Source organism: Bombus terrestris, chromosome 12 (genome assembly GCF_910591885.1).
Source record: "Bombus terrestris chromosome 12, iyBomTerr1.2, whole genome shotgun sequence".
Lineage (NCBI taxonomy): Eukaryota > Metazoa > Arthropoda > Insecta > Hymenoptera > Apidae > Bombus > Bombus terrestris.
The window spans coordinates 7,732,243-7,934,141 of NC_063280.1; the positions used below are offsets into that span (position 1 = coordinate 7,732,243).

A 201,899-nucleotide genomic window follows, 5' to 3' on the forward strand; every position below is an offset into this window, starting at 1 on the left:
TAAAAGATCGGAATAAATAATCTCACTGGGAGGAATTGCGCGACATAGTGAACGGACATTTTGGTCGCGTTGACCATGCCCATCGTGCACAGTGTGCAGACTCGTACGTTATGCTTTCACGGCGAAGAATTCATTGTAAAAGGAAGAGGACGAGTTGCTTTGGCGTGAATGGTTGAAACACGGCGCGGTGAAGGGCAAAGGGCGAGCCGAGGTGCTCGATCCGCTTGAAACGGGCTTGGGCCACTCGGCTAGGAGGACGAGAGGAGTCAAGGCGCAGGTGCACCGTGGCCTCCTGTCGTCGGCGTCGGCGTCGGCATCGGCGTCGGCGTCGGCGTCGGCGTCGTTGCATGCTCCGCTAAGGTACGCGCGCTCCGCCACGGTACAGAGCGCGGCAGGAGTCCAAAGGATCACGAGGTCCAATCACGCAAAGTCGCTCGCCGGTAGCCCGTTGTCGTCTAAACGACTCTTGACATGAGCCTCGGTTCCCGCGCGTCCGTCAGCTAGGGGAGCAACTTCCGGTCTAAGGTCAGTGATACATCGATCATCGCGATCGTCCAGTCGAATCGTTCAACGCCACCACCAACAGCTTCGACGCTTCTATTCTTATCGTATCAGTGATCTTGCCATTCGCTTATTTCTTATCGATCAGTGAATCTATATATCGTTATACCGTTATGTATATGCGATATAAATTAGAGGAAGAAAGTTGAAAATGATATACATGTATCTATGTATGTAGTGGAAAAAGCACCGAGCAATTGTCGAGGGATAAGTAAAGGTGTTTGATCGGATCGTTAGACAAGGATCAGTGATGATCAGTGATGAACGCCCGTGAACAAGCGAGCACCTTTCCAAAGATTCTCGCGGGAAAATCGGGACAAGTGACGATCGTGTGCTTCGTTTAGATTGTGGATGAAATGATATTTCGGGATATGAAGTGCGGATAATCTTTGATGGTTCTATCCTTCGTGCCATCCTTCTGTTTGTTCGTACGAGTTTGAATAAAAGAACGAGTCTTACGAAGAACGTTTCATAAGTATCGTTGTCTATGCTTGATCGAATGATTCTAAGACTGGTATTAGTCTGCAGTATCGAAAAAGGTGGCTATTTGTTCACGGGCCCGACGAATACCTATCAGACACCTGTTACTATGCTCGGCAAGAATTTCTCGTCGGCAGCGTTGAAGTTCTTGGTGACGGGGTTAACGAAATTTCGCCTCACGGAAGATTTTTATTTAATTTAGTTGTGTGTATGGTTCATAAAATTATTCAGAGAAGTTGGTATCTCCAGGCTACAGTAAATTGCACGAGGTCGAAACGGATGTGAGTAACCATTTCCTTTTTTTCCCCCTCCCTTTTTCGCGGAAAGTTTCAAAGAGACTCGGCTGTACGTTCGTAACTTCGTGCCTTCCTCTCTTCGTCATCTTCTTCTCTGAACTCTCTCTCTCTCGTATCTACTTCTCCCCGAATGCTTTCTCTTCATGTTCATAATAGCCGTAATACAGCTTTGAAAAGGTACGAGAGTTGGCAAGTCGAAACTTGTAGTTTTAAGGGAAAAAGGTATGCGAGGCCTGCGCGAATTTCGTGGTAGCGTCGTGCTAGCGCACGTATAACAACAGCTCGGACTCGCGGAAGTAGCGTAGAACTAGGATGTCGGCGACGATCCTGGTGGCGACTTGGAAATCCTAGCGTGCACGAGTTTAATGAGCTTCTGAGCCATTTTCCAGGAAGACCCTTCTGAATTTCTTAAAACAAGAGTTATCGATCGTTTCGCGGCCTCTCGCGGATACACGCCTATACCCGGTGAAAAAATATTCGCCGACGCTCTCCTTAAGGTTCCGTGCATCGCATCGAAATATCAAACACGCGAGAGTATCGGATTCTTTTCCTCGTCTATCGTTTGAAACGGAACGAAAGCAGCGAACGAAACGGATCGCGTAATGTTGCGATAAATACAGCAAGGCGCTTGGTATCGTGTTGCTTTTTTAAAAAAAGCTATAGACTCGAAGAGGATTATACAAAAGCTATCGTATGCTGTAATACGCATTTTCTACCCTGAACGTTCGATGATTTCTCTGACTGAGCCGTCTCTTTGTACGTCAGCTCGTTGAATGCGTAGGTTAAACTCGTTAAAGGCGTGTCCTTGCCTTTAACGAGTCGCATCTTAACTCCGAAATATCGACGTATGCCGACAAGTTGCTTAAGAAAAGGAAACGCTCGTTGCCCTGCCAAGAGGTTGTACGTTCTACTTGATTCATACGGCGGATAATGGGAATTCTCGTAGTGAACGAGGAACTGGGACTGGTAAAAGCTAGGAACATGATGCTCTTTGTTTCGCCTTAACAAATATTGACTGTACGATGGAAAAATGATATTCTCGTTTGACAAACTTTAGTCATGAAAGAAAAACTTCAGTCGTGGATACGCGCAACGTATCCAAACGTCCAACTCCACCCTGTTTCGTCAATCATCTACTGATAAAATAACCACGCGAAACCTGTAGTGTAGTATCGCGGAACGAATTACATGCTCCGTTCACTTGTCGTTTTCGCCACAAGATCGATTACGCGTCGTGGTTTGTAGCTCGAAATATGTACATGGGCGCGACAGTAGGGCTAGAATTACAGCAATTACGTGTTCCGATGAAACATCCGAAGAGCGATGCAGCTCTCCAAACCGATCGACTCCTCGAATTTTATTAATTCTTCAACCTCGTTACGTAAGCGCACGGTTAATGTTCGATTCTAAAGAAACAAACCTCTTTATGAATATATTGGATTGGCAACTAAATGATTGCGGATTTTGTCATTAGGTGGTGTGGACAAAATCCGCAATCTCTTGGTTGCCAACCTAATATTACACGCGTTATACGAAACGTACACATTGTGCAATTTTATCAGCATCGTTACGAGACACCACCATCATCGATATCTGAAACAAGTGTAGGGACAACGAATGAAATTTCAAGTTGTCTTACGTAACACGTACAGTATGGACGTAAAAGTTTGCCGTGGTAAGCCTTCAAATACTTTGGTGAGCCGGTGTATATACATAATTGATCGGTTTGACATATTCGTCGGTATGACAGTTTGTCAGAACACGCATCCACCGGTAACCATAGACTAACGCGATTCGTTGGAACTCGAACACGATATTCCTGGCATCGACTAGCGTTTCACGGTAACCGCGAGCGTCAAATGTCAATGCGCGTGTGTGTTTTAACATTCGGCGGCGCGACGCGACGCGTTTCGATTGAACCAGGCCAGGGGACTCTGACAGAATGAGCACGATATCGATCGCGCCGAGAATATTCACCGAAGCGAACGTACGACGAACCGAAGAAACAACTTTGAACGCGCGTTGCGCGTAACAAGTGGCTCCGTTCTTCCGCTTCTGGTCTCTTTCTCTCTTCTCCGTTGCTTCCATTGTTCGATCTTGCTGATTCTCTCTGGTCAGTGTTCCAGAATCGCGCAATACGTTCACAGTATAGAGACACGTTTTCATTCTGTACAATAGCATCCATTGTGCGGTCGACTTACCGCGTGCCTTTTCGTTCGTTCGGGTTTTCGGATTTTTCGACCGTTTCTTGGCTCGATTGCTTGCTATTCAGCGTTGCGATGTTTTGAAAGCTTGTCCCGACGATGTAGACGTTCGACGATGGCATTAGAATGGAAACGACGAACGTTTCGAGGTTGATTTTGGTGAAAAAAATGTTCTATTGGTAGAGTTGTCCTTTGTAATTGGTACAAAGACCGAAAGGAAGTTTTCTAAAAAACCGTGATTAACGACTTTTGAATTTATACACAGTGTTACTTGAGACTTTGTTCTCCCACTAAGAGACAAAGCGTACTCGAGCTTCTCCTTCGACACAACGAAACGTCGTTTCCTTTTCCAAAGATCTCGCATTTTTATACTGCTTTCACGACTGTGCGTTATTTTCTTCCGACTGGGAATTTAATAAAACATTTCTCTAACCTTCGTCCACGTACAGACCCTGTTCGTAAGCGTAAGGACACCTGCTGCTTTTAAACAAAGCTCGATAACCGACTCAGATTATTAGGGAAATGATTAATCGTTCAGAATTTTAGGTTCGTGCGAGATAACGATAGAAGATAGGAGAAGAACAAATTAACAACCACGTCTTTCCTCCCATGCACCTTCATTTAAATCTTGCCCAAAAAATTAGCAATCTGGATAAGAATCTTTCTCCGAGAAATTTGAATATACGATACGATTACCAACATGACTGAACCGATGCTGAAAAGATGGAGCAGATACGCAAGAATGGATTTAATTTTGTACTACAATATATTCATAATTATTGCGATACTTCTCTCAAGTTCCAAACGAGATATCAATTCGTACAATTCGAATAACTCGTCATAATGTGGTTGTCAAACTTGTGAAAGCTCATCTTTCCATATGCGTCTTAATACTCTCTAAAACCATCTTATCGTCCGAAACAGAGTTTTCATCCGAGTCAACGTTCTCGTATCTACTCGTAAATACCAATTCATTCTCGTTCGTACGTTCTGCATCTCCAACTGCATAAAAAAACATGGAATATACGTTGGCCGACGTATTCGTCTAGTAATAAAACACATACATCGAGGGATCTAACGCGAGTCAAGCCATTTGCTCGTACGCGTATGTTGCTGGACTGTGCGATATTAGAAGATGGAAACGTTCCGTTGGTTGAAATTTTCCGTACCGTTGGTTGTCAGCCACGGCACGAAGAATTTATGGGACCGGGTGGGATTCAACAACGCCCTCTCCGGAGATTTCAATCCTGTTTCGCGCGTACCTCGTCATCAGCAATGTCCCGAATTTCCGCCAGTACCACACGGCCAAGCAAAAGCATAGGGTGTGTCCGATTCGAGTGTGCGTGTTCGCTCACGGTTGTTTGTTTAATCCCTCGAGGGATCTGCAACATGGCCACTTGCCGTTTTCGCTTCTATCAAAGGCTCTTCCCCATCGACCGCACTTTCCAACTAAAACCTGCCCCCTTTCGCTCTATGCAGTGTCAACACGGTGTCCATCTGCTTGTTGCTCAACTTGTTCATCTTGTCTCGCAATTTCGCCGTTTCCCACGGAAATACAAAATTTTTAATTTAGCTTTGTAAGTTTGATTATATCTGCCGAACACTCCTTTTGTATCTTCTTTTTTTTTTTTTTTTTTTTTGGAAGATTGGAATAATACGGACGACTAAACCTTCGAAGATTTCTTAACCAGAAACTTGCGTAATTATAGAATGAAAAGTTGAATGGACAGAAGTTGAATGGACATAGAATGAACAGAGACCAACTAATTTCAAACAGAGCGATCGTAGTCCTTGCAAATATAAATACGGTTTAATTTATTTCGAAGAGAGACGCGTGAAGAAATAGCGGATCTGAATGACGAATTTTGACTCGCCTTTTCCGGCTGACCAATTGAGAATCACCGACTAGTCCAAAGTCGAGGGTAGACTTTTATTAGCGTGGAATTCCAACGAACGAGCAAACGATAGCAAAAAGGTTCCATTGTTTTTTCTACAATTTACCGTTTCAAAATTTTAGCTCTGTTTCTGAAGATTTTCCGAAATGTTCAATTTCCCCGAGTCACGATCTTATCGAATATCAATTTGGAATTTGTATTTGCCGGGTCCCAAGGTTTATCAGAAGCCTCTTGTCGAGCTAATAATTAATTCATCGACGAAGGTAAACGAGCAGCGAGATACGATCGGGACCCTCGACGAGCAACGAATCGTCTCGCGCAAGCTGTCGATCAAATACGAGAGAAGAGCGTGTTTGAAAGCTCGTAAATCTGGTCACCCGTGGCTGGAATAAAATCGAACAATTTAAGTTCGCCTTGTTCGCTGCTATGAATTTCTTTCTCGACGTTGTGAATTTACTTGTTGCCTCTAGCCAGCGTGCGGCTTTCTTCCCTGCAACAGTAATAAAAAGTTCGCAGCCGGGAAATCGATTTAAGATATTGCTTTCGTTAAAAACCATTCGGCACTTTCCAACATTTTTAATGCCATAAAACTCCTCGTCTCGTTTAATCTGACTTCCCTTTCTTCTTATTTTCTCATTTATTTCTGTCTTTCGATCATTAATATCGTCGGAATGAAATCGGGCGTGGTTTACAGCGTTCATTAGCTTTCCAATAGAATATTTGGTCCTTTGTAAACGCATCCTTGTCTTTGCGCCAGGATCGATACCGTTATTATCTTCCAGTCACCTTAACTGGCTTTCACGCGACCAGTTTCAACCGCCTCGTGACGTTTTCCCGAATTAAGCCCGGTGACATATTAAAATTGCTGAACCTCGACTAACTTGATCGCGTTCGTATTCCGATATCATCCATCCGTACGACTTCGTTCTGACGTTTAAAAATACGCGATGCGGTTGGAAAGTAATATAGTCGGAGAAATAAATCGCAATTTCCTAAGTTTTTAAGCGTTCCTTTCAATTTCTGCTGCGGAGAAACGCTGGCTACCAGCGCAGCGATTTTTAATAACCAGACCAGGACTAAATTGCCAAGAGCGAGGCCATTTCTCCAACAACAAATCCTTTGCGAGATTTACTTACTTAATTTTCGAATGGTCTGTTTATAGGGAAACTATTAAAACTCTACACGCTCTTCGTCTAGACAGACTCGATCGATTCGATTAATAATTTAGCCGTCGTATCACGATGCTTTAACCCACACGATCAACTTCCACCTATATTTTACCAACAAATGCACATTTGAGCATCCAACCGTTGGAAAATCACAAAGGATAGGTTCCACTGGCGGCTTATGACCAGGAAAAGCGTCCGTAATCGCGACTCCCGATTTTCGTTACCGTGAAAACACAGGAGAATCCGTGAAACGCAACGAGTCGGTATTGAACGTTATCAGATAGCAACGTCGTGGCCCATCCTGCTGGAGGTCTCGTCGCGGCGCTCCAACCTTTTCGGCGTAAACCGAGGCAATGGCAATCGCCTGCCCTATCTTCCTTTATCCTGCTATCGAGTCCTTTTCGCTCGCCGGCTTTGTCTCCCCTGTTATACCTTTTTGCAGCGGAAAGATCGTCCCTTCGGTGAAAATCCACCTACTCTTTTTACCTTATTCGCAAGAGGACAGTTATACGCGTGTACGACGATGATGTCGCGAGTCTGTGCTTTCGAAGAGAAATCCAAGTGGACCGCGATGTGTTACAAGATTTCTCCGGCGACGTGCTCCTTATTTTTTGGCTGGCTTAAAAGTTTATCAGGCAAAGGAGAAAGTTGTGCAGAGGAAACATTCTTTTTTCGTACTTTTCGAGAGAGAACGATAACGACACGGGGCTTGCACGATCAGGTTACGATCACGCGCGTGGTTTATTCGATCGTAGAATTTGGTGCAATACTTGATGGAATAAAGTTGCGAGTAAATGGGCAAAATTAGCGAACAGCACGCGCGAACGATTTTATTAATTTCGTCGTTAGGTTTGCTAGGTTCATAAGTATAAGCTTGACGAGTAGGTAATAAATGTACGAGACTTTGTAAACGATTGAAGCGATATTTAGTTAGATGGACATAACAGTTTCATTAGGTACGCTCGTAAGGAGGGGTCGATTATTGAATTTGAAAATTGCTTATCGCGTTTCTTGATCCTCGGACGATATCTCGAGCTTTTTCTAGTTAACGTTGGAGTATTTTAAGGTACAGCGAGAGTTAACGCGATCAACGTCCAAGGTTATAAAATAATATTTCATTTCGTCCGAAATAAAGCTTCGTATTACATGGAAGATAAAGCTGTTAGGACGAAGCTGGAAATATAGCTTTTGAAATATTAAATTATCGTATATCTGTTGTCCAGACGAAAATGTATTTGATTCGAAAGATCTAAATTAAAACTAAACTTAAGATTAAAGAACAAAATAAATATAAAATAACGATAACAAGCCTGTGAATAAGTCAATGGATCGAAGCAGTCGTCGTAATCGATAAACCACGAACTTTCGTGCTGTGAAACGGTCGCGCGATTGCACATGGAAGAAATTAAAGGACAGCTGCTATCCAACAAAGATTGATTAAAGAACTCGCTCCAATATCCTTATATTACACAACGTCGGCTTGCCACACGTCCAGAGAAACCAAGCATTTACGTGAAATCTAGGTTGCAAGCTTTACTCCGGTTGAAAAACACAAGAGCAATGAGAAACTGAACTGAACGATAAATACAGCAGAGAAGTTACGCTAAACCAATTTCCATGCAGTGTTTCCTACAGATCTCTAAGAGAGTTTATAACGTTAAATCGCGTTCTAAACTTTGCTTCGGTTAGAAGACAAAATGTTTTAATAAAAGAAGGACCAAAGATAGAGTGAAACGACAAATATAATAGGAAAGCTACGTTAAACCGGTTTGGCCTGTTCTCCACAGGTTTCTAAGAAAATTGGTGCCAACGTTGGATGTACATTTCAAACTCTATTACAATAAAAAAGAAGAAAAGGAAAATGGAACAAAAAGCAGGAAATTTTCACAGAAGAAATACGAAAAACCAAAGGAAACGACGAACAGTATAGAAATGTTACGTTAAGCCGATCTGCACGTGTCGCTAAGCCAACAATATTCGACCAATATGCCACGAGAATTCTCGAACCGTACGATACTTAATTACCTGTATTTAATATTTAATCAGAGCCACCGACTCCTTTTTCCTTAGATTGCCAAATAAAAAAGTAACGACAGCCGTCTGGTATAAATACTGTGTCAAATACATTTGCTGGTGTACCGCAGAATTTTAGTAATTAATTCGCTTGCTTCGTGAGATGAAAAAAAAGGCTGCTTTAAACAAGAAAAAAAAACCGATGCTACAGGTATTTTCCCGGTTAATCGGCGAAGAGTGCTTCGCCAAAGCGATTTTCTAAAAAGCCGCTGCCTTGACACACCAACGTTCGTTACTGCGAGTAGTTTCCGACGTCGTTGAATATTTCCCTAACGAAAGAGGGAACGTCCCCCTCGAGATTTTTAACTATCGTCCCACGCGATCGGTACTCCAACTTTGTCCCGGGCCGAGGCTCAACTTTAAAGCGTTTTACATAATGCAACCCGAGAGAATCTATGGCAATTATTAATTTGGAGATCGAGTCGTGGCGTTTGGTGATTAAAATGGATGAGCTTTGAGCTGAGACGAAGAAACGCCTGATGGCTTAAATTCAGCGCGATAATGCGATTCTGATGATGTACGCTTCCTGTTTCGTTATGCTTTCGTCGACGAATGCATAAAATTTGCGTGGAAAGACAGAGAAGATCTGTCAATGGTTTAAATCTCGAAGGACGACGTAAAATATGGACAAGAGGTTTCATAAGATAAAATGAAGAGACAGCTGATTGTATCGTAGAGAGTAGCACGATGAAAGAACATTGAAAAACATAGAACAAATTTTGTAACACGTTTCTTACATTAATGTTACTCGTTGAATAAATTGCACGTTACGTCTTTACGTGCGAGATTATTTTTCGTGACAAGAAGGCCATTAGAAACGGCGTGAAATGTATTTGCTTCTTGGGAAAAAGGGTCAATGAGGAACAAGACTCGTCAAACACATCCAATGTCTACACGAAACATTGATTTCAATTTCCACTTTACCATGTTCAGGATTAAACTTCGTTAGCTCGGTTTAAGGCTACTTCCATCAAAGTTTGCTAACGAAACCGTTACACTTTTGAGTCAATTAAACATTGGAAACCACAAGTATACATTTAAATCACAAACTTTTTTCCCGTCATCTACGAATCTAGTTGAAAAATACTTTTCTTCTTGCTTTCTACGAATCCCTGTTTGATTGAAATCTTAATTAATCGTCTTTCGAGATGAAATAAGAAAAGAAAACGAATCGACGATCGGAAAAGCGAGAGATTTTTATATAGAATAGAAAAATTTTCTTCCCGTTGGTAGAAGAATCGTTTCCTTTTTTTTTTTTTTCCCCAGTTAGAGACACGAAATTAGCCGAGAGACAGAGCGCACCAAATTACGCGAAATTAAGTGTTTCGAGAAGCAGACAGGCTCTGGTTCGTTACAACGTTAGCGTCCAGACGTAATTGCACGAGACCCGACCGGACAAAAACGCTAAATATTTCTGCTTCGAGAGATAAGACAAAAGGGAAACCTGCCTGAAAGCAACCTGGTTATGGAAATAATCTGCGGCGAGACAGGGGCGAGTTTTAACGTCTTTATTGTCTCTTTAGCCGGCGGCAATTACCCGTTTCGTTTCTTCGTGTTCGAACAACGATTCCGATAGCAGTGCTACTCGAACAAACTTTGACTACGCTGTATAAATAAAGTCGATGGATTAATAACGACAGCGGAACTGAAAGCATCGGAACGAAAATATCGTCCGCTGCGTGTATCAAATAAATTCAATGTAAATCGGCTCGCGAAGGTAATATTTGAACCTTTGCCACATAAAAACTTTCATATTCATATTGTATGCGTTTCATAAAGCATTTTGAAATTACATTAGCGTTATAATGAGACGCGACACTGACGATAATATCGCTTAAATTTGAAACCAATTTGAAAATGTATATTAAAATTCGAAAATAATTATTGCAAATATGTATTTAATAAAAAAATTAGAGTACAGCATAATACACACCTTTGCTACACGATAAGTGGTAAGTAAATATGGTTTCGCTGAATATAGAGGTTTGCTAGTATGATGGATAATTGTTTAAATGCTTTTGTCATCTTTGTGTAATATACACGTACCTGTGTCAAATATCTCGTAGTTTCTCTATGTATTTTTTAATTTGTTTTAAACTCATCACGATAGTCGACAACAGCGTTAGTGAAATTTCAAAATGTTTCCTATAACGGACGTGAAATATTCAAAAAAGTGGGGAAAAAGTGTTGAAATATTTTCACGAACCTGTGCGCGCGTTTTAATTTCTGAAAAGTGAAATGTGCTAAATAGAATATTCTAATCGAGGAAGGCAGTATAGTGCCTACTTGACATTCAAAAACATTTCACAACAATGCACAATTATTTACAATTATATTTAATATTTCATAATGATTCATAATTATTATGTTTAAAATCTCGCAAGAATTCGTAATTATTATTACGAAATGTAATGTACTGGACGTGTATGTACAATTTTACGATACAGAAACAGGTGCTGTATGAAAATTATTTGTTAACGTACGTTATTGTAGATAACGAAGATCAGATTCGCAGCGAATTATCAGTTGAATATTCCATGGCATCATTTTCGCTAAAGTAATATTTACCGCTCGTCAACGTTGAAATTGAACATGTGAATTGAACATCTCGTCAACACGAAGTTTCTTCATCTCTGGTAGTGGCACGCGATCTCGTTACAACTAGAGCAAAGATCGGTCAGCTCCCAATAGGGACGAATGCTTGCTTCGTTTCGAGAAACTTTTCGCTCTATCGGTTTAAGTTTTCTTTCTCGTTCGCTGACAAATCCCAAATGTAAATGGGAGTCGTGGGGACGGCTGCAAAGCCAGAGGAGTCGCCGGAAAAAAGAAGAAGCGCCATTCAACGTTCAACTTCTCCAACGTTAACATTTCCTTTTATGGATCGTTTTTGCGTGAAGATGGATATTGTAATTTATGCTGCGCGCATGTACTCGTTTAGAACCATTCTTCTCGGGTAAAGAAACGTCTCTCTCTCTCGCCTCTGAACATCCTTTGATGGCAAAGTATCAAAATGTTAATCAGGTAGAAAATAAATAATGTATACATTTAAAACACAATATTTGTCAATATTTCCAGATCTTTTGGATAACATTTCGTTCCAGTAATTATAACACGATGGAAATGTCGCTGTGAAAGCGATCCATGTTCTGGTTTATAGGCAAAAAATTAACCGATTCTGCCAAAAAAAGGCTCTACGACTTCGAGAATTAATTAAACAAGGTTCTCCTATGATACAAGTAACGCGATGAATATTTTGTTAAAACACGTTGAACCGTGGCAAACAAAAATTCAGGACGCTCGGATATTCTTCCGGTAAGAGACAAACGTAGACAAATAATGGGATCGTGTTTGTAAATGTCTAAAACATAGAATGACAGAGTAACATAGCACGTAGAGACGTAAAGCCTCGACCTAAGCTGAACGACAACGTCATTTGTAACAGGGCTAAGTATCATAAACTCAACTTGAATCATAAATCATAGAATAAATACAAAGTAGCAGGTAATAAATATCTATAACAGGTTGTCACACGTTGGACAGAGTCGATCGCAAATAGGACAAATGAACGTCACAATCTACTTGGGTACATCTGTTCGTCCGCGTATCTTCGCACGACAATCACGTAGTTCGCGTCTACGTTCATAAAATATTCCACAAGTGCCCATTTCAGCGATAGAATCGCGCGACTTTTCTTAGAAAACGTGCAATTCCGATTGGAATTATCGAGGCAGAATGCGCGAGTCAGACGAAAGCAGAGAAATCGAACGAACGTTTTTACGTTGAACGCTTCCACGACGTTGTTTCGGTGAATATCGATCCTCCTCGGCCGAGATGAATACCGCCATGTATCTTTTATACCCTCGTGGCGGAAGTTACTTCACGTCCGGGTTCACGCGGTCAACATCCGGTTCTGTTACACTCTGAGAACGTCTTAGCATGTATTTTTAAAAGAACAGCCAGTTCTAAAGGCATGCGTGAAAAATATCAAACAGTCTCTGAATTATGTACCTTGTAGGATCCTGCAGATGAATATATCTAACAACTTTTATTCTTAGAATTTATAGGCTTGGAATTTTAGAATATAAAAATCTAGAATATCCCACGATTCTTTTGCATTAGAATTTCATTGTTGAATGATTCAGAGCTGCGTAACCTTATAGTCTTAAATTAAAGGGTATTTTTATTACGAGAAATTTAATTTCGCGCGAATTTAGGTATCTCTTCGTACTGCAGCGAATTTTAATAAATTTACCGAGGAAAGAACACAGTCGATTGTTGTATATTCTGCTCGCGTTTTCGTTTAGACGTACACTGCTTTATAGCAAGCCCTTTAAAAGTCGCTTTACTCAAAGGAAAAAAATACACTGGAAAACATTCCGCTTTGAAAAAAAATATCCCAAAGCACGTTCTCTTACAAAAACACGCTCTAAAAATCTATGAAAAAATATATACATCCTTCAAACGCTGGCGCGAAATAACAAATTTCACGCACCAAATTGAAACAACATAACAGAAATCTCGACCCTACTAATAATTCAAAGGGAAGTTCCAATATTCTTAGAAACAGGTCAGAAGGGTTGCCCATAAAACAAACTGAAAACCAGCCATCGATAAACAGCCGTTTCCCAGTGTCGAATTCCCCAAATCATAAAAATTAGCCACGGAACGTCGATCCTCGGCGGAATGAACGCGCGTCTGCACTTGGTTGGCATTCGCGTCGCCAATCGAATTTCTGTACCGATACGACTGAAAAATCAATATTCAATTACTCGTTTACGCCGTGTAATTACGTTTAACTTTGGGGACACGTTAATTGCGCTGACGCGTCGAAAGGAACCGATCGCACCTGCAAACTAACGCAGCGAACTCGTCGAATTTTTGGTCAAGTTGTCAAGGAGGGGGGATTTCCGGCCAGTTTCTATCAGATACACGTCATGATTCGATGGACAGGTTCCGGTTCGGATCGCCTTCGATCGGTTAACGTTTCATCGATTCCAGCCGAAGATTAAAATAGAATTTACGATTTAATCGACCAAAAGCGCGTGACATTTACGACCTTGCGTGGCTGCCTTTCTTCTTTATTTTGAATTTTAACGATGGATATTAAAAGACTGTTTGATATTCCAGTTTCTTAGAAGTCAAGTTGACTAACTTCGCTCTCAATAAATTGCCCAATTTTATTATATGCCACGTAATACGACGAAGGTTGAATTTTCAAGAAACGGATGATTTAACTACACGAGTTTGCTTATAGTAAGCATAAAGTACAAATTCCTAATAGCGCGAGAAGTTTACTCGTGATGAAGTTCAAGGGTCGTTTAAGTGTACGAAGATGCTGGATGTTGATTTAACGATTCGCGAAGAAAAATAGTTGCACTATAAGAGTTTAACGATTCGTACTTGAAATCTGCGACAACCTTCGGTGCTATGCTCGTGTTTGCGACAACAGGTATAGTAGTTTGATCGAAGCGCGCGTGCTTAGGGAGATAGTGAAATTTCAGTAGCATGTTACGTTAATTGGCATTATAACGAGGCATTGCTATTTAGTTCGCTAATTAAAATAATTTTCAAATAGAAGTCGATAACATCTACATCGATGAACATTACGATTCTTAATTGCGGAATGTGCTACGATAATATAATCGTAACGAAACGATAACAACGAAAAAAACGTCGATAAGACTAGTTCGTATCTATTTCTGGTTTACGAAAAAGAAATCTAATTCTTACGGCTCGTTATCAGAAAAAGAAAAAAAAACAGTAAGCTTCGTTAATTCACAGGTTCAACTCGCCGGTTCTTCTTTAAAATCAAATTATTTCTCTATCTTATCTCCACCACCGTCCCGTTATTTCCTTTCGGCCACCCTCGCAAGGAATTAATTATCCACGTTTTAATTATTGATGCGATCTTGCGTGACGGTCTAATTAATACGCACAATGCGGTACGCGTATCTTGGTTGACGATGTTAAATGGTTTAGACAAGGTAATTGTTATCTATCTGGGTTGTTGCTGTTCGCGGCTATAATTTTCTTCAATTACATGCTTCAGAATTTACGAGGTCGCGAGATATAAGAATTTTGTTATACTCGATAGTTAAAAGTTTCGCAAGTTACATAGATCGTGGTTGGACAGCTTTTGTAACGCATTTTATCAGGGTTTTACTATGATAGCGTAAGTCGCTTCTTGGCGAAGTGCATAATTCAAAATTCAAGCTTTACTCGGTTCTTGAGGGAGGCCCTGCCACTAACCTAACTTCGTTCGAGTTTTAACCGTATAGTTTCCAGAGATTACAGTCGTAAACTGGAACATCCTATTCGGAATAAAATTTTCAAGTCGACCATTTCCGCCACCACTAATCCACCAACTGAATTCAAACGAACATTTATTAATCCTCGAATTACTCTGCCATATCTACCGCGAAAAAGCTTCCACCGTTCTATACGCGAATACAATCAAGAATCCCATCGAGTTACACGATCCTCTTTGCACGTAACTACACGTTGAAAACTGGGAAATGAAAACTCGAAAGACAATTTTCCTGCGTTCTAGTGCGCGAGTGTCATATTGCACGTGAAAACTAGCCGATCAAGCGTTAAATTCGTAACGATAATAGGCGATATGAAATTTAAATGAAAGTGTCGTTCACGCATAGCTAGAGGCTATAATTATGGAAAATTCACGGACCAACGCTTGAAAACTCGTGGTTCCATCGTTTAAGTTACATTTCTACGAGTCAAACTACGTGACCAACTTTTACAACGAAACCGTAATACGCGATGCGATCTAGTTGGAATGGAAGTTTTGCCCGAGTGTGGAAATTACGTCGGTGGGAAATTTTCAAACGGAAGCTAACTTCCTTCGATTATGAGTTTTATAATTTGAAAATCGTATTTTCTATGCGATAGGTATACGACTGACCGTTGAATTCCAGGCCATAACGTTTAACGATCGTTCGCGTGAAACTTGAATTCGATGAATGAACGGGAGCAAAAAGAAAAGAAAAGGCAGAAAAGAGATAAAAGATCGTTAAAATACCGAAAACTTTGGATATGTAATTTTCAAGTCGCTTATTTTAAGCTGTTTGATGTTAGGTTTCTGAATATCTCTTAAAAACCAAGAGTTCCACTACGTCCCAGGTCGGTTATTTATATCCGTTCTTAAATTGAGAGATCTTGCGGAGGCATCCGTCTAGAAAATTTGCATCAGCAGACGCTACTTCGCGCATAATGTCTGCCAGCCGAGAAAGAGTTTGCGTAATTTAGCGCGCAAGATGAAAGGTTATATTGCTTTCTCCTTTCGAGGTATGCACAGAGTTTCAGCGCGCTATTCGACCAAACTACACGCGTAACTTTCGCTGTGAAAATTCTCTTCTTGCGGAGAAATTATTACCTCCGCGAAAAAGAAACTCCATTTCCTACCAATTGCGCTTTCAGAAAAACATATACCATAGGAATTCTTGATTGCAAAATGTATCCGACGCGTACAGTAACTCGGAAAAGTATTTCAACGCTTGTAGAAACCTTTGCAGAAAATTATAACCTGAGAGATATCCGACGAATCTTCAATTCTTATTCTTCTGTATCGAATAATTTCTCTTTGTTCTTTACTTTTAGCTTCGTCTCGTTTCAATCTTCCTGGCTACATCTTTTTAGTATGATTACGCGTAAGCGACGTTACAGGATCTCAATGAACAAATCTTGGTTGAAACAGATCCGAACGTATGTCACGTGTGTGCATATGTTAACGCCTCGAAGTCATCGATTAAATTCACCGTTTGAAACGGAGATACAATTTTGCCTGTAGGTAGACGCTTCGTAACTATACTATGAGGTAAATAACGCGTTAACATTACAAGGTCCAAATGAATATGTATCAAGGTGCAAAATGCAACCGTAATAGCATAGCATATTTGACTGTAAACGTTTAGCGAAAGAAGACGTAGGTAGCTGTTGTTCGACATTTTCTAGCGGTATCGAACAAACTTTCGTATAATACCTGGTTTTAATCATCGTTCTAATCATCTAGAATATCGTTACATATAATATTCACGAAATTAAAGGAAAATCGATGACCCAAATATAGCGAATCCCTCTTACAAGAATTTATTCGACAAACCGAAATTCATCGATCGATATTTCTCATCAACGTCGTTAAAGTCGACCAAATAACCCCTGCTCGTAATATAAATCGTTAATAAGAGAATAATAGAGCACTGTCCCTCGGATGTTTAAACAAACACGAAGAAAAGTAACTATGACCGTGTTAATGACAAGGGGGATAAATTGTGGCATGAATTAAAAAGGATCCAATAAACACGGTGTAAGTACCTTTCCGTCACGCAAAGTCCCGCTACGAACGTATCATTAGACACGCGTATCTGATCATTCCAGCGTATGAACAATTTAAGAAGTAAGAAGCCATCGAACCAAAGCAGGTTATGAAAAGAATGCCACCAACTATCGTAAATGCGAAACTGTAATTGAAGTTAATGACTTCGAATAATTGCCATCGACCTTTCATCAAATTATACGATTCGTTTCTCCCTCGACAAGTTCGTATGGACGTAGTTTCATTGCAATTAGAGAGACAAAAAGTCTGAAACTATTAGTTTACTGTGCGTTGATATCCGTTCCGTAGTGTGTCGTCGAGAACCACGTTATTGTTACACTATTGGCTCATGCATATGCCACGATCTACGAGATACGGCGCATTACCAATGCAAAAGCGTTACAGGTAACGTACGGCCTCCTAGAAACACAGTACTTGGATGAAAATCGAACCACGCACCCCGGATGCTTCGACTCTCTGCAACAGCGAAGATTCGCTGAACCTGCAAGAATTACGAACCTCTGTTTTCCTCTTTCTTAGCATCCACCGAGTGCGAAGGAATGACGAGATTTCGTGTTATTTTCCGTCTATTTTGTTTGGAAGATATCGATAGAATATCTTGCAGTTTACATCCGTGGACCAAGAGCTGTTATAACTCGGTAAGGAGGAAAAATATTTGGAAATTTTTTCACCTGCTATATCAATTTCCTACGGTGAAATTTCACCATAAAATTTCTGCCCTTAAAAGCACGAACAAAGGTGGGCAAGCATAGCAAACCTATCTCGTATCGATCGGGGTGGTTTGAACAGAGAATCGTAAAATTTCAAATCAATTCTCGACGAGGTATATGGGCCATTAATTTATTTTATACGTTATATTATTACTATCGTAAGATTTGTCCGATAGAATTTAGTAGTATATTGCGATTCGTTTGCGTACGTTCTTAGAAATTTTCTATTTCGATGTCGTCGATAAATCTGAAACGACGATCTACGTATAATCGAGCTACGCTACTGTATCTGAAATCGTACTAACAGGATTGTAAATATATGTATTTAAGTGTAACGTGTGACACGTAATCTGTAATCTTAATGCTCGAAAAGACTTATCTTAACAACGGCGGACCTAACTAGGTTGCCAAAGTAAATGCACCGAAGCAGTTCTCACTAATCTGAAATCGTGAACCCAGTTCACCGGCGAGAGAATTCAATAAGAAAAATAGTAGGCCACGCTTCCGCGTGCGAGCGGAATAAAACGAACTTACGATCCCCTTTCGTGTTCCTCTAAACGCCACTTACGTCGGCCGTTATCTTCTTCAAATGAAAATCGGAAAAACGAAACACACGCGAAATTACCGCGCTGCTTCCACGCTCGAGAAGAAAAAATTCCATTTTTGATCCCAGTACGATATCCTCTTCGAACGAATTAACGCAAAGCGGCAATAACGAATTTAAGCAACGAAAATAACAGTAACGTTTGCGCTTAAATCCAAATGTGCTTCGATATCCGGACTGTGCAATTAGCGATGAAAATTTTTCTAACGGGATGGTTGGGAAGAAGGGCGCGGGCTGTGGGAAGTTGGCGAATCATTCCCATCCTCGTAATATGATTCAGGCGAGCATATAACGTTGAACGAGATCGACTTCGTCACGAGAGGTCTTCCGATCGTGACACGTGACGCACGCAACGTGTAGAAATAACATTTAGTTAACGTAGAATCGGCCCAGTTACATTATAGACCCATTTCGACGATCGCAATTATCCTCTCCCTCGACGGTTTCATGGCTGACAGTTGTAACGAAAGAATTAACCTCGAGGATCGCACAGCCGAGACAGAACAATTACGCTTACGACGAACCGATCCAGTCACCAGAAATTAAATCGACCACCGGGAGAATTCCAACGATAACGTTAATGTGGAACGCGTTTCTGGCTACTGTGATTGCTATCGATAAGAAACGAAATCATCTCGGCGTATGTACTTTAAACAGCTACATTAATTACAATACGTAGGACCTGTTTAAGTTATAATAGCGAATTGTGTCATCCGAAAATTTTGGTAGGCGATGGTCGGAAACGCCAACCCTACTTTTTAGACGGACACTTTATTTACCATCGTATCACTTAGGGCGAACGATACTACAATTTGTTTGATAGTTGTGGGAAAGTTTCACGTTTATCGTTAGCCGATTTTTAATCTCATGTTATTTCACGTCACTCTGAACTCGCGTATCGTTAGTACTCTCCTGTTTGAACAGCTCAAGCGTACTTGAACTTTTCTGATGATTTATCTGTCTCGTATATGACACGAACAATTTCAGGTTCACGGGGATGTCATCGTGAAATTGCATAATATATATGCGTATATATGCATAAGAAATTTCCATACGAAGAACGATATGGCGGATTTCTAGGTGTACGAATGCGATCAACTTCTTCGTACGAGCCAAGGACGAAAAGAAACGAAAGGTTTCATCGAGCTGAAATTTAACCTGGATCGGACATAATCTAGATCTGACCTGAACAGAGTCGAACCGCGTACACGAAATCTAAGCTTGTCCTTATCTGGTGTAATAACGTTGCTCCGTTTAGTGATAAAAGAGGCTGGAACAGGTTATTATTAATCAAGCGTGTTCAATGTGCCAAGTTATCTTGTAATTTGATTAATTAAAAGTTTCCTGGCTAGTCGATAACGAAGGAGAAAAACCTCGCAATTAACGAAGTCTGCTTCATTCGGTGCCGTGACGTTATGTTCGAGCGTTCGATAAAACGTTCGCAGAAAGAAACGAACATAAATCATTTTCTCAGGCACAAGTTGCCCAGCAGAACTGGTTTCGCAAGATCGAAATGAACAGATTGTCGTGTGACCCTGCGACTGCGATAGATCAGGAAAAATAGTTCACGAAGATCATTAATCGAATTCAACTACGTTTTAATGAACCTTCTGGCAAAAACGGTCGTCGCTTTCATTATTCCGAGTTAGGAGAAACGTAAACAACAGGACGAAACGTAAGCGACCACTCTATTTCCCTCGTTCTTCTCTCTAATTGCGTTTTCCATCGTCCGTGTCTCAACAATGAGAATACCGTAGCACCACTCATCAGATCTAACGTTATTCGAGCTTTCCTTCTGATGAGACTTAATTGCGCGTTCGACACCCACGGACAAGCAGAATTTGCATTCGTCGTTTCGATGGTTCCACCGACTATCGAGAAGCAACGGCGCTCGTGTCAGAGAGGAACGGAACTGTGCTACGAGAAAGAGGAGAGGAAGAGTTGAAGTGCAATGAAAACGCTTCAATTTGGTCACCAGATGTTTGGTCAACTGATGAATGAGTAAAGTTAACTTTCGTGTTGTGTACCAACGACGTTAACGCGGCGCTGCACGACAGACGTTCGGTCAACAATAGCGGAGAGAGAAAGGTAAAGAGAAATAGAGAGAATACCCATCGACTCGACACTTGATTTTGTGAAGCGCTAGAAAAAACTCTGCTAGTTCATATTTTGACTGTGCTAACTACGCCAACGGTTGACCTCTTACAAATGAGAAAGTAATTTACCCTTCCGTCTACCATACATTTGCATGAAATTATCTATCGAACCAGTTGTATAATACAACGTTGTACACGTGCGCGTAACAATTACCGAGGTTGACGAAGTGGCTTCTACGAGACGGAAGTTTTTACACGAGTATTATTACCTTCTATTAACGACGATGACAAATGCATTTCTCGGTACTCTTTACGTTACACGAAGACTTTTAACGAAAGTTTGATCGACGTTTCTTCAATTTCAGCGAGAAATATATCAAAGTGAAACATCGGCGGAACGTTATTCAAAACGAGAACCGAAAGCTCGTAGATTAGAAAGAATTGCAGAGAGCTCTCTAGGGTCTCTTCAATTAAAATAGATTGCCTCGAGTTTTTTTTTTAAATAAAAGAAACTGTAGAAAATTTCTTACGGTGGAGAAAGTAACCTGGAATTTCGAGAAAAGAAAGACCGTTCTTTGCGATCCCCGCTTCCGATAAGGTGATGGAAGAGAAGAGGAAATGTTTGCAGCAAGAGAAGCCTCGACTATATAATTTTGCATCCTGAAATGATTAAATGACAGCGGCGAAATTACGCTTAATTGGCGGTGTACGTCGGTAATCGTACGAAAAACGCATAAAACTATCGTTTGGACGGGGCGACGTTAATTTGAGAAAATGAAACCGAGATAAGATTTTAGTTATTGCGGCCGCGGTCGCGTGATGTGTGTCGCGTGCTTCACATTTGATCCTTCACGCAACGTTTGCATTTGTCTGCTTTTTGCCCTGCTCGATGCGAGTCGCTTAAAGTGTTTCCACGAAACGCGATATTTTCCTACGAAAAGCACCGAGACCCGCGTTACAGCGCAAAAGATCTGTTCGTTCGCCGCGTTATTTCTGTCTCTCTGTTAATCTCACAGCGAAATTCGTTTATTTTCCAGAGTGCTGCGCTCTCACTTAATAGCAGAACGTTTTTCATTTTTTAATACCTCGCAAGGCTTTATATGAAAAAGACACTTAACTGCTGCTAATTCCATCTGTTTTTTTTCATTCGTTCATCATTTCACGATTCGTTTTAAGTTTGAGATAGCATTGAATAAAAAACGCGAGCGATTATTTTCTTTATGCGAAAATTTCCAGACTGGTTATACGCTATTGATTAGTATCCTATTGTTTAACGTCACCACGCGGCATGACGAAATTCCATTATACTTTTACAAAATGTAACAGCTTACTATAAAATGTAAATCGTGCTTCACGAACTGGTATGAAAATGGATAAATTCGTTCTGTCGCGACTCTGCTAATGTATAAGCTAATTACGTACGAGAACTCGTTGTTATTACTGGAAATTAACGGTTCTAGGAACATAAAGTATATTTTTTCAACGAAGGGCAAAGAAGGGATCTAAATGAAGTTAACAAATGCCGCGGAAAGAGGGATAATTAAATTCATATTAAAATCCATCAACCTGCCTTAATCGGCCTGATTCAAGACAATTCCAATCGGCGCTTCGATGTTTTGATTTACCAATTAAACTAGCACGATTTATTGGAGCAGTCGAACGTTCGATCCATGGGATACAACGCAATTATCTAGATTAGTACCGAGTTGCACGATCTGATGTGCAATTAATAACGATGTATCCCACTTCTGACCTTCCAGAATTGGATGGGATCGATACCATACGGCGAGACAACTCCGTGCTGGTTTATGTCCCTTTCTAGATACCGCACTTACGCTAAACTCGACAGAATCAGGCCAATCGAATCAACCCGATTTCCAAATTATATTACGTCACGTACCAAAAATCCTTATCACGAATTTTACTCCTGTCTCATTATTAAAACAATACGAAGATCGCAAGCGATAAGTACGTTTTCGCTCGTTCTCTTGATTTTTATTCAATAAGATGTTAGACTTAAAAAAATAATTAGTAAGTTAATAATACGTAACGATAATCAAAGGTATAAACGATAGACGAGCAATATTTTAAAAATTCTGGAAGCAATGGAAAACGCATGTTCAGCTGCGATATTAAATATTAAAATAATTTTAATAATTCGAAATTAATCGACAACGCGGTGAATCTTAAAATAGCTTGCCTGTACAATATAGGAAACGTGATTTATCATATTCTTTCTCTATAGATTTCATATATCATTTACACTGTCATTTATCAAATGATACCGATTGTATGCAAATAAGATGATTCTCGCTTTACTATGTTCTGATGTATATTGTTTGGCCATGAAAGATTTTCCAAACAAGCTCTTGGAAAACGAAAAATATAGCCGAAGCAGGAATACTTTTCCGTTATATTTTACCGGCACATCTTCGCTACGAACGCTATGGTGGCGATCGATGAATAGTAATTCTTCAACGCTTGGAACAGGGAAACAGGAGCCGATAGTTCGCTCACTTTTTACCAAGATACGCGTCGATACTTCATATGGTTTTACCGTATCCCTGCTGGCCGATATGTACGGTCCTATTCATTTCGCCAATCATAAAAGACTGCATTCGTATCCTGGGGTTATTTTACTCCATCGAACTTGCAGCAGAGTGGACGAGTGGAAAGGAATAAACGTAGAGAGCTATATGTAAAAAATAAAAAGCGATTGCCACCGAAACAGTCGTAAAACGTAGATTCAACTGTTCCCTTAAATTACCACGTTTCTATTCGATAACTGTAAAGGGGCCACCAAAAGGCTGAAACTGAAACGTTGATACGACGAATGTTCGAAGCACAGGGCGCAGTGCAATCCCGCTTTAATATTTATAGGCTATAATTCTAACGCGGGAAGCAAAGAAATTGCCGAAGGCTGTGTTCAGAAACTGAACTGTTTTACATTTAATCGAATCTTTTTCTGCCACTCGAAACCGCCCCTATCGTCGTTTCGTCGATAATACGAGAAAGCTCTCGTTTAAGTTTACGCCATCCAAAAATTTCCTTGCTTCTCTTTATTTCTACGATATACTTTCGTTTACTCGCCTTTGATTATCATATTCATGGGCTGTTAATGGAAAAATCTGCACATATATATCTGTAACGTTTAATATTTACATACATATATTGAAAGGTATTTTCACTAAACTTACTTTTAGAAAACGGTCGATCATCTTCTTCCGCTTCTTTAATTTAAATTTGTTCAAGCAAAATCTCGCTTTCAGTTCGGGATCCACTGTTTGTATCCCAACAAAATTGTGTTCGATTAAAGCGGCATCAGATAACCGCGAGTCTACTCTATGTTTTGTTCCCTTCTTAATCACGAACGGAACATTAGCCTTTTACTATTATATAGCCGAATGATGTATCGCGAATATATAATTTTCCAAGGTACAAAGGAGCAACATGATTCCCGATAGCCTCTCTAAGAGGCTAATTGATGTTTCGTCTCACGTGAACAAACGTGTACCTGTATCCATGGGGGTAAAGGACCGATAAAGCAAGCGGCCGCATTGAAATTTTTCGCGCGATCGACTCGCGACATAAATATGCCCGGGCGCATTTACATTTTTATCGAATCTCGGCTCTACGTACACGTGAAATAAAGCTATCGTATAACGGGCGGGCCACGACGAAACGATAATGCCGTGGGACGTGTACAGCTGTATACGGGGTGAGGCCGGGCTTGAAATTGAGACTAAGTGGCTGTATTCCGCAAAACACGTACTCCGATATCGTCGTTACACCGTGCATACTCGTGAACGTTATCATTTTTTTTTCTTTTTTTTTTAGAGATAACCCGTTACGCTTGTAATCGTTTAATATTTCGGTGGTTCTAGATATATAGGAGAGATATAATAACGTTTTGCTCGAATATAGCGGTTAAATTAACGTAGTAGAAGTTTGGAGAAATTGTGCAGAAATTTTGCCAATTAAGAAAATATTCTCATGTTTTACTTCGCTTGCCTTATGTATTGTCGCGTTATGTAAATTTACCTTTATCCACTGTATTATTTCGCTACATTTTTTATGCATATACGTCATACGTTTGTTTGAAAGTATTTATTGGAGCGAGAGAAAATAAATCTACATATGAACCGTTCAGTAACCACATTGATCAACTCCATAAGTTGAAAAGTATAACTGAAGAAGACTGGTGATGCTACAGGCATTGTCCATTTGTACACTTACCTTAGGATTTACCATTGTTTATGATTTATGGCAATGAACTTATAAGAATCTTTGAGAAATAAATAGTTTCTTCGAGAACTAAATATTAATCCTGCACTTATGTAATGGAATGAATAAAAAATGCAGTTGACCAGTTTAGTTTCTAAAAGGTTCATATATATGAAAAATATGTTTGGTTCACTCACATTTTGTAGAATATAACCTCGTTGTGACTGCATCCATTCGGCAATATCCTGTAATAAATACAAAAATAGTTTATTAAATATAAACCAAATGATGGTGACAAGAATGCAATTCTTCTGCGACCCAGCAAACAGTTGAAAAGAACTATATTTTATACAATGCTTTTGTAGAATTACAATTGCCAGAAAAGTAGGATCAAGTCTATTATTATGGATCAGGGGGAAATCAAAATTCCCGGGGGTGGTCGTTGGATTTCCAAGCAGCAGACAGCGTTGTATTTGCACAACACTCGCGTAACGGTGCTAAAAGACCAATAAATTTAAAAGAGGCCATCTGCTTCTAGGACGACGAAATAATGACCCAGCAGAAATGAGGATCTTTAGGTGCAAAGCTATCCACGACAATAACTCTATTACATTGACCAGACACATTTTCTGTGAAATTTTGTCCCCACTTAACGAACTAAGAAAGAATATTAGCCATTTTTTAAAGCGAAATTTCGAAAGCGATTGATCTTTCTTAAAATTCGATAAGAAAAATTGGAAGGTTTGTAAAACGCGTATAATTTGATAACTGGATACGAGCATTGTTTGATTTTACTCAATTAGAACGTTTTTGAACGTTCCTGTAGCATTAATAAAGTTCTTAGTTCTTAACGAACTATTACATAAAACCGAGTATACGTATGAATCACGAAGAAAAATAAGCCCATCAAACAGTAATTTCGATATGATAATATTTCTCGGAGAAAATTGGTCACGGTCTCGTTTAATAGCCACATAAATTATTTCTTTTCTACCCACAAAATGGCTGCCGATAACGTCGACTTTATAAATTTTCTTTTATGTATCTTTGATCGAAACTTCAGAAGTTCTGAACGTCATTTCTTCCCGTCTGCGCGCCTGTAAACTTCCTTATATACAACGGTGTTTGTTCGACGTAAGAGTTTAAACACCTAATTTCATTATCGAACAATTTTTCACGTTGAAATATTCACGCGCACATACGGTACGTTGGGATCAGAGATAGCAAATTCAATATTTCAAAATACAATGACTCGTAAAGGTATTTGAGCGGTTATCATAGAAAACGTATTACTAAAACATTTTCAAATTTTATTGGTACAGTAATGAAATATGTCTGTCGTGATCATATCGATAAAATTTATATCCATTTCGAAAATATAATATATGTAGAAGCTACAACATAAATGATTTCGTAATATATTTACGAAAACACCTTCTACGAGCAACCGTATTTATCATAGCTATTAATGATGAAAAATTATATTTGAAATACACGCACGCATCCACATATATCTTTGTAATAAAATTACTAACTGTCATTCTGGCGAATACACCAAACCAATCAAATGTTTCATTTGTCAAAATTGTAATTCGTCAAAACATATAACCACAAACCACGGGATAACATAGAATGATTGATAAAAATCTGGTTACCTTATGCGATGGACGAGGAGTACACGATATTTGTTAACAATAATTCCATCAAACAATCATCCGAACATGCGTAAATCATTCGTACTCGTGAACTATACACGACGCACTTACTACACCTTATATGACTAGTTCGTTTAGCAATATCTTTCCCATGATTCCTTTGGCATGTCAGTCGATATCAGCGCCACTTGTTCGTAAAAATCGATATTGGAACGCACGAGTACGCGATCAGTCATACGTCATACTGCATCGTTCTTGTTGCGCAGTTTCCATCTCGATAGATTTGTGTTTATCAGTCGCAATTTGTATCGTGTCTTGCTACCGTTCGAACGAAAGACAAACGATTTAACGAGTAAGTGATAACATGTGTATACCGCTCGAAATGCCAAGCAACAAAAACATCAGGAATGGATTGGGCTGAATTCATCCTACTTTCATATATGCCATTTAAGTGAGTCAAGTTTTAAAAAATAGATAAGTTTTCTGGCTTTTCACACATATAAATTAATGTATTTATTCGAATACAATGCAATCGGCATAGAGCGATTCAGAACGCGAGCATTTATGGAAATGTTAGGTTAAAAACAAACAACCAATATGCGTCTAATGCGTAGTACAAACGAGATTATGAATTCTGTTCACTTTTCAAATACTATTTCTTCTTTGAATATAAAAACAAAACAATACGAAGAAAAGAATCATAACAAACGCTGGGTTATTCATAAAATCCTTCAGTGACAACTATCATGGTTTGAAATGTTTATCTCTCAAAAAATGTCTGTTATTACATGTTTTCAACCGTGCTTGAATACGTGAAACGTACAAACTTTGATTTTTTGCTGCTTTTACGACTGTGTCATTATATTGTTTTCGTCTAAATACCTATGTATGAATGTAAATAAACACACGCCTTCTGCGCGCCGGAACGTTCGGAAAATGTAAGCTACTTACAAAGAGAGGTAACCCACTGGATTGCGTTCGGAGAAGGATGCTTTAAAAAGGAACGGAGCGTACGAAGAATGAAATACTGTAGAAAATCACGTTGGGGAGGGGGCGGGAAGGGAATATGAGAAAATGGTACCGAAAAGACTAACGTATTGATTCGTTTGCAATATTTTTCCCATGATTCCCTTGGCGCGTCGACCGATATCAGCGCCACTTGTTCGCAAAGATTGATATTCAAACGCGTGAGTACGTGATCCGTCATACTATGGGAACGTCGTTCTCGATATATGTAAATGTGAAACAAGTGCAACATATTCTAATTCCACTGTAATTATTGTAAATATCATGGTAGGTAGCACGTAACGTAATAGAACTATTTTTATGAAGATCGAATTAAATTATAATTAGTTACTTTAAAAAATTGATCACAAAGATTACATGTCGTGAATCAGCGATTAATCCTAACTGTCATGGCGTCGATATGTCAGGAGTGCCATAAAATTTCAAATATTTATACGTGTATACTACAACGGGTTACTACGTATACTTGTTTGCTACCACTTCTTGTAAATTGCTTTTCTGACTTCAACTTTATCAAAATCGATAGTTTCATACACGAGGGTGAATATTGATAGATTAAAAGAAATATAACCTTTTTTTTATATAATTTCAAAAACATCCATCTTCCAGTATACCTACGTGCATGTATCATGAACGCTATTTCTTATTTATAATTTTCCATATGTTTAGGTGTTTCATTGACTCGATGAGAAGTAAACTGGTTCCGCGACAAATCGTCTAGGCAGTGCTTTCCTGGGCACATCTCATATTCTCATGCGACACATCATACGAAAAGTTACTTTACACGTCACTGTCTTCATCAGTAAGTACCATCATGCATTCCATACTTTCTGTTAAGAAATTATTTTCAATATTTATTGCTGTAACGGAAATGTACGAATTATAATCCTTGCGTGTATCATGTAACGGAAATGCTGAAATGATCAGTTGACAAAAATTACATGAGAAAATCGGTTTAAAATTTGCATATATTCGTTCAATTAATACAAGCGTAACATGATTTGCTTTAAATTAACGGTGTTACGCTAGCGTTACCTGATCGAATTGACAATTTATCAAACGCATTGCAAAGTTGCAGCGGAATATTATAGGGAATTTATAATAATGGGATAAATATTAACATTATGATGCTACATAAGTAGGAAAATATAGCTTACTTCATATTGTGCTCTTGAATATTTAACGTTTAATAACATGAACATGGAATAAGCCTGAGGAACATCAGATATGTTAAAATACACGCTTGTATAATAAAGCATGCTCCAAAAATAGGTACATAATATTGCAGCATAGAATATTATAGAGTATTATACGATATTAAAATACCTTGCTCGAAGGAAACTACAGTAATCAATTAACTAGTCAGTAATCAGCAGTATGAATTTTTGTTCTTTTTACAACTGTTAAGTAGATTCTTCAAACTACTAATTACAAACAATTTTAGTAATGTACATATGTATCAATGAAATTAGTCGTTCGCATATTAATGCTCTCATTATTATTCACATCGTTATTATTCGCACAATAATTTCGTTGAATAATCACGCCCTTGTTTCATGAGATAGGAAACTGATTGTGCTAGATCGAACATGAAACTAGATGAAAATTTGTTTCAGGTGACAATTATATATATATATACGTAACCAATACTTAACATTTTTTATTGGTTGCAAAATGGCAAATACATTCAATGCAAATAACAGGATTTAATAACTTCATTTAAAAGCTACCGAATTTTGGCTAATAATAAAAATAGCATACTTCATAATAATCTTCTATAATGAAATGTCCGTCATGTTTATGCAGTTTACAATATCGATTCGATATGAAAGCAAAGAAGATTCTAAGCTCAAGAGACTAGGGATAAAATACCCCAAAACACCACCATCACAGACCATCTCGGGGTCATTATTTCTAGCTGCTTGCTTCGTATGATGGATAGACTATCGGTTTATCGATCGACCCATGCATTATTGTTTAATAATTTCTGGTCTTTTCCGCGGTCAAAAATAATATTTTACAGTTAAAATAGGAGACAGACATCGAAGTTCCAGATTCGTATATATTTACGTCTCGGACATTCATTTTTCGTATCTGTGCTATTACGGTTCCGAGAAAATCTCGTTTTATCAAAAATTGCACGAAGCTGATGTTATTTGTTAGTTTTTCAATTACTAGAATTTACTTTTCGCGAGGACAGGGTTCGAAAGTTGTAAATTCGTTCACTGAGTATTTTACACCGGCTAGAATTATTTTATTTCCCGATTTCGTGAGCAGAGTTAATCATTAATCAGTGATCAGTGAACACGGAACCGGTGATTAGACGGTCTGAATGGACGATTACATTTGAGAACGGGACTAGGAACCGATAAAATTCCTCGTTCCTGCAACGAGCGCAATTATCTTCGGACATCCTGCAATCGAAATATCGATTTACGCTTTTAAGTAAAAGCCGTGAGTCATGCTGTTGGTGTCTTTCTCGCCGAGACTCTTGACGTCAAGCACACTCGCTCGTCGAGCGGCTATGAAACAGCAATGGATGTCTTGTGCATGTAAGTGGCCGCATCTCGCAAGATAGAAAAATGTGCAAAAAGAGAGGAGTTATAAGCCGCAGGGAACCAGGTAAAACGAAATTGCGCCGTTTTATTCTTACCACAGTTGTGGCTCTGTGTTGGAGAGTTGCAGATAAACCTCACCCACCACACGTGACGTCCAAATATCGCGAAATGTCATTTTCATTTAATCCGGGCAAGCTTCCAGGAAATACATCTCCGGATTGAATGACGAAGGAACACGTTCCTTTCAATCTCAAATTGGTTCGATCGTATTGTAGGCAAATTTTCTATACACTTGTGGATACACGTTGTATATGTATATTAAGTTTTCCTTATGCGACATTATTATTATTATTTTTTTTTTTTACAACTTTTATTCCACGATGTTAATTTTATAAATCAGCTTCTTCTTTCTTTCTTCGTAACGAATCGATATACATACTTGACTCCTCAGCGACTTCCACGTTCATCACTTTTTCATTCTTGCCTATTCTTTCCACCGACACAGTTCAGAACTGGATTAGTAAGCTTTGTGGCGTACGTTTCAACCCCTCCTCTTTCTCCTGATCATAGACATACGGTAAAATCGATATCGTGCTTTGTCTTCTTCAACCCCATTCGATGGTAACGTGTTAACATTCGCTCGGACTATACCCGAGCATTGACGTAACCGTTACGATATGTCGATACCCCGTCAGCTACTCGGCGAATCGTATTCTTATCTCCTAGTTCGATCCTATCGTCTCGAATTCCCTTCGAATCCGAAGGCCAATCCTGTCGATTACCTCTGCACGATTATTCCTCGTCGTGTTTTCCTCTAACGATCGTATTTATGGTATTCTCGGGATCGGCGTACACTACCACGAAACGCAATATTTCCTGGAGATAATCGCGTGTATACGACTACCGGTAGTTTATTCACGAGCAAGCTTTTCAACGTATATATGCAAGTAAGCAGGTATGCACGGATTGGGAAACACCAAGAAAAGCAATACACGCGACCAGAATAACTTCGCACCTCGACCGCTGAGCCTAAAACTGGACCAACAGGGTCTAGAAAACCACTGTTACTCCAACTTTTCTATTTAGGCAAACTGATTTATGGGTCAATTATCGACCCTCCGCTGAGAACAGATAACTTAACTCTGTCTTCCTTGGAGAGTTCCTCTTTCTTTTCTCACAGGTTCTTTTCTCTTTTTTACGATATTAGTTTTTATATGTCTTGCGGACGAGTGCCACTCGAGTTTAATTCTCTGAGTGATCGTATCGTTAATGGATGATATGTGTGGTTTATTGATGTTTGAGAAGGTGCTTTTTGCTTCGTGACCATACTCTCAACGATGTTTTGGTTGTATAGTGGAAAGGTTCTTGATAACACGTTACGACATAGTTATTTGATAGGTGTATTACTGACCGCGTATCTCGTTTTTCTGGTCACGAATTTCCGTAGCCGGGTGGAAAAAAATATCAGAGATTCGGAGATGACAAAGAGATGGTAACGATGTTTCGTGGCAAAGCCGTGTTTTACAAATCGCCGAAAGGAAACGTGTTCTGCGTTCAATTATCTTGAAATATCCAAACACGCGACAAGAAAATGTACTAGTTCGTGTTCGTATCTTCGCAAAGAACGCATTTACACAGCTTTAATGCTTAATCATTTTCCATTCATCTAGTTTTCTTTTCTTTCCATCCGCAGTCTCGATACGGTTATTTTAATGACCGTCGCGAGACCGACGATTCTTGTAAAAAGATTTTAACGATTATTGTCGAGGGACAAAGGCAAGCCTGTTAAACGCCTACATTTTATTTCACTGATCTTTAATTTTTAACGTTACGAAAATTTGGAAAACACCGTCAATATTTAAGATTCGTTTAAAGCGTCTCGCTATTAAAAATATATTAAACTATAGAACGAACTTAAATTAAGAATTCTAGGAAACTTCAAACAGTTCTCGTAGCACGTTTTTACGAAAACCTATTTTTTCTGTCGTATATACCGGGAAATGTATTCGAACGTATCGCAAAGCTGGCATTCGTTATCATTCGAATAACGATAATCAGAAGCGGGTGTCGCGAGAACGAATGAAAAGAGGGGAAAGGGAACGGAAATATTTTCCTTTTGCATGCTAAATTTTGACATAAAATGCAAATTTCTTGGATCTCTGTGCGCGCGGTAGACACTCGACGTTCGAATCACGTGTGAATATTTCCGAGGTATAAGGCTGTCTCGTCCTTCTCTCTTCCAGTGAATCTAGGCCAGGTCTAGATCGACGAATCTCACTCGTATAAATACACCTGTCCGTGTTTTCGTTATTAATACCCCGATCTCTGTACGAAATTCGGTTTTGCACGCGTCGTAGGACTAATTTAAATGTTCAAGTATCCTCGTCTACGGCTCGCGGTAACGTATTTAATTTCCAACGCGAGTGCATAAAGTTCTTCTCAGCGTGGTAAATGAAATAAGAAGAAAATATTTGTGTGGACGGAGATGAAAAGTTCGAGAGGAAATTTCGTCTCACGCGTCGATAAAAGTTTTCAATTTAAAAGCAAATGGCAAATGAAAGGCAGGTTTTTCGAAACGAATAAAGATCCCGCTTCGAGCTCGGTACGTTTAAACGCGTACCGATTGACTTCGTGTTTGTAATTGTAAGTGTAATTTTATCTGGTTTCCGTGTACAGGTCGGCAGAGCCTTATTTTCACGCATCCACGTCACGCTATTCTCTATTCCCATCTTGAGAATGACTATTTTCAACTACTAGCTCCATTGTATAGCCACGTTCGGTCGAACTTTCACCGTAAACTCATCTTTTTCGAAATCTAAAGTTTCGAACTTTCAATGAAACTGTTGGCGCTGACGTATCCACCAACGTGTTCTGTGTTTTAAAAGCTCAGCCTGTGAACTTGCCCGCAATTCTCTCTCCATCCTCGGATTCGTCCTACGAATTTATCCTGTAACTCGAGGAAAGTTGGTTAAAATTTCGTTTTTAGCAGAGAGGCGGATTCCAGCTCGAAGTTGATAATACCCGAGATAATACGTAGCTTTCTTCGGGCGAAAAGAAAGCTATAAAATCGGGAATGTTTCTTCGTGCGATACTTTTCACGCGACTGTAAGTTTTAATTTCGCTCGCGTCGTCGTTTATAAAACTAGCAACGTCTTCAAATATTTATTTCTTTATTTTAATCTGCCCTCAAACGAAATATCAATGAGAGCAAAAGTATGTAAGTAGCTTTCGTTTGAAGCGTCACGTATAGAACTCGCCACGGCGATAGAATTCCATCGAACAGACTATAAACTGTATTGGCATATGTTCCGTAAGAGAAATACGCGGTCTTTTACCCGATGCGTTTACCAACGAAACAAGATTTCTTTTTCAAGTAAATTCCTTCATCCGACTTTCATCGGCAAAACTTTCATCATCTCGCGGCGTGTATGCAGTCTGCCAGTGAATCAATCGAATACGTCAGATACAAGAAAATATTACCAACTCTCCGACTGATTAAATGTTGTTCACCCAATACGAAGTATCTCGCGCGTTCAAGGTGGCGTACATTGATGGAACGGTTGAAAATTGAAGCAAATGTCATAAGCCAAAATGAAATTGCTTTCTATGTTCTATATATATGTTCTACATATATATGTACGTGTTATTTGTATAGATCTGTTACATGCGCTGTGTTGTTGCAACATTGTCGAAAGACTGAAGGCGCTATAGAAAAATGCTATGGAATATGGATGAGATATATCTGGAGGCACTTTCCGATATTATCACGAATTTGAAAATACCTGAGGGAGTTGAAACATCGTAGAAATGCTGTTAAACGGTGCAACCTACTCGAGATTCGAAAATATCGTGGGACAATTTATTGGGAAAAGTATGAAAATTCTTTGAAACGTTCCATCACATTATTGCAGTTTTAATTTATACTTCATAACAATTTGCTAGTTGCCTGAACATTATGGGTCCCTAGCGACATTGTTGCAAAAATTAAACGACGCGCGTGCTTGCTTCATGCCATACTCTCAACATTGTTTCGTCTCATAATGATGACCCAGGAGACACTGAACCACCTTCGCGACATTATAATGTAATATTGAGAAAAGTAGTCTAGGTACTGTTTCGCGACATTGTTTCCTTGCTCAAACACATAAAAATCTTTAAACAGCCTAGAGATACTTTTCGCAAGATGACTGTAAATATAAACAGATAGGTTAAAGGTTTTATTAAAATTAAATATTTCAACTGAAAGCCTGTTTCTATCTCGTTGATAGAAAGAGAGATCGTAGGTCCTGGGATTTTTCTCAAAAATAAAATTTCCTGCGGCTAACGAATTAAAAAGATTTTGCTACTGTCGTTCGGTTAAAGTTCCCCAACGTTCGAACAGCGAATAGTCGCCGGTTCGTGTTCGCATCGCGATGTAACGAAATGAATATCCGTAGGAGCGACGTTGCAAAAATTAAATAACTTTTAATGATATCTACGCGTTTTTTCCCATTGAATTGCAAAATTACATTCGTGCCGTTACTCGGTTAGCTACTGAGCCGCTTTGAATGCATAAAAGTCCAGGAGACAGAAAGCTTAAATAGAAGAAGCCCTTCGTAATGCAATAAACGTGTTTAAAACTAATTTAAGTTACACAGAAACGAACTTCCTTTTTGCACCTTAATACTTATAAGCTCTTTGACTTGTCCCTCTTTACTGTCTCTTCTTTGTCTTTGTATAATTAATTCATCCGCTGTTTATACGCTTTAAAATCGTTACTCCCACGTATATACATACATACGTACATATGATATACATGGAGTGGTTCATCAAAGTGTTTAAACAGTTATAAATATATCTATGAATGTACCATGTACGTTATACGGAACACATTGAAATTTCATTAACACTGCAATGACACCTGATTAGCATGATTATATTAGTTAAAATTTCAAACCAATCTGAAAATGTATATAGAAGTTGTAAGATAGTAATTGCAAACGTACATTCCGCGGCTATTATCAACATATTTGAAGAGTTAATATTTAAACTATCTTTAAAGGATATGTCGAAGACCATTATTCTCACGTTGTATGCTAAATAGATTATATGTTTGCAGTAAATATCTCGTAACTTCCATGTACATTGCCAAATTCCTTTCACATTTTACCGGTACAATCAGGATGGTAGTGTGTCGCTGTGCTGCTAATGAAATTTCAAAACATTTTCCATAACACGCGTAATATATCTACAAATATTTTTTACGGCAAACTCTTACGAGTTCTTTTAGATTTTATTCAAAGTAAAGATTTGATTAACGCGATACAATTATTCCATCGGATGTTTGCGTTCAACGTGGACGTCGACGAGATACGATAATTTCATTAAAACGCGAATTCAGTACAGTTCGAAAGAGGAGTCTCGTTTATAAATGGAAAAGGAAGAGAGAAACGAGCGTAAGGGAACGTGCTGGGAACAAACGAGGAAATTGAAAACATTCCCGAAGACGAGTCTTTTAGAAATTCCCATTTTATTCGTCGGTAGTTCTTCCCCTCTCCCTCCCTCCTCACCCTCTCCTACAGTCCCATCTTACCTCTTTAACTTCTCGTCTATCTATTTACCTGTATTCCTTAGTCTCAGGAAGGAAAAGATGCTCGTTCGTCGGTTTACCTAAAACTGAAACAAGCTGCGCCTGACACAGCTCCGTTTGCGTTATGTAGACCATTCTTCTTTATATTTACGTTACGTCCATGGTATTTGTACCTTGCTGTTTTACCTCTATCCACTCTCCTTTGTTAATCATAGCGGTACGTACGTGTAAAGTAATTTGGAAAAATACATCTTCGGACGAAGCTAAGTCTACTTGTTTCTCCTTTGCGAAAAATCGACAAGAAAACTTTACGAAGATTTGCTAAATATTACTTTTGCTATTCTGTCTCCCTTCTTTTTCTTTTTAAGGATCACGAACAATGCGTTATCGAATATATTTTCCATATCAATGTTGCCATCTTTGCTGCTAGAAGATCGTTATTAAATTCTTAGATCCGATCATCTTTTTCTTAAAAAGTTACACGTTAAAGTTCTACGATTAATTGCACTAATTTCTTCTTTCCCGGGAATTATTACCAAAGCGTCACGGATCACTAAAGTCCTGAGTATGGTAGTTTGAATATTCCTTTTTCTTTCGAAGTCGTTAAGAGTGAGCCACGTGGAACTTTTCTCGGTATTAATTTTAATGAGAAACGACGCGGTAGTTTATCTAGTTAACCGAGTTGAATGATTTGGAAAATATTTAGACTCAGACAGAAGATTAAGTTCGTCTCACGACACTCGGAAAGGTGCTCCCTTAAAGAATGCAAAGCTAAATCACGCAAGATTTCCCAGGAGTGTGATTTGTCTTGAGTCCGCGAGATAGTTTGCTCCACTAGTGCCACAAACCACACTTCCACGGAGTTCCTAACCATTTATTACCATGCCAGATTTTAGTTCGCAGTCAGCCAAAATATTTTCGATGATTTACCTTCGAAGAATAATTGATCCGACCGCGAAAAAATTACAAATATTTTCTCTTTGCCTCTCTTCGATAGCTTCTTCCTAATCTATAATTCGTCTGATCATTTTAATAAGTCGATTAGTAGATAGAGCTATAGATTCGGCAATCGTTGAAAATATTTAGGTGTCGCTCGAATATATTTTGTTCTCGTTTATACAACAATTCACAATTTTGTCTTTGTATATGTTTATATTACCAGCGAAGATGGACACGATACGCGGTGTAATAAATATCTGATAAGAATCGAAAGAAAAATTTGGACTTTCTGTAAGACAACGTCAAACGATATTCCAAGGGATATTTAACGATATCGTCTACAAGCTATATACGTTTTCTGCTTTGTAAGCAAGGAATTTAAAGATTGTTCATCCGAAGATACATTCTTCGACCGTATTTCCCCGCTTACACTTGTTTTGTAGGTGAAATTGTTTTCGGACTTAGCCTGATGTATTACCCTTTCTTGTGCGTCCTCCTTTTCCTTTTATTTTTCCAGCAGAATTCAGGAGATATATGGCTGTCGGAGTAAAAGCCAGATCGTACGGGTGTGTTGCTTTTAAACGAGCTCGTGGATACTACGATACATAGCTCGATCTTTGACTGAATCGCGGACTATCGCATTCTCGAGTATTTATTTTCCTAGCAAATTCTCGAATAGATTTTTAACCTACTTCGATAGAACGTACAAACTATGAAATAGTACAATACACAGCCGAAGATTTTGCAGCGAAATTTATTATTCGTAAGGAACTTTCGAATACTTTCTTTCGAACCATTTGCTATAGAACCGTATGAAATATGGTGGACATAACAGTGATATGTGAGTTGCGGTATGGTGAAAAATGGCAGAAGGTTATTTTTCCAGCAGGCATTTTTCTCTCGAAATAAATCGAAATTTCGAAAATTCGCGGAGTACGTGTGTCGCTGTATGTTATTTACAGAAAATGCAATTCCGTTATTTTTATCCGTAGTTGCGTCATGTAGAAATTTCACTTTTTAACTGCAACATGTTATACACGTTTGGCAAATTTTCGTTGGAAAATTGGAAAATGCATGTAAATGCAAATGATCGTCTCCGAATTATTACTAAATACGCGGGCAATGCCATGTATACATATACGGGAATTATTTATCGTGTTACGAGTAATATTGTACAACGTTGTTCCGTATTATCGGCTACGAAATTCTACTCGAGTCGAGATCTCTCTACCCTCGGAAAAACGGTTTCTCCGTGATTTTCGTCTCGTGTCTGAGTTCGCTTTGTATTCTCCTTTCCGTTTGGGCGATCGATCCATCTCGTCTCTCCTCGTCGCTGTTTTTCTTGTAAATATTGCTTTATACACGAGAGTGCTTTCAGTTAACAGTTTTCCGTAAGGACGAGCAAAGTTTTCTTCACGCTCGAAAAACGGTGAGATCATTTTCCTCGGTGGAGTGGGCCAAACTATTTCTTACCGGTTGTTATTTTCACTGTCGATGTCGGAATACGTTAACTGGAAATCTGGCAAAGTCCGTTCTTCTCACCCTCGCAAAGGATCTGTCCTTTGAGAGATGCCGTGTCACGTCCTACAACTAAGTGTGACGTTCGTAAAGCTAAAAGGATCCTGCTGCCTGGATTATGCACCCTAAAATTTCCAGCAATAACCTACATTCTCTACACGTGTTCGAACTTTCCCATTCTACAATAGTTTTTATATCACTCTGTGGGATTTAGATTTTACTCCGCTCGTTGAATCGGTCGATGTATATTTGAGGTTAATCGCTGAGTACAACGCTGGAAAAAATGCGAAAAAAAGGCACAGAGGAACCACAATGGAAGCTTAATTGCAATGCTTTTATAAAACAACACGCCTACTATCGTCGACTAAACGCCCTACAAATTCTAAAGTCGTGAAACCTGGTTTCCTATTGCGATTTGCCTCATAGTGGCCCGCAAAGGTGTTCGAATACTCGCCATAGAAAATTTTGACGAATATATTATGTATGTTATATTTGCAAAAAATATATATATATTAACAAATTCGTTTCAAGTTTTATCGACACAGTACTCGATAAGTACCAAAGAAATTACAAAATGTTTCGTAGAACACATACCGTATATTCGTAAAAGATTTCTAAAAGCATAGAATGTTTTGGTGAACCATCGCTCTCAGTTGGCACCGCATCGATTTTCAGAACGGACATAATCGTAGGGAAACGAAGGTAACAAAGGTCAGAGCGAGACGCATGCTAAAGAGGGTAACTATGCTCGAACTTTTTATAGCGTGATGTAACAAGAAGCACGGGGGTTGGAGTGGCGGTGAAATTTACCCAAAGTTATTATCCTTCTTTTCGCTCTTTCAACGGACCAGTTCTAAAAAGTCTCATTTTGCATTCTGTTTCGTAGCCGCCGCGATTTCTCGGCAAATTTTTCTTCCTCTTCCCTCTCCCCCTCCCCACCATTCCATTCCTCCTCTTTCCACGTTTACTTTGCTCTTTTACACCCCTAAACATATTATAGTTCCCTCGTCCTTTTATATTTTTCGTCCCTCGCGTGGTCCTATTTGTTTGTCCGAAAAGGTGCTTTTAAATTTGGGCACAGAGTTGCAGGAAATTTGATGAAAATACCGTCCGCATTCGACGAATATCTACTTTAAAATTCTATCAGTTTTTCCTATTATATTTTAAACGTTTCACGCCCGTCCTGCAATAATTACCACTCATCAATTATCCACGATTGTACTAACGTTCAATAATAAATCAAGTTGCATTAAACCGAATATACGCTTGGTTATACGCGTAGTAGAACCAGAGATTAAATTTGTTAGCCTAAAATAGTTAAAAAGTATACGTACAGTTACCTATTTTTATTTCATCCAAGGTCATCCGTAGTTCATACAAATTTACGTCATCAAACTTATACATATATCTGTATGTGTGTTAATAATATCAAAAATAAAAAAAAAAAGATTTGTTAATCACGGCGTGACTGCCTTCGATATCAAACGATCGCATTTAAAGTTATCTTCGTGTAGTTGTTGAGAACAACAGAGTTAGTTTGTGCAGCGAAAAGATAAGATCTACCGTGTACATTCGATAATTTTTGTTAGTTTGCAAAAATTTAACGCAATTAGAGGTTATAAGCTCGAGATAAGAAATTTCATAATATATGCAGGTTCGTATTAGCTTAAGCATAGCACGCCTACGCTAACCCATTAGAAGGTTGAATCGTTAAGGTAAAACTGGCGATAACGTGACGATCCCGAAATCACACTCCTGAAATACTCTAGGCCAGCCAGTTGACCCGAGCACCAAGCGTAACACCTCTCGAAGAAATGTCACGTAATAACGAAGTCGTTGAAGCGAAACGGCTGGATCTCGTACGCGTTTCGTGACATTTTGCTGGCTGGAAATACACGGCTCCCTTTCGGCTTGCAACGTTCGAATTGGGTCATTCACTCGCATCGATCCTCAATCGTCGTCCAACAAGCTCGTCGAGGAGTCCCGTTCGACCATTTCTCACGACTTAGACACAAATTCTTCCGATTTTCTCTAACTAGACCACGAGATCTCTCTCGATAGTACAAATGAAAGAGTAGGGATTATTTTAAAATAAATCTCTTGCGTTTTAAGGATGTAGAGATGCTGGAGTACGATAAGACTAATTTAAATATTTGATGCGGTAAGAAGATTGTAACGATAGTTAAATTATAATTTTTTTTCCTCCTTTTTTTCTTACCTAAAAACGAGAGATATAGCGATAACGAGAGTTTCGAAAGAATTACAAATTATAAAGTTACGTACTTGAAAAAATTACGTGTATTTAAAAATCTAACGTGTTAGTATATAACGCTTTCTCTACCGTACAAAGAATTCAGAGAAATAATAAATAAATCCCCTCGTACGTCTCGAAGATCACCTAACTTTCTAAATTTAAAATAAACATACCTGAGTAACGTCGCGAGACTTTCGAACAGCAATGTGCATACGCTGTGGAAGAAAAACGGGAGGCATCAAGATGTTTGCCAGTAATACGGTTAATAGGACGTAGGAGCGAACTCTTACCGGCCGATAAAAAAAACCACATTTCTTCTATTGCTCGTTAGCAGAGAGGATCGGTATCGCGGGTACTGTTTGCAGTGTCGATCGATGTTGGTTAACCGCGTCGTCACCGACGTCAGTTTGACAAAGTGGTCGCCGGAAAAAGCGTATTCGCAGCGTGATACTCTTTCTTATCGCGATCGAGGAACGAGCGTGCAACTTACCTACCGCGACAAAAATTGCCAGTCGCAGGGTCAACGGGATGCAAATAAATGCTCGACGAGAGTCTTGATAAATTGTTTCAGCGGTGGTTTTTTTCTGGTTCGACCAGTCGTGGGAACTGGCGCCGAGAAAAAGAAAGTGGAAAGAAAATGTTGGAACTGGGGTCAATAAGGGTCGCGCCGAGTCTTCGGTAACGAGATCCAGTGACACAAGAAAGGAATACTTGCTTTTGAAAGGATGCTCGTCGGTAGTGTGAAGATGATAGGATTTTATCGAGCGAGTCAAGAGTGTTTGTAAATAGAACGATAGATGATGGTTCTTGATCTACGATGTTAGATGCACGAAGGAAGAGTGTTTGGCCAGTGCTTGAGAATATACTACGAACGAAGGATGCATGGCTATCCAATATTTTAGACGCATTTTCAAGATAACTTTAACGAGTGGCTAGAAATAAAGAAAGAGCAAATAGGTATAAAATAAAAATTGTCTGATTTTACGTACGACCAATGTTTAACACCTTAGAAAATAAATCATCAAGCTGGATAAAGTTGATCGGTTTAACCTACGTTTGTCTCGTGTATTTCCCCTACTTTGATTTGACAGAGGTTTCACGCTTTGGTCGTAGGTGGTCCTAGCGTTAAAAAGAATATCTATAAATCTCTGCGCTGTTTGTCAGAACTCACCGCATCAACCGCTACGATATCTTTTGCAGCAAACCGATCGATCTATTAACCGAGCAAATCGCATGTCCGAGTTTACGCAGAGCCGAAAACAGGAACGAAAGACTGGAAGGAAAAAGAAAGAAGGGAAGAGGAATGATTTGTCGCAAGAAGATCTCGTCATTTTCATACCGACTCGACGTTACTATCGGGGTTAGTGATCGCAAGTAGCCGACCTCAGCCGATACAGGGCAGAACGAGAGCGACAGGGATGGTGCGGCGATGAGAAAGAGAGAGAGAGAGAGAGAGAGAGAGAGAGTGAGAGAGGGTAAGAGAGGGAGGTTGCATCGAAGCGTAGAGAACAGGCGGAGCGAGAGAGGCGAGCAGGACGAGTGGGAAAAGGGGCGAGCCAACTAGCTAGAGAGACGAAGAACACGGCTGGGAAAATCGATAGAACGAGGGTCGCGTACGCGCCGTTGGAAAATGAAGGCGCAAAAGTTTTGGCTATAAAATCACGCCTGTATCAGGTTCAGACAGCTCGTAGCGGTCGTCGCTGGCCACGTTCAGTCTTCGGCCGTTGTTACCAACCTACAGAACAGGCTTATCCACCGGTGAAATCAGAAAATGCGCTTGAGCCGACTCCAGACTGTAAAAACGACGATAAGATCAGCCACTTGATCCTGTTACGAGGCCAGCAACTTTTCCGTGGCAATGCCGTCGTTATAAAGTCTGCCCAAACTATAAGGGACATCTCCATCCGAGGATCTTCCTCTGCTTCTACTTCTACTTCTTTTTCCTTTCCATCTTCTACGATCAACTTCTCGACTCCCTGACTTTGGGGATGAATTCCCCAACTATATCTTGTTCCCGACATCGCGTTGCCTCTATGATTGTTCGGAACCTGCTTCCAGACCAAGTAGTTGCAAACTGATACCTTTCACGCTGTTATCTCTCGATTCGATGGCGATACGACGATCCGTCGTAAAGATTCTGCCACTTTTATGTCTTCCATTTTCTAATTAACCGTACGAACAACTTTCTAATTTGTTAAGAAGAATATTTTCCTGTTATTTATTATTTCCTCTGTTTCAAGTCCTTCGAGTTCTCTGGATTTTCGCGATTCTTGTTTCGATATCAGGTCTATGGAATATCTTCTAGGCGATCCAAGTTCGAAATCGTCGCGTCGTATGCGATTCGAGTTATAAAAGCGAAGATAAGATTCTCGCTTAATCCCGTTTGGAGGGTGCGATGAGACAAGAACGTGGGCAGGCGAGATGGGATTGTTTCGAGGTGATCTGGTATTCCGCCTTTGTGGCGAAGTTTCTTGCGTTTACGAAAGGGATTCCGCTTAAACCCCGCGTATCTTGCCACGTATCTGGTCGTTTGGTAGTAAAGATTAATCGATGCAATAAACGTACATAGAACACGCAGCAAAATATACGAAAATAAATAGACTGTATTTACTCGACTAAGTGATTGTTCCTTTCCAAATGAAATTTTCGATAATTAAATAATATAATTAAATTCTCATTGTCGGAGATGCATCTCTGAAAATAGTGATATTTGAAACATTGCCGGTCTAGTTTAATTTTCTCATCATTTTATACGGATATCGAACAACGTCTCTGTTTCACCATATCGACAGTTTTACCCGTCTGAAGATAGATCGAGGAAGTAGTATATATGCCAAGAAAATTTCGAATTATCAGGCAGCCAAGGAAAATAAGACAACACGCTTCCCTTCCATTTAGCGGTTGATATATGGGCGACGCCTCGTGGATATAACACATCCCTCGACTCTGGTCTCCAGTGAATTTCGCACGCTGGCTTCCGTAGAACGCTTCGGTTAGATGCTCCGATTCTCCGGCTTTACCTCGTTGTTTGATAAATATTTTTCATTTAACTCACGGTTACCGCGCTAATAAAAACTTATGACTATACCAAGCATCCTTTCTTAAGTTGGACAACGATAATATCCTTCTTTCTTTACTTTTACGATCGACTCTTTTATGCGCCTCTTAGCATTCTCGGTTGACCTGACGGATATATCCGAAATCTTATAAATATTTTTAAGCAGACACGTCGTAAATAAGGTAAATGGAGAGCATCTGTTATACGATACCTTAAATCTTTATGCTTTCACCTCTCGGAACTGGGGAAAGCAACAGAAGCGAATGAAAGGGAATAGGAGAAAAGTAGAATAAAAATGGAGAAATATATATTATATTGTATGGAAAATTCGTAACGAAAGTTAAGGAAGATTGAAACAGTTTCAGATCTTTTGTCATTTATAACTTGGCAAATGAAGTTCGAAAGAAGAAACGAATTTTGTTGAAAAATTTCTCGTCCCCTTTAACGACGAATCGCTTTGAATTATTTTTACCAACTTCTGAAGTATTTAATTGCTTGCTTGTATCTCTTGAAGCTAAATTATCGATTCTAAATCGTTGTGATATTTTTCTTGCATTCGAAATAAAGAATAACAGCGCATTGAATTTTTATGACGAATGAAAAATAGCGTAGCTCTAAATTGCCCTATGAATTACATAAAACAAAAATTTATGAACCAAACGATCCTCGTATTCGTGAACAACCGTGATATTCTATTTGCGCGATACGGCACGATATTGTCCGGGGAAATATATTTCGTTCAACCGTATCGGCTAAAGTTCTCCGCTCGCCTCGCCGATGTCGCGCGTTTTTTTACATTCTACGTTTTAAAGTAACGGCAAGAGGGAAGAACGTAACAGGCGTGCGCGTTCAATTAAAAATATTTCGCGAACGTACTAGCGAACCTTTCCCCGCATTGCGATAATACGAAAGACGCGTAATAAAATTGTAATATTTGGTAAAAGAGATATTGCTTTTACGGTGACGCGACGCAGACTGTTTGTTACGCGTTATGCATTCATACGAAAGAACCGAGGCGAAGATCGCGTTTGTCACGCCACCCACAACGATCGCGTAACTTTCTTTGTTATAACTTTTGCGACTTGGTGTTTGTCTCTTTTATTTTCATTGTTTATAACGTTGGCTGAAGTCGCATGTACAATAGCGAAAGATAGAATGACACAGATCGTAGAAATTACAAGCAAAAGTACGAAAATCCACGATATACTTTCGTCGAATAAAGTTCTTCTACTCTAAGCACAAGAAGAGAGAGACGATTATAACAGGACTCGTAACTGGACACTCGAAGATATCCAGCGAAGAACACTAAACCAGCATGTTGCAAGCTACAGAGCTTAACAACTACAGAGCTAGCGCAGTAACACGTTACACGACCACGGAAAACTCTAAATACAGTGGAGGGAATATAAGAACCACTTCAATCCATCTAAATTATCCGAAAGCCTGTAATCTTTACTACGATATCCAGCTTCCAATATAAATCCCAATAAAAGAAAGCTACCTCTATTAATATAAAACAAGCGCACAGCCAGTTCGATCAAAATAATATTTAACAATTATCTTATTAATATTAATGATATTTAGCATCCGAAATAGTTACACTTTTATCGCGTTCATCCAAGCGAAACCATTTGTGTTTCATAAATACCATTTTTTAATCTTCCATCTTCGAAAAAGTCATACTTTTATCTGTTATCATAAAAAGCGGCTCCGAATGCACAAAGTGGTAAAGCGCATAAGCAGCCATAAACGTTAATGCAACCCACCGACTACCTTTGATTGCAAGAAGCATTATTCCGCTGAACCGCGCTATTTTCTGAACGTTTCAGCGATCATAAATTCGAAACTCGTACGCACGATACCACTGCATTGCATCTGCTCCATCGCTATTTACGGACATTTACCAGAGCGCTCCTCTCTTCGCCTACAAAAGACAAGAAACAAGTACGGTGTATACATACGCAGCTATTATGTGATTTTGCTAGCTTCTCACGGTAAATATCACGTGCTGTTGATTTACTCCCAAAACGAATACATCGACACGACGCTATAATTACTCGGTTTTGCCTATCCGCTAACACTTGTTTCGTACTGTTTGCGGTGATATGTCTGTTGCAGATATCAGGGACGCGTTTATCGTTAGATATTATCGGGATGAACGCATTCGCGGATGAATCGATGGTGCCCCACTGGCTTCATTAACGACGTGCCTCGCGTTTCTCATTGACATACGAATATATCGCCGTTCAAAGACGTCGACAGAAGCGTACGGAATTCCGGATGCATCGCCGCGTATTTGATATACGAAATGGGTTGCGTTACGGCGCGATTCCATCACGTCGTTCTATGAAAGCCGCAGATCAAATAAATCAGGCGAAAGACGGCACCGTTTCGCGATTCCTTTGTACCTGGTGCGAATGAATTGACCGATAAAGGCGGGATACGCTACGCCTTCGCTGCCAACAGCATTTTCATCGTGGTTCGATCTAGATTCGATTGCAAAGGGTCGTCCTATCTATCAAGCTCTGGCCACCGTGACGTCAATCGATTCCCAATGCAGAATTTTGCATCTCCACGGCGATTAGGGATATTAAGGTTAGATAGTAGGTTATTTTTTGTAATATCGTTGGAAGTCGACATTGGAATTACCAAAGCAAATATCGAAGTAAACGTCATTGCTAAAAATATACGAATACGTTTGACCGATTGACGTAAAATCGCCAATGTACATATTTATTTTCACCGTATCGCTTTAGTTCATCGACGATCAAGCGATATAGCTTCTCGTAATATTATAAGTAGCTCGTCGAATTTCATAAAATTGTAGAATTTTGGCGAAAGAAGTAGCGATAGAAAAATGCTGTACGAATGCTTGGAATTCTATTTCGTAGAGACAATGTTAAAAAATAACGTGGTAGTGGGTTAATTGTAATCGTTTATACGCGATATATTTAAGACTGGCATTTTTAGTTATCGGGGAATCTTATGTCGTATCTGATTGTTTCAGAAACACGTAGCGAAATTTAAGAATAATTTGATGGCAATGTATTTTCATAGAGATAGCATTTTGTTGAATAATGTATCATTGCTTTCTGACTCTAACTTTTCCTATCTATTCCTTCGGCTACTTCGAAAGCTCTTCATCTTTTCCGATATCGAGCCTTTTCCAACGGCTCTTACGAGTTCCACTTATAAAATATAATAATCCGTTGAATCATATTTAACGTCTGCTATATCTGATAAACGAGGATTGGATATTTTTGCCTGCTCAACGAGAACTCTTCGTCAAAAGTTAACATCCGTTGATTTTAGTTATCGAAATCTCAATATTTAACAAAAAACAGAATATACTTGTTTTAGCATTCCATTTTTGATCGGATGATAAAAGTAAATTATTCCTTTTCGATTTCGGCAAATACCTGGCCGCGTGTAATATTGATTTTCAGAAACGGTATGAACCAACCCAATATAATAACAGAATCATTTGTGGAGATGCCTGCTTGGACCGAACAAATTGTTTTGCAAGGGATGTGACTGGATTTGAATAATATTCAAAATGGCCACTCGCGCGAATAAAACGACATCAATCATCAATGGCTGTATGAATTCCATCTTCCGTTTCGATGTACTAAATCTTCCTGTCGCTCTATCATTTTTCTCTTCCGTTGAACATTATTTTGAAATTGTACAACTCTATAATTTTAGAGTTGTATCTATCGGTCGAAATTTGTCGCGTTTACTTTGTCAATTTACACGACAGAGACGAAAGATTTTGCTTTCGATCAAAGTTTGCCATTGTTAAGTCAATTTGTCCATACAAATATTTAAAATTACTTCTTCTCTCGTTCGCGCTGTTCCACGGAAACGAACGAGATCGTTGCTCTTCGAACGATCTAAACTTCCGGTTTCTTCTGTAATTAGCGTTTGGCAAATTCGCCGCGGCTTGCAAGTCGCTCCGACAATAAGGTTCTACAACCAGAGCAAGTTTCTTGCTACAAGATAGAGCCGGAAACTTGCAGAATTGTTTTGTAGATCGAACGTCTGTATGCTGTATAAGCCTGGAAGGGATAGAATGTTCAAGTTGAGACGAAGGTAACAAGACGAAGCTGTTTGTAGTACTTGTGAAGATCGTTCGTCTCAAAGCAAACTTCGCTGGTTAAACGAAGTCAACCGTTTGATTCAAGAATGAACACAGAGCAAATAACCCACATATACTGGGGAAAATATATAAACCTCTTCTGTTGAATCTCCTCTCAGATTTCTGTACTGAATTTTTCTGGTTTATTTAATATCGCTCAACGCTTTAACTAGATCGCTGATGTTTACGTGTTTGTGGGAAATTTGAAGTCGCTGGTACCCACCACAAAATGTACAGAATGAAGCCGAATAAATATAGAAAGAAATATTCGGAGCTACGTTCAACCATAAAAGATTGAATCGACGATAACGTAACAACCGAGTAATTTTTCATTCTCTCATCGACTCTAGAACAACTCACGCGCGGCATTGTCGACTCTTTATTAATTTACTTTAATTCTACTGCTACTTAAATATTTCACGCGCGCAACGCACCTTCTCTTGCCACCGATACATTTCAATAGAAATATTCGACGGATTCTATCTCTTAATTGATCGTCGACCATGCGATTTCTCGGCCCGAAAATACAAAGACTCGTACAAAATATTCGAAGTATAATATCGATATTAGCGTTGCGCGAATCGAAGCTCTATCTAGCTGCGATTTCTTCAGTCGCACGTAGAAGAATTCGAGTTTGCCCGAATATTTGCAACGCGGTTGTAACGTTCTTGCTACGCTGTTTCTTCCCAGACATTTTACTCATTTGGCGGGAGTTAAACGTTGGGAAAGTTTCCTGTTCCCAGGCACAACAGGAACAACACTCCGCTTTCGTTCAGATAACGTAACTTCCGATTGAATTGTAGCGCGCCGGCAGCCGAATAATACTTGTTTTAAGCACACTGTAATCTAGACGAATAACGTCATTAACTATCGCGACTAGAGTTTATAATGATAGTTCTTTAGTCGCGTAGATTGCCGTTGCTTCCGTGGAAACCGCGCGAACCGCCTAAGCGCAATTGAATTAGAATGCGTTCGCGTACTTTGTGCCGCAACGATTTTTACGGTAAAACGCCAACGATGGTTTTAATTTGCGCCGTTCTAACGCGGCGGTAACTCCGGTTTTGGAAGAGTTGCCAAGGTAAATCGTCCGTATTAAATAGCGTAAACGCGATTATAAAATGGGCGGGGGCGTTTTTGTTGATACGAAACGCAGCCCCCGGCGTTAAAGGAAGGCAAACGCGCAACTTGAATGTGCTATCGCGGAAATTACTCGTTTGCCGACTCAAGGGTGCTACACCAGTTTTTGCTCCAGCAATTTCCGTGGCGGGGGTTAACTATGCTAATAATCTTTCTCCACGCTTACTCGTAAGCACGATCGTTTGTCTGTAATTCCGCCGACCGTCTTTCAATTCAGAGGCGCGTTAAGGGACCACGCAGCGATCTTCGATTTTCTTCCTCATCTTTGCAGGAACTTTCACCCGAGTATTCTGCGAAAAACGAGAAAGATCGTGTTAACACGTTGACTGCCACGACACCCGTATTCGAGTGTCGCTTATTTGACTACTTGCGAAGGATCGTCGTAAATATTTGAAAAGATGTTCCATAATAATAAAACTGTTGAATTGTTATAAAAGTAATACGAAAGTGGTTTATTAAAAAATTATTTAGAATGTGAAACTTTAAAGCATTCTATACATAACTAAGGTCGGGACAATTTGGGCAAGAAGTTGTTGTTTTCTTCAAATTATTTTGTGCCTTTGTTCGGTCCGTTCGATGTCGTTTATTCGCATAATATAGTTTGCATGCGCGTCTAATGCTTCTTCCGGAATCATTTTTCCGAACGGCGATATTATGCCGACTCCGTCGAAGACAAGGATCTTTTGTTTTTTCAGACAACCCTAATAATTTTCCAACTGATAATTGTCTAAATATTCTAATATTTATATTCTTCCTTGTTGCAATTTTGTAAACCGTCTAAGCGTTTACAACAGAAATCTGCAGAAGGAGTTGAACGCCAAGTTTTCTGTACCATTCGATTCCTTTTCTAATTGTGGTGGCATAAAAAACCATTTGGTCGGAATAATCTATACCACACTTTCCTTCATTATATTCGACAACAGCTAGTGGTTTCAATGTTGCGAACAAACGAAACGAAAGATCGTTCTTGAGACCACCACATGAGCGACTCGCATTAGTAAAATATCGATGGGAACACCTAACAGAGAACGCTTGGTACTGCTGCACGCGTGGCCTGACGGACCTTTCTTTGAAAATACGCGTGGCAGTCAACGTGTTAAAAGAGTCGGCAAAAATATAAACGAGTAATTCCGGTTATCCTTGATCATAGAATTTGGCGAGTCACGAGGTTAGTTACGAAGGACTTTTAAGCGGTTTACGTCCGAGAGTAAACTGTTTAGCTCGTTATTGGTCGCGTGACGAATAACAGAATGCATCGTGCACATTGACATGCTCGCTTAAGTATAATTGAACGAAAAACATGATAAAGTTAATATATTAGAGAAATTCTTGAAAAAAAAGTGTTTGACTCTCGATCAAACGCGGCATAATTATGGCTTGTGTAAGCCACAACTTAATCTGTGATAGAATATGAAAGAGAACATAATATATGTAGAATAGCAATGTTTTTTAATGTATTCCTGTGTACACACGGCACGCCATAGCGCCATAAATTTAAACACGCAGCAAGTTGCAGTAGAAAGATCAACTTGTCATTTTCTCAAGTGTCGTGTGCCATTCCCTTGAAATCACGAAAGGACACGAGGCAAAGTTTCCGAAAGTTAATTCGCATGGCCATCTAAAGTCTAAGCGAAAGATTCGGGCATCGTAGTTTCGTCTCACGTACTTTATCAGCCGTTAGAAAATTTTCGCCTGCGTATTCTCAGGCTGTCGACGAGAAGTTCGAATCCACGTTAGCCAGGAGGCGGTAGCGATGGCGGGCCGGAAGTTAAACAAGTTCGAGTCGGGCTCTGATTTTACTCGAGCGCAATACCCTCGAAAATTGCTTCGATGATTCTATTTCTCCGTGAAATACTCGGGAGGAATACTGCGCGAAGAAATGGAAATGGTTATACCGAGAGGTTCCTTCGAGCATAATAACTAGACTTCCTTAGATAAGGCCGGCTCCATGGATAATAAGCTGGGAAATCGTCGAACCTTTGTCAGGAAATTACGCTGGTCGATTTCAATCGGCAGAAACTACTTATGTACGTCGCGTTGAAAGAATGTTTCTACGATTGGTTTCTCGATGGAGAAAGCAGTCTTTTCTCGAATCTTTGAAAACGATCGCCTTTAACCGCTCTATAACGCCGACTCGTGCTTTTTTTCTCTTCCATCTGATATACAATGTGTCAGGTACGACGCGAGTTTCTGTGCCATGTTACTTAACGTATGTGACGCCACGTACGTTACTTTAATTTATCAACGAATCAGATTTTCACGTGCATTATCCAGACGTATCTCGCTTAAAGAATTTCTAAAGAGGAAAATTACGTACGCGCGTTACGGCTAGTACCTACTTGCATTTCGCGAGATAAACCGTAAGACGTTGCCGCAAACTAAGACATTAAGACATTAAGACGCAGACCGCTGAAAGTTAAACAGCCGAAAGAAGAGATCGCTGAACGTTTCATCTTGTTCTTGGAAACAACATTTTTTGATCAATCATGTTCCAAGAATTAGCATTATTTAGCAAAATACTTTCGATTATCGAAGAATCAAAGGAAAAAAGTGCACGTATGACGCAGCTGTGTTTCAGTTTATATCATCGTAATCGCATGACCAAAGCGCACGCAAAAGAGCTAACGTTGCAGCGGACGTTACGGCTTTCAATCCTAAACATATCCGTGAAGATAGCTGGTTTAAGTATCGATGTCCTTTCGTCGGCGAACGAAAATATATCCGATAAACGACTATTCGCTATCTGTTTGTAAATCCTTACATGCGTACTGATACAATCGTAAAACGGACGGAATCGTCGATTTTATCATCCACTGAAATAGGACTACGATTAACGATGTAGCAGGCATAGCGAGATTCTATCATTCCTTGCTACTCCCTGTACAATATTATCGAATCACCTGTATACAAAGATCGAGCATCCACCAACGGTATGAACTAACAGCTCGATAATGGATAAAAAATTCATGGGCTATTTCAACGACGATGTACTGCAGTATGACGTCGACGTGAATAAACGTCGCTTCTCTTATAACGCGAAGATCATTGTTTATTTAGTATTGTCTTATTGTCTTATTTCACGTGAAATACGTAGGTAATATACGACATGTTGCGTCGTATGAATTTTGTGTCCTACAAATAACGGGAAAGGTATAATATTTCATTTCGAGAGTAGATGTGATTCTAAGATCTCTCGAAATCCTGCACGCGATTCGAAAAAATTACTTTCGATATAGCCTGCTTCTGATATCGTATAATCTTTGAAAAGGAAACTTTTCCGTTTCTCTACAAGTAACCAAGATGATCGAAGATCGAGACGATCGAAATTATTGGCTTTCTGTTTAAACGGTAAACGAAGTTTCAGGGAATATCTTCGCTCGAGAACAGAACGATGTTTTCGTGTCTTCTGACGTGTACGAAGGCAGCGCTGTCAAAATATTTCACGATCAAATGCCCCTTAGCCGGCAGCTAGAAGCGGAAACTGGAAACGGAAACGCGTTCACCTCGAGATGTGGTCGAAACGGAGTCACGTGGCGCAACGTTCGCCCGAAGGCTGAACGAGTAGCATTCCTACAAAATTCACGCTACAATTACTTCGGTTAAAAGCCTCTTAGTACCTTTCAGTCGGTGCAATTATAATTAGCTCGACGTCTAGGAGCTCGGTCGAATCAATACGAATCTCGGTGAAGAAGGTTTGAAGCGTCTCGAAGAGTCGTTGGTAATATTTCATCGAACGCGCTCGTCCGATTCTTTCGCGATAGAAAGACGAAAAGAGACGCAGAAAAAGATCCGAGGTATCTTAGGTGATTCCACGCTTTGATCTGCCGGTTTTTCCTCCGAGACTAATCAAAGATTAAAGGCGGATCGACCGAATGAAATCTTCGCGTTCGAGTAATTCTCCTTTCAAACGAAGATAGTCTGGGCTGCTTTTTTCAAACGAGCACCGTCTGACGCGTCTCTAAGTTCGTTGACTTTGACACGAGCTTCTGACTAAATATTTTTCGCTTGTTTTCGAATCTCGGCGAATGCTAGTTCGAGGATGGTCGTGTATTGTAGCCAATTTCGGTGCAACAATCCGCCTTAATCCGTTATACCTTACACTACTGAACTCGAGGAACGCGTTTTACTAGCGCTGCGCGTCTTATCTTCGACGTTCCAACGATTCTGCCGTGTTGCAGTGCTCGGTTGCATCTGAAGTAGATCGAGCTCGTTCGAGACAACAACTAGTGGTTTTTTTGGTGACGGGTACTTTCCTCAGATAAAGATCCATACAGCACCCGGGTCCCCTGGACCACTTGGGTAAACGCCCAACCGTCGCACAAGGCACTCAGTGCCTTGCTTCCTGGATTAGCTAGGCCTGCAGGGGCTGTCGCTCGTCTCAGGTCGAACGGGGCCCTTTCTGCTCGTTCGAGACAGACTGAGCTTGGTTCGTTCAGGATTCACGTCGATCGAACGATGTACGGAAATGGTAATTTTCCAATGAATGAGATTGCAAGAGTCGCGATCCTTTGTGCATCCTGGACGCGCTTTTTTGGTGAAAGAGGAACGGTGAGAGCACCTGAGATTCTTTCTACACGGTATCTTTTTTTACTTGGCTTTTTCAACACGCGTTAGAGTAGCCTCAGGTATCTCTGATCTCGTAAAAACGAATAATAACGAGAAAAGGAAACTACTCGTAGAAGAAATACAACTAACTGACAAAGTGGGACATCGTTTTACACCGATCTCGAACGTTTTACGCGATTTCAAATTTTTGTTTTGTTTCGAAGAATCGTCGAAAGAAAAGGGAAAATATTATACGTCGTCACAACCGATACAACACGATCGAACGGAGAATATTTCGAACGACAAAGGTGATATTTTTCCCAGTAATAAGAAAACGCATGTAACGTAATAGAGAGCAACGGCGAATGAAATGTCGATTTTTGAAAAAAAATATTTTTTTTTTGCTTTTCCTTGACACGTCACCTTTCCGTTCGTGTGTTTATTGTATAAAATGTCGTTATCGAATACAATTCTATATTTTAAATTGCTTTTTCCACTGTTAGCTTTAGTTTAGCACAAGTTTTATACTTTGTTGGGAACCAATTGTTTCGCGACCTTTTCTATTTTTTTCCCGCTTTTTTTTGCACGGTACGCATCCACCGTGAAAAAAGTGTGCCAGGTGTACCGTCACGTGTTCCCTTTCCCGGGGAAAATCTCGCGAGCGAGTTGCCGTTAAAAGCTGTCTTTTAATTAGCCCTCGGAAATGCCGAGTTTATAATACGTTTTTGATTATTCAGCACGAAGAAAACTTTTGTTGACTGTCTCTGATGCCATTCAAAAACTTCCTTTCAGAATTATAAACTTCGTCGACGACGAACACTCACGTGCTTCTTTATGAGTTCCGAGACGCAACAAGGTAGAAGTTGAAAAGCGAAAAAGATTTCGAAGTGAAAGGAACATTTTTTTCAACAGAGAGAAAGGGAATTAAATGTCTGTTATCTAGGACCGCTATTATATTTACATTAGACTTGTCATCGATCATTTGCAGTTAAACATAGCTAAGAACCCTTTTCCATCTGTAACGTCACGTGCTCACGAAAATTTACAATCACGCGATACTTCAATAAAAATTAAATAAATACCATACATTAGCTTGCCGCCATTCTTTTCGTCTCGTTCTTTCTTTTTCCTTTTCACGACTAATCAATGACTAATCAGTGGGTTGCGCGGGTAGCTTTCTGTGCACGTACGTGGTCGCGATCTCGATTTCGTCGAAATTGCTAGCTGTGGCCTGCTGCTGTACGAATTTTTTCACTACCACTCGGACGTAAAACGTTTAAGAACAACGTCGCGTCGTGTAGGAATTTGTCGTCGTCGTTGTTCTCCGTGCGATAGGACTCGCGTTTCGATATCTCTCGTTCCACATCTCCAAATTCGGGTGTTTCTTTTTCGTCGCTGCGAAAAATCTCCGGAAGAAAATTACGAGAACGAAGCGTTCAGTCGTGGAGTTCCGTACTGTATCTTATTATACGCGCGGCAGATGTCTGACTCGCCGTGTCTTCTTCTACTGAAGCGTCCCGTTCATCTCTGTCGCTTAATCCAGTTTCGCTTACTCTATCGTATAATGTTCCTCTATTAAAATTCTACTAAAATTCGAAACGAATGAAAATAAGCACGAATACATAGAACATAGAAAATAAAGGGATATTTTATTTTCCGACATTCTATTGAAAAATGAATTTTCAAAGACAGCCTTGCAACGAGCTATTTCACGAGGAATTTTAGACGCATCAGATACAATTGTTCAAGCATGATGCCGAGTCAATTATATACAATCGATGTATTAAATTTTACGCACGTAGCACAGGGTTATTCCGTGTAACATGGGATAGTTGAAACTCGATCGAATGCGTTCGTCTATGGAACACTGGTCTCGTTATCCCGTTGACTGGATACATGCTTAATTCGCGATACATTATTCATCGATGCCTACGCATTCGCTAACTTCACAATGGGCATGATAACATTAGTTAGGGCTGATTTATAAGGAGCTTGTCATTGAATATGTTGAACTGCATATGCGCCACGATCGTAATCACTTGAAAACGACAATGGCTGTAACAATCCATGACCGTATGATACATGTATTCCAATAGTATTTCTTTTCAGCATCTTTTTAATCGACAAATATTTTTATAGAAAATAACATAAGAAGAAATGTATTAAAACCTCCTACCACCTGACTCAAATAGTTCGTTGACTAACTAAACGTTAGAATTACCAAATTTGCAAAAAATTATATGTTCGCAACTTTCATAATCGTTTAAAATATAATTACTTAAAATACTGGTGCCTTTGGTAAACTTAACGTAGAATTTTATATATATATATATATATATATATATATATATATATTTGTGTGTATATATTAATTATACGTTAATGACATGCCTAAAATTGCTCGAGATTATTAAAACATAAAATTCCCTTTGTCCGCGTAGAATCGCGTGATGTATGGTCTTGAAAAGCGTCAGCATTCTTCTTGTCAAGGCCTGTTATATACGTTTAAACTGCATCGTTACGATAACGTTACGTGTCTTGACTGAAATCATTTACAAAATACGGACGAGACACGGAAGTACGGCTAACCGTGCACAGTGTACGTCGTAGGTAAAAGATAGACAGCGATAACCAACCCAGAAATGACATCATTTGTAAAGGGGAATATTCTGTATGACAAACTTGACACGAAACATCCGTTTGGTTTATGTACGCCCCGCCTCTGTGTGCAATACGAACGATCTTCGTCTACGAGTTTCACTCTACATCTTCTACGCGATCCTTATTGACGCGAAATAAACGTTAGTTCACGCGTGTCTTTCGTGCGCTATTGTTACACTGTTATTCCTCCTCGAATTTCTCTTTAAAGTAACTCTCAAAGTATCTCGTTCGCGATACTTATGGATACGTGCAGATTTTTCTTGACGAGCAAATTTTTAAATCTGATCCACAGATTTCTACGTTTTTTGCCCCTGGCGTTTTTACCTGCTTTGTGTGTTTTGCTACGGAATATCGGATTATCAATGAAAGCGTATCTCTGAAGCTTACATCATGAAAGTAACATAATTCATTTTCTTGTCGATCGTGTTACAGAGATAGTAATCTCGTTGTTGAATATCCTAGCGATATTTACTCGTGAATTATATGGAAAAACTTGACTGTTTTAGTTGTATGATAATTATATAATTATTTAGGTATAATAATTACACCATCCGCTATGTTTTTAACGTAGACGGAAATTACGTCTTTAAGACATGGTACTTGGGATTTTTTCTATCGAATAAAGACTCGAGCGCACGATGACTTAGCCTTATTTTTTGGTATCTAACATCTATGTGACCAGGCAGAGAAGAAACTTCGGTGACCGAAAATAAACGTTATAACGAGTATTATATTTTGACGTAATTCTTATCGCTAGATTTATTTATAATACGAAATTAGCAAGGGTAATTAGCCACCGTTATTCCGAAATATAAATTTACTTGCACACTAATACTCGGACACTCGTGTATTTCGCTTTAACACGTAGTTACAGAGAACGGAGAATATTTCGAAGCCACAATGGAGCTTCGAAAAATTCAGCTGCTTTTTTATTCAACAACGAATCAATAATCAACGAGAGCTGCAGATTTTAGAAGGAGCCGATTCCCAATTCAACGGTGCATACGAAATTCCCAATTTGCATAGTCACGTACCACACACAGAGCAGATTTGTGCAAAGCGCATGTAATATTCAGGAAAACCTAAGCCTCATTGATGAGTCCCACACCTGCGCTTTTGTCTAATCCTTCAAGAAGATCATGAAATTCTAGGCTTTCCTCTAATATTACATTAACCGTTAAGATCAGATTTTACAACATAAATTGCTCGCGAAACGATAGCGTTTTCGGACACCTTGCTTTTCTATTAGGTGATAATAGATGAACAACAATTTCTCTTTTATATTATTTTATCGAATTGGGTAGATTTATATTAGTTTTATTCAATAAATTAATACAAAACCAGAAACATTGTGCGTCTATTATTTCCTTATAAAACGAAAGAAACTTTTCGGACAACCTAATAATTAATTTATGCGCAAATACCACGATACCAAATGGCAAAAATATTTTGATACTTACGGCGAATATTCATAAATACATCGTAGGTATTGTAGATATTATAACACGAAGCTTTCTGAAACTTCATTAGCGCTGTAACAACATCACTTTGTGGATGAACTTTAAAATCCCGAAATTTCAAACATCGAGCACATTGTCCAAACACTTCTACTAGCGACTGTATCTCTCGGAATTTATTCTTTCAGACCCGATATTCCAATCACCGATCGTTGCTACTGAAGCACATTGAAGCATTTTATTATTAGAAACACGAATAAAAAGCTACAATTTTGTCAAAATACGAGCCAAATGTTATGCAAATACTTTTGGTAATCGTCGTAATACGAATTCTCTCTCCCAAGTCATAAAATTCCGTGTCGGATAAAACTCGCCATAAACCCCGAAAAAGGACGCTTTTCCATGCAGGTAGCGGCGTGTATCGTAAATCGATAAGAGAAAAGTCAATTTTCCACGACCGCCCTGTCGAAGGCCTCGCATACGATGCGTATCGCGACTTCAGCGACGTTAAACAGCGTATACCGGGCCGTATATAACATTAAAGAGCGTAAACGGGTGAACGTATCCATCCTGTACGGTAAAACTTTCGATCGAAAATGCCACGGCTATTTGTAGCTTAACGAAACGATCGCCGATGTAACGAGGTTACGTAAAGCCCGTGCAGTATTAAACCGAATTTCCCCGGTGATAAACTATTCGCAAGATTAACGTGAAACGCGAACGAATCGATTGCTCGCAGCGCGCGAATCTCATTTAATAACTTAGACTTTCTAATGTAGAAGCGTAACTCTGGTCACGGGCAAAGCCATGGCGCAAACAAAACCAAAGAATACCTTGGTATCGCGTTACTATTACACGTTCTTTTCCTTCGGAACGGTCTACTGATCGTCGCATACAATGCGACCGTAACGTTAACTCTTCTAGCTCTATTCGCTAGTTTAACGAGCGTGGCTCTCCTTCGGGAGCGAAACAGGGCATTTCCGTGATGGCGCTCTCCATGGAAACACGCCGACCTTATCTCAGCTGTAATTCAGCACGGTCGTTGCGTGAACTGGCGATCACGTGAAAGAAACGCAGGGCCAGAAAGTTCTCGAGTAATATCTCCGACACTATGCTGCCACGAAAGAAAAAAGAAAAGCGGCGGGGGAAGTTTGTTTTCCAGTCTGGTGACGGTGAGTTCTCGTTGTTTGAATAAGGGACTTGGAAATGGAAATTTGGAAGCAAGGATAGAGCGAAACGATTGGTTTCGATCAAGTTTCTGGTCGTTTGAACGAGGAACTTCGTAAGTGGAAATTTAGAAGCGAGAGTAGACCGAGATTGGTTGATTTAGGTTTCCCGAAGTTCCCTCAAGCGAGTCACGATAAGTGGAAATTGCATTTTGATTTTAATTTGCATCCTGCGACCATTACACAGACAGAGTTAGATATCAGTCTAGCAGACTTAGATATTCATCAATCGCGTCATTGGATGTAACAGCGAGACACTTCGGTATTCCGGTGTACGAGCATCGTCAGCCTCGAAGAATAATTCAGACTACCCTGACCGCTACGTGGAATCAAACTGCCACGGGTACCGTTAGGCTCCATTCCCGCCCAAGGACGCTAAAGCAACCACAGAGATCCTCTCTCGATACTCGAAACCTTACTTGATCGAACATCCCCTTGGTTGCACGAGGCCCTGACGCGGTTGTAAGCGAAGAGCTAATTTGGACAGAAGGTCGTACGTCTACGTTAAGCTACCAGCGAAACCGTAACACGTTCGAGGACGGATGCTCCTTGTCTAAACGCTGACTCGTTCGTATCCGATTGCTGGTTCAGCTGTGGCACGTTTTTCGGTGTGGCGCACGCGACCAAGGAAATCCGGAAACGAACGTGGTCGGTTCGCAGCGAGGGTTATAGTGCTACAGGTGTGCTACTAGCCTTGGTGGTTCCTTTACGGCGTCCTTCGCTCCTCCAAATTGCTCGACCTCCTTCGCAACCGTGTAATCCAATTGTTACGAATTAACTCGTGGAGCATGGCAAGCTTCGAACAGTTGCTCGAATTTCATCGAAGGAAGGCCACGTACCATCTGAACGACCCACTCGTTTCGCCTTTTCTACCTGCTAAGACGTTGGCTATAGTTCATTTCGAGCTGGCTTTACGAGACGGTGGTTCTTTGTAATCGTATATACTGGGTGCGACCGAATAACACGTGCAAGCGGGCACGAGGCGAAAAAATACGAACAAAATGCGCAATAAATTTGTTTCTTCGAGCATTTGTTTCTTGTTTATTCGGCAACACCCTGTATATTTAATGTTGTAATCGTACGGTCGATGGTTGATCTCCGTGTTTCGATGAATCTTTGATCCGCGTCGGTTGATTTCCGCACACCCAATTTGAGGCTTCTCTACCCTTTGACGGGTTGAATCGAAAAATATCAGCTTCAAAGCGCGGAGATCTAGTGATTTCTAAAAATTAGTACGAAAGTTTATACGTATGAGAATACAGTTTACTGGAACACACGTGTTGACTTATGTACATCGCCGGCAGCTTGATTAACAAAGTGAAATTAGCGCTAGTATCGAACTAGGTTTCATTAATGTTATTAAGGAAGATATCGTTGTCGGACAGATACGATCAAATAAGAGAGAGGTTGGTATATTAGCAAAGTCTATATGACGTCCATGTAAACCGTACAATATACATAAACTTCGCGTAGGAGTGAAACATACGTTAACGATTATTAACGATGAACAAATATGGCATGAAACTATAGAATGAACCAGGGGAGTGCACACTTGCAAATGTAATTGCGAGGAGAAAAATAGTCGACGAAGTGAATAACTTCTATAAATTTTAATTATGATTTCAGAGAGCGAACGCTGTACGCAAAAATTGCATCGATTAAATCCAATTATTATCCGTAATACACACGTAAATTTAAAAATAACCTTCCCTGTGCCTTAGAGCTAGCATTTTCGAGCTCTGTCGTATTATTACAAATAAAAGTCACCTAAAACGAAAAACGAATTTCAAGTCAATCGACTTTGCTAGTTTCAAAAGTCGCGAATAATCGAGTCAGATGTGCAAGAATTCGCTTCCTTTCTATTTCGGTTTCAAGCTACCCTGAAACGAGCCGAACTACTTTGGACACTTGGTTTCAAAGGTAGTTCTTTGTTTCTAGGTCACGGCTAATTGGATAACGGGCATAATTACCGTATGATGCGTCGGCGAACGAGTCGTTATACACGAACGACACGGCAACCAGCTTGCGCAAATTGCCGTCGAATTGTACGAACGATTCGCAGTGAATCGCGTTTTATTCGTCGGCGATGGCGATCGACGTAGAACGAAGCAGCAATCGAAGAAAATATTGGTCTCTCGTCGTTTAATATGCGCGTCGAGCTGACGCTAGGAAGACTTTGTCGTTGGTTATTTATCGCCACGAAAAACGACACGAATGGATTGCTGTACGATGTATTTGAGAATCCTAAAATTCTTGCGCGGAGTTGCTCGACTTCCTGTGTCCTTGGTGATTTACAGCCATGGGACTCGATTCTACTAATTCCTCCGTTATCCATGATACGACTCTGTTTCATTTATTTCTTTCTCCTCATTTCTGCTTTCTTTGCTCGTGCTGGATCTTCCAGTCGGATTGCTTTCAAATTAGCCCGATACGATTACGACAGAGTCTCGTCACGGTGTCGATAAAATTTCAGCAAATTTCGTACAACGCGGATAATATATTCGTAAAAATATTCCGCGCCAAGTATTCGAATAGCTTTCGCGATGCCGTGTGAACGACGTGATTCACGAATATCCTGGAAATTTTCTACCGCAACGTTTGCGCTACGATTCGTTTTATTAAGTCATTAAAACCGGGTCGGGACGCGTACGAATAATAATAATGACAAAGAGTTGAAAAATTCGCGAGTGCGAGTTACGCGCTCAACATTTGTCATAATTAACACGAGGTTAAACCCGTGTAACATACATATAATAGAAGCATCCCATCAGAGATACCACGTGCGTTCCGTAAAAATTCCGACCGAACTTTACGCAACGTTTTGTCCGCGCGGAATATAAATGAGACTGGCCGCTGTAAATTGAACAGCTTTAATCCGCTTAGGAAGTATCGGAAAAGCGCGGACCTCGATTTAGTCACGTACGTAAAAATATCGAGAACTTGCCGGCGACGGGGGTGAAATTATTTCCTACCCTTTGAAAAAATCCCCGTGGACCGCGGAAGGGCAGATTTAACGAGAAAAAAAATCAACTCACATTCGTACGTGAAACGCGATCACGCTCTTTCAAATAATGTTACACGGACCTTCGACGAACGTTCGCACGCTCGACGACAATCTCTTCTCTTCTCGACGTCTCCCTTTGGCGATGTTCCCATCGTTGTTTTCCAATTCGCCGGCGAAAAAACCCGTGAATTTTTCGACGCTCTATAAATAATACGTATTGTCTGGTTGTTTTTACGTTAAACCGCATCTGCCACCAAGGCTTCCGGCGTTATTTTCCCCTGCTGTGTATCAGGCAGCCGTTTTTCTCCATTGTCACTCAAAGAAGCGACAAAATCCGAGACCGTGTTTCGAGCTCGTTTCATTTACAGGCCAACTCTATGGAAAATGCATTTGCATCTCCGGTGTTCCAGAAGACGTCACCGGTTATTTAAAATACGCTGATCTACAGGGCGTTTATCGTACATACTTCGGGGCCGTGCGGTTTTCCCGTAACAGAATCTATTTTTGTAATGAAAATACTCTTGTATTTCAAATTGAAATGTTGATTATCGAATATGAGCTTATCGTATGGAGCTTCTATTTTAAGGTAGTATTTCCAACAAACATCGATTTAAATTACAAATGTTTAGATATTTAAAAAAAAAAAAAAAACACGCGTTTATATCGATGCCGGTGGAATATTTAGAAAATACAGAACCGTCTATCGTTTGAATAAGGATATTATCAATTTCACGAAAATATAGGAAACGATTGAATCGTGTTTAAAAGTAAAAAATAAATCCTTTCGAGGACGAGCAAAACATTCGATAAATCAAGAGTCACCGCTTAAATAAAAATAATTCCACTGAAATGCAATTCAAGGACTTCCGATATCCGAAAGGAGAGACTCGATAGACTATTAAGAGATTATTGCTTATTATTAAAATTAATAGATTATTAATATTTATAGATTATATCAAAAGTGGATATTACGTCCATATTTAATATCGCGTTGATGATTCTGGCTCGTGAGACTGGATGTCGGCAATACGAGAATAGCAAGTGGAGTATTTGTGATAAATCATACGTATGGAATCGCTTATGAAGCAATTAAATCCATTCGATGAAATTTAAACTCCGATCTGAGCATTTCGAGGAGGTTTGCTCGAAGTTCGCCTTCGTCGAGGTATCGATCATTCAGTGGCGAACAATCGTTTCCTGTTTTCGTAGTCTGCGTGCATTACGCATAAATTAATGCGTTAGTGGGCGTTGAATTTTCTCGCTGGAATAATTATACGAGATGCGTTTGATTAAACGAGTCAAGGATTACGCTTTTGTCCGATTATAGAATTATATCGGATCGATTTTTCATTTGCCAATTATCGTTACGCACATGTGCCAAAGTTCAGCTTATGCTCGTTTCGCGTTACATTATGTCGATAATTTTTGTACGAATTCATTTGATAAGATGATATACGCTTCAATAGCGATAACAGTCCTGTTTTAATGACGTTCATTTCATACGTAACGTCGCAATTACGATCGTATTACTTCCGATACGTGCTCGTAATTCCCCGCAATTTCATTGTCCGACGAGGTAAATATAACGGCACAGTTACGCGAACTGCCATCAAGGTTAACCTAACCGAAAATGATAGTCGCCGTTTATAACGATCAGTTAAATTGAAATTTCTCGAAATCCTGGTTACCAGATTCTATCGGTTTGCTGGCGTTCGAAAAACGAGGGAAAAGACGAATGGATCGAAGCGAACGTGTAAATTACGTTTCCACAAACTTTTGGTCGCAGATAACAGCCAAATATTCTGCAATTTATTCAAAAATTTACTATACTGTAATGGCATAACATAGTTGCCCGTACTGTTAATCCATTTTTCTCGATCTCCTCTTTTTTCGCTTTTACCGAATACGTACGTGTTTTCGTACATATATCTTGCACAAGGTATGAACATTTTTGCGCTTTTGAATCTAGACGATTGTTTTCAACGATGTTGTGATCAGAACAGCGAAAGAATGAAAATGTGGATGGCGTTTCACAGTCGAATCGGCGGTATATCTTTGAAATAGCGTACAAACGAAAGGACCGCGTGGCTGTGTTTTCAACGCGATTAACGCGGGCTTAATTGCTTCGATCGTATTGTTAATCCGATTCACGAAATTCCTGGTGGCTTAATTGCTAGCAGTTGTAGGGCACGGACGTTAACATGCCACGGATGTACCCAGCCAGTACGAGATTGCAATTAACGCGCGGCTGTTCTTCGAATTTGTCGCTAAGAAAATCGAAGTTGATCGTTTTGATAAACCGTTTCAAAAATACGATCTAGCTATTGCCTGGTTACTAACGAATATAGAGATTAGGTCAAATTTATTTTTCGCCGACCAGTTATTACATAAGTTGCAATTAAATTTAACTTCATTAAAATATAATTCTATCAATTTATAATATGTGTTTGCAATCTATGTTAATGTTATTATGGTGGATGATTGAAGTTGTCCAGTTGAATTTAGGTAAAATTGACACTCCAGTTATTACTGCTGAAATATGCATTTATCGAGTGGTACATAGTAATTTATTTATGATTTATGTTAACGTTATTACCGAATGATTAAAGTTTGCTTTTTCGAATTTGTTTAAAATTATTTACTAATGGATTTAATCTTTCAAGATTCCACTTATCCATATATATATATATATATAGATATATTTCGTTGTAAAATAATTACGTGGTAATCGAATTAATGAAATGTCTGCAAATCGACCAGTCGCCAGTTTTATTCGTGATATTTAATTCATTCTCCGAAATGGCCTCCTAACTGTCCCAAGAAATAAATATATAATACCGGCGTAATGGAGAAATGTTTCTATCGATAATGTAATTTGCACGGATACACGATTCGTTTAATTAGACTGAGATATAGAATAACGTAGACACAATTGTTTAAGTTTAAATAAAAGAATCGCGTGTCTGTACAAATTAAGTAAACGATGGAAATATTTCTTCATTAAGCAAGCAATACTTTATTCACGATGTTTAATTCACTCTCCGGATTGATCTCTGAATTAATAACATACGAAAATCTCGTTTGTTTTTCTCTTTTTTAATTCATCGAACATCTATTTCCTCTTCGGGCATAAAATGCTGCTCCATTTCGTCAAATAATTTCATCGAATCGTACCTTCTATTCACAAGCTCCAAGTAATTCTCATCGAAGTGAAACCCAAGAAACGGAAAGAAACAAAAAGTAGATAAATCTACGACAATTAATAACGTACCATTGATTCGACCGATCGTTAATCATCGCTGGTTTCCACAACGATAAGAGAGAAAATAGATAAATAAAGGTGGAGCATAAAGGTAGAATTGCATCGAAGAACAGCGCGGTATTCGAGTATCATAGAGTTGGCGTTGGTATCGGTTTGTGTATGGATTATACATCGCGTCGAGCAGCCACTCGACGAAGGAGCTTTTTCATGGCCGTTCCTTTTCATCGTCGATGACATAAATCAAATTCAGCACAGTATTCCATACACTCACACGGCGTTCGTTTCTTTTTTTCAGGTACGTACGGTGCGCGTCAGTGAACTGTTCGCGAGGGTATTCCGCTAATTGGCTACAACCGATCACGGTTCGGTAAGTAAACATTATTTCGAAAGATGGCAAAAATTCGCTGGTCCCGCGAACGCAAGAAACGATGCTGCCTCGTGTATCGTTTCCCAACGAGTATCATTGAAATTCTGTTACACGTGTAAAATCGATATTGTTCGTTCTTCAGATGCATCGAATGTATCGAGAAGAACTCTGCTTCGGCTTTTCAACGATCGAAACATTAACGAAGCTGATACTTGAACGAATAAATAGAATTAAATTCGAATTGTATTAACGTAGAAAATAGGTAAAAACGTTCAGATTATGCCGATAGTCAGATATTTCGTCTATTGTACGACGTTCTGCGAACGTAAAACTTTGATATCTCTCGGCCAGTTTCTTCGACTAACTGCGAGCTTCTTATTCATGTGAGCTATCGTTTGCCTCTGGGGAAATCTTTACGTCATCGTCGTAGTAGTTTATTTATTTATTTTTCAGGAATCTCATTCCCTTCGGAAATGACGTTTTAGACAACTGGTCGATTAAGGAAATTAATAGATCCTAGCTGTTACATCTTTCGGATATCCTAACACAAAAAATATTGAAACGTTCTCGCTACAAGCAAAATCGTTATATTCCTTCCTCGGCAGCCAATTATGCAAATTTTTATAAAACCTCGACATCGTAAGAATATAATCTCGGATAGATTAATACTTTCAAATCGTTCTTTAGAATCGCGCGTATTACCTATCAGTGTCATTTTATCTGGACAACACTCGCTAGCAGGATGAAAAATGGCTCGATACCACGATATTCAAGGCCGTCCTTCGATAACAATACGGCTGAGCAAGAAAAAGTATGTACTTGGGTATTTATATTATAGTAAGGTCGAAGAGTACGACGACCGACGGTGGTCGAACCATTTAATGCGAGTTCCGGCTGTTGCATTCCAGCTAATAAAAAAAAAAAAAGAAAAAAAAATCGGTAAACGTGGCGTGACAGTGGGTGGAGCTTCCGGTCTGGTCGTAAATCTTATTTCGTGACAATTAGAGGCTCGACACGATGGTTCGAATAACTTTCGCAAATGTAATAAAATGTTACCGTCGCGTTCTACTCTGCTTCGTGCACCGCGTTTACCAATTTTCGATTTTCGCCATTCCTTTCCATATTCACGTGCTTTCGTTCGGTTATTTCATCACGACACTGCTCCCGTGCTCGTAACTGGCAATTAATATGGCTTACAACTTCTCTACACTTGCCACGCGAATTATTAAATTGTTCAACAAAGAGAAACACAAAGGAGCAAAGAGAAATAAATACTTTAAAAGTTTTCATTCTCTGCCGTTTCTTTCAATATCTCTAAACAGTTAATTTTGGAATATTCAAGATTTTAGATACCTGATGTACCAATAAATTTCCTTTCATCTAACAGGTCACAAATTTTTCTACTTTCCGCCTACTCGAAAGCGTTGCAAGAAATCGGCGACAAATTTTCTAGTTTATCGGATGTGAACGATCGTCATTCTGTATTTATAATATAAGACACAGGAATTAGAGAAAGAACGTATCGCGACAGAAATTCATTGCACGACGTAATAATTACTCCTCTCTTTTCACCTTTTTTCCCTCTACACGATTTATTATCCAGTTATAATCGCATTTGACGTAGTTGCTTTGCACTGTCAAGCGTTAACGAATAACGATTAATTACTATTAACGGAGAGCCTCGTAAATCATCCGACGCAGTCATGCCCTCGTTGCGTTCATCTGACTACATGAAATAACCATTTATATCCTCAACGACTCGAGAAAGTGTCGTTGGATCCTGTAAAACAAAAGCGAAACAACGCTGTGATTTCGAAAATGCAGCTGTCGGAACAGATTCGCGATTATTTACGTTGAACGACGATAACTCTTCATCCGCGCGATGTAGATTACACGGTAAATATTTTTCGACAAACTCGCGAATTATTGCAATCGATACGTTTTCTGTTTCTTTTAGCGAAATGGTTACGTTACTCGCGCTGCATGTATCGTATGTTACGTTGGTCGTGAAAATATCTGATCGTTTGAGTATTTTCTACCTCTTGTTAATTTTTAATCTCCAAGTAGCATCGTTGGATCATAGATAACGACACCCACGTAGGTTACGTCGTAAACGTTATTAACGATCTTACCCGTGCAATATAAATTGCAAATTAAAACGAAACCCCTTCGAGATTTCAGAATTACTCGAGTCTGTACATCCTTTTTTGCTTCTAAACGCACGGATCGTCGCTGCAAAGTAGAACGTACGTCTGTCAAAAGTAAATTTCGTGTTTTCCTTTCATTGATACGCGTATAATACGAAAAATATTGTGAACGTGTGACGAATCGCGGTTCGAAAAAAGATTTTGTTTCTGAACTTTGTAAAGTGAAGATTCGCTTTGTTTACTCCGTAAGAGAAAAAGAAGGATTAATTTATCGATTCGACTTATGCGTGACCCACTTCTAACAATAAATAAAGAGCGAATAAAAATCTATTTAAGTAGATGTACGATGTAATTAGACGTTCGTTCGAGCAGACTCGTGCAAACATTTAGACTCAAGGTTCCCTCAACTTCATAATTCTTTGTCTAAGAGCAATTTGCGAAATAACTTCTTCTCTAAGTTTTTGCTTTCATTTCGTGCCCCGGTATTTACGGAGAAAGTCGTAGTGCAATTCTTCGTTCCGTCTCGTGTGCTCCACTGTACTTGCTTACGTGGAAGTTTACGGTCAGTTCAGTAGTAACAGTCAACGTATCTTCCAACGAAATCGTGATCACACATAAAGGAAGTTATTTGCGTGCGAACGATGTAATATCCGTGTAATATCGTGAGGAATTCGCGACAAAATTACGACGAAAATATATTTATGTTTATCATGCAAAGAGAAAAAGCCCACGCAAAATCTGAAAGTACATGTCTGTTACTTCCTACGCATTCGGCACGAAACGCAACTCAATTTCCTTCGAATTTATCCACTGTCAGAACTTAATATAAACCGAGAAAATAATTTTAATCGCGTCTATGGTTTACTTCAAAATTAATAAAGATCGGGTTATTGACACTTTGACTGTCACGGTGGTTATCGGTTATCCGAGTTCCATTTATAAATTTATTATATTTACTCTAACGTTTGTACAATTTTTAGAGCGATTGGGACGAGATAAATTTCGCGAAACGAAAGATTTGGATAGCATTGTCGGAGAAACGTGTGAAAATATTTTGGAAAAATTGAATATTACGCTGTAGTATATTTCGATCTGTCGCGACTCCCAAGATAAAATATGTAAAATTCGCGTAGCAGCCAACGTGTTAGTAACCTGCCAATCTTTCAAGGTATTTGTGGCGCGACAATATCCCTCGAAAGTAAAATACGATGAGCCTCGAAAGCCACGTCGTTCGCGCACGTCTATTCCCTCTCCGGAAAGAAATTCCTTCGCTGTTTCCACTCTCTACACGCTCACGCTGACAAAGAATTCTGGAATGGATAGAACGACAACTTCACGTTATATTAATACCTCAACGACATTTTCCATGCCAAAATTACCGATATTAAATACTTCGCGTTAGCTTTGCTCGAACACGGTGAGATGTCAGAGTTGAATTTTTAAAAAGAAGACGTTCTTCCAGCAATTTTACACGACATATTGGCTTCCTAACAACTTTGCAAGAACGGTTTTTCCGTAATTAATCAAAAAGTCATTTTTCCAACGGTTTACTATAAGCATTACGTATACGGGCAAACTTTCAACGTTGAAGATAAATGGCTGCATTTCTGTACGACTAGGCTCTTTGAAAATTGAATTATACTGCAAATACGTTGAATTTAATGATATATTCGGTTGGCAACTAAGTGGCTGCGGATTTTGCCATTACCACCTAATGACAAAATCCGCAATCACTTAGTTGCCAGTCCAATATTTCCTTAAAAGTCTCTCGTCTTTCGTCAAAGTCGAAGTATCGTAGCATTAAAGATGAGAAAGAAAACCAGAAAAAGGGAAGTATCTGACTTTGTTTACAGGTTAATACCTAGCTAATTAATTCCGCTTTGTCTTTCTCGACAAAATTTCAAAGTAGAATATTCGCCGGTACTTTCCGCGCGTATAACGCCAATTTTACAGTATTAACCGACCATTTCTGTATCACGATAAGGAGGGAAGTTCTGAAAGCTTCGGAGCTTAGTTCGGATAGCGGATGGACTTAGAAGGAAGAAGCTGCTTGGTAGAAAATTTGCCAGGCAAAGATAAAGTAAGGTCGTAGGTAGCCAGTGGCTGAGCGATTTCGAGAATTAATTTTCTTGAACTGCTACAAGGTAATATTCTCTTCTCGTCTTAATCGAAAGATTGGCCAGAGTCAAAACCGCTTGTACCTCAGCGCATTCACCTCTGCTCGGAATTTCGTCTGTTTTTCGACATCGCCGCTTTTTTAAATGATACTAAGCGAGATTAATTGCTCGCTGCGATCATTTACGGTTAGTCATAAGCGTGACAAATTTGAGGAAATAAGATTGAGATTAAACGGGCTCGAGTGTCTTTTATCAGCGATAGCGATTGTTTGTAGTTGTTTATTATCGCTGATAGACGGCTAAAATGAAGATAAAGAGAGAAACAGAGATCGGGCAAACACGAATTATTTGTAGAAAAATTTCTTGCGGAATGAACGTTTTCTCTACAGAAAACAATTATCGGTGATCAAACAATCGATTATAAACAAATTAAAACAACATTCGAAAAATTGTACGATACTCGAAGGGAAAGAGAACACGAGGATGTGAAGTAACAAAAGACGATTAATTATACAAAGCAAATTATCCTCGAGTATCCTGGCGAATGCACAGTGAATTTCACCGGGAATTTCATTTTGTTCGGACAAAAGTCTGCCGGACGAGGAGCAGTAACGAGTATTATTTTGTTTTAATATTCTAATTAACGGAGCTTATTTGGCGCGACTGCCGCGTATTCGAAATCGCGCAACTTCCAAACCATCGGAAATACGATAGCGTACAGGAGAAAGCTCTTTACTCGTGACTTTCGACGTGGCATCTGAAATCGATCAAGCGTGTTGAACTCAGGATCCCAGATTAATGGGTTAAATGATTTCTCTTCGATTTGTGCAACGTAACGGAAGGAATTGTATTTTCTTCTTGAACGATAGTATTGGCATACGGTACTACAGGTACTGACACGTGTTACTTCCTGCTCCACGTCTACATGTGTATAACGATCGCCGTAGAATCGGTGGAAATCGAGAATTCAGAATACAATAGGTAGAACGTAACGAGATGTGAACATTGGCGATTGGTCAGTCGGTAAAGTAGGCGCAAATAGTCGTGGCAGAGGAACAACATAGATAGGCAAAACTCTAGTCGAAGCAGAATGAACAGGTTACAGGCGAAAAAGAAAAACACGACCTAAGACAGGACGAAAAAATCGATCAGAGATTAGCTCTGTTTCGCTGTAACGTCTACGGCTGAATGTTTATGCCGTTAAAACTAGCTTATTTTTAATTCGTTTTATTTGTTAGTTCGTATCTATCAACCGATTTTACGATTTTGCGAGTTTCCTTCGTCTGGGTGTGTTGTTAAACAGCTGCTCATGGAATTGGTATAGTACAGTCGTAATAAAATCAGGATAAGAGTGTAGTGAATTTTTAATTCGTCACTCGCATTAAAATATGTACAACGTTATATCGTAGAACTCTATTTATATAAAGTTGGTCTGTTTGGACGATACTTTAATTATTGCCCGAACAAATAAACTCCTACTGGTTGAATAATTTTGGAAAAATGATTATCTCGTACAAAGACCATGGGTGAAAAATACTTTATCATTCGATACAACGTCGATCAATCCCATTTCATCAGATCTGTCTTTTAATATGATTTTCAGACTAAATATATATTCTTGCTGATTCTTTTAACTCAATATCGCGAATCATATTGGAATCATTTAAAATACATCCAATCGAATAACGTCGAATATATCGATCATCGTAACATCAGATATGCTTTTTCCGAGCTTCTCTTTCGCAAACGTACACACGTTTTTTAAAACTTCATTTTAGAAATCTCCCTCGGTTCAATCGCCATATTAAAATACTATATTTTAAAAAATTGAAGAATATCAACTCCAAGTGTATAATTTGTCCTGCGAAGGATTCGTATAAATCGAGTTCAACTAGACAAACAACAATTCCAAGCTTCATGGGCAATTCAAATCGTTTCGTTCCTCGAAACATCGGTTAAAGAAATTTGACCAACGCTGTGCGTATGCAGAACACTAGAATTATTTCGCGGTCGATTTATCGAATAAACTGGACCAAAGGAAAAATAAATAAACGAACGCGACGACGTGGATTCTCCATTAGTTTAGTCGATCCTTGATCCTTGCATCTTAGCGTCGTCGGCAGGGTTGATTTCGTGTCGTACCGCAACAGGCGAATCTATTTTCGCCAGCGGATCCGTGCAGGGTGCTGGCGCTTTGTCTAGCGCTTGGCCAGTATGCGGACGTGTCACCTAACGATAGTTAATTATCATTAACGCGCAGCATAATGCACGCGCGACTATAATCTCATTATGAGAGCATTTCGCCGGCGAATGCGTTTTCATGCAGTCAGAGCCAGCATGCGATCCGTGATACCGTCGAACCAGTGTCCGACACGAATCCAGGGCACGCGCGTACCCCTTCCTAAGTGACGTGTATGGGATTGTGATTTAAATATACGGTCAGCCACTTCAAAAGGTAACTACCTCATAAATTTGAAGCTTTATGAAGCTGTGTAACTGGTTATCCGCCGACAGTCGTGCAACAATATCGTCTGACTTTAGTCAAACTAAGTTTGCCTGGTGCGTGTCGCGGTTACGGCGCGATCGCCAACGTGTCACCGACCACAAAATATGATTTCGGGTAAATTCACACCTAGTCGAGTTTGCTTTTTTTTCTTTTTCTTTTTCTTTTTTTTTGTGGTATGGCTTTCTGAGAGGGAATTTTATTTTCACGGTTCTTGCTGGTGTTCGAGAACAGGCCACCATCGGTTCTTCGTTTGCTCGTCATCTGCTCGCGAACGTGTTCCTTTTCCGAGCGTATCACGCGTATACTGTGTACGAGACGTTTTGAAATTTCGTTAGCATTATCGCGAGACTAGATTCTATTGTACGTTATATCGGTGAAATTTACGAGCAACGGCTGGCAATTGCACGTTCGATCAGTGTGCACTTCCTTTGGTATTTCACGCAACTGTCATTATGTGTTCGAGCCAAACTTCTTATACGTTTAAATGGCAAAGTAAGCGTGTGAGAAAATGCGAGAAAGTAGTTGGAATTATTTAAATTATCGTTGCGATTTTATTACGATTAAATTACCATCGAACATTCCTTGAAATTTTATTACTAAGAATAACTTGGGTTACTCCGAAGGTTAGATTTGCTGAAAGTTGGAAAGTTAGTTTTCGTGCGTTCGAGTAAAATAGTTTGCATTAATCAAACGTAATATCGTCGAGGGCTTTGTAGCACAGAAACGTCCGGTTCTCGTTTGATCGCCGGAGTTAAGTTACATCGAATACGGTTAGTGCTTGGTGCTAACCGTAGCACTGGCCAACTTCTGGACAGTGCTCAGACTAGATAGAAACTCTGAGTGTTATTAACGTCGATAGCGTGCGGTTCTCCTAAAACTCTAAGTCCATGGCTAATGACCATATAGAAGCAAGCTGATATTGACCATAATCCTTACATTCTCTCAACACTCTACAACTGCTAACATCTTCAATCTACGTAGTTACGATTCTACCCTGGCTGCAGGGATAACTACGTTTCATCGTGAAATTCGTATTACTATACATCTCAATTGAATCGTCGAATTTACATTACCGTAGAAATGTTGAGTCGAAGATAGATTTTCATTCGAAAAACGTTAAATAGCATAACGATAACGACGTATATGAAATTCTATTTTTACTTGCTTTCGAAAAGCTATTAATTATTATTCCTGCTTCCCCTTCGTAGTATTAAAAATATTGCTTGTCATAAAACTAAAATACCATTTGCGTTAATAATTCGGTTCTAACACGTTGCTTTAATTTTCTACAATGTGGTAATAAAATACCGTTCTTTAGTCATAAAATGGCATTAAAGTAAAAAAATCACGTCTTTTAATATTTTTTTAATTAAAACTCGGTCGCTATGCGTCAACGTGCTTCATACTATCCTCGTTTAGATGTTTTTTCGTACTGCGGATGAACTCGCGCGGATGTACTCGTCGGAAGTTTATGAATTTAACAGAAGCAGCGCTTCATATCTTCCTCCGCCGAAAATTACTCGATTTTAAGCCCGTAAAAGGAATCGCGTTGCAAGATAGAAAGAGGAAATTTCGAAATGTTTCGCTAATCAATGCAATTGCCCGAGTTTGCAAGTCACGAACATGGATCTTTTCGACTTTACGTTCTCGAATGCAGCAAACACGATTTCCAAACCGTAAAATCGATGCTAACGACACCGGCTCGTAAAGTCTGATAGCAACGATGTCTCTCGTGTCGGCGCCATTAAGCAACTCACCTTATGGAATTCGACATTGATGACTTGCTAATTTCGCTAACATTTCACCTTTCAAGTTTTAGAAGAATCTTCTTACGACTATCTGTCATGTAATCCTGGCTTTACCGAAGCTAACAAAGCTTCAACGAATGAATATAACGCAACATGTAAAACAAACAAGCTTGAAAGAAGAAGAAAAAAGGCGAACCCAAGCAACTCCCAATGGCAATGGGGAGAGCAAAAGCTAGCGGGGAGTCTCGAATTCCCCCCATCTTTCTTGTCTCCCATATTTCTCTTTCTCCCCGGGGGGAAAAAAAGCGATTCTTCATTTTCAGCGACGTTCGTGTCGGGAGTTCCTTCCATCGAACCGTCCGATATATACGGACCAGGAGGAGAGAACCTCGTAAGCACTTCCGCTTCTTCACCGTCGAAAAATAAGAAATAAGGGCGGGAAAAGGAGATAAAAGAGGGAAAGAAGAAAGAGCTCGTATCCATTCGAGGAGTTTCTTTCACCATAAATAAGGAACGGAATCGAGGAAATAAATGCTCGGAATGATGTCCGAAACAATTTCGTGGCGATTCTATTTTGCCTTCACTTTCGTGGCGATTCTATTTCGCCTTCCCTTTCGTGGCGATTCTATTTCGCCTTCACTTTCGTAGCGATTCTATTTTGCCTTTCCTTTCGTGGCTCCTTCGGCAATTCCTGTCGCAGTTCCGCCATTCCTCACAGGACGGCCGAATCGTATTTTCGAGCCGGACAATACACGAGAACGAAATACGTAAGTGGTACTTACACGGTACGCATGCATTCGCACACGCGAGCCATCGCGCATTCCGGAAACAGGATCGAACGCTCCCTTTTCCGTTTCTGCTTCGAACAATTCCAACAGAATTGCCTGCCGTAGGATTCGCTGTTCCTTCGTCACTGCCTTCCGTCCCGATTTACCGTAAACACATTCGGCGAATTCTGCTTTCTCGATTTCCCGCTTAATGGGATTAAAGGTGGACTATAGGGAGAATTCTAATATCGTAAGATAATTCGATCGAACGATCGGGGCAGTTTCATCATGGGAATACCGTGGTTTGGTTTCTGCCAAATGATTTATAGCCGAAGTTTATCGCTTGGGGTATTTCTGGAGCGAAGAAGAGGCTTATTGGAAGAGGAAATGTTCGTAGCTGCGGTAAGGCACGTCGTACTTTGCTGCTTTATGTGACGAGTAATGGGGATTGTCATAGTTAGAAGAGAGATAGCATGATAGAATGACCGTTAAGACCAAGAAACGTGATAGTCTTCCTTAGTCGTAAAGCGGAAAAGCCTTATTCTCATTTTTAGACGTGCCGGGCGCGTACATAGACGGTAAAGGAATCTCGAAAACGTCCCACGAAGTTACAATTTCAACGGCAATAAATGACACCGAATATAACGTTGAAAGTTACAAGCGAACGAATTACTCGCGGAGCGTAGGCCACGCGTCTGTCTAAATGGAAACAAATATCGCCATTTAAGAGAAGGTTACCTTAAAATCTCGGAGGCACGCCCAGACACAGATGAGATTTACGACCATCCTACGATCCCTTTCTCGGACTTCCGTAAGTTTCACTGCAAACATCGTATACCTGAATACGATGCGCGTATGTATATGAGAAGCGCGATATCACAGTTCGTAAAAACTTCATTGCAACGTTACGGTATAGTAGCGTCGATTAATACTTCTATTGAGATATATATATAAATTTGTGTGCTGGACTGGGTTAAATGCGTAATAGAGATACTTGTATGTGGGTGTCAGTGTGTGGAGGTATGTGTGTGCGCGGCGTCCGTAAAACAGTTGAATGTAAACTGTTCAGTCGGTTAACAGTCGGATATGGAAGAAAGTGCTGAGACGCGTGCAAGTGTGTATCGATGAATATTTTAGAAATCGTCCATAAAATAAATATATGACTATACTAATATTAATTCCAAGTGTAAATTCAGTGTTCCTATAACGATATTTCGGCTATCAAGATCCACAATTCTCATCGCAGATTGTTACCTCGCAGCACAATTTCTACGAGACGTAAATCGATAGCCTCGCTCGCATACATTCGCTGCATCTTCGATCGCGTACCATCCGCGACTGTATCAACCATCCTTTACGTACATACGCACGCGTACGTTGGCAGTCATCTACGTGCAAACGTAGTATGAAAAACTTGGGAACGATGCGACTATCGCAGCCATTCTGTATCCGCGATAATCTGTAACAACGGAAGCCGAAAAACACGAAGTTTTAGTTTCCATTTTCCTACATTCAGCGTAATCCATTATTTACACCGGCAACATCCAGCCATAGTTTCACCGGTAACAGCAACCATTTCGTTTCTCGCTTTTCGTCCAGAGACAAGTATGAATACGCGCCGCGCAATGGGTAGAGAAACAGGTGAGAAAGACGCGGAAGGGAATAACACGTCTGTGCAAAGAATAACGCGACCCTTGAAAAATGATACGACCGGCTTGATCCACGAAACGGCTCGATGCAGGCTTAATAAATCATGCTGGCGTGTACGCAAAACCGTGTTAAAAGAATGCAGGATACAGGAAGTAAATCGGACGCGAAGGGAACGAGAATTATATTCTACGGGGACTCGTTACTTCGACGGCCGACCGTATTGAGACGACGCACGGAGAACCGGAAGACGTTATACTTGGCTGTAATTTATCATTTGGAGGAGACACTTCTCGTCTTGACGAGGAAGAACGAAGGACGATACAAATTGCAACGTCGTAGAAATTTATTTCGCACACATTGTACGTAACGATGCATTATAGGTTGCGTGCTAATGTAATTGAATCTTGACGATATCTTGGAATTCTTACGAGGATTTCGCATGAAATTTTAAGCTCGCAGAACCACGTTATATGTTTCCTTTGACCTTTATCCTGTTATTCGATAAACTTTCCCGGTAATTGAAACTAATCCGCAAGATACTCGCACGCGTCTTACACACCCTCTGTTGACGCTGCAACCTCAAATATTTTTCTATGGGAAAAGTCTAATGCTCTTCCATACGACCTACGCGTTATAGAGAAGTCGCTTGCGCGTTTAGGACATCTGAACGAAAGAATAAACAGAGAATCGATCAAACGAATTGACTGGGACCTCAAATACGAAATCTACCTACCTTGGTCTTAGTTTGTGATATTTTAAAAGACAGAAAAGAAGAACGCGCTTCACTGCGCCAATCCGTCGCTTGATACTTCAATCTTGGACTTGTCACAGAAATGACGAAGAAATCTTCGTATCCTCAGTAAGGATATACGTTGATCACAAGCGCTCTTCCTAGAACCTTACAAGTATCAGAAACTAGTCGATGTTACACGGTAACTTTATTTTACTCGTGAATTTCTATTGGCTCGGTAATGCCACAGCGAATGAGCCGCAACATACAGACGCTTACCGGCAACTTTATTTTATATTATTGCGTGAATGGATAAAAGATATAGAAGATCTATAGGATGAACCAGATTCTTTTGTATTAACTTGGACAATTAGTCCTCTGGACAAAAGGAAGATTAAAACACTAACATTAAAATAAAATGTAAACAAACGCTGACGCGGTGTCCTACGAAGCAATAAAAAAGAATAAGAGGCAAAGAGAACGAGAAAACGATTGCCAGAGAAGATTAGAATTTCTAAAACTGGTAAACAGGATTTAACCATCGCTGAGGCTGTGGTTGATGGGACCAGGGCAAATGTTGCTCGCGTTTCATCCGGCGCGCACTCTCTGTGTACACTGTACCGCAATTTTCCGTTTGCTTCTCTCTAACGAAGAATAATGGAATTTGCTGCCGAGGATGCTGTAGAATTCTGGCCTTCATTTCCTGGCGAAAATCTACCACCTTTTACCATGTGTCGATGCACGCTCTCTTCCTTTCTATATCTCTTTTCCTGGCGACATACACAGGTACGTTTATCCAATTGCAGGCAACGGTACGGGTCTCGTGAAAATTATAACAGTATAGAACGCGAATATAGAATCGCGAAACGAATTGCAGGAGATGCAGGAGAAAAAAAAAAAGCGAAACGAAGGAAACATTTTCAATTTAACGCGCACAGAAAATACGAGGAGGCAATTTTTCACGATTCGACCGGCGACAAATCTAATTGTCACGTTTTCGGCTACCTCTCCACGGCTGTTTAAATTGACATGTTTAATATTTGTTCGAATACATCGACGATTCTTCCGCGGTCTTATCAACGTTGCGGCTACCAAACTTCCCAAACTCCAGCGTGAAAGTGGAATCTCATGGCGGACAGCATTTTTATCGTTAATCCGCTGTTAAAATCGCTCTTCGCGCGTTGTCTACGAACTTTTTACCGACACAAGTGCGTTGTAACCGCTATATATATTTGCAGGCTGGTTTCGTATTTTACCAATTTAATTCCAACGCGTTTCGTCTAACACGCGCAACCGACTACGTTGTCCGAAAAGTTTCTTTCGTTTTATGAGGAAATAATAGACGCACGATTATTTTGTCGAATTACGTACGATCCATTCTGTTCTGTTGAGATAAACACCGCGGCATTTCACAGACTTGGTTTCACGTTTGTACGAAGGTGCGCTATTGTAAAAAGCACGTTTGCCAAAGAAAGATACTTTTCGGACAACCTAATACTCGTAAAGGATCTCTACGAGCGTTCGAACTATGTGAATCACAGAAACAGATAACGTTACATAAATAAACGTTGCATTCGCGGTGTTCTCTTAAAACTCTCCTAGACTGCCCCTTTAAAGCTTTACCCGCTGGAGGCATCGGCCCCCTTAAAACGCCTCGTGCCATACACGCGCGTATTCTCAGCGGCCATTCAGCGTTTCGCGAAGGCCCACACTTACGCGCTTCTAACGATCCTCGCTTTTCATTCCAGCCAACGCGTCACACTTTCACCCTCCTTCATCTTCCGAGTCGCATGACTGTCACGTTGTTTCGCTGGAAGCAGGGCGACGAAATTCTCCTCGTTCATCGAAAACTTTCGCGCGTTTAATCCCACGAGCTGTTCGTAGTTATTACTCTTGTCTTCGGTATCCTCTTTGCACGCGCGTTAAATCAGAGATTCGTATCGCGCACGAAATAGCAAGTAGGTTTTTCGCAGTCCATTTCCCGTAACGATGCTATCAGACGAAAGTTTAATTAACTTTAACATGCCGTTTTGTTACGGACAAAAAGCTCGCGTTCCTTCGCCGGTCAGACCAAATAAACTTTGCTGTTCGTTAAATAGCGCGCGGAACAGCGGATGCTATTCCATAAAACTATCCCTGGTTCGGCAGACACGGCAGGAAATATAAAAATCTTTGCTACAACAAGCTCGCCACGCCGTTGTTACCGCGTAGACGAGCATCCCAGTTTCCGCATTGTTCTTTCATAGTACCGTTCATTACGCGACAAAGTACAAACGTTGAACAGCGTGCACGTACGTTTCAATTTCAATTTTAATTCGAATTTCAATTATGCATTTTTACGTCTCATGGTGTTGTAACGTTTGAATTACAAATGTAGAGCAAGTGATAATAATACCGCACAGGGTAGGCTAATTACGAGCAATCGTGATTTTAAACTGCATACGATAGTAGTAGTATTTATGATAACTTCCGTCGACTGTTTGTCGTTACGCTTTATATCTCATAGTAAGAGACGTTGATCTTCGTTGAATTTTGAATAATAATATTTTTCAAATAATTGTATAACGTGGAACGTTGGTAGCAAGTATTTTCAAAGAGCTGCCACTCTTGGGATCAGCAAGCCAGCAAACGGAGCTATCAATTATCTCGAAATCCTCGATTCAATTTCGTGAATTATCAATCTCTCTGATATAAATATTAAACGGTCGTCGTATCATCGTTATCAAATTCTCTTTCTAGCAATTCATCACCGTGAAATGCTCTTCCAAGGAATCTTACAGCTCGTGGAATCTCATTTCCAATGCATTCGGCTCTTACTTTCCTGCATTCTATTACCTGCAATTTTTTAGTCCCTTAGACCGAATAACGCTAATCCGGAACAACGTACTTTTAAGAATAGTCGAAGGCAATCGTAGATTTACAGTGTTCGAGATAGGAGCTGTACGCGACTGTAAGATTGATCGCTCGCTGAAGATGCGCGAGAATGTTTTGAATTGCAAGAGAATCGATGTTGCTTCCTTGGGGAATGGAAACGTAGCTCGTGAAGGATCTGAGCAGTGAAAGGGGAAGGATAATCGTCTCTTGCATAGGAAAGAACCTCTGAACAGCCAGATTCTTAAATTGAAATACGTGTAAAAATAGTCTAGTCGCGTTTACTCTTTAACCCATTAAGGACATTGATGTATCGCGATCGCGTACACACAAATTTCATGAAATTTCATAAAATCGTGAAATCTAGAAAATATTAATGAACGATCTCTTCGCAGTCGTTCGTGTGACAGTAGATTTCTATAGATATATCGCAGGACTATTCAAGCCTGTTATGGCATATCGCTATCACTATCATCTACGACAACTCGAAACTCCAAGGCCCTCAGGATCGATCTAGAACCTCTGGTATTGTGAGGCTACCTTATCGCCTACGGTTACCCAAAATCTCAAATCTCTTAAGACCATTTCTAAGCGTTCCACAGCAAAGCGTTATCTCATTGGCCGCAACAGCTCGAAATTCCTCAATATTCAGAAACCTACGTGATATCCTCTCCTTCTCTTTCCCTCTACCGCGTAATATTCCAAATAGGGGTGTATAAACCCGGCAACCTACCCCGAGCAGAGGTTATTATAATTCCAAAACACAATCTCGAGCGATACTGTGAAACGGTGCCTCTGTATATTTCGAATAAATAAAATACAAACTGCGAGGGAAACCTTCCCTGGTTTTCCGTAATAGTTTTTCGCGTCTCGTAAAGGTCGAAATATTCACGTTTCATCTTTTGCTGTTTTATCAACCTTTCGCAGTGCTAAGTCGAGCTACATTTGACATTACGATTCCTTTTATCAGAAATCTTTCTTCTTTTCCGTGTGTGTAATTTAAAACTTGATACAGCGCTGAGAAGAATTACGTAATTTATCAGGGGAAAATAACGACAGACACTTGATACGTTTCTAAATGTAGAATTACAGAATGATAGAGTTTCTCAATTACGTGAATCGAATACCAACCGGGAATAAAGGCCTGATGCGTGTTTAGCGTATTTCGAGACCAGTCGCTTTGTAGGTTACACCGTACTCGTAACGCTGCGGTGTAATTCTCTTGTGCTTTGCACGCTTATTCCATCGAAAGATGGTTCCGCGGAATCATATAATTCATTTTGATATTTATTGCAACGATGCGAAGTAATAAAAGCAGAGAATAAACAACAAACGATAAACTTGCTTCGTGAAAAGATACATATTTCGATCCAAAACTTCTTATCGAAAAGTGTTTTAATTAAACCTTTGCAGCGTAACACAGCCTTTGAATTTAATCCGTCGAATAGGAGAACCAGTCACAACGAAATGTTGAAAGGAACTGAAAGTGCAAAGGGTTAACTTCTTTCCACTTGTTTAATCAGTCCGCTGTAAAATACGAAATTGATCGGGAATTAATTAGATCGAATGAACGTTCCCAAAATTTCGTCTCCGTCCGTGCGGGAAGAAAACCGCTGGTTCGTCACGCAATTAGTCGGTCTAAATGAGTAAAAAGGAACGCGTTCTCTGAAGTTGAAAGGACCAAACGCGATCGTGATCACGGAGGTCAGCTTGGAAAATTAATTGACGTTCTATTAGTTCGGAACCACCGTAACTGTTGATGAATTTCTGATTAATAGCGACGTCATGATGCGCGACCGGAGAACTTGCGATAATGTTTGAGCATAATGGATTTGGACCGGGCCATTAACCGACCACATTAGCGTCCGGCTAAGAAAACAGAGTAGGGGAACCGGGTAATACGTTGCTCTAGCCGAGTCTAGTTCAATTTATGTTGCAACGTTCGCGAAAATAATTGAATAAAAAAGCAGTGGATTCTTAGCTTTCCTTAAATGCATTCTCTTAGGTCCCTGAAATTCTATTCTGCAAATATACTTATCCGGCATGTTATTTTTAGCAGAAATAAGGAAGTTAAGGAAACGAAATGCAATTTTTTCGTCGATTATTTTCGGCGTTCATTTCCTCGCTCTCCGAATCGACGAACAATTTTTCACCATGCAATTACCGACTCTTCGTTTAGAAGAAATTTATATCTCGCGATATTTCTTACTGGATAAATTTTCTAGCGCCGATAATCGTACTCGATCGTCGAATTAAACCATATAGTTTCTGGCGTTTTAAAATAATTTGACTTTCGGATACTAACAAATGAATATCTTGTCTTCTCTAGAAATTATATCGTCTACACATAGCATAAAATAAAGTTTTGCTACGCATTTTTAGACGGTTTTCGCCATTTTAAGGAGCATTTCGCGAATATAGTTCAGATGCGCGAAACATTGACCTATGACGAAAGTGGAGCAGGAGTCGAAAATACGAAACACAGACAGTTTGCTTATATTCGCAACGCAATGGCATCTTCTTCGCAGAGATCGTATTTCGTACAGAATTTCTACCACGATATTTCTCTTTTCGGCCTGCGATATGTCAGGAACTTGACGAATTCCCTGTTCGATACTCGATGTTGTTTCAGGGACAACACAACGTTTACCGAGCCTGCAGGAATTCACAAGATCGTCAGCTATGTTTGGTTAGGTTGTCCGAGAAGTTTCTTTCGTTTTATGAGGAAATAATAGACGCACAATTATTTTGTCAAATTACGTACGATCCATTTTGTTCTGTTGAGACAAACACCGCGACATTTCACAGACTTGGTTTCGCGTTTCTACGAAGGTGCATTGTTGTAATAAGGAAAACACTTTCCGGACAACCTAATATAAGGCGCCGATCAAAACTCGGTATTTTAGCTGCTAGAGTAACATAGAATATGTTAAAAGGAGGAAATATCTGAATGAACGTCGGCGAAATATAATTTATTCGTTTTTCAATTTCCTGCTACGTTACGAAACAATTTCCCAAGGTAATTTCCGGATAATTTGGCACGGACGTTTACAAGCTGGTTTTCTAATCGACTCGTGTTAATATATTAACGTATCACATGCTAGAAAGTTCAATTAAAGTCGTGCAATATGTTTCCTTTAATTTCACCTCGACGATGGACAAAGTTTCGAAAAGATACGACAAAGTTTCATCGATAACGCTGTCCAAAGTTTAATTATTTTTCTCGCATCGTTGCATAATTGATAAAACGAACGGGACCTCGCTCGTCACGTACATGGCCGGAAAATTTGATTTTTATTTTATCATCAATACATGTGGCGATTATAACGTTTACGTATAAAAGACCATGACGATAAAAATATTACGCTTTAATTGCTAGAAAAATATTTCCCATCGTTGTAACAGTAAGGATGTTTAACGCGACAAACAAAACGATCGCAAACTGTGTTCGCCGCTTCCTCGCCGAAGAAGCGAAATTCCCCAAAGACCTCGACTCATCTCGAGAGCCATTCGAGTTCGAACAAAACTCGAAGCACTCGTGTCTCTCTCCATCGGCATGATCCTTTGAGAGAAAAGATAAAGAAAGGGAAAGGGTGCGCATCGTATCAAGCACGGGGAAAAGCTTCTATCGATTTCTTGCCTGTTGTTCCTCTTCAATGTGGGAGGTTGATTAATTCAAGGCGATGTACAAAATGAAAGATAAATGTAGGTACAAAGAGGGGCGAAGTTCGTGCCATACTTCGATTCTACGATGAAACGTAAATCTAACTGGTTGACGAAGAAAGACGAAAGTTAACTGGTCAGCCGAACTGCAAATCTTTTGAGTGTAATATTAATTTTAAGTTGCGTCTTCTTCTTTTCTTTTATATATATGTAGAAGGGGAGAAAGTTGTAAGAAACGTAACAAGCTTTCGTGAAAAGAGAGACAGACATTTTTTAACTTGGTAATTTCTTTACGTAGACATTTTTCTATTTTCTTGTCTCTTCGAAAATGTCGTTTCGTTTCTGTTAAAAATGAATTGTACGATGTATGTGGTGGAAAATGGCACGTGGTTTATTTAATTAAAAGTTTTGAAAACAAAACTCGACGCGCATCGAGAAGGTGACGGAAACTTTCGATATCTGTGCTTCTGGAAGTTTCTTGTTCGGAAACTCGACCTCGTGAAACGACGCTAGCTTGGAAATAATTGCCACGCGAAACTTCTTTCCCGAGAAGTTGGCATAATTGCACGCAACCGAGTGTCCAACTTTTTCTTATTATCCGTGTCAATTTGTATCTTTATTGCCGGTTAAATCAATGAACAACGCTTTCTATTTTGCATAACTTACGAATGAATATATTGCACGACGAGCGAAGCTTTAATTTTTAATTAGTTTAATCTACGATTCACCATCCATAATTAAAATGCACATTTCAAACTACAAATTTAACGTGCCGAATTTCAAAATTTCATGTATTTCAAGCAACAGAATTTTTAATCTTTTTCAAACCAATTCGTTGATTTTGACTGAATTTTCATTTCAATTGAATTCTTAACTAATTAAACTAAAAATTCTATCTAAAATTGTATACTTAGCGGTAAATCCTCGTACAAAGATTACGATCAGATCGCATGTAAGATCTTTAAACTTTAACCGCGTTCCTTGTACAAAGAAGTTGAAAAGTGCTCGTTGAAGTTTTATAAGGAGAACTGGAATGCCATCCTTCCCGAAATATATTCATTTTCCGATCAAATGCAACTCGTATTTCTTTCGAGTGTCACGCTTCGTTGCGAGATCATTTCGACGTTTCGTCTAAGAATTCTACGTAACTTTATTATACCGGCACAGTTTGTTGCAATCGTACATGTACAATATATCACGGTGTGATTACGGTTATAACAAAAAGGCATTTATTGTAAAAATCTGTAATGAATATCGAGACAAAGCTGTAATCAAGAGCAAATGAATTTAATTCTATCTTTATTCGATATTTCCTTTCCAATTTAATCAAATGTTACTCGTTATCAATTTACAAATATTCTTCGAAAAAATTGCTTCATTACCGTCCATAGAAATGTTCTTTCGCTCGAATCCTTCGAATCGAAAAATTTCATAATTAGCGGACCGCGCGAGCGAGCGATATCTTTTTTTTTTTTTTTTTATTTAAACAACGTTGTGTGTATTTTCCTTGTACAATCGGAACGCATTGGAATCCGTAATTATGACGAAAAACAATACTTATTAGAGCTTACCGTCGCGTCGTGTCAGTTCGAGCATGGGACGATAATTCGCAGGCGTAACGCTATCGAGGCGAAGTTCGAATGTTCCGTGGCGCGGTGCGACCATTGAAATTTAATTATGATTCACGCTCGAATGTCTGCCAGTCATGCGAAGCTTACACGACGCAAACGACTCTTGCTATATGTATGTACATGTATTAGTACGTATGAATTTCTGCTCCATATTTCTCTTTTACTACGTGCGGAACTATTATCGCGGTGCGCTAATTTTCCTTCGAAGGACGTTTAAGAAAAAGGACGAAAAATTGCAGACATTTCGTCTCGTTGTTTTCCGCAAAGGATCGCGTGACGGGGAAAATTCCAAGCGATAAATCACGCGTTTTGTCCTATTTTTTCCAGCAGGTAGAAACGTTTTAAACATTTTAAGCTTAGCTACTCTGTCTTCCCTTTTTCCTCTCGCGATAGTAGAATTTTTACAGAACCATGTGTATCTTTCATACACTGAACAATTTACTTTTTAACTCCTTACAAAAATCTGTTGCCAAGTACCCGCTCTTCTTTACCGCGCTGAGGCAACATCATCGTTTTCGTCCGTTGATGCGTTTAAAATAGAAACGACAAGGATAACAACTGTGGCGCAAGTATTGGGTTGTCCGAAAAGTGTCTTTCTTTTACAGACACGTCTTTTACAACGATGCATCTTTATACAAACATGAAACATAGTCTGTCTAACGTTGTGATTTTTATCTTGATAGAACTGAAGTGATGTTAGATGTAAGAGCCCAAGAAATACTCTCGATGTTCAACAATAAAGTTTATTTAACAATTAACAGTCAGCAATCACGCTTCTCGAATGTTTGCTTCGCTGTTACGCTAGAACTTTCGCACTTTGCTGTTCGAAAGGGACGAATCTTTTGTTCAAAACCAAATGGATTCTTTTCTTTGTTGTCTCTCGATATCCTCACTATGCACGAGTTTGTTATACGTCCGCGACCGTTGCCGCGTTTGCATTCTGCCGAATATTCGGAGATATCGATGGTACATTTACGACATTTGTGTCGCGAAGCCGTTGTCACGTAAACTTGAGGGTTGGATGATAAAATAAAATAGCTGAGTCGTAACACAACTATCAATTTTGCTTCTATTAAACTTTATTATGAATTCAGCAATCACAATGGAACACACGCTGAATGAACACACAGAAATCACAATTCACTCCAACAACTTTGTGTAAAACCTAGTTACATTGATACGTTAAGTACGCGACTGGTCTGAGGGTAGAAACCGGTAAAGATATGTTGACTATTCTAAGGATACAGAAAGTGAAGTTTTACTGACGATACTGTGTCTGAGGAAAGCTAGGAGTGAGTGTGTCTAAGGACACGGGACCATCGGATTTGTTGATGACAATTTCGGTTAGGAAAATGAGCGCAGTAGACACCGCTTCCGATTGGATAATAGGAAGATTGATGGACCAGGAAGGATTTTAGCCGCCCTCGAAAGAAAGTTGCTAAAGGAAGATACCAAACGTGAGGAAAATTAACTTTCCCGTATCAACCCGTAGCAAACAATAAATGTAAAAGAAACCCGAAACAAAAGATACTTGTTTGGTCTGAAGGACCTCAACTATGAAAATACCAAGACCCATGGAGAGTCCTTAAGACTATTGAGGATACGCGCCAAGGATGTGCAGATATCTGACTGTCATCTTGCCCGCGGTGTATGGCCTGGTCTCTGATGTGGATCGATGTTACATCGTCGTCGAGTGCTGCCACAAAACAAAATGGATCATACGTAAAATACGACAAAATAATATAAAACAGAAAGTGCATCCATTATTTCCTCATAAAACGAAAGAAACTTTTCGACCTAATATTTCGCAAACTCCACTTGCGCGTCTTAACGAAACACGAAAATCCTTGATAAAGCGAATTATTCAGGAGTGAAACTCCCCTACACAAAGCTATTATACGTACACTCTAAAAGCATCGCTCCCTTTCTTCCAACATAAACGAAAGCGATGGAAAAGTAGGCAAAACCTCGTGAAACCTTTCTTAAACCAGCTAGCGTCCTGCCTCGAGGAAGCAGAAACGAAACGTCGAAGACGACCACGCATCATCGAGAGCAGCGTTTCCAGGCCCCATAGAAAATAACGTAGGAACGACAGGGCAGAGGAAGAAGGAAATTATCGACGGTGAAGCGATCCGGCTCGACAGTGACAAATAGCGAGCGTTTGGCGAGGTGACAATGTCTCGCGGGTCGATGGCTAACCACTTTATAACGCAATGCAGACCAGGCAACGCATATCCGTTTTACTGCGACCCGTTGTCGGTCGCGTTATGGCCACCATAAAAGATTCGCGCCGTATAGAAGGTAACGCCGCGCTAACGTGGATGGAACAACGACGAGGAGATACGCCACGCCGCCGTTGCACGGTCCATACGTACTCACACAAGCACCAAGGCCTTTGTAAATATTTAAAGTGCAGAAACCTTCGTGAATGTCTATGAGGAAAGTGGCTGGTCGGGCCGAGTCACGTGACCCCATTGTGTTTTCAGAGCAGCGTACGTGCCGACTTCTGCGGAAGGTTGCCGCGAATAGTCGCGTCCGAGTTTCTCGAAAAGCAGCAAGAATCCTGGAATAGTTGCGAACTTGCTGGAACTTGGCAATTTAAAGCGTTTTGATATCGGAATGCAGAGGGTTATGATGTGGGAGATAATCGCCTAATTGGAGCGGATTATTTGCTAAGAAGTAGACAAGTGGAGCAAGGTTCTTAGAACGATTTTCTTCCCTTCTCTTCTTCTCTGTGTTCTTCCTTAATTTCATTTATTTATTTGCCAAGCATGATGATCGAGTTAGCAGAGCTCTGACTCTGCGGTTTCGCAAAGGGAATTACAAATTTCTTTCTATCGTAGCTATGGATCGGTTCTTTTTAATCGATAAGCCTATCGATCGTCTAATTTCTCAGCTATTTACAGATTAATCTTGCTTGCAATTTAATGGAACAAACACTTATCAGCTGCAGAGGAAGCGTAACGATGTCAAACAGTGATACGTTGTTACATGCCCATCGGTACATGGTTGAATCGATCGCACGAATTGTTTAATACACGATGCAGATTCACGATACGATACGTCGACTGTAATAGTGATCACTTGTTGCTGGCCGTAGTCATTAATTTTAGTCATTGAGCAAAGCAGGTTTCAGTGCGGTTCGTATATCATTGCTACGAATCTAAACGTTTAGTACCGCGACGTAAGACTTTTTCTATTGTCTTACGAACGTTCGAACGATCGTTGGATCTTCCTTGGAACGAAATACCCGATAGAAACTAACAGAGAGAAACGCGGAACAAACGCAATATTCCTCCGAGCGATTTGATACGAAGATTGAATTATCGCGAAAATGAAAATTCCATCGAACGTGCGGAACACGATCGATCGTAAACCGATTGATATTCACACTCAATTCGTTCATAAACACGACGTTTAAAAACTCTGATCTATCGGGCGATGTTTCAAATTCAACGATATAAAATTCTGTTCCTCGAACTCTTCCGATTTTCTAATTCGTTCGAAATAAGAGTTTTCCTCTTATGGAAAGTTGTTGAAAAGTTGAAACTCGATCTCGTTACCAAGCACGCGGTAAACGAGCATAAACGATAGAATAAAATTTTCATTTGCCACGGCGTATTAATTTCACGACTAGATAAAGTCGCGAGCGTTGTTAATTGGTTAACCGGCGATTAGAAACGAGTTAACACCGGGATAATGAAAAAGTTAAGGGCTCGATTGCGTGCAATTATGCCAACTTCGCGGGAAAGTTGCTCGCCACGATTATTTCCAAGTTGGCGTCGTTCCACGAGCTCGAGTTTTCAAACAAGAACTTGCGCCGCGGCGTAGATATCGGAAGTTACCGCCGCCTTTTTCCTACGAATCGAGATTCGTTCTGAAACTTTTGATTAAACAATCTCCGTACGGCTTCTTTCTTTGTACCGACCGACGAAAGAAGCACAGAATGTTCAACGGGCTTTAATCTAAACGATTTTTCATTTCATCGACTTGCTGGAGGTATCGAGAGACTCTAAATTAATAGTTTAAAATCGATACGTCATATATAACGTCCTGTGACTTTTACTAACGAAAAGTAATCTCTATGGAGAATGTGTATTCCTTTTAGAACCAGAATTTATTTCCTTCGTTTCTTCTTTTCTTTTATTCGATAAAGATATCTTCCTAAACTATTAAGAAAATCGACAAATAGCGTGGCGGTAAAAGTTCTACTTTGAAATTTCCAATAAATTGTCATAATACTCGAATAGAATGCTTTGCGTCGATTATCGTACACGCTTTCTCGTATATTCCGAAAATATATAAAATTCAACCGACGCGCAATAACCTGAGACCTTTTAAACGTGTCGATAACGATTATCGAAAGTTTGTAACGCAATCGTAGGATATTCAGAATGATTTCAATGGAAACGCTTATTAATTGCTTTTAATAAAATATCCTTAACACTTTACCGGCCGCTAATGATTTAATAGCAACGCACGTCCGACCGGCACCTCAGGCGCAGATTCTCCCTGGCGCCGGCTCTGTTTCGGTTTAGACTCTCCGATACCATTCTTTTCGTTTATCGCGAACCGAAAGTTTTTCAAATTACTACAAAACTGTGGGAGCTTACAAAGCAACGCGACTCACGCGACTGAGCAAGTTACCTTAGCATTAAATAACAAATAATGAGAAATATTGCGACGAAGATTAATAGGCTATCGGTCGACAAGCGTCGGCGACAAAAAACCGATTAATCGGCTATCGATCGGTAAAGTGTTAAGCCATCGTACGAACGTTTCGCTAATGCTTTTTATTCGTATTCGTATTAGGTCATCCGAAAAGTGTCTTCCTTTTACAGACACGATTTTTACAACGATGCATCTTTATACAAACACGAAACCTAATCAAATGTCGAACGTTGTGATCTTTATTTTGATAGAACAAAATGGATCATAATTCGATAAAATAATATAAAACGGAAAATGTTATGCATCCATTATTTTCTTATAAAACGAAAGAAATTATTCGGACGGCCTGATACATTAAATAAACAGCATTCTGACTCGCTCTGATCCGTGAAGACATTATCAGGCTGTCTGTGCGATGGCCTGAAGAATGCATTTTAACGTGGAACATGCTACGAAAGCACGACACATCTCGCCGTGATTAGTGTATAACTAATATCGTAATTAAGCTTTCACGGTGACGCGGAGGGAATACGAGGAAGCATTGCGATGGAATTTCACGAGGTCAAATCTAATTTCAACCGACAACTATGCACATATTTGATTGAAACGTACACATTCAACGGAGCTCTTCGAAACCCGATGAATATTCAACGACCCGTCAGTATCCTTAAAACGCGTCGCTCAAACGTACCCGGACGTTACGTTTCACGTTAATTTATCGGGCGAATTATAAGCTGCACCGGGTTCATATGTATATAAACCGAAGATAAAAAGGGAAAGAATTTTCGTCCTTTGGGTTGGCAATCCGACGCAACTTTTTCTTTTTTTGTTATTTCTTTTCTTCTTTATTATCGCTCATGCGTTTGCTGTATTTTAACGAAACGATAGGACGGAATACAACCTCCTTAGAAATTCTGTGAAAGTTTGGATGACAGAGGAGCGAAGGACAAAGTTAGAAAATTTATTAATAGCAGTAATACGTTTCATGGTCGAGTTTCTCGATACCCTAAGAGCAGACAGTTTGTTAGGCGAGTGCGTTTTTTATTAAACAATGTCGGACAAAGTGGAAGGAGATGTTCGCTAGGAAACTCGCGTATCCGTTGTCTCGTTTTTTAATATATCCAGTTTCTGGCGTAGCAGCGGCGCAGAGTATGTTTATTACTGCTCTGGTTTCTCGGCTCTCTGAATATTTTAAAGATTATTCGTCCGCCGCCCTTTTGCAGCCGCGTTTCAAATCGACTATACGGTTTACAAGATGCTTCGACGTAACATGCTTTCACGGATATCAAATATGCAGCTTGCGCGGTAAAAACGTGAACCGTTGGCAAAATGCGAACGTTGCGGAAGATGGGAAAAAAAAAGAAAAGAGACTGAGCGAACTTAGCGAGGAATTAAACGCGTGTCGAACGCTCGTTAACGATTACTTGCAAATTATAAAACACGAAACTTCGTCAAAGATCAATGTTATTCGATCGTTACGTGTTTTATCGGTTTATGTAATCAGCTGTTTGATCGATCGCATTCGCGTTCAACGGACGATATTTGTCATTCTTTCTCGGATCATTCGATGATTTTGTGAGAATTTATTAACTTTCAAGCTTGTGCGACAATTTTCAATTTACGAGTTTACGCGGATCGGTGTTGTTTCACGGTAACAACGAACACGGCATTCCGGATGGACATCTGTGTATTTAAACAACAGCTATTGTCATCGTTGGCTAACTTTTTCAGTTCGCCGAATTACGATGCTTTTCGAACGCGCAGGCTGGATTTTCCATGCATACTCACCCATACACGCCTACATACATATATCTTTCACGCCTTTGTGTACCCAGAAGTTTACAATTCGGTATTTGGAAACGTACACGCTGTCTCGCCAAAAGCCAAACACCTAAACACGTCCTTTGTTTCTAATGACAGATAGCTCTGTTTGTTTAAACGATGCGATCTACATTTCAATGGAGAAACATGTTTCAGCTGTATTTATTGTACGGTTATTTCCACGGCTTTTTTCTCGCTGCAAACAAACCTTTACGATCTTCCCATGTCGTGGTTATTTCTTTGAAAGAGATACTCGCCCAATTTCATCGTAGTGTTACCAAAATACCTTTAAACCAGTCCAATTGTGAATTACAAGAAGATAATTAAAATTCGTTACGATGACTTTGAGATTATTAAACTTCGTTTCACGCGATACACATTTTCAATATCACGACACAAATATATAAAAGTTATGTTAATATCCATTGGCAGTATGTGTACACCTGCTGGGTAAGAGGAAAAAACTTAGGAAAAGTTGTTGAAATTCTCAAAAGCCTAAAGCGACGTTTCGACCTGGATATCGCGATGTTAACGGCTGTCGGAGGATCTCGACGTGAAGAGTATCAGGAACATAAAGTTCCAAAGCGTTATGTGAAACGAAAATGGACATCGACGCGACGCCAGATATAATCTTCGCTTTAGCGAGCTCGTAAAGCTCGTTCATCTGAGGCGTCATATTCGCGGGACGGTAAAAAAGCGATGGTCAGATATCGACGCCGATGAAACCTGCACACGTCGCTGAAATCCGATAAGATCGCCGAGACGCTCGTGTATAACGCTCCTCTCGGTATTTTCCACGCTTTTCTTGGCGCTTCCAAGCACCGGATACCGGATTTCTCTGTCTTTCCCGCTGGCAGACCGGAAAAATAAATGTTTTAATTACGGTAAAGTTTATGCGAAAGTTTGTAGTCAAATTACGATAAAAGCTGATTGTTAAAAAAGAAGTTTACGAGGCTTGGTTCTGCGAGAATTTTAATAACATTTGTGTTTTTAGTATATTTGTAGCGTTTTGTGAACGTTCTACGAGAATTTTAACGATATTTCTTATTTTTGGCGTTTTTTAAATAACGAAACGATTATCATCTGCGAGGCAGGTACATCGGTCGCATCTACTCTTCAGCGAATCTTCGTGAAATTTGCATTTTCATATGCTACGTTTCAGCAACGATATCAAAAAGAAAAGAAGGAAATCGCGCGAATAAGAAAACGTCGGATCTTGCTTCATTTTAATTATCTTTCATCTTTGTCAAAGAGAAAACGTGAAAAGGTATATATTGAATTGGGAGTTGGATATACCATTGGCAAAAGAAACATATCGAATTGGGAGTAGGATATACAACATTGGCAAAAGAAACACGAGATCGTAAATTCGTCGAGCCATCAAACGACACGAGACTTCAAATACTATTACCTCCTCGGACGAAATAAACCTACAGCGTATCCTGGTGCAAGATTACTGTCGCAGACAAATATACCAGCAACGGAGTTCAAGAAAAAGAAGTCAGACCTGACCCGTCTTAAGTACAGTTTAAACCTTCCTTCCTTCTTTCATTCAATTTCACAGCTGCTTTAAATTATTGCAAAATATCCTGCGCTTATTATCAAAGATCTTTCCATACTGAAACAGCACACTTCACGGGAAAACACCCAAATCTCTCGAAATCGCCGTCTGCAAAAACCTCTAAAGGTAAAAGGAAATGACTTAACGTAAAGTACCAAACGAACTCAAACTTTGTTTCTTAAAATACCAATTTACGTCGTCGTTAAAATCGTCCATCGTCTTCGAAACGAAGGAACAGTCCAATAGAAACGGACGCAAGGACGCGGTTGCGCGTGAGGACGAAGGTGGGTGAAGCGAGCGGCTGCACCGTCGTGTTTTTAACACCGGCAGCCCTGTGTGTACGCACTGGGCGTATTCCACGGTGCTGTTAAATATTTCAGCAGACACTGCCACTAGAGAAGTAGCGATGCTTTCGCCTGGCAACGCAAATTGAGCCCCCGGGGGTATCGTCTTGCCGCAAGATTGGAGAGCGCCGCGAAGATGGCTCCTCGTCTCGAGGATATACGTTTAGCCAAGTCAACTATCGTCTTCTCTCGGCTTATTATTATCTTAGGAAGGAACCAGCCGTCGCGTAGATGCAATTAGCGGTTTCATTAGTCGGCCTCGTAACAGAACCGATTCGCCCCGAGATTGCTCCGGGTGTTTCTTGGTGCACGCTTAAGCGTACGAAACACCGGCACGATCGCAAGAAGCTTGCGGCCTTGTTTTTCACCGCGATAACGTTCCTGCTCGCCACTGTCCGTCTGATTTTAACGGGCAAATACTCGTTTACTTGCTAAGGTCGGTCGTCTGCTAAATTAGAAACTCGAAAGGAAATAGAAATGGAAGAGAAATTGCAATTTCCACGATTCGAATATCGACGTCTCGATTTTGATATCGTTTCGCTGCTGTGTTCTGCGATGAAGCAGAATTTTGTAAATTGATTCGTCTACAGAGAAGGAGAGTTTATATGTAGATAAGAGGAAACTGATGTTTCACGTGTTTCTCTATTGTTTATTCCGATTGCATATTGATTTGAGGCACGTCGAAGAATATTTCTTTCGACCTCGTATGCGATTAATTAGTAATTAATTAGTGGATGTATGTAAGAGATTTTACATATCGTCCATCTCGTTCTTAGTCGTTCTAGCACCATTCTTCAGAAGAATGTAATTGACCGATCCATACGTGTGTGTCTCATTGATATAAAGAATACAAATCTGTAATAATACGAAGAATCTTCTAATAGGGATGCAACAAATATTCTGTTCTTTTAGATTCTAAGTTCTAATAACAATAATGTTAGAGTTCATCACCTGGAAACTCAGTTTCCTCAATTTGCAAACTAGTGGAGATAGAACAGTTGACAACTAGGGCGACGATATCACCAGTAGGAAGCACGGAAGAGCAGAATCAATTACTCGTAGCAATCATCTTTGTATCATTTGATGCGTTTCTTCGCCCAATCGTTTGATTGTTAGATCGACAAAATAGACCGACAATAGCTTTTTTAATTCCGCTCTCTTCTATCGCTTGCAGCAAATTTAGCGGACAATGTTCAAAGGCTGAACGATCAGAATCGGGAAAAATCTAACGTCACAACGATGACGAATATTTTTTCTTTCTTCTTTTTCTTTCGCTTCGCGGCGAAAGATACGTTTGAACGTTGGTATTCGAATCGTGCGATGTAAACCGTCAGATTCACGAAATTGCGAAATCGAGGAGGAGGAGAAGAAGAAAGATGATCGGACCTTTGTACGAAGTTCACTCACGTGCATCGTCGTTGTTGTGAAATAATTTTCAAGTCGATGGGACGTCGTAATTCAACGCGAATTTCACCTGGAAAAATTCTGACGTGGATAGCTGCCGGTTACCTTTCGAACGCCACGTATCGCCGATCTGAAACTAAGAAAATCTCATACGTCGGCAGGAGAGAATTATTTTTAAAAACATTGGAATTGAAAAACATTTGTTCGCAAATTTTCCTAAAAAAATATTGCTTGCACATCCGGTAATTTCTATACTCCGAAACTCTGAGTCTCGGAACTAAAAATAAATTGCAAAAACAAATAAAATAAAGATAATGATAATCGAATTACGACGCGATATGATCGTTCGTTAGATTGCCAATTAAAAATTGTCATAAATTATCGAGATGGAGCTGCGCTGTTTTCAATGGCTATATGCTAATTTAACGGAAACACGCCCGTTTCCGTTTATATACGTTGCAGCCACGTTCCACGCTTCAGTCACGTATCAGCCATATAAGTGGATTAATTATCTCGGAGAATATAATCGGCCAGTTAATTTCATTCGTCCAGGGCGGTTTAGCTACGTGACTACTACAAGTCAATGTAACCGAACATAAATATCGGAATAGGGTAATCGTGTCTCGTTTTGTTACGTCGTTCGTGGCCGGAAGTGCGGCTGTACGTTGACCAGGAACCTTTTCCTATCTATTTCCGATCCTTCGTTCTCCATATACACCGGCCTTTCGTTCAAAATTCATTGAAGTAGCGTTTCACGCGCAAGTAAAATTTATTAGTTAAAATCCTGCGAAATTCTATTTGTCGAGCATTCTCCTTGAACCGAAAGTGATACGGATATTGTAGACGATCTACCGGAACAGAAATGACGATAGGCGTTTAATTTGATGGGAATTCGATGGAGCATAAACTCGAGAATCGCGGTATACGAGCGACGTAAAACGATCTAACTGTTCTGGCGATTTCTCGCTGTCGCTGAAATTCGTGAATTTTTCATATATTTTTACAGAGAGGCGTGACGTTCTTTATTCGAAATGTAATATTCTTTTACGCTGCTAATTAATATTATTTTATATTATAATTAGCTTCTCTCGCACCTTTCATCCTCCACGCGTTCCATTCGCAAGATTTGCAACATTTTCTTGCCCAAGAAACGAATTTATTAATTGCGGTGTACACGAGCTGTATACGTGTAACGCGTTTTCGCCTTTGCCGCGCGGAAACTTGAGGACGGAAGTGTTGCATATTTTAAACCGCGTACACTGCGGTAAATCTCGTAGGTATCAGAATACGGATTACTTCGTGAATTCTTTTTTATCTTTTCGTGAATTTTATTTATGCCTGCGCACAGTTTAATTTTCCCGCCGCTTAAAAAATCCCTCGGTTGCTTTCTGCTTATGAAAAAAAACGAACATCTTCTTTTACTCGTGCTTTATTCCAGACAAACGTAAATTAATCTGGAAAAACTCTATTTACCGTGAAATGGGTAATCGGATACACGGCGTCTGACTACAAACGCGTGATTCTACTTGAATTATATCTGTCCGAATGCCTCGTTTCGTCTCTTTTATGGTGAAACCTTTGTTATCGGAAAATCTTACGACCCTTACGACGATCTTAATTTGATCAAATTTATCCCAAAAGAACGGTACAAGTCACGCAACAAAATTATAAAAATTCTGTCGACTTGGCATCGATCAGCACGATCGTTTTCCCAGCTACATTTTTTTAACCATTTTCTACGTATCCGCTGAATTAAAATTCCTCAAATTAAAAATTTCGTTGTCACGGGATCCTGATGAGCGATAAAATTACGCTGTGACGTAATTTTACGTCGACAGCAGTCGACTATAGCTTGAGGAGAGTCGTAATTTCGTGTCGGTGGTTGCAAATGTTTAAACCACAAAAATATTCTATGAAAAAAACACTCAAAAGAAAAGAGAAATCTCGTTGCTTTTCAAAAATATAATAGATCATCTTCCTCTCTCTCTCTTTCTCGGCATAAAAAATTCCGTTTCTCCAAGTTGTTAAACAACCTATTTTCGCCGTACACGCACAGAATACGCAGCAGCTTGTAGAGTTCGCTTTGATGCGTGTTCAACGTTGTGCATCTGACAGTATTACCGAATCAAACAGGTAAATTCACCCGATTACACGGTCTTGTGTCTTCGAACGTGGGTTCCCGGGAAAGTGAACCGCAACAAGTACATCCGTGACGACAACGTGTTGGTAACAATTTCACCGAGCCAAGACAACGCTGCAACTTGAGCAGAACCAAGCTAATTGTAACACTTACGAACTTGAAACACTACCAATCCGTGCACTTAAACGATCAGGGTAATATCACGAAGATTCCTCGAAAAGTAACAATGAATGTTTAAGAATTTATAGATTATAGAAGCTTAAACATTTACGAGCAATTACGGTATATCTGATGGTAAATTTATTAAACGTACCTATGGAAGCAAATGAAGAAACGAGATTCGTTAGATTTCTGGTGTGACAGATTCTTAAATGGTTAAACGTTCATAAAACGGTTCTGCGATATCTCTAAAGATTAATAATTCATAACAATGTCATATAACAACGTTGAAGCGCGTTGAAAAATTGAATACGTTGAACTCGCCCGGGGAAATTCTCCTGTAATATATTTAATTTTATAACTCACATTCAATTTTTAATTTGACCAGCTAATTAGTAACGTAGTTAGCGAATTAAACTTTTCTACTGTTTAACTTCATTTTAGCGAAAATTACCCGTCTATTTGCTACCATTTTACGAAGCCGCGTGTCACGTACTTCGCTAAAATAGAATCATCTCGCTCGCTCAACGATAAAACACGTCAAATTCAAAGATTCATTGCAGTTCTATTTCTAATTTTTCCTTCGAATGGTACTGTTACAGAATAACACAGATTTTGTCAATACCATCTAATGACAAAATCCGCAATCACTCAGTTGTCAACCCAAACCCATAAACAGTATCGCTCGAAGGAAAAATTCATCGGCATGAGACGCGGCCGAGAAGCTTCTACGCGTCACGTTATTAATCACTTTCCCGCGTCGATCCGTCACAAAATGGAATCTATTCGACGCATGCAGTTCGACTGTGCTCGAAAACCGTATTTTTCATCTCGTGCCCGTTGCAACGCGTTTCTGTTTTGCTTTCCTTTTTTCGTCCGGACGAAAACAGAAGTTGTTCGAATTGTACAGCGGACTACGGATCGACGGTACACGACACAAAAAATAGGGAGAGCCAGCGGTGCATACGGTAACTAGAAATCGCGATTACAACGTCCACTTGAATACGATATTTTCTGTAGATCGCGCTGATGCAAATTTCCACCATTTCACCCTTTTACCTATTACCGTGTTTGCTCTGTAAAATTGTGATATACAGCCTGTTCGCGTTATTAGTTGCCGCAGCTTTTTCCCCTTAGCCTTAAGCGGCTAATTACTCAGAAAAATGGAAGAAGACAAAGTTTCGCCGCTCTTTGTATCATCTTAGATAACAACATCGTTCACTGGTCCCCATGTGTTCTATTTTACACGCCGGTTATACCTGTGACGCGTTTATATGACGCGCGATGAGCCTCATTTATTCTAGTCGTCTGACTGAAGTAGAAAAAAAAAATCGTGAGGCTAAGTTGCGAAAAATCTATAGCGTAACTCGTGTGTTCTTTTAATCGTGCAGAGGAAACAGGTGTTTCGCCAGGTATACGTCTGTAGCGGCCTTAAAATCGTCGTAATGGGTGATTCGTTTTCAAAGCGAACGCCGTTAAAGCGTTAGGTTTTAGCCGACGACGGTCGAGGGGCGGAGTAAGAAAGCTACGGCACGTATATCGTCAAACGACTATGGCTACGTGTTCTTTATCCCTGACTCAACCGTAACCCCGTAAAAAGGGTGGAGAGAAAAAAACAGGACGGGAGAAGGTTATCGATTTCTAGTTAACGCGAGTTACGATATGATTCAGACTTTGCCACGGTCTTCTCTATCGGCTCGTCTTTCTTCTTCTACGCCCCATCCGGCCTCCCTTTTTCCATTCGCTACTATCCGATTATTTCCGTTTCTATTACGCTTCCCTTTCGCTCTATTCGCGAGCATTTCCTTCGCTCCGCGTATCCTTCGCTTTTGTCTTCCGGCATCTTTGTTTCGTTCTTAATTGATTTTTCGACGTGATCGGTATCCACGTCGACGCCTTAATATCTTTTTAATTGTACAGCTTCGTGATACGAAGCTACGGCTGATTCGCGCGATCTTACAATCGTACAGAGGTGGCAGGATTTCGAGAGGAATTTTATCTGTGACCTCGCCATCGTGGCATTCGAGAATCTACAATTTCGAGAGTTACATATATAACTGGAATTCCAAATTTTCGGAATCATAGAACTTTGAAGTGAATCCAACGATTCCCAGGATCCCACGACTTTGATGCGATCCAACCTCGTGCAATATTACGATTCTGAAGTTTCACGAATTCAGGATGATTCATATCGAGTTTTACGATTCCAACTTCAACGCTATGGCCTCTGCATCGTCAAACTCGAGAACCCACAAATTGACCGCTCGCAAGCCATACCGATCAACGCCATAAATAGAAAATCAGAAAAAGACTGCCGTGTCGTAAACGTTATCGTTCGACATTTATTTTTCAATTAATTATTTACTCGTATCACCTTCTTACGACCAAGTTCTTGAAAACTCCACATCGATGATATAACCGCGTAGTAAAATCGAGAATTTTGTCGAAACAACGACCGATCACTTTGTCTTTGCGGAAGGTCAATGGCGACACAAGTCGAAACGATTGATTTAGTCCAGCGCATTTTCCATTCCATTCTTTCTTATTTAGTTCGAGATTTTCTGTGGATATCACGTCTTGTTCGCTTTATCCTTATCCGATATCTGTCTAGTTCGTATTTCACCTCTTCCTCTGTTTCCTTCGCTCGGTTTCTCCTTGAACTCTGCCTTCGTTCTCGTTTAACCACGTTTCACTCCGACCAACCGATATCCCTGCGTAGCGAATTGAAAACATCCATCATTTTATATCGAATGAAAAGAACGGGTCAGACTGGCTGAGCCGGAAAATTCACTCTTCTGACTGGCTCTACCGATTCTCCAGATTTACCCTGTAAGAAGGATAATAAAAGAAAATACCCGATGTCGATCGTGTTACACGAGAATCAATTTCTAACCTGTTGATAAGCTTGCAGGCTCGAGAGATATTTGACAAGCGAAAGGCACAGATCGAACGTTTTAGTTTAATTTGATCGGAATTTTTCAACTAAACGTTGTCTCTTTCATCATTACCAATCTCGCTCGTTTTTATTTGATTTTCGTGTCAAGTATAGTTAAACCTATCTTTGCCACTTTTTCGCTAACTTTCCTTCGAACATATTGATCGTCACTATGGCATTGGTTTGTTACGGCAATTCGCAGATTTATCTGTTTCTAAGAAGCTTATTCTTTCGATTTACCGTGTTAACCTAATTCAATCTCAGAGATCCCTTACAGGATGCGCAAGTAAAATCAAGCAGTGACGAATGTACACGTCGAACGCAGGGCAAATGCTGCTATTAAAAATTGTACGAAAATGGTAAAACAGAACGAGGAGGGACTACAATTCTTATTCGATGAAAAATTAACGATTCGTTAATTTGGTAAAGGTGTCGTTATTAAAGACTTAAAGATTGCCAACAAACTAATAAAATTCAGAAAAAAGAAAGATTAAAGAAAGAAAATTTAATAAGAAATTCGGTCGATTTCAGCGTGGTATTTTTCAAAGCACAGTACCACGCAAAGTGGCACTTCGCATGTCGACCACCGGTAACCTCCTTACTCTTTACGGATTCCATTTTTCGACCATGCGGCACATCTTCCAAGCGAAGTTGCTTCTGATGGTGTAGCTGATATAAAACGCAGAACAACTCGAGAAATAGCCTATATACGCAGCAAAGAGAATAACAAACAAGCTTTTTTTATAAAATACAGAATAGGTTCTCTGGAGGTATAAAGGAAACGCATCGCCAAATGTCATTTATATTACTTTTTACTAAAATTCTGAGCTTTTATAGTAAATGGTAATCCGACGAGTATACGCGTCAACCGCGTCGAACGCAGTTAACTGATCGAAATTCCTGTAGTCTTCGAGTAGCATCGAAATTAGTATACCGATAAAAATATGTAAAATGGACACGCGTGCGAAATATAATATGAATAGATAAACAGCAAAAGTCGAATTTTCGTCGATATAGTAATAGGATTAATCGTTGACGAAATTAAAAATTTGGAAAAAAATAATGAGATCAGTGTAATTATTCGATATTAGACGATATTAGATATGGACGATATAACAACGCGGTCGTAACGTAGATCAGCATCAGAGTACACGTCAAATTGAATTGGATAAACGCTTATGTACTCATTTAGAGCAAATAGAAACGATGTTTGTCTTACATTATCTTAGCCACATTTGCATTCTTATTAAATGCACCACTCGGACGACAAACACGTACACAGCGAATGAATACAAATGATCGCATTAATTTTTTCCTACGTCGCTAGTTATCTATATAGGCAGAGTCGCCGACCGACTGTCCGACATTCGTTTTAAACGCGATATCCACCCATTTAGACGTGTCTTTTATCTCGTTCGACCGTGTCTCTTCCAACTTATGCTAACATCTAGTAACCCAATCGCATTTAATAGTTACGAACGATCTATAAAACAGGCTGTTTACATTCTCGTTTATTCTCGTTACTAGTTACGTGCTGAGAATCTTGATTCTCGGTTTTTATGAAAAATATTAGAAGAGAGAGAGAGAGAGAGAGAGAGAACAAGAACAGGGGAAAAATTATGAAATTTTTATTCAAAATATGTATGTTGTTCCTGTTTGATATTAATATTTATGAAACGGTTTAAAGTAAACGCTGTTCTCTCTGCAGTTGCCGTCCAATATTTCAATATTTTCCACTTTTCTATAATAAAATTGATGGCTGAATTCTAATAGCAAAGTTAATTATTAAGGTAATATACATAAACGCGTTAATAATTAATTTCCTTTCCATTACACGTCATATTCTCTCCGATTTTCTTCACATACTTGATACGTCTGTATCGTATATTTTATGTTCCTATTATTTTGCTAAAAGTTCTAAATTTTTATCTTCAAATCGACAACCAACAACGTTAAGCTGCTAATTCTAACCGAGTGAAAAATCTAAAAGGGAAATGAATCTATTAGCTTTTTCGTATCGCGTCCACACACACACGCGCTACGATAATGTGAATTCGACGAGTTCGAGTTCGAGTTCGCATAATTGACGACCCGAAATGTTCACGCACGTACACACAGCTGTCGAAACATCGACCACACTGTATGGCAATGTCCTCTGTTCGATACTCGAGGAACGAAACTAGTTTTACAACTTCTGCAACTCTATTTATATTTATATGTGTAACGCGTAAATCTGTACAAAATTTGGAAACTTAAATTAAACAAAAGAAAAGAACTGTAAAATCATTTTTTGCAAAGTGGTAGAAAATCGAACAGTTAGATGGAATTTGCACTAGCGTCGTTAAACGGAATTCGGCTACGACTATTCGAATTACGTAGACCACTTTCATAATTACCGGCACATCTCTTTCTATGATCTATACATTCCAGGTGCTGTAGAATCTCGATTATGCGATCTCGTGACGTGGAACTCAGAACTTACCACGAACAATGAGAAACTCGGGTAACACGAAAATGTCCACGTTGATAAGTCGTGCGCTAGAACGATAAAAAACATTTTTGATAACGCGATATTGCACGAGTTTCATTGTCTAGTTAATTAATCGTCAGTTCGATCGATCGTCTTAATAATACCCGACTATTTACGTGAAAGTTTCGAAAAAGAAGAAAGTTAGGATAAAGTTCGATACACGTCGGATAACAGGGAACTTGGGAATTTTGCTTCTTTCGTTTTTTAATCACGCCTAATCAATCTTCCATATCCTCATCGTGCTTCTTCCACTCGCGATAAATTACACAGCGTAAATGCGTCGCGTTTCCAGTCGATCGACTCCCGGCCGCGACTCAACGAATGCAAAAAAAATCGGCTGTTTATCGAATCCGACGTTTAATCCGGCGAATAGGTCGCTTTCTTGGTTTTCCGCTCTCGCGTTCCCTTGTTTTCATCGGGGCCGAATGAACCAGCCTGTAAGAACATCCGACGGAAATGAAAATACCGGTGGTATTGACCGGGGGGTTACTGGCGCTCCCCGGGGGCTGCGATACAATCAGCCACAAACGGAGTAATTTCTGTTTGCCCTTAGAATTCGTTTCCGATGGGTAAACTAGCTTCCATGCGAATCCCACCGAGTAACGAACGTTTTCAGCGTTTTCATTCGGAATCACCGCGGCGTCTATGTATCACCGTGTGTATAGCCGCGTACAAAAGTTTCCACGTCGATAGGAACTTTGGAATCGTCGACGATCTGCGTGAGATTTCGCCGATCAACGAACGTGCCAGGTATTTCGAACGAGAAACGACAGATTAATTATTCTAAACGTTCGCATCTGGCATCGAGCATGCATCCTACGAACGTTTCCAGCTACGTGGCAGCATTTGAAATATTCAAGCTGATGGTAAATAGATATCGCATTAGTTGCTATTAATTTGTATCGTCAGTTTGTATTAATCGGTGAGGTAGTTTATCAAGCCAAGCTACTTCATAACACGTGGCACGCGATTCATGCGCCCAGTATACGTAACACAGGCGATTTACACGGTTTATATTTAGCGAAGTTGCTCCCATGTTGGTTAGTTTTACGCTCGTAGTAATTCAGGATGATAAACCGGCGTAATGTGACTGGAATTTTTCACAGATTGCCAATTATAACGTAATATAAGTTTGCGTTTAGGACAACGATAGCCGTTTCGAATAGTTTCCACAATGAGATAAGCAACCGCGCGTTGCTACAGCACAGACTTGGCCAGATACCGACAAAATCGAATAGAATTACGTATTTGCGCGAATTTCGTCCATTGCATTTGGCGTGTTCGATGCAGCCACGAAACAACGAAGATCTGCACGCGTTACCACGCACACCTTTTACGATTATCCAAAATTATCGAACAACTAGAAAACGTACGTTAAACTTATCGAATAATTTAGTTTGGTGGTCGACCGTCGCGTCTCTAATCTACAAAATACTTAAAATGCTATTTCGCTATTTCTCTCTTTCCCGATGTTAATCGACTCTTGATACGAGACACGATATTTCGCTCGTTCTACCGAGATCTGACCTACTACTTTCATCGAATACTACACGTCCATGGCTCTGCTATCCCCACGGATACTCGACAATGGAAACAGACACAAAGTCGTAAATACACCTTGGTCATCGATCACGATTACATCTCGAAGTCAATTCGATCGCCCAACTTCGTTGCTATTTGCTTTTAACGATAGTACTTTTGCAAATAAAAAGGAAACAGCATGAAGGATTAATAATTCAACCGGCGTCTATCCATTTATTCCTAAATTCAACGGGTTAATTGCATTTTCCTATCGGGTTGTCGGAAAGATTTACCAAGCAGAATTCAGACATTTCGCTACACGTAGCCTCGCGTAAGGTTCCTTTCTGGGAAATTTTTCAACGTTGTCGATGATCGTTCCCTTCGATTTGCGGACTCTTAGATTATTCAACTCGTTCGATATTAACGTTAGCTTCTGCACGATTAAACGACCATAAGTCGGAACGAACATGTTGAATTAGATGGAAAGATGGAAATTGTTAAACCGTGGCTGTTTCGTGGAAAACGAAATCTCAGGCAATCTTGAGAGAGAGAAATTAATAGAGACACGAAACCGGGCGAGTCAGCCAAGAGGTCGGAATTATTGAAAATGCAATTAGGATATCTCGTTTAAAACGTGTTTGACGTGGGATTAATTTCGGAGCGAGTAGCCGGTGTCAGTGTTTAAGCGGCAGTATTTAAACTACGACACTGTGTGAACGGTAATTAATCGTAGATACGGAATTTTGAATAATCTGACCGTAAATTTCACGGATACAGGTGTCGTTGTTACGTTCACAAACTTTGACCGTTGCAATCTCGTAATTGAGGTCAATGGTATCACGGAATTATTTTCCAATAAAATTTATTCGCCCGAAATTTAATCAAATATCGTTATTTTCGATGTGCGCGCTAGAAAATAAATAAATTTTTAGAAATTTCCAATTTGCGCTCCGGCTATTATTCGCGAAAATATTTTCCGCCCCTGAGTGGGTCAATGCTTAAACTTAATTGATTTATCGCGAATGTGATTCCCACAACGAGTTAAGTTCGCACGGGCGAGGATACGAGTTACGCGATTAAACATAAATCTTACTTTTCTGTATTTTTATCGGAAATTTGATAAAATTACAGAAAAAGCGTGCTTCTTCCTTCTTTTTCTAGTTTCAAGTTACGAAATCTCCGTGATGTTGGAATTTGCGTTAGAATCGTGATCGTATCGTAACAGCTGCGCAACGTCTAAATCCCTAACGTCGATCCAGAGTGTGGAACGCTGATTCGCAATCTTGAGAACTGTTTGATCTCTCGAAATCTCTGTAATTAATTATAAGGGACTAAATTCTAACGCCTGGCTGGAAATCGAGATAGCCTCAACTTAGCTTGAATTACAATCACGAATATCGGAGTACCTGAAGCTACAGGCCACGCTGCTGTGTACTCGAATAGGAAACTCGTTAACAGACTTCAATTTTGACACGCACTGTCTATCTTGATTCGTAGTCTGACATTTCCATTCCGAACTTGCCGATCCCTCTCCCCTAATATTCAAAACGAATCGAAAGAAATGACCAAAATATTCAAACATCGTCGTTCAAGAGCAACGCGTTTATTAAATTTTCTCCGATCGTAAGTAACGCGTATTTTATCCACACGCTACATCATTTTTTTCTTATTATTTAATTTGCACTTAACAATCTGTCCAGCTGGACATTTGGTAAATTTGTCTAATTTAATCGCTAAGTAACATGTGGGTGGCTACCCCCAGCGGGATACCATCTTCGAGTTTGACTATTTTATTTCTTTAGTGAGGTCAGTGGGGTGTTTTCTCCTTAGTCTTCTTTCTATGAGAGTTTTGCTCGCTTCTGCAACCAGTTGGTTTGGATGTGTTGCCGTTCTTTTCTTGTATTTCTGCGTATCTGCCGATTTCTTCTTTGACCGTTGGTATTTTTAAGTCATTTTTATTATTTAATTTGCACTTTACAATCTGTCCAGCTGGACATTTGGTAAATTTGTCTAATTTAATCGCTAAGTAACATGTGGGTGGCTACCCCCAGCGGGATACCATCTTCGAGTTTGACTAATTTATTTCTTTAGTGAGGTCAGTGAGGTATTTTCTCCTTAGTCTTCTTTCTATGAGAGTTTTGCCCGCTTCAGCAGCCAGCATACGCCCCATCGAGAATATTAAAAGTACTAAACTGCGTTTCCGCCATTGGTGTAACCTGGACAGAGAAACAATGCAGCCAGATAATGCGTAGAAGTTACGCGAACACGTAAATAAAACAATTGACACGTTCCTTTGTCGAAGTACGGAAAATCCATTCCATTTGCAAATTGGCAAATATTTCACAGTAGCTCGCGTTACAATACTATCGGGAAAAGTGAAATTTGCCATTGCGATACAGATATACCCGAGCTTCTTCGAACTTTACAAAATTAATCAAAATCAAAATATGGAAAAACAAAAAAAAAAATGACGTAAATTGACCGATCGAAGGTTACAAACGAAACGCCAAGTTAACCCTTTGCACTCCGAATTTCATTTCAATTTCGTTACCAGCAGCTGCCAACGTTTTTATGTGTTTTATTTGAAATTTACTTTAACTAAGAAATAAGACAATTGAAATAAATAAAGGAAGAAAGAAATTCACTTAAATACCAGTTTTATTCACGCTATTCTTGTATTTTGTAATTTTTAAGTGCATGATATATCTTCAAACAATTTCCAGGGTGCAATCCTGGTTTTCTTTCGCACGTTTCACAAAAAAAAAAAAAAAAATGGGACTGAAAGAATGTCGAGTGGGACTCGACAAAGGAGTTCCTCAGATATAAGAATAAGAATTCAAAGGGTTAACACGATGTTGGTTCCCGATAGCTTGTGGATAAACTCTTATGAATTTAATAAATCGCGTTCGATCTTTCGATTAACGTCAATGAACTCTGGCCGAAGATGTGGGCTTCGCGCTCGCAAGAAATTACTTTTAGCCTCGGAAATTCGATCGCCAATGAACCGTAACTGTTACGTGGGAGCAGAGAAAGTTACAAAACCGAAACCATTGAATTTAATTACACATCCCCTTCGACTATCCGTTTCAAAAGCGTCACTGCCTACGCTCTCTGACACTCGAGAATCTACAGGGGCAATTTGCTACACGCATTAAATAAGCTGTGTAGGAGGCAGATGAAATTTTCCAGAGCCTCGTAAAACGAACTTTAACTATAAACCAAACTCCTTTCGTTATTTATTGTTCAAACCTACAATGCTGGTACCGACATCGTTTCGTTTCTACTTATTTCCAATGAAACTTCCAAGACTTTGAGTACGAAAATTCGTAAATTTCGGAAAACGCGACTGCGCTTAACGACACGTGTTACATCGATAACGTCATATCGTATCTAGCTTTGTCGTATTTTCACATTCGAAGGGAACCGTTTATGAAAATCTACCAATAGTTAAACGGTTGAACCGATGAGAAGATAGTAACGTGTCTCTCGTCGAGAAGCCTTAGTAAATAGAAAAAGAAATATAAAAGAGTACATCGAAACAGGAGGACTGCGGAAGCACGAGACTCTCAGAGTGCAGAGATTCGAGTCACACGACCAGCGTTATTCCATCCGATAATTCGGCGACGTCTTCTCCAACGACGTTAACTCGCACAAGTTGAATAATTGGAATGCGAGAGACGCGATGCAGCCGCTTACGAAATATTACGTGTTCGTGTCTGTTTGAAACTGCATTGTACCGACATAGCCAGCTTGCCGGTTTTCCTCGCGCGATCGCCGTCGTAACACCGCGCTTTGGTTAATTCGCGGACCAATGAATGTCGTCGCGATTATACGAACGTGACCTGAAATACCACGGCCACCGGAAAACAATTTCTTAATTGCGAACTATTAAAACTAGTTTAGTTGGTTATGTGACGGCTGGCCGGCCGGAACTCGGGAATTTGCGATTAAACGTTGAAAGGACTGAATGAAGTGGAATTAGCGGCCGTCGACCACCGTTTTGCACGCGATTCTTCAAACCGTTCCGTCGGTTGAAAGTCGGTTCCGTCGTCGAAAGAGACTCGTTGTTTCCGCGAGCAAAACGATCTCTGGATGTCCCCCGGAAGTATGTCGCAAGTAAATTCAACATTGAAAAGGCCGCCGTAATTCGCGGAGAAACGTCGAACGACGTTGCAGAATACAATCTCTGGTGAATATAATCCGCGAGAGCCGCTTTGTCGCAGCCTTTGAACGATCCTGTGCAGCAAACAAGTACCAAAGGAAAGGGAATAAGAGCGCGATAAAATGAATGTAACAAGTTCTTCGATAATGGCTTTGATAACGCTTACTTTGCGTCGATTCGTGGATGCGTGGCTGGTACAATAGCGCGGGACGAGCGTTGTGCGATTTACGGAATCGACAGAACATGATAATTATATTAGTTGCGTTATTTTTGTTACTTCTGTTAATGCTATCTGCCATAGCATGAAGCGGGATCTGGTGGGGGATTAAGAGATACAGCGCGAAAGAAAGAAAGCAAACAGAAAAGAAAAAAAGGACAAGGGAAAGAGAAAGATGAACAGAGGAATGGAGAGAGGAAGGAACGAGAGAAGAGAAGGAAAACCATTAGACCTGCCTGCTCGTCCCAGGGTTTAAATAAGAATGAGCCAATGCCTGCCTGAGATAGCACTTTTACAACTTTCTCTCTGTTCTTTCTGTTTCTCAACTTGAAAATATACGAGAACTTTATATCTTTCAGTGTCGTAATACCTATAGCGTGTCATAATGTTTTATAATAGTTTTCACGGCCTCTTGATTTTGTCGAAAACCTTCGCTTCTGCCCGTTTAATAACATACGAACGTTGTCACGGCGAACGTAATGGAAATAAAATTCCATTAACATATCGCGTTATGCACTAAAAGGCACCGTTACGCTCGATGCTTCGTTTCGAACGGCACATTGTTTTGTAATGACCGACATATCGCTAAAAATCAAACAAAAGCCGTTCCATCGATTTACCGTAAAAATATACGACACTGTACATATTCGATGTTCACACGTGTACGTATCCGAAATCTGAAAGCGATTTGTAAAGTAAAAAATGGTTTGCAAATATAAAAATTCCTTGCAAAATTGTATAACGATTGCTATTAGGAAACGAGAGTTAAAAATGTTCCAAGAGACTTTCACTCTGTTAACCACGAAGAACGTTGGGATTTATCCTTATCCTGTTCTCAAATGTGCCCACTTTCCTTGCTTCGATGGAAATGACGACTGTTCCACTCGTCTGACTAGTTAGAATTGCTATTCTACTTGTTCGACGAACCACAACCGACGCGTCTCTTGTCTTGTCTGACCAAGCGAGAACCTATTCTACTTGCTCCACTGGTTATGTCTTATTCTACATGTCTGCGTACAGGCGGATCTGTTCTATTATCTTCCAGCTATTGGTCGTACGACAGTGAAGAATAGGAATAACATCCCGTGATTTCGATGAGAAATTTCGACGAGGAAAAACTTCTTCAGGTATAAACGTTGATTTTCCATTTCATACGTTTGTACCATTCTTTTTTTTTCTTTTTTTACTCTTCTATATTCTTCGATATATCTTGTATATTTATTCGTTCTTAGGTTTTCAACGATATAAGATATAAGTCATGAGAAACAGTGCCTTGATATTTCGCTTAATTCGTAGCTTCTGCACAATAATTCTTCCGCCAATTATAAATCAGAATACCATGTTGTAAATAAAAATGAATTTTTCATCAGACTCGGACTTATCTATTACGTATTTTATACGTTCTAGATTGCTACGTGTCTGGATGGCTACTATCGCGATACTAAGGTATCGTTGAGTGGCTCTGACCAAACTAGGTCGCAAGCTAACTGTAGAATTCTGGTCACAACAATCCCGTACTCGGATGTTACATGGAAACGTGCACTTCGCGTGGAAACACTATACATCCGTTAGAATCCGAAATAACTTAATCCCGCGAGTGTTGGGAAAGATAAATTACGTATAGAGAGAAGTTGAGGAGAGATTACACATACGAATATTACAAAAACAACAGCTCCGTGAATCTCTCTTCGCCTTTTTTTATTATTGACATATGTATAATTGTATGTGCTAGATTAGGTTAGCTGCGTGGTAGTGATATTTGTATGTGAATATCAGTATGTGGATGTATGTGTGTGCGCGGCTTCTCGAAAACGAAGGAATGTAAAACTGTTCAGTTAACAGCCTGGTAAGAAAGTGCCGAGACGCGTGCAAGTGTGCATCGATGAATATCTTTGAAATCGTTCATCAAGTAAATATATAACTATTCTAATATAGATTCCGAGTGTAAATTTAGTGTCCCTATACCATTATTTCGGCTATTAAGATCCAAAATTCTCAACATTGACAAACTTGCTTCAGTTGCGCGAAACATTTTCCAAACACGTGCGCGTATACGGTTCGCTTATTTTCAATTGCGAAACTTCTCGAAGGAACAAACACGCGATAGCCCGGCTACGAACGCTGTTATCCAGCCTTTATTTCTACTCGGCCGCGCCACGTATTTGCTGCGTAGTTTATCGCAAACGGATTTCACATGGCGGATAAACAAAAAGCCGGAATATACGAGCGCCGACGGTGCAAACACACGACAAACTTCGACCAGTCCGGCTATAGAGCAGCGCGCTTGTAATTTCACGCAATTCGACGAGTTTTATGTCGCGGCCACGTCGAAAGAGCACGAAATTGTCGACGTGCTTCACCTCGCGCCACAGAGGCCTGTAATTGTCGTTCGAACGCCCTTCCACGTCTCTGTAATTTGACGTTGTTAAACCATCCGACGCGACCTCGTCGTCGAGTCTCGAACAGAAGGATTAAAGCGACGAAAGTCCGCAAAGAGGGTTGAAATCGTCGCCAACAACGCAAACGAAAAACCTTTTGTCTGGCGCGAACGTTTACTTGTACCAGCTGCTCGGACTATCGTTATTTCTTACGAATAAAAATTTACGAAAACGCTTAACGTACAAACCGCCGAACAGATTAAACAGCCAATTTATAATTTTACGTTGTACAAGGGTGCAATTTTAAAAATTCGAATAACTTTCCTTCTTTGATATTCGTCGGTGATCCTAACGTTGACCATTTGCTGTAAAACCCTTTTACGAGCATGCAAGGTATGGCACGAATCAGTCGTCGTGCGATTTCAGATAATTTTTATAGTTTAATAAAAAATTTTTTGCGACCTCTACTAAACCTACGTTCGCGATAAATGTCTGGCAAATCCCGATATTACGTATGTCGTCAAATTTATTCGAAGCTTTATCAGCGGCCGAAATAATGGTACCTCGTTATAACGCTAATGGTATTTCAGAAAGTTTCGTACAGCGCATATAATATTATCATAAAAATTTTCTACGATAGATGTACGTAGGTGATTTCGCGAATCGCTACGGTTTTCTGAACGATAAACGTATCGTTGGTGCGTTAACCAGTCAGTTGTTTTTGACGAGTATACTCGTCACGAAGAAATGACAATATTTCTCTCGTTACGATTAGCCCTGTCGGTAATGAAATTAAAAAGTAAAACAGTCATTTCGTTAGGACTTAATTCTATATTACTACAGCCATACTCTGTGCTTGACGAGTATGCTCGTCGTCGTTTACTTTTTGCGGCACATTTTACGTACACGTTGTTCAATGTTTTCAAAGAGGTCGCGACAGCTAACCGGTTAACGCTTTAAATTCGACGTAATTTTAAAGAAATTTTAAAGAAATATAAAGAAGAAAAACAGCAGCAATGCTTTTCATTATGGCAACTTGCAAACAAAACAACTTTACCGTCAATTTTTACTCAAAACGTCTAAACAAGCAATTCTTACCGTTTTCCTACGTTTCTCTACATTCCATTTCAATTTTTCATTTATTCGCCTTATTACCAGCTAAACGAGAGAAAAGAAGACATCGCGCGAAAACACTCGCAATTTTCTTTTTCTTTGTCTTACGTATAAAAGCAGAGTGCCTTAAGTCGTTGGAAATTTGAAGAGTAGCAAAGAAGCGGAGTAAGAAACGTATCGCGTAAATGATATCGTTAAATAATAAGCGTTAATAGTCGATGAAAGATCGTTTACCCGCAGGAACAAAAGTTGACGTAACTCGATTCGCATGAAAATTTTAGCCCGCGTCGTTTTGTGTAGCCGGTCGATCGATTTCAATCAATCGATCCCAGGATTCGCGTAACGGTTCGATTTCGTGAGCGGTCGAGTGGATAGACCTCGGTTATAGCTTATCGAAAGTTCGATTTCCTGGCTGCGCGATGCTAATACTCGTCGAACAGCCGTAGCAAGATGGCGAGCTCGAAAAGGTGTTCCGGATTCATCGAGTTATCCCGCTTGGGTAATTTTCTCATTACGCCACGGAAAATTACGCGAAATTCTCAGCCGCCTCGGCGAGTAAGAGAAATTTTATGGGCTTCCAGCACCGGCATCCACCACCAATTTCAATTCTCCTTCACCCACGTGGATAATATCTGTCACGCGAATTGCCGCGTATACTTTGCGCCGTCCGAAAAGTTTCCCGGCTCTGCGAATGTACATCGTGAACTACACGCTCCACTTCGCCAGCTATTACGTAACCTTTGAACAGTGTTCTGGGAACTGCCGCAAACTTGTCTCGCACTCTTTTAAAGAGAAGCTACGCTTCGAGGGAGGCAGCCGACGTACCTTGTTATCTTCGTACAATTTTCATGGTGAATCGATCCGCGTGCGAATGTACGATGGCTACCAAAATTATTTGCGCACCACCGCGTTTATCGCTCTGGTGCACGTCAAATTTCGAAATAAATTCCGGAATAATTCTACCGAATCGCCGTTAGAATCTTCTGGCCGCATTCTCTAGCGTCGATCGAGAGTTCGTTAATCCCTTTGGAATCGGAATCACGACGTGGATTCCTCCCGTATGGAAATAAAATGAAAAAGAATTGGAACGAAGGAGACGGAATAAGGTGGAAAGACTCGTCGAACGAATAAAAAAGAAGGCAGACAGCCGGAACGTAGAACATTAGCCCGATGTCGTTTGCGGAATCCATAACGATCGCGCCTCTGTCGCTTAACGATGGGATCGGGTGCACGTTGGCGCCTCGTTTGACACCGTACGCTGCTTTCAAACGTCAGTCCTTTCAGAGGATCTTCTCACTCCGGGGCTATACAACGCCGATCTTTTGGTCTGCTCAGGGATACCAGACAGCTTGATGGTAATTCGCAAACCTCTAAGGAGGGAAGGCTGCAAGGGTCGCGCTGGAACAGGTATCCTACGTGCGTTGATCCTTTGAGGTCAACAACCCTAAATGGCGCAGACAAACAGAGAATTAATCTTGTCTATGCGATTATGGAATCTCGACCGACTGTAAGTCGCAGATTCTCAATACCGCGGCGGTAGTTTTTGAAACGAAACGCGTCTTTTGTCCAGCTGGATAAAAATAATCGAATAAAAAGCTTTTTAGCTTGGTCACAACGATTCGTCGGGGATGCAGAATGGAATTTGGGAAAAAAGTACCGGATTGACAAAACGATGTGCGAATTCCAGGGAACAAGGTTGATGGATGGTATTGTAGAACGTAGTTATTCTTCGCCGTGCTTCCATTCTCGTTCCTTTGTCATTGTTATCCATTATTAATCTTTTTTCATACGGTTTTATGGGAATTCGCACAATGGAGAGAAAATACGCGAAAGAATTCGCTGCGAACTTTAGCTCCATCGTTAAATATCGCGGCTGGTAATCTGAAAATTCCCTTCGTTCTTCGCCGTGTCGTTTGCATAAACCAAATGCCCGTTTTAATTGCAACAGTCGCGTTTCACTGGATAAGGAAAGGACGCGTAAGAGCTAATTTCTTAACACGTTCGAAGATTCAAACGTCAACTAAAGAATACAAAATGTGGATTAAATATCCCGATTTGTAGCAACGGTATATAGATCGTAGGTAAATGTACTAATTAATATCTCTCCGACGAACACGGTTCTCTTGCAAACTCACTCTCTCTCTCTCTCTCTATAAAGAGAGGGTACTTGGGCCACGTTTATAGAAATTTGTTTCGACAATCGAAACGCGTTGAAAGGGAGAAAAGCGCGAACGAAAAGCGCCACGATTGAATTGGTATTCGTACAAAGAGTGGAAATTGTACTTGAAACTTGAAATGCTATTGAACGAGGCTCGATATTTCACCGATATTACACTTGGTGACAGGAAATCGATTAACTCGTCGCTCCTATCTAACGAACGATTATGTTTCATTCTTTACGTTTGCTGCTTTCAAAAGTTCGCCAATACGCGTTTGAGCTTTTCCCAGTTTTTAACCGGCAAAGATTCGAAGCAACGTGGCGATATATTCTTTGCAGACTGCAGAGAAACGAAGAACCTGTTTAAAGGTATCGCGAGAAGGTATCGGTGAAGCATTTTTCACGGTTGAGGATTTTCTAACTGCTGCACGGTTGTTCGCGAAAGTTGGATCGAACGAAAGATCGGAACGACGATGGTAAAGGCGCGATACTGACGGAAAGATAGCAGCAGGAAAGATACGATCGCGATGATCTCGTCGCAAAGGAGTCGAAACGACCCAAGAACATGGCCATATTCTCGAAAACAAGGCTGTACAATTTCATTTTGCCAGCACGCGGCGAGAACAGGTTTTAAAATAGAATCCTTCGTCGTGAAGAACACGTTTTTCCGTGTTTTGTTCCCCTCGAGGTTTATGAAAATGGCACCGAGAGCGAAATCTTGAAAATCTGGCAGGAAATAAAGAATCCTCGAAACTAATTCCAAGGGTTTCAGTAAAATTTCTATCTATCGACAACAAACTGTGCGATTTCCTCTCTGAAAATGTTCTTGCTAGAAGCAAATCGTGTCGTTTGAATGTTTGAGCGTGCGATTATTTTATTCGGAATAAATTTCCATCGTTGATATCGAAACAAGATTCGTGATTTGTTGCTTTTTCGTAATTAGTAATTCAGATGTCAAGCAAGAACGCGTATTCCAGCAAATTTATTTCGCCAATGAGAGAAAATGGTGGATTTTGCATAGCGAGAGATGGCAAACGATATCAAACCTCGCAGCGATATTTCACGAAAGTGGTTGATCGTACGCGACCCAGACTCGTCAGCGTGAAGCTATTTTGACCGCGATATCCATCCTCGCCTTTGAGAGCGTGCAACTGATAGCCCTTTTCTCTCTTCCCGTGCAGCGAGCAGATTAAATTAAGCGGACAATTCCATTGGTTTTTCTTCTTGAACGCCGAATCACGGCGAAGATCGAAAAACGAATCGACCTCGGAACTGACGTCTCGTAAATCGTCTACGCCGCTTTAACGTTCCATACTGCGAATATTCGTCGAAATTCGACCCTCGATTGTCGCTCGATTTTGCCATTACGATCTATTTCGTTTCAACGGACACTCCAACTTCTCGCACCTCCCGCACCGTAAAAGGAACACGTATTTGAAAATGTATACTCAGCATGGCAGATTCTGTCGCTCGTTCGGCTTCGCTTCTTTTATAGTCGCGCGAGAAAAAGAAGAACGCGTGAATTATAAGGCGACGCGCGCGAGACAGAGCCGCGACCCGAATCGTAGATTATTTCGTATTAATTTTGGACCAAAGATCGCGATCTCTAGGTAGCAGTTTCGAGCGTACGCACTCGCACACGCGCATACGTTCACACGTTTATACGTAACTGTACACGATCAAACCGGAATTAACGCGCTTGTAATTCCTCCTCGAGTTTTAATCGTATTATTGGTACGTTGCATTTTGTTCCTCTGAGCTACGGTTTTCGGACGGGAGGATCTCCCATGCAATGCAACATTTACGCTTGCTTTCACAGTTCTCACGCGCTCGATAGACTACAGACTACTAAAGCCCATTGTCCGCGAAGCGACTTAATTCGCGGAAGCGTAAGCGTCGTCTATTAGACGTGATGATACGTCTACGCCGGTTTTCAGTGCACGAAGCGTTCAGTAAGGTACATTTTGTCTCATTATCAAAATGCCGAGCGATGAGGAAAACGCTTTGTCTGTATCTGCCACGTACGTCTTCGTTGCTGGTTAACGTCAAAAACGTCACGGCGAAAACGCGTAAACGGTTCGCCGCTGTTTCGTAGACAGCCGCGCGTTACTTTGCGATGAAAGAGTACTCTTACCGTTAGCACCATAGAGTAAGCGAGATAGACGGAGCATCCGGACTTCTCTTTCTACTCGCGTTGATAATAATTTAATTAAACATTTTAAATAACTTCGTTTAATTAGAGCAGAGCTATGCACGCAGCAACGTGGTCCACGTATGGAACACGTTGTTACGTTAATGAAATGATTTTTTTTCAAGTAGCAGCGCTATCGGTATTTCTGAAACCATTCCAAATGCGCACACTGGCGCAAATAAGACAATGATAACAAATCTTACTGTTGAGGTTTTATATATCTCGGAATAGAGAGAGCGAACGAGTGGATGAATATATTATAGACATTCTTTATTCAGAAATATTAGAAATTAAGATCTCCAATGGTTTCTAGTTTACACGATAATGTATTGATAGATGGATTTATCACAGTGGATTAAACAGAAAACGATGATTATTTAACGTGAACTTAATGCGGTAGTGTGACGTGACAACTCTCGATTAACAACTTTTGACTTTCTGTGGTGCCGAAATATATTGATGGCCGTCAAATCTATTGAAGTTTCCCGACCCTTTCGGTTTATCGGCATTTGCACTTTATCGTCGACATTGTCTGTATGTCGACGGTCTTTAATAGAAACCAAAGAAGCCACTGCAAAGAGAATCGTTGTGCCAAAAACTAAACGCTAGAGAAGATGTAGAGTTTTCCTAGAAGTGCAACCCACTTCAACACTTGGAATTAGTACACGCGTACCTGATCGATCTACAAACTGACTTTTCTCGAAAATTAGATCTTAAACGAGAAAGATGTTATTCTTCTTTATTCAGCCTGTATTCGCTGTACGATTGTGCATGCGTTTTCTAAACAAGGACACAAGGGGCCTCCATGCGACGATCTTTTTCCACTGCTACGTCGTTCTTTCTGTAGTCCGATTTTTTCTTCGCAATTCCTAACTGGGAAGAAGGCAACCCGAATGAAGACAAAAGTCATATACACCAGCAGTTGCATTATCACCACGACCTATCCAACGAACGCGCAGTGGTTTCATCGTACAAGTGACGTGTACATACCGCAAGACGAAAAGCTCAGCCTACGTCGATACAGTAAATCAGTTCCAACATCTTGCGGATATTCCGACGTGTTCGAATCAAACAACTGGCAAACACGTGATCGCATCATCGTGGAAGCTCAAAATGTAGAAAGTTAGACCTTTCTTCCAAACTCTTGCCATAGTGCGCTGCACACGCGAGACGAGGCAACCCGGCGCGCATAATTTCCACGCGAACGCCATGTATCGTTCTATCTCGCAGCAACAGCAGCTTCTAGCTGTAGTTTATTGTAAACCGAGTAGATTCGTGTCTAAGTTGAATCGGGGGTCTGGTGCAGCGGAGAGAGTCGCGTCGGACAATACAAGGCTCGTTCATTTTCGCTCGCGAGCCTCGCTATAATTTACTTCCACGGGCGCCGGCAAATGCATATTGCTGAATGAATTAGGTAAGATAATGACTGGAATAAATCCAGCGAACGCTTATACCGTATCTCTCTGCCTCCCATCCCCTGCCACGGCGGAACCTGCGTCGCGTTTTATGCAACCGACCCGCCCCGTGTAAATAATTACCGGCGAACGTTGCGACCGTGGCCAAAGTTGTGCAGCCCGTGAAAATTCAACGACACGTTGGAACCGCGCGAGGAAAATCCGTGACGAAGTTTTTGAGGAAGCCATCGCTGAGGAGTCGGCCATCTATTTGTTATTTACGATTTTCCATAAATTGCACCGATCGAAGAAACGACGAGGGTAGAGTAAAACTATCGACGTTTGCGGTAATAAGCGACCAACTTCGATATCTCAATTGTATTTATCATTTGACGATGATCGTTTATTATCACAAGGTTGTACAGATAATTTCTAGCACGTTCAATTTCATCTTTGTCGATTCGCTCGAATTAATGGAAAATGGAGCTGCCTCGTTGCTGCACCAGTCCTCTCTGTTGCCAGCAGCCAGAATAAAATAACAGAGATACTACACAGAAATGGAGAGAAGACTAGCAGAAGGAATATGGATCCGATCGATCCTAATGAGTTAGGCCCGCTTCGACCTCGTACACGCTTTTCGTTGTAGCTTATCATTGTCCGAGATCATCGTCTAAATCTACCAAGGCTGCAGTTACAATGAATTCTTGCCTTGGCGGATAAAACATTCGAAGAACTGGAAGAATAATCGAAGATATGAGTCTGCGTTACGAGTATTTCATTGTTCCAGCGTATTCGTCAGGACTATAGTTCATCGGAACATGTAATTATAATGCAATTACGTTGCTTCACGAGTAAAAGACCTGTTTCGTTCCTGTACTTGTCCCGTTACGTAATTTTCTTTGCAGTTGTGCTTCGTGAGCAAAGTACCCAGTTTGTTCTTGCACCGTCCTGTTACACGATTCTCTTTGCAGTTCTACTTACATAGAACGTAATACGCGGCGTTAAAATACGCGTCGATATATCGTCGTGGAAAGACGTTAAAACGCGACAGGTTTTCAGCTGTTTTCACACCTGACGGAATTAAAGCATGGAAGGGAAAAAAAGAGCAGTCGATCAAAGGGGATCCGTTGAACTCGCGTTAACCAACGCTATCCATTCTGTTTTTCTCTCGTTTCACAGCGGATAGTTTAGTGTTACGTATCTTGGTTTCATCCGGCACACCTTTGCTGCTGCGAAATTGAGTTGTCTATAAATAAACGAATAAATCGAAAACAGACGTTTCACGAGTATCGTTAGACCTTCGATCGCGAATTATTCGCTCTCGAGTCGTAAAATGTTAAATGAGACAGTAACGACTATATTTAATAAGAATACAACGAAGATAACAGTTTAATTGCGCTGACTCTGGTCCTACGCCATTAAACGCATTGCCATATTCTCGTCTCGAACTCTGAACTCTTCTATTGTCCTGTCTCGATTGCTTCCTCTCAAGTGCTCGCGCATGTATCTTCCACGACCATTTGTCTTTACGCGTGTTTGCATCCATTTGCACAGCCATTTCGTTCGCCGGCTAATGTCGAGCACTCCAAACACTCCTCTTTTAACATCGTGTTTTAACATCGTGGACAAAGTAAGCGATCCTTCAGTCACGCACATATCGCTGTTAATTCATTGGACAAACATCTTGCCATTTCTAAGCAGGTGTATAATAAATTTTAGAAACGAATTTCTTTTCGAGAAACACGAAATCCAGCGAGTCTTGTTAACGCTACCTGAACGATGTACCAGGCAAAAAGAAGAAAAAGAAGATGAATTTGTTGGCATTCGAATATTACAATAATCTCTGGTTATCGTGAATACTCGCGAGAAATTTACTTTGGATGTTTTATATATTTTTACACGTTACGCGTACCCTCTACAACTTTCCATTTTTCTATCATCTGCTTGTAAATAAATAAACATTCGCAGTGTGTGCCTCTAACGAGCAACGAATTAGTAAAAGTAAAATTACCATTTGTTCGTTTAGTATCTCGTGATTTTAGCGTTTCGATTTAACGTTTCGATAATCGAGATGATCCGCAATGGTACAATGCGGATGACTGGTTACACATAGAACGGTTCCTCAAAATCTGGTTACACGGAGAATGATCGTATCTGTGGTGGTGCTAATTAAACCTCCGTGACACCTCGAAAGCTGTGCGATACACGTGATTTGTAATGGTGTTCGTCGTTTACGAGAGCGTATCGAGGAACACCTGCGCTTCTGTTAATGAACTCGCTATGTTCCCATATCGCGATTGATCATCGATCAGTCGTTGAACATGGTCCACTATCGGCAAACATCGCAACCCGAAAAGACGACGGTCCAGTTTACCACGTTATATTGTTCGTAGTCGTGGAACCAGTTTAAATAAAAAAATCTACGCGTAAGACATTTTTCGAATACATTTTTAAATCTGAAAATCTTTTATATATACGGGGTGTCTCGTTTTAATCGATATATCTTCGAAACTATATATTGTATTATTGGAAAAATCGTTTCGAACGAAACTGGATGGACGCGCCTTTTTTATTTTACGATTATCTTTGCTTTCCTTAACGCAACTGTAAATTTTTTATACGCCATTCGATGTATTTTTCGATTCTCTGCAAGAACGTACCAAAATGCTTGGGTGAAAAAATGATTAGTTCGAAGGATATTTTAATTTTAATCTTGTAAAACATCTGGCAGATGTTTTACCACCAAAGAGATCTGGGAAACGAATTTCTCTTTTTTTAGGACTTGAAAATGCTTGCTCTCGCGACAGAGAAAAATTGTAATTTTCGAGCCTCATAGAGGCAGGAATTATTATACATTTGTTCCGTAATTATAGAATTAATGGTAAAGCGTGGGTTGGATTTCGTATTAATTAAACTGTTACGCGTTGGTGCTACGTTTTATCTGTGCGAGGAACTTGATTCGATAAATTTTTTTTTACGCGATGGGCCTAGATCGTAGAAGTAAATAACTTTATCAACCGTGATTTTTAATTAAGCCAACGTTAAAAACAGAGTAAAAGGTTTGTTCACGAAAGCTGTTTTCGGTGCAAATAATACACGCTGCGCGTGTAATTCGAAACGTAATTATTTCACGAGAAAGGGAGAGAGAGAGAGAGAGTGAGAGAGATAAAAATGAACAGGTGTGTTATAATTCACCGTAATCGACAACGCGTGCATACATCAAATGCACGACGTCGATCGACGATTCAATCACATTGCAAACGAGGACCGTGTGAAAAATGCAGATCGCTCGCACGGTTAACAAATCAAAAGATTATTTATCCTCAAAAGAGAATCTAAATTATCTGTATTCGTCATGCGCTCGACGTCGATCGATGATTCGATTTAATCGTAAAACGAGACGAGAACCATTATCGTGTGTCTTGGTAATATACGTGGCCGAAGCGATTCTGATAAAAACAGATCTGTCATCCCGTTGACAAATTGAAAACTAAGTTGGTCGAAAAAGTAACGCCCGTGCTCGGTATACTTGATATCGCGCATCATCAATTCCATTTAACTCGCAAGAGCAAATAAACTTCATCGTTGGATAAATTCATCCAACAACCCCTCGTATATTAATATTAATTGAAAACAATTTCCGCTATATCTTACAATCAGTGTTATATAGTCATATATTAATATATTTATATATGTGTCTATTTATGTATATTTATATTTATCTATTTATGTATTTATATATCGCGTTGTTGTTACGCTGTTACATTTATACACGTTCGTTTAGTCGCAGTAACATCGATCATCAATCATAATTACAAGCCAGAAACAATTTCGTTGTTAAACAAACATGTCCATTAGCGTGCACTGAATCAACTTCGATTAAAAACAACTCTTCCTGTATTTACTATCATCATAGAGGAGAATTTACCTACCGCGCGTATTACCAACAACTAACAATCCAATCATCTCACCGAAACAACATCATCGTCGTGCAAAGATACGTATAATATTATCCATACGCATCGCGTCCTAAATATCTTCGATCTCGTCGATCCACGTTGCTTAAAAACCGATCTATCTTTTTTTACTTTCGTAAGCGTAACGCAAGGACAAGTTTGCCTCTTGTTCGTCATCGCGTTCGTTCTTTTCAACTTTCCCATCGCATCCGCGCATAAATGCTAATTACCTTTCTCCTTCCTTCAGAGAGATTCTCTGAAATGCATAAAGTTTTCGTTCGCAAACAGGTCCAAAGATAGCAACTTTTCAACGTCCACCTTTAAATCCATTCGTCTTACCGTCCTCGTCTTACGACCTTCCGATTCTACGATAGTCAGTGAAATCGGTTACTCCGAGACGTTCGATCGTGAGAATAAAAACGCCACAGACAGAGATAGGATGACGTCGGAAAAAAAGGAGCGACGGTCTGGTGGGAAAATTCAAGGCAAAAGATAAACAAAGTGCCGGATGCGACAGATACCCCGGCTCGTAATCCCGAGATGAATTCGAGTGATCGCGATCGGGATTACGCGGCCATGTCACGTTATACGGTTGCGAAGGTTTTGCCGCGCCGCACGTCGGCCGTACACGCCGATCAATATCACGCCCCGAGGAACGACGCAGAGGGCCAACCAACAGGTGAAGTTAGATCGCGGAAGAGCCGCCGCTACGAGGCCAAGGGGAGAATATAAAATTACCTGGCCCGGATAGAAGGTTGCAGAGCCGAGTCAGCTCGCCACAAGTCGCCCACTTAATGGACTCTGACCTGACTATGCTTTCTTATGGCTTTGCGCGCAAACCGCTGTCGACCCAGCTTCCGGTTCCCGTGACGCGTCAACGACGTCCTCCACAGCCGTTCCGCGACTGATTTTATTTGGAAATAGAATTTTCCTTCCTTCCTCTCGTTTTCGCCGTCCTCCTTTTCCTGCCTCGGAGGATCGAGGAATTAGACGAACGAGATTTTCTCGCGCGTGTTGCGCGTAATGATGTAATTGTTGGAATTCTTTTTATCGTTTTCCGTTCTTTGCCGTGGGAAAATTGTTAAGCGGAAAACAGAGAGTAGCGGGATTGGCGATAATCGAAGATACTTGCTCTTCTCTTTTCTTCCAAGTATCAAGGTTACCATTAACGGTGCGTTTGGTAGCTCGGCCTTCGGCAAATTGGTAAAGGAAAATCGAACAACGAAAGATTATCGGCATTCGAGATCGTTCGAGCTATTTGACTTTCTTCTTTTTCCCTGGAAGCGTTAAAAAGTTATCGCGCGCGTCGATCGTATTTTATAATTATCGGAAGTCTCCCTAGCGTTTCGTGTTTTTGTATCTGGAAATTGGAAAAACCGATGTGATTTCTCGTTATTGCATTCGTTATTGTTAGAATTACTTTTCAAATTTCCCCTCTTTCCCCCTGAAACTTTAATGTATTAGCGTAGCAAGATTCCCGCGTACGATCGTTCCTCGTTATTATTGGAATTTTCCTTTTTTACAGCATCGAACAATTGCAAACGTTATTCCGTTTTTGCGGACCGAGGTTTCGTTACAAATATTTCCTCTCGTTCCCGTCTACGAAAAACATTTAGTAGCACAGCTGAATTCTATAAATTCTACAGCTGTGGAGAACTGCGCGAAATAAAGAGCTGGACGAGACGCGGTAGTCCTTTTTCTTCGTTAGCATGCAAATCCGAAATTCTGTCGGGAACGTTGTCGGAACAAGTCGCGCCATTGGTCGGAGCAAACGCAGTTTGCTTGATTTTATCTATTTTTCTCGGCTGGCAAAGCTGACGGACGCCTCTCTCGTCCGTGTTCCCTTTTCGCTTCCGAGACTCCACGTCTGTCTGCTTAGTATGGTTGACGCGTCACGTCGCCAAAAGGAGCTCGAAAAGAGCACCATTTGTCGCGAGAACGTCTTGCTCCGATAACCTACCTTCTCGTTGATTACTGTCGTCATTTTCCTACTTTCCAAACTCGGAATACTCGCAGGATATTGTCGCAAAGCGAGTAACATCACGATGCGTACGAAAAGATCGAACGTGAAAGGGACGTTGATTTCGTTGATGGAAAAAATTGGTGAAATCAAAGGATCAAGATTATGGTCACTTGGACATTGAGGATCCGGAGCCGAGTATTTAGATTTTAAAACGATTTTTCCGATCGCATCGTGCTCCTCTACATTTTAATTACGCTTGCATTTAATTGCTTTTAATTTATTCGTAAACAACCTTTTTCACGCGCGATTACGTTGGCTCGTTAACGTTATATCATTGCGGGCAACATCGTCTCGACGGAAGATAAAATTTCACGTAGGAAAAGCGGAATATCTGCGCGTTTCATTATCAACGTAAACGTACGTTCGTGCGTTTCATGAAATCGTACAAAAGATATCGCGGCTTATCGTCTATTTATTAACTAGGAACAACGAAGCAAGCGATACGTGTAAAATTGACAGATTCGACGTGTATGTCGTTCGTAAACACCTTTGCGTATTATTGGTTTCGATGTCTGACCGTAATCGTCTTATTTCACTCATACACCGACCCATTCGTTTACCGCCGGTAATACCACGCAAACATTTCCAACGACCGCGCTATAATTTTCCATTGAAAGGATAACATCGATGTGAATCTGCGCATCCCCCCAGTGATTATTTATGGCGACGGAAAAGATGAAACGATCGGCTCGCCATAGGATTTCGTTGCAACGGAGAATCGAACGTGGCGACGTTTTTCATCCAATCAAACGACTAACACTTTTCAACCTGCGATCGATCCTTCGCATCTGTTTACAATTAATCGAATAAAGCTCGCGATAATGCTGTAAATATTATTTCATCGAGAACACGGTGACGCGTTACAGGTGTTGCAATTGAAACCCCTGCCGGGATTCCCACGAATTGTTTCGTCGTGCTTCGATCACGATCCTCGTTGTTGTTTTTTCTCTCCCTTCCTCCTAGTTTTCTCTTACGCGAACCGTTTACCCGGGGGAAATCGCAGGGGAAAAATACACAAACGACAAACCGTATGAATTATTATGGATGCATGGCTATTTTTAGAAATTGAAACTCGATTAATTCTATTCGCCACTGGACTCGTTCGATTTTCTTATTCCTGCGAATTCTCGTTACAGCTCGTTAAATATCGAACGGCCAATTAACCTTATAAATAACCAGCTATCGATTGGTTAATCGTACTGCAATTATGCGAGCTACAATTGTGTATTAGATCGACTGTAACGTTCTATCCGTGTATTTTCACAGGCAAAGAAATCAATTACTTTGATCGAAATATCTACGTCCACCATGTCGTTTATAACTCTACCGACTATCCTCGTAAATTATTCATTCTGATGCTGTAAAATATCTCATCTCTCTTATTCCAGTATCTCTCCAACGTTTCGACAACGTAGCAAATTAGGACGAGCGTCGAATTTCTTTCTAATCGGAAGATTTTATGACTGCGGACGAGCTATTATAAGAACGAAAGGTTTGCTAGCGAAGCGACTGACCTGTACCGCGGTCCGATAAATTTCACGATCTATTCTTCGACTTTCTACTAAAAGAACCAAAAAAAAAAAAATGCAAAAATTATTCTGGGTTTCTCGAACGAATATTTCGCCATCGGCTAAAAATCTCCTCGCCTACCCTAAATACCACTATCGATAAAAATTGCAGCAAACGCTGATAAATCTAACCCTGTTGTAACATTAAGCCCGAATTATCCACACGTCGATTAAACGCCAAAAACAGATCGGACAAAAAAGGAAAAGCGCAGAGACGCGGTGATTTAAATAAAAATTGTTGGCGCATGAACGAAAGGTCAACTGGCCAGTGGCAAATGAGTGGGACAGAGAGTGCAGGAATTGCGCCACGAGCACTTTGTTATTTCACCTGGAAACGTAGAAAGCGTATCGCGATAGAAATTTTATGGAAATTCCACCAACGATCATTGCGCGTCTTCCTCGGGCGTTGCGTGTTTCCCAGCAGCAGCGAAGAACAACAGGACCGAAGAGGATGTGAAAAAAGCGGTAAAGGCCAGAGATGGCACAACGAATGGCTCGAGCTCTGTTCGACGATGCGCATCTCGCGCCCACGTATCTACTGGGTGGAACGAAAGTCACGTCGAAGGGCTAAAACTGTATGGCGATGTTTCGTTTGAAGAATTGCGCAGGAAGATGGAACTTCAAACAACGAGAGGCGAACTTTCATTTACTAACAAAATACGAAGTACGGAGATAATTACTTTTTTAATTTACGCTCGCTAATTGCAGCTCTAAAATTATCTTCTCCTCCCTGTCCTTTTTCTTTTCTCTTTTCCTAGTTCTTGAATGCTTTCGAATTTAAGCAATTTAAATTATGCCAGCTTTAGTCGGGTAGTTTCATCGGATTTGTTACAGCCACGTGAATATCCATAGAGCAGATTTTTCATTTATTATTCAATTTTCCGATTTCGTTCGTTCTTTACTCGTACGATCTCTCGATGTCCGTCATACGCTTTTCGGCAGGACTTTGTACAAAGAAGAGAAACGAAGCGACGCGACGAGACGCATCGAAAGTTTGCGGAAGAAAGAATTGAAAATTTGCAGATTTCCGCGAAAATAGAACGGCGTCAGTGCGATCGTCAACTTCCGGGGGAAGAGGGGGTAATCGTACAACTTTGATAAGCTTCTTTCCACTGGCTAAAACGAACGGGCGAAAAATCCGAGAAAGGAAAGAATTCGCATTGGAGGAATGGATATTCTTCCTGGTTTTTTGCTGATTTATCTTTCACGATGCTTGACGCATAAACTCTGTGAAAAAAGTCCTATAACGGAGGAGCGATAAAGTTAGAGAAAAATCCTACGTATTATTACGATGTAAAATAATGATATTCGAATGTCAAAGAAAATCGTTCGATAGACCTCCGGGAGAATATAATTATCGTTTCGTTCCTTAAATAATCGCATTGTGGAAACACGGAACGGTTCTCCTCTTTGGAGTGTCGTATTTCGAACTGCAGCAAGTTATTTCAATGCACACGAGAGAAAGGTTCAGTAGGGTAGCGGAAGAAAGAAAAAAAATAAAAGAGGAGGAAAGCTGAGAAGTCACGAACAATGAGGTTTACCGACTCTTTGTCTTACAGAACTTTGCACACCGTACAGGATCTCAGCTACGCGTTATATTCCGCTATCGGAACGCTTCTTCTTAAAACCAACAAATTCCATAGCTGTTTCTAGAAATTACACAGCATCAAACGACCTTTCTTCTTACTTTTCTTACGAGCAAAGCACAGAGAGGAAATTCGTCGTTTCGCATTTCGAAATAAACTCTGCTGAAATTTCTCCCTCGCTGTTCCTTATATCTCGCGTTTCAAGCAGAGATGCTTAAAAAGAATCAGCGGAGTTTTCAAACCGCGGCCGTTATCTTATTCGCGATATTCCGAATCTTACGGCGAGCAAAATTATTCGTAGGTCGAACGACAATAAAATAATTAAAATTCGAAATACCTTGCGTCGAGCAACTCGTTATATTTTCACTGTGATCGTCGAAATATCTTCGCGGCGTTAAAACCCGACTAACGACGACGAAAAGGGAGAAACGTCGCGGGCTAACGAGGTAGGACAGCCACGTATCGAGCGTTCGAAGCTTCCGTCGCCGCGAAGACGACGCTTAGAATTCCTTTTCTCCCCGTTTTACGTACGTACGTTCGAGTCGCAGAGACGGAAGAAAACAAGAAAAACGACTAGAAAGCGGTAAGAAGGCGCCGGCACGCTTTTGTCACGCAATTTTCACGGCCTGTACAACAGCGCCGGTATAGAGGCAGTGGAAGGGGGAATCCGATAAAGCTTTTTGAACGCGTTCCTTTTTCATTTTGTCGCGAATCGTTGCCGAGAACCTTCAACGGGAGGCAAAATGCGATTTAAAGGGAAATTGAAGGAGTTCGTAGGGTGGATTTTTCTTTTAAGAACCAAAGCAATACAGCACGTGAAAAATGTATTTTAGATTTAGGCCGAATCAGCGGCAACGTCTCTGTAAACAGAAATTCGACCTGCAACGCGAGTCCGCACACAAATACAAACGTAAGATGTTATATCTCCTAATCAGATTCGATTTCCTATTTCCGTTATGTCAAATAACTTCAGTTTCGGAATAAAAGATATCGCGATGATTTCATCCCTGAAATTGATTGCCCTCGGTCGCTGCTTTATTTCTATCGTCTCGTGTCGCTGGTGCGTGCGTCAAAGAAACGAAGGCAGCGACAGAATCGATGTTATCGACAGGTAGATTCGAAACGCGGATACGGGCGGCATCGGGAAATTGGACAGCGATTGTTTAATCGTTTAATTTCGCTGAATCGCCTGATTATGTCACAGAGAGCCGCGTTAAAGATTTTCGAACGATTTTTTCGAAAAATTGACCGATGGATTTCCACGATACTCCCGTTACTCGCGTATCGATCACCGCGCGTCGATTAACCCCTTAACTACGGGCATAGCCCATGGTACGATGATCGTTTTCGGTCCAACGTAAATCGTTAAGAGGTTAAAATTAACAATCAGCAAACACATGGTAGAACGTTCTCAGAGAAGATCCACTCTCGGGACGAACCGGTTTTCCGTAATTTCCTTAACATCGCAACCAGCTACGATTATCGCGATCCTGCTAATAAAATTTCAAATTCATCCGAGAAACTTATACGAACGTCGCGAAACGTTTATCGCGCGCATGGTCATTTTTCATAGTCGCTTTTTGCGAAGTCCATATTCGCACAAATGACGCACGACTCTCATATATCGTACATTATCGAATTGATTGGACCGATATGTTGATACAAATAGCCACGTGTCGTTGCAATAGCAATAAAATCTGAAAAAGTTTCATATAACGGAAACAACGTGCCCACGATAGCTTTTTATGGCAGATGTTGCAGCATTTTCATAGGTCACCGTAGGTGCTTATTGGAAACGAAGATTAACATCGTGAGGGAAAAAGGAAAGGAAAAAATGATAGGGATACGTGGAAGGGATATTCCTGCGACCTAATTGCTAAATCCGTTGCAAAGCCTGACGCACTATAGATCGATATCGGTGATTCGATACGTTCGCGGATAAACAGGGAATATTTAGCTAACCCGTGCGAGCGAAAGGGACTCGTGTTCGCACGAAAAGGAGGAAAAACCGGAATCAAACTGGCGGGAAAAAAATATTCGAAACTTTTTGCTTTTTCCTGGTTCGGTCACCGACGCGATGAAAAAAAAAGGAGCGAAGTAACGAAATACGCTGGAGAGAAATTGATGGAAATCGCGTGCACGGCGAGCACAAACTGCAGGGTTGTTTGTTTTGCGCATGGCGCGTCGCGTACGATCAATCGTTCATAATTTGCTTTTCTACGAAAATTATTTTCAATTCGTCGATACGCGCGCTCCGTCATTGCGGATCATTTACAGGTACGCGTGATTCGGTTTAAGAATCGAAACGGATACAAACGAACAGGACGAACGAAACGGTTCGTTGCATAATTCAAGGAAACACGAGAAAACGAGCGAAATATGTCGCTGAAAATAAGTCGTTGATAGATTATTCGGGACTGGCTTGAGCAAATTCTTCTTTGCTTTTTCGTCAGCATTTCTATCAGTTTAATTCAGCCGTTGGTTTTTTAAGAAAACTTGCCTCGGACGTATATTAACTTGTCTCCGATGTTCTGCGAATTTTGTTCGCGAATTAATCGAAATATATTCGTAATAAGAATCCTTCAACTTTCCCGACTTACTTACTTTGCGTATACATTTTTCGTTTCGCTCGTCTACGAGGCTAAATTTCCGTTAGATTTTAAAGCGAAAGAACTTTCGTACTATGCGTTCTAGGGGACAATAACGACAGTACAATACGGTAAAGAAATATGCTTATTCCCCTTTCTTCCCTCGATCTTTGTACGTTATTAAATCTTACTTTGGCTTTGCTCTAGATTTCTCTACCGTAAAAGTGGCCTAAGTAAAAAGTTGTGGAAGCTTCTCAGCAAGAGAAGTCGAGTGTCTGCTATTTGTTCCGTGGCACTGTTATCACAACGTAAAGAACCCTTTAAAAAAATGTAAACTAAAAAAAGAAAAAAATAGCTTCAAAGGTTGAAAGCCAAATTCGAGATATTAGGAAACGAAAGAGCGATTCTCTGGAAATACGGAGAACATGTGAAATAAATCGTACAAAGGCAGTGCAATCTCATAGACGTGAAAACTTGATAACAATCAAAATTATATGGGTGCGCGAATTCGAAAGGAACAAACGGAAAAAAGAACGGGACACGTAAATGCAAAAAGTTTTGCGTAAGTTCGCCAGCTTCTCTGGCTTAACGATACTTTATGGCAATAAGGACGCAAACAATTTTCCAAGCGCAAACAGGGTCGAGCATGCTCCAAAGTCATCCTTACAAATGAACCTACTTATTCATTCCCATGAACAAAACGAAGGAAACACGGCCAGAGGAGAAACCTCTGAAAAATCACGGCTTCCTCGAGCATAGGAAGCAACGTCCAGCGTGTAACGTACGGTTCAGGGATGAAACAAGGGCCGTAGAACCCGACGTCGACAACCTCCGCGACTATTTAAACGGACAGCGATCTTCTTTGGGTTCGTACAACGTCGTCATGTTCGACCATTTCGCTGAGATAGCGAATCGTTGCGAATGCTGGGTCGTGCAAGTCATGAAAATCGATAATAACGATTCGCAGTCGTGAAACTTTTCGGCGTGAAAGCGAGCCGAACTACAGGATCCTCGATGTTGTTGAATCATGGACATCGAGAAGGATTTGCGACGTGTGAGGAAGTTTGATGCGAGAAATTTCGAGACTGATATTGATCGACGAATTGTGACCAATCTATGGATCAATGGGAAACTTAAACGAGGAAAAATGTAAAGAACGACTATGGTATGAAAGAATAGACGAGATACTCGTTGTAATATCAAAGAATTAGTTGTAATATTTAAAAAAAAAAAAACTTGTTACTTGTTCTTTGTTATTCGTGTTCCGTTTTCTAATCGCGTCGAAGGCGTCACGATCGATATCGAAGATTTTCGGAATCGTTAGTTCCAGTATTTTAAGTTGAACTCGATAACGATGACTTTTGTACGATTTTAACAGTTTTATGTTTCATAGTTTGACGAATTAGAATGCAAACTGCTTTATTAACGTTGACGAATCGAACGAGCGTCGCTATTGGGACTTTGATAAATCCCGAGATTTTAGTCTGTCGTAACATTTTATTCCATTTCTTTCGCCATCGGCGGATCAAATATATTGTTTTAAGTTGCTTAAATCGAAGCTTGTCTCAATAAAAATGCGTTCCTGTATATAAATTGCGGATTATGGATGTTCACGATTAAGAAATAAAAATATATGCGAAAGCACAAGGAAATTGTGAGAACGATTTTCGAAGCTACCTTTGCTACTCGCAATCGCTGTGAAACATTGGAATAGCACGTCTGACCACATAGCTTGATATCGGCTTATACTACTGCCGTTTGCTTTCAAGCTATTAAAATCGATCGTTTTAAAATTAAGGAAATGAAAATTATCGCGATCGTCTAGGACGATAGCAAATGCAAGTTGAACGCAACGTTCGAACGTATTAATTATCAGATATGCAAGTTAATTTAATAATTAATCCCATTAAACCTAGTACCGCCTAATAATTCTGTGATAATATAACGATCGTATTATCCAACACACTGAACATTACCAAAACAAATAATCGAGAATATATCACCCGTCATTGTTATCTAGTAATTCCACGTGTATCATTGTTCGCTTCTAACACTGATATTTAATTAATACACGTTTCTATGTAGTCACATCCGACCAACTGTTATTACATGGATACACGCGTCGTTTCAAATTACGAAATCATTGGCAATGATGCGTCACCTGTTCGAAAGGCAAGTTGCACAGAGCCGAGATACTAATCGAGATAACGTCCGAGAAACGTTACAAACCTCGTCGTGACCTCGGGGTCACCAATATCGACTCGAAGTACCTCGAGGTCCCCGGTATCAGCACGCATGATCCGACACTTGTTATCCATTCGTGGCACAATTGCTATCAATAGCCTTGCTCCTGCGTTAGAATGCACGAATCCGCACGTGCCCCATATCCGCGTTCATTCGCCATGGATTCCGATAGCACGGTCTTTACTCGCATCTACTTTCGCTGCTTCTTCCACTTATACAGGGTGTAGCCGAATAACACGAACAAGCGGGCACGCGGTTCCTTATGAAAAAGTAAAAAATTGTTGTAGAATCGTGGACAAAAAAGCCTAAGATATCGGTCGAACCATAAACAATGTCGCGAGAGCCGAGGAGTTGTCGGGTCCATCAATGTGTCGTTGGTCCTTCAATGGAATAGTTTCGTAGAAATGGCCTACGTGACCCTGGCCACGGGTGTTTACGAAACACATGCGTGGTGGGGCTAAGAAAAGACAAAAGGGATGCTAGGACAGTCAGTGGTCAGTTGAGAAGTCAGAGAGAGTGAATGAAGAAGCCGAGAGTGTCAGTGGAGGAGCCGGAAAGTATGAATTGGGAAGTTGAGAACCGAGTAGGATAATAAGACGTACGACGATATTGTAATCAGTTTTTTGCATTGAATATTGCTTGTTAAACTAAAACTTAACTGCAAATAAAACACCATTCTTGTCCTTACTCTAGGACCCATTTGAGATACTACATTGTATTCTCCATTTTCGACTTATTTTCGCAGGTAGGACGATATCCTATAGATTGTCTAATCCTGTCTAGTCAGGAATTGGCCGTGTTCAAATATACTTGATAAATTTTCAAACTCAATTGGAAACTAAACTTTAACGCTAGAACTACCGATAGTTAACACGAAGCTATTTCTACCAAAACCAGTGAAAATGACTTTTGAATGATCTTTAAAAAATACGTACTAATGGAATATTTTTATATTTATTGATTCGTTACTTTCTTACAGAAGCAATTCCATGTTATGTAGTAGATTTTTCGTATTATTAATCCATCTGGGATCCCTAAACGAGGGTAGACACGTTTATAAAATTGTAGAACCAGTCATTTTCACTGCTGTGGTATTTCTAGCGTTAGCATCTAGCGATTTAGCGATCGATCCGGAATTTTCCTGATAACTGATATCGTCGTATCGAATGACACGCGGTAAAAATTTGAGAAACGCGTGGCAAGTTGTAGAAAACGAGGAAACTGGTTAATTGGGAATCGATAAACAGATTGCAGGACCCTTTTACACTTTGACAAGTCATTATGACTGGTATTGGTATAAGTAGCCTTGATACAAAGTTATTTTCAGTTTGAATACATAAAAAACAAAGTAAAATTCATTATATTATTCTTTTAGTTATCGTTGCGAAAGTCATTACATCATTGCGGGAAAAGATATAACACGAAGTAGGAATTTGAAAATAAAATTGCAAAGCCAATCAATTTGAGTGGTGTGGTAGTTCTAGTGTTAAATGAGCATGTTTTATTTTTTCATAAGGAATATTTCACGCCTGTTCCCGTTTATTCAAATTCATCGAACTCCAGCTTAAACCCGAGTAACGTAAGAACGATAGAAAGACCGCAGTTGAAATATCCTGAATAACGTGCGAATAAAGCGTTAGAGGGTTGTTCCGCGCGTACTCGTCTGGAAAATACTGCCCCGTTAGATTTTCGCACGCGGAGCGCATCAAACGCGTGTCTCCGAGAGGGAAAAAAAACGAAATTTTAATTAATCGGACGGCACGCACGAGCTGCCACCATAAACCACCATTTTTCCGCTCAAATCTCTCGCGATTCTCTCGCACGATCGCGAACCGATCTCGCGTCCAGATCCGAAAAGTACGGTTAAACCGCGTCTCTCTCTCTTTACAATTTTCATACGAGTCTGAAGTTCGTATCAGCTCGGTCCGAAAATGAAAATCCTCGTTGATGAAACGGGCGAACCAGTCGGGCAGCTCTGAAAAACGACCGTGTGTTTGAAAGGATAGCTCCTTCACAGACTGCAGCGTCGGATGAACGCGTCAGAGAAAATACGCGAACGAACAACGTTCTTTGACTTGCGTAATCACGAGAATGCACGGTCCGACGCGTGTCTTGATCAACGTGATTCGGGATTAATAAAAGCATCGTGGATAGCGCGGCCTATGAGAATCTCGGACCACGAATTGGCATTTTTTCCCTCGGGCCTATTCTCGAGCATCCAGCTGGATCGAATCTCGATGAGAATCCACGATATAAACGAGACGAACGTGCAACCGGATACGGATAAAAAAAGAAGAGCCATGCTCGTGATGGATTTTGATCGGAAATATGATGCCGACGTTACGTGAACGGAATGAGCTGCAAAGAGGATCCTGTCCCGCCATAGGAATTACTCAGCGTGTGCGGTGAATGGGAACGCTGCGTGCACAGCGACAGCGATGGGTTTTCTTGTTTCCTTCTTTTCCTCTTTTCTAGGTTCTCTCGTTTCTCGGTTTTCAGTTTTTCGGTGGATTTTAGGCTGATGACGTTATCAGTGGAAGATGGTACCGCTCTTCTTAATTAAAACGTCCCATCCAGATTAAAGACTTTTAGTTTCTCTTTCTGCCATCCTTGCTTCCTTTATTCGGTTTAATTAACTCGTTATTCGACGATCTAACATGGAGTTCTCCTCTGTAACAATCATCTAAGAAGATTCTCGAATTTGATCAACTTTTAGGTAAAACACCTGCGTGTCTTTTAAACTCGAACTGCAAATATTGTCCAATCTTATCTTATTTATTTATCTATCTATTTATTCATCGTTACGGTCATGGATCCCTTGGTGACTAAAATAGCGAGCACTAACTCCAAGTTTTTATTTAACATCTATAGCGAGTTAATACAGACGCTTTAAGGAAGCTTACAGGATCCGGAAAAATGTCGACGATTTCGCTAACGACGTTCGCCGTTGAGTCAAAGTCTCTCGATACGCTGGAAGTTAGCAAAGATAAAGCGTCGATATGAAAGAACATTAAGAGGTTGCCTCCTTCGAACGCGTAAGATTTGAATAGTTGAATTTCTGGACAGTCAACGAAACCGATCGAACATTTTTAAAGACCGAGCCTGTTCAAAGTGTTAAGACATGGAACTATTTTCGTAGTTACAAGTTTCAGCCACCTTGCACCGATAGCTTATCGATAAAATGGTCGTAAGTTTTTGTATACTTCGAAACGTACGACAGCTATTGCATAGAATAATTTATAGCCAGCACCGCACCTGTTCGAATTCACTTGAACGTACGCGCTCAGACGCCGACGCGTGCACTCGGATACAGGTAGGTTTCGCGAACTAATTGACAATATAAATGCAAATTCTCTCATAATAAAGATCTTGCATAATAAGGGCGCAACATTCTCCAGCGAAATATAACCACCGACCACGGCAAATACCATGGTGGATCACATTTCACCGGGGAAATTTATTTTCGGCTGGCAAACGCAGCGCATCGAACTGTTTGCTCCAAGGAAGATTTATCGCGAAATCATACAAACAAGCCATTAAATCGGTCGTCGATACTGGATTTCTAAAGGTGTGCGAGGATTTCAACGTGAATCAATCCGATTTAAATATTAATAACGTTATTCGCGTATTGTAACGAGCGTTCGAAAGGAATACGAGTGAAAATCAAATATACAAACGCAATCTCACGGCGTCGCTGCGGCAAATTCTATCGGTTCGTACGCTCTTCATTTTCTTCAAACTGTTCTTCTACGATCTTCCGTCTACCGTGTCGTTCTCGTCGACTTTCAGGAAAATAAGGTAAATGGGCTTGCCGGTGTTACGACCCCTCTAATTAGGGTATTCTTGACCGGTGACATAATACGTGCACTGTTCTCGAAGTCAAAGAGGCTGGCAACTGTAGATACAACGTTAACTTCTTTCGCCAGTCGTCGTTCAACGTTTCTGCGCTTATTTCTCTTGCTAATTTTCTGACACCGTGCGAAACAAAAATATTCGCCGGCTGTTCGTTGGCTTCTCGGTAAACGTTCGAGTAACGAGCGTCGCAAATGGCGAATTTAATTATTCAACTGGGATCAATCGCGAAAGATCGTAAATGTAGCTTCGTTTATATATAACACCTTAGCGCTTCGCATCGATTCTATAAAATCGTCGTCGAATCAGTGAGGAATTTTTCACAAGCTTTTCACTTTTGACAAGTTTTCTATTACTTAGATAGTCGACGTGAATTTTTCTATTTCCGACGCTGCGGTAATAACAAAGATCCGAAGCTGATTGTTCGAAAAACTGTCTCGCAGACTGACTTTTATTTTTTCTTTTTTTTTTTTTTTTTTTTAAGAGAAAACCAACGATGCATTTAATCTTCCAGCTTGGAAGACCTAAACGCTCGATCGTTAAATTGTTTTATACGATTTATAGACGTTTCGCTAAATCGACCACCGCGAAACTTATATTTGGCGAGCTGATGAAACGATACTCCGCACGACAACGCTTCAGGGCTGTACGAGAAAGCTCCCCGGAGAGTTTTTACGACGACATTCGGCCCAGGTAGATCGGCTCGTATCAAGGAATTTTGAAGTTTACGGTTGGCTAATAAAAAACCTATGAAATCCACGGCAAAACAACAGGAATATATCGTACTTAAGATGAGACACTGTTATTGTCACCAGCGAACTTATCTCACGCGCAACGAACGTCTGCCACGCGTAAAAGAAATTGAAATATTCTTCGGCGGAACGTCCCACGTTTGCTCGATTTCATTTTGAAAAAGAAAATACTCGAGGAAATAATCGACGATCCGAAGCGCGCTTCAGCGTACGGTTTAATCCCGTAAAATAGAGCAACGAAACGGGAATAAAACCGTATGAACGAGTGGAAAACGAATCGTTAACATCGGTTAACAGAGAGAAGCGCGATATAAAAATATAAATGCGATTGCTCGACCAATTGATTAACTGCGGATAACGTTTCTTCGATTTAGAAATTCCGACTGATCGTTCCGTTTTTACGGCCAAATCGAAGCACGCGTTTTCTCCTTTACGCGTATTGTTTCCGAGCAATGCACGCGCCTTTCCTTCCGATGACATTTCGCCATCTTCGTGGTAACTTGGTTATTCCGTCGACGTACAATTGCTTAGTCTTCTGAGGAAAAGAAACGTTCGAACTGGCGTTTCCAGTCTCCCAAAGGGGGCAAGTTCTTATCGTCGAGGTAGTTTTGTAACGAGCAGAATAAGCGATAGTCTGATCGTGCAAGATCGAAGGAACATGGTAGATGGGCTGGAACATCCCATTCAAGTTCCACCGATCTTTGTCGCGTGACGATCGACACGCGTGGTCTTGCATCGTCTTGGTGAACCACGTTCCAACTTGTTCGTTTTACGCTCTGAGGTTGACTGTTGACCGATCGACGGTACCAAGTTGGACAAATTAACTCGAGGTTCATAGCGATTCGTCAAGCTCGCACCCATTTCCCTAGGAAAATCGCAACGAACTTTCTATCCGACCCATTGCTATTGTTACTTTAATTTACCGCTACCTTACTGCTGCTATTATTTAATTACTATTAATTACTACCACTAGTATCGCTATTATTAGCCTTCAGTGTCAGCCGTCAGTGTACGTCTGGACACGCGTGTCGTTTGGAAATCTTCGACTTTGGAACGGCAATCACGCGTTTCGAATCTTGCGGTTCGCAGAGTTGCTGAGTAAAATAACGCAACGTTATAATTCGTTAGATTAGGACAGTAAGAGAAAGAACGGTTCAATTTGCAGAGCACACACAGGGTTGGATACATTACGAATAACTTCCTTAATAAGCTCGATGAATAACGCATAGATGGAGAAACAAGCCACAGATTCGAGTCTCCTGGCTGCAACTTCCTACGTTGCTTATCTTTTCATGGCATCAAAAATACCCTTCCACCAGATGAAAATCGTAAATTCCAGTGGCACGAATAGCTGTAAAAATCGATAAGGGAAGGAAAATGTCCCTTGCCTCTTATTGGAAATCCCCAAAGCGAAACAATTCCTCCAACATGTCGCTTTTTATGGATATCGGAAATGAAATATACATCCAGATAAAGAAATTGCCGGTACTTTAGTCGTTGAATCTGGTTTCTATTTGAGAATGATAATTCGCGTGTACTGTTAGGGTAATTAGTGCGTTAGCGGCGAATTCTACTGTCCACGTAGCGTTATATTAACGTTTGATCGAAGGGTTTTAGGATATTGGAAAATTGGCAATTTAAATAAAATTGAGGGTTTCGATTATTTGGAGATCCGGAGGATGAAAAATTCAGAGGTTTAAAACCTCGAATCTTCGAAAAGCGAAACGATAAATCGAGGGTATTAAAATTCACAAGTTTGAAAGTTGGAGGGTTTGAAAGTTTAAAAGCTTGAAAATCCAGAGATTAAAGATTCAAAGATCGAAAAGTTGAAAAGTCCGAAAATTCTTACTTTCGACAGCGGTGACGAATAAATGGAAAAAAGAAAGTGGGATATTTTTGCCTTTGTTGAAACACATCTGAGAATCAATCTCTCGCGGCTGGATTAAAAAACAGCCGCCGTCGTAAAACGAAGTCGGTGTACAGTCAGTCTCCACTGAGATTGCATCGCAGAGGTTGCATTGTTTATTCGATCGCGTATAAACAATGCAGGTGTTAATTTAGAGGCGAGCCATTGTAATTAGAACGGGAAGCTATGGCAGCCCGACGAAAATACACGAGACGGGAGGACGCCGCAGCGTCACGATATTTCCCATGTGCATTTTCCGCAGCCTAGCTTTCCCTTCGTTGTTATTTTCCAGCTGTCGTTTCCTTTCCCAACGAAATTCCTCCTTTTGAACCTGTTACGTGTCTATTCGTAAGAAGCTTACGTTTCATTCGTATCCGATAGACGTTGAAACTTCCTTTCTAAGATTATTTCGAGTACGTTTGGAAGCACAAGACTGGCGAAATCAATTTTATACGCGAACGTAGCGAGTGTACGATCGTAATACCTTCGGACCGATGAAATTTTGAAAAGTCCGCGTCAAAAATTCTGACGTCAAACAATTCCTCCGATAAGAATAGTCGTGCGGTGTGATATAATTTTGCATGAAGGAGAATGAAGAAAGTCCAATTTTAAATAATCGAATATGTTGGTGGAAGGAGGGTTAGTTTCGAGAAATGAATCGTCGTGAAATTTCTATCGAATGAAAAATTGATCCGTTTGCTCGATTTAATTTTCAGCGAAACCCTGTGAGTCTACGTATCTGCAGCGATGTTAATTACGTTCAGATTTCATTTTGCCAGAATAGATTGAAAATAGGAAATTATAGGAATGATGATTTTAAACAAACGGACGTGTACAATCACGTGTACAGAACTTTATTGTAGTTCCATTTGAATTCTCGATTATTTCTGCAGCGACGCGTTACAGGCGTTACGTCTCGATTTTCCATCGCCGTTGAAACTTTGTGTTCTTAGCTCGCAAGTGGATATGGAAAGCGACACGTTCAAATGACTTTAATTCGTCTTTTAACCGAAGAAACATCGATCGCATTCTCGGAAGTTGTTACGTTGTCTGCCACTTCAAAGCGAATACGAGTCGATGTAAAATGATAAAGTAACGTTCGGCCAACTTTTATTTCCACGTTGAAAAAGTATCGATCAATCGTTCTCTACTCGTGAACTAGTTTCTATCGTGGAAATACGTGATTTACGACGAAACGTTTTATATTTATTGCCGTGTTCCTTTCTTTCCACGCGCCTCTTACGATCTGAACGCGATAAAAATAGCTAGGAATATCCAAAAAGTAATTTGAACAGATCACACTTAACAAGACGGTCGGATGGCAATCACGTTACTTAAACGCTGCGATATCGTTAACTCGAGTACATCTTACGTTCGCTGGTAACGCGAGATTAATAACTTAATAAGGTAGGTTGAAATATGGGTTATTGCAATTTATGCAAATCTAGCGACTGGTATTAACGTGACACGATGCGTGAGATTCATCAACAGCAAACGTATTATGGAATTTATGGACACTTGTGCAATTGTATAAAATGGTACGATTACGCGTGATTCCATTCTCGCATTTTTCAAAGATACTTTCGTACATTCACGTAAATCGCAAACATTGGGAATTTATAAAAATTTATAAAACGAATCAGACAGACGAGATGAATTTATATTTTCAAGGCGCTTTTTCCAAATCGAGGAGCGCGCAGATATTAACACCAGAACTACCGATAGTTAACACGAAGCTATTTCTACCAAAACCAGTGAAAATGACTTTCGACTGGTCTTTAAAAAATACGTAATAATGGGATATTTTTATATTTATTGATTCGTTACTTTCTTACGGAAGCAAATCCATGTTATGTAGTAGATTTTTCGTATTATTAATCCATCTGGGATCCCTAAACGAGGGTAGACACGTTTATAAAATTAGAACCAGTCATTTTCACTGCTGTGGTATTTCTAGCGTTAGCATCTAGCGATTTAGCGATCGATCCAGAATTTTCCTGATAACTGATATCGTCGTATCGAATGACACGCGGTAAAAATTTGAGAAACGCGTGACAAGTTGCAGAAAACGAGGAAACTGGTTAATTGGGGTTCGATAAACAGATTGCAGCACCCTTTTACACTTTGACAAGTAACAGGCATTTTCACTGGTATTGGTATAAGTAGCCTCGATACAAAATTATTTTCAGTTTGAATACATAAAAAACAAAATAAAATTCATTATATTATTCTTTTAGTTATCGTTGCGAAAGTCATTACATCACTGCGGAAAAAGATATAACACGAAGTAGGAATTTGAAAATAAAATTGCAAAACCAGTCAATTTGAATGGTGTGGTAGCTCTAGTCTTAAAGCAGCGAGGTTTCGGTAGTTTTGCGGCTATAAATCTCTTCAACATCGAGCATACGCGATCTACAAACGTCGTTTTTCTTTAACGCGTTTCACGATCGACGATACGACGAAATTTAATGGTAGAGAACCTGATGCTTGGCTGGAAAATAAACTGTACATGTACATGTACGCGTATTAACGTAATACTATTTATTCAAACTATTTCTCCGGTAATAGCTTGTACCCGAAGTATTTCTACTATTCGTACTATTAATAATATTTATCTTGATGGAGATCAGCATTCGTAATACCTCGAACTACCATAAAGTCGGACTTTCTTTGTTCTCGGCGAAGCCACAGCGAACGAGCATAAAATTGGAAAAAGAATGGACGAATCTACGAATAATTCGGCTTGATCGCGTGTTCCTTCGAACGAAACTCGCATGAATAAAAGATCGATGCAAATGTCTCGATGCTGGCATACGTTCGAGTCGTTGGAGACGCGCTACGATTCATCGATTAACATTATCGTCACGTTCTCGATCGATCGATGCCTCTCGGTGAGCAATTAAAAGCGAAGATGTCGGAGCCTCTTCGAGACTGTTCCCCTGAAATTAAATTTCGCCTCCTGCTAGCTACGTCTCGAACGGTTGAAAAGCCACGGATTAAACGCGAAAGAACCTCCGCGACGTGACAGACTCGAGGAAATTTATTTCCACGTCAGATTCCTTCCCTTTCCGCTAAAGAGAGACACATGACAGAGTAATTAATTAATATTCGCCGGATAATATCGTTACCGCATGATCATATTTCGCTGATCGAAGGTATTAGGTCGTCCGGAAAGTTTCTTTCGTTTTATAAGGAAATAACGGACGCACAACATTTTCCGTTTTATATTATTTTATCGAATTATGATCCATCTTGTTCTATCGAAATAAAGATCACAACGTTCGACATTTGATTATCTTTCATGTTTGTATACCAGGTACCTAAATATGAAACCGGAATTTTTGTATAGAAAATACACGTTTATTGTATGAAAATGATTAAAAATATTTTATTCGTGGTATTGCCCATCGCTAGCTATACATTTTTCCCACCTGTCTGGCAATTGGTGGATGCCACGCCAAAGAAACTGTCGCTCTTTTGAGGCAAACCAGTCATCGAGCCATTTTCGTACATTTTCGTAAGAAGTGAAGTGCTGGTCAGAAAATGCGTGTCCCATCGATGCAAATAAATAGTAATCGGACGGAGCCAAGTCTGGTGAGTAAGCCGCGTGCGAGAGTATTTCCCAACTGAACGCTTCGATCGTTTCCTTGACCGGTTTTGCTGTATGTGATGGTGCATTATCACGAAGCAAAATTACTTTGTGTTGCCTTTTTTGATATTCTGGTCGTTTTTCGCGCAAAGCTTGATTCAAATCGATCATTTGTTGTCGGTAGCGCTCGGTATTAACGGTTTCGCCAGGTTTTAACAGCTCATAATAGATCACCTTCCACGTTCCACGTTCTTCGTTCCTCGCGTCAAAATTGCCACTTCTGAATTTTTTAAACCACCCAAAGCACTGTGATTTACCAAGAGCATGCTCACCGTAAGCTTCGACGAGCATTCGATGCGATTCTGCGGCAGTTTTCTTCAAATGGTAACAGAAAATCAATGCTGTCCGCAAATCGTAGTTTCCAGCCACAAAATTCGACACGTTCAACGCTATTACAAACTATGCTGTTGTATGAAACTTGTATTGTTCCGAGTCGAAAATGTTTGTCAGATGTCAGCAAAGACTTTTGGCATCAGTGACGCAGTTTAGTGATAACTACATTATCAGCTAGGGCCATCTATAGGCAAATTTCGGTTTCATACTTACAGACCTGATAAAGATACGTCGTTGTAAAAGACGTGTCCGTAAAAGAAAGACACTTTTCGGACAAACTAATGCTGTCGGACAGTAGAAAAATGGTCCGTTTGTTTGTTCGTTATTTAGAGGAGAGTTGTATGTGGAAATATTTCATTGTGTTTACCACGAAGCATAGCTGCTACTTTTAAAGCGATTAAAACATTATAAAAGTGCAGAGTCAAAGTTCTAATTAGAATCACGAGGAGTTTGACGAACGTAGAAACGAAACGAATCGATTGGAACTTGCTACAAATTAAAACGCGAGCTCACAGGCGCGCTAAAAATTTGATGAAATTCCTTTCTGTCGCTTCTCCCTCTCTCTCTCTCTTTCTTTCTTTCTCACTCGTTTCTACCACGACGTCGGATCGTTGATAGATGCTAATAGAAAGATGCTAATTCGCGTGTTAGATATCTCGTGCGATATTTTATGAAAAATGTTAACTACTGTCGAATAAAGCAGTAAAAATAGCAATGGATGGCATAAAGAAAATATTACGACTGTGTTTTTGCGTTTGAATAATACGACACCATTATCGGTACGTTAGATGCGTCTAACTATATTGCTGGCTCGGAAAGTTCGTTCCAAGTTTCAAGGAATTTGGTAAAAAAATCGTATTAGAAAGTTTTTCGCCGAGAAACCTGAGAGGTTCTGCAACGATGGAATATTCAAGTGGCGCGAATGATGGAGAAAGATCGTGGAACAAAATGGCACCTATGTAACTCAGTAAAAGGTATATCGAATGGAAATGTAAATCGGAACGAACTTTTCCACCGACCTTTTGAATCTTCCCAATCGCTCGAAAAATACGCGACAATTCAAACTGTGTGCTTCTCAGGGTATACTCGTCGTTTCGTTTTATATTCACCTCGTTGCTCGCGGCGAAACTCGTTGATTCAATTAAACAGCGATTTCGTGTAATATTTAGCTTGGTAATACTTGAGCCTGATTAGAGGCTGCAAGTTTTCCGTATTAAGTGGTCGTTCCACGAGCTCAGCGGCAAACAACCAACATCCAAACTTTCGTAGTTTACATGGAACTTAAGCGACCGATTGGTAACGAGATAATAAACGAGCCGCAAACCACAACGAGATAACGAGGCAGTGTAACGTGCCAACGTCGACCAAGCGAATCGCGATTCGTAAAACATCATTGACGGCAAATCTGCATCAAGCCGGTATGAAAATGTACAACGAATCGATGGATTCGCTGGATCCGCGAGCTATTTAGAAACGAACCAATGAAAGTTTAACCGGAGGGTAAAATTGACGAGGCTGTGGGAACATTTGCCTGAGCTTTAGGTGCTGTTTCGCGGCTTGGTGAATCGAACGATCGACGAAACTCGAACTGGCGACGGTTTGCCGCTTCGTTCGCGAAGATCTCAAAGAAGAATCTTTGAATTCGAGAGAATAATTTTTCAGAAGCAACTCGAAAGATTTACGCCGAGCAGAGAAATCGCGTTCAAGTCTGTTGCCTCTTCCAAGAAAGTTCCTCGTGAAAAATTGATAAACTGTCTTTAAGAAACTGCTAAAACGCGAAGAGCACGAGCGAAATTGATCCGAAGAAGGGGACGAAAGCCTCGCTCTCTCGTTGACGAAACGATATCTTTCAGCGTGTCGAATTGAAGATATGAGACTCCTGGAATATAAAATACAGTTTTAATCGAAAAACGTTACACGTTCACGCTCGAACCAAGTGAAACGAGTTTCTAAGCAAAAATCTGGAAACTTCGCACTCGAAATTCCTCTTCTAACGAACCGACGTTCTTGTTTCTTCGTCTGCTCCTTCTATCCGATTTTCTCTGGCTTTGCTTGTTCTTCTTTTCATTCCGACGCAACTTGGAACCTTCGACGCGGATCGATGCGACTGAAGTATTCATGGCTCCGCGAAAAGATTTTTCCGTTGCTAGCATTCGCCGATTTCGCTAAATATTGCATCCAACGATGCAGGAACTTCGTTACGTTTCCAGGTTTTGCCAGGCGCTGACTATTTTTAAGGCGAACCTTGCTCCGATCGTTGGCTCTTGCCCGTGGCAGAATCTAATTAGGAAACCGAAATTCTTGATGCAACGAGCTAGTAAAAAGCACACGGCCCGACGAAAATATTCGAACGTTCGTAGACGCCTTTTAGAGACGCGCTACAGAGAAATGTTCGTTACGCGATACACTTTGAAAATTAACGCTGTTACGGAGCTTGACTATCGCGATCATATCGATCAGGTTTGAACGAAATCTGGAAATACGCATGGAAATTACAAGTGGACTTTTGACGCGTTTACGAGAAGTTTCAGAACGCAAAGACGCATAGAACGCGTACAATGTGAGAAAAGTAGACGCACGTCGGAAACGTAGTGCCTGTCGTAGCTTTAGGTTGTCCGGAAAGTGTCTTTCTTTTACAGACACGTCTTTTACAACGATGCATCTTTATACAAACACGAAACCTAATCTGTCAAACGTTGTGATTTTTATTTTAATAAAACCAAATGGATCATACGTAATCCGATAAAATAACATAAAACGGAAAATGTTGTGCATCCATTATTTCCTTATAAAACGAAAGAAACTTTTCGGACGACCTGATATTCCGTAGATAAAAACAATGCTATGGTGAAATCCCATTTTTTAAATTACGCCTCTCACGAATTTCCATAGCTACCGGCAGTCTAATTGTAAGATATTCGGTAGTTCTCGTTAAACGACAATCGTCTTAGATGAAAAGTGCCAAAACGGTTAAAACGATAGACAGCTTCATCACTATGTCCATGAAATATTAGCGTGTCATTAATGAGTCAGCAATATTAATCTTGCTATCGATATACGCCATATTACTAATTAATAGCTAATAGGATTGCTAAAGTATTCAGTGTTCGGTGTTAGGTTCGAGAAATATTAAACATTCGTAATTATTCATTTTACTAGAAGTTACTTGCCGAGTAGGGAGAGAGTTTCGAGGCGAACATTTTCGATTTGAAAATTTACAGACTGAAAAGCATGGTGGTCAGGTAAAAGTTGATTTGCTTTTCGTTTCTATGCTCCTGAATAATTAGAATTCTGAATGGAAAGTTGGCAGAAATGTACTTTTTCAAAGGTGATAAACGCGTTCAAAGAATTTTCAAAATAACTGTCAAAAGAAGTAGCCGAAAAATATTTATATTTCATGTTTGTACGTACGTGCAACTCTCTCTTAAAATTTAACTTTATCCGCGGTTTCCGCAAGTTGAAGATGTTGCATCGTAACGACATTGTGTTTATGGTGTTTGAGGAATCTGTTGATAAGTGGAAGGTTGATCGGGAAGGGTTAGATTGGACGTATTCGTAATTCCACGAGTATCGTAATTGCAATGGTAATACTCTATGAAATTAGTTGGTCGGGCCGTTTGTCCCTGCGATATTAACAACTAGCATGATCAAGGTAATTATACCGACCGCGTAATTACAAAATAAACGGATATCGTTGAACCCTCGTAAATATGAACAATTTCGATGATCGAGCGGTCTAACTTTCCGGTTTAACAGACCCGCACTATCTACATTTTCATCGGGAAATTTCCGATCGAATTACAACTATAACACACTTATCCTAATAGAATATTTTCCAGTTTCAAGAGCTATCGTAGTTTTCTGCAGCTCGGAGAAACGCTGGATGTGCCTTCTCTTGTTCGTTTTCGCTTTAACGTTGTCTTTCTCGAATCAAAACGGGTGCAACGAATAAACATGTTGGAATTTTTAATAACTCGATCAACGTTTCTTCGGACAAGGATTAAAAAAAAAAACAGCAGCTAAGAATATTATACAGACCACGTAACGGAGAACGTATACCTACGTTTATGTATAAAAAAGAACCGCGAGAAGTCTTCATTTGTAGAAGCGTGGCCACTTACGATAATTAAACTGCGGATAATTATGCAAATTCATGTTTTTGTATAAATGTAACAAAGAAAATGGAACCTAGGTAGACAATTTTGTCGTTTTACTTGGCGAAATATTACACTGGTTTCTACAGTTTCGACGCTTTCTATGGTTTCCCCGCGTTACCTAAATTCTCTGCATTTCTCGCGCCTTCCAGTATCACGTAAACGTATATATATATATGAAACCGCAATCTGATAATAATTTAAAACAGTTAAAAAAGAAAAGGATGGCTTCCAATAAAAATTGAAAATTAAATTTATTCGAGAGTGTGACTTTGAATTTTCGCTCGGTACGTGTGCACTTTGTCACGTCTCGTTATAACGGATCTCACTCGTAGATCGTGCACGCGTACCCAGCGATAATTCAAAGTCGATTTTCTCGAAAACAAAGCCTCAAACGAAAAATTTTTATTCTATATTTTCGACTTCTTTTTTCGCGTAGAATCACCCCCTTTCCGCTTGTACCACCAGTTACCAGCCACCCTGTATATACACACATGCACGTACACATCATAGTTAACGGCTGGGACCATTTGTTGTTTGAGACTAACTTTTCCAGGTCCGGTGGAATAACCAATTTCAATATTTAATTTAAAATTGTACATTCGACGTTATTTCTCTCGTTCGTCTAACTGCATGTAAATTCTTATATCATCCGATCGATGAATTTCTCAATTTTTGTTTAATATAAGAATCAACATAATGTTAAACGAACGAAAGAAATAACGATGAATTTTGAAATTGAATTTTGAAACCAGCCATTCGACCGGCTCTGATAATGTTAGCGTTAAATGCTTGTGTTAATCGACTGTTCCTCGTGAACGAAATTATTCACCGCGTCTCTGAGAAATGGTTCCCCGAGACGTTTCGATTTACCATTGACTGAGCGTTCGCTCCACTTGTTAAATTACCGGAATTTACGCGGAGTTAAGATCGCAGTCGAGCGAGATTGAAATCGCGAAGTACTCGTTAAATCTTGTGTAAAATAATGGCCGCTATAGGAAACCCTTGTCGCAATCCGTTTGCGAGCAAGATTCTTTCGTATTATCATAGAAGGATAGTAGTTGCTTGACAAATATTGTTAAAAGATACAAGAAGACCCGACAGTCTGATTATTCGAATACTCGGACGTTCAAAAATTCGCAAACTTGAAAATCGGAAAATTCGAAAACGTACAAATTTAGCTTTGTGATAACAGACAAGAGCTTCGCAACGTTTGACAAACATATTCCGATGCAAATTTTGGGATAATCCAAGAAGATGTCAACTATTCTGGTGGTCGAAAAGGGCTCGTTGCCTAATTGTACGACAGGAGCATCCTTAAAGGTTTTAACGACTGACAGAACCGAGCCAGACTAAATTTACGTTAGCGTAATTTGCCATAAGGATGGAGTCGGTGCGTTGCCTGGTTGGAGATAGTTTGCAATTGGGTCACCAAGTTTAACATACTCTAACAAACGCATATTCTCCGCGGTGGAACTTGCACGGAAGTTTATGCGGCATAAAGATTATTATAGTTCCAAGGCGGACGGGGAGTTCGACAAAGACGCTTCGTTAAAATCTCCAAGAAAATTTCAATACGACTGAATTATATCGCATCTGGATGTTACCGTGAATTATTTTCGTCGAATACATCGAATAATTACGTAAACGCGTCAATGGTAACATTTCATCGACAAGTCGAACATAAAATCGTTCCTTGCTCGTTATTAAGCAGATCCTATCGTTTTATCGGTCGTTTCGAAACAGAAATTCAACGACTTTCTGTTGCAATACAACGATATTACACACATACAGACACCTGCACAGGCATTTTAAACACGACACTTACACAGGTCATACTCACTACAGTATAGAGAGTGGGATTCAAAATCTTTAAGGGACCATGGATCACTACCATTTGGTTCTGTAAATCTGTTTAATAAATATCACCTAATATTATTTCAACATAAACATTGTGTCTCCCACAGATTATTTATCTTAATTTTAAGATTAAATTCTAACACATTCGTAGACGAATGTAGTTCATGTCCATTCGACGATATCCGCATTAGCCACCTTTCGAGTTTCTCCCTCTGCTGTTCCTCTTCCTCAAAATAGAATATTCCTCAACGATTCCCTCTTCCATGAGCTTTCCATTTCCGAAACGTCTCAATCCAGCGTAGAAGTGTCACGGTCCTCCTCCTCGTCGAACCTGCTCCGGTACGCGACAGTTTCTTTAATTTCGTCGATCAGATTCAGCGAGAGATCACGATCAGCAATCGAGACACCGTCGCACGAATTGTCCGGCCGAATGGGTTTTTGAAACGCCGTTTTTGAAAAGGAAAAAAAAAGTTAGTTCTATTGACTTGGCAACCAAGTGATTGCGCACGTTGTCATTACCATCTAATGACAAAATCCGCAATCACATAGTTGCCAGCCCAATAGTAGTACGCAGCAAGCAGACGTTGAACATCGAGGAAAAACGTGGAATCGTTGGCGTCGCTGGTTTCAAAGCCGAGCCCGTCGTTCCCGAGATCCAGAACGAATCACCGTCCTTTATCTTCTTCTCGTTTCTTTCTTGATTCCCTGTGAACCGGTAGCGACGACCAAAATGGGATTCACCTCGATCGTGGTCGGTCGATCGGCCGGTAAGTGCGTTCGAATGGAAGTCGAGGGAAGGATAAAAGCACCTTTAGCGTCGAATTGAATTTTCCACTCGACACGACAGTCCGACCTCCCTCTGTAAATTCAATTAGCGCGGTAGAATCTCCGACGACCAGGAGAATTTTTCCGATGGAAGCAAGCCGACGCGCATGATAATGCGCCGCGAAGACGAACGATCGATCACCGCGAGTCGCAATTACGATAAGAAGGGCAGGGTCGCTGGCACAGGCTGGCAGAAGGTAAGGTGTGGTTCTCCATTCTCACCCTGCTCCATGGAAACTCGCCTTTGTGCCGTTAACCGGCTTCGTTCTCCTTCCTCTTTTTCTCTCATTTCCTTCTACTCTGCTTCCTCTTTTTTTTTCTCTCCTAGTCCCTTTTCTTGCGTTCGTTACCGTGCGCCGCGGGTAGTTTCAAAGCGGTTATTTTATGTAAAGCAGGGGGGAAAAAGAAAGAATGACGCGACAGAAGCCGGCGGGTCGAGAGAGTTTTCGTGACGAAAATTAGCTGGACGCGGTAAATTTGCGGACTCCGATAAACTGACGAATAAAATTCAACGGCCCTTTCCTCCATCGCCGCGCTCTCCTTCAACTTTTCTTCCGCGCGTTTGTTCCCGTTATCGTTGCCGCTTTTAATATCAATTAAGCCGAGATTTCGCCTTTAAGATTTCTACGAGGAATGCACTCGCCCCTTAGAAACTGTCGAACGGTTTATTTGGAAACGAAGAAGAGACAAGTCGCTTCTATCGTTACGACGAGTGCATTTTACGGTAATTGTATTTGCGGGAATATTCGATGTCCATTGAGATCAGAATTCAAACCGCGAGCGTGTGATATTTCGCTTCTTTTTTAATATTCCGATTATTCTAGTAATTTTATAGTATCGTCGGTATTATCATTATCGAATTAACAGCCGCCCGTTGTGCATAATTTATTACCTATTAGAATTTCATATTTCTCCTTCTTCATTAGCAGTACAATGCAATATTTCGCTGTTTGGTATTTTATTCGGCCATTATGGCCGAATACAATTTAACGTAATTCGTTAATAATATAATTCATGACCAATTCCATTTCCTAATCCGTGGCAACGTATAGTAAAGTTCAATAATATATCTCGTTGTTAAAACTGTATGCCACGGCTGAATATCGCAACGTGCTGTTACGCCTCAATATTGCAACTTGTAGCACACTGGAAAGCTTTCAACGTTGATCCAAATTTTAAACGCATCTGCCTTTAGTTTTCTTTATCGTCCAATACTCGTGTATAATACCTATATTCCCGCCTTTTATTCCACCCTGTTTCGCAGCCTTTTATTCCTCCTATATTCTCCCCTTTTTACATTCGTTTTCCTACGCTTTTTTCTCCTAACGAAAACACCACGAATAATGGAAACGCTTTGGAAATAAAAGAATTCGGCCGTTGACGTTGGCGCAGGCAAGCACATTGCGAGCAGATATTGCGTGCGACACTGCGAAATGTCAGATTACCCTCTACAACCTTTAATCTCACGTCAGGATTTAAATTATTCCCGTACGTATTTGTTTAATACGAATATATGGCGCTGAAACGACAATCGCGTGCGCCGTTCTAACTAACGAAAAGATAGCCTCATAGAATGTTTTTAACGCACGTAAGACGTTCGAACGAATGTTCCTAACTAACGGGAAGATAACCGTAAATAATGTTTAATACTCGTGAAATATTCGCACGTTTACAGAAAAGCAATTTAAACAGATAGCTCGAAAATTCGCGTCGTCCTAGCGTTATCTTATACATATTTTCGTGACCGCTATTTCTTATTGAATTCTTCACCGTCTTGATTCCATTCCTCGCGGGAATATATTTTATACGATCTTGCAAAACTTTCTTCGAGATAGCGGTCGGACATTTATCCTCAAAGGCAAAGTAACTGATCGATAGTCCGCGTTTCAAATTTTCCTTCTGCTTTTTCGTAAATGTGGAAGTTTTACATTTGCATTCGATGGCGTCTCGCGTAACGTGGTCAACCGACCACCGGCTGATCTTTCATGCAAAAATTAGTTGAAAACGTCGATTAAAATTCTTTCCACCGAGACCTCGTTTTTTTTAGAAAATTTAGTTTCGAAGAATTGTAATAATAATCGGCGAAGGATTATTGCACACCCGAGGATGAGTCAAAAATGTGGAATGAAACTTTTCCGTTTAAAGCTTTATACAACCAAGAGAATAGAATTTGAAGAATTTAGTGCAAAGTTATTTTTCACGGAAACGGATCTCGCGAAAAACTTGTACCGCGCATTTTCCACTTATTTCCATATACGACATATACGATAACCTTTGGTCCATAGTTTGCTCCTCTCCGGTCCAGAATTTGACACGTTCAAGCATACGCGATAAATTTTCCAACTCGATTTTCTCGAAAACGAAGTTTCGGTCGAGCAGATCTTATTCTACACTTTCGTATTGCCGTGAATACGATCAGCCTCTAGTCGGCTGATCGCGTTACGCAAGACACCCTGTACATGTACAAGCGATTCACAGAGTACGTAATAGGTCAGGGAAATACGTGTACATTGAATCGCACTTGTTTAATAGTAAACATTTATGAAGAAACGTATCATGTTATCACAGAGTGACGTAAACGTATTAGTTCGTCGCAAGGATTTATTTATAAGGGAAAAAATGAATGCACGACATTTACCGTTCTATATCATTTCATTGAATTCTTTACGATCCATTTTGCTCCCACAGAACGATAAATCAGTAAAATAATATAAAAGAAAGAACGTTGTATGTGTACTATTTCCTTACAAAACGAAATTTATCAAAGGAAAGCTTATTAAAAGAAAGCTTATAAAATGAAACTTTTGGAACAGCCTAATATTTTCGCGTCACGTAACGCTATTAAATCAAAACGTTTCCGGGCGTCTCGGTGTTCCATAAATACACAGACGTGCACAACCTGTCCATCAACTTGTCACGTCAATGCCACACAGAATTAACAAGTCAAAGAAGATCGATCTGATCGTCGTAGGATTTTTCATCCGATTTCGACAAACGAACGGATATACATTTACGTGAAATCTATTCTCGACATCTTCGACGCACGTACATACATAGACAGCCACGTTTACACGCAACATACACACATTTACAGAAAGCTTACAAATCGACGCATTGAACGAAGATTATCAGCGCGAACGGTGCACCGATGCCGAAACGTTCATCGAGCGACGGTGTAGCGTGGAAAACCGAGTGGACCATCGGTAAGCCGTTTGGCTTCCACGCCCAGGAGTATCGCGAGATCTCCGATGACGTGGTTGTCCACCTCGTTGCCATTGCCGTCGTTGCGTATCCCATGATCCCCTGAGACGGAAACCGCCCATTAGCCGGCCAATGATGATGCCAACGGACACCCAGGTCAGCTCTCCGTCGTGGTACCGCGCAGAGGCCGGCACTGACGGCAGCTTTCGTTCGTCCACTCGTTTCGTTTCGTCCACGAGACGGCAACCGTCCGACGAACGGCAAAGTTTCATCGATCATTCGCCTGTTAGCCAAAAAAAGGAGGACTCTTTTCGTGGAAAGTAAAATCGTCGGGAATGCAAAAAGAAGGGACGATTTAAAAAGGGAACAGGATAATTGCACAATTGGATCGAAGGGAATATAGTCGTTGCTCGTCGCTAGCTGCATCTCGAGGACCGAAAAGATTCGCGAGAGCTGGCTGAAAATTGGAAGATCTCGCGGGGTCTCTTCCAGTGGATAATTGGATCGTCGGCGACTGTGAGTTTAATCGGTTCGCTCGCTACGAATCTCGCTACGATCCTTTTTGGTCGTTTGGACGTCGTCCGGGCGGCTTTGACCGGCTTTCGCAAATTGGCGAAGCGATCGGCGCGGCCGATTAAGGAGGACGTGCGGAGAATACCGGATGCGAATGGAAGGATAGAAACTGGACGGAATTGCGAGGACTAGTGACGCATCGATCGACGTTCGTTTGTTTGATAATCGGTGGTTCGGTTAAATTAACTCTGGCCACGTAGCGCGAACATCGTGTTCGTTCCTTCGCGGCAAATGCGAAGAGAACTTGCGAGCGAATCCTCGGGCATATTAATTCCATATTAATTCTACGTCGATGGTTTATCTTTGTCAACGATAAAGTGAGTTCACGGACGAAGCGAGGGTTAATATTGGAGAAAAAGTAACGGAAAAGAAGTAATGGAAAAACGAAATCCAAGTGAGAGATAATAATCGAGTGAAGCTTGTCTTATGGGATAATAATAATAATAATAACGATGATGATTAATCACCGTGACCTATAACCATCGAATGTTTTATTTTGGATGTGGCGGTTACATCATTCGCACAGTTGCATCGTGGATAGAGAAAAGTGTGTCGTTATGCTTCCCCCTGCGCTCAATGTAAACCCCTGTTTCGATTAATCGAGTGAGCGGCTAAGTTTCTTGATACGCAGTGACATAAATAAGCGATGACCAGTGATCACGCGAACGCTCGTCATTCTTTCGCTTCGCAGTTCCGTAGCAAGTATCTCGCGAGTGACAGAGGAAACCGCCACGTGATCTACATGGATCGGTACGTGTGGTTTTTCATATTTTTCGAAAAAAAAAAAAAAAAATTGAATCTCTACCCAATTTCATAGTTTGGAATTACGTGGGATCTCATATCCGTCTGTTTCTATAATCAGCTGGATATGACGATGCGAAACGTGTTTTCGGTAACGACGTTTTTACTAGAAAAATTTCCTACTAAAAAAACTTTCTCGCTGAAGGAAAAAGTTAAAAAAAGCTGCTTCCGTTACAATTACAATTTCCTGTTCTACCGAAAGCCATACTTTCATTGAAAACGACGCTTTTTTGCTAAAATAACCGCTTTTTTAATTAAAACTGTAAAAAAAGTTCCCATTTAATTAAAAATATATTTCCTTTTCGCTAAGCGATCCTCTTTTCTGCTGACGAATTATTTCGAGGATTTTTAAAAGGTTCCCACGTGCGAAACGGCTCGGAAACGTAAATAGAAATGCTGCGTTCGAATAAACGCGATGCAAGAACAGATAATTTAGCCTTCGAAAGAGCGTGTTCTCCGAGTATCATTAACCGGTTAGCTGTCGCAACCTCTTTGAAAAGTGTGTACCTAAAACGTGTCGCGAAATGTAAAGGACGACGAGTATACTCGTCGAACGTGGAGTACGTGTTGCCATACAGAATTAGCTTGTAACGAAATGACTGTGTTATTTTTTAATTTTATTGCCGACGGGCCTCGTCGTAGCAGAAAATATTACCATTCCTTCGTGACGAGTATACTCGTGAAAAACAGCTAACTAGTTAATTCGCCGGTAACTCGTTTTACCTTCATCTTCGTTTTTCTTCTTCGTTCGTAACCGAGGATCGGAACTTTGGCCCGATTTACTCTTGGCGGTGTCGCCCTAAGCCTGGTCTGTCCAAGTTATACATAGAAAAAATACCATGGGACAGTAAAAACAGCAGGGGCTGAAAGCGATAGCACGCTAGGGTGGCGGGAACCGAGCTCGTCCGGGGACAAATATTTTTCGAAACTTTTCCTTCCAGCTACGTCCAACCAAGTTACGTATGAATCAAATTATAAAGAATAAATATACCTCGTAAAAAGCGACGAGGAACGTATCTGACGGTAAACGTTTTTTTACCATTTTTCTTTCTTTTCCTTTTTTTTTTTTTTTTTTTCTTTTGCATTCGATGTATCGTTTCACACGCGAGCGAAACGTGTCTCGAATATCCTTCGTTATGGCAAAAATCTGGAAACCGCGTCACTCGCGCGGCTGAAACAGAGAACATTTAAGCGGAAAGTTGGAACTAGGATTTCGACGATGGCTGTCGTGTGAAAGGACGTTGCAATTATTCAGGATCGTCAAGCGAAACAAGCGAAGCGAGATAATACGCGAAAGAACCGAGGAAGAAACGATCGGAATAGCAAAGAAGAAATAATCCGAGCAATGGCCCGGTCCAATCCAAATAGATCCAATCCACTTCCTAACTTTCTAACGAACGAGGTAAAACACTTGCGCTACAAATATTCGCAACGTTGCTTACGCAGCCGCGTTATTTTCACAGCGGATAGTCGTTCCTGCGGCATTTTCCGCGCTTCTATCTGCCGTTGTACGTCGTTCAATGATCGACGACGACTGCAACAACGATGTTTATCGAAATAACGTGACGGCGATGATAAATTATTATTTTTCGCGATCGCGTAAATTTTTCGAAACAATGCCGTCACGGGATCGTTTCATCCTATTCGCGGTCTTAACGGATCGTTAATCCGAACTTGCAGAGCTGTGCGAATTTCAGCTACGCGACTTTTTATCTTTAATTAAACTACGGGACAGAGGGAGATGAATTCGAGATTTTGGAACGCGAGCAACGGCGAGATTATCGCGGAACGTTCGTAAGTGGAAACTATAAATTTCGACTCGCTGATGGCTACGGATAATCCCGAAGCCGCCGGGCTCATATATCTTAACTTCTATTTGGTTATTAAGGCGAGTCATAACAATTCCAATCATTTACAACTTCAGTTTAAAGCCGCTCGAATTTATTACGAATTCTCTACGTTTATTAAACGAAAATTATTTCTTCGTTTACGAACATAGGAGCATCTCGTTTCCATGTTATCAGACTCTCGTTCCGAGATTATTTCCAAACTTTCTGTTTTCTCTTTCTTTTCTTTTTTTTTTGGCATCCGATGTATCGCTTCACACGCGAGCAAAACGTGTCTCGAATATCTTCGCTGTGGCAAAAATCTGGGGACCGAGTCGCTCGTGCGACTGAAACAGAACTCTAATTATCCTGATCGTCGAAGAATCTTTGCCTCGAAGGGCTTGCTTTTCACGTACGATGGCGTGTTCTTCGAGAAAGAATCGAAGAAGAAACAAAATTGAAGATTATCTCTTCCTTCGCGCCGAATACTCTTGTCGCAAGCGATTATTTTTATTTATTGGTAGAACCGATCGCCAATTATCTATCGATCTGCCACGGATACGCGAGAAGCGGAAAAGTCGAGGTTCCAACGAAGAATTTGAATAGAAGTTTACGATTTTGCAAAATAGCGCGATAGAAACGATCCGCAGTTCGTGATAATTGGCGGTTGAAGTAACGCGATGTTTTCCAGTTTCGTAACGTCGCTTCTCACAGTTCCTTCGATAGCTGCATCGTTTCCGGACAGATAACATCATCGTTCAGTGATAATTCATCCGACGAGATAATAAGAAGCGTTGCGTTCGACGCAGAATGTAAGAACCAAGCAGTTACTTCTTATTTCTTGTTATAAAATCTTAATTAATTAACAAATTGTTGTAGCTTCAGCTATAACGAGATTGTGAATTGTTAGATTTATATACAATTGTTAAATAACAGTAAACTAAAAATTGTTAAATAGAGCTTCTTGCAATTAGAATTGTCGATACGAAAATTCCTAGCTACCGAAAATTAGCAAATCGACTTTAATCCTCCACCGAACAGAGACGCGAACCACCCGAGCTTCAGTAGCCAGTCCACGTTCTATACATGTCAATAAAATCTCGTAACGTGGAATAAAACTACAAGTACGACCGTCTGCAATTGGAAATCTCGCGTATCGATCGCCTTCGCCGTTAAATCTTGCCATTTTAACGTAACGGGAGACCCAGCATTACCGATAGGTGGAATCGATTCCTCTTAGTATCTCCAGCAATGCACAAAAGAGACCACGTTTCACGCGCAATTATTACCAGCGACCAAATTCCAAAGCCGCAACGAAATTCTAACCACCTACACTCTTTGTTTACAGACTCGGTGTACCGGTGCACCGCGGAAGAGCGAACAATGGATATGAGAAGAGCAGAGGCTAAGTAGCAGGCTGCAGGTACAGGAACAGAGAGGGCGAAGCAACAGGAAAGAGGAAGCCGACCGAGTGTGGTGCGAAGAAGCAGCCGACAGAAAGTGTGTGAGAGAGGGTGAGAGAGGGAGAGATAGGGGGGAATAGAAAACGCCGAGAACGACAAGACTGAAACGACGAAAACAGTCCTTTCTTTCGAACAGCTAAGCGAAAACAAAACGAAAGCGAGAGAAATCTGCTAGAGGAAGGAAAAGAAGAAGAAGAAGAAGGAGGAGGAGGGGAATAAAGAGGTTACGAGATCAAATTTTCATAAAATTTCGATAAAGTTTCGAGTAAACAGCAGGTAGTCGAACAAAAAGATGAAGGAGAGCAGCTTATGGACATTGATTTGGGCAATGAGTCTGGCAACGAGTCTGAGCCTCGCGCAATCGGTCAACTGCCCTTCGCACGGTGAAATCTCGCCCTGTTCCTGCACACTGAAGAAATCCGGCTTGGACATCGTATGCGAGTACACGGACATACTTCACATCTCGGAGGTGATGAGCAAGTTGAAAGGGAGGACGAACGCGGTGATCTTTTATCTGAGGCTCAGGCACAACAACCTGCCGAAGCTGCAGCCGTATGTGTTCCTCGGCCTCGACATCCGCCATTTGACCATTCACAATAGCAGCCTGTCGAAGCTCGAGGAATCGTCTCTGAGTTCCATCGGTGAGTACCCTCCGCTTCTTCGTTCTTTGCCCAATGAGCGTCTCGATCATCCCTTTGACAACGTCTCGCGATTCCTCTTTTTCTCCCTGTTCTCAAATCGACCGACGGAAAAACCTTTTAATTCAATCGCCACCTCAACAGCGTTCTCCTTCGTCTGAAACGGTTTCGCTGCTCGTTCAGACCCGATCACGCGGTAAATTCAAGCAGCGATACGCTTCTTCTCGTCTTTGCTCCTGTCTCTTTGCGTTTAAGTAGAGACATATGCGGACCTTGAACGTTCTTCTTATTTACGCTTTGACATCTTCCTACCTTTCGGTGTATTTTCTTTTTTTTTTCTTTTTTTAAGTATCTTTCCATTCTTCGCAAATGAAAAACCGCTTGATAACTGTTCCAACGTTCCATCGCGAATTCGCCTCTTACCTGACCCTTTCGACGAAGCGCAAGCAATTCATCAATGTGGTTTATCGCGGCGTTTCGCAGGGACTGGCCTGACGCAGCTGGACCTCTCGCAAAACGCTTTGCTCTCGGTGCCGTCTAGCGCTTTGAAGGATCTTCAACATCTACTTATACTGAACCTGAACCGCAACAAGATCAAAAACATCCACAAAAAGGCTTTCGAAGGGCTCGACACCCTCGAGATTCTTTCCCTGTACGAGAACGAGATCTCCTACATAGAAGAGGACGCGTTCACAGGATTGCACAAGTAAGTTACTTCAGCTGGAATCAACCACCTGCTACCTATCACCTGGCTGCGAATTTCATTACGTCGCTTTTTCTTCCATTACTTCGATCCTTATCACTTCCGATTAATCGATTAAAAAAACTGACTTAAACAAGCGTCGTAGAATTAAGTTGCAAGTAAAAGGATACGTTTGAACCGTAGCCGGAAGCTGAGAAGATTGAATCTCGGAGGAAACAATTTGACCAAAGTGCCGACACCGGCGCTGCGCACTCTGGACATGCTGAAGAAGTTGGAGATGCAGGAGAATAGGATCACGGCCATTCAGGAAGGCGATTTCGAAGGTACGTCTACTTTCGTTTCCGCCTTCCCTGCGATTCCTCGACTTAGCTCGGGATTTCCTCTGGGGCGGTTGACGTTAACGCGCCACGTACGGCTCGAGCTCCTCGCGTTGCAGCGTTCCTGAAGTAGAATGATATTTGTTAAATGCTCTTTTCCCAATCTTTTTTGCGCCGACCAAATTCCTTAAAAATCGGAACGAACTTTCCCATCGACCAATATTACGAAGCGAGCTGTCGGGATAAATAGCGGACGTTTAAGCAAATTCATATCGTTACGAGTACCACTAAAAAGAATGAAATATCGTACTTTGAATATTTTACGTGTTTCCGCTCGATATGTGCACTCTGTGCTTCGCTAGTATCTTCGAATATGCGATAATCACATGAAAATTCGCCGTATGGTAATAGGTAATATTTCTTACACAGTTTTATTGCAAAGAATTCACGCTAAAATGAGAAGAGATATTTATCGATGCTCGTGAAGATTCATATTTTTAGGAAAATAATTAAAAGGGTGGAAAGGGATTTGGCTCGCTTATCGAATTATCGTAACGAGCACTATGATTATCTTGTATTATTCTTACAGATTGCGTTCGTTGTACGCGTCTGTGCATCTTCGCAGCTTCGAGGATTTTACTTTGAACTTGGTATTTCTCATCCATCGGACTTGCAACGATTCCATTTGAAATCAGAGTTTCGTATCGTTTGAAAGCGATTCGTTCGTCTTATTATACCAACTTCCTAGCTCGAGTACTAGACTGTAATCCACTTATATTCGATTAACCTCGTAACTTTACAGTGCGTGCACGCGCGTGCATCGCCGACCTTTTCGCATGCGAGCAATAAGGTCATCGATAGAGTTAATATCTGTATTTATTCTTAGACGCGAATTAGCTCGTCTCTAAAAAAGAGGGCCGCGTGGTAACTTTCAAGCAGATCGATTCGCGCAATGGCAGTGCCTCTTCAAGGGTGAGACCGACCCTTCGCTCCAACCCCGTGCTTTACTTTCTTCTGTCGACTTCTATTTTCAGACTTGCGATAGAAAAAGAACAAATCTATCTATTCGAATCTGTCTATTTCTTTCTTTTTCACCTCTCTACCTTTTACGATCTATGAATGGGACGACGAGTCGTTGCCTGAACCAATAACAACGACAGCGTTTCTACAAATCCTGGGAAACCTCTCTTTACCTGACGCGTATCTTAGACACTCTTTTTAGATCTTTCGTTCTAATGTTTCGTTATAAATTTCCCTAAACGATCGTGTTACGAACCTAGCTTACTTTGCACAGAGAAAGCAATTACCATGCTATCTTGCCAAAGCTTGCGAACGATAATCCGCAGACACGTACCGCAGCCAATCAGCGTCGTTCCTTCTGCAGATTTTCCACGAAAGACGGACGCTGATTGTCTGCGACACGTGTCTGCGGACAGTCGTCTGACGGCGCAAGCTCAGCTTAAGAGTACGGCTTATTCGTGGTTCGCTGCTGCGGATATTTCATCGCATACCTGATGATCTTTTTAATTCGATATTACCAGCATGTACTCTGAAAACACGGTTTCCACGTAACACGGTGGAAAAATTACCGCGGCCATTCTACAGCGCGATATTCTCGTAACACGATTTCCATATAACGCGACTTAATAGAAGACTTGGACAGCGTTCGTATAACACGAATATTTCCATCACGCTGTTTTGCTTTCGCTCGAAACACGATGTCGATACAACGCGGCACCTATTACTGCCGCGTTACAATAGGATTCACTGTAATAACGCAGGATACATCGTTACGGTATATGAAACTGGTAAAATTACTATATGCAAAACTATGGATTTTGTAAAATATCATGAAACCGGGACCATTCCTTGACGAAAGCTGAAACGATATATATTAGCAGATAATGTAATTGTTGTTCAATTGAACACGTTAGTCGTGCCGATAAAAATTCTCTTTTCCCTGTGTTATCAGGTCTGAAAAGCCTGGATTCGTTAGGACTGGCGCACAATCAGCTTCGTGAAGTGCCGGCCCGCGTGTTTGCCCATTTGACGCAATTAAACTCTTTGGAGCTGGACGGAAATCAAATTACACACGTGGATCCGGATGCGTTCATCGGTCTCGAGGGTAAGCTTAATCACGATTTCATGCGATTCCTTTGAAACGTCTCGGCACGTGGCACGCTCGGCGAAACGCCATTATTTCTATCGCATCGCCTCGCACGCCTCGGATAACCGATTATCCGACCGATTTTCCATCAAACGCGTACACCGAGCTGCGTCGATCTCGATTTTCCGTCGACGGCAAAAGCCAACGTCGCGAGAACCGTGCTAATCGAAATTATTTCCGACAGTTCCCGTAAACTGCCTTTGTAACCGTTCAATCGCTTATCTGGTTCGAGAACGATCGTTGCACGTAACGATATTAAATCGTTCGATCGTCTAACATTGCGTTATAACGTAGAAATTTGAAACGATGATCCTGCGGAAAAATCTTCGTTGCTCGTTGTCGGCGTCGAACGCCCGTTTAACGACAATTTGCTGATAAGTGGAACGTCGGTGAAATTCGCGAGTGCCTGCCTGCCTTCGTACGTAATTTCGCGAAAAAAAGACCGTCGGTGATTCGATTAAAAATTTGATTAAAAAATTTAAAAAAGAAAGGGTAATTTACGTAAATTCAATGGAAATAATCTCGCAGAGAGGAAGTTAAACGAGAGGCACGTTATGACAAGGCTATTCTGAAGGGAACAGTCGTCGCTCTTTTCAAACTCGATGACCTTTTTCCGGCAGGATCCTAGATATTCCTCGCTGAGGAATTAGCGAACAGATTGAACTTCTCTATGATTATGCGATGAAGTCTGCCTGTTTGACGTACAAACAGGTAGCAGACTCGATCGAATGGACGTTGTGCCCCGGGCGGAATCGAGGAAACTTGAAAGTTGCATGCACGTCGATGAAATATTACCTTGCTACATCGTGACTGTGCGACGATTACAGGTCAATTATACCGTACAGCACGGATTGTCACGTACCGTGGCGAATAGTGTGAACGGTCTGATTTAAAGCGCATGTTTCAATATTCTATGGTGCCGGCACCATTCCGAACGTAACGCGTTGCAACGAATCCGCTATACGATATGTAACGTAGGATGTGTCTGAAATCATGGTACGAGCGATCGGGTGGTAATTCTACGCACAAAAATAAGTCGAAAAGAAAGAATAACGTTTTTTCGTTCGAGGCCTCGTTTTTGAGAAAAATGAGTTTGAAAATCGGTGAGGTACGCGTGCACCTCAATTGTACGTTTCCATAAATTTCGATCGACAATGTATATTGTACGTTTAATAGTGTGTTTAATATGTTTAAGAATACAGACACGGAGAGGAACAGAAGTTTTACAAATGGAAGAATTAACTTACACGGTTACCCAACCGATTTTCAGACTCACTTTTCTCGAAAACGAAGCGTTAAACGAAGAAACGTTATTCCTTCTTTTCTGCTTATTTTTACACGTAGAATCACCAGCCAACCGCTTATACCGCTTAACTTCGAAGACACTCTGTGTATGAACATTCCTTAATTCGACGAAAACAGCCTGAAATAGACGAATGTATAGCAGCTGTCGCATCTGAAATTGCAATTTAAATGATAGCTCGCGGCTCGCGCTTTCTTTGTAAGGCGTACTTTGTACGTATAAGATATTCCTTTGCTCGATAACTGGTTTGAAACATCGATTATTCAACGTTAATAAACAGAAAAGGACGAAACGATTCGATAAATAAACTTTCCAATAATCGATCGATGGTAATAGCAATTCAAGCGAGCTACGCTTTGCTGTAAACAAACAAAAAAAGCGTTAGACGACCATTTTTACGCGTGCTATGCCGTTAACGGGGCAAATATCAGCGCGTTTATGGCTCTGCAGCCCTCTATAATCCAAATAACTTAATCCAAATTACTTGTCATCACGCGATCATCCAACACACGTCTCTCACCTTATCGGGGGAAAACGATTTAAAGAATGTGAAGAAACAAAGCGTATCGATCGCAGCCAACGAACGAATTGGAATCGTCGAGGAACGAAATTTTCCCTACGTTCAACGTAAACGCGTTGCGTTCTCTTTCACCGTCGATTAATTAGCCTCGTTTCCCAAGCCCAAAAACCTGTCGTATTACGACTACGCTCACGCGTATTATATTTTAATCGAATTACAGAGAACCTGCAATATCTGCGACTGGGCGATAATAATTTACACTCGGTGCCGAGCGACGCGTTACGCCGTCTACATCGATTACGTCACCTCGATTTAAAGGCCAATAACATTACCGTGCTCCCGGAGGACGCTTTCACCGGATATGGTGACTCCATTACGTTTCTCAACCTGCAGAAGAACCTGTAATTTTTATTATTTCGTTAAGAAAACGATAATTCTCTTCTTGTAGAATTCTATCATCGTAAACGGCAACGTTCTCCTCTCTTTCTCTTTTCTTTTTCCTTTTCTTTAGAATCAAGGTGCTGCCGCCTTTGGTTTTCGAAAATTTGAACTCCCTGGAAACGCTGAGTCTGCAGAACAACAAGCTCACGCACATACAGGAGGAAGTGACTGAAAATATCGTGGACACCCTACGACACATCGATATCACAGGTAAATGTCAAGGATCCGTTCGAACCTCCTTGGAGAGAGGGCAACGCGTAAGTCATGTTCCTGGGAGCCATGTTCCTCTTAGAAGCCAACCTGATTAACACGATTTTGTGGAAGGAAATGCGCGATATTCGCGTAATTAGTATCACTCGATGTTAAAGGAAAGAAAACGGAAAACTTATTATCGGGAACTTACTTGCTTATTACGAAGAGACAGGCTCAGGCTGGCGCAAATAGCGTGGTAAATTAAAAAGCCTAGTCCCTGTAATTGCCAGTCTTTGCTCTGCATTTCCTTTTATGAAATTTTAACGACTCGTACAATGTTTCGTATAATTCCACGAATGTGTCTAATTGAACGACAAACGGGAAGGATTTGAAACGTAAATGAAAGCAGTCATCGAGTAAAAGTATAGGAATGAAATATCGCGAAGAGTGGAGGAAAATATTTCAAGAGTTAGTTAACGAACTCGCCGACGAGTTTTTAAGTCGGAGGATTCAGAATGCAGCGACTGCGACTCGGAGAAGTGGTAGTCATTAAGAGACGTCATTATCGTGTGAACGGAGAAACACTCCTTTTAAATAATGCCCTGTAAGACCTACGAACGAGCGCTGCTCCTGCAACATCGTAAAGCTTAACAGGCCGCAATCGAACCAAGCTCTTTCTCCACAAAGGTATCTCAGTTCGCCAGAACGATTCAATAGCCAGCGTAAAATGAATTAGTCGTTTAAGAAATTACAGTTGCCCGAACTAATAAAAGCTATCGAGGAAACGATCGACTAGAAGTATATCCAAGAATAAAAGAAACGAAATAATAAATACGTACACTGGACATTTATCTGAAACATTTTCCACTTGCACTTTTTCCACAGACAACCCTCTGATCTGCAACTGCGAGCTACGATGGTACACCGCTTGGTTGGGGAATTTACGCGACAAGGACGACGAGAGGATGTCGAGGAAGCGCACTGTGTGCACCATGCCCAACGAACATCGGGAGTACTCCGTTCAAAACATACCGTTGGAGAGAATGGGTTGCGTCGGTGAAAACGCTGGAAGAACCTCGTCGACTGGCAGCTGCGGCGTTTACATCGATATGATGCTAGAAATAGCAACAGTGGCCATCGTTGCTATGCTCTAACTGCGATATTCGATGCCGTTATGTCACGTTATGTCCGAACATCTCAGTTTCCCCTAGCGCGAATTTATTCCCCTGATTCGCGAACGCGAATGCTTGCTACCGGCGGCGTTATCCTCGTTTGCTCCACTTTCGTTGGCCAGCGAATTTATCGTTCTTCTGTCGTCGTGCAATCATGCCACGGTCGCGGAGACGTGACACGATTGAACGATTTATAGCTTAATCCTTTATGTAGTCTCACTTTCGACCATTGCAATTCCACTGCTGCGCAATTCGAGTAAATCTACTTAACGAGCAAATGTATCGAGAGCTGGTCGAAAGTCGTGGGAAATGTTTGCGCGCGATATCGTATCGTTGAATCGTAAAGAAATCGAAGATGTTTTTTTTTTCAATGTTCGTTATCTTATTGCTACTTTTCCTTTTTATCGTACGAAAGACGAAGGGAAAAGAAAAGAACGTATCGAGCACGATGTCGTTCGATCAGGAGTAGAACGAAGCCGAAAAACGATACGATTGAATATAATACAGCACCCGTGTACATCTCAGTTGTCGCGTCTGACTGGTCGAATTCCAAGGTCGAAATCGTAGGTGTTCCATCGGGAACGAACGACGGTCAAAGAATATCCGAAACGGGGCAAGAGAGAATTCGATCGCGACGTACGATAACAGGGTGAAAAAGGAGCCCTCGATATCATAAATAATTGTAAGAGCCTTTTTCATCGAACGTTACATATCAAGATCGTTGCCAAGTATTTTATGGATGTCTGTTAAAGCTCGCACGAATGCGAGATGCGTAGTATAACTTGATAGAAAATTCGAATGTCTATAGTTTAGCCGTCACTCATCCACGGACATTCATCTTATACATATCAACGCGTTCCTTAAACCATTGGGACGATATCGTCGACATTTCTTAATGTTAGCACTTCGTACGTCACAATCTCACGTAATAGCAATATAGACGATAGGTCGTCAATCTCCAGTTTCTGTTGTTGCTGAAAGTTGCGAAAATATTCGTCAGACAGCCTGACCGACGGTATTTACGATAAATTAATTTTTCCTATTTTATATAATAGGTATATATATAAAGGTATTTAGTTCCGGTTTGAAAATTATACAAAGTTACATTGCTAATTTATTATCTGGATATCGGTTCCACGGTATTTGCGTTATTTCAGGAAAAATCGCGAATTTATTACGTTACTCGGCCGATAAATATTCGGTGGAAACGGAGTAATCGGGTAATCGATATTCAGGCGTGCTCTTTAGCCTGCAATCTTTGCCGGTGATATCTTGAGATCGTTCAGCTGCTTAACTCCATTCACAAAGGACCGACCGGTCGAAATGAAATAACGACTGCTGATGAAACGTAATATACTCAACAGGAAACCGACACTTGTCAATTCTGGTAGAGCACGACCGCGATCATTCAAGTGGCTTGTCGCTTCTGTTTTGTAGGCTCTACTTGCGCTCTAGACGTCGACACTTATACGGCGCGTGATAAAATTACACCGTCTTTCAGCAACGCCGCGAGATGAGACGGCAAAACGATCGTGTACGTCGCAGTTACGCTTTTGCCGCACCATCCTTCGTTTCAACTAGACGCTTTAAATTCCCCTCTTTATTATAGCAACGCACGGATTGTGACGTGCGAACACACCACGTATGCTTGTATTTCGAGTTGCGAAACGTGTTCGAAGTTCGTTCGATACGCGCGGCAAACGTCAAAGATATTTGTAATATTTTTCGACGAACGCGGAAAATTCGATTGTTACGCGGAAACGAAGAAAGTATAGAGACAAATCCTGCACGTAATTATTATATTGTCGGATTACATTAAACGATATAGAGATATATGTATATCATATGAGTGGGTTGATCAATCCGTTGCGAGTATTTGTTGGTAAAATGGTAAACCATCATCGAACACCTTTCGTACACTTTATACCGCGCGATATAATTATTAATTATCGATAATGCGTTCACAGAACGCAGAATCGTAAATAAGTTACACATGGAAAGTACATCGTGTTTTACTATTCGATAAATAGAGTAATAAAAAAGTAATAAGATTAAGGCATTAATATTACGAATAATATACTGCATATCGAAATTAGATTAATGATAATATTACGTCGTGACACGAACCACTATGAAACCTAATGGAAATCGAAGGAAAATCACAAAAATATTCGTTTTCCTTTTTTTTCGAAATTTATACGATTTATTATCGAATTATCGATTGTCCTCGAAACAGATACTACGTATGATTTAAAACATCGATCTGACCGATTTTATTTAATTAATAAATCAAGTTTCTCTTTCAAAACGTTTTGAGTTATACGGAAGGTATCGGAGGGATGACAAGATATTAAGAAAATATTTTTTCCTTCGATCAAAAAAGGGAGAAGGTTCGTGCCAATATCACACAACACACACATATCATTTATACGCCCAAAATTTTACCTGTAAAATAATGGTTAATTAAGGCTTCACTGATATAATCTCTAAAGATCATATACATATCGTGAACGTGAGATTTAAGAGAATTTATTTGTTAATATATATATAATATATGTACGTTACATATATATACACATTATTACGATCATCAAAGATATATTATATACCTATATATTATATATATACATATACGCATTGGATGTTTTTTCTAAGAAGTTTCATCGATATAAAAATACAAAGTTGTTATTTACGTGCTGTTGTTACAAGTGAATAATCTCATTGCAGATTATTTCAGCCCAGTATCTATTTAATGATTGTCCAGTACTTTCTTCTCTGACGAATTTTCTTTATTAGTTGGGACTTGAAAAAAATATTAAGCTTCATTTAAACGATACGCCGAGTGGTATTCTTTGCAGGCCCTACACATAGCTTAGGATCCTCAGGAGGCATATCGAAGATACGTTTTCTTCATATCTTACTACTTTGATGCCAATTATTTTGTTAAAAGAAAAAGATTCGCTCGAACGACAGCACGTGAATGATTATAAGTTGACGAAAAATACCAGTAGATACAGAAATAAAAAGAATAGTAACGTTAGCATAGACGCACTTATCCAGTGAGGCAGGAGTTTAGATCCCAAGATTAAAGACTGAATCGACGGGAAAGAAGTAGAAAAATATATAAGTATATCCGTTTCCGCATTGATCTTAGCTTTTGTCGAGCAATATCGGTCTCTTGTTTCATTTTACCTATCAACAGTACCATATATATTCGCGACTTTCTCAAAAACTTTTTATTAGAACTTGGTACATAATATCGACGGATCATAGATTTCTTTCTAATTGTATTATCTTCTTCATTGACATATTATCAAAAGAAAAACCAAGGGACTCCTGACTCACATAGTGAAACATATCCCTTTAGGTGATCGTAGAACGATGAAACGGGCTAGTCGCTTGCGCGTATTCGCGTCGGAGACACCCAAAGAACCATGTCGAGACATATCTCTGATGGCCGTAGGTTTTAGTCTCGCCGGCTGCGTTGTTATTATTACTAATTATTATAAGCGGTATTTTTGTACAGTGTCTTACAGTGATGAAGTCGTTGCAGGCGCAGCCGACGAGCCGTTCACGGCGTAGCCATATTATACATTATATAAATATATATACATACATATATTTATTTCAATTATAGCGCGTAATACTCTGAAAACCTTTCTTTGGCGTACACATGATACATACAGAGATGCATGTGCACGCATGTAAACGTAAATTAAAAAAGCGTCAGTTTAACGAAACGAAAGAGAAAATGCAAGTAAAAACGGAGAACAAATACACAATGTCAAGAAAGGATTTGTTCGTATGAACAACTTCAAGAACGGAGCTTTTCTTTGTCTCTGTCTCTGTCTGTCCTTCTCTCTCTCTCTTTCTCTCTCTCTTTCTCTCTCTCTCTCTCTCTCTCTCTCTCTATTTATCTATCTCTTCCTCTCTCTTTCTCTCTCTCTCTCTCTCCCTCCTTCCCTCTTTCTCTCTCTTTCTCTCTGTTTTCATTGAACTTCGGTGGATATCTTTACTTGTATCTATCTCGGTGCTCTCTTATATTGTCCGCTTCGTTACCTCTCAAAAAATCATTTAAATTTCTCCAATTTATAATTACTGTATACGCTGGTAAACATCACATACACGCGAGAGACATGCAAGCATATACACACGTACAAATAATAATTTTACAAACATAGGATACACGTACGATAGATTACATGTACGGACACATTACTACCTACATACCTATATGTTATTTCCTCTTTGATTAAGAGTAGATAATTAATCTGTGTAAAAGCCACACGAAGTTCGTGTGAAATTGAAATACGAATGAGAAAGAAGGATTCTATCGCAAAGGATACATACACATACACACGTACACACGCACACGGAAAATCCATGCCTAAAATGACATATCGGTGTTACAACGTATAAATATATATATAAATATAATTATAAATATATAAATATAAATATTATGTAAAACACAGATACACACATAAAATTCGTCTGTATATGTCTATAAATATTGTTACATATATATATGGTCACTATAATGATAATTATTACGTGATATGTATTACGAAACATCTTTTTCTCGCAAAGGCCCGTGATACGGGCATCTACTCAGATTCTAATGTCTATATGTCATTGTTTATTATGTCGTTAACAATTAACGTGTATATGTGAAACTTTCAAAACGAATAAAAGGTACCTAAGCATATGACCATCGTTATCTTATTTCCTTTCTACCGAATCCTTGTCTGTTTTCATTTATACTATAGTTAGCTGTACTAACAAGTATACATTATAATTGATTAATTTTTACAACAATATAAGCATCAAGGAATAATCAAATTACTTGTTGCAATAAATATAAATGGAAGAGTATTTTATTTTTAAAAAATATAAAAGTTTGTATTTTCAAATACTTTATTGATCTATCGAACGATCGTGGCAACAGATCACACTCGAACAATCGATTCCAATCGAGTAACCAATCAACATCGTTTATCTGCATCCACGTGCTAGAAAATAAGGTTATGTTACGCGTGACGAAGGTAACAAATACATACTGGGTTATTATTTCGGAATTTATTACAATGAATTTTAATCTTTAAATGTTTATAACTGTTTTATGATTGTTAATAATGGCATACCCAAATAAACGGTAAAGCAGTTTGCTAAATTTATTTGATAAAATACTATAATTACATCTATATTACAATTTTTAAAAACTGTAAAAGTACATATTTTAAAACCAATATTGTTCATTTATGAATAAACATTAACAATAATAATCAAACTGGTAACTTTTAATTATCTAAAACCATAAAGGCTTTCAACATTTTTAAATCATGACTCGATATGCAAGAGCTAAAGGTTCAAAAGCTTCAAATGAAAAAATACCCAATGAAGCTACACCATGGCATGTAATGAAACAACAATTAATTGAAAATTTATCAAAAAAACAAGAATCTACTGGAGAAACAAAAACTGTTAAAGAATTGCTGGGTGACACACAAAATACAACTACTACTAATAATGTTGAAAATGCTAATAGTTCATGGGCAGAATTTCCAAACAATTCTGAAATAAAACATAATGTAATGATGCAAAAAGTACAGAAAAAGCAGAAGACTATTAGCAAAGATAACCCTGTAGGAGAAATAAAAAGTAAGGAACACCAAGAAGATGTATATCAATATAATACAAATAACAATAAGAAAAGAAAAAAGGATAAACGCAATACATTGGAAATTAAGGAAAATAATATTGATGCAGTAATCAATATGAATGAATCACAAAATGAAAACAATATACCTTCCAAACGCCAAAAACGCAATACAAAGAAAAGAAATTTGAATGAAAGTGTATCCAAAACCACAGAAAATGATAATAATGATAGTATCGAACCAAAAAATACAAATAATAACAAGAATGGAAATGAAGAAATTAATAAACCACAAAAAAGTTTTAATAAAAACTTTCCAATTAAATCACAGAACTTTAAGAATACTCCAAATAAGTTTGGTATGAAAAAGATTAACAATCAGAAAAGGAAGAGGAAACCACCTAAAATTCGGGATGATAAGGAACACAAAAGAAGAAAACCAGACGTAGCCTCTTCAAAAATAACCATTAATGGTGTGGAATTAGAAATTGTGAAATTTGACGGGTTTCCAGTGAAAAAAGAAGATGCAGATAGACTAAGTGATTTAAAGCAGAAAATGATCATGAAAGGTACATTGTATTAGTAAACTTTTTATAATGGTGTATTAAACATTTTTTAATCATTTTCATCATTTTGTAGGTATTCCACAAAAAGAAATAAATGCAGCAATGAAACTGGAAAGGAGAAAAGCTGAAAAAGCACTAGCTAGAATTAGAAAATGTGTATGTTTTCATTGTCGTAAATCTGGACATAATTTATCTGATTGTCCTGAACTTGGATCAGAACAAGCAGGAACTGGAATCTGTTTTAAATGTGGATCAACAGAACATACTCATTTCGAGTGTAAAGTAGCTAAGCCAATGGAATTCAGATATGCAACTTGTTTTATTTGTCGTGAACAAGGACACATTGCTAAACAATGCCCCGATAATCCTAAAGGAATTTATCCTCAAGGAGGAGCTTGTAAAATTTGTGGAGATGTTACACATTTGAAGAAGGACTGTCCGGATTTGATTAAAGAAAAGGAAGAAAATACCATTACAGTAAATACAATTGCAAATGGTAATTTAGAATCCCTAGGAGGGGACGTAAATAGCATAGACGAAAAAGATAATAAAAAGACTAAAAAAATAGTGAAATTTTAATAAGCACTTAAAATAGAAATAAATACACGTATTTTTATGTATAATGTAAACTTTTTGTATATAATTCAATGCTTGCTATGTAAATGTAAGATTTATTGAAAGGTACATGTGTCCGACATGTATATACATACATTATCTTCATACATATACTTTAACATTATGTAAACCACCATCATGAAAAATCTGATATCAAATAACATATAATAAGATTACAATTTATGTATTATCTATTTACATTATATTGGAATTTTTAAATCAATTAAAACTTTTTACATATTAATTGTACACTGTGATCATGAAATTATTTATTCATTTAAATAAATTTTTCTAAGTTAAAGGAATAAATTATTTATTAAACTCTATGATATCAGATTTTTTTCTCCCTATGTACAGAGGACAAACTATAAAGATATACGTAGATATACAAATATTATCTGTACATAGTAGTAGTTTCTTATACATATATCAGCATCATTTGCAAAATTTGTAATGTTAATTTTAAATTTATATTTCTATATTTAATCTGTTATACAAATGACATGTAACAAATAGAAACATACGATTAATTTTTCATTACCGTAATTTTCTTTTGAGACATCTAAATAAATGCCTCAATTTCTATTCACACAATTTTTATCTTATTATATTATGAATCTGTACAATTTATATACTTAAAATAAACATTATCATTTGAAGTATGAATTTTATGAATATATATGTATTTATATGTGTTTGTACCTATATTACACTTGTTCTTACACTATTCCATATATATAACATATAAACTCTCTATATTTTATATTAATCTGCTACATAAAAGTTATACTTTAATCACCTCTAATGGTAGACAGATATTATTACTACTGCAGTGATGAATAAAGTCAACACATGATGAGAAATATCCATTTATCTGTACCTATCAAATCTTTAATTTATATATTAGACAATTGCATTCTCAATATCTTAATTCACTGTAATGCTCCACCATTAATTATTTAAATAATTCCTCATATTAAATAATATACAATAATTAAATTCAAAGAGACAATTTATTGCAACGCAGAATGAAAAACTTTTATTTTAGAATTGATAGAAGTTGTGCGATATTACATATCGTAAGAAAATGTACGGAAATGTCCTAATATATTTTTTTCAAAAGTATGCTAATTATAAGATGCACAAACATAACGCAATGAAAGAAAATTTCCCAACCTCCTTTTAAAAAATCTGTTAATGTTAGCTATAGACGAAGAACATCGATAAAGAAAAAATCATAAAAATACAACATTATTCAGGAATAACTGGAGTAACTCTTACTTTTACAAATAACGTAAGTTTTTCAAATATCTTTGATAATGATAACGATTATAAACAAATTCAATTTCATCGGAAATTAATGTTTCTTTTTTGTAAACTTTTAAACTAACATATATACACCGAGCTATTCTGAAATTAACCAAGAAAAATCATTTTTTCGATTTAAGATAAATATATTAAATTAACATGCAATATGGAAATCTTAAATAATATAAACCATTATATTAAACGCATTTAATTTTGAGCTCATTAATCACATTGCCTAGCGATAAAAAATTGAGTGTTTTCGCTATTCCATAAAACTCCATCATTATCCAATATTCTATGAATACATGCATTTCTTTTCATTAAAACATCTGAACTTTTATGCTAATCAAGAATTAATTAATTAGAAATTCAAATTTGGATACGAAGTATAGAACATTTAATGTACAGATACTTCTTACTACTTTAGCCTCTTACTTTAATTTCCAATAAAATCTTTTTAAAATGTAATTGACAAATATATAAATATTTTTTGTTATCTTATATATTTGTGTTACAAATTTTCATGTGAAATTTCATTCAACCGTATTATTTCTAAACTTACTCTTATATTCTTGATATATTACATAATAAAATAATAACCAATTTTATATTATTTTTATCAAATTCTCAATGAAAATAAAAATAATTTAGTAATAGACTTTTTAATCACACATAACTGAACACTCACTATGCTATGATAAACATATCTATAATTTCGAAAGTACGTATATGCAATTTACGATTATAAAAGAAGCCTTTTATATATTAATAAAACAAAATAAGAAAACGGTTGAATGTATAATATTTTAATACCTTTCACCATTATCTTTGGTATGTAACACTTATATATAGTTGGTATGACCAATTATCAAATTAAGAAGTACCAATAACTAACATCTTCAATTTTGTGACTTCAGGATAGGTTCGCAAACTTCGAACATTTTGAACATTATATTTTCCCTTAGAATGTACCTGCTAGGTAGCTTCAGCTTTGTGTGCTGATTCTATGATTTCTTTGAGGCAGCGACCAAATTCCTCGATTATAAGTCTTTGTGATGTTTCATCATCAAACATGTTACGTTCTGCTTCATCAGCTTGCGCCATTAAGCACTCACACGTTATTTGTACTACTTTATCAGTCAAAAAATTAAATGGTTGCCTGTAAAATATGTATCACAAGCATGTAATTCGTAATATTTCTATCTTTTCCTTCCTTTTCAATATTTCTTAAACATACCTTGCACCAGTATTTGATGTAGCAGGTGGCCTAAAAGCCATTTCCGATAATTGTAATTTTGTCTTATTTAGCGTAAGTTGTGCAGTTCTCACTTCAGCTGCTTCAGCTAGGTCTTTTAAAGATTTCTTCTCTAAATTCGGTTCTTCTACATTACGGCATCCTATACATTTACAATTAGCAGAACAAGGAATCTTAGCCTAGTAAAATAAAAAAATATTTTAGCGAGAATATTTTATTATTTTTAAAAACATCTATGTTTATGGCTATTTATTATACCTCGTAACATTCACAATAATTCTTTAAACATCCACTTCGTTTACAGTTGCAACCTTTGTTATGTCTACGTATATCATCGCCAGTTTCACGACCTTTGCCAATTTTTGGACGAAAAGCATTTGGATTACGCTCCAAACAGGACTTAATAGCACGTTGTCTTTCTTCTTCATTTCCAAGATTATTAGAACAGTTATTACAGTTGCACATATGACAAAATTCTCCATTCGCAAAGCAGTCACAATATCTGCAGCAAAACATATTTACGACTTATTGCTTTCATTTATTAAAACGCAATTAAAATAATAATGTATTAATGTCAAAATCAAATATTTCTTACATCACAAAACAATCTTCTAATTAAAAACGTAATATAACATCTATTGTGGACTGTCATTTTACAACATAATAAAAAAATGAAAAGCACTACCTGATGTTCAGTTTTTAAAAGTAGAATCATAACAATGATATTATATATTCAAAAATTATGTGAATTAGTTTACAGTCTTATGTTATACTTACAATTTAAGACATTGTGATTTAGTGCAATTGCATGGTTTTCTTGGCCGAATACCATTTGGCTCAACACTGGTATATGATCTTTGAGAGCTTTTACTTTCTATAACAGATCCCACAGATAAAGTCCCTGTTGAAGTCTGCAAATTTTGTGAATTACCTAGTAAACCAGATGTTGCTTGTTGAGATTTCAATTTTACATCATCTGTTGGCTATAAGAGATAAATAATGTTATTCTATGCGTATCACAAATATTCTAATGAAAGAAATATACTAAACCTGTTGCTGAATATATTGGGCTGGTAAAACTACAATATTTCCCACATTCGAATTAGTTGAAAGAACAGCTTGCCCAGATGCTAATTGACTTAAAGCAGATGCTGGGATAGCAACTGCATTTTTTGATTGGTTGGCTACTGTCGCAGTTGCTGGAATTAATAATCTTTGCCCGCTTCCTGTTAATGTAGCCTTAGGTGCAACTGTCCTTAATGGCTGATTGCTAGTATTTAATGGAACTACCTGCATTTTGTTTGGAAAAAAAAACATGATGTATATAAGTAAATTTTCTAGTATCTTTCGATGATTATGATTTATTTTTACAAACCTTAACAATCTGTTGTTGACCTCCTATTTTTTGGCCAACTCCAACAGTTTGTAAAGTTGTTTGTGATTTCGTTTTACCCACAGTAACAACATTTGTAGTACCTGATGATGGAGTACTAACTAATCTTACATATTGCACCTTGAAAAGTATTGTATATTTAAGATATTTAGGCTTTAAATATTAATGCAAAGAAAAATATTGCAAAAATATTGTTTTGATTTTATGAAAAAAATATTACTTGTCTGCCAGGCATTTGTATTTGATGTACTTGATTAGATCCAGTAACAATGTTTTGATTTGCTGGTATTCTAATAACTTGTCCACTTCCAAGGACAGTTCCAGGTTTTAAAGAACTCTATCAAAATATTTTATAATTAGCATAGAGATATTAAAAAAATATTAAAATTATATTAAAAATATGCATCACATACATACAACTAACCTGTCGTATAATCACTTTCTGTGGACTTTGTTGAACAGATGATTTATTAGAAGAGGAAAATGTTGATTGCTGATTTGAAATTGTCGAAGCTTTAACTTGTGTGTTTACTGTAGGAGCAGGTAATATCTTTGTTGGCGATTTAATTGTATTACTTGGAACTATAGTCATTTTAGAGGGTTGAGAACTTGATGATTGCACTAATTTATTTACAATTATTCCCTTTAACAAAAATAAACACGAATTAATTATTTCTGAGAGATCTTACATCTTAATTATTTATTAATTGGAAGATTTTTAATTCTTCCTTTTCATAAAAATATTAAGAAGATAATACTTACTTTTTTCTTTATACTCACTTGTTTCTGTGGTGTTGAGGGCAAAATATGTTGAACTTTGTTAGTGGAAAGTAATCCCATTTGTTGTGCTTGTGCTAATGTTATAGTTTTTGTTGGACTTGTAACATCTTGACTTGACGAACTATTGTTTAAAAATTTTATTGCTTGTGTTTGTTGATTTTCATTTTGAGAACTTGCTATAAGAACTTGTTGACCTGATGGTGCTTGATTTCCAGCTAGTATCATTTTTGTATATACCTAAAATCATGGTAAAAAGGGAAGCTTAATATATGTTTCAATCCTAAATACAGTAAAAATAACGAATATTATATCACGAATAATCTTACATTTCGATTTTGAGAGGTACTCTGTGCAGTACGTTTTATAGCAGACTGAGCTGTTTTTGCATTCTGTACACTTCCTAATGTGATATTTCCTGAATGACTAGTTGCCATTACAGGCTTACTAGGTTGTGCAGATCTTAACTGAACTATATTACCATCAGCAGATTTTGCCGTTATGAGAGTCTGAGCTAATGATTGTAATTGACCAGCTGATGCTGTTGACGGGTGTGAAATTTTTAAGATTTGGCTAGTACCTTGACCACCAGCTGGAGAAACTATCATAATCGACTGACTTTGCGTAACTTGACCAACATTTGACTTTACCTATTAAAATAATTAACAAATAATAATATATAACCAACATAAGTATTATATACTGTGTACCTGTACTGTAGATGCAGGAAGCCTTTGTAACGTTGGTTTTGTTTGAAATACAATATTTTGATTATTTTGATTCGCTGTTGTATAGATAATATGTTCATCTTGAGCTTGTTCAGAAACTTCAGTCATTTCCACATCAGGTACAATCGTTTCAGTCTCAATATTACGTCCAATTATTATATGCTCTTCATCCGTTGTCATAACTTCTTCAGCATTCATGCATTCTAGCTCAGCTTGAATATTTGCAAATGCTTCAAAGTCATTGGATGAATATTGTTCATTATTATGCGATAGACTCAGTGCACTCAAGTCTCCATCACCAAGTGTACGTGAATCAAGAGCTAATGGTTCAACCAATGCTCTAGCATTTTGTCCTTTATTTATAGACATGATTACGTCCCTATACAAAATGTTACTTGTTGCAGAAACTTATATATTTTAAATGAAAATAAGTATACGTATAATGTACTTCATTTAATTTGTATTGATATTATCTTTTTAGATTATTTCTTTTTACATACAATATGTAATGTAGGATTATATACAGATTTGTAACAAACTACATAATCAACTATATAACAACAATTACAATCAAGAAAGCCATATAGACATATAATATATAATTTCTTAAAATTATCATTTTCGTAAAAATCTTAAATATATAATAAAGCCAGGACATTAATTACATAACTAAGTACGGAAACAAAACATACGATACAAAGATTCCTAAGCACAGGTCTATATGCTAGTATAAAATATCAAATTATAAACTATAAACAATTTTAGCAATATTTAATATCATGTCATCATATCACTTATTTATATTTAAAATAACTTTATCTAAGTTAAAAAGGTTTTCCAGATGTCTGTATCTTTCATCATAAACATGTATTTGATGGATACACAGGTTAGAAATTCATAGAATGTAAATCGTTTATATTATAAAGCTCGAAACGTTGTTAGACAATACATAGAAAGAAATATTGCAAACCAACGGAAAAATATAAAACGATTTATGAATTGACTTAAAAACGAAACGAATCGACGACGATTTAAAAATTCAAAAATTCAAATCTTTAAGATGTAGATGTGCCTTTTATAATTACGAAGGGCAGTAGGATTATCTACAAGCACGTCCAACAATATAAAGACCGAGTATAATTCGAATTTTCGAAAATTCGAACAATAAAATTTGAATAATGAAGAAAAATTCGAAGGATAGTCTACTTAGGAACATTAGCGCCATTTATTACTTGAACGCGCCATTTTCCACGAACTGAATTTCTCCAAGTATTTTAATAGTTTTAATGATTTCACAGCAAATCGACATTAATGTACGAAGAAAAATTAAACACTTAATATTTCAAATGGTAATAAAAAAGGAACTTTTCCTAAATATTCACCTTATAATCGCACAAAATTTAACTTAACCTATAAGTTATCATTTCATATCAGGTACATACAGTGCTGGGTGGGGGCGTGCCACGAAACTTATTTTAATTTTAACAAATAATACAAAAATGTCTCTTATATGCTCGTCAAGCATTTAAATTTCACTTAAACTTTTTCCTGAATAAATTAATCGTTCTTATAATACATACCTGGGTGTTCCTTTAATACCTCGAATTTGTTCAAAATCACGCGCCCACCATTGCTGTCCCACAGTGCACTACGCACCGCTGTGTACAAACAGACCCAAAGGTCGTTTAGTATTAAAATTTCAAAGAGAAACGAGAATGACAAGTTCACTGTTACTATAGAGTTATATTTTTTCTTATATGTAATTCAACAAAAGTAAACGTTTTACTTTATCAATCGGATATTACGTCAAAAACAACCAATATTTTCGCGCACTTTGCAAATTTCGATTTCGCCATTTTCACCCTTCCGCGGCTAAAAACACGTCAGCCCTTTAGCGCCCTCTTAGGCCAATAAAAAACCAAGTGTTCCAAAAACTTGAATATTTTGAATGTAAAATATTTCACGAAAAGTTGTATATTGTTATAACTATAATGTTTCTGTCTATAAATTTCTACAAATTTTATTTCTTAAATAAAGGAATGAAAGTCTACCTTTTTATTTATGCAATAACTTAGTTATTAACGTTAATATCAAATGAATTCTGTACTTAAAAAATACACGTATATTCTTATGTTGCGATAGCGAAACACAATACTAATTTGATAGTTAATGACCGTCTAATCAAGTAATGAAATTACTCGAATATTAGAGAGAGCTACTTCTGTATAGTAAAAATGTATGTATTAATGTTACTTATCAACTACTCCTAATGATCAAAAATAGATCTTTAAAATACAAATATATATTGAATTTAAATATCTCTTACGTAGCTTATTTTTATATAATCACTGAAAAAACAGGATAGATAATCAGATAACATTTAAATGCATTCTTTTTGTAAACATATTTTCTGTTTACGATTATAATCTTACTTCCAATATTTATACATGTTTTACTTGAAAAAGAATAAGTATTATAACAATATATCAATTTGGATTTCAAATATAATGGAATCTGGTTCATTGATTTATAATTTTGTCGACTAGGTACGGTGGGACTAATGAGAGATTAAAATTGCAAATGAATAATAAAATTGCATTTCTGTACACATTAGCATACATTAAATTTCATAGAAATTGCAGTTATATCTAAGTACAGATTATACAGGTTTACGACACGTATGAAATAGAATAAAGTAATCAACAAATATCTTTAAAAATTTATGAATTACATTATATAACTGGTCATTTTTCTATCAATATTTTAGTTATCTACAATTTTTAAATTAATATATAACTTAAACACGTGTACTAATTTTGTTTAGATATGAAACTGATGGTATATATTTATTTTAATCGAATACAAAGTAAGAAGCATTATACTAATCCTATTCAAATTAAATACATCAACTTTTTAAATTATAGAACACGAAATGTTAAACCATAATTTATAAGTATAAGCGAGTCCACACTAATTGTATTCTATTCAATCATGAATTATTCATGCAAAGTGTGTTAACTGATCTCAGTAATGTTCTATAAAGCGCCATCTCAAATTATATTACGATGTACATATCTTTGTAATTATTTAATTCTAATAATTTGATAATAACATATATTGTTAAATAAGTAAGAATCGGCAATACATATAAAGTACAAGATATAACAAGTAGTAAGAAAATACGTAACACAAAAACTATTATTACATAATTTATGTTTATATACAAATAAAATTTATATATTTCATTAAAATTATAATATATAAAAATTTTAATTGTTACTTATTGTAATAATTTGCATTCTATTATTATAACATTCAGTGAAATCTATTTCTATTTATTCCCTACTGTACTTCTAGTAGCTTCCGTCCATAGTTCATGATCGCAATAGGCGCAAAAGTCATTTTTGGTTATTCATGTAGAAAAGATGGTGGTGACGGCAGCTTCTGTACGTCAACAGCTCACGAATTTACTGTATTCCGGGGGCTCTCATAAAGATCAAGCGGAGAAGTAAGCTCGTTAAGTAGGATCAAAAGTATGTTTTTGGAATATTCCGTACAAATGGTGATACTTACAGGTATCGAGCGATTTTGGACTCAATACTGTTATCGTCCAGCGAAGAGGCGATGGATGCTTTGAAGATATTCATTGAAGCAAGTATGTTAGATTTTTCTTATAATGTACAGAAATATATCTTTCAATTATCTGATATTATTAATTACTTATAAATATATAACATATATGTATCAAATCGTTACATGTTCATGTCTCTGTATATGCAATAATTTATTAGATTAAACATCATATCCTCATGGTTATTTACATAACTACGTTTTTATATAAATGTCCTTAAATATCAATACAACTTTTTTTTTTCAATTTGTAGATAATTCTAGTTCCAATATGATATTGTTTTCAATGGTTTCTTAGTAACATAATAATGAATGCTCTTTGTCTTGCAGTTGTACATGAATATGTAAGTTTGGTCATCTCAAGACAAGTTTTAACGGATGTCAGTAATCGATTATTACTTTTACCTGATGAAGTGTCAATGGCTATTTCGCATTATACATTAGACAAGGTAAATTTTGTTATAATATATATTAATTGAAATATAATAAGGAGTTGCTTGCTAATGTTTTAGATGCAACCAAGAGTAATCTCATTTGAAGAACAAGTTGCTAGTATAAGACAACACTTGGCTAAAATTTATGAACGTAATCAAAATTGGAGAGAAGCAGCTAATGTTTTAGTTGGGATACCACTAGAAACAGGACAAAAGTAAATAGAAAAATCATTGTTATGTACTATCAGTTCCAGATTGTTAGGTATAATTATTATGTTTACACAGGCACTATACAGTTGACTACAAACTTGAAACTTATCTTAAAATTGCACGATTGTACTTAGAAGACGATGATCCAGTGCAGGCCGAAGCATTCATCAATAGGGCATCTCTTTTACAAGTATATAGTATTCAAATTTACCTAAGTAGTATATATACCTTTAAAAACAAATTTATTTTTTGATTTCTTTAGGCTGAGTCGAAAAATGAACAGTTACAAATATACTATAAAGTTTGTTATGCTAGAGTATTAGATTATAGAAGAAAGTTTATAGAAGCAGCACAAAGATACAATGAATTATCATACAGATCTATTATACATGAAGATGAACGTATGACTGCACTTAGGAATGCATTAATTTGTACAGTATTAGCTTCTGCAGGTAAGTATTTGTTTCATATTCTTTAATTAATTTTTAAAAACAATGTATAAGCTTTGCATTAATATTAGGTCAACAAAGAAGTCGTATGTTAGCTACATTATTTAAAGACGAGCGTTGTCAACAACTTCCCGCTTACTCAATTCTTGAAAAAATGTATTTGGATCGCATTATTCGGCGTTCCGAGTTGCAAGAATTTGAAGCCTTATTACAACCTCATCAGAAAGCAAGTACAATTGATGGATTAGGATCCACTATTCTTGACCGTGCCGTTATAGAACATAACTTATTATCTGCTAGTAAATTATACAATAACATAACTTTCGAAGAATTGGGTGCTTTGTTAGAAATTCCACCAACGAAAGCAGAAAAAATTGCTAGCCAAATGATTACAGAAGGTCGAATGAATGGGTATATCGATCAAATTGATTCCATTGTACATTTTGAAAGTAAGTTTCGAGCAATCAATTATAGTTAATTAATAATTTAGTCTTATGGATTTAATACAAATATTTTCTATCAATAACTTATTTTCTTGTGTAGCACGCGAAACTTTACCAACGTGGGATAAACAAATACAATCACTTTGCTATCAAGTAAACCAAATAATAGAAAAAATTGCTCAAACTGAACCAGAATGGATAGCAAAAGCAATGGAAGATCAGATGGTGCATTAATATAAATTTTTTTAATATTAAATAAACATACACAGAAACCGGAACAGGAACATTAGATAAACATTTGATACATACACAACTAAAAATTTGGAGGCAATAAAGATTGTTATAATTCTACAGTAATGCTTATGCATTGCGAGTAATGTAAAATATAACATACTCGTTAATTTTTGTTAATACGCATAAATTCAATTTTTATATGATCAATAAATAAATTTTGATTTTTCATAATACAAATAAATATACCAAAATTTATGAAATATTTAACAATTGGTTTTTGCCATTATAGCTATTTTATTATTTACGAAAACTTAACATTGAAATAAGTATAAAATACGGAAAAATTTTTATTGATTAAGCACACTTAAAAAATCATTTGTTTAATATTCATCTATGACTGTTATGAACTTCACGCAAGCATATTCCAGTAAAGGGAATATTGTAATTATCTCATGTAAATAAAGCATTCACACTGCACATAAAATAAAATTTTCTTTATTTTATGAACTAATCGAAGCTTGATCCAGATTTGGCTGAATATTTAACAACTGTTGGTGTATGGGAGAATAAAATTGTATGAGTACAAACCTCTTATGCATTATAAGTGCTACATAAGACAAGACTGTGGAATTATTTATAACTAAAAGTATTTATTACTATGTACTATTTAAAAAATGTGAAATCTTTATATAAGATGCCAGACTAAATTATTGGAATCTTCGTAACCGAACATGTATTTCTCAATTTGTTTCAATTCTAAAATAATCACGCTGGCAGTATTGTTTTATATTGATTATACAGATAGGAATGAATGTTATCTCATTCTGCAAATGAAAAGTAACTGTACTTGATATTTGACATCATTTAATCTCAAGTCCCTGTACGTAGCTATTTATTTAATATAATATTAAGTGCAGGTATTTTTACAATAAATTCGGTCATTAATATTATTTGTGTAGCTACAAAAATGTATGTGCAGCATCATACTGTGTTATTTTGAAATCAATCACTGAATTTATAGTTACTTTGTAACTTGGTAACATTTAATACTGAGTTGAAAAATATATTTCCAGAAATGTTTAAACACATTTAATTTTATACGTATTTAATTTTATACGTATTTGCAATCAACATTACTCCATGAGTATATTTTTTATAATTAAGTTCAGAGTAATTAACATTTGATTTCAGTAGACTGCATGTTCATCAGGAACTGGTAAAAGGCTGCACCATATTAAATATGAGAGAATTATAGAGGAAAAAATAGAACACTTCTATTTCGGTTAAGAATTTGTAAACCGTATTGTTCATGATAAGATATTGTTACCATACCATGTTTATACGTATTATATGTGGCATCTATTTTGGGATAAACCTATCTATATGTTATAGGCAATACTTTGAAGCATGTACTGTGATACTGTCTTTATGACACAAAGGCCATGAAAAGACCTTTTGAGTGAATCTAATCCATTCGTGTCTGATTCATATTTAAGCTTGTAAGTCTAATGCAAGACCAATCTTGTGACCACCAGAGCCAAAGTTCTTTCCATCAATATTTGTAGAAAGTGTCAGAGTTACACCTAAATATGTTAAAGAATATGTAAGTCAAATATTGAAGTACTTTTTATAAATAAAATGTATACAATAAATAATCAACATAATCAGTAAAGTATAATGATTTAATGGATATATTATGACAACTGATGAGAAATGTAAAATCAAATATAGTATTGTTACTCTACCAAAAGTCTCTTCCTTAGAGTAACATTTTGCACAAATTAAACATCACTTACCATCACGTAACTTTTGTTGATATCCTAGACCAATTTGAAGATTAGAATTAACTTTAGCTCTGATAGATGCATCTGGGTCAAGATTATATTTTGTAGCAATTCCAAATTGTGTCACATTGTTGCTTGAATTCCACTCCAGATTAATTGCGCCTTCTAGTTCTGGTTTCACTTTGTGATAAATGAGGCCACTAAAGTCACAGCCATTGTTCCTAAAAAAAACCAGAATATTAAAAAATGAAGAAAATTTTATCAAATTATTTTTTGTCATGAATATTTATAACGATTATACATACACTGCTGCGTGAAGAGTAAAGTCAGATGCGGTATATCCAAGTGCAAAGTTATTCTTTGTAAGCTTATTTCTTTGTGTATCAAAACAAGCTTGATATCCAGCCAACCAACCTACAATTTCATCGTAGTATTTTATAACCTAGTAAATTTAATCTATTCTGTTTTACTATAACACAATCTTACATCATTTTTTCTGGAATAACAGGATACTGGAAATGTAAAGGGGAAGGACTTGAATGGAATTACAAGAAATCACATAAGGACAACAATATAATAACTATTAGATATCTGAACAATATTTAACTTTTCAAGTTCAATACTAAAAAAAGAAATGATACAATATTACATAATAATAAAAATAATATAAATATATGCCATAAACTAAAAGTATATACATGTTATCTTTTCCTTACCTTGGTATCCTACAACAGTTGATGCATTTACCAAAGGACCAGCAGAAAGACTAAGATCAAAATCAGCATTGGCTGATACATTCTCATGTTTGTAAGATGTCTTCAGTTTTCCAGTCTTGGTCCTACAACACAAAACAATCATATATTTTTCAAAACTATTTATTTTAGGTACTTGCAAAGCAGGGATAAGTAAGCTATAAGGTACAGATAAAATTAAATGATATAATATTTTACCCTGTTTGTGGAGAGAAAGTACAGCCATAGCCAAGGGTAAGACCTTTGAGCAATTTGTCGGCAAAAGTAACATCAGTAGCAAGTGTATTATCAGTATTCCACTTTTCACTAAATTTCAATCCATAGTCGTCAATATTATATTTGGTTTCTAAAGTACCAAATACTTTTCCACTATCTTGATTAGATACCCCACCACTAGAGAATTCTACACCAGACTTAGTTTTTGTTTTTACATCCAACTTAATTAGACCAAAATGATATCCACTGGAAAATAAGTCACGAGCACTTTTGCCTAAATCACTATATGATGGTGGGGCCATGATCTATGCAAAAACATTGAAGAGGTACATGACATTATTTGCCAATTAACAATAACATAAATTTATATAATGTATGCATATAAAATACAAATATTTACTTTATTTAAAGAAAAGTGTAAGTAAGACATTTTCATTCATAAATGAAACAAAATATTGAATTTTAAAAATACATTTTTCTAAATTATACTTTTAAATATGCTTAGCATTAAAGCGCTAAAATAACAATAATCTCTAATCTGAATGATAATTAATCGAAAAGTTCAAGTTATTATCTCACAATCAATAAATGATATGTCAGTCATAATTAACTTATAAGTATATTTTTCAATTACAAAATAAATAAAAAATGAGATTTAGTTAATGAAAAATTGTCAGCTACATGTAGCGTAAGAGTTGCAATTTTCTTTGGAAATTATTTAATGCATTTCGTAATATTTAATACATATGCGAGAAAAATGAATATCAAATTAACTATGTATATACTTTCTGACAGAAATTTTATTGTAAAGAATGAATTACGGGGCTAGTAATGCCAATATTAAGAAAAACGAAAAAAGAAAATATACTAAGTAACAATATGCAATTAATTTAACAATAATACAGAGGAAAAATGGAGTGATATTGACCTATCTTGGTATTACATAAGGTGTAAACCAGCGATTTCTAATTCTCAAAATTGAATTGAATTTTACATTATCACACCCGAAAATATCCTTGTTTAATGAAAAAAACGTTATTGGTTAAATCACAAAGGAAAGACAAAGCGTTTAAATTCATATGGATTGACAAAATTGATAGAAATAGTTTTTAACACTGCCAAACGACAGTCCAGCGACATGACTAGCAACTCATGCCGGCTTTACAAATATTTAATTTTTCTTACAAATTCTCACGCAATCTGTGTGTATGAATAAGGAATCTAATTTAGATCTAGGACGTATAAATAATGGTATTCGTCGGTACTTACTTATGTTCTATGTTATAAGACGCAAGTGCAGAAAACTACAAGACTTCGTCTCGCTGTCCCTTAATTGCGTACGTGAGACGATATGCGAATCGGGAGAGGAAGACGGAACCTTCGCGCAACTGTGCTTGCGCATGCGCAGAATAACTTCCAAATAAGCTAGACACTATTTTTATGTGAAAATTTTAATAAAATACATGGAATAAAATTAATTTATACAAATAGGAGAATGTTCCTCTTTTATTAAATAAAATACATTCGGCAGTTTAATCTTTATATTGATTTACTTTCTAGATATTATGTAACCTTGAAGATCACCCTCATAGGCGTGGATTTTACACACATCCTGATCACCCGGTACTGCTTATTGAGCGTTGAGTAAATGATAAAGATATATAAAGGAAAAAGTATTGTCGAATAGTATACTAAACACATATTTAATTCACACTACTATCAAGTATACCCTTATTACTAAAAATCATATACGTCTTTCTAATTGACTATGTTAATCTTAAATGCACTGTATAAATGGTATTTATATATTATGCAAATAAACAACATATATCAAACTCTTTAGTTATAGTAGGATATTATATTTCAAAATTTAAAAAGTTTGGATTAATGTACTGAAAAAAGGAAAAATTTTTGAAATTTCTCCAATTATAACTTCCTTTTCTTCCTACTAAATGAACTTTTTTTTTGCTGAAAATCTGGAATTCCAATGGGCAATTTTCAGTAGGAAGCAACCTCAATCGCGTTAATTGCACACGCAAAGAAACTGTTGATCAATCTTGTAAGAAAATTAGATTATAACTAGTTGTCAATATACAGCAAAAAAAATACAAAAAAGGAACAAGGGCGCGAAGTTAATAGAACTTCTTTCAAACTTCAATGTATAAAGGTAATTGTATACTAAAATAGTTGGCCAAAACTATCTATTATTCCTAAATTTTCATAAAAATGTTGTCTATCCCATTCAAAAAGTTGCTCATCTCTAATCTTCTGTCACATGAAAAAGGTACTGAAGATACAGTGAAGAAAATAGCGAAATGTACATAATTATTTATATGGTTATTAGATGAATAGTCATAAAAATGACCAGTTTCATTTTTTGACCATTTCGTGAAACTGTCGAAGCAATTAAAACTGCACATTTTTCGGTTCCCAAAATAGAATAGTTGCTCGACGCAGAGTGTGTAACTACCATTTCTACGCGAACTGAGACTCCTCCCGAAAGACGATGGTGAACGATCTAGATCATATCTTGGCAGTCTCTTCGTGGATAGTATATTTTTATTAAGGCGAATATATATATATATATAAATGTCTGTGCAAAATTAATTTTCAGTCTGTTTGTATCCTTCTTCTTTAGCAGATCGTGCAATTCGGTTCGAACCCGAAAGAAGCGTACAATACAAGCGAAATTGAGGAAATTATTTCAATATCAATATTGATCGATCGTTGATCAACCATGTCACAAAAAAGCTTGGTATGTATCATAAATTAATAAAATCTGTTCCGTTCATGCTGAATGTTCTTGTCGTAAATTAATTTTATTATTTTATTTGCCGCATAAACCCGCTAACAGCATACTATAGATTATAAAATATTTAATTTTATTGTTTTGTTTGCCCGCATAACCCCGCTAGCAATATACTATAGATCATAAGATATTGCGATTTGACTATAATTTTATCGTTAATGGAAAACTCATGCTGAACATATTGCGTTTAGCATATTTAAACTGCATTTGCATTTAATATATCCAAATTTTTCGTCATACTTCTATAATAGTTTTCACTGATCGTTTGTTGCACACTATTAAAAAATAACAAGGAAATAGTCTATAATACAAAACTATGTACTGGTCTTACGAAATCGGTGTACCAAATTGATTTGTTTGCATACGTATGCTTCTATACAGCACGTACAGCGATGTTGCTTTCCGCGTTACATTTATTGCACAAAAATGATTCTGCTGCGTATTTATGTTAAAAATGAAAATAACAATCTGCAATTTTCGATTACGAGTCAATTTCTCAATAATACAAAGCTACAGCTTTAAAAATAATAATGTTGTTCATTAGGGGGAATCGACGCCAACGGGGAAAAGCACGGCGACATACAAAATTCTTCAGAATGATAAAGTGGGAAGGTAAGAAAGTATTTTTCTTCTTCTTAATCGACTATATTACTATTGCAATGAATACTGTTTGGTAAATCTTTAAAATACTTTTTCTCAGGTACATGGTCGCTAGCAAAGAGTTGGAAGCAGGGGAAGAAATTGTCACAGAAATGCCTTTTGTAGTTGGACCAAAGGCATTCACATACCCTTTGTGTCTTTCCTGTTATGCAACATGGCCTCCATCGTTAAGCGCTAAACCTCTTTGTTCAAAATGCGGTTGGCCTGTATGTTCAGAAGAATGCGAAAACCAACCGCAACACAAGGACTATGAATGTCAGGTAGAAATCACGAGAATATAAAAACCCGCAAAACTATCTTCCACTTTCTGCGATTAACGCATATTTTCAAATAATTTTCGTACGTTGCAATCAATCGCGAAGCCTTCGCTAATAATACATTGTCAATTTGCATACTTTGTAGGATATAAGAGAGACAAGAAGGTGTTAAAAGCGGAAAATGAAAGTGTAAAGATGTGTTAAAAGACGTGTGATTTAGAAATATGATTCGCTTTTGTGCTACGTATCGAACGGCAAACTATAATACTCACGTATCTTATTTGTAGGTATTCGTACAAGCCAACGAGAAGTTTAACGTGCAGGCTGCTCTGGAAGAAGCAAACGAAAATGGAGTGCCACAATTGGAATGTATAACTCCGTTAAGATTGCTTCTAGAATCGGAGAGAAATCCTGAAAGGTGGAACGACGAGATAAAGAACATGGAGGCTCACAATAAAATAAGAAGTCAAAAGAAACATTGGCAATCAAATCAGATTAATATAGTGGACTATATAAGAAAACAACTTAAATTAGACAGGTAATTGCTCGTCAATCTCGCGAGAGAAATAAGTAATTTTATCATCGACCGATGTTTCGTTTTGTTTCATCGCAGATTCTCGGAAGAACAAATTCATACAGCATGTGGAATTCTAGAAATCAATACTTTCGAGATTCGAACAGCGAAAGGGTGTAGCGCGAGAGCACTGTATCCAACAGTGGCTCTAATGAATCATTCGTGTATCTCTAATACATGCCACAGCATTTCACCAACTGATTATAGGTAAAATGATAATTGCTTAAATTCAGTAATAAATCGCCAAGTTACTTGATATGTTTAAAGAACTTTTACTCTGTTCACAGAGTACGATTGCGTACCACACTAAAAATTCCTGCCGGTGGAGAACTTTACGGAAGTTACACACATTCGTTACTTCCTACGCTATTGAGAAGAGAACATCTTCTCGAAGGAAAATATTTCGCCTGTGCCTGTTCAAGATGTTCAGATCCTACTGAACTTGGAACGCATGTGTCTTCGTTGAAGTGCAACAAGTGTGATAACGGAATTGTGTTATCTTTAGATTCTCTGGGTAAAAATATCTCGTATGACTGCCTCGCTAACGATATCGACTGATCCGCATACAATTAAGAATACGATTAATCGTAATCGCAATTTCCAATTAAATTTATGTTACAGATCCAGATAGTTCATGGAAATGTACGCATTGTGAATTTACGACATCGGGATCAGCCGTTCGAAAAGTATTGCATATCATACAAGCAGAAGTGGATGCAGTGGAGACCATTAGCGGTGCTGATGGAGCTGATGCCATTCAGGAAAGGGAAACAGTGGTGAAAAAATATCGTTCGGTTTTACATCCTCGACATGGTTTCCTTACGATGCTCAGGTAAATATATTCTTATTAGTATGGTAATTCATATACGTGATAAGTGTTTATCAGATTATGCGATGTAGATAACAAGCGATCGAGAGTTGACCGAGATAGAGACAGATAAAATATTTATATTATAATATCGATTACCATTGAGAGGCGATTGTAAGAATACACGTGGAGATTGAAATTTATGATGCCATGTATGATGATGTATGGTGACACACGGTAAATTTATGTCTGTGTGTAAAGTTTCGTGCGTATGAATGGGAAGAATTATCCGCTTATTGTATACAAATTATGCTGCAATCTCAATTGGCAAATCCACAAAGCTGTCTCTCAATAGATACAAATTTTGATACCTATTTTATCGGTGATGTTAAAACCGTGGTAAGAGGATTTAGAAGATTGAAATAATCCAGGAACTTCGCTTTGCAGACATTCGTTGACACAAATGTATGGCCGTGTGGACGAGTACCTCCTAGATGATTTGCCTGACGTCGTATTAGAACATAAAATCGATATTTGCAGGCTGTTACTTCAGGTCTTGGACGTCATAGAACCTGGCTATTCTCGTATAAGAGGTAAAGGATTTATAATTATCTATCATTTGTTACTGTACTTTCAACGATAACGCACTTTATTTCCTGATATATTTATGCCAAATGTCCATTAAACAATAATGAACTTCTGTTAATGGATAATGCTTTATTAACGATTGTTATTAATATTTTGCTTTTACCGATAAAGGAATGACACTTTACGAGCTCCATGCGCCTTTACTTTTTGTCGCTAAAACGCAATGGAACGCCGGAGTGATCGATGAAGCTGTCCTAAAATCAAAAATGATAGAGGCTGCCAACATTTTGAAAGAAGCGGCATTAATTTTATGCTTAGAACCACCGGACACACCGGAAGGTCAAATAGGTATCGTTGCTAAAGAATCTCTGGCTCAACTCGAAGAATCAATCAAAAGTTTATAAATACTTATTTATTGTAAATATATGAAGCTTTGTACGAACGTATTTCTTTGTTAATAAAGTTACGCAAGACCGTACGTACGTACGTAATAAATACATATATTACGTTTCAATACGAATATAATGTATCCAACATAATGTTTCTTACTAAAAACTTATCACATATCAAATCTCATCTAACGAACGACGACGAACACAAATGGAGAAAATAAAACTGTCTCTAATTCTCCAAATCCATAACAGTTTAATCTTTTTTAATCTTCGTCAAACTTACATCGGTCTTCCATTTACATCAAAATTTCTTAGAAGATTTCATCAACACCGAGAGAGCGATTTATTTAAAATGTGGACGATCGTGGACGATCGCGGTCCCTAAAGCCATTACCTACGCATTGTTTTGTTACGAATACTCGACAAGCACGCGCTACGCTATTTCTAATAATAATATAGCGTATCGAGAGTACTAAAGAGAGACGGCTCCCGCTACAACTTCCTGTATTTCGGTGTCAGTTACGAACCGTAGGAAATGCACGATACCGTCAAACTCTCACGCGTCTAAGTATCGTTAGTCTCGCGTAAGACACGTAAGTACATACGTTCTTTCAAGCAATTGACGAAAATAGCTGGACTAATATACCACGATGGAAGGAAAACCGAAAAACGCTGCGACTCCTACGTTAAAATATAGAGTTGCTTACTCAGAGAAGCTGGGCAGGTATAAACACATACAGCACATATATCTTAAGTAAATATAACGCGATAGGCATCTAAAAGCGTTGAAATAGCATCTATTGGCAGTATTGTGTTAATAAATTCTTGGATTATATTCAATCTCAGTCAAAAAGCAAATATGTTATTGTATATCATGATATATACACTTTTGATCTTCGCAACTGATTTGATTACGAATTGAATTGAAATCGTATGTGTATATATCACGTTAGATGTATCGTGTATTTTGAGATATATTTATATTATCGTCTTTTATAAGATATTTACAGGCGGCAAAGAATTTAACAGCAGGCGAAGTGATACTTCGCGAGGAACCGATCGCTGTTGGACCTATAACTTCCAGCAAAGATCCGGCATGCTTTGCGTGTTTGCGTTTGTTGCCAAAAATCAAGAAGGAACTACAGTATGTTTGCTCAAAATGCAACGTTGCGCCTCTGTGCAGTACTGCCTGCGAGGTAGATGCAAAACTAATTCACTCGTTTTACTCGAACTTCCTCTCTAAATTTCCTCTTTAATCGCTACAAATTTAACAAAGCGTATCTTACTTACTCTCTTGGAGAAAGGTGCACTATTTTGTTAAGCACCGTCAGTTATCATTGATCATTAGTGATTTTTCAGGAACGATCGAAACATCATACACCGGATGAGTGCGAAATTTTCAAACGCAATAAAGATTTATTAATAAACAATACGGAAAATATCATCGGTGTATTATTACCGTTAAGATTATGGCTCTTGAGACAAAGAGATCCAGAATTATGGAAACAAGTCGAATCTATGGAAGCTCATACAGATAAGAGGAGAAACACGTCCGTCTGGAAAGATAGAGAACTAAATGTCGTAAATGTAAGTAAAACGAAGCAACTAATTAAGAAAGACGATTAATTTTCTATAATAAGTCTTCTTGTTTCAAATAGGTGATAAAATCGCTTCATTTAGTTCCTGATGACGACCCATCTGTCTCAGAGCTCTTCCAACTGCTGTGCGGAATTTTAGACGTTAATTGTTTCGAGCTCAGATCTCCGGGAGGTCTGGATGGACTTCTTTTACGAGGTTTATATGCGGAGGCCTCCCTGATGGCTCACGACTGCAGGGGTAACACTCATCTAACTGCTGATGACAATTTTCAGCTTACTGTGTACGCCAGTTTGCCGATCAAAGAAGGCGATGAAATCTACTTCAATTACACCTCGTCGCTTTTGGTTTGTTTATTCGCTTATTATAAAGATTTTTACTTCGCAAAACCCAAATCACTCCGCGTGAGAAATTTTTTAAAATCATTAAAATACTATTACACCACGTTATGTTATGTATGAAGCTTCTAACGATTAAAATTACAAATTGTAAAGTTGTACAGATCTATCAATTCTTTATCGATTGCTTTGAGAATTGATCATTTACATGTTTCATTGTTAGGGAACCTTAGGCAGAAGAGAACATTTGCGAGGTGGGAAGTATTTCGAATGCGAGTGCCCATTATGCAGCGATCCATACGAAATGGGATCGTACATGAGCAGTATTCTATGTCCACGATGTAGAGAGGGCTACATAGGAATGCAAAACCCTCTGACAAAGTTTCCATATGAAAAAGGAACAAGATGGCAATGCAACAAATGCAAAAACTCCATCGGAGGTCGTCTTGTCAGAGCCACTTTAAATATAACCAGAACATTGATCGACGATGTGGACGATTACGATATTAAAGTTCGTATATGATAGAATTATGATGATTGTACATTATTGAGCATCTATCTAATTTGATATATATCTTGATTTTTCATAATCAAGGGATTGGAAAGTTTAATGGCGAAATTGTCAAAGTCTTTCCATCGAAATCATTTTCTAATGCTATCATTGAAACAAAAGTTACTAGCTGCCTATAGAAAGGAAGTGGCAACGCCAAATCCACAAAAGAAAATTATGCAGAAAATGTCTGACGTATGTAAGGAAATGTACGATATGCTTGAAATTATCGAACCAGGAATATCTCGATTGAAAGGTATTTTTAATCGAGTAATTTATTTATTCGACTTAGTAAAATCAGCGAAAAATGATATTAACCGAGTTTTAATTCTGCAGCAACTTTAAATATGCTTAAATATCAATTTAGTATGCATATGTATGTACGTATATGAATACAGTACGTCGTCTATTACTATACATATATTTTTTAGGAATAATGTTATACGAAATGCACTTACCACTAGTGTTGTTAGCAAATCGTGCATATTCCGCACGAGAAATTTCTTCAAACGAATTAGCTTCGCGCCTTGAAGAGGCCGGAAGTCTCTTGAAGAAGTCCCTAACGATGCTCCTTTTGGAACCAGTGGACACGCCAGAAGGGAAATTGGCCAAACGAGCTTTGCAAGAATTAAAGGCATTAAATCAGAATATAGTCGATGTTAAAACCATCAATGAAACTGAGGAAAGTGGCAATCGTGACAGAAAAAAATTACAGAAAAATAAATCTAATAAAAACAAATAGAGAAATAAAAATACTTAAAATACCCGAGAGAAACATATCTTTTACGTTAAGAATAATGATTGCTATATGAATTAACTTTTATCATTTTTTTTTTTATAAAGATGTACATACAGAAAATAAAGATATATTGGTAATTTAAGTAAACAAAGTTTTTAATAATTTTGTATTATTTTAAGCGCCATAGATGACTCTAGTAATCAAAAATGTCACTATATTGTTTTAATAATGTTGCAGAATAAATTATACTATTCTTGTTTAAAACTGTATTAATATTTTTCAAATTATTTTTAATGACATTAAGAAGAATTTGAAACTATTAATCATCATTTCTTTATAAGAAATTATCCTCGTCCATTCAGATTGTTCTGGTTTAATGGTTATCGGTTTCTGTTTATCTTGAACGATATTAGAATGTGTGATATATATAGTATATATATATATGGAAATCATATCTAAATGTAATTTTAAAAAGTTAATTCATTATTTAATGTAATATATAACATGAGTTAAGCAAACGATTCAATTTATAACAAAATCTGATATATCAACTGAAACAACACAATTGACTAAAACATAAAATATTCAATATTTATGCGTTGAAAACCTAAATTCACAAGTTTATTTACTTCCTAATATATTCACTATCGCAAGTAGGTAACATTCTAAAGGTTTACAAAGTTTTGTAATGTATATAAGTCACATATAACCTCAATGATAGAAGTGTAAATAAAACAAATTATTGCTATTTTACTGAATACAGTTTGTAATAAATATTATTCTTGTGTACAATACAAAATTAATAGCTTGTTATAATGAATAAATAAATATATATAGCGGATTATTAATTTCCTTAATTCACGATATATTTCTATTTTATATATAACGATAACGATATATAATCACGATATATTTCTATTTTAGCAACTAAAATAGCATGTTTGACCAGAGCATTATTGGAATATGTTTTTGTGTTTGCTTAGCAATAGTTTTCAACTTTTCTTTACATCGTATAGAAGAAGGTCATGTTGGTGTTTATTTTAGAGTAAGTAATTTATAAATATATTTCAATTAATTATTACTATAATTATAATTAATCAATATTATAAACATTATAAGCATTTTTGTTAAATGGTACAGGGTGGAGCATTATTGCCTCAAGTCAGCAACCCTGGGTTTCATATGATGATACCCTTATTAACAACATATCGCTCTGTCCAAGTTACACTACAGACAGATGAAGTAAAGAATGTTCCATGCGGAACAAGTGGAGGTGTAATGATTTATTTTGATCGTATAGAAGTTGTAAATATATTAGATGCAAGTAGTGGTAAGAATTTTATTACATTGAACTAGAAGTTACAAATTATTACAATATTGTATATTAATTCTTTTAATTATAGTTTATAACATGGTGAGAAACTTTACAGCAGATTATGATCAAACATTAATATTCAATAAGATTCACCATGAATTAAATCAATTTTGTTCTGTACACACATTGCACGAGGTGTATATAGACTTGTTTGATCAAATAGATGAAAATTTGAAAACTGCTTTACAAAAAGACTTAAATGACTTAGCACCTGGTTTAAGTATTCATGCAGTTAGAGTTACTAAACCAAAAATTCCAGAAACTATCAGAAAAAATTATGAGTTAATGTAAGTACCATAGATTTAAGTTCATGATAGATTCTAAAAAACTTGAATAATATTTTAATAACAATTACAGGGAAGCAGAGAAAACAAAACTTTTAATTTCAACACAGCATCAAAAAGTCGTCGAAAAGGATGCAGAGACCGATAGAAAGAAAGCTGTTATCGAAGCAGAAAAAGAGGCACAAGTAGCAAAAATACAGTATATTCAAAAAATTATGGAAAAAGAGTCACAACAACGAATAGCGGCTATTGAAGATGAAATGCATTTGGCAAGACAGAAAAGTCGTTCAGATGCTGAACATTATCAAACAAAAATGCAGGCTGAAGCAAATAAGCTTCTTCTTACCCGAGAATTTTTAGAATTAAAGAAATATGAAGCATTAGCACATAACACAAAAATATATTATGGTCAAGATATACCAAAAATGTTTATGTTGGATGTTACTCAAGTGTCAAATTAACTCTCTAGTACAAACTCATATGTGGATATTAAAAAAAAATAATTATAGAAATGAGTGTTTTTCTTTCTTCTAATACATTTTGAATGATGTAATGATTGTTTTATGTCTAATACATATGATGAGCTGTATTTTATAATAATTATAAAAGCGATAGTAATGATAGTACTCTGATGCAATGAAATATAATTTGCATGTAAATTTATACAATTCATCAATTTATATACTATAATAAATTATACATTATCACCGTTTTCTTTTTTACTAACTTTTATTAGGATAGACAAAATTTTCTAATAAAAATATTGTTACAAATTGCATTGATGTTGAGTTACTATATATTTAGTTTGTATCTAAAGTGTCCTGTAGTTGCTCTAAAATAAACAATACAATTTCATCTCAAACATTATAAATACGGAATGTAAAGTTAAAATAAGCAAAATTTTTTTAATTGGGCCATATTTTTAAATAAAACCAAATCATTAGTTTTAATTATAACCTATGATAATATTAATATATCTCTAGAATTACTAAATTATTAACTTATAGTTTTACAGTTTAATTTATATTTACAGTTTTTAACAACAAATATCTAACAACTATTTCAAATTTGAATTGCGTTCCAAGAACTTCTTTTAGCATGATAGTTTAAATGCGATGTGCGCGCATTCTACGTTTATCATATGACAACCTGTCAAAAGAAGCATTTGATAGTCCTAATATTTAAGATTTATTAGACTTAAATAAGTTTACAATTTACCGCGTAGCCTATCATAGTGAATATTAAAGATGACAGCAGTAAGTTTTTCGATTATATTTTATTATTTTATAAGATATAATGTAGTTTATGTTTTAAGGTTAGATATAGATAGTATCAAGTTAATTTAAAAATATTTACAAAATATTTATGAAAAGAATATATATTTTATGGATAGAAATGTCATAATTTACGAAAGTACATATAGTATCATAATATTGTTATTAATTATCATTTTTTATATCTTTGTTTTTGTTATCTCAGGAATTAAGAAAGTTTCTTTATGGACTTTTAAGTAGTGTGGAAGGACTTCATAGTATATTGATAACAGATAGGGATGGAGTACCTGTCATATCCGTAACTGATGATACGACACCTGAATTAGCTATGAGAGCAAGTTTCTTATCTACATTTGGCATGGCAACAGACCAAGGGAGCAAATTGGGTTTAGGGAAAAATAAAACAATTATATGCATGTATAGTAGTTATCAGGTAATAAAAAAAGTACATATTATTATTATTATTATAGAATATTATTATTTTTCATTAAATATAAGACTAACAAATATATATAAAAGCTAATGTAAATCTAATTATTAATTTATTTTGTAGGTAGTTCAGATGAACAAATTACCTTTAGTAATAAGTTTTATTGCGAGTCATAATTGTAATACAGGCCATATCTTATCTTTGGAAACTAAAATTGATCCAATCCTAAGTAATTTAAAAAATGCAGTAGTGGAAGCCTGATGGTTACCTGTTGTGCATTACGGGTGATAAATACCAAAAGTTTGCACTTAAATTTGGTAAAAACTTGTAAAGAACAGATGTTCTATGATGTTTTAAATAATGGTGGAGATATTTTTCCCTAATTTATAAGAAACTGGAGGGTTACATTCTTTCATAATTGTGTTTTCTTTGATTAGTTTCATATAACATTTTAAATATCTATCTAAAAAAAAAGGGAGTATCTCCTAAACCTTTTATAAGACAGTGCAAGAAATAAAGAAGAAGTAGATACTACAAAATTTTATAATAAATAGGAAACTATCACAAGACATCAGAGGCATTTCAATATTTCCAAAATATATTTAATGAGCCATTCGGAAATTTTACATATATAGGTAATATAAATTTATGTAAAAAGACGTGATACTAAAATACATGTTATATATGTATATGTATATGTGTCAGTTAATATTCTTAAATTAGGAATATATCATTGTATCATTATATTACTTCAAACAAATATATAGTCTTAAATTATGTAATAAAAGTTTATACTTCATACATGCAATAGAACATATTAGTTACAATTCATATATCAGTGGCTTACCCTCTAATCCATTGAGAATGTTTTGTGCTGCAGTAAGAGACATATCATTTCGTGTCTTCGTAGTAGCACTGCCCAAATGAGGTATGACCACTGCAGTACATTTTATATTTGTTAATGTATATATATACAACTTTGCTATATATTTCTACAATTAACTAATATGTACACATATTACATGAAAATATAGAATGGAATTTCTGTTAATAAAGATATTAAAAAAAGGATAAATATATTAATTCATTTAAACCTTGCATTTATATGATTAACGATATTTACCAGCATTGGGAAGTTTGAGAAGTTCGTGATCGGGAGGCAATGGTTCAGGATCCGTAACATCAAGACCAGCCGCAAAAATTGTGTTATTACGCAATGCTTTAATCAAGGCATCTGTCTTTACGATTTGCCCACGGGCAATGTTTACGAATACCGCGTTTCTTTTCATTTTACTGAAGGTATCATCGTTAAACAATCCTCTAGTTTCATTATTTAGGGGAACAGCGACAATTACGAAATCACTTTGTGCAAGAAGGTCGTCAAAAGACACATAATGCGCTCCAAGTTCATCCCCTATTTAAGATTGAAATACAGATAAACAATACTATCAAAAATGCATATTTCATTTTTATCTATGCATTTATAAATACCTGCTTTTTTACGAGAATGTCCGGTATAAACGAAACGATCTATATCGAATCCTTTCAGTCGTTTAACAATAGCTTGTCCAATATTGCCCAAACCAACAATGCCAACTGTTGATCCTCTTAAATCTTGACCAAGTAACCATTGCAAAGATCTTGTCACTTGTCCTCTAAATTTTTAAGAATTTTATACATGTGTATTAAAAGACACTTAACATTTTCTATGATTAAGATTAGTAAATCTATCCTTCTAAATTTTTGAATAAAATCCGAATAAAATTTGTATAACATTTCTTGGATAGATATATAATTTTAACTTGATTAATTATAATTTTCAAAAGCGATTAAATAAAAAGTTCGTGTCTAATTACTGTTCAAGTTTTAGACGTCCTTCATGAGTTCGTCTTGCTGCATTTAATGCCAAAAGTACTGCAATTTCTGCAACTGCAGCTGATAAAACCATAGGAGTATGACCGACTTTGATACCTCTTCTTTTAATTTCGGGAACATCCAAATGGTCATAGCCAGCTGACATTGTTGAGACGACCTTTAGAGACGATCCTATTTTTTGATATTTCTTTAAATTTCATTCATGAAAGACGTATACATTTACATTTTGTTGTTTATAATTTGAAATAGATATATATAGTAATACATCAGAAAATGCAATACTCAATACAACGCCGTTACTTAAGCTGATTATTTCAACAAAAAAGAAAGTTAATAGACTTCTAATAAATTCTGAAATGCGGACTCAATTATTCATAATTATGGATAATGCTTATTCCATCAATTAAATTTTAAAAGTCTGAGTTGATTAGCGCCGTTACTGTTGGCTTATTTTAAAATTCCGCGAGAACATAAACCATCATATAATCTAAAAGATTAATATGACTAAATATTTACCTGCATTATTAAGAAAATCGCTATTTATATTGATATGCCCAGTAACAAAGATAGCATCATGACCAGGAAGAACTTGCAATACATCTTCTCGATTAGGCATAGCCGTCTGAATGATTGTGACATCGCATCTAAACAAAAAAGTATTAAATTCCAAGTAACATATAAGTATGTACCATTAAAAATTCACAAATAATTGTGAATTGTTTCAATAATGTCCATTGTTCAAATAATTCCAGCATTACAAGGATCTTCTTAATGTTTTCTTTTTTAAATCACTATAAATAACACTAGTAAATATTCTTTCTTAAAAAGTACACTTACTTTGTCCGCAAGAGATCTATGCCAGCTGTTGGTACATCGTTACTCGTGACCAATACACGTGGCTTCATTGTTCTTTTATGGCGTTCCATCTACAATAAAAATCACTTTGTAAACTAATAGTAAGCAGTAATATTCCGCGCCTTATATAACGCATTGATCTGATTTTATGCGCAAGCGCATACAATACAATCGAAAGATAAAAAACTAACATAAGAGGGACATGATATCTCCCTATTTTTATTTTTTTTTTTTTTTTTTTATTTTTTTGCCATAAAATTGATACTGTTGAATGTACACATGTACTTCTCACATGGAAATATACAAAGGAAGGAAAACATATTATATACATATTAGAATTAAATAGAGGTTTGAATAGAATTATTTAACATTATGTGATAACAATTTAACATATATCTAACACACATAGCAAAGAGATAAAAATTTCAATTTCAAAATTATTTTGAGTATATATGTATGTATATGTGTACATGTATATATAGTATTAATTCAATACGTGCGATTATATTTTCACAGTGTTAACACAAGTAAGAATAACGTAAATCCAAATGTGGCGCGTTTATTTACTGGAAACTTACTTCCTCTATCATATGCTTCCCTATTCACTACAGACGCCACTTTCTGCGAATGATAGACAAGTTAGCGCGTGTCTATCAATGTTGAAAGCCATTTTGTTTTCTAGCACGATTACACGTCAATAAAATGGTAATAAAATGTAAGATACAATAATCAATACGTTAAAATAGCATCGCAACTGCTTTGAAAATATACAATTTAAGCAAGCGTCTTAAATATAAGATATAGTATGTGCATATATTATTGTTCTTATATTTTCCATGTACATATATAGATTTTACATTAACAATACTAATTTTTAGTTACCAGAAATAATTTCCTGTCATAGTATACGAGAAATTTAAATAATAATTCCAATAAAACATATTAAGTAAAGTGTTGAATAATATATTGGACCTGATATACACTAGTTAAACATGTTAATGAGTACTTAATTACAAATACATATGTATATATATACATATTTAGTCATTTTGCTGTACTTGATAATTAACAGCGATTTTCACTTATCTATCAATCATTCATGAATTTTTAAAAAGACTGACTGAATAATTTCACAGATAATATTAAAATATTTTACCTGCTTTGTAAAGCACATAAATTATATATTTGTATCTGTTATTAATAAAGTAAGTCTCAATTCCTTTAGTGATTCCAAAGCGTGAGGTATCAGGGAAATATGAAGAAGCATGTCATGGATATATCTATGTATGTTATCCGTGGGAACGTATCGAGTATTATTCATATGTATGCGTGCTACTCTTACTGTGGTACTGTTCTATCTATAACTAGGTACAGCTAAGCTATAGAACATATATCTAGTAATGTACAATAACTTACTAAAGAAAATTTTATATTTTTTATGTGTTTTTAAATATCAACTTCTTATTTATATAATAATATAGTAAACAGAAACATGAATAACTTTCAAACATCAACCACGATATCCTGTTATCCATTTGTATATCCTGTAGTCCATTCGTAAACCACTTAATTCCTCAATATTAGCTATATACATCGATCGAATGTGAAACTTTTGAAAAGCCCATTAATAATTTAGTAATTTTCTTAAATCAATTATTATGGATAAATAAATATTGCTATAGTATTTTATTGTTTAATAAAATAAAGATTGTATATATGTATGTGTATATATAGTGTATGATTTCGTATCCCAAAAGTTATTTACCAATACCAAAGTTATTTAACATGGATAAGGGAGTGTCCTGAATTAAAATGTTCTAAAACTGCGTTTTCTTTTCTATTTTTTTTAGAAGGGAAAGAAAGA

General features: G+C 38.6%; 10 protein-coding genes across 18 annotated transcripts; 7 read left to right on the forward strand and 3 right to left on the reverse strand.

Annotated features, from left to right (window-relative positions):
• The first annotated feature begins 359 nt into the window (after positions 1 to 359).
• LOC100642295 (chondroadherin-like protein) lies at positions 360 to 168,886 on the forward strand. 4 transcript variants are annotated; one of them, XM_012315110.3, is made up of 10 exons: positions 360 to 525; positions 28,013 to 28,145; positions 64,965 to 65,036; positions 156,611 to 157,366; positions 157,847 to 158,069; positions 158,250 to 158,389; positions 160,356 to 160,508; positions 162,594 to 162,774; positions 162,885 to 163,024; positions 163,892 to 168,886. In XM_012315110.3, the coding sequence occupies exons 4-10, from the start codon at positions 157,018 to 157,020 to the stop codon at positions 164,158 to 164,160; spliced, it is 1,455 nt and encodes a 484-aa protein (XP_012170500.2). In that variant the 5' UTR covers positions 360 to 525; positions 28,013 to 28,145; positions 64,965 to 65,036; positions 156,611 to 157,017; the 3' UTR covers positions 164,161 to 168,886. The 4 variants fall into 4 exon arrangements, with proteins under 4 accessions (XP_012170500.2, XP_048266916.1, XP_048266917.1 ...); XM_048410959.1 differs by lacking the exon at positions 28,013 to 28,145; XM_048410960.1 differs by lacking the exons at positions 28,013 to 28,145; positions 64,965 to 65,036.
• Positions 168,887 to 169,166: 280 nt separating this feature from the next.
• Positions 169,167 to 171,555, forward strand: LOC100652207 (uncharacterized protein DDB_G0288805-like). The gene is made up of 2 exons (XM_003399805.4): positions 169,167 to 170,406; positions 170,477 to 171,555. The coding sequence occupies exons 1-2, from the start codon at positions 169,521 to 169,523 to the stop codon at positions 170,980 to 170,982; spliced, it is 1,392 nt and encodes a 463-aa protein (XP_003399853.1). The 5' UTR covers positions 169,167 to 169,520; the 3' UTR covers positions 170,983 to 171,555.
• Positions 171,055 to 178,366, reverse strand: LOC100651537 (protein lin-54 homolog). 3 transcript variants are annotated; one of them, XM_012315102.3, is made up of 12 exons: positions 178,060 to 178,366; positions 176,462 to 176,858; positions 176,081 to 176,401; positions 175,755 to 175,991; positions 175,399 to 175,617; positions 175,195 to 175,311; positions 174,957 to 175,094; positions 174,632 to 174,871; positions 174,359 to 174,564; positions 173,840 to 174,083; positions 173,564 to 173,760; positions 171,055 to 173,485 (listed from the first exon to the last, which is right to left on the reverse strand). In XM_012315102.3, the coding sequence occupies exons 2-12, from the start codon at positions 176,846 to 176,848 to the stop codon at positions 173,302 to 173,304; spliced, it is 2,490 nt and encodes an 829-aa protein (XP_012170492.1). In that variant the 5' UTR covers positions 176,849 to 176,858; positions 178,060 to 178,366; the 3' UTR covers positions 171,055 to 173,301. The 3 variants fall into 3 exon arrangements, with proteins under 3 accessions (XP_012170492.1, XP_012170491.1, XP_020721691.1); XM_012315101.3 differs by having other exon boundaries at positions 175,737 to 175,991; XM_020866032.2 differs by lacking the exon at positions 178,060 to 178,366 and adding an exon at positions 177,862 to 177,977 and having other exon boundaries at positions 175,737 to 175,991.
• A 1,461-nt stretch (positions 178,367 to 179,827) lies between these two features.
• Positions 179,828 to 184,356, forward strand: LOC100651849 (COP9 signalosome complex subunit 4). Its single transcript, XM_012315097.3, has 9 exons — positions 179,828 to 179,987; positions 180,055 to 180,134; positions 180,440 to 180,558; positions 180,622 to 180,758; positions 180,829 to 180,943; positions 181,016 to 181,205; positions 181,274 to 181,651; positions 181,746 to 181,870; positions 184,172 to 184,356. The coding sequence occupies exons 1-9, from the start codon at positions 179,905 to 179,907 to the stop codon at positions 184,238 to 184,240; spliced, it is 1,296 nt and encodes a 431-aa protein (XP_012170487.3). The 5' UTR covers positions 179,828 to 179,904; the 3' UTR covers positions 184,241 to 184,356.
• Positions 182,359 to 186,057, reverse strand: LOC100651968 (voltage-dependent anion-selective channel). Its single transcript, XM_012315099.3, has 6 exons — positions 185,901 to 186,057; positions 184,614 to 184,936; positions 184,380 to 184,501; positions 183,969 to 184,077; positions 183,676 to 183,884; positions 182,359 to 183,462 (listed from the first exon to the last, which is right to left on the reverse strand). The coding sequence occupies exons 2-6, from the start codon at positions 184,931 to 184,933 to the stop codon at positions 183,371 to 183,373; spliced, it is 852 nt and encodes a 283-aa protein (XP_012170489.1). The 5' UTR covers positions 184,934 to 184,936; positions 185,901 to 186,057; the 3' UTR covers positions 182,359 to 183,370.
• A 956-nt stretch (positions 186,058 to 187,013) lies between these two features.
• On the forward strand, positions 187,014 to 190,826 carry LOC100651728 (SET domain-containing protein SmydA-8). Its single transcript, XM_048410770.1, has 9 exons — positions 187,014 to 187,386; positions 187,985 to 188,052; positions 188,141 to 188,360; positions 188,645 to 188,895; positions 188,971 to 189,138; positions 189,219 to 189,445; positions 189,553 to 189,763; positions 190,187 to 190,332; positions 190,499 to 190,826. The coding sequence occupies exons 1-9, from the start codon at positions 187,369 to 187,371 to the stop codon at positions 190,729 to 190,731; spliced, it is 1,542 nt and encodes a 513-aa protein (XP_048266727.1). The 5' UTR covers positions 187,014 to 187,368; the 3' UTR covers positions 190,732 to 190,826.
• A 124-nt stretch (positions 190,827 to 190,950) lies between these two features.
• LOC125386064 (SET domain-containing protein SmydA-8-like) lies at positions 190,951 to 194,153 on the forward strand. The gene is made up of 7 exons (XM_048410769.1): positions 190,951 to 191,443; positions 191,720 to 191,915; positions 192,079 to 192,306; positions 192,378 to 192,662; positions 192,877 to 193,164; positions 193,249 to 193,459; positions 193,635 to 194,153. The coding sequence occupies exons 1-7, from the start codon at positions 191,370 to 191,372 to the stop codon at positions 193,943 to 193,945; spliced, it is 1,593 nt and encodes a 530-aa protein (XP_048266726.1). The 5' UTR covers positions 190,951 to 191,369; the 3' UTR covers positions 193,946 to 194,153.
• Positions 194,154 to 194,293: 140 nt separating this feature from the next.
• On the forward strand, positions 194,294 to 196,313 carry LOC100651415 (erlin-1). 3 transcript variants are annotated; one of them, XM_048410785.1, is made up of 5 exons: positions 194,294 to 194,403; positions 194,867 to 194,987; positions 195,083 to 195,272; positions 195,346 to 195,604; positions 195,675 to 196,313. In XM_048410785.1, the coding sequence occupies exons 2-5, from the start codon at positions 194,880 to 194,882 to the stop codon at positions 196,060 to 196,062; spliced, it is 945 nt and encodes a 314-aa protein (XP_048266742.1). In that variant the 5' UTR covers positions 194,294 to 194,403; positions 194,867 to 194,879; the 3' UTR covers positions 196,063 to 196,313. The 3 variants fall into 3 exon arrangements, with proteins under 3 accessions (XP_048266742.1, XP_012170486.1, XP_003399846.1); XM_012315096.3 differs by lacking the exon at positions 194,294 to 194,403 and adding an exon at positions 194,410 to 194,595; XM_003399798.4 differs by lacking the exon at positions 194,294 to 194,403 and adding an exon at positions 194,605 to 194,667.
• A 385-nt stretch (positions 196,314 to 196,698) lies between these two features.
• Positions 196,699 to 198,380, forward strand: LOC100651173 (ragulator complex protein LAMTOR3-A). The gene is made up of 3 exons (XM_003399797.4): positions 196,699 to 196,857; positions 197,081 to 197,308; positions 197,429 to 198,380. The coding sequence occupies exons 1-3, from the start codon at positions 196,849 to 196,851 to the stop codon at positions 197,564 to 197,566; spliced, it is 375 nt and encodes a 124-aa protein (XP_003399845.1). The 5' UTR covers positions 196,699 to 196,848; the 3' UTR covers positions 197,567 to 198,380.
• Positions 198,034 to 201,224, reverse strand: LOC100651052 (glyoxylate reductase/hydroxypyruvate reductase). Of its 2 annotated transcripts, none has more exons than XM_012315095.3 (7): positions 201,192 to 201,224; positions 200,018 to 200,106; positions 199,697 to 199,824; positions 199,162 to 199,351; positions 198,797 to 198,960; positions 198,429 to 198,719; positions 198,034 to 198,242 (listed from the first exon to the last, which is right to left on the reverse strand). In XM_012315095.3, the coding sequence occupies exons 1-7, from the start codon at positions 201,207 to 201,209 to the stop codon at positions 198,127 to 198,129; spliced, it is 996 nt and encodes a 331-aa protein (XP_012170485.2). In that variant the 5' UTR covers positions 201,210 to 201,224; the 3' UTR covers positions 198,034 to 198,126. The 2 variants fall into 2 exon arrangements, with proteins under 2 accessions (XP_012170485.2, XP_048266741.1); XM_048410784.1 differs by lacking the exon at positions 201,192 to 201,224 and adding an exon at positions 200,614 to 200,640.
• Between the last annotated feature and the right edge of the window lie 675 nt (positions 201,225 to 201,899).

Excerpts from the sequence above, each read along its gene's own strand:
- LOC100642295 (XM_012315110.3), top strand. The coding sequence starts at position 157,018 with ATGAAGGAGAGCAGCTTATGGACATTGATTTGGGCAATGAGTCTGGCA. Across the intron at positions 157,367-157,846 it reads ATCGTCTCTGAGTTCCATCG|GGACTGGCCTGACGCAGCTG; the intron begins GTGAGTACCCTC and ends GGCGTTTCGCAG. Across the intron at positions 162,775-162,884 it reads CTCAACCTGCAGAAGAACCT|AATCAAGGTGCTGCCGCCTT; the intron begins GTAATTTTTATT and ends CCTTTTCTTTAG.
- LOC100652207 (XM_003399805.4), top strand. The coding sequence starts at position 169,521 with ATGACTCGATATGCAAGAGCTAAAGGTTCAAAAGCTTCAAATGAAAAA. Across the intron at positions 170,407-170,476 it reads GCAGAAAATGATCATGAAAG|GTATTCCACAAAAAGAAATA; the intron begins GTACATTGTATT and ends ATCATTTTGTAG.
- LOC100651537 (XM_012315101.3), bottom strand. The coding sequence starts at position 176,848 with ATGTCTATAAATAAAGGACAAAATGCTAGAGCATTGGTTGAACCATTA. Across the intron at positions 174,872-174,956 it reads GTCAACAACAGATTGTTAAG|GTAGTTCCATTAAATACTAG; the intron begins GTTTGTAAAAAT and ends AACAAAATGCAG. Across the intron at positions 174,084-174,358 it reads AAATCACAATGTCTTAAATT|ATATTGTGACTGCTTTGCGA; the intron begins GTAAGTATAACA and ends GTTTTGCTGCAG.
- LOC100651849 (XM_012315097.3), top strand. The coding sequence starts at position 179,905 with ATGGTGGTGACGGCAGCTTCTGTACGTCAACAGCTCACGAATTTACTG. Across the intron at positions 180,559-180,621 it reads CGCATTATACATTAGACAAG|ATGCAACCAAGAGTAATCTC; the intron begins GTAAATTTTGTT and ends CTAATGTTTTAG. Across the intron at positions 181,206-181,273 it reads TACAGTATTAGCTTCTGCAG|GTCAACAAAGAAGTCGTATG; the intron begins GTAAGTATTTGT and ends CATTAATATTAG.
- LOC100651968 (XM_012315099.3), bottom strand. The coding sequence starts at position 184,933 with ATGGCCCCACCATCATATAGTGATTTAGGCAAAAGTGCTCGTGACTTA. Across the intron at positions 184,078-184,379 it reads AACTGTTGTAGGATACCAAG|GTTGGTTGGCTGGATATCAA; the intron begins GTAAGGAAAAGA and ends ATGAAATTGTAG. Across the intron at positions 183,463-183,675 it reads TCAACAAAAGTTACGTGATG|GTGTAACTCTGACACTTTCT; the intron begins GTAAGTGATGTT and ends TAACATATTTAG.
- LOC100651728 (XM_048410770.1), top strand. Across the intron at positions 188,896-188,970 it reads AAACAACTTAAATTAGACAG|ATTCTCGGAAGAACAAATTC; the intron begins GTAATTGCTCGT and ends GTTTCATCGCAG. Across the intron at positions 189,139-189,218 it reads ATTTCACCAACTGATTATAG|AGTACGATTGCGTACCACAC; the intron begins GTAAAATGATAA and ends CTCTGTTCACAG.
- LOC125386064 (XM_048410769.1), top strand. The coding sequence starts at position 191,370 with ATGGAAGGAAAACCGAAAAACGCTGCGACTCCTACGTTAAAATATAGA. Across the intron at positions 192,307-192,377 it reads GAGAACTAAATGTCGTAAAT|GTGATAAAATCGCTTCATTT; the intron begins GTAAGTAAAACG and ends TGTTTCAAATAG. Across the intron at positions 193,460-193,634 it reads AGGAATATCTCGATTGAAAG|GAATAATGTTATACGAAATG; the intron begins GTATTTTTAATC and ends TATATTTTTTAG.
- LOC100651415 (XM_048410785.1), top strand. The coding sequence starts at position 194,880 with ATGTTTGACCAGAGCATTATTGGAATATGTTTTTGTGTTTGCTTAGCA. Across the intron at positions 194,988-195,082 it reads ATGTTGGTGTTTATTTTAGA|GGTGGAGCATTATTGCCTCA; the intron begins GTAAGTAATTTA and ends TAAATGGTACAG. Across the intron at positions 195,605-195,674 it reads AGAAAAAATTATGAGTTAAT|GGAAGCAGAGAAAACAAAAC; the intron begins GTAAGTACCATA and ends TAACAATTACAG.
- LOC100651173 (XM_003399797.4), top strand. Across the intron at positions 197,309-197,428 it reads GCATGTATAGTAGTTATCAG|GTAGTTCAGATGAACAAATT; the intron begins GTAATAAAAAAA and ends TTTATTTTGTAG.
- LOC100651052 (XM_012315095.3), bottom strand. Across the intron at positions 199,352-199,696 it reads CGATTTTCTTAATAATGCAG|GATCGTCTCTAAAGGTCGTC; the intron begins GTAAATATTTAG and ends ATCAAAAAATAG. Across the intron at positions 198,720-198,796 it reads ACATTCTCGTAAAAAAGCAG|GGGATGAACTTGGAGCGCAT; the intron begins GTATTTATAAAT and ends AATCTTAAATAG.